Here is a 245,118-nt window from a genome sequence, read left to right as displayed (position 1 = left end):
AACAAGCCCTCTGCGAGATGACTTCATCACCCAAAATGAAAGCTATAGACATTTATTTAGGCAAAAAATGTTTTTGCTATTTTTGATGTCATACCAATCTGTTTTGTTAAAGTATATGTAAATGTAACGCACATGGACTCTAAACTCTAGGTATTTTTCTTAATATTGTGATTTAATAGGTTAATAAAAATTTAAGGTATATGCTTCAATAAGTCGTAACATTCAGCGTTAAAAATTTCAAAGTCTCAACGTCCCAGTGGTACCCTCTGGGATAGACAGTAACGGTTGAGATAGAAAACAACTAAGAAATTTACATATATGCATTATAGTTACTGTAAAAGTTTGCTCATTCTTGTCTACCAATCAAAAACACGGAACGAGGGAATAAACACACATGAGTGATTACCTAGATATGTATTTAGGTAAAAATATTGTGAATATGTTCGGTTGGAAGGCAAGCTTTCTCAATAAAAAAAAACACCCTTTTCCCACTTATCCTTCTGTGTCGTTTACTTCTGATATAGTGTTCGAAACTACTCCTCCTCTTCTATCAGGATGCTGCAATGATATTATGTCGTGAGTGCAATTTCGACAAGAAAGGACGCTTAAAAGATAGATGTTTCAGGTGGACCAAAGTGCATTTTAGACATCTTCTATGCTGTGCATTTCATCGTGGTCAGAAAGTTGCTGAAACGGTGTGGGATGTTTGCCTTGTATGCGATAACGACCTTATAGTTAAAAAGATTGCTCAAAAGTGGTTTGCCAAGTTTTAAAATGGCATCTGGGATTTAGAGGATGCCCCGCTCTGACCCACGATCCGAGTTAAATGATTATCACTTGGAGGTTTTTCTGATGTATGACGGCCTATAAATAACTCATGAATTGGCCCAAACGACGGGCTGCAGCCACAAAACCATTATTAATCACCTTAACCTTTCGGTTTACATAAAAAATTGAAGCTTGGGTACATTACAAGCTCTCCAAATCTAGCAAGGAATTATGGCTTTACGCTGCATCTCAATATCTCCCACGGCATCGATCCTTACGCAGCAGCAATTTTGTACAAAAAGCAATGATTGCTTTTTGTACAAAATCGTCATTGGTGATGACAAGTGGCGTCTGTACGCCAATAGCAACAAGAGAAACTGGAAGCAGCAAAGAAGCCAACGCCCATGATTCATTTACATATTTACCTAAAAAGAGTTTCGTTTTGCGTTTGGTGATACGGCAAGGGCTTTATTAACTAGAAATTACTTCCTACGAACTAAATACTCGATGAACACGTTTATTTGGCCCATTTGCGTCGAGTCGATGTCGCTATTTCAAAGAGAAGATCCGACAAACGAAGCGAGATCATCCTGCTTCACCACAATGCGAGATCATATAAGGCAGACATCGGCAAAACTACCCTTCTGGTCTTCGAATGGCAGGCCTTGTTGCACCCTTCATACAGTTCGGATCTTGAACCGACAGATTTATCTTTTTTGTTCACTCAGCAGTTACCTTTATAACCTTACCTTTGACACGGATTAAAAGCTCAAAGCGTGATTAGAATATTTTTCAAGTCGAAACCCGCTGTCTTCTGACGTGCACCATTTGATGGAAAAATGGAAGAAGGTCGTGATTAATGACGTGGGATAATATAATATTTAGTAGCCACAAGGTTAAATAATATAGTGTTTCCCATTTAATACAAGACGCGGAAACTTCCTCTTCGAACTAATACTTTTTTTAACATTAAGGCGACATGCTGCAAGAACATATTGCTTGCAATATTGTAGACGTTTGCACAATCTCTATTATAACAATGGCTTGAATGCTACGCAGACTCTTTTCTCTGATATATTATTTCGTCATAGTCGATTTTACACCTGCATTTCTGCGTAAGTTTCAGATTCACCCATCCTTCCACTAGCTGTTAATGTTTCATTTTAGTGAAAGCTTTGGCCTGACTAATGATGCGCGTTCCACACTCGTATAACTGTTTAAAATAAGGCCACCAGTTTTTGCAGGATTATGTGCATTTCGGTACTACTAAGCTCCTGTATGTTTTTTTTTCTAAAATCAAAATTCTTAGTCATAAACGCTGTATGTAATATAGACCAGCCCCACAGTCGTCGTGATTCCAAGGTTCCTAAGGGCGTATGATTGGTATAGTTTTGTTATTCAAAGCGCACTCATGTCTATCTTAATAGCACATAACTAGGAATACATAGACAACTATGAGCTTGTCAGTATTTAGTTCTGACATGCATTGGGGCATGTTCTAGTGAGTCTCATTCAGTTGTTATTTCAGTGATACAGCTACTTAATTTAAATGGGTGCTAGTCAGACTGCAAAAATATATCGATTAAAACTAGTATTGACCTTCACCCTTAGACGCTGAAGTTGGTTTTGCTGGTTTCTGGTCTGTGATATCTGGCTTTGGGGATTTACATTTAAAAAGATGTCGTATGCACCTATGGTTATATGCATGACACAATACACTAAAGGTAATTTTGTAAAAATATATGAAAAACCGCTTGTTAGTGTTCCAGGTGCCTTACTTCCGTATTCGAACCGAGATTTCTAGGACATTATCGAGGAAGGTGTAGTTCCAACTCAACGACAACACACCCTCATTGACAACATTTTAAAGAATAGTTCATGCGAAGCACTAATGATCTTTTGAAAGCTTTTGCGTACTTTTCCATTTAACCCACTTTTGTTCGCGTCACGTCATAATACTACCACCAAGTATTGCATTCATTCTAACTCTCAGTAGATATATATATATGTAGAAGGCAACATTGTTTAGTGGCATTTATTTTTCCGACAAAAAAAACTCAGGCAAGTTCCTTGGTTTTTAAGGATAGGTGATGACCAAAAGTTAAAAGCTCTCAGTTAGTTGGTCTTTTTACTCCGACCATTCGTGTAGGACTGGTAATATCCTTAAAGGTTCCTAGAGAGTGCGTAAAAGACATGAAAATATGTTATCTATTACTGTGAACACTTAATCTAGTACTTTTCTGCATATTGAATACGCGGAAAAAGGATCAAATGTCTGCATGATTTCTGTAAATACGTTGAAATAATAGGCATGTAGTACGACCATTGGGGAAGAGCAAAAAAATCTGTTGCTGAGAGTTGTGCTTCTAAGCTCATCATTAAGTATTACTCCAGGAACCTCACATTAGTTGACTATACAATGATTGAATTTTAGCTTCCAGCTGAGTCTTCGATAATTTATCAAGTAAAAGCTATTTGGGTTTTCGCAACACTAATAGCGATTTCCGTTGCTAAAAAGTATCATTAATACCTTTTTTGTGCTCAGATATACAATCACTATTTTTTTGTGGTCTATTCAACTAAGTCAATAGTTTGGTGTAGCATTCGGCAGCCCTGTTTGACCTGTCTGTAAGGGTACCAGCATTAGTACTGCGAATAGAGTGCATAGTGTTTTTATAATAGTCAAGATCTGGTGATAAATTTGTGTCTGCCATGGTTTCTTGCATTGTACTTAAGCTAAAAAAATACAGTCCAATTGGGAACTAATTGCTTTTTATAGAAAATTTTATCTAAGCAAGAATATATCTTATATATAATAATTCGATATGAGTTTCGCAGGTTGTCTCGTCTATTACGAAATTCCTTTTCGTTGTGGTAAGGCGGAAAAAAACAGGTAACAGCTTGTAAGCAAGTTTACTAAGTACGCAGATTGTATTTGTAGGAAATTCCAGATTATTTCTTGGACAGTCGAATAATAAACAGTTAAAAGAGGCTTTGTTTTCAGCAACTGTAGCAACGTTTGTTAATTCCAACTTGTATGTTTCATATTATCACCAAATTGCAACGATTTTAGTAACTGAAAATTTAAATGGATGGACGGATGGATGGATGGATGGATTTGTCTCTGAATGCGCTTAACAGTGTTGGTGGAATCACTGACATGAAAATAGGTATCTTTACAAATTGTTAGATACGATCATGCAAATATAAATTTCTGAATCTTCGGTGTTTATATATCTGTCTCCTGTTGAGAAGATTTTCGCGGTAAATGTGACTGCCATAAACGTATGTTTGTTGTTTTGCTAGATTAAGCAGAACACTTTTCATTACAAAGCATGCACTAATATCTTCAGAACCGATTTTCTTCATAATTTAGTGTATTATATCTTTAAAGAAAAGATGGGTTTTGAAAAGCCCTAAAATTGCGAAACTGGACAAAGTGTAGACGTTCGGTTGGTGTTAAAATATGTATATAAGTTAAAAACTTATAGCTATATAAGATGCGCCATGCATTTCTCTATCAATTTTTCTTTAACAAGCCCAATCCTATCTCAACATTGCCTACTTATAATGCTGTATTTATTTTGTATATGATAGATATTTGTTCGCTTATCTGTCAGAGCACTTTAAATAACAGGAGGGTCTAGAAGTGATTTATATAGAATCATATGCTACAAAAAATCTTCCAAGAAATCAAATGAAAAATGTATCGTCGCTTATGCCGTCAAGATGGAAGGCTCTGAAAAAATATTGTAAATGCCAAATAAGCAAATATCTGGAAGGCTAGCGCATTGTAGTCGATATTTACTTGAAAGATATAACATTTTTATGCTACGTTCATCTTTTTCGTCTTTCAAACGTAACAATAATCAAATAATGCAAATAACCTAATAAAATAATTTATATTATGAACAATTCGTATGCATATGTATTAGCGTGGCAAGCTTGAACCGCAAGGTAAAACCCTAGGTCGAAGCAGTCAATGAACAAGTAAACTTTTTTTTTATTTTTTAATTTGTGATTTAGCCAATCACGTCAGGGCATTAAGTGGTCAAAACGAAAAACAAACGTTACTTATGCAGAAGAAGAACAAGGAACAATGAAAACGTCTACCTGTTTATGTTAAAGCTGTTCAGTTTCTTTTTTCTGCCGATAGCCTCGCGTTAATGGGCTCGTGCATTGCGGTAGTAGCATAAAGAAAAGCAGTCTTCGGAAGCGATCCAGTTCCCGCAGCAGAAAAACTCAACGTCCAAATGGAAGCAGTGGTGGTACTTCTTTCTTTTATTCAGGATAACGGCACCCGCTTATTTATGATGAGGTATGGATTCCTTCAGAATGTCCCTAAGACAAGCTGCGCTTCAGTTAAAGACCCAGAAAAGGAAAATATACCGTTACAATATAAGAAATTATAGATAAAGAGAAATGTACGCATGCGAAAGCTTAGTATTAGTTCGTTTATTTTTAGAATAGAAGATTGTTTGAATTCACCAAGAGACGACGAAACTCCTTGTTTGGAGGCCGAAAAGCAGCCGGGAACGAAAAGCCCGTAGATGACAAGTGCACAATGAATCATTTGAGATGACCATCTGGTGTCAGTAAAATTCAAGCTGCAAAAAGTGAAGCTAAGAAAAGTGACAATGAAAGGCTATGGTGTTATGCTATCTTAAGCATTCTTTAATTGATGAAACATAATGGCCATTGATCAAAACTCTCGATAAAATGGAATAATAAGCAGTCGGAGGACGTAACTGTCGCGGGGTCTAATAGAGCACGGACATATGCACAAAGAAGCTAAAATATACGTAACGTAAGATATTGTACTTAAAGGTAATAACAAAAAGGCGGTATCTAAAAAATAACACACCGAACACTCCTCCTAGACCGAAAAATTAAGCCGAAAGCCTAAATACACAGTATATGCTACTCTACGCGTATATATATATATATATATATACACTAAGCAACAAAACTTGAAGCTCTTCCCGATACAGGCGCAACGTGCAACATCATAAGCTTACACACGTACCAAGACATAAAAACCGAAACACACAAGAGTACATTAGTTCAAAATCATCAAAACATATGACCCGTACTGGTCGATGACCATAGGATAAATAACGGCCAGCGAAGATCGAAGTCAATAATAAAGAATTAGAGATATTGCTCTCAGCAAACATTTGTTCTACTTTGAACTTCCTTTCATCCATGAACAGCCTTTGTGCGGAAAACTTTTTCGATATTGTTGGTCAACTTCCATAGTCAGTAGAGCTTTACATCTCTGAAGGAGCAAAACCAGCAACCACCACGTATTAGGCCGATACCTCCTACAGAGGCAATAGTAAACCACGTAAAGGATTTCAAAGAACTCTGCGTCATTCAAAAAGTAAATGAAAATAGTGGGTCTCCAATCTTGTAGCCTTACATCGACGTGGACGCAAATAAAGAACAGTTGTAGATCCATAAGCTCTATAGAGACTACAGTATTCCATTTTTACTCTTAATGACACACTTCATTACTTGAGCAACACATAATAACTGTACGTAAGTGCTATGTCGATTAATTGTTTCGGCCCTCGAAGAATATTAGAAAGGTCGGCTATAAACGGATGAAGGGCTTAAGAACGTAACAGACGATACAGTTATTTATCCGAGTTACAATTACCGAACGCCAGAAGCACTTTTCAGAAGAGCCTGTGAAGTAGGATTACGCAACTGTATTTCAAAATTTCGAAAGTATATATACATATATATGTTACAAGTCACATTATTACTGGCAAAAAAAGGACTAAAGAGGCTAGAAGAGTAATTTGTTTCTTTGCGTGCGTGAGAGATTTTGTAGTTTCCCTTAAAAGCAATATCAGAGCCGAAGAAGAGTTTTCAAACACAAGCTCTCGGAAACGGTCCTGCACTTTGACAAAAATACCTCTATAGCGATATAAACGCACGTGAGTGATTACGAAATTGGTAGCGTGCTAGTTCAAGGGGGCAAGCTTGTATCAAACGCATCCCTGTCATTAACAGCTACAGAGAATTATTCAGTCATAGAAAAAAGCGCCGTACTCATAACTTGCAAAAGATCCGAGGACTGCGTATACGCAATAATCATGGTAACCGTATACGTGACCACAATGCTCTGAAAATTATATCTTCACAGGCTCTAAATTAATGTGTGAAGATGCTTGCTCTTAGGCGCTTTGAACCGACAAACTTCAATTTAACACTAAGACAGATAGCAAATTAATTAGTAGACAAAACAGATGCAGATTCGTACTCGAAACACAAGGTTTGCGTGATGTGAAAATTTAAGCAGCACATCTATACCAATATAAATGCTATTTAGGGTAGGGTTAGTTAGCTCGACATACCTACCGAGATAGTTTGTTTCTGGGGTATTTGTAAGCAAATGACTGAAGGTCAGAATATCCTATACGGTTAGCACTCCGTCAAATTTGGAAGTAGAATTTTTTTTTACAAATCGATGTGCCACACTGTCGACAGTGTCCACTAGAGCCGGACGAATAGACGGAAGAAAAAGCGCCGGTATATGCGAAGAAGGTATGTAAAAATGATGAGATGTCGCAAGATAGTGAATTGCGCACAATAAACAGATGTGATGAGGGAGACATGACAAAGGGGAGGCTGAGCTAGTGAACTGATTAAACTATCGTTATACAACAACGAATTCGAACATATATTCCGTTTTTAATATTAGCAATAAACTTGCCAAACATCGTTATTTTATTAAGCTTATAAAATGCAGAACATATCAATTCAATAAAAGACGTACTTTTCAAATGTTTCGCTGGAAAGCAGCTGGAAAAGGGAAGCTTACTGACATCGCAGGATTAATCAACAACCATGTTTTATCAGTAGTCTCTTTTGTTGTCATTACCTAAGCATATAACCGCCATAGATTGGTACTACGAGAATTGACTGCTAGTTCGCTCAAGAAACAACAGCTACTATCGAATATAGCAACATTCGCATACTGTAATGGATCTAACAGATGCACTTCTATTCATTATCTTCATGATACTTTGGTGACTGCGCATGCAAAAAATCATTCGAAGCATCGACATTTAAGCATCAAAATTGTGTGATCACAATGTTCGAAAACAATGTGAATGATAGCAAAAAGAGTGTCCGCTTGAAAACACTCTCCTCTCTAATAAAAGTAGACCAAAGCATCCCTTATTATGAACGCCAGCATTACGAAAATCAGATGTGCAGGGGATACATCGGCCCCGGAGCCTGCGCCCCAGGGGATTTATCTAAGCAACAGAAAAAACAACAATCATAATTGCAGAAATTGCTTTAATGACGAAGAGGGGCACTTATCCAAATTGGCTCTCAGTAACGTCATCTTAACAGCGCTGTGAGAGAGAGAGCGAGAGCGAGCTTCGTAACGTTACGTATTTATCAAAGTCAGACAAAATTCGAACTTGCAGCTCCTTCAACAGAAACGTGACGTGTCGAACTTAGCGTACCAACGCTAAGTTTCCATTCTCTACTTACTAACATCTAGATATCATGAAGTTAGTAGTAAAACTGCACTGTTTTCGAGTTTCGCACCATCGCTACATCTGTGTAATCGAGCTGGTGCCAGGTGCCAAATAACAGAAAGAAAATAATAGTTAATTATTTTAATAATAAAACTAAATGAGATAAAAACGGTCGCATTGAAAGTTTGCTTTTCATTACTACAGATAAACTTCAATATTTGTGCGGCCAATGGATCATCTATTTCTACCAAAGTACAATCTAACACGTGAGTCTGGGCACATTATAGACCTACACGAAAATAGACTTGTTGCAAAAAACGATCTTAATAACTTCAAAGATGTCATTAATACTATCTCCCCGTATAGTTAAGATCCTGACGTGAATGCTTCCCAAATATAGCCCTGGAGCATTGCATTCTCCTTTAGAAACCTAATCGACAGCGACGGAACTGCGAATGTTCTCGGGCAAATCTCGTCTCAATGTGGATAAAATAGCGGTACAGGCTTTACCCTTTGAGATGCTATTAATAACTAATGCCGAGATATAATAACTGTCTTAAGCGAAGTGTCATCAACTTCGGAGCAAAGTCTACGTCGCGTCATTCCCACTTCCCATTCGTATATAAATATAATGATTACAAATGAAATAAATTTATGCAATGGGCTGGATGAATTAAAATTGCGAGCATAGATACCACAAAAGCAAACTTACTATTATAATATATATTGATCAAAAGCATTTTCCCTGTTTTTGATCACCTAGTGGAAGGCGATTTTACTGGACTATCAAATCACTGAAAAGTAAATATTAGATAATCAATTTTCTCGAGGAGCAAGATCATTAATACCGAATATAATCGGCTACTTCGAGATAGGGCGTACGTCGTCTCCTATCAAAAGCCACATTATAATTTCGAATATGAGCAGCTGATTCTCCAAATAACCAATAGCTTTATTATGATGACGGTGGTCATTGTTATTTGCTTTTGGCGCATTTATACGTTGCAGTTACATTGTCTTAACGTATTTTCTTATAATTATTCATTTATTATTATGTTTAGGTTAGGCAGTACTGCACGTAAAAGTTGAAATATTTAATTTTTTGGTTATTATTACGCACCAAAAAAATTCTCCTAAAATAGTCAGTCACCGCAGTTGCCCTAGAGATTTCCTTCTTGCTTACTTCCGCTTAAGAGTAACACACTTTGAGTACCCCTTGAACGCATTCTGTATATCCTTTACTATTGTTTTAGATATTAATCTTTTAATTAATGTTTTATAGATAGTAATCAATTACGAACAATAGTCCGGTATTGCTGTTAAAAACGACCGTTAAACAGATTGATAGCTCTTAAAATGAAACGACCTTAGACTACTTCACATCTTTAAGCTTAAGACGTAAACGCATTGTCACTTCTCCATCTGACGGAAAATTTCTTCTTTTATTCTTGCAGGACTAATTGGTTAAATTCTATGTTTAGAGTTAGGCTTGTCGCGCTGACGCAACTTCGTCTGATGTTTCTTTCTGCAATAGGGTTGTGCACGTTAAACAACTACGTCCGGTACTAGTTTTTTTCTCAAGCGCTTGCCTTGAAAGCAGTATATTATATATGATATGATTACACTATTCAGCGTTCTTTCCCCATCTGGTACGAAACTACTTGGATTATGCATCAAAAGCACTTTTGCCATGCCCCTCGAGAGTCGCATTCAGTTTTGCATGTCTTGCCACTTTACTAGGCCTCCTGGGGCAGTTAGAGGCATGTAAACTGTCATTCGCCATCGCGACATCACAAGCAGGACCATGATTGAAGCGCCCCCGATCCCAACCAAAAAACCTTGCAGAATAAGTGGGAGCCTGGTGGGGTACCAAGTTGCAGAGAGAAGCAAATGACCAACCAGCTACCACCGTAAGGGTTGCGTAAGACAATGTGTTACTTTTTCTCGAGGTGAATCGGGCCACCTTCTATCTTTAAATCTGTAAGTCTCAGCGTGGAAGCATACCTCTTTAAAATATCAAGGTCTACTGCGACCCTAGCTTGGATGTTTTCTGACACATTTTTTGAGTATTTTTACGCCCGGAGGGATTTTTTTGATTCGACCTAAAATTCAACGACGTCGGAAAGAGATAATCTTATAGCTGGCCTCCCTCACTTCATTTTCTTTCAAATGGCTAGGTTTGCCCGTTTTATAGCAAGCGCGATCGCAACACGTTTACCAATGCCTGCCATCGTACCAACTTGCGTCATTTTCCGGTCAAAATTTCCTCCTGTACGCGCTGGCGAAGGCACTGCACTCGCAAACCCGTCTGAATGGTTCAATGTAGCTTTTATGGTGTCAAGTACCTTGGCTGGAATTATGTTAGTATCTGCGTTCTGATAGTTCTGTTAAGTATCGTTGTTCTCGGTATGACAATAATTGTCTTGGCGTTTTTTCTTTAGTCGGTCTTAAAGCGGTAACATGTAGACCGCTCAGCGGCGTAATGCAAGTAATTGTTTCTAATTTATTACAATAAGAATATTTATTAATTAAATTAGTAAATTATTACAAGGTTAATTCCAGAAGAATGTGTGAATTAAACTCAATAGAGAATGTAACTTGATTGTTTCGACCCATCATGTACATCCGATCGAGTAAATGGTTAATTTTAATATGCATTTTTCTCTAAAACGCTCCAATACAACTCTGTTTGCCGTTTAACAATAATTAAACGCAAACTCGCTAGCTTATATTATATATTGCTTTCTATTGACAATCCAATTTAAACTCCTAGTGAAAACCTAGAAATCCCTAGACCGAGCGCAACCTGAAGGATTTACCCTTGATTACACCAATACCCCATATGATATGTATCTACCTGCGTCATATGCATATATCATTTCCTCTGTGTTAGAATCACGAGTGGTTCCAAGATACATTCATAGACTGAGCTGGACAGCTCTGTGACAGCAACGGATTTTCTAATAAACTTAGATCTTTTTGCACTAAAAGCGGAAAACTTCCCTACACTTTTTAGACGGCTTCAGAGTTAATTTCCACTGACAGCCTTCCAACAGCTTTGAGCATCCTTGAAATTCAACCAGTACATATTCGTTCATCATATATTCTCACCTTTACCAGGTACCTTGTACATAAATGTAAATAAAATATTTATTGAATAAAAAAATCACAATTAAATAATATTTAACATATTATTTGTACCACTGAGCATTCTTCTTCTTTGAGCCACGCTGCTCAAGAAAAGGACATATGCCTGCGTGGTATAGCTCACAAAAGTCTTCGTAGCAGACACAAATTCGTTATGCTTGTGGTGCGATTTATATTACATGTGCGCGCCAAGTTCGAGTTTACGTCCGGTATATCTAAACCGCTAAAAATTAGCTCAAATATGGTAGAAGCCATGTTTTGTGCAATAGACTACTATACGGTGATTCTTTCTGTGTGACTCGTTCTATGTTCCGTCCGCTAATACGTTTACAACTGACATTTGAAGTACTTACGTTGTCTCGAGAGATATTCTGTTGTGTTGTTATCAGCATTGTGGAGAGTTTGAAAATGCACATTATAACTCGAAATTGAAAAAAAATGAAATTAGGTTAGTAGTCCTGGACCAGCAAGCCTCACTTATATACAATGAAGACGAACGTAGATTTACAGTTGGTTAAAAAAAGTGGGCTTACAGTTCTAGCGGCACTAGAACAAACTATTTATAACTTAACGAATTTGGTTACTATTTTATGTAGTATAGCGTAGGTAACAGCCTCATAACACTGGTCACCTAGTTACGCGTAGCAAGTTAGGTGACCTTCAATGCTCGCACATCCCTTCAAATCAGAACACCTAGCTACTCATTGTTGCACAGTTCCTTATTGCAATTATATATTTATATGCATCCGCAATGTACGTTCTCATCTCATCAATGGATCTCTGTTTTTGTGTGTTGTCCTTTGCGCACTCCAAAATAACAAATCTATTGAAATGAAATCTAGCGATCGCGAAGGCCACTCTATTGAGTCTCATTGGAAGCTTAACACCTGCTTGTGGTAAGCTTCGTGTAATTTTGCCGTATGCTATGTCATATGCGTATCATTTTCTCTATGCTAGGATTACAAATGGTGCCGAACTACATTCTTAGACTGAGTAAAGGTGTTCCGCTTTAGAGAAAATCACAACAGCACTCCCAGACTGGTGAATTTTCCAAAGCAACTAATGTTCGGTACCTATATTAAAATAAGCTTGGACGGGCTACTTGTTGTGACGGGTATGCATTCATCTGCCATTTTTTGGTACAAAAAAAGCCTCTTCCTTATAGATCTTCTATCTCTAGAAACTTCTTCTAGTAAAGAACGATGCGTTGTTTTCGCAGCTTAAGCGGAAATGGGCTATTATTCAGTCTATTCATGACGAACTCCTACTGAAATAAAAACCTCCTTTTTTGCCCGAAATCGACGCCCTACATTATTTCCAGTTTCCATATGGCTTTTAAAAGATTTGAAAAAGATTTTCATCATTGGGAGATCCTGAGACATTTAAAGATTTCAAAAATTCATCAAAATGGCTCAAAGAGCCATTTTTGATACATCTGCATCCTTGGTACAAGAATGAATGGCCGTTTCAGAGAAGAAAATATCGATGGTTGATTGGATCATTTCGATGAGCTCTAAAAGTTGATCTTTATAAGACTTTTTACGCCTTTATATAACTTTTGATCATTTGGATCCTTGGTCAGCTATATGTCCAAATTTTTTGATTTTGCTAGATTTTTTCGTATACAGTGTATGGGATGAAACCTGGAAGAGTTTATAACTACCGCTGTCGCTTGATATATGGGTACTATTTGTGAGTTAAAATAGGAATATTTTAAAATATCTAGCGTATAGTTTAGACCCCAAATTGGAGTTACAATTGCTTTGGATAGTTTTTACATTAAGGAAACGTAATTGTCTGGAATGATAGTTCTAGCACATATTGAAAAAAAAATTGGCTTAGATATGCGTTTTTGTTTAGATATGGCCTCAAAAACAAAAATGGAGCACGGTCGAATTTGTTGCGCTGAAATATGTCCGAATATCAGTCGCTTTATTTTCTTTTTCAGCTTATTGTCACAAAGGCCACTTTGATGTTCCAGGCTAATATATGTTTCTTTATAAACAATACGCTTGTGATTGCATACATTTTATCCATACACTTAAAATAAAAATAAAAGTAGTCTGACATAAAAGTCATGTATGGCAAGATCTTGAGACTTTAATGCACGCATTTTCCTCGGCTTCGAGTCTGCAAAACGGGTTCGAGAACGCTGAATATCACGAAATAATTTTACGAGTCATGGTTACATAATGCAAAAAAATAGCTCCACACTCCTTCCATCAGTTTTCGTTTAGAAAAAAACGCAGGCTTACCAGAGTAGCTTTTATTTTCCGTCAAGTTCTTATGATTTAAATAGTCGTCCTCGATTGAGAAAATTACGTACGGTTCAAGAAACCACGTACAGCTTTATCATTTCTTCTCTCGACAGTCTGTTGGCTATAGCAGCATTTTGCAACTCTGAAATACTGTCTGTCGGCCGTAAGGTTTCGTAGCAGAACGACTATACGGATTGCTTAATAAATCTCGGTCCGTGTGAGTAACCAGGCTGTTTTTGTCAGCTGAATCGAAAACATTTTGAGTTTACTCTGAGTGTAAACTCTTTTTGTTTCAGGCCGGGATCAAGTATCTTAATCAGTGAATTGCAAACTTAAATAATGTTACTTGTTGACCTTGCCAATCGACTCTACAAGACATGAAAGGTAAAAACGCTGGTTTTATAGAATTTACGTTTCTTGATGATTTGATCATGGCTATAATTACGTACAGCCATTTGTTTGCATCGAGCTAGGTTCCCAAGCTTTGAAGGAAGCAAAGCTGACGGTTAAGCTAAGCAAATATAATTTATACATGAGCACTGTCGAGTACCTCGACTTTTGACTTGTGTAGGAAGAAGCTCAGCTACATGGGAGGAAGCTTCAAGAGATCACCGATTTTTCTTGACCACAGACCGTTGTAGGTGTAAAACTGTTCCTACGTTTTTAGTAATTTAGCTTTTCCTGCTTGTTTGTAATATACATTGTTTGATCGTGCAAGTCCCGAAATTCCACATAAATGATTGCAAAATCTAGTTGCTTTTAAAAATATTAGCTCTTGCGGGGTCTGGCAAAGCTCGTAGAAAAACTCTATTTGAACTTGATTGTGTAAAACTATCTGAGCGTGTGCAGCGTAAATTCATGAAGTATGTATCTACCACGTCAATACGAAATGGCATTTATTGTCAACCATCACGATGCAGCAGATATGAAACTTTAATAATGTCGACCTATGATGTAAATAGAGACTTGAGATGGAGTCCTTTGCTTAACAAGCACTCGACTTTGTTAATAAAAGAGCCAACATTTTATTAATTTGGCCTTAATAGCGAAACTTACTTTCTCGGAATATCGGTACTCACTAAAATACGTTTTTGTACCGTTTGACAGAAATGCAATTTTGTCTAGTATCTAATCGTATGTTTAAGGAGAACTGAATATATTAGGACGTTTGATAGATATGCAGCAAAAAGTCAAGCAATAAACCCAACCGGAGGACATTACTCGCATCAGCCATTTCACTTGTCCAAGGTGCGGCTTGATTTTATGTAGCCGCATCGTTCAGTTTGTTAAGGAACATATAATGGTATCCACCGGCCAATCCGTATGTCGCATATGAAACAAACAAGGTTTGAGTATACTGGCAGAACTGTTTAGCGGACCTACATATACTGAACAGTTGCCTGCATTAAGCGTGACTTCCGGACAACTACTTCCGGGATTAGTTGTACCCTGTTAGTCGAAGGGAACAGGATATGTGAAACGTATCTATCTATAGCAAACTATAGAGAAGCTTGATCTGATACCTTGGTATCAAAAAATAAAAAAACCGGATTTTTATCTACGACGGGCTAGCATACGTCGAAAATTTGTTAGTAAACAATTTTTTGGAGATATTTTCAGGGTAAAGTATTAAGCATGAAAGAGTGGCTGATGTCAACTAAGATAGATGACCATCTTCTCGAAAGAGAGGCTTTTAAAAACAAGTTTTTGTTCCACTCGTGGGACGATAACAGCGCCCTATATGGAAGTGATTTTGCTCCAAAGCTACTAAATAAGATTATTAGAGATTAATGAATTAATCCCAACGGACTTAAACACAATTCAAACTGGCCGCGTACATATCTTCTGCACCTACTGCGCTAACTATGCAGAAGGGGCCGATTTTCGGGCATGAGGAGCAAGAAGTTAAATTTTTAGACCTAAGACAAGTGCATAGGATGGATGGTATCTCGCGACATCAATTAATTTTCTTCTAAAAGAAGCGCAACTTGAGAAGAGGCAACTATTAAAATAATTTGCTTTAATATCATTATTGTTTATTCAACATGCCAGACTTCAACATACGATTTCGAGCAGATAGCGGTACAGACTACAGGATGTATGTGATGGTTACGTCAGGCGCTTTTTCCGACAGCAGTTTTCATATATGAGCAAAAAACTAGACTTGTGTCGTTTGTCACCTTTCTAGTTCTAATTGAAATGGCCCATCTTTACCACACTAAACGTCCCACTAAAAACAGTTCTTCCGTATATATTTAAAATCATACTTATCCGCACCGGTGTTATTGTTATTGGTATTACTAACTAGCGGGTTTTATTGCATTTCTAGAAACATGCAAAAGGTTAAAGCATACAAAAGCAAAACCTAAATGAAACACCGAAACCTAACTTTATCCGTTTTATCCCTATGTACAACCAGAAACTTGATGCACTGTGCAAACAGTTCATCAACGTGTGACGCGGGCTCTGACAAAAATAATCTTCATATATTGGCACTCCGCTGTAGTTTGCTACAGTATAGTTGTTTATATCTTCTCGAGATTGCACGGGAAGATAATACATAATTAGGAATCGCCAAAAACTGCAGCAACCGAAATCAAAATAGAATAACAAATGATTCTTAACAATCATCCGATTTCAACTTGCATGTGCATTCCTCAATCAAACTTAAGTACCAAATCGCATGCTTTTCCAAAATATCCACATGTCCATGTACAGTTTCAATTCATTTAAAAAATTACTTTTTAGGACACATATAAGAAAAAATCAAACAAAGGTTGCGAAAAGAGTTTGCTTTATAAAAGCTGCCTGAAGTTGTTTTGCACAGAAACTATCATAACCAGTATTATGGGAATAAGACGCAACTAACAATATATTACGAAAATCGTTTTCAAGAGTATCTTTCTCTTACAACAAAGGACCATCATAGTAACGAAAGCGAGGCGCGGAATAACACATATGGAGATTGCATGACTACAAGATCTTTCTGCATATTCTAAGGCAATAGATAAAAGGAAATAGAACAGGCAGGGTCTTAAAAATCCGAGCACGAAATTGGTGTTCTACGTGAAAACAAAATAGCAAAATATACAAACTTCTATTTATTAATAAGGGTTTAGGTGATGATAGGGGGGTAAACAATTTCGTATTAGTTTTTAAAATCTCCATGTAGATTTGATTCTGGAATCATAGTTTATGCCAACGCCTTCAGCTTCGTAAGTTGCTCGTGGCTTAAAGAAGTATGATAAAGGAAAAGACATCCTTTGAGCATCAGAGGTACCCATTATAGTAGTTGCTGGTCTGAGGCGAAATTGAGCTGAATGTACATTATCAGAACGAGGCTGGATAAATGCATCCCCAGAAATTCAGCTCGGGAAACTTTAGTAATTTCTGCGCCAGCAGTAACTAAAGTATCATAAAAACCGATTCAAGTCTTATAAAAAAGTGAACGAAAATGGAGTTTGCCACATTGATAGCTAGATTAGCCTTCTGCACCTGTTTCTCAATTTCGGAAAATTAAAATTTGCCTAGAATGTGAAATGGAAAATATTTAGTCCGCTATATTCTGCGTGGAGAATAAGTCTTTACTTCTTACATTGTTGCTACTTACTTACAAATAGAAATAATATAAGAATTTATATACTTTCAAAATGTGTCATTGATGATGTACCAAACAGGTTATCCCGAAAACTTGTTTACAAAATAAGAATAAAAGAAGACACCGAAAAAAACTGCAAATAATCATATGAAGGTTTCAATTCGCCCACCTCGTTTTGCCATAATATCTAGTCATTTGTGACAGAACATACTATATTCTATAGTACACTCACATCAGTGTTTAGTAAACCATGCCTATTTGGACGATTTACAGAGCATACTAGCAACTCTCTAAAGGCGAAAAAATAAATCAAGTAAGTTTTGCAGTAGCACAAAAATAAATTTTCTTTTACGAAGAAAAGTACATTTTACTAGAGTAGACTTTGCTTTAAACACCCAGTTGTATCTGTCCAAGAGGAAGAGATTAAACAAACATAAGGTCATTTTGGATCCGCTGAGATTCCCTCCTCTTCAAGAGATCCTTTTTAATCAGGTGAAAAGCTTCGTGAATTTTACATTTTAATACTGGAATAAGTTAAGATCGTACTTTCTGGCTTGAAACATTCTAATTCACTTTGGCGAACAATCTATTAAAGCTTCTTCTTGCTTGTTGTCTTATATCTTCCTATCTTATGTGATCTTCATAAAGCTGATTCTGTGACTCCTTCTGAGGAACTTTCTACGTATAATTCCTTTGAAACTGCCGTGTTATGATAGGCATTCGCATCGAGTTCCAGGTATGTTGTTGCCGAAGAAACAAACTGTATTTAGAGTTTTCAGAAAAGTTTATTGGGGCTAATACTAATTTCACCTAAGGATATTGTAGATGATTTATATTCAGTGTAAATAGACTTGGTTTCCAGGAAATTTAATTGTAATTATAATAGGAGATGCAACTGTGGAACATATCTATGTTATTTAAACTTGACTATACTACAGGGTGTACTTGCTACATTCAAATCGGTTTCATTATATAGAAACCAACACAATAACATCGTCACGGCTGACCTACGAATACTAAGTCTTTGGTACGACTTGAAGCTAGATGTGGAATAAAAGTGGAAAAAATAAAACCGGGATGCCGTACTCAAGACTATATCTTTTTGTACTTGAAGCCGGCGGGCTGTGTCATATCTAATCATTATATGGTTTTCGAAAACTGCTAGAGAGACTTCCAAGGCAGAAGATTCACGATGAAAAAAGCTCTTCAAAATGTATGGCTAATGATTCTTGCATATTGAATTGCGATTGTTATCTATTTTTAGAAGTACGCATGTAACATACCTCAGGAAAACCTCCGGTTTGCCTCACATTAGGAATGTCAATAAAATGTTTTACAATTTTTAAAATGCATTATTTACATTTGAGATAAATCTGATGAAGAATTCTTCGGCTAGCCTTCAAAATCTGTCGCGACCTTGGGTAAAAACTCTTTTCCGCTTCGCTGATAGATCCGACCCTTGCTTCATCTGATTACTACTGACTCAGATCTGTACAGCGCGGTATAGAGGGAAAGCGATCCAACGCAAGGCAAGCATTAAGCAAAAAAGAGACTAGGTTGTGAATAGCTTTTATAAACTTTTCCAGCAAGGAACAATGAATCAATTGGCCGAATAGTGACAAAAAGAATGATAGAACAGCAGACAAATTATTCTTAGTAGATTTCTAACTTCATTAAAAAAATTTAAATATCTCAGAGGGCTGAATGCATGAAATCAAGAGACTTTCTCACTGTTTTGCTCTGTTAAGCACGAAGGATTTCGTAGTTTTAAACATTTAGAAACGAAAACGACGACCCTGTTTTTCGACTATCCTAAGGGCCCTTCTCTTGGGGTCCAAACCAAATTTCTCCCGTAGCAGTGCTTCACGCGATAAGAATCAATGAATGGTGCAGCATGTTATTTCATCGCTTTTAGGTGAGCCTACTGTTACAAGCTAGGTGTTAGTGAGCTGAAAGATAAACTGTGATAAAGCAATGGATTAGCATTGTAATGAATAGAAGACATCATGTCGTTCGGCAGAATGGAGAGAAATATTGTATAAAGCTCGCTTCCTGTTGATGAGACACCAGCATGACTTAACAGGCAAATTTTTATTCCGTTTCATTGAATGGCGCTTCAAAGTATACTAACATAAAATTACATGACTGCAGTTGGGCAATTGTTCGTGAAGTATACACACTGCACGTATGAAAAGCTACATAACGCGGTCTTAGCACATGAAATACATTTTTAAGATAGTATTCCTAAAAAAAGATTCATAAAAGGGATCCCTAAAAAAGGATCATAGAACTTATTCGAAAAATACCAGTTGCAAAATATCGTTTGTAATATTTTGACTCACAATTAATGCCTTTATCAAACGAAACAGCATTTTCTCCTCCTGTTATAAAGAAAAGCTATTGTCCATGAAATTCACACAAGGCTATTTTAGATGCATCGTATGTAAAGCAATATAATTTTTTCAGGGTGAAACATAGTCTTTTATTAATATGTACATTTTTCTATATACTTATGATGACACCTGTAGTAGCGTAACACATTATATTATCTTATAGATCTATCATATTATTTGTTAATGGATATTAGTTATAACTATATGTACTATTTACACAGCAGCCATGCCGTTTCCAAAGCTCCGCGTACTCAGTCACAAAGCGTCCACTTGTATACTCATACATTGCTGTTTGCAAATATCCGTAACTGTTATTTACAATAAATATATTTTGCTTTCCCGAGCTTGGCATGACAAGTTTTACAATAAGAAACTAGTCATTAATATGTTTCGCAACGGTGGTTATATTTACAGCAGATACAACTTTTTGAGACACGGCATAGTGATAGATCAATTTTTTCTATTATAATATAAAATCCGAAATATTACTCTATATTGCTTTCAATATAATGAATGTTTGATGTACGCCAGTATCAGTACATCTTGATCTCTTAAAATAATGTTATACAAGTAACAGCTGAGCATACACAGCTGCGATCAAGGTCTCGTATATACATTGCTTATTATTTTAAGTCAAAATTTCATTTGCATTTTATTCGTAGTTCGGATAGCGTAATAGTTGAGACGAACAGAAAAATATGCGTTCAGATAAGAACATGTAATATGTAAGTTGCACTATAAAAAAATTCAAAAAACTGGAAAAACCTCATTCATTACAAAGAGCTTCTACTTCTCCGTTGGTTACTAGTATTAGTTTCTTGTAGAGGAGCTTACGTAGATAGCACTGTACGTATACCAGGAAAAGACCAAACACACTGACTACAAAAATCTTAAATAGTATAAGTGAAATGTTCGGTGTTTCGAGTACCTGGCACAGATACGCTGTTCTTTCTATCAAGGTGACTGATAATATTTATGGATCACTGTGTGGGATAGAGCGTGCCTTGCCTCTCTCAGCATCTCGGCTGCAACTATTTTTCCAGATATAGGCTTCACTATTTGGATACCGTTTACAATTACTGAATTTTTCAAAAATACCAGCTTTCGAAAGCTATATTATCTGACATAATAATAAACAGCATCTAATACCGAGTACAAAATGAAACGGTGGGCTTAGATTTGACTACGTATATTTATACATTTATGCAAATTGTTTTAAAGCCCATGGAGCCCTGGGCAAGAAAAACAAAATAATGACAATTTTTCGGTATTTCCTGCCTAGATATTTCCTCCCCCCTCTCTCTCTCTCTTTCAAATATATATATATATATATATATATATATATATATATATATAATTAAACCGTAACGTATGCAAATTAACGCTCACGTCTCAAAAACTGTGAGAGTTTTGAATATTTATGTATAACAAAAGTACGGAAGAACTTAGCAAAGCGATAGTTTGAAACGGTCTATTGGTGGCATCATATTAATCAACGACTATTTCTAAAATAAGTAGCCAAATGTTAGTTAACTTTTTATACGATATTAAGCCCATAGAAGCCCCAGCGAAAAGGTATGATAATATTATCAGTGTAACCTTGAGCAAGTAATTTCGAAATTCAATATATGCTCAAGAATTTATCATAGTGGATACTATTTCATTATATATATACCGGGTCTGAATTACTGCGTACGCAATATTTGATGGTACCATGCTTCATGTTCATTGACATTCTGATTGAGAAACTTTTTCTTTTATATATTATATCTTACACTGCTCTGTATTAATATGCTTAGTGGTCTTTACTACACAATACTTTGTTTATCCAAAGCAATAAACTCACCGAAACAAATTACCTGAATTCGTCATGCTTCTTCATAATTTGGACTGCACACATATTCCCATATGAGCGTGCCACGTATGGAGAGCACAGCATAGGGCTTTCTGTATCTTTGCTTGTGCGCCAAATTAAGCATAGTCCTGCTACATTTAAGCCATTCTTAGCCTTAGTATTTTTCTGATAAGCGTCTTTCATAACATAGAGGCCACTGTACGATATGAGATCAACTACTTATATTACATGTCTAATTATAAACCGATTCGAATGTACCTAGAAAGCGCACTGTTGTTTCACAGTGCCTACGCACACTGATATTTACCGATATATATTAACACAAAGAGCAACTATGTTTCTTCTCACCCTATTGAATAACAAAATAAATGACTGAACCCGGTAATGTCATAAACCCAGCAATATTCATATTCCAAAATATTTCCTTACCTCATAACATTCATCCAGGAGTTATCAATGAACTAGCGAGCAATTACTAGTGTAAAGCCGTGAGACGATAAGGGCGTAATGAAAACGTAAGCAATAATGTTAACGATTACAGATGAGGTCTGACGAGCAGAAGCTCGATACAATAATGGCTTAGTAAACAATACAAAAAGTATTCAAGTGACCATGAGGATGAGTGAAATAAAATTTAGGCTACGCCCATACGGTGCGCATGTATTTCATTAAGTACATTACCGAAACAATATCTTGCTGCATTTTAAAAAGGTAACCACTTAAGATACAAAGTTGACTGTAATGGTTTTCGTTGTAATGACAACCGTTGCGAAAATAGCTCAACGAATAGGTAATATTCTAACAGTAAATATAGCAATTTTTTTCATCTCACTCCACCATGAGATATTCTAGAGGCATTTCGAGTTAGTAATAGCACATATACACCATTCTGGCATGTCGTTTCTATTCTGTTTCAAGCTATGGACTAGGATTTCAATTCCTCGATATCGTATACAGTTTGACAAACAATGAGCGATTGTAACAGCCTCATTATGCACAGTCCGGGATGCTCTCCGGATCGTGCTTCTTTCATTACTCAAATTAATTACTCAACAATGCCAATGTTTGCAAGGCAGTGTTATGTGTTAGGTATATTTACCTCATTTGGCTTTTAGGATGATTTTATCGGTAGAGCTGCAACGAATGTATTGAGGCATGAAACTTCTCATCTCGATAACTCGAATAATAGCAGAGATTAAAATTAACTTGCAGTAAAAAAAAAATCTATTGATAACATTGCGACAAATATGCTCCCTAATATCAGAATATGAAGCCAAACTTACGCAGACACTTACGTCAGCCAACAAGTGGGCACATTGTGTAATTAGAACGCTACAGAAAAAAATATTGCAAGAGAAAGCGTATGGTAAATAAATGATGACAGCTAGAGATCAAAGGACTGCGACTTCTATATAGCGACTGGGTCGGATTGGATCATAATTTCGATTCCTATCAATTTTTTTGGATTAGCCGGACCGCAACAGCAACTATACTTTATCTGTCGTATTAGACCAAAACGAACTTAAGTTTATGTCCCTCAACGTTAAGCCGGTTACAGCCTGCGCTCCCTGATTGCTCTTAGTGCAAGTTCATATTTGTAAGGACTGTGATAACTACAAGCACACACCCCAATACATTTATATTCTTCGCCAGACAAATCTTTTTCTGTGGTACATAGTGACGAATTATTAGCTACTAGATAAATGTTTCATATTAGTTTAGGTACGACTACCTGTCGTTCCAGGCCTAACAAAGAAATTCAGAGGAGTATGGTACTACCAGAAGATCGTTGCTGGTACTGAGGCACCTTAGAATCTGTCATTTTGAAAATCGCCGTCAGCTGTTCAGGCAATCCGACGTAAAATAATTTGGTAACTCTTTAATGACACTGGCTGTGTATGCCCTGGAATAATTAGAAATGTAATGAAATTTGTCCCGCGTAACTCAATTATAAAAAAAGGTTACGTTCTGACAAACTGAACCTCTGATTCGACAAAAATCACTACTGGCTTAGCGAATAGCACAAGCAGTGCATATCCTAACTTTAATTCGATTCCTAGAAATCCAAAAAAAAATTGTAAAAATATATTTCAGACACCTTAAAATATTTATGGGTATTTACAATATAGAATATTCCAACTAAAAAAATGCTAGATCCATGCTCAGCAGGCTGACATTAATTTAGCTATTACCGCAGTTGCTAACCAACTATAGAACTGCGAAGCACTTTTGTCACTGCGAAAGAAAGAATAGCAGTGAGTGTATGGAAGAGTTGTGGTATTACAGGTATTCTTCCCTAGCAGGTATCCTCCTCACCATTCAGATCAACTCGTACTGTTACTGTTACCCCCTTTATAAGTTTTGACATCGGTTGTTCCCTAATGGAGGAAAAAGGACACGGACTGGTGTGGCCGTTAATAAACACAGCATCATACGGTAATGCTGTCAATAGAACGGTACACATTGTGTATCAACTGGTTTTCTTCCCTGCTGTAAATAGCTTACGAGAATTATTTACATTTGTGAACATGCGAAATGCATGATTAGACAGAGATGGAAAACTTACCAACCCATTCAGCGTGCTCTACTCTTTCCATTCCCACAAGACCTGCTCTGGGATTCCGGCTATTTTCTTGGCTTGTTCAGTGTGTGTTCAATATGTTCACTGCTACCCTGTGTTCGGCAGGCCTATCCAACTGTATTAGATCTCAATTGTACGAGCCTATAATTTGTATTCTTCATTTATAGTAAAGTGGCTGTTTTATGCCTCGTTTGAACAACGTGTTTCCTCTACTCACATCAAGGAAACATGCGACAACACCAGTCTATGTAATGTTCAGTATGATCTCTTCAATTAAAAAAAAAAACGTTCGCATAATACTAGTACTATTACGCGTCAGCAGATTCTTCAGTCTTCAGGCCTTGGTTTAATTATTTTCTTTTGTTGCTAAAATTCGTTCTACTGGTCATCTTGTGCATACCCCAATATAACTCAAACGGACCCATTTGAGATGCATCATTAGATCCATTATATGGTTCATAAGAGTACTCGAATCGTAACTGGATTTTACCGTCTTGATTCTAATATAATCCTTTATTAGCTTGGCAAAACACGAGTTCGCCGATAATAAAGGCTAGACCCAACTGCGGTTCCTGGCGCCGCTTTTTCACCCCAATGTTCTCAGGCCCATTCGACTTCAGGATCATATGCTTCATCGACACCTCGGCCGCTTTCGATAGTACCGGTACCTTGCTGCGCAGCAAGAGATGATAAGACGGAAAGCGAGCTCTCACCACTAACAATTGGGTTTTGGCTTAAAAAACCTGGTTTTTCGATGAGCATCCTTTCAGCGTCTTCAATTGAGTTTATATCCACTCGGACCCGAGCTTCTGCTGGCCCGACCATCGACGGTTCGTATGACACGCCTGACGATGCACCGGTTGTGGTAGATCGTGACCCTCTCCTGTAAATACAATATTAAAGTGAATCATAGTTAAGTATATAGGGCTGGTTAAAGCTAACACTACACACTTATAGCCGTATAAAAAAGCAACACCGTATTTTAAAAGACCATTAGCATTTTTGCTAGAGGATTAAAAAGGCGGAAATTTTAAAGATACAATTTAACGAAGATCTTGTCTCTAAAATTTTGGCCTTGTCTTCGCAAAAGCGACAGTATTGTTAGGTAAAGTATAATTGCATGGGCTGTGTGTACCTTGTATTCCATGTATTGCGTACTGCTTATGCATTTATAATGTGCAAGGTAACAAAATTATTTTGAAGTAATTTTCCGAAGGTTGAAAATACCCTATATGTAATATCTGGAACGCCAGATATTATATTTATCCTATTTAAAATTAATTAGCGACATGCGCTGCTTGCTATGGCAATGGCTGAACACCTCAGCGGTAATTGTTATACAAAAATTGTGTAAAAATTAGCTTACGACATAAAGGGCCCGCTGCAGAATGTCAACAGACCAGTAATCATGAAAAACTGCAAAATTCATGGACCTCTCATGAGCATTGTAGAAAAATAAATCTATGCAAATGCTTTTGCACATTGACAACCATTAATTTTCTTACCTCCCGCATCGGAACTGACCGCAGGCTTTCTTCCTCTGCCTTTCCCTTAAATATAATTAACTCAACGATTCCGAGGTTAATAATGCGTTCATCATAATTTCGTTGTATGCAACGAATTGTAGTATTATTAAGATTCAGTAGCTGCTTGCGCTTTTTAGCCTGATTCTCATTTGACTCATTATGGTTCAGGTAATCGAACTACAGGCCTATTCCTTATAACTGTCGCCTTGGGTAACTCACGTACTTTCAGTTGTCATAATCTTATCTTAATTTTTTCTAGAAAAGAGCTACCGAATCCATATCTGTATTCAAAAAGCCCATCGACTTCTTCTACAACATCGTTTATTTAATTGTTGTAATTTACTTGAACCATTGAAAATAGCTTTTCTATATAAAAAAAAAAAAAAGTACAAGCTTTTTGATTTGTAAACACGAATGTGAACTGCAGACATCAATATCGCTGACTGCGACTCTTAAAGATGTAAATAAATAGGGCCGTGTTCAGCCTAATCTCGATGACATTTTTTTCTGGTGGTTGAGATGACATCTAGCCACTACAAAGCAAGACAAATTTTTTCGAAGTACTAGCCAAGTCGTGGCAGCTGTGGCCACTTCAGGCCATTCCATCACTACAGTTATCGCTAATGCTGGAAAATAGCTCAACCTGTATCGCTACAATTGCGCAACTAGACAAAAAGATTTGTAAACTTCACCCAGTTTCTCGTTGGCCTGTACAAATAATCGCCATTGACAACCATACGTTCATCTACTGTAGGAACATTCAAGGCACACTGCTCTTGAGGAAGAAATCTAGTCGTACATACAATCTGTTCGCATTCCAACTAGGTGTGAACTCCCGGACCTTTCCTGGGATAACGAAACTCGTCCATATGGCATAACATGGACAACCGAGCCTGCAAAGCCATTGTCACGTGCACTTTCGCATAGTCATACATCACAGAGTGCAGTTGAAAAGTCGGCAGAAATCTAATGAAAACTATTTAAAACGTAAACTGTAAAGCTGGAAAAAGTAAAGGTAATAGGAGTTACCACGGAAATATCAAAAGCATCCTTTGGGGAATAATACAAGCGTATTGCTTTAGTCACAATCGAAAAGAGGATGACGGATTTACCTCCACGGAAGGTTTCGTTGGAGGTTCAAAAGAAAATGCAATATAAGGTCACTTGCGGGAAGAGTTCCTTCAGACGTAACGTTATTGTACCACCTGTATACACCTTTGAAAACAATAGATGAGAATTATACAGTATGGTATTAGCTATCCTAACGTCGCGATGTTTCTGAGAATTTCTTTAGCATTCTAGACTTCAACCGAATCGATGGGGGCGATCATTCAATGGGTAGATAATTCACGAATTCAGACTTCAGCGATACCTTGAAGCTGTGGCTTTCTAATGTACCGACATGCTTTCAGTAAACTGGTCTTATGACAACAGTTCAAGAGTGGGCATGTTGCCTTAAATGTTACGACTTCTGAATGGTTTCAGGCGGCTGGCCCTTAGCACGAAACAAAGTGTATTTACCTCCGGTTTCGAAATAAGATCACCTCTCGTCAGCGTGTTCGTAAGTTTAGTATGCAAACACGTTACCACTGCACCAGCACGGGACTGGCATGTTGTTCTTCGTTGGTGTATCGTTCTGTACGCCAGATAGTGACCTACGATTTCACCAGTACTTATTGTATTTTCTGTTACCGTCTCTGCTGAGGGAAAGCAGATTTCCTCGCGGGCCGGTGATATTGGTAGTTATTGATATTAACCGACCGCTGATATTGGTTGACGGCTGTTGGTACAATGCGCGAAAAAATATCTAAGTTCATCGTTGTAACTTGAGACATTCAATCTCACGGTTCGTGTTCATTAGATTTTTGTGTAGGTTCCGGTTCTCTTAGCACATATTGTGATGCTTGGGATGAAATGTTTATAACGTTTGTTTTGTATGATGCTACATCTATTAAAAGTCGATTGTAGAGCAGTCATTCAACACTTGTTCAAAAAATACTGCTCGTACAGATTGCTATAAGCCAATAGTGGCGTGTGTTTAATATAATTAAGGAACGTGCAATCATTAATTTACCTGGTAGGTTGTCCTTTCTTGTGGCAGATGGCAAGCCCTAGTAAGCAAGCTGCGTCACAGATGTGAAGTTTATCATAATACGGAAACCATCCTGGAGGCTGTTCGCCCGATTCCAAAGGTAACATATAAAGATCCTGGAAATTAAAAAAAATTCATTGCGGATTCATTGACTGAGGGTTCAAAATTTGACTAAAAAAACCCAGATATTAACTATTAAGCCATGCCGAGTCAGTACCACCACTGTTGGACTTAATTAAATGGAAATGCTCAATCACGAACCTTAACCCTTGTGTGCTTCATCTCTTGAACAACGCCTAGACGACTTCTTGCTTTTAGCATGCGGATGATTTCCAACAAATCATCCGCATGTCCTTCGTCTGTGGATGCGGGTTTTACCCGAACAACGATGATATCTTTGTTTGCATGCTTCAATCTAAAAATCAATGAAGAACGTTGAAAATGACATTTCGTTAATGAAGATCTCATCGTTATCACGAATCATGGCGCATATGTGCGGAATCCAGATTTATTCTCTCGAGGCGGGGCAGTTTGATTCCAATTACTGGAAATTTACTTAAGACTTCAAAAAAAAATAAAGATATTAAATGCATTTTTTAGATAGACAACCTAAATCTAAGTTCAACATTGAAAATATGAATATGAAGTTCAACATTGAAACCCAAATGTATACTTTCTGAGAATATAATTTAAGGATATATTTTCCCTGTTTTGTCTTTGATACGTTTTTAATTAATACATGTATATAGAGATGAGCTTAGAATCTTTTTTAGCAGTTTATTTAGCCGTACAGTCTGCATACTGCATGATTTTCACTTAAATATTTGAGTGAGAGTCTTAGTACATATAAAAGCAAGATTCTTTAAACTAACTATATCACTTAAATTAATTCAAATAGGCTGCTTTTCTAAGAAACACCAATGTGCCCTTTCGAAGAACAAAGCATAGAAAAAAGGAGCCCTACCTAGCGAGATAATCCTTGACACCAGCGGGCTGGATGTTTCCACAAATGACGAGGCTGTCGGGAAGGCCAATTTCGAATCCGGTATCGACCGGACCGGCCGCATGGGATATCCTCGCCGAGAAATGAGCAGGGTCCATTCGTATGGCGCCCTCCCAAAGAACTGCCACATCCTCAAGCATATTTGGGGAGAGCGGTAGCTCTGCAGATTTTTCATCGCCACTACATTCCTCATCACCGTGCGGGTTCGTGAGTGCAAATGGTGAAGCCGACGACGTAGATGACGTGCACCGTTCGAGTGCCCTCACCTTTAACAATCATGATGAAAAATGAAGCAGGATGATCAAAATTACATTCATGAATGTATATTTTAACTTTTCTCAAAGTTTCACTATTAGTAATCATAAATTTTACCATATTCATAGAACTGGCCATGCATTATACAACATTTGCTTACCAAATCCAGCATGTGGTTCAAAAAGTTAACTCGGTAAATTTTCATTAGAGATTACATGAAGTCCTGTCAGTGCGTAAACTTTGCGTAACCTAACTTTGAATAAGAAATCAACAGAGCTGTTTCCATTTCTCTCATGCACAAGGAAAACGTAATCATTTTGACGAGTGAGTGAAACAACTTACCGTTCACTCATATAACTGTTTACTTAGCGCTGTGTGCCCACCAAAAAGGCCACATATAATCAGCTTGAACTGCATCATACTGGATAGATTCCTTAGCGCTTACAGCACTACTAGCTTAAACAACAACGAAAAAGGGCTAAACTGCGAAAAGAGTGCGGTTGCTTAAGTAGCACAATTTAACTTTGACACACTAGCTTTACATACTGAACATACTGTTTATAAAAACGACAAGCATATTCATTTTGCGACTTTTACGGGATGCTATATATAGAGGAAGATGATCTAGTCTGTTAAGTTATCATTGTAAGCACAAGACAGAACGGGAGCAAAATCAAGGCAAATGGTCACACCAATCACGGTGCGATGTCAAAGATCTTAATGAGAAAAAATAATTCTTCTATTATACTTACTCGATCGATGATTTTCTGGGCCCGCTCAAGTTCACGAGTGTCCATTTTGTCTTCTTTGTCTCCTACCTTAAACGTATCTCTGTTATTGTGTTCTCGAGAATCCCGTTGTTTCTGTTCCTTGTCCGATGCCTCTATCGACTGGAAAATGTGGTATGATGCTACATTATTAATGCACTTTGGTCAAATATTGAGTTCAATGACTTTTTTAAAAGACATCTTCTTTAAACACAAAGAAAACAATAATAAGCATTGTTACAAATTGTTAATGATACGTTGTTTGAAAAGAACCTTACCTGCTCAATGACACCGGCTCTACCTAAGTCATTTTGCGCTCTTTTGTAAAATACTGTCACTTTATCTGCGTCCCGTAAGTGAAGACGATGGGATGTGAGCAATGAATAACCCTAAGGTCGTATTGCAAATTGTTCAAGCTATCACACTAGTTTTGGCCCTCAAATATCTGGTGGGTACGTTTTTGTAGCCAATTCAGCTATTTTTATATAGGAAGTTTCTCTGCAGTTTGCCGAGGCTCTAGTATTCAGATTTTAACAACTGCGTTTCAGACTAAATGGCATGTAGCGCTTCCTGTCTGGGTGTATACAGTTTTAGCATGAAAAGGAATAATTGGCGACAACACTTGGCTATTTCATGTTCAAGCGCGAAATCATGCAAGTATCTTTTTCAGATATATTTGCGACCTCTCAACGTCAGTGTCGTTCACTGAGCGTATGGTGTAGCGAGAGCTAGTTTTGAATATTTTCATTGAACAAATTTTTGGCAAAGGCCATAACGCTCCTAAGGCATTGCCTACCAGGGATCGCGTTCAGATTCGCTAACTATTTTAAAGCTAAACAATCGTAACAACTATTTCGTAGTGTATTGAGGAATTGTCCCTTTGCTACTCTATATATAAATACTACTTATTTATAGCGCGTCCTTACCTCTTACAATTGATGATCTATGAACGATCGTTAGAAACATAAAATACGACCAGCTGCACTAACTCTCGTAAACACTCTATGGAAATAAGCACTCGTAAATTTTCTCATTTATATGATTGCCTAATGTACTGAGTGTTGCTGCCCATACAAGCACTGACCCTTCGAGTGGAAGACTCCTTGTTATTGGGTAGCCGTGGTCTGTCTAAAACGGGTTTGTCTTTGTCCTTATCAGCGGAATTTTTGCTTCCCGTTTCTTTCCCATTCGTCCGTTCCCTAGCACATTTTCTGTTCCTGTCTTTGTCCTTTAACCTGGCGTCATTTTTTTCGTTATTCCTGCCACGTTCTTTCTCCCGTTGATTGTTAGCTTTCTCTTTTTCTTTGACAGTTTTTTTGTCAACTTTTTTTTCTCTACTGCCATGATAGTTATCCTTTTCTGTTATCCTTTCTCCCACCTTGGTTCTTCTTGAGTCTTTATTTTTTTTTTCAGATGGACCCCCGCGGCATTCATCGGCCAAAGGAGCAGCATCGGCCAATAGCTGTAGAGCATCCTGGAATTATTTGTAGTACGAAACATTTATTACTCCAGAAGCGTATTTATACCTTCTAGGAGTTCCTATTAAATTAGGGAATACGCAAAATAGAGTAACTATTAAGTAACTGCTTATGAGTGAGTACTGCATCGATGCTGCGATATAAAAGGAGTTTGAAGTTTCATATCTTTGACACTACTGTCGGAAAAAACGTGTTTCACCAGTACTGAGTGCGTAGAATCTATAGAGTATGCAAACACGCGCTCAAATATCCGTATTCGTTTGTAAGAAGGCATTATATGTGTATATATACTGTTACAATTAAATAATCAATGAGACGATATTTGACTGACCTTATCCGTCACATTGATTGCGGCCTCCTTCTTGTACAGCTCCAGGTTATGTTGCGATTCACGTTCTCTCCAACGAGCCATTTCAATACTTAATTCATCGGGGCCCATTCTGGTATAAAACACATCACATTGATTTCAAAATGGCCTTAGTGCGCTAAGCGACTGTAAGAATGGATGCCAAGTTTACGTATCACTATTAAACACGATGTTTGACATATATCTAATCGTGTTTTGGTGAAAATACTCTATCTTCTACTCACTTGACTAGCTGCGTTGGCTCAATTTCACCACTGACGACCCGGCGCCATAATTCATTCTTAGGATCTTTCATATTGAAGCACAACGAACGAAACCTGTGAAGCGGTTAGAAAAAAGTAACACGCCCTGATTGGAGCAAAGGAAATAAGGATCTTTTTTTAATACACAGCAAAAAGCTAGTGTACAAGAGTAACTCCAATGTGATTTACGAGTCTATTAACGTAATGCCACCGGTAGAAAATATTCCTTTTAATCCACTTTAGTTGAACCAACAAAAATTACAGGATTAGTTTTATTTGCAGATCCAGTTATTTTTCAACATTTTCGAAAGACGTATCAAATTTAATAATTTATGATATTGTGTAAGCAATTAATTAACAATTTTAAGGGTGCCCAAGGAGAACCGTGTTTAAATAAATAAAAGCTGTCTTGATTGAATTTGGTGTAAATGGCAGAACGCACAAATGTATAGTAATTTACCTCATTGACAAATTCGAACAGGGCCGTGATACGCATACAGACGTGACAGGGGGTCTCTAAGTAGTACATGCACCTACAATTTTGTTTTTCTTGGGACATTTACACAACTACTTACTTAACCCTATAATTTTTTGCGACGCCCGCGCAATGTGTCCACAAAGCCCTCTCGATGTTCTGTGCAAGAGATGTAGCAGCATCGCCAGCATGATCTCCCAATTGTGGCTGTGAAGTGCCTTTTTCATTTCTACCTTCTCTTTCACACCTTTCACGAACAATACGCGCCAAAGCATTGACTCCGTTTCGTCGAGCATCTTCGTTGGTGCTCTGCAAACAAAAATGCTACTATCTTGAATTTTTATTGCGTGTCACTCGTTCAAATTCAGTGCGGTTTTGACAACTAGGTCTTTTATTTCTGATATTTCATGAAATGCGTGCTCCGTTTTCGGCCTCTTGTTTTTGTTGAGAGACGTAATCAATAAAGATGGTGCTGCAATGAGCCTGAAACGTTTTCAAAAAAGTAAAATTCTAAGTATTCCGGCCATTTGGTTTGCAATCAAACTGATCTAAAGGTAAACTAACTAGGTTCTCTACTATACCTGCTGCTGGTGCCCAGATATTTGCAACTGGGTTTGATGTTGCTTAGACGCTGGTGTTGATGTCCATGCGCTTGATTGCTGAAGTTGCTTCTCCCCGCTAATGACGATAGCATTGCCACTGTCAGCACTGGTTAAGCTTCTCCTTCGCTGTTCTATTCTAGGCTTATTTGTTGGCACAGGCGATGATTTTTTGGCGATAACCTGAATAAACACATATGCCGTTAGAATAGAATCGGTCACACCGAAGGTATGCTACCTCAAATGGCACCGCAGATTTGGACGGCTCTTCAAATGGTGCCGATTTAATTATATAATTGAGTTGAAATTTTCAGACATCAATAGCAATCTTCATTTTTTCTTCTTCACTTTAAGACCCTTATCGACAGCAACTCGATTCCTGACAAGACTAAACGCCTTTCCCTGTTTGCTCTTTTACCCTGCATGTCCTTTCAGTAAGCAATCTATTATCAAGATCTATTGTTTTGGTCTAGCTCGAGATAAGAGCTAATTACTGCAGTTCCCAAATGAGACTAGTACGAGGCCGCCACAAAGGTGTGCTGTTCTCACTATCCAACGATCATATTTACATTCATAACGTTCGTTCTATTTTAAATGCGTAATCTAGTAAATTTGAACATGGTAAATCTCTTTCTAATTGCTTGCGGTAGTTATCTACGTAGTGCCAGTACAGTGTGCTGTATCCATTCAATTGCCCATAGGTTTTTCAATCCAACTTTTTCTTCGCTACTATGGGACACTGTTTTAGAATACCTATTATTTTCTTCGACAAATACGACTCATTACCGACCTCACTAGTCGTTCCTTATTGTGAAAAACCGACGAAGGGCCTGTTTTAGAACAATGAATCTGATCCTGTTTATATCCTACGCTTGTATAATTTATCCATTGTTTAGCTGCTAGCATTTCTTTATTGTCCCCTCTTCTCGGTGTATTCTAGTATAGATGAAGTAATTTCACTTACTTGGAAATCGAATAGAATGTGTTCTAATTGAAGTTGCTCGGAAGCGGCGCAATCATGATGGAATAATGAGCTTTTTAATTAATCGTTATCGTGTGTTCCTTGTTAATTTTGCCGTTCTTCGGTAAATATTAAGCGTGTGTTTGCATGATATAAAATCTTCTGTACGTAATGTACGATACAATTTGTTATTCTTAGTCTTAAATTAGTGCAGTTTTGCAAATAGGAACGTGCAATTACGAACCTTGGGGTCGTTCTTTCGAGCCTGCGCTAACGGTGGATTGTGAACGTGACCCTGATTCTCGGCTAAGGATTGGGATGTGGCCGTTGTACTATCATCTGTCGGCGTTCCTTCGTTGTTGGCCAATTTTGCATTGCCTTTACGGTCTGGCATCGTTTTCGAGGACGCGGTTTTATTCGGAGGTGCAATTAAGGATGCACCCTTTCGACTACTTAAATTACTACTACTGGAGCTAGAACCAGCAGTCAGCGATACATTCTTATGCGCTATAGTAGTTATATTATGAGAACTAGTTGTTTCATGCTGGAGTGCTGGTCTCGAAGAGGCCCCTACGTGGCTTTGATTAGTAGACGAAGGAACTGATGAATCACGTGATACAATGTCACACTTATTTTCATCTAAGCTATTGGCATTCGAAGTTTTGTTAGGGCTACCACACTCTTTCTCCTTGGAATCCTCGGTGTGCTTATTTTTAGGCACAGGTCTCCGAATTGCGCTCGCTTGATTTGGATTAATCTGAAAGGTGGGCCTGCGGCAAAGCCATTTCTCTGTCCCGTCAACAGTTGCATTTACAAGGTTGATCGCCTTGCCGGTTGATATTTCCACCATTGATACGCGAACCTAAGCAATACAGCGTTTAAATACACATCAAATTCACGACACATTTTAGCCATATGTCTAAGAGCATGGTTTCCTTCAAATTACTGCATACATACTGAGTCCGCATGGTCTAATAGGCTTCTCAGTTTCATTCCTAAGGTTAGTCAGTTCGTTCTAGGCCTGATATGGTAGCCCCACTATCGGAAATTGGTGCAGAAAAACATTTGATTATCAGAATACTTGGAATGAGCGCCAATTCGTAATCATTCTAAAAAAAACCTATCACATTCGCACTTAATTATTTTTCCTAGTACACAAAACTCAGAAACGAGGCGCGGACTCGTAACTCGAATAACTTGTCCTGCTGTCACATTAGTAAGGCTACTATTACAATATTTATTTAATCTATGTCAGCGCTTGAAGGAATCCGGTATAATTCTAAATATCTTAGTAGAGCGTTAGTAAATGAGCACTAATTATTTATACTATCAAATAAGTGCACTTATAAAGACGTACTTCGAGGCCTTCTTTCTCTGCTCGCTCTATAATGGCCGGCAGGTACTTATTAACATGACGGCTTGTGCACTCGACATTGCAGAATCGATGTGTTGGTTCCCCAGGTACGACCTATAAGTACCATACAAATCTTTCACTGTAGTTTAAGCAAAATCGACAGATAATATTGGTTACTATAGTTCATACGATGCGATTATTTACTTCTTTTTTTTTTTTTGTTTAATTTTCATACCTTAAACACTTTACATTTACATGGGCTCAGCTCTTAAATACCCTAGAGAATTCGATGTGTTATATCCCGGTAACTAGTTTGAGCTGCTGATGGTAAGAACAGCCGAACCTGAAAGTGGTTTTTCTTGTCTGCAGAGAGGGACTGATGAGACAGCTGCTAATATTAAAAGAAACAAATAAATTAATTAAAATTAAGTCGATATACTCCACAAGGGCTCGTAAGAAAGGTAAAAAAAAATAAACGATTTTATGTTCTTTGAGATATACCACTATCATTATCCGTGTGTCAGAGTAAAGTAATATGAGAGTACATGAGTGGCAAAAAATTTGTGTCAAACGGATAAAGGTACTTTGCCTGTCTTTCGAGAAGGAGCTATGATTTTACCTAGAATATATGAAACTGCTAGAATATATAAACCTGATTAATTGTTCAGTGCCTGGCCAGCTTTAGATCATTAATGTAGCGTAGGATGATCCAACTGAGACTTTTATTGGAGCAATCAGGTTATCATATTACTACTTTATTTTTTATTTAATTTTATTTATATATTTATTTAATTTATCTATCGAACGAATCGTCTAACGCAAAGTGTTCGATTTTAAAGAGTCCTTCGATGGTGAGGCAGTATAATTCAGTGTTTGAGACATTTGACCTGGAAATGTAACTTTGGGACAAGTACATGGTGCTAGATTTTAAGTGACATTTAAGAGATGCGTTCATCCATTATTCTTGCTATTAAATGAACGCAAGCATTTTCCCAAACAACACTACAAACTCATCATGGCGCAGACAAGAGGTCCATCTTTGGGACCTTAGTGAAGGCTAGGTATTATCGCATATCTTCGCGTTAGGCGAGTTTCACTGATGTTCAAAATTTTTTTCTGCCTGTTATCAGCTGTTCATGTCACCAGTTTTCATGCAACTTCCGACGAATCCGAAGAAGTTTTTCAAGAGTCAAAGCGGAAAGACTTCAACAGGATTTAAATCAAAACGGCTTAAAAATTTATCAAAATGATGATCTGATAATTCTGGATTGATAGCGCGAAAACTGGTGGTGGTTTCAGAATGAAAAACATCCACTATTGAATGAGATGTCCAGAGCTTAAGCTGTTAAGCTGTAATGGTTATACTTTTTGCACCTTTTAGACATTTTGGCTGCGTTGAATGAATGAATGTAACAAGTCTACACTTATTAATATCGTTTAATGCACGATTACCGTTGAGAGCCTACTGGCGGATTAGAGGCCAAATATCTGGAAAATTGCTAATCATGAGTTAGGTCTCATATTAAAGGCTCAACAGCCGTGTAGGGACCAAAGGTTCCAAGAGAGAAATAAAGTTTTTTTACCATAGATTTGTATTACTTCCTCAAAGGTAAATAATTTATTATGCCTAGCCATTAAGCTACTTAGAGATGTCTTAAACGAATATATCTTAACCGATGAAGTCACTTTTTTATGGATTCATACTCTGCATTTTAATATAGGTAAGCGGAAGATACATCGAAGAAAAATTACCGCCAGGAATGACACTTTTAGCACGTGCAAAAAGTTCAATAAAAATATGTGTCTTTATGTAGGTATAACCTCAGAAATACTAATAATAATAAATCGTAGCTGATAGAAGAATCGTTTTTTTTTTTTTTACTTTTTATGGTTCTAAACACGTTCTAATATATATAAAATCCATAACGTAATTCCTCATGTAACCCCACATATAAAGATATAAAAAAATCAGTAGTCTTATAACGCGCGTCTTCAAAAATATATGCCACTCAAATATGGTGTGCCTCTAGAACCAAAGCTATTTTGTTAAAAAAAATATAACGTGATTCTTTCGTATAAAAAATCGTCGAAATCCTCGGTACTGCTTCGATGGGACCTAGGTGGGGTATAAAGCATTCCTGAGCTTTAATTGCCACCGGGAAGACGGATAGAGTAAGAGTAGTATACTTCACACAAAGAAAAATTATGTTTTATATAATTAACTCATTTTATGGATGGGGTACCCCGCATCCGCCATTACTTTTTGGGGATTTTTTTAGTAAACCGTCTCCTTTACACATTTAAGATGAAGCGAAACAGTAAACCCAAACCTTTTTGCAAGAAGCACATTGCCCAAGCACGGTATAGTTTCCAACCATAGCTGATGACACAAGTGGATGTGGTGAGAGGTTGTCGATAAGAGGAACGCTTAATTCCGCCCCACAGGGTCCTAGGCCAGCCCCAGTTGACCGAGAACCTGAATTAGAAGAGATACGTGACCCTGTTGCCGATGACGCTCCGCTCTGACCATTACGCTTTTTCCTGAAATAATAGTAAGTAAGTCGATTAATATCATATAATTACACACACATATTTGTAATAATACACACATAATTGTATTTTTTGATCCTATCTTTTTACCTTTTGTTTTACAAATGTCTCACTTATTTTTATATAACGCTTGAATATTCTTTTGAATAAATTTGAGCTTGCGAACTTTTTATCCAGGACACATTTGTCTGATATCGGCTGACGACTGTTAAATGACTGTGAAAATAGCATTTTGAAGGATTGATAGTAGCCATCATAACCAATAACTATCTCAGTGCTTCCTTGCATTTTCAACAAGTTTTGCTTACTCTTTTTGCTATTGCGCGGTACAAATGAGATATCGGTACGTACAGATTTAGAGACATCTCGTAAATGAGGACTTCGATTTACCTTTTGGATGTTTTTGTTCAAATTTACATAGTCGTCCATACTTTTCCTGTAAAATGCCCTCATGGCGCACACAATTACGCACATCTCTATTTACGTACCGTGGTCATATGATGCTTATAGACTTTGTTTGAGCGAAACCTTACGATTAGTACACATAAGCATCGTCAATCAAACTAGACTCACATAAAAGGCTACCTAATGCCCCGGGCTCCATTGGCGAAATCCTTCTTGGTCTCAAGACTCTAAATTCACTATACGTCTTCCTTATCGTATGTGGTTCGTTAGGTCATGTTGTAGTTATGTATGGTATTCTTACATGATTTCTGTGATGAAAAAACATAACTACAACTACATAGGACAAGATATTGCACTCGACATTATACTCCCTTTCTCGTATCTAAATGCATCTTTCTGGGAAATACAGTGCCATTAACCTGTCAAAGGTTTATTAGATGTCCAGAGGAATTTAATGATAGATCAAAGCTTCCATCAAGCTTGCATCCATGTTGTAACCTGTATGTCTTTAAGAGCGGACTGTGCCGATTTACCCAAGACATACGCACTATGTTTGTTCAGTTCCATACTGTAAAATAATGTTAGCTGTGAGTATTGTACCTCTATGAGCCATTCTTTCTAGTACTGTGTTTACCAAAATCGCCGTTGGGCTTCCTTGATATGAAGTCTTCGATTAAGCAAATCTTGAGCTAGCTTTGTAGGGTCAGTAGAAAAAAGTTTATGGCTATTTTGGCTGCTTTAGTACGTTGTCACGCTTAGACCTCTTACACGTATCTGTTTGCACCATTTCTGCGTCGACGAAATCAGTGCACTGGAAGTCGCAAAGGTGGGTATAATAAATAATGCTTTTATTTAGCTCATAAAACGTATGTTACGTAAATGCTCCGCCATTTGTCGAACTGCAACACCTTTTTTTGAATAAACAAGGACTATATCGTATTGTCAAACCGAGAAATCTGCAACTACCCCTGGGCTTTTAGAACCCTTTGCAATTCTACCACTGACGTTTCTACGTTGCCTATCCACCCCGTTAAGCTTGCGTCGTTCAATTTCAGTTCCGGCAGTTTCTTAAGCTATTGATATGTGATAACGACTTGGTCTTCGGTGAGTTCCAGCTCTCTGAAGCCATGCTTTACCGCAGTATTAAATATAAAATTCCTTATATCTTTAGACATTCGATTACTTCGACCTTACTTATATCCTTCGTCCTTTGTCTTACCGCAACAGTAATTAAAGCAAGGCAAAAGTGTTCCTAAGTCACTTGCTTTATGTCTTATATAGTTGCCGACGTGTTTGGTTAGCCATATTTTGCGAGTAAGTAAATAAAGAATTTGAGTTGCTAGTGTTAATATGTTGTTCGGATATACTTATATGAAACTTGAAGCCCGTATCGGTCAAACATGGCGTGTGCTTCATTTTAAATGTTAAGAAATTTTAAGTTTCAGCTTCCCTAGGAAATCCTGAAGGACAACTATGTGAGAATACATAGGTTAAAACGTAAAGCACATTTCACAAGTGTTGGTATTATACATTCTTCATTCTTAAGGATCGTATTTGTCCAATTACATAAATGCACGATAAAAATAGGAAAAAAGTGGAACTTTAATAAAGCTAGCGACAATTATCTGTTTTTAATATATACGTGTATTATTAGACTATACTAATGATAAGTGTTAATTCGCTTGTTTATTTTATCTTCATGTGTTAATGTAATCTTTTAACTACATAGTAAAGATGAAAGGAAGCTTAAATGAAAAACTTAAACAACAATACTTAAGACAGTTACCTGCAGTTTGAACAGAACCATTCGTGACCTGTCTTTTCCATGCGCGCACCTTCCGCCTTTGAAACTCCAACACATCTCCCATGAAACCAGTTCTCACATTCATCACACGCAATCATAAATTGATTATTATGTGGTTTATGGCATACACACCTGTAAAAAAAGATGATTTGAATAAATTCGATATATTTATCCAAGCATAAAGCAACGAAAAAAGACAGGTTCTAAAAACCGTTTAAAAAGTTAAAATATTCAAGATCTTTCGCTTAGTTCACTACCTAATTATTAGTGAAATATAAGCGAAAGGAAACTGAATGCAATTTGTCTTAATGACGGCAACGACACAGTGATCATTGCTATATATATTTATTTATTTTCGGCATTGGTACATTTCTTAAACCCTGAAAATAAAGCTTTTTACAGAATATGGCTAAGATTGCCTGTCTTGAGCATTTGCAGTTATTTTTTTCAATTATACAAAAGGTGAACTTTTAGGTAGGAGACACACATTATAACCAAAATTTTTTATTTACGCAACTTTTATAGTGGATTATAGATACAGGCGCGCACTTTACAAGAACATATATCTTCTACATGGTAAGGCGGGAATAAATGGTAGATTCATCCTGCAAATATGGAAGAGATTTTCTGCCATACCGCGACAATTTGCAAAAAACTATACCCATAGATACATAATTTCGTTTTTATTAAATGTATATCTATAGAATGAAGTGTGTACACAGACTACTACTCGTATGAATCACCTACAGTGACTATAGAATTAAAGCCAAATTGGCTGAAAGGTTGAACGTAAACCGGTGGTTTAAATCTTTATTTTTTTTTTCCAGCTACCATTCGTTTTTTATTCGCCCAACATTATAGACTATTCAAAAACGTTTTCACTGTTCTAGTAATCAATGGCGGAAGCTGTGAGGTACTTCAGACTAAAAAGAAAAAGCAAAAAACCCTTTTTGGTTGAATAACAAAGTTTTACTTTAAGATCGGTATTCTAAAGAAAAATATTGTTCTCATTTTCTATTTTCGTCGTATTTTTTTTACAAATATACTATTTTTCATTTACTATCTTTTATAAGGAACTAAGATAATTATTAAGACTCTTTTAGATTTAATCTTGTACAATTTTTTATTACCATAAGGCTTATTCATCTGAAGTGTATGGATTAATTATCGACATATGTAATCATTTGCGTAGTCTGGTTCCTGACCACCAGGGGGTGCTATGTCCTATGTTCTTAATAGTGAAATTACGTAATCTCGTTCGTCACCACAAAGAGTAAGCACTCTAACTTTCAAATGTTTTACGTAAAAGACGGGGTGAGAGACCCAGTACCTGATATGCTAATAAAATGTTTAAAAAAAACACAAAAAGGGTTTTCTCATTTGCCTTTCGGCGTTATCGAAAGGCTAAAAAATCGATCCGAGTATTTGCACCGTCTACGGGGAGTAATGCATAAGACTGGCTTACTAAAATTAAAGGTACGCCCGTGGAATACGCCCAACTTTGATTGATTTTTACAATTTGACGTAAATCATCCTCAATACAATATAATGTAAAAAAAACCTCTACGAAGAAAGTGGATAACATGACGCAATAAAAATGGCTTTGTTCGCATGTACGGCGGCGGCTATGCGTAAAGCACAAGAACGATTTACAATACCGGTAGTCGCCGCTTCAGGCTGAAATGAAAAGCCAGTTTTTTGATCGTTTTCTTGAGCCCATTAAAAAGTCTTCCAGTTCATCATTTCCAAAATGAGTACTTAATACTCGACTATTAACACAACACTGAAGACCAGCAGCTAGAGAGGATGACTTGGCCTCGGGAAATACCAAATCACTGAAGAACACGTCCCACAAATCTATCAGGTATACGTGAAAACAGATCAATGTGTCTTAAGTAAAATAACATCTATAGATGGACACAGTATATTAATTCAAATGTAGCCAAGAAGACATAAAACTGCATCTTATTAGAGTTGTCTCGTACTTAAAATACTCTGAAAATCAAGTTATTGCTGCGGAAAACTACTTCAGTCACATCTATAACGCGATTTCGAAATTTTATCTTCTTCTCGAACTGAACTCCCCAATATCTGCAGACATTTATTTCTTCAATAGCGTGCTGACTTAAGCAACACACTGTGTTATCAAGAAGAGTTCTCGGGACAGCGCATTTCACGACTCACATTGTAGTTCGATTTTCTTCACGCCAGGATATGCAATCAATGGATTTTAAAATTTCCAGTGTGTCCTTGGTACTCATAATTTCCATATATTTTTTAAGGTCATAGGTATATATTTTATTTGTAACGTCTAGTTATTGAAGGCGCATGCTTTGTACAATGATGACATGCAGGGCTTAAGCAGCTCTTTGAACGGCAGGAATTGGTAAACAGCATCAACGGTTATTTTTCCATCGAACATGGTATGTAACTCTGAACCAAACTTGTACGGCGATGGACGCGGTCCCTTCTTGCGGTCTCGATAAGTTCGTAAGATAGTAAGAGATCTACTCCATTAGAAACCTGCACCTGAAGATATTGAACGAAGATACTGCTAAAGGGCAAGTAGCTTCATTACAAAATATTGACAGTATTTCATTTTATGTAAGGTCATATTTAATTTCAAGGAATTTGCAGCAACGATTTCAAGAGTAAATTATAAGTCGTTAAGATGAGCACCAGTCTGCATAGATGCGCTGAAAGTTGCTTCATTTAACTAAAGGTATACGTTTTGAAGATATCTCATTGAGGAGAATGGATAAGTCGGTGGAGCGCTGTGTACACTGTGTCAGTTCAATGTTGACGTAGGCTTGATTTCCACTAAGAGCGAAAGAGATTTTCATACGAATATTTCTTAGGTTTCTTGTCGCACATGGTACGGCAGTGGCAACACCCGCAACCGTGTGCGACGAGTAACGGCATGCCTGCATGGAACAACATTTGCATGGTAATGACGGCGGCCGCAACCGTAAGAAAAGGCGGTAGTGGCGGTAACAGTGATCGTTGCAAAACCAGCATGTCTCGTACGTCGTGAGTCCATATCTTATAAAATCAATATGTGACAAAATGTTTAATGAAAAAAGTGATACTTTGCAGTATAAACCTGCTCTTCGCAGGTTTCGGACAGAGATAAAGCTAGGCTGAATCATGGCCCCCTCCTGGATGATCCCTGTAGTAACATCTAATTGTTCAATGTATGGATAGTAGAAAAAAATAATAGGATAGTAATTTTATTGATGTTCCCGAAAGCTACACTGTCATCACGGTCAGAGGAAAAACTCCATCGTGAACATTTAATCATTTGTTTGCGTCACAAAAAAAACTTCATCCTTATCAACATCGTTTCTATTTTCTTCAAGATGACGTCGCTTGATGCAAGCACGGGCCAATTCACGCGTTCGTCAATAATCTGAAGTCGACGTGTCAGCCGACTGGGGCCTAAGTCTAGCACGAGCGATAAACTTATCCAAGGACTTAGAAGAAGTGGTACGGAGAGGTGCCAAACAGTTTTTTAAAAATATAATAATATTAAAAATGCATGATCTTGTTCCGCAACAGATTTGCAGTTGAAAAAGAGCCGTTACCAGTATAGTTTGGCGAACTTTAATTGAGAGTGGGAGAGTTGACGTTACCTACAAGCATTATTGAATAAATTACTTGTACCAGATTTCCCTGCTTATCATAAAGCTTTTGCATTTCATTTTGAAAATCAGCTGATAATTCAGCAGAAGTGAATGACATGCACATTAGATGACAGCAAATCTTGGAATTACACATTAAATCTATTTTCGATTTTAAAGGTGTGCGCTGCTATATCACATGGCGGAACTTCGATTTTTCTGGAGTGCACATGTTTCTGCCCATATGACCAAGTCGGTTTTTACCGAAGACAACACAGCGGTCACCCAAAGAAAACTTAACACTAAAAAGGTCATGACTAGATCCTGTCTGTGTAATTACACGAACACCAGTTGAAGTGGTTGTCATATACCTAATTAAAAAAGTCCTCTCTTAAGGCATTTCTGGAGAAAGATGGTTGCTGGCAAATAAAAAATTGACAATCAAGTGAACAGAATGCGTCCTTCGGGCACAGAACGCCATTTTAATTCAGCAAACTATTTTCGAGCAGTTATATTAGATATAGAGCTCCGCCGTTTATGTTAAAAGTGTAATAAGGTGATTCGACGGTTTTCCTGGCTTCGGAGAATAACGCAATATAGAAAACACCCGAAGCTTTGTCCTAGGACATCCAGAGCACGATTGATTTACAGATCCGATTTATGTCGATACGCGCATCGACTTGTCCAGCCCGATTCAGGAGACTTCGCTTGGTTACAACTTCCACGTTGCTTGCCATACCTAGGATGCTCTCAGACTGGCAACACTACAAACCGTAGCAAGGTCTCTAGCTACAGTAATCAAGGTGATCTGCCGGATTTAGCACATCCGATTTAGCACAAAAAATACCTGCAGTAGAAGGCCTCAGGAGTTTCACTAGTCTGCGTAGTTTGAGACGAGAGCGACTGATGAGTCATGAGTTTTCTGTTTTTAAACTTGTTCAAGCGCTTGAGAACTAACGCACTAGAAAAACAGCTGGATCAAACATGTTTCAGAGTAAACATTTCAAGGCGGTTCTAGCGCTGGATCGCCTTAGAGCTGTGCTGAATTCTTCCGTTCGAATGTCTTAACTTCGGTTAAAAGCTTTTTTGGTAGTGACAGGATGCAACGCTTCTTCTCATCCCCAATAGCAAAAGCAACCTAAACGTGGGAGGTTGCGTCGTATGTTCTGGAAAAAGACTACACACGTTTCTGGAAAGTGTTCATGCGATATTTAGAAAGCAAAACGGATTCTGCAGGAATATTTCCTCGTCAGCGGCATTCAGGGTCCTGTGTGACGTCATCAAACAAGTTTTAAGTTACTCTCACAATATACCTACACAATATTCGATTATTCCGAAACAGCTTTCCATTCCACTCCAAGGAATATCGTTTTAAGCACTCCTGCCAACACGAAGGTTTCCGCGCTTGTGCTCAACCTAAAAGCAACGATACTTCAAAAGAATGGAGTGACAATCGATAATGGAATATCAGAACTGCTAGCACGGGATATGTAACAGTGTTCCGGTCTATCATATATCATAGTCCTTTAGCCGCTTGCTGAAATGTGCTAACCCATTTACTAACTATGGCTGCTGAACTTATGAAACGGCCACACCTTTAACCAGCATATTACGGCAGGTGCAGCAGGGCTTCGACAGCTCTGTTCATTATACTTAACCCTTAGCGATTATTGCCCTACAACTCCGCATAGGGGGTGAATTCAACTTGGAAAAATCTTATTTTGGGGAATATTGAGCAACCAAATCAGACAAAGGCTTCCTTCCTCAAAAGGAGGCCTTCGTATACTTCAGGTGGGACTTCAGAGAACAGATTATGGGCACGGTAACACCGAATGTAAACCGAAAAATGGAGTAGTGTAATGTAATAATTGCTGTATCCAAAATGATCTCACGAACACCAAATCAACTGCTTCCGGCGTTATCTATGACCTTAATGTTTTGCAAAGTTATTATATATATAATATATCAAACCTTTAGAGTTACTTTGTTATACGCATGTGTGTATTTTAAAGATAATTATTTAAAGGATAATTTTAATTATAGAAAAACCTGACGAAGGTAAATAAGTTTGATTAGAAATAAGTAAATAAAGAAAAGTGCATACTATTTCTCCAAATAAGTAAGAAAAATTATAATAGCGATTTAACATGCAATTTAGTCGGAAAATTGCTCTTTGAGCATGATTGGATCTAAATAATACCCAACATAAGCAGCCCCTAAAACCTCAGCAAGGTCCCTGCGTATATTTCTGTATAAAATGCAATTCCAGAGCAAATCTTAGAAGCGCTTCGCATTTTCAATCTCCAGAATTTTAATTTATCCCGTTTTGTTGTCGATTCGGAGCCCCCATGTTACTTACAAGAACACCCTACGCCTAATTCTTTAACTTGGGCTCGTCTGTACAATCGTATAATCCCAATATGTAACACACGTTTTTCTGGATATGCGCACATTTTGGTCTACTTTTCCAAGGCTAAAACTAAAGCGCTGAATAGTTATACTAATTAGCGTCTCTGCTCTGGTACAGAATGGCATACTGTTCAAAATATTGAAATACCAAGACAATTTGGTATTTTATATGGGTAGCTCATTTCTATACCAAAGGTGTTTCCTTTACATTTTGACTAAACGGATGATATCTGTATATGAAGTAAAAAACAAACCAAAGTTTTTCGGGATCGTTGTCTGAGTTCCATTCATCATCATCATCAGGCGCACCCTCGTCAGTAACCTCTGAGCTCGATAGGTCAGCTTGCACGTCGGATTTTACCTCCCACTTTGAAAAGCCGCCTTCTCGGTTTCGATTTCCGCACTTGAACATGGATTTTCGCGCATGACTCCTTCTCGAACTTGATAACGTGCCCTGTTACAAAAGATTGAAATAACTAGTTAGGTATCTTCTATGGGACTAACAGACTACGCACTCCCAAATATTTTCTAATTTCATCCGCAGTAAGAAATATTATTACTACGACTCGCTTTTTGTCAACGTCTTCGAAAGATATGGGCAAAAGGCTCCTACCCGATTTAAAAAGGCAACAGGAATCTAGGAAGTAAGGGCAACGTTGTATCCACAAACTTCTTTAATGCACTTTCGAGCCATTTTAGGGAAACCTCTGCCCCATTCTGTTAGCTGCGCGTAGCAAGTCCACTCACGGTTCTCCAACTAATTCCATAGATGTAACCCTTGGTAACGATACAAACAACAGTATACATACCAGATCTTTCTGCAGTCCAGCTGGCACAGCATTGGGCAGTCTGGTTCGTTGTTGAGCCAATCCAGTGCCAGAGCGCCGAGGCTGGGGAATTGTGCTGCTTGTAGTCACCAAATGCACCTGTCCTAATAGACCTCTCTGTCGACGTGATTGTTTGGCACCTAATAGTTTTGGTAGTTTTCTTTGCTCATTATCCTCGCTGTCGTCCGACACATAGTCTTCGATATTTTTGCCCATTTGCCGTTTGCGCTCGAGATTTCGTTGAAATTTCTCTTTAGATTTGCGAGATGGTCGAGCAGAGGAGCATACAGCTCCGGGGGATTTCATTCTTGCTGTATCGATTGCACATACCTAAAATTATAGTTCGTATCAATAGAATAGGTGATTGACTATTTGTCAAAAACAGAAAACCTCAATAACAATTAGTACATATACTATGCTGTCTGCAGGCCTTTATCGATTACAATGGATAGATCATTGGATCTATGTGTTACGGATTTTCCTAACTACATTAATACGAAAACAATTAATTTATCTACTCTTAACAAGTTGTGTGCAACGATCTTTATTTATGCACAGAGACAAACTGTGCTGTATATAGCCACACCGAGAAACAGAGCAACGTGAAAATTCCAATTCTTTATAAATAAAGGCCACATTTAACAGTACCTAAGGTTGAGGTTACGAAAAAGTTCATGGCATATATATATATATAAACCACAGCACATTTTTACGTACGTGCGCGAAAAATTCTAGAGCACCATGTGGCATGATGTCTATGATAGTATCGATTGTATCTTTTTTCGGCGTAATTATCATTCACAGGAAACGCGAGTCCTCGTGTCACCTAATATCGAGTGCATACACTGCAAAGCGAATTACCATGTACCGCTTGTATTTGCCCAACTTGTCATGTATGATCTGTCAACGTCTCGACATTAGACACATTTACTATTTAAAGATCAATCTGTCCAATGTTTGTTCCTGTCCCCTGAGGTTCTTACATGAAACCAGCCAGTCGGAACCAGCGACTGATATCTTCTGCAAATAGAGGTACGCCGATGACACACTAGTTGGTTAAGCGTTTGACGTTAAAGAAACTTGGGAAAAGAGGTCCTCTTGTAGTTTAGTTACTTAAGATCATTACTGGTCGAGCCTTTCCAATTTTGAAGCAGACTTTAAACCAAAATGACAAACCGCAATCTCGAATGAGAGGCGTTGTGGAGGTCAAACATATGACACCATTACTATTGCATTTGTGCATCCTATCATTATATGCATAATGAATGTGTATCCCTCGTTTAGATTTGATAACTTCTGCCTTCGAAGTGTTCGCGAGCGGCACAAACTCTACCAGTTCTCTCAGAGGCACGTTAATTTTAGCAAGCGCTTGTGGGATATTTAACCGGTCTTCCCCAAGATCCTTCATGACACGAGAATTTATACAAGGTTATTTCGCTTACGAATCAGAGCAGGGAGGTTCCTCAGTTGCACAGAAAGCAGGCGAAGGCTTATATTGCATTCTTGAACCGCAGACAGCAGCAACCACAGGTAAAAGAACCAAGTGTACATCATAAATTAACACTACGCACATAAACGATCTGTGTGTTTGATACTGTGGGCATACCAGTATATTGATATATCTGATGCTCACTCCAAGTAGTCTTAGAGTTTAACTGACGTTTCCCTTTCTGAAATTGTCTCCGACGAGACACGATCGTTTTCAGAATCAGTTAAATCTAAGAGGCAAATCTCCATCGGACATGTCTGGGCCATTTAGGCATTCGCGGCACACATTAAAGCATACAAGGCAGGTCAGGTGCCCGTATCATTGAAGTTCAACTTACGAGAATGATGCCTGGGGCATAGTATGCTCTGTTAGCTAAATGCATGAGTCAAAAAATAAGTGCGGAGGATTCGACTTGGAATGAGAAATCTTATTAGTAGAGAGCCGATTAGACCCCTGGCAGCAAATAATCAGGTTCAATGGCAGCATACTCATAGATTAGGTTCGTAGGTGTTGGGAACTAGGAGCCGGGTAGGAGACGTGAAAAGTGATTCCATCCAAACGTTTTTGTAGGAGCCTACCATGTGCTCTGCACGTTTATTGCAATTAAAGATCAATTTTAAGGACGTTGCGATGCGTTCGTTGTTTCGGCGGAACGAAGACCGACCGGCGGGAAAGAATCTGAAACTATTTGGAGAGCGGCTAAACTATTCCCGTCCGATAGTGTATTAAATCCGCCGCCATAAACAAGTGAGCTTTTATTGTATTAATGCTTCTTTTTATACTGCATCACAGTTTAGAAAATAAAATATTGCTAATATATTAAAATGAGTCGACTAGGCCGTGAAGAAAGATATATAAGTATATTTTTCGGAAATGAATCGAACTTAAGCCTTATTAAATGCGAACACTTTACATATACACTATTCGACATTTTGTCTCGGCAAAACGTCTAACTCGACAAACAAATGTAAGCAGGAAATTTCGAAAGTGTTATTTTCAAATCCGAAACGAGTTGAAAAGATAAATTGGACTTGATAAAAGCAGTGAATAAGCTTTTGAGTTCTACGTCCGATACTGGCGTTGTGCGTTGCTTTATACTTAGGACTGCTTAGTTACCACTGCAGTTACCACTCTTCTCAAATGCTCCAGTAATCCCATTTGCTATTTTAATTTGTCCGTTACCCACTGCTCACATCGTGTTCCAAAGCCATATAACAAATTAACTTCAACTTTTAAATTTCCGAAACAAGCCTAGTTTATCTTACACTTCCTCTTCGAATCTAGTCCGTCCGTGCTTTTGAACGCCGTACCAATTTGTCATTAGTTACTTCACTCATTTCCATAGTTTATGTCCTTGGCTTAATCACTAGGAGGCCCCTTTTTAAAACAAACTGGCTTACGATTGCATTAAACGAGCTCTATTGTCGCAGTTAATTTTGATACCTCACTGTTCGTATCTTGCTACCTCAAGGTATAAGCTGTACAAACCCCAAAAATCAACCTTACAGCAGTCATTTAGGGTGACTGAAAAACGGCGAGGACTCCAAGATGCGGATTTAATCATTTACTATTATTGATGGCCTTTTTGCCGTTATACCAAACGTTTATCTTGTCTATTTTGCCACACTGAAATTATTGTCTTTTTGCACTTATCCTGTTTTTCTACAGCATACTCTGTTTCTCATTCTGGCTCAACACCATTACTATAATATATATATATATATATATGACGAACTTTAAAAAAAAGCTGTGTATTTTATATATTTTCAAGCAACTGTTAAATATTAGGTTTACAGCATAAAGCTTAGAAAGTTGAACCATTTTCTAACATAAACTCGTATTACTCTTCCAAAATCATCCCAAAAATTCTCGTTTTCGCCATTTATCATTACGACATGTAGAAAAACAGCTATATGATTTTTTTTTTACACAATTCACATTACCAACAAAACATAATGTTATGGCGCATCGTAAATATCAAACTAAAGACGCGATGAATCTACGTGGGAAAGCAGAAATTGCTGGCTCTCAATGTAAACTAAAGTATAGCTCGCGTATGCACAAACAGCTACTTTATTGCAGTTGCCCTGCTTCACTAACTTCTCCACCCCTTCGATTGTTCGCCAACTATCTTGCCGCTTAGCCGTAATTATTTCATTTGCCCGTTCAAGTATATAAATCCAATTTCATTCAAAGTAACTAGGCTTGTTTTACCGTCATTCGACTGCAATGTCCTGTCATACTAGTTCCGTATTTACTCGATCACAATAGTTAGTTGCTATTATTTTGTTTGAGTTATTGGGCGTAGGTACCTTGCAGGGTCCTATTTTGATAGTATACTATGGAGCTGATAAAGGGCATTTAGTAATACTTTTGGTACACTTACGTTCGATAATCAAATAATAAATGAATCACATTCTAGCTTACCTTAGTTATTGAGGAAGAGAGGGCATCCGTTGTATTCTCCCTTGTGATTTCAGGGCACTCGGACGTACCAAGCCCGGTGGTCGAATGTAGACGAGCCACTGCTGCGCTTACCGCGTCCAACTCTTGCGGTGTTAGAGCGTTCTCCAAGGTCGTTGCAACGGATGACTGGAATAAAGGTAACCTGTCAGCCTAAAACTTGCGGTTAAAATATTTCTTGAGTAAATTTTGTACGAAACTACTCGATCTCAAATTGAAATACATTTATGAGTGGACGTTCCATGTTTTTGGACACACTAACTGTCCTTCCACTTCAGTGCCTTCTACTATGCATTCCGACACTTTTCCTTGGACAACCAAAACTCCGATATTAGTAATAATCACAATATAAGCGTTTTAGGACATTACTGAGCGCCAATCTCCACGTAACTTATTTCCAGTGTGCGACGTTTGTAAAAGTAATACGATCAACTTTGACCGACAAAGCGAGTCGTGGAAAATAAAGAGATAAGTCAAAAAAATCTCTGCAAGACAAAGCTGACATCCCCCAATAGATTTAGACACAACCAAGATGGCGAGTTATCCATATTTCTAATTACTGCAAGCGTGTTCATCATTACGAGTCCTAAGTCGTACTATTTTGACGAATGGTTACGTGATACCATTGGAAAAAAAATGTGTAAACTGACCTCTTTGGCGTCATCCTTGGAGAGAATTGCAGCAGGTCGGCAAGAATTAGTTACAGGATTAGTAAGCATTTTTGAAGACGGTGGATTTTTTCCTTTAGGTCTGACTACTGATTCTGATGATGCAGGGGAGTCAGAGCACGATTGCTGAGCTTGGCAACGGCTGCTGTCAGTAGCATTATGACCCTGTTGCGCAATTACATTGATGCTGCTTTGCTGCTGAGGTGACACTTGGAGGTGTTGCGGGGACTGTTGGTATCGGCCTAGTACTCCTTGTTTATTTGCTTGCTTAGCTGGGACACGCTCACCGTTGTCGGCACTCCGTTTAGCTCCTCGCTTGGACGTTTTCGACGTCCGCGATGTATCGGTACTGGGCAATGGATCTGCTGACGGAGGCTGCGCGTAGCAATGATCTAACTGCACCGACTAACAGCCAGAAGATTCAAATAAACAGGAAAAGATAGAATAGGATCATACGTCGCTGATATTTTATTTGGCTACGTATTCTTTGACTGAATTACGCCACAACACTGACTTGTGATAAAATAAAGACAGCTAATTTATCTAATGTTAGAGAAATAATTCGTAACAGGTTTCTGTTAGATTACCTGTTCGACCTAACGCGTACCAGTAGCAAACCCGGTGTAGTTAAATGTCGAAGTTAACCGTATGCTAAAAAAGACCGACTGGCTCAACCGATATAGGTACGCAGCACCAGGGGAATAATGTACATAGAGGAATTGTTATATATTATTCAATTAGTAGAAATTCAATTAGTAGTGTTTTTTTTTATTACCGCTCATATACGGCAATAAACTGCGCATTGCGGCTCGCGCTTATGTAGTTGTATATCAACAAAGGAATACGTTGTTATGAACAGCATTTTCCAAATACGTTTAATAGCCAGTCGTATTTTAAAAGAAGTTGTTGTCTTCGGCTACTTTTGGAGCAAATACTAGTTCGATGCAAGAAGCAGTTTCTCTACAAACGGATTCACCAATGACAGAGGATCATGCTTTCACAGAAAATGCAAGAACATGTAGAACAAGAAGAATGTGTCACAGTAAACCACTTCTCTTCAATTAATTCGATTCGACTCGACAGCTAGTTTATACTCCACTTTAAAGTAACAATGTCTAGAATCGTCCGAAATAGCTAGTCTACGAAAAAGAAAAAAAAAACAACAATTTAACCGTTTTTGAAAACCTTCAAACAAACGTAGAACTACTGAACTTTCGTAGATGACAATTGTAGATAGTCGAACACTGTAAACAAGCAATGAAGCACGGTGACAATAGTATTTTCTTATTCTATGTTCAAGTTTGTTACGCTTGTGGCACAAATCTGGGTCGTTTATTTTTGAGGATAAACGCTTAATACATTTTAAGAAGTGTTTCATGATTAATCTTCTATACTTTTGTCTTGTAACCTAGTACGCAAAAAAGCTTACCAGCTGAATCATAAACAATTCTATCTAAAAGTTTGATGGTGTAATGATGCGTTTGTTTAGTGAACACATTGCTTTAAAGAAAGCACAGGATTTCAAAGAAAATGATGTCGAAGTTGTCTATGCCGAGACTCCCATGCGCTAACCTATAAACTTTCTTGGCTAAATGAAGTCGACGTTCTATGCCGTCGCTAATTATCATGCAGGTTTCAGAATCTGGAAAAGGCTCACGCGCTAGCAAAGATGATTCGCAGTAAAGGAAGGACCCTAATGTAAAGGACCGAATGGGCACCCGATGCTGCTGTTTTCTCAATTCAGAATTTTAATGGGGAAAAGTCTGTATTATTATCACGTGTGCAAACACACTGTTCTTTTCAATTATATGGAGCGCAATTAGAGTGAAGAGAAACGACAGATCAGTAGTCAAATACCCCCTTCGGCAGGTAAACTGTTTATCTGAAATTGGGTATAGCTTTTCATCTTTCCTAGGTATAGCTTTCCATACGATTTCTCCTATGACTTAGCAGTTAAGAATATCAGTTTTTTGTTGGAGGGACTTGTCGTCTGTAATTTTATGGCCCCTTTCTTCAGTGAATACGGCTGGATCGTCTTCGGACCACTGGAGTCGAACTTTAAAAGAACACATTCTAGTCTGTGGCCAGTAACGATCATAAAATCGTTACCTCCATTCCCGGGATCCTAACTTTTTTCTTATTTGTTTTTGGCACTAGTGTTCTGTCGAGGCAAAAAATTATGGAGATATGAACCAGTTCTACTGAGCGGATATTGCTTCACCGTTTTTGTTCATATATAGTCATCTGTGCAGGGCACCAGGTAAAGAATAGATGAGTTCGCCGACCTAGTGTTATCATACACCGAATAGGAGAAACGATTTAGCAAAAACTTAAATGACATTGGGAACGCGATGTACGAATATTTAGTCTCTTTTTCTAACATAAACAGGTACAGTTAAGATCATTATTCCCATACGGTATTCGGCATAACACACATTTTCGAGATATTACCTAATAGGCCAACTTATGGCCACTAAATCTTAATGTACACTCTTGGTTTTCAATAGATACGCCGTAGCTGGATCAGGAGGAGTCCCTCCAGGGTATCAATACATGTAAATTCGCTCAACTCTTCTACTGAAGTTATGCTGAAGCACGTTATGTCTCTCCTTTTAAACGCCAGCATTCCGCCTTCACGATTCTTCCGATCTGAAGATTTTCATTTGATTTGAATTTGTCGTTTCTTCATTTAGCTACGATTCCATTACATAAACAATATCGGTATTTCTCATACTGGCGGATAAATGTAAGTTTTTTAAGACGCCGAGTTTTAGCAAAACATGAACATTAACATAAAAGCGTCCTAAAGAACAATGCTTGGGAAGCCAAACTGGCTTTAATATACTAGCGCAATAGATTTTTATTAGTAAGGCATTTGCACCGATCTCCAGTATGTACCCTGAATTCAATGCCGCGACCCCGTTTTTCTGAAAGCATTATCAGGCTGCCCACCTACGCAATTTGGATTGTGATACAGAAAAAGACCAAAACAGGCGACAGTATTCAGCGGCATAAATTGTATATATGGCAGATGTGCTTTTTATTTCGTAGGGGTTAGGCGGGTACTCCTTAAGATGCTAAAACCAGGATACTTTCTCGCTGCTGTACTAGTAATATATTACTCATTTGGCAGTTTTCGATCCTTCTTCTACAAAAAAAAAACTTCACTGTTAATAAAAAAAATTAGTTAAAGGAATGACGTTTAACTCCAAACATGTTTCCATTAAGGCTACATGTAAATCTCCGTACTTGATCTCTACACCTCTTTCGGAAAAAATTTTGTCCGAAGTAAGTTCCTTGAGCTTAATCTATAAGCTAAGATTGTTCTTTGAGAATTATTTGAAGAAATTTGTTGCGCTTATTCTATAAACTATGGCTAATTTTAAAAAATTGGCTCCTTTGCTACAGCGTTTCTCGTCAGCACAAGGAAAACCAACACAAAAAAATCCAATTTGGCATACAATTTGATATTTGAAAATTTAGAGGTGCAAATGCATCAAAAAAATCGATTTCCTTTTAATGTTATAATTTTTCGCGACTATTTCATTTTTGGCGGACAAAAATCGTTTTCAAAATAGAAACCATAAGCAAGAGCTAAAACAGCTGTGGCCGATGCTCTGTGCTTAGCAAAATTCCTTTTTATACCATGAATTCTCCTATCGAGAACTGCTTCTGTTTGCAGACGCACGCACGCTTGCTTCACGCTTTACATGATAATAAAAGCCAACCATTAGGATTGCGCAGTGTCTTTTATTTGGAACTGCGATTCCTTTCTTTGATCTACAGGCTATCCTTATAGTTGCCTGCGGTATTGACATAATTTATAAAAATTTCGTCGCTAATAATTTTGGCCAACCCAGTCTGGTAAAGTTGTCCTTTCTCAAAGGGGCGCTGAGTACACCGCGCAATATACTAATAAAGTACGTATGACTAGCAAGGCTGATAACATATAAGTCGTTTATTCGAGCTAATAACTGCAATCGTTTCCGACAAGAACCTTAGGATGCGACGGCAAAGACCCGGGCTTGCGGCGATTGCTACAAAGTGCTATAACAACGAAGCGATGAAGGATAATATACTAGCCAGACCCGCTATGCTCAACATGAAAGCCAAATATCATTCCATACCTAAAAAACGATAAGTATTTCTCTATATGGGTTTATTGTAGAAAATACGTCCGATCAACTTCCTCATGTTGATTCATCACTTTTTTTCTCTTATTTAGGGCATTTTTAGAAACCCGGGGCGTGTGCCGAACATATAAGAAGTAAACAGCTTTTTAAGCTCAATCAAATGTCATTATTGTTCCATTTGGCATTTTATATAGGATCTTGTACAGCATTAATTTAGTTGGCCAATAGACGGTACCTGAATAGGTACTTCTTCTGAATAGATAGCTACTTCTTTCCTGAATATTCCAGTGTGTATATGCAGACCAAGGACAAATACTACCTTAACTTGTGTGTTGTACAGAAACTCAGGCTTATAAATCATGGAATTCGTTAATCCGAATAGGAACCTGAACAGGTAGAAGGGTGACCTTGCCCAGCCGCAGTAAATAAATAAGTTAGACCTATACAATTTTGGAAGCAATAAATACCTTTCTCAAAAGAACGACTGGAAGACCGTGTTAACAGTGATGCATAGGAGTGAAGCATGGCTTCCTGATTGTGCATTCTAAAATGTTCTTGATTGAACACTGACACTATGTAGATGATATTAGCATAGCCGGCAGGAAGAGTAACACCTCTTAACAAGTTTGTCTGTCTCTCGAAATATGGTGCCAGAATACACGAATGGCTAAAAAAGTTCGAAAAACGTAGATTCTTAGATTGTGCAAGAGTGGCCCTGCGGGCGTGACGATTTCTTCGAGGGAACGCTAAAGGTATATCAACGAGAGTAGGTATCTGAGAGAAGCAAAACTTTCATTCACTTTCAGTAATACGCAGTCGAGCAAAACCAGAATCAGTTACCAGAAACTTGGGCCATGCATGGAGATTGGGAACAGATCGAATGTTCGCACTGCTTAAAAATAAGTGAGATTGTGTTATTCTGCATGCACGCGATGTTATTGTGATTAGTATATGTAGGACTTGACGATACTAAAAAAAGCACCTAGCGGTATTCCTAGGAAAACCGATGAACGTTTCAATTGTTTTCGATCTGCAGCCATTACAAAAAAGCAAGTGGTGCGACGGCTTACATGAGAGAGGTTTCGTATTAAGAAGTTATGGAATTTACTTGGAATAACTTGGAATTGATGGAGGGAAGTTTCAATGACGGTTTGATCTTTTTAAGTGTTGTGATCGTCACTGGAAGTCACTATACAGAAAAAGTAAAAAGAAAAGGCGTATCACATGGTTTACGTTCCTACGCCAAATATTTGTTATCAAAGCTCAAGTGAAGTATATCTATAATGGATGCCCTTAGCTTTGCCACTGCAAATTTTAAACATTACATAAATGGACATCATACACTTAAGTACGGGAATTTAGTACGGTAATGATAATGAAACGCTTTAACGACTGTACGAATGAATGAATGATATATTTTTTTTCACTTTGCGAACATATAGCGTGATTACGAAATACTGTTTTCTCCATTTTCCTTAAACACAACGAACTCTTTTGAGAAAACTATAAGAGCATAAATTGCCGGCAAGCTTCCAGTAATGCCAAATTTGTTCTAACTTTTACCGTTGTCGAGATCACGGCAACAACGCCGATTTTCACAAAACTAATATTTTTCGAGTTATTTGAAGCATCTTTGATTTTTGTTCGGCCATAGCTGTGTCAAAGTTTATCCACCACATGGCTACACTTAACGCCCTTCAAGCGTAATGCTTGTAACCAAAGTTGAATGATTTTTATTAGCTCTCTGAAAAAAAACTGGTGATCTTAAATATTACCACAATTCGTCGAGATTTTAGAAATGTTTAATTTGTTTAATGATTTTGAAATGCATCGAAAATTTACCGCAAATTCAACATAAATTGTCACTAATCTGTTGTCTAGTACACGAATGGTAGCCAAAAGAAACGCAACCAAAAAATCAGATAGCTTTTGTAGAGGTTATACATAATTCGATCTACATCTTTTATTCTTGACATAGTTTAGAAAAAGTTATCAACTGCTGTTGAGGCAAAAGTTATACGGTGAATGCACTACCAGATTTTAGTTAAGCGTGCGTCGTAATAGTAGAAACGTTTTGAATACTCGAAACATGTCAGTTCAATAGAAAAAACGCAAAAACTGAAACTAGTGCAGAGATCTAGAAAACTATGAGAGCTGAGGTAAATCTAATCTAAAAAAAGAAAGACATGACCGAAAGCAGCAAAACTCCGATAACTCGTAAACGTAAACTTCAATGAAAACGTGAGTAATCGTTTAATTGAAATAATTAGATCTATTGGTATAATATATATGGTGGGATGTGGGGAGTTTCATTTTCCATGAAGAGAAGAAAAGTTGAATCTATACCTCGAAAACGGCATCTAGAAAGAAAGCTAGCATTACCAGCGTACGTACCGCTATCTTGCCAATAATTCAGGTTCTTACAAAAAAAAAACATTTGAAAAACCAAATACATAGTCACTCTGTGCACTTCCACTATTCATATTTAAACATATACAACACTCTAATAGAACAATTCATTTCTAAAGTACCGTGTTGAAAATACTGAAGAAAGGTAAGAGCTTGATTCAATCTACCATAGTAAACTTTAAATGTATGCGTTTTTGTAACTCAAACCGCTGTGGAATTGCCTGCGTAAGAACCTCTGCACAAACTTGTAGAAGAGAAGATGCTCAGCCCGAGTAGTCGCTGAACAGCCAGCGATGCAAACAGCCGCGTGTGTCAGAGGTAACAGATGCCACTTTATCGGAGTGAGAGAAACTAACACTAATTCTGCTTCTCAGATACTACCAACGATAGTACGAACTATAACTTATTATAAGTCAAATTGAAGCGCTCAGGGTGGCATGGCCTCATAGCTAATTGATCGTTCCATATAGCCTACAGGTGAAAATAAGATGTGGGTCGGTAATATGGACAGATGGATCCTGGCAATAATCGCGATTTTATGCGCGGTAGCGAGATTCTGGTTAAAGGTATACATTTGAAAAATTTAGGAAATATAGTAATGCATTGCTCGCGGCACTGTCAAGCCTTGTCGCATCGCAATTTATTTCGTTTAGCCCCGCGATTAATTACTCAAGTTAGCCTGAAATACACAGCAAGTGTACATAAATGCCAAAGTTCTAACGCCTGCGTAATACAAGTATGAAAGCTTATGGTTTTTATGTTGAATATGAGATCTAAACCCTAGTCATATTAGCTTTTCTCATTGCAAATACATGCTATGCTCTTGTAGTTCTTCGATATTTTCTGTTACGTTATTGGCCAATGGCATTCTATTTCCTTTATTCCCGAGATACATTCTCCCAGCACCTCATTTCATTTAGCTTATAGAATGTTTCATTCTTATAAAAGCAATTTGCTCTCAGCCTGTTTTAGAAAAATGCAGCTCTTGGGAGCGTAAAGCTGTAATAAAAAGGCGATTAGAAAGTAAAATGAACAATTAAAAAGCCTGCGACATATATGCGTTTTGAAGATTTGAAGGGCTTGATCACATTCGCTTCAAAAAAATGACGCTGCGTTGTTAAAAAAGCTGTTTGCTCCATGCGACCTTAACCCTGTAAGGGCCGCTTTTCACTAAATAAAGATCATGTTTTAGATATGATGGGTTAATAAATGATAGATTTTTAGACCAATCGGATGTGTTTCTTAGCCGTTGTTGTGCTACAATAACAGGAAGCATCTATGTGCCTTAGAATTTCTTCTAACTTACACATTGTGATTTTATTTCAGTATCTCAATTCAAACTATACCTGATCCGACGAGGAAAGAATATCCGTCGTCAACGTGACTTCCTGGCCAAATAGCTGTTGATTGTCATCCAGAACCTGAAATTGCTATGAAAGGCTTAGCTTGGATTACAACAGGTAAAGAACTTAGAAAAGGAACTGCCCAGTGGGCTTTTAAATAACGGTATCTGTGGTCGACTCCAGATATCATCTTGTTACTGCTTTAGCGAGATGAGACTGGACAATTCTGAGTAATTTATCCGATCGTTAATGCAAACACGTTGATGGTCACGAAACATATAGCCGATGACTAATATTAAGGGGTTGCGTTACTTTCCTCAGTATACATGTACTACAAATAGCTCTATCGGCGTACTTTGAGAGTCACTATTAAATTATGTTTACCCAATTTTGTTATACAAATATTCATCAACAGATTCAGTCGCCATACGCCAGTAGTTACGTATACAAGACGTCTGCGGGACCATTTAAAAGAAGGTTAATGAGAAATCTGATACTATAGAATCTTGAAACGAAAAAACACGCAATTCAGGCCTACCTATTGCTTCCGAATATTCACACTGCATATCCTTTAAAATAACGTCTCAATACATTTGAATCTATCATTAAATTCACTCTGTAATCCCTTCTGTAACAGCATAGCGTATATAACCTTCATGACTTATTTTTCCTTACCCAAACATTTCTTTATACACTACGATACAAGTCAAGTACTGGTGATTGCATTTTAGAGGTGTCAGTTTAGATACTCAAGTGACAATTGAGCTCCGGCAATAAAGTTTCACGCAAAGTATTTACGATAAAAGCCGTCTGGCGAAGAAGTGTGACATTATTTAGGTATAGGACGATTACCTATTATTCCAACATTTCTCAGAACAGGCTGGAATTTCCAAAACGAAAGCTACTTTCAGCTTCTTCCTTAAAAGTTCTTCCTTCTAGGTTCTATGAACACAATCATATACACACACATGAAACTTACCAGCGATTCCAGTTCATGCAATTCCAAAGTTGTAGTTGACACAGCCGAAAGCATTTCGTCTATTTCGGGGCTGTCTTCTGCTCCAACCGAGCCTCCAACGCCTGGCCCGAACACGGCCGACGGTCCATTATGGCTGTTTGACATTACCGCCGGAGTCCCCAGAGCCACCCCGCCCTCAGTCTCGTTGTCACAGAAAAACGCGGGACTGCACTCTGTAGACATATAGCTGAACTGCCCAGACAGAATCCTTGAGACGCTTCTGCAGCCACCGCTGTACCGCACTATAACAAAAAAGTAAGTGAAGCCGTACAGTATGAGAATAACGCATTTATCAAATACAATAAACCGCATTTCTGCGTATTCAATATTTGTTAATAACGTAACTTGTTAATATGTCTGAAAACTATTATGTCACTGTTACAAAGGTGGCAGTAAGTGGTCATCTCAAACACTGATGGGAACAATAGTAACGCTCCATGAACCTTGCTCAGATGAATAAAATGTGTTTAATAGTTAAATTAGTGATATAACAACGTACCTGATCTAACTACATATTATCACAACCCGCTCACCTCCGTCTGAAAGTAAAGTCCAAATCTGTTACTACTAAATCGACAACTTAAGTATTCAAATTATATTGCCTCCTTTTTTGCTTAACTTAAAGAATTACGCTGAATTAGGAGCTTTCTGCTCTCCTTTTCCGCTCTTCCCATGCGGCAGCTACCAATTTTAATTAGCGATTAATAAGCGGTTATTGAAGATACCAACGACATTTTTCGGGTCCTTATGTTTTAACCCAAAATCAATTTTTCGTTATTAGTTAACAAAAATACGTCGTACGTAAAAACGTCGTAAAATACATAGCAGCCGCATTTTTGGAAATTTCTTATCAGCGGCGATAACCTTATGCTTAAATAAACTTTGTTTACTAAGATAAACCTGCTTAAAAATTACTATTTAGATTTATTATTCAATAGTTTGACTTTCACAATTTTCCGTCCGTTTCTTTCAATAAAATCACTAGTTCATTTGTTTAGTTTTACATTTGAGGGACTCATGTTGATCAGTAGTCAAGCCTACAACTTCCTTGAATAGCAATTCTCCGCATTATAAATAGTTCAAAACAAGCTGAGCTTTTACATGCGAATTTCTGGGATAACTGTGACGAAAAGTTCTTTATGATCTGCTCTTTCAGACATCCATTTGATTCGTTAACATCTTTCATTTAAGCTGCTTTATAGAAGTATCCTCCTAAGTTAATTATTCGTGAAAACTATAACGTTCAAACTACAGGACTTCCAAAAACTTGGTGTGTGTATTTTCATCGCTTATTTCATGAATTTTATTTACGTGTTGCCGTCAAATGGCCGGAATGATTCACCGCGTTTATTAAGCGTTTTATGTTAATCATTCAGCGTTTTTAAAAACCGCAATTTATTAGGGTTAAAAAGACTATACATATTGATGTGCTTTAAAAAAAATTTCAGATTGCTTCCAAATGCCACTTTAATTTCAAAAATACATTAGATTCTTCTAAAAATAATTTTTAACTGCTTCCAGTTAAGGCTGCTTTTAGGGGTGTTCTTTCATTAACTGATGTTAGACATAATTTATAATTTATTAAATCGAGTTCTTACGTAAACCCATGTATATATCTTTTACGAATTATTGAGGCTATTGCAATAATCTAGTGGACATATATACCTTGTCATTTGAGTATTTTTCTTTAAGCAGTTTCCATAAGAATGGTTCCCGATCACATTAAAATCTATGGAACATTTTCCAGCAGAACTTTAGGTTTTAAAATGCAAATATACCCACAACTTCATTTGCAAATTTTTTTGCAAAAATTAGAAGGTGTATTCAAGATCACATTGTTTATCACCATTTGTTTGCCCTTCCGTTGAAATATTGGTTCGCGCATAGGTTGAGTATTGCAATATCTATCAATTAATCGAGCGAAATGATGCACTAAAAATGTTTGAAAAAGTAGAATTGATCGTTTCTTTATTCAAAGCAATATCCGGCTCTACGAAAACAACCCAGCAAAAACTCTTCAAGGTGTGCGTATCAACAGTATTCGAAGCCCAACAGTCATAATTGATCTCTGATATATATTGTAGATCCATAATTATAAAATAAATTATGCTGATTATTTTGCACCCCAGTACACCACAGCAGTACCTTTTAGAAAATAACAAATATAATGTCCCGGAAACCTTGTAATGAACTGAATAAATGAAAAATGACTCCAAATTTTTAAATAAGCAACTGTTCTAAAAGGGATAGGATTATGTTCTGAATCCGGCTGCTATATATCCCCACATGCCCCCACCGTGTTATAAGCTCATGACCTTGATATTAATAAATAGAACAATTTTTTTAATTTACTAAAATTAAATCTACTGGTAATTTATTAAAACTAGACGATACTTTCTGTTGAAACCTAAAAAGTGCATAAATAAAAATAAATTACAGCAGTTTGAGAAATATATTACTCAATAATTACCATAAGAATTCAGCATTCCAAATCTGATGCTGTACAAAATTCAGTGCATGAAACCAGCAAGTTAACTTATTCTCAATGTTTCTAAAAAATGTTTTTTAAAAAAATGAAAATAAGTGTACTTCTACGTTAATTAACTTACTATGGCTATGTTGATTAACAGACGGATAGTGGTTACAGCAAACACATGTCAATGCAAAAAAAAACTAGTCTTACAGTTATCATAGCAGCTTGGCAGAAACAACGAGGTGTTATAACATTACCTTAACATATATTTATTTAAGATCTAGTTTTATACTGGTCCGTGAACCGTTGAGTGAATCGTCGTCAAGAGATAACGATCCAAATTAAACGTCTTACTCAGGAAGAACTGTTCTGCACCAGTCTGGATTCTCAGTGAGTGTGTTAGAAAAAATAGAATTTAAATGTTTTTCTTGAGAAACCTGTACCACTGTGTACGTTCATGCATTCACGAGTAGAGCATTCAAAACTAGGTATAAACACTATGCGCAGGTATTGTATTGTAGCACAAGTAAGGGTACCTTTTTCGCTTAACGAAGCGCGCGGCGTTCACCTCGAATTCTGATAACAAATTATCGCTAGGAATGTTTGGATTTTGTAGTATACAACTCGTCAAACCAGCTTTTGAAACTGTTTTTTTCTCAGATGTATAGTTACTCATTTCCTTTACCAGTAATCGCAATACTTCGCAATCCGCATGCGCAAGGTATGGGAAATACGATATATGGAGAAGGCCTTCAACTCTAGCTTTTGCAGTGCGGCGTTCTCTATTTTGCCATATGCAGTCTGACATTGTCTTAAAAACGAGTAGCTACGCTTCGTCTATCGGACCCTTTCTGTTGTCAATTGATGTAATTGAGCTATATTGGGCTGTCGAAAAAGTATTAATCGTTTCTCTGGTTAGGTGGTTTGTAATCACATATCCCCCGTTAAGTGGGGGACACATCGGGGTTACTGTCATTTGCAAACTGAGGTCTGGCAGTAAATGTGCTAAACTAGAGCGCTTTGAAAATCCTATGGAATTCCTGTGAAAATTTACTTTGTTAGTACAATAAAGTTAATAACTGCCCAGGCATTTCGCGCTGTGTATGGTACAGACGCGTTACCGGAAGAAAGCGCGTGGAAGTGGGCGGTTTTCGTTCTGGTAATTTCGACGCAAAAGATGTAGTGCTCAACCAACCAAGGAAAGTTTATTGCGAAAGCCAAGCAAGATGGACATACGAGATGCTGGCACTTGGCAGAAAGATTGATTCTAACAGTATTATAACAAACCACTGAAGAAAATCGACCAGAACTAATGAATAGAAAAAGCTTCATATTACATTATCACAATACTAGGCCGAATACTTTTTAGCTAGACGACGGAAATGATTCTATACGGAATTCTAATGCATCCACGGTGTAAGTGAAATTTTGCATTATTAGGCTATCTGTTTTGGTTTCTGTAGAGCTCAATGGTTTTAATTTGGTTCCTTTATCACAGATCTACAATGATGAGATGATGTTACTCGAAAATTGAAAAGTAACCGATCAAAATGATTTTCAAAATGACAAAAAACTGATGTAGTTTATTTTTTATTAATTACAAAATATTATATATTAAAAAATGGCTTCGGGTTTTGTTTGAAAAGGTAAACATTTTTTTCGACGACCCAATAGAAACCCTTGTTTGGCGTCGTGTACTTTCAAACCTTTTTACTGATTAAGGTAAGTCCTGCCATACGCAAATTATGCATTCTTTTTTTAAATCAAGGTTTGGTTCGACTTTAGTAAGGCACCGCGAGTCACCCATCGTTATTCTGCTTTATCTGGATATAGAGATGCCGTCATCCACAACAACTACGAGTGTGTGACTGCTGGTCAGGGCCGGCTGGAATGTCGAGAGACAAAGGAGCCGTATTTGTTTTTAGCTAGTCTTACGGGAGGGATTCCTGAATAAATCTCAAATTCAAGTTTCCTATCGACAGTTGTATCACTGTGGTATATCTTCACGCTTAGTTACGATGTTTTTCTCTGTTTCGAGTGTAACGTCCGGTATCGCCGTTAGGCATCCTATCAGGACTGGCTCCCAGCAAAACTGATATGGCCGATTTCGAACCTAGACTACACAGTCTCCGTTTAATTAGTAGACAAATGTATTACCCATTGAGGTATGATTATAGATGAATTACTGTGGTCCATCCTTTGGTGAATTATTTTTAAGGATTCTCTCAAGTAGAATGATGACACCGTACGCGTAGGAAATTATTGTACGTTGCGTGTCTACCTCAGCTAAGAACGAAGTAGAACAGGCATTAAAAATCCACTTCTCTTTATTTAGAATCTCCGCTTTGGAAAATACGAAACCTTAATATGAAGTTTCGTTTACTGAACAATGAAATTACAACGGAGTTCGAAGGCAGAAAGAAAAGGCAACGACAAAAAATTTAAGCTACTTTTTCCTCGCAGCGTAATAGAAAAGCTTATGTACACTTTGTGCTTAACAATATCGAGAAAACCGCGCGTAATTACTGGCAAAACAATACAAAATAAATCATAAATGATTCGCTCATGCTCGGTTTTCTAATAGTTATTAATATAAGAGGGATACAATTCTCCGTTGACTGTGGCAACTGTAGAAGCATAAGCAGCGCTACAGGAGTAATGCTTAGTAAAGAAATTCATGTATTTGACGGCCCGTTATCGATGTCTTCATCGTTACATATAGTTTAAAAATAAGATTGCCTGCCGGTGAAGAAGCGCCTGTATTGCGTAATTCGACAAATGCACGTTTAAGGTTTTGGGTGGACGAACCATGTGACTAAGGTTATATACATATATATATACATAGACATTTGGTCTACTGTCATTATATTGCATTTCTACAATTGTGAGAGACTAATTTCTCGTGTTTAAATTATTTGAATATCCACGTTGGCAAGATGTACGTTATTCACAAATTCGGGACTTACAACCAATTTCCGTTCGTTAGAGCCAAAGAGGCTCTTGCGCAAGCAGCCGTTTGCTCCCTAGAGTTATTGTTGTATAATTTTTTGACAATATAAATAATCAATTGCTCCAGAAACAGTGTCGGCTATGCAGTTTTCGGTTTCATGGGTTCATTGCACATGGAAGTGATACTAACCGGCCCTGCGAGTGTTCATTTTGCAGCAGCCGCTAAACAGTCCAGACAAGAAGCGTGCTAAATTTTAAACCCAGCGCGTAGATGAAATATGTTTGCAAGAAGTTGTAACTTTTTGAAATGTTTAATCCATAATAGCTGGTAATCTCTACTCATTAGGTTTCGCCCTGAGTAACTGTGCACAGTAAAATCTATTGCAAAAAGCCTACAACGGTTTTCTATGCTTTTCTTACTGCCTACTGTGCAAAGGCTCGTTTGTATGCGACTTATAAACAAAGCTAAACAAGAGCTAGACAGACACTTCTGTTACGACTTCTTGCCGCAAATTCGAAGTATAGGCTTAATTGTGCGAATGAAGGCAATAGGAGAGCCCACGGTACTAGATCGGATAGTAATTTACATTAACAATATCACATGGTAATATTAATAAAAAAAATCAAATTACGAGTAACATCGTCTGAAAACCCTGGAAGGCCGTATATTGGTGAAATCGAGAGCAGCGCTTTAAAAACAGTTTAGATTGATAGGGAAGCTTCATACGAAATGGAGTCTATTACAAAAACACCACACTTTTTTCCATATGAGTAGTTCGATTGAACCGCGACCGGATGGGCATACGAGGCTATGACATAAGGTTTTACAAGGAAGTGGTTGCTTCAAAAGTACTCCTGAAGGTATCAGTAAAAGAAACCTGCGTACTTGTACTCGAAGATCGCATAATGTAAGGTCAATAAAAACTCGAGGACCTCGGCATCCATTTTACACTGAAAGGTCACATACTAATAACGTGATTAGAATTTGTGGTTCTTCAATCAGCAAGCATACCGATTTTTTTGCAAAAAGCAGTAACACGCCTCCCTGTAACAGTGTCTATACGAAAGTGTCTGGTAGCTATAGTAACACTGCAACAGTTTTCCAAAGTGACGGCTAAAAGATTGCCATTTGAAGTTATTGTTGAAGTACTATAACTGCGTTCATACTTCAGAAAATTTAATACGAAGCTTCAGAAGTTACAACCTTTAACGCCTGTTTCGTAAGTTCATAGGAAAATAAATTTGCCGTGACAAGTTCAGTTAGAAATGACCCTCGCCAGCTTTTAAATGTGATTAATAATTAATTCACTAACTAAGATAATAACTTCTTGAAAAGCTATTACTTTTATTTTCAATAAACTGGTCGATATCGTTTTACACTTTCAAAATTCTGAGTTCTATCAGAGTCGGAGAAAAGCGATAATATTAAGCAGGAAGATCAGCACTATGAACTGGAAGAGTAAAAGTATTATAATAAAATTTCAACAATTTTCAGAAAGTCACTGAAGACGTGTAAACCCGGGCATTGTCACGGGTAACTCCCCTCCTTTTTGGCCGCAACCGCGCGCTTTTAACTGCATTGCTTTAAACGGCCACCCTCTTCACAGCTCAGATATAAATTTGGTTGTCTGTCGTAAAGACACTTCTATGCAATATTCTTAAATATATAACATTATCTCCTTCGAATGGGGTATGGGTCTAGCCCTCATATAATCGGCACTACCATGACGATCTACTGTAGGTATCCGCTGTAAATGACGTCGTTGTAAATTATTATTAACTTATTTGTAAGAAGAGTTGTCCCCGTTTAGTTTTAGAGATCAAGCCCTAGGAAACATAAATGTCTGCTCGACTAACGTAAACCGGTGCTTCCCGGTCTTACATACCTTAATGGTCTATTTTGATGCTCGTGTGTTCTGTGCAACCTGGCGAAGTCTAATACGTTGGCTCTGATTTTGTACAATCAGAATTACAGCATCCTCATAGTCAGAGGAGTAACCTACGCATATCTTCGATGCTAAAGTCGCAACTTAAAAGACGAGCGAACGACGTTCTGACTGGATAATAGGTTATAGTATTGAATCCATATGGTCAAATTTTGTTTTTGGACGCATTTTGAAGCAAAATCGACTTTTGAGCTTTTTTCTTCTGGGGCATGTCGAGCCAAAGGAAAAGCGAAGAACAATTTTACAAATGTAGTAAATAATGGCTTTTTCACTAAACTTTGTTTGAGGCGCCAAACATAATCAAGTTTAAAACTACGAGCTACGGGATTGCGGAAAAACCAAATAGTTAGATCAGAAAATTATTATAAACAGTTGCGCTTTTCCCAGAATCTCTTGAATCAATTGTCTAGAGTAAATCGCATAACCCGTAGAACATCTGAGAGGTCTTCACGTACATGAAAACACCTCATAAAATGAGATAATCTTCAATGTATACAGCTTCTTATAACGAATATGTCATGAAAGACACCAAAACGTAGGCATAGTATACAAGGACCCGGCTATGAATACTACACTTACTTTGTCCATTTTTGCGAACTATATCTGCCAGAATGACTGGCAATGACGGCTTTATTTCAAAATACCCCTTTTGCTACTGACCTGGTTGATTTTGGTGAATTGATTTGTTTTATACCTAAGGCAAAGTCTAGTAGATGTCGCAAATCAAATCAACACTTCTCCCCCTTGGTCGTCCTCGTTAAGCAAACTTAGTTACTTTGGTGTCGCTGCTATACATTGTCCTGTTCCATCAGTCCTGTTATTTTACTCTAGATATCCCAATAACTCTGAATGGTGCAGATTGATGCAGTGTCAACCGATTTTATTTGTGGAAGTTGCTGGACAATCTTTACGTGTTTGTGTAAAATTTCACGCCAGTGAATGCATACCAAGAATCATGCATTGCTTCCTCTATTACTAAGATAAACTTTGTCGAATGTTCACAATAGCCGTAAAAATTTTAAGAAATCCGTGCTTCGCCGGTTCGGAAACGACTAACAGTCAAACACTCATTTATTCATTTTAAAACACTTCATCACTTACTAGTCATATTTAACCGTTACTAGATTTACTCCCCCTCCCCCGGTACCTAGTTGAAGAATAGAAATTTTCTCCTAGATATTGCCTGCAGGTTCTAGAATTAGTTCACACTTGATAGTACTTAGTTTGTCATCCACGGGAGTACCTTTGTAGAAGACTGCTCGCGGACGTAGGAGTAGAGGTCCGCTGAAGAGGAAACTACGGACGTAGGAGTAGAGGTCCGCTGGAGAGGAAACTAATGTTACACTGAGCACAAAGCACACGTCCCTGTCACCGCCGCCGTAGACTCCACGTAAACTGGTGAAAACAACGTTTGGGTTCGTTAGTGCGGCGAGGTTGAGCTCAACGAAACAACGAAGTCGCTTGGATGGGAAACGTAAACGCAAATTACGATTCGAAGTAAATCTTTTTATTGCACTCTAAAGTACAGAACTGCAGATAAACGTTGAGCTTTCCATATACAATTTGGTGAGCTGTTTCGATTCGCCAATATTACACCTAACGTGATTTTGTGACGTGAGTCAATACCAGGCTACAATTCAAGTCGGGTGTGACCTAAGTCAGGTGCCTAAACTGAAATGCTTCAGTAATCCCATTTATTTGCTTTAATAGTCAGATCCTCCCGTCGCAATTATTCGTTATATCACTATTAGCATCCAACTATATGGAACGATTTTCTTCAACTTCGAAATTACTTTATTTGTCCCATTGGTTGAAAGAGAAGATCGATACATTTGGTAAATTTTACCATTAAAACCATTACTGCAGAAAATAGGATATCCAATTCCACAAAGAACAAGCAATCAAATCTGGAAAATTTTAAACCAATGTATTGAGCACAGAATACTAAGCAACACTGAGATAAAAGGACCCATTATTTTTTAAAGTATTGTCAAGTTGAACTTGTGTTTAACCTGTGAAGAGTTTTGAACTATCGTTAAATTTTCTGGAAATCTGATTATAAGAATTGATTCTATTAAGCAAACACTGCTAGAGATTTGCATATGGCAATTTTTTTTACTGATATCAAACCTATTTAATGGTAGACGATATCTACCTTCTATGATATATAACTACGAATCTAGTGGTAGCAGAAAAAACGGTATGCTATTATTTTCTACACCTCAAATTGGTAATATCTTAATACGACAATTGGTCTTTAAGTAGTAACAAACGAAAACGAGAAATTCCAGCATTACTTAGATAGCTTCAGGCCTCCAGCCATTATGGGAAACCTTTCAGTTTCTGACAGCTAAACAATTGTTTTAGTGTTAATGATAAAACTTGGTAAATTCTTCGATTTGTTTTTAGTTCACTAACTTCAAATGTGCTTTAAAATTTAGAACAAACTTCATGTTAAAAACTTCATGTTACATTAAGCATGTAGCACTCCCTTAGTCGAATCAGTGATTCATTACCTCCACAAATTTCATATATTTTTTTTTATATATCATGAAATGTCTATCATACCCCACACATACACAAACTTAGGCGTTCTACGCCTAGACGTTCACAGCATATGTACTTTTGAAAAACTGACGATTAATTTTGAGACAATTTATAAAAAAACAGATGAATTCTTTTCCGTATTGTAGTGCTGGCGGATCGTACTGTACTAATCATTTTATGAAAGATAATCTAAATTTAGCCACTAATTACGAAGAAATTTACGTTTAGTGTGCAGTAATAGTAATCTGAAGATCAGCCAAACCCAATTAACGTTCTGTAATCACATATAAACTTTGGTTTAAACCATCGTCAGTGGATTTTCCCTATGTACAAATGAATCGATATAAAGCTTTAACTAACGCTTGTCTATTAGGTTTTGTATTGAAATCAAACCGGTTAGATTTGTCTCGCTCATAGTATGTTGGGTCTTGGTATATTTTCACAACGTGGTTACAAAGCTTTTTTTAAGAGTTGGGTGATGCACTGCGTTTCAAAACGCACGTATGTAGGTATGCAAATCGAGTGGTCTTCTTTCTTTCAAATTCGAGTGGCTGATTTTACTGCACGTTATGACTGATAGTCCGTCAACCTATTGACCGTCCTAGCATATCACAAAGGCTCATGTAAATTCTATCGCGTTTAATTCTCTTGTGATAATAAATATTAACATTTACGTATTGTCTTTTTGGTATTTTTCTCTTAAAGTTATTCGAAAGCTTCACAAAATCAACTCCACAGTAGCCACTTCAACCTTTAATTGATAGTCACTAGAAATTGTTCAAAAACTACTCAAAAAAAAGTTAAAATACGTTTTCACTCCACTATTGCAGAGATAAGCCTATACGATATTAGATTTATGGTAACAGCCGTACGACATCCGCACAATTATTCATTAGGGCTACCCTGTTGAAGCGCCGCCAACGGGCTTCGCCCCACGCCTGTTTTGCTATTAAACACATTTTACCTGTGTAGAGGTAAATGGGTAAGCATATTTATAATACAAGTATGTCGAATAGCCCCCAGCCGTTCTCTAATAACTTCCACAGTATAGTTCGTACGATTTTTCATATAACATTACTTTTACTGACGATATATTAGCGCAGTCAATGTTAGTAGCTGCGTTAGTGTTTATAAGCGGTGAAACGACCTTGTCCTCAAACGTGGAAAATGAGACCTCGGTTTACGGCCAACAAAACTGAATATTATGTTCCGTGAGAAAAAAATGAAGTTCGTCCCCTTGCAACAAAACTATTAGCCAATCGGTTTTATCTTCCACGCTGTTTTTAGGAGAAAAATCTTGCAACCCACTAATCAGCGAAATCCATGTACTCTGAAGGTTCGTTTGGCATTAAAACCAGTACCCACACTAAACTGAGTTATGAAAAATTTATGTACGTATTCATTGGTCCTGTAAGTATGGACAGATTCAATCACACTTCAGCGTAGTAAGGGAAACTTATATCGCTAAGTTTCATATTAGTAGAAACCTGCGACTCACAATGCGACACATTGTGCCTCAAAGAAAATGTTTACTTATTTAATTCATTAGAAGTAACAATGGACGTTGTCGATATATTTTATGAATTTGAAATAATTCTGCTTGTGAGACCAATTTGCAAGAACGGAAACTCACCGCCGAGGTCCTGCCACAAATACCTTGTTCGTAGAGCACTGTTTCCAGTTTGTAATAAAATGACCAAACGGTGGTACATAAACGAGATCATTAAGAACTTCTTCCATGTGATTCATGATGTCCTCTCAAAGATTATAATAATATTAGATGGATGTTGCTTATATTTTCCTGGTAAGATGGTATTTAACTTAGCTCGGCTTATTTCTCAAAAGCATATTGGTAGCTGGATTATTAAACGCAGAAGTATTACAATGAAACTCTATTGGAATATAGTAAATATATTCATGGAGTTTCACTTATTTACTTTTATTTATTGTAATGTAGAATACTTACAGAAGTATATTACATACATGAACGCAAGTCATTCCACGATTTTGGATACCATAACATAAGAATTTCGTAGCGGTGGTGCTAGTTACGCAAATAACCGGAGAATCATTGTAGCTTGCTTCATGGATAGAATCAAACGGTATTGCGAATAGTAAGATGAGATGCTTTCTCTTGCTGTTCGGAAGCGGGGAAGTAGTTATAACGCTTAATGCAGACGCCAACAGTCGCAGCAAAAGCGTATTTAAGCTAAAAGGAGTGTGCAAAAGTTGTGTCAATGACCAAACTTCAACAACTCGTTGCTTACAACAGCTGAGTTCCCATCGTTCCTATTCTAATTGCGAATGACGATTAGCTGAAGACACGCAGAAGCAATGAACCCTCATCATTAGCAGTTGTTTTTTCGTTTATGAGGTTTATAAGATTGTGATTTTAAGCATTTATGTTACGCTTTTAACGTGAATTTTGTTTGTACTTGTTCAACCTGCGAACCGAAACAACATAATCACTGAATGTCGGTTAAATCGCAGTTCAGTATTCAGTTCTGCTCTCTTTAAAGTTCTTCCCGCGCGCTTTCAGAGAAGGTTCGAAGATAAAGGTCTTTTAAGCAAAATATTCACAAAATCTACAGAGTCTCGGCAGTTTTGGCGAATTACTTTTGTAAATATTTTCGCCCAGTTAGTTTTTGAAGTAAAGCATAAAACAACATACTATAAAAAAAATACCTAATGAGCCCGGCCGTCGACGCATTCGAACTGAACGAATGCGTGAACGACCGAGGGAACTCAATCGGCGCCTCCTGGAGAGGGGGGAGGGGCATACAAGAGTCTTACATTGAAACTTACTACACCGTATAACTACTGCGGAATAAATGGGAAGGGGCTGTCGTCAGAGCCTCATATTATCGCTCCGTGGTAATTCCTAGCTATGATAATTTCATCTCACCTGTCAGAAAAACGAAGAAGGAAACTCCGGAGCTGTTTTGGCGCCCAGTTTGCAGTTAGTTCTCCGTACAAAGGGACATGTATGTACAGTTACTTGAGTCAGTGTTAGAACATGAACGTGAATGTGTAATCACTGTTGCATTTCGTTAGCGCCGAAATATTGTATTAGCGATCACCACTGTATAAGAATCTGAAAACACCAATCCGCCATAATGATTTTCGGGTGGGCAACACATCCAAACAACCAAACATCAGCAGTCAACTATACCAGCAATACAACTCGTCGTTTTGGCGGGCGCCGATTACTCCAGCTAACGGCCCGGGCCGTCGCTACGACCAATTCAACTACCTTGTATAGTACTTGATAAGGAATCATACTGAAATTGTAAAAACAGTAGACATATCGATACAATATGCATTTGCCAGTTGGAATAAAAAATTACGAAGACCAACATAATTAAAAGTACTACTAAGAAAATATGGCAAGTACGAAGTCCAATGATTACTCCCTGTCGTCTCCTATGAACCCGCTAAACGCAGCGGCGATTATTATACTAAGAAATCTTGCACCACAAAACACAAATTTATAGTTGTTTATTCGGACATAAGGAAAGTTTATTTATTTTACTAATAAATGATTAAAATTCGCAGCGCTTTTGAAAGTTATTTTAAGCATTTAGATCTAGGGAGAGAATTTCCCTAGGTTAGGGATTCAATTCATATACGTATCGAAAGGGCAGCAACACTGGAAAAAGAGAAGGTCCGTGCGCCCAGTTGTATCTGAGTGTGCAGCTGGAGAACTAGAGTTTTAGATGAAATGGAGTTTTAGGTAGAAGAGTTTTAAGTGCGATTTATATCGAAGCTAAACTTAATACAATAATTCAGAAATTTGTCGTAAGGTTTTACATTTGTTGCTAGCAACCACTTGCACAAACATTGGTGTGGCTATAGATTTCATAGCAAACGGTTCAACATTGTATAAGTTTAGTAAATTAATTCATGAAGCTCGAAACATATTGTGCAAAATTAGTCCTTCGCTCAACATTTTGTGGACACCTCAAATCTAACAAATCTCTGTGTAGGGTTTAAATCAACTGCATTTTGTATCGCACAATAATTTCATTTTTAAAATATATACAATTCTTTTACGTCGTGAATTTTGTTAATGCAGCTTTAAAAGACTATTCACTTACATTACGCGGACCCACGTTCCTGTAATGACGCGGCGATAAGCACCTGCGTGCGATAAGATTTTTCGAACTCACGAATTTATTGATGGTATGGTTGAAATAGAAGCAAAATATTTACAGGATAGTATTAAGGCTCTTTTTTAAATAATATGAGAATATTTTCAAAATAAATGTGATAGTAAAATAAATGACTAATGACGGCGTATCGAGTATTTTATCCCAGGTACGATATGAATAGAACTTTCTGAATGTTCTGAAAAAGAATCCTTGAATAACCTTTAGACGTTTGATCCAGCTTTTCGAATACACTGTTCAGTACCAAGGATGCGAAGTGGAAAATATATTTTGTAAAAAAGGATACGACGTGGCTTTTAAATATTTTTGGGGGTAGCGGCAGAATGTGCGGCTCTGGAAAAAAGATACTCGACTGATTCCTATATTGACAAGCGATAACATCATAAATGGCCTCAATTCGATGAAGAAGGCTGATTGATGATGTATGGCATGAAACTCGTCTCTTGTGTGCCGTAGCATAAGATGAAGCATGGTCAAAGACATCGTCATCAGCAGTTATGCATTATAATCTAGATCTTCCCAATTCTGTAAAGCCTTACAATACGCGCTCCTGATAGTTCTAGGTTTCAATGAAACTAAATATCTTCAATAAAAAGCGGCATATTAGAAGGATATAAGGAGATCATTCCTACTTATCAACTTCTAGCATTCTCTTTAAGTAAAGAAAAAAACCCAGAACCGATCTGTGGCATTTTAATCTTCTAATGTAAGATACTTGAAAATTATCTGAGTAATATAGCTAGCTATTCGAAAAACCTAAAGAGCGGGAAGTTAGTGTTTGTTTTTTAAGCCTTTTGGATAGTTTGAACCTAAATTATGAGAAACACATATAGCGTAAGATTTACTAACGCAGGACGGCTGCTTAAGTTTCGTTAGTTCGATCATAAAACCACTAATTCGCACTTGACAATTTGGATAATAATGAGCAAAGATTAATGCACTCTACTTAGAAAGACCCTTGGAAAACTTCGTTTGAATATACATATTCATTATACCTTTAATAAATACTACTTGTATTGCGCTAGATAAACCCCGAACTATAGAGTAAAAGCTATCCGCCAACCATCACTTTGTGCACACACTTAGATTACGTTTATTTGTTTAATATATTTTGAAAGACGAGAAGATAAAATTGAGCATTTGAGATCAAATTGAGAATGAATAACTTGACTAAGCGAGCGTTTACCAGGTACCTTTTGGTTCTGTTGTTCTGCTTTAAAAAGCTATCGAAACCCTCTTCTCAAATATATCTGTGTTACTTCTAAGACTTTTAATATCAGTAATTCCGGTGTATGAACCTTTTAGTTTTGTTTGGATTCTGTAATCAGATCTCTGAGGTAACTGTTGTCGAATTTTTTTTGCCTTAGCCACATGGCCATATTTAGTCTAACTTGTCTAATAAAAACTTAAATTAAAACTAAGAAGAATTTCACGACTGATCAAGTGTCTTTGGATATGATTTATCACCTACCTAGGCACTGCCCCGTATTTAATGTCTACTCTTCGGTTGGTAGTCGATTCCCTGTAATTACTTTTCAGCTCTAAAGAGGCAAACAGTGAAAACAGTTTTTGGGATTATTTGGGAATTTAGCTAAACCTCTTTTCGCCAGAAATACATTTGCTGCTATCGACCCACGGAAACCGGAAATTCCTGTGAACTTTAATTAAAATATATCGTAAATGCCGAATAAATCCGCCTAGTAATAGCGAACTACGTTTGCTAGTTACGCTAGTCTTGTGGATAAGGTTCCAAGAATAAAGAGGCGTCTCAGATGACATTGCTCATGGTAAATCCCGTTGTATCGAGTGGCCTAGAGTTAAGTGAATCCTCTTTCTGTTGCGAACGGATTGACATCGTAACTGCCTATTTATCAATATATCTAAACTAACCTTTCTTCGTATATATCCTGTTGTTAGCCCCGAATACATAGCACTCTCGGTATATGAGAGAAACCGTCAAATAGGTTCGAAGGAGTTCATATTAACGAAGTCGTGATTAACGGTAAACTCGTTGGAAATACCTATGCCATTTATTCGCCAGTGAAATGGCTAGTATTTATAGAGCGAGAAAAGCCCTGGATCTGAATGTTGTGTCTTAATGTTATAAATCGTAATTTCGTTGGTTCAAAAATGGTTGAGAAAATAAAATCGCTATAGTTGTACTAAACCATTAATAAAAGAAAAGGGCCTATATATATCGTTCTCCTTTGGTGCTGTTTTCGCACACCCCAATCCAGTGAATACTACTTATGCACACTTACATTGAATCATAAAAAAATCTCCCGTGTGCTTTCAGAATTATTCGACCTGATAATGGTCTTTTTTTAAATATTGTTAGCCATACTTCATAAATACTAAACCTGAGGCAATTATTGTACGCGGTTCGGTACTATTGAGTTCTGGGTCATCAGTCTAAAAATAATTATATTTTAATGTTCTCTCCAAGATTTCGCTAAGGTGCATATTGAAATCTTCGTCAAGGAAATGTGGTAATTATTAGACGGATATACGTAAAAAAATATTGCTTTTTTTATACAGCTGGTGGAAAAATAATAAAATTAATTCAACCAACATTTTTTAACTTCAATTGTAGACGTGTGTAAAATTTTTTAAAGAAATACTTCTCTTTTTTACAGGAACCACGTACAGTTATTATTACCAGAGGAGCAATGCATTAGCACACGTTGAAGAAAGACAATCCAAGTTTTTTATTACGTTGAATTCATAAACTATCTGAGCACATGCCAAGCAAACAGATTCAATATGTGGTAAGTCGGGCGATTGCAGAGAACCGATTTCTAGCTCGAGCAGCAACTTTACTAAAGATTATTATGAGCTACGCTAAAAAGTTTGTCTACTAAATCGACCTTTTGTAAATTATTATAAATCAAAAGGTCACTTATTGCTTATGTACATGATCTCTTCGAACAATGTATATATGGGACTTCATCATTTTAATGTTCCTAAAATTCAAGCTGTTTTGATATTATACAACAGTTAGATTATATACTATCTGACGCTTCAGTACCTATTTATCCACATGGATTATATATATCTTTAATAGGCCATAGTTTATAGCAGCACGTGTAAGTAGTTTTACTATTTTTATACAAATATATGTAAAGTTGTTGCGTTTTCATCTTTCATCATTTAAAAAATACAACAGATGTGTTTTCAGTATTAGTCATGCGTACGCTGATTAAAATTCAAATCGGTTTACCTATTAAAGTGGGTTAACATTGATCTCGACTTAATGTTTAATAACAACTTTAAAAATAAAACACAGGCAGGTACCTTTTGATATAAAACACCCAAAAAGTGATCTACAGTTGCCACTTTGGGACGTTTAGTTGTACGTATAAATAGCATTGTAAGAAGAAACTGATTATTCCAAATATATTAAATCGTTCAGTATGAGATTAAGCAAAAAAGGTGACGTAATGAATTTTCAAAACTTTTTCACAGACACAGTCCTTTTTTCAATCGAAGTATGTATTACTATTAGACGGCAGCCCACTTATCCCTATATTGGGGTACAGAAATTTATCAAGTTACAAACCACAATTTCAACGATATTGAGATTTGAACACTTTACTTTCAGAGCTTGTCGAGATTTTAAAGGAACAGTCTCGGCAATCTGTGAAAGTAATATCTGGCGATTGTGGTGAATAGCAGAGAGCCTCCAACTGTAACTTCCGCATTTTTGCCGCTTAGATTATTTCATGTGCATAAAAGTGGTTGACCTCTGGTCACTAGTCTTCGCTAACCATGCCGCAATTACTTATCCAGTGTTTTTATCCTATTATTTTACCAAAGTTGACAAGTGTGATATCTTTACAACTTTCACATACACCAACATACACCATAAAAATGAGTTTCGCAGTGGGTCTTCTGCGAAACTCATTTTTAAAGTGGCCTTTCTAGTAGTAAAACCTTTATAGGGTAGAAAATTTATTCACCGAGTTGTTTCTGCCGCTGTAATTCTAAAACGGAACCCATATTTGTAAATCACTGAAGATTTCCGATTTTGGGAAGCTCGATCGCTAAAAGCCCGAGTAACTTTATACGGCTAAATGGTCTGACATTTTACGGAATACCAGTGCATCTTAAATGTAAAAAGAAATATCGCAAAATGTTACACTATTGTAACATAGCGATATCTTGAGGTCTGAGATTAATGTTTGTCACCATTTATTTTAATCAATTTCATGGAAAATAAGAATCGTAACTATTTTGTCTTCGAACATAGCGCAGCGGTGAATTTTTCCATTATCATAGTTCTATAAGGCGTACTGTTAACGCGTCTTTTTTAAATGTTTTATTTACACGCATTTAAAGTTGGAACTTAACTTAGATTAAAGTTTAGAACTCAAAACTATCGAAACCAAAATGTGCAAATACAAACGAGTGTGACAAAATAGATCTTGGGAATTGTGCTAAAAATCTGTACCGCTGCTTAAAAACTCCTAAAAGAACGTTTCGCTCAAATGTTAGTTTTTATCCTTGAAGCCTAATATATTGTAATAAAATTCTTAGGTATAATGTATACTAAACGACAACTAAATTTACAGTCTGCGTGGGAGCTTTTTACATTTTTAGATTCTGAGAGTTTTCAAAATGCCGTTTCCACTATAGAGCTTCAATCAAACCAAGGTTACCCACTCGCTTTAAAACTTCTGAATTTAAAAAACTTAATACAAACACAGTGCTATAAAAATAGTATACATTTGTCAAACATGCTTCTATATGAGAGGACAAATAATATATTATTTTCCTTATATATACATATATAATCTCGAAAAATACATACCTGCATTCATGCATAAATCGCTTTATATTGCTTTTATTTAGAGCCTCTCTTTACTGTCAAAATATCTAAAATATCCAATTGAATTATCGCGGTACTTCTTGTTTGTTTTGGCCAGCCATCTTAACTTTTCTTACTCGGACATAACTGCGTTGGTTGAAAGCGCTCCTTTTACGTTCATTGTTAAAAGCGGCTATAGAGTTGTGCATTTATTACGAACATAGGCAGCGACTGTTCACGTCTTGCTTAAACTATTGTAGCTTTTTGTCCGGTTTCATCAAGTAGTCGTGTGTTTGCCGAATATTAGTCGAGTAGGACAAGAATGACTTCACCACAGCCAAAGAGCCCAAAACCCGTCCATACTCCGAAGAAAAAAGAAGAATCGTTTCTTGAATATCTTGGAACCCTCGGTCGTAGGAAGAAGATTAAGGAAGGTCGGTAGATTTGAAAGGTCTACTTTCTTAATTTTGAAACTGTATTTCATATTCAACGAGGCCCTGTCCAGTTATCTTAATCCTTAGGTACATAAAATATCAGCAGGCTTTCTTCATTAGCCATTCACTGATCATCGAGGCCTTACTGGATTGCTGTTGCACTACTAAAAGTAAACTACTAAATGCTTCGATCGTTACAAATAAAAAGTCTGCATTGTATTGTGATGTTATTAGCCGGTGTGGTATTTTGTTATTTATTAGCGATGGAATCATTGTAAACACTGCAAACAGCTACCGCTCAAATTATTGTAATGTATAATTGCTAAATAGCTTAGCCAGTATATGTACTAGTCATATCTGACATAGTGTGTTTTATTGGCCACCGTTTATGGTTGACCTGTCTAGTGAGTCAATGATCAGATTATACTATTGTACCGCTTTTAAAATAATACCAGACACTGGTCGTAAATAAGCTGTTAGATTTACTTAACCACTTCGTTGTAATATTATATATTTGCCAACAAACGATGAGAACTCGGTGGTATCACGATTTAAACAAGCCAATGTTTTATTTAGAAACTATGCATATCGCAAAATGATTATTTGATAGGAACGATAATGATTATACTTCAAGGTGTTCTGTGAACGGGGTAAATAGATCATTTTTTTCTCCCGAGTTACAAATAAGCTGAATTGTGACACAGTATTCGCAACTTGATTTAGTACCAAGAATAAGGTTGCAAAACGGAATTTGATGAAATAAATGAATAGTCTGTGATGCGTCTATCCACATCGATATCAGTTGAAACGGCATATTTCAACTATTGAATCACCCTGATAACGTTGTTTTGCGATCTGCTTTACCAACGATACGAAAATAAAAACAACTAGACTGTTAACAGGGCCAAACCCAACACAAAACGGCTTTGCTCATAACGACCAATGATTTACTCTATTTAAGTCTATTAAGTCTATTTGAGCTCTGTGGGTACCAATCAGATTGGGCTGAGACAAATTCTGCGCTTTTTAAACTGTATACAAATATTTTCCGCTAATTTCTGGGCTACGCGTATATTTTCGTGCTAGAAGCTTGATGGTAACCCGTTCCTTGTTTGAGCAACGTAGCCGACTTTTCTTTTTTTTTTTCTGCTTTAGCCATCGAAGCTAAGGGTCCTAGACTTTTCGCCAATTTCAAGAAATTCTATACTTCATATTATTCAAGAAACCGTCAAATGTCATTCAGAATCTAAAAAACCGAAACCAGCTAAGACAAACATTTTTGTTGTGATATAAGCTAACGAAAAGGGTGAACATAGACACCTCACTAATATTATATAAACACGATCAACTGTCAAACACTTGATACATTCTTCTGAAGTGTCAGGTTTATACATCAGCGCTGACACGTCAACCTTTTATTATTTTCTATATACATATTAGTGGCTACTATACAGATTATGTCTGTACAAAATGATAGCAAGCTGGACTCAACACTAGCTTAATTCAGATGTTTCGTACACACAATTAATTTTACGTTCTTCTCCTCTGCTTCACGGAACTGAGACTAGTTTAATCGTCCAGCCAATGTTTGACTAAGCAGCCTGGTTTACTTTATGTATAATGTGTTGTGTACAATTGTGCGGTTATCTTTTAATGAGTTTCCGGGCGACAAAATATTTGAACTGCGACGATTGTAGAAGAAAATGGCCGGCGCGCCTTTTACACTGGGCGCGCCGCCCATTGGGCCGTTGGGCGAATTTTGCACAGTGTTGACTTGTTTCAAGTATCGCGTACTCAAACTTCGGTCTAAAGCGCTTTCTTAGGAGCAAATAGAGAAATTTCTGTAAATTAAATTACATTTGTTAGTTTGCAGAAGCTTTCAATATCCTTAAGAAGCTGTAGTGATAATTCTTCATAGTGGAACAGTATTACCAAAAAAGCATCAGATGATCTATATGTTTTTACGGTAGCTGTATTTTTGAAAATCACTGTTCCGCTGGAAATTTTACAGTCGAGGAACTAGATGCAGAGGAAGCAAAAGCTATCGATTACGAAGGACGTATTCTAGACAACGAATTGCTGCCGGAAGATTGCCTTTTGGAAGAGGGCGAAGAACGTGCTGTTATCGAGCGTGAATCATATGAAAGCCCGCAATTTAAAGAGCTTGTCAACATTCTCGTTGAGTGGATTAATGACGAACTGGCTAAGCACAGAATCATCGTAAAGAACATTGAGGAAGATCTGTATGACGGACAAATACTTCACAAACTCCTAGGTGGGTCAAATATATATATATATATATATATATAATGCAGCGGTTTTATTTTTAGAAGTTCAAATATTGAATCAAAGACATATAATGTTAAAGGGCTCCACCCATCCACTCAAATTGGCTTCGCCAAATCAAAGACCGAATTTCTATAAATTATTGCAAGTAATATATCTAGGTGGGTGGTCATCAATTAGTTTTTGTCTGACTTCTGTCCACAAGATTGACAAATTCTTCCTTGTTTTTTTTTTTGATAACAATGCTACCATTACGTCAGAACAACTCACGAACTCTCGCATTGATGTTGTCGAGATGACTCAGAATGAAGAAGGACAACGGGAAAAACTTAAAGTGGTACTGGAAAGAGCCTCACAGGCGCTCGGGGTCCCTACATGGGGTCACGGTCTTAAATGGAGCGTGGATGCCGTTCACTCAAAAAACGTCGTTGCAATAGTACATCTACTTGTGGCGTTAGCCAGACATTTTAGGGCTCCTGTACGAGCTCGACTTCCTGAGAATGTCGTCGTCAGTGTTGTATCAGTTACCAAAAGGAATGGACAGTTGGTTCCTGCAAAACTTCAGGAACAGCTCACGAGAACATACGAGTGCGTATTTATAGTATTGGTGTCGAATTTTAACGTATTTCGGTATATCTATTTTCCCATAAAGATCTACGTTATAACGTGAAATATTAGTATAGTATTTACAATTGTAAAGGAAGTAAATTTAAAATTATAAAGGAAGGTTACGCTTGCGTATGATTACAAACTGAAAAGATAGTTACATACCGAATTTCTACATCCATAATGTTTTTTCTGCCTTGATGGTAACGCGTTTGCCTGCTGCCTGCAGAAAGTTAGAAAGAAGCCTTAGGGCAGCGAAACTGTGTGAGGCAATGCTGAATTTCGTCCCGGTTGCATACATTCGAAAGTGGATTGTCTAACTTTTTGTCGTGTTCTGGACAACAGAATAATAAATAACACAAGAGGATTAGGCAACATAAAAAATAAAACTAAATCTCACACTTTAGTTTTTTAGTTCGCTTTAAAAATATAAATCCGATTAGGTGAGAAAATCTATTATAAGCGACTTGTTTATAAAACGTATCCGATCGCACATGCTATCCTTTTATTGTCCGTAGCAGTAAACTACTTTTTCCAACATTGGATGTTTAATGAGAGAAATGCTTCTGTCTCAATAGTAATATCGATGAAGAGTAAAATATATGAACAGGTGTCAGTGTTAAAGACATGTGGGTTCTATGGAGACAAGTGTTGGATTACAGATGATTACAGCACCGAGAAAGTCTTCTCTAAAAGAAATTGCTTGTGGTCTCTATTAGGTTGTTTTTATATAAAGTTATTTTTATATAAAATATAAAGTTTTTAACTTGTTACTTCTATATCTTCAAGTCATAAAAAATTTAAAAAATTCATATGCTAATTTCACAATTGCACTCAAATCATTCAGAATCGTATAAAAACTAGTGGCGAAATTTATGCGTACATTAAAACCTTTTTTTTACATTTTATCTAGCTACAAGACATGTAAACAGCCAAGGTATTTAATGTTTTTAACATATATATAATACGATCATTGATTTATGTGTGGCTGAAATTAAAATAAATGCAATTTATTTGCGGAATTTGTGTACTTTGGTGTAATCAATTGATAACTTTTCTTGGTCTGTGTGTAGTGAATACGGCATGAAGGTGGAACGCGATGCATTTGATCAACTTTTCGACCACGCACCTGATAAGTTGACGGTAGTGAAGAAGTCCCTTTTGACTTTCGTAAACAAACACCTAAACAAGATCAATATCAAGGTCACAGATCTTGACAAACAGTTCCATGATGGCTTTTATCTCGCGCTTCTGATGGGACTACTTGAAGGTATGAAGCCATCTACCTACTGAAATAATTTCTAACCTTTTTATAGCTAACATGTGTACTAATATTTGCCTGTATAACTCCTGATACTTATAATTGCGGATTTTTATTTACTAATAACAAAGTGTCAATATATGTTATTAAAGGATCCTTTACTCTACGAGCTTGTTATTAGCTGGACAAGCTTGCTGTCCCTACTATAAATTTTGCTATCCTATTGCCGTTAAAGTAAACGTGTTATTTCTCAATGTGCAATAATTTATAATATGCAGTAATCATTTTCATAATAATAACTTCCTCTAAAAAAATATTTGACGAAATCTGCCAATTTTATTCTTTGTTGTAGTCACTCTTTTTGCTTTTTTAGTTTCGCTATAATTGAAATGAATTATAGAAGATATAACATATTTTCCACTATATATAATAATTATCATTACTGTTCGAGGATATTGAAGCTTGTACCTATATATATCAGCATCTATTATGATCATTTAGATCACCCTGTGTTACGAAATGTGTTGCAAAAAGCTTCTTCTTAAATCCAAACTAACAAAAAAAATATGTAAATGACATGTTGTTATTATATGCCATTTCTTGGAAGGCTTCAAACTGTTTTTAACGCTGTGTTATATTAATTGAACACATTTTTAAGGCAACAAAACTGTTTTGCTCATGTAAAAAGCTTTGTCCTATTTTACACCGAGGAACTTACTTCAGTTGTAATATTCCATCCGAATTTAAATCATCATCCTTTTCGTGTTTTTGTGGCTAGTTTATAGCACCTGATTTTATTGTGTTCTTTTTATCTTCAGCTAATCCGCTATTGTTTTCTTTAAGGTAGTGCTCTTTGGTTAACAAACTGTAGCTCAGGTTATCAATTCATTCTGTAAGTTCATTGCTGTTCTATAACACCATCGCTAAGGTAAAAATTAGTGAAATCTTTTCTGATGCACTTTGTGAGGCCAAGAGCTTAGTTTTATGGGGACAGATCTGCCTCCTAAGATAGAAAAATAAGAGTAGTGACAATACGTCAAACTATAAGGTTAAACATATTTAACTTATTAATTTAAGACTCCGAATATCACTACAGGATACTTCATTCCGTTGTACTATCTCACATTGACGCCGAATAACTTTGAGCAGAAAGTAAACAATGTAGCTTTTGCCTTTGGCCTTATGAAGGATGCTGGACTACCCAAGCCCAAGGCGAGACCTGAAGGTAAGAATCTTTAACCATTTTTGAAAAAATGGTTAGGGCTATAGTGGGCTAAAACAATTTTTTAAGATCTGTAGCTAAATGCATTAATTATCTCGTATGCAGTATATATGACAAACCTCATTGGTTGGAATAGGTCAACTAATTAACATAACCTTTGTTATTTAAAAACGCTCTATATAAAATTAAGCCATATCTGAGGTTTCCGTGTGAAATAATGTGAAATGCAGACATTTTGAATATTAACTTATAATTTTTTAAATATTCAACATTTTCAGATATCGTCAATTACGATTTGAAGTCAACTCTGCGAGTGCTGTATAACATCTTTATGCAGTACAAGAACGCGCCGTGATTTCCAGCCACATCACTTAATCAGTATCCAAGCGATTGCACAATTTTAAAAATAATTTAATCTTTGGCCACAGCTACCTACGTATTGGACATAAGTGCCTTATGCCTGCATGACTTCACTATGTAGAGTGAGCTAATGTTAAATCTAGTTATTATTACAACGCTTCCGGATGTTAATCATCTGTTATTAAAATGGTGTATTAATTTTATGGACGTATGGCTTCGAATACCGTCCACGTGCCATATACATATGCTGTACGGGCAATTGGTGTTTACGCATTTGGAAATACATCTGTGTTGCCTACGTGACGTAATATATCGACGAGTGCCTCATGGGACGCTGACTATTTAATTATGCTATATCATCTAACATATATAAAATAGCAATTGGCCATTAATAAAAAGTGGAACGCAAGTGCAATTAAAATTTTGCTTGAAATCGGTTTCTAATGAGTTATGTGCATTGTAATTGGATTAAGTAGGGATGAGAAAAGTGAAAATCCTTTTTAAATGGCTTTTGGCTTTCGTCTAGTCCTATTGTAGGTTTAGATTGAACACAATTTATATGTTGAAAACTGTGAGAGTGAACCATGGAAAGGAATTACAAGATTAGATTTTAAGGCCATAAGATATTGATAGAATCTAAATGATTTCTAAATCCCAAAACAAAGGCATGTACATCTTACAAGATGTGACTAGGTAACTAAAGATGTCACAAACACATAATAAGTTAGGTAGTTAGACTTCTTTGGCATTCAAAACTTACGTTGCAAATAAGGTTTTGATAATAAAAAAAGGCACAAAAGATCAATATAGTTGTTAATTTGAACATTGTAACAAACTTTTGTGAAAAACGACGAACGTTTTACGAACGAAATTTTTGTAACTTTGAGGATTAACCACTACTGGATGTTAAACTTTCCGAATTCCTAACAGCAGGTTTAAGAATAAGACACCTTAGACAAAATCTGGTTCGAATATTGAAGATTTTGAGTGCGGGTGTCTTCTTGTGATTGCTAATTTAAAAAAAAATGTGTTCTTATAAATAAAATCAGGTTCTGTGGAAACACGAGGCTTTACCTGCTTAGGTACGTAGTATACCCAGTGATAAAATACAGGTGAACGAGTAAACCCAAATATACCTGCTTCCCCTGAATACCTAAGCTGTCAAGGATATAAGTGCGGATATAAGTACGTCAAATGTTTCAATTAGCGAAATAAAGTTTTAATTAAAAGAAACTAACATCGTACACAATACAATGTTGCTTTCATGAAAATAATGACAAAATTATACTGATATCATTTAGCAACAAAAAAGCTCTTCGGTGATCCACAATCTTCATCTCGTACAACTCATTCTCTTCCTAGAAAAATATATTAGAATAAAAGTTTCCTTCCTCACCTAACTTTGTGTACACGTGGCATTGCGACACACACATAAAGCTATCACACCTTGAATTAGAAATTCGTTGTATTTCTAGTTACAGACTATGTCGAGAAGCTAGAAATGTTCTGTGAATAAATTATTTCATCGTCAATGACATGAATACGATGATCATGAAGCACAGAAGAGGAGATTAGCATTATATGCTTGACCCAGATACTTCAGACTAGCTGAATATAAAGGAAGTATTATAAAAAGAATAAAAACCCGTTCTCTTTGTGAACTCCATTGTTGTTGATGCTATGAAAATTTATAAAATCTTACGTAAGGTAGTTGTAGTCAGTGGTTCAGTGAGTACCACATAGAGGAACACATGCGAAGTTACCGGAAGCTTTTGCCTAGGTACGATGCAAAAACGTGCTCTCCAAATGGCCTTATATCCTTTCAACGTAACAGTGGCTTCTTCACAATCACAACGCCTCTCTGGCTTAGCATAGCTCGTTGGTTGTACTATAAACCTCTAGCACAAAATTCCTAATCTGACCACCCGAGTGACCACAGCAGTCCTACCATTAAAATGATGCCGTTTCTGTAGCCTGTATCTACCTTAAGGCTTTCTTCAGTGATCTCAGTGAGACTCACTTAAACACACAATATGGTTTTACGAGTGTTCAGAATATTTTTCTAATATAGACTACTCTAATATGCCGCGCGAGGTTTTATTGTTTTTATAAAATACTATTTGAGTAACTTGATTGAATGAAGGGTGCGCATAATGTCATTATCGCGATATTTTATAAAGCATTGTGGAACCGTAACATAGTGTCTTTAGTCAAAGATATATTTGAGTAAAGATATATAACTAAAATCAAAGAAAGCAGCCTTGCGAGGCCTGCAGCTTTTACGCACTCTCAAAAGTCGTCGTCAAAGCTGGTGAGAAACCAATAAGATGTAGAAGCACACAAAGCGATGAAGACAACTGGAAAAGTGTATTGAAGTTGTCCAAGGAGGTTAAGCCGTGAAAGATGCTAGTATTCAAGAGATTCGTAAGAGTACCTTTACTGAAATTTGATCTAATCCAGAGACTTTTGAGCTATAAAAGATCGACGAGAGTTTAGAAATATCCAGTTTAGTAGGCACTTTGAAATTTTCGAATCCATAAATCAAAAATACAATTTTTGATATCCGACGGTGAGGGATTCATTTTGCGCTGGGACCCAGCCGTGTGATGGAATGCCTACAGTGATACCGGACGTAAAACTCGAAGCATAGAAACGTGATTACAATTTGGAGAGTGCAGAATAGTACTGCGTGGTATAATTTGGATCACGACTATATATGGATATATAGAGTAAAGGACTGACACCTTTCAGGCAAAAAGAAGGCGTTTGAAGACGCAATAATAAATATGTTTAATGGGCTGCGTCAGGACATACAAAACGCGGGTAAAAATTAAAAAGTGGGAAGCAACTCCCTGTTTTCGAAGGATCTAAAGTGATATTTCAAAACAGTTCCTGCCTTTAGAATAAATAACAAAGAAATAGCGAAATTATTTAGTAGTTTTTATTTAGTTAGTATTTAGGTGTTATCCTGCTGCATAGTCACAAAGTACAGCTTCTTTCACGAGTTATTTCTAAGACAATATCTAACAAAAACGGATATTTTAGTGAATTGATTTGCATTCCTAAGGCTCATGTTTATTCAATATAAACACTATTCAACGCGATTATCGCCTAGTGTAAACCACTCAATAGTAATTTTTGAAACATTTTTTTTTAATCCCGCAAATTTTAATGGTGACCAGGCATCAAACCATATTGGTAGGTATAAACTCATTAAAGTATTATTGACATATGGTATATATAAGAAATCCTACTACAATTAAAACTTTGACCGGTATCTAGCCAAAAGACCCAAAAATACAAAAGTTAAAACGGTTAAAGGTTTAAAAATGCAAGAAGTCTCGAAAAAATCCACTGTTCGAGTCTATCGACACAACCCAATTGATAGTATATATTATTCTATTCAAAAGACTATTAAATTTTTAAAAAAGTTTCAAGTTTTAAGTGTATCAAGAATGGCATTTTAAACCATTCTTATTTTTTATGCGATGCATTTTAAATTGAGTTTTTGAAATTACTGAAGATGTTCTGGTTTAGCTCATGAGGAATCTTCACAAATTTTTGATAAAAGCCGCTTGAAAACTGGCGATAATGTGGACCGTCGATTTCATGCAAAAAAAGGAAGTTCTTAAATTGTGCTTACCGAGCTTTATAATGTCAGACCAAAGTATTTAGATACACTTAGCTATTGTAAAATAGGTTATTAGACAATTAAACACTTGAGCCTGGGTTGGAGTACTTGAGCAACTGTTCGAACACTCCCATGGTCCTCCGCACATTTATGTGCACTTGAAACCGACAGCTTAGTTTGGTTTTATTTTCATACTAAACTTTTCGATAATAGTTTGTGTGGTACACAACTTCGGACAAATGGTCTGCCAAGCTTAAATGAACCAGGTATCAAAAACTGAAGTGACAAGTATCTTGATTAATTGACTTGATCGGTGCTTGAATATTAGCATATTAAATATTGAATATAGCTCTTTTATATAAAACCTACATTTTAAATAACTCGAAATGAAATAACTGAAGGGCATTAGGTCATAAGAACGCGGAAATCACGCAAGGTCTCCATTTTTCAAAGCCACCCCAACTAGCGGAGCGGGTGCGAAAAAATAAAAATAATGATTGCTAATGCTAAGACGGACGTATGAGTGGAATAGAGTGTCAGTAACTGTACCATCTCACACGAAATACTTATCTCGGTTTAAAGGTGCGAGGATCAGTCTATCTTGGTGCCTTCTTTTTTTTTTGTATGAAAGGTTTCTTTAAGCGAAAGATGCCTACAATGGAAAAGTATCAGTAATCGTCAGGTCGCAATGTGACCATGGAACACAGGAGTCGTGACCCCCTGTACTCCATGGCCACATTACATACAACCATACATGCTCAAAGCATCCAATAAAAGATACACAATTTTTTTCAAAAGGTTTTTCATCGTACCCTAGTAACAGTTACTGGTAATAAAGACATAACCAGGCGGTGTCGCATAGCGCTTCCACAAATGCATTTTGCTTAATTAACATATAATAACTCTCTAATAAAGCTTTAATAACTATAGCCTGTCTACGTTCGATTGCTTCAAAGATGGGTACTTTGCCCACCTATCGTAAAAGTTTGCACCGATGCATCGTAAGTAGAAAAAATTAGGATGAACAGATTAAAATGTTAATAACATTTTATAGATAACATTAATAACATTTAATAAATGACATGTGTACAGTATTGACAAGAAGATATCTAGCACACTGCACTGACACATAGAAAACCGCACCACAACCGCGTTGCTGCCTGCGCTATCGTATTTATAAGCATTCAGAAGTTACATACGATTTTATTAATTAAAAATACAGCCCTATATTCCAATCGTGATTAAAAGCATCAAATTACTTCAGTCTCAGAGAACCGCCACAGGGCTGTATGCATACTCACATGTAGTCACAAGCTACAGTTTCATCTATTTATTGATTATCATTGTTATTAAATTATTCTAGGCATAAAAGTGACGCAATTTAGATGTTTTTTTATTGTATTAGTGCGTTAAATGTATATGCTTATTAGCTTATTATTATATTAATAATATAATATATATATATATTATATAATTACGTTAGATCCTATTATATAAATTCTTCAACGTTAAAACGACGGCGTAATTAGCAATGCTGCTCGAACCCAAACTTGGACATCTTTTGAGTTTATGGAATTAGTTTAAATCAGTGCGCTATATAAACATGTGTTACGATTCAGCTGAAAATGTTATTTTACTACGATTCTGATTCGCTCCCTAAGGAGACCCAATGGTATAAAAAACATAACCGGTCAGGACAGATAATCATCACTCTACAGCAAATCCATAATCGTCACTGAAATTTTGTGCTTTTAATTATTGTGATTTTTATCCATCTATTTCTTTTAGGTGGTTATACAGGTCACATATGCTTATAGCATTATATATAGGTCACAGAGGGCTGTTTAAGGCTAGTTTATGGGTCGATTCCCTCAGTCGTTTAGGGGCGAAAAATTATAGTATTTGAAATATCGGAAACCTTAAAGTCCTGAAATATAATACCTGATAGGTTGCTTCGGGAAGTCTTGATCTTAAGACTTGTGAAAGAACTAGCCATGAGCCATCTATGAGGTATCATATGTTCACTTTATATTGAGGCTTAACGGTGCGTAAGTTTGAACCGGACCCCCTAATATAGCATCTTAATTTGTTCATTTCTGCATTTATTTATTAATGGTTTGTTTTAAATTATAACCAGTATAACCAGTACTGCAACTTTTCGTTTTCTGACTTTTAAACCCGAATGCATTTCTTAGATGAGGTAAGATAAAGATGTGTTAAAAAGAGACTTGCGTGCGAGCGCTGATCTGATTTTGTTTCTAATATGTAAGTAAGTTTAATAGGAATCTGTTAGAGTAGAGAGCATTATGTTAGCTATATATACTCCTTATAATTCTGTAGACACATCACACTATGTTTGTACAAACTTCTGCCCGCATTCAATGTAATTGAATTAAAGTCGTGAGACGCGTTTTGTCATGCATATACCACAATATCGTGGTAGTTCTTTCAAGAATATCATATTTCTAGTTCAAATCTGATGGTTTTTTAGGTATATAATAAAGGTAAATCATTCATCGTGTAAGAATCTAAATTTCGTTCTAGAAGAACTTAAGTGTAGACGAAATGGTTCCACAAAGAATAGCTTTCACACTAATAGTTGTTTTAACCTGGCGTATAGCTCTCTGTATAAACAAGCACGACACATTGATATCTGAAATTCATTCACATGCTAGTGAAAAAAGGCCTCTGGAAAACCCATTGTTATTCGAAGGTATGTATTATTTTCTTTAAAACATTATCTCTACTCAATGCCGTTAAAAGTTGGTCTTCGACTTCCATTCACTTTCACGCCACTTGTAAGAAAAGATCTCGGCAAAAAATATAGTAATGTTTTCTTCTTTTTGAGTTAATTTTTTAGGATTGTTGTTGAGGCTGCCCATGTTAAGCAGTCTTGGAGCCGTACATAAATCTTGTGAAAGTATTTACGTTTTGACTATAATTTCTTCCTAGATTTACTACGATTTCAGCAGTCCACGCAATAAAGCTATACAATTTTACATTTTAGTTATAATTCCTAAATGGTTCTAGTTATAAAACTGTCGTCGATGCCACAGAGGCTGCATTCAGATCTACAATAACTTTTGTAATGTTATTAAATTGTTCTATTTGTATAAGTTCAAAATGGTCTACACACCGAACTTCGGAAGTTTTATCGAAATTGATTTGTTCGTTAACAGGTCAACCAAGAGTCAGTTCACCGTAGAATGCAACTCTTCACATTAAAAAAAATGCATTATATTTTTGGCCGTTACCCATCCAAAAGCAAAAAAAAATATGGATTAAGTAACTCAAATAGTTTATAAATTAATTTTAAAACATTTAATGAGGGGTAATCGTCACCATGAACAGCAGATTTTCTTTTATAAAATAGTGCCTCTGTTTTTTAGCTCAATATATTAAGATCTCCTTGCGGAAATGTAAATTTCTCTCGTACAACACTCTTGAAATGTTTTGACGCAAACAACTTTGGAGGCAATTCTAAAAAATGTTTGATTTACATGTTGTCATTTGAAGCTTGTTAATTAACCCAACTAACCATATACTACTTTGTTAAAAAAGCATCGACAATTTGGTTCTTTATTATCTCACCTAGCTCAATCGTCTGTATTTTACTTGTTCGATTAACAGCAGCTCTAGTCATGTTTAACAAACGCGCACCACTGTTTTTTCCAATTTTCAAAGCAATGTTCGAATTCATAGAGTAGACCTCAGATCTGCCTTGTTTTTACGTCGATCGTCTCAAAGTTTTGTACTTCTACATATTTCTACAGCTTTAGAGAACTGAAAAACCACAGGGATTTACATCTGGTGAACATCAAGGTTGAGCCAACATTTTTTTTTTGCAAGAAATAGGATACCAACAGCAATATGTAAGTCAATGCATTATCGCAGTGGAAATCCCACCATTTATTCTTGCAGAATGAAGGCTATCCTTTATGAATATGAAATACTGTGTATACTTCTTGAAACTTTTTTTGATGATATTGTTTAGAAGTGATAGCACCCTTCTGTATGAATTCATAACGCACAACTGCTTGGTTGCCAAAAAATATGGTGGAAAAGAATTCGATTTGTGACCCAAATCCTGGAGATCTGTTTGTAGTGGGCTCACTTTCGAAGCAATGCTTAAATAACTGTCCTTTTTTGTATACTTACATTTTGTTATGTGTAATGTAAAGGAGCAAGTCCAATTCTTTTTTAAGGGCATTATTGTTTTTTAAAACAATTGTTATTATTTCATGGGCCATCCAGAGAAACCCTAGACAAGTAAGGCCCAGCCGGGTAGAGCTACTGGTGTGAACAAGTCTTTGATGTTACACTGAAGAGAACTTTCATTCAGTTGGAATAATTAAAAGCATCGAAAACTATTGGTGACGGGGAAGGGTCCTACTACAATTTTCGCTGCAAGCTTTTTCGTCTCTACATGGGATCTCCAAATGGTTCGACATGACTTATATGAAATATACGACCCTTCTATGAACTCCCTGACTCGTCGATCCTTCATAATTACTCAATTTGCATTTTCGATGTTTTCGCGCGTACTCTTCGTGACAGGTCGCCCAAAACGAGAAGTGTCCCTAAGGTTTTCTTTTCCATCGCGAAACCGTTGGTAACACTTATACAAAAGCGTTCTTCAGAATTGACATCACTTGAACTTTTGATCTTATTTTTAACACAAATCATATTACATATTTTTGGGTACCCCATTGTGTTCCAAAACAGGAAACAGCACCGAAGGTTACTACTTTCGAACTGCGTTGAAGCATTATATACAAAACACATGTTCAAATTCTGGGGAATGTGGTCTATAGATAATAGACATACAGGCAAGCGTGGCGCTACAAGCGTGGGTAACGGAACGACCAGTAACCAATAAAAATTTAAAAAATGATCTATCTATTCTTTTTTGACTCAGCACTATATTTTAGGTGGTCGAACAACTGTTAACGATTTTTCTAGCCAGATGGCTTTAGATCATATATTCCACGTTATATGAGTCGTATAATAGATGTACGTAATAAAGTGAGTAACAGGAATGCCTTTATTTAGACTTGAACGTCTTGAACGTGAGCGAAAGTTCTGGAAGAATAAGCTATACTTTACAATTTAATTAAGATAAAGGCACAAATGCTACCCAGGGCCATTAATTTGTGCTTTTTATGGTCAAAATGTGTTTTTAGAAGAGACAGCCTAAAACTTGTTTTTTCGCTTTCGTTCTTTAAATTTTGATCTAAAAAATGTTCCTCTTCGGCTAAATGCGAAAAAAGTTGATGACAAGGCCGATACGTGAGTAACCATTATATCGCTAAGGAACTAAACATCCATTACCAAATAGTTTTAAGTTATCTGACAAAGCCGGCTGTAAAAGAAAAATTCGATGCCACATAAATCAATGCAAAAAAATTTACTCTATCGTTACTCCATTTGCGAAGCTCAGAAAGACAACAAGATCAAGCCATTTCTAAAATGTGTTGTCACAGATGATTAGAAATGGATCACATACAACAGTAATTTGCAAATTAAAAAAATGTGGCCCACGATTTGTAGCAAAGTCCAGATTGACGTTCAGAAGGATGATCCTGTGTTCCATGAGGTTGGAAAAAAATCGTGCATAATCAGTTGCTGCTTCCTGGTAGAAGAATTAATTTGGGCCTCCATTGTTAACAACTAACAAGCCTACAACAGGTTATTGAAGAAAATCGAGAGAAAAAAAATTATCTTCCATCATGACAATATGAGAGCCCATATACATCTTTAGCTACTTGGCAAAGACTGAAAGAATTTGGATGGAAAATTTCTATTCATTCGCTGTATAATGTAGATTTTGCGTCATTAGATCGTCCAATATTTGAGTTTTTGCAGAATTTTTCCTTGATGGTGTTGATTGTTTCAATAGAGGGATGCAAATTTATCATAATCCTTCGTCAAGAAATTCTATATGGGTTTGTGGTCTTACTAGAACGTCATCGATCAAAATGACGCATATTTAGTTTTGTAATATTATTTTAAAACATATAAAATTTTAGCTGTAACCCCGGTGAATCCGTCAACAACGGATTTAAGCTGACGGTTGATGCAGAGTTTCAGAATATTTGACACAGGAATTAAATAATATGATTGACTAGAATTAATATCCCTCGCCCTCCGGTCGTTTCCGAGAACACCGCAACTAATCACCTAGTAGGAACAAAATTGTATATATATATATATATAATGTTTTCAGCTAAAATCAATCGATTTTTCTACCTGCGTGTATATATAATGTATAATATATAAAACTTGTGCTGCATCACATACTGAAAAAAATCGCTCGAAGAAGAAGCTTCTGCTATAACGATAAACACTTTTTCATTACAATGTTGTATTAAAAAAAGAATGTGGAAGTTCTATTAAATTTAGATATAACAGAACTAGGTATCACGAATATCCCTTTGCCATATTAGGGGATAGTTAAGTAAATACCCCACTTTTTTCAGTAGTGAAATTATACCTGGATCTACGGTACCGGTGACTTGGACAGCCATGTTTATAATGAAGAAGGATCGCGAACTGTAGGTTCAAGTCTGCGACGCCAAATACCTTTTCTATAAAAATACACCAGTAAAGTACACTCTTGTCTTACGTTGATTTTGTTTTGTTGGCTGTGTTACAAATACACAGGTGACATATTTCCCGTGGATGGAAACTTGTCTTACAATGCTATCAGCGAATATAGTCGGCTCTGGCCTCAAAATGTAATCTACTATGAAATCGATTACTCACTACAAGGCTATAGCGGACTCATCGAACGTGCAATTGAAGAGTACCACCGGAAAACATGTATCAGGTTATACCCCTCAAAACTGATTAGCTGATCGCAGTTTGCGAATGTGCCTTTCACGATTCGGATAAATACTTACTTGAAGCATTAATGATTAGGGTTAAAGGACTTCAAATGCGGACACTTACAACGACTTTTTGATTAGATATTTTTGGTCCATCACAAGAGCATATACAATCCTTATGTATTTTCTCCTTTTTTTTATTACTCTAGCCACTTGTTCCATTTTCCATAGTTCGCAATTGTTTCACACATCAGCATAACCAATGAAGCTATTAAAATGAGTGGTAGAACACCTATCTATACTAGCTGCGGCACAACAAAGATTAAAGGCGCCTATGCACCTACTCTTGCTTCCAGCCCCCACGGTATTGTTTGGTTTTTCGTACAGATTAGCTGCGTTTGACATAATTTAACAGTTTTTTTTTTATGTCCAGATTCCAACAGGGTCGCGGTAGAGGCAACTTCGTGAGGATTTTCTATGGCCAAGGATGTTATGCTAACGTAGGCATGGTTGGTGGAGAGCAACCATTATCCTTAGGTCGGGGCTGCCATTTTCATGGAACCGCTGTACATGAGCTGGGACATGTTGCAGGATTCTATCATGAGCATACCCGCAGTGACAGGTAACATATAGGGCAATATAATACAGTCGTACGAAGGGAGTTATGGAACAAGAAAGAATGATAATAATGGTCTAGAGGGCGTACTTCCACCTCAATTAGGTAAAATAAAGCACGAAGGGTTTATACTAAAAATAGCTAACTGTTAACGGCTGTTATCATTTGGTAACTTACACATATGAAGTTACACCTTATTTTATACTCTGAAGGAATGTATGTTTCGGAAACATCCACTTTACACTTGAAAAGGTAAACGACTTCCTCGTCAACTCTAAGGTTGACGACCGGAAAAACAGGGCTTCTTCAGGCAGCTTTCTCGAATTTTACAAAATAGCTACAAAATAGGATTTTAACCTATTTGGTCAAAACCTTCGATAACCGAGTTAAAAACTTTCAATTTTTCTGCTATATAATCAAAAGCATTCAAGAGCTTATGAAAGTAATGGTATTTTTACATTGCTTAGATGTCGCACTTCACCACTGGATCAATATTTCTACTTATTAGAAGCTGAAGCTAATTTATCCTTAAAATATTCACTCCTAAGTTGCTCCATTCCATGGAGTAATTTCAATAGGCAACAGCTTACTGGTAACAAAGCAGTGTTTTATTTACAGTGGCAATGCGGGATAGGAACAGTGCAGATGTTAGAAAGTAATGAAACGATAAGATCACCAGCTAATATATCAAAATTAGAGTAACTGGATAACCAAGAAAAAATTACTCTGAAAATGTGGTTGACCTGCTGAAACAGAGTTATGGGATAAATGGAGCAACAAAATAGAATGACAAAATAATGTAATGGGTTAAGTGAAACAGGGTAAAGAGGCAATTGCAGCTAGACAACACGGATAACCACAATTGGGTACGACATAACACTCCCGACGAACTTGAATCTAGGTTTCACACCTTTGAGCATCTGTGAGAACGAGATGAATGCTTGCTCATCTCTTGAGCGTTGGTGCTTGTTGCCAAAAATATGTCAATATATGATTTGCACGTGTTGGGATTTGGATGGCTAATACGCATATCTAAGAGCGCTGCCATAGCAATCCTGTACAATGCGCAATTTGAATGCAAAACAGCCACCCTTGCTCCAAGTTTCAGCGTTGATAGGTGGTAATAAAATATTTAATAAGGAAATTAAAAAGGTTGGTATCCTTAGTGGCTTTTGGTACAGTTACCCGATCCTCTTATAGGTAGGATAAAAAAGCCCTGAAGCAGACCATTTCTAGAAATTAAACAATATCTAAAGGCGATTCCGATGATTCATACTAATAGAAGAATAGCTGAAGTACGTAAAGGTATGGTTGCAATCATATAATATAAATTGTGGTGCAATATATGTTTACAGAGTTCGATAATTGTGTGTTTCTAAAATACTGGGCTATATTTAAGTTATAGACAAAAGCGTTATTAAGCAAGTTCGTATGTAATAATTAGCTTTAAAATACACATATGTATGAAAATAATAAAGACATGGACCTTTTAAAATAATATACACGTTATTAAGCAAAACTTTTTCTCCTTGTCGCTATAGGGACCAGTATATCGACCTTTATCTGCACAACGTCAACCCGCTGTACTATCCGCAGTTCCAAAAATTGGCACCCAGCGAAAATCTTTTCTTCAATAGGTTTGACTACGAATCCGTTATGTTGTATGGATCGCGATCTTTTTCTAATAATGGTCAGTACTCGATGACCCGGAAAGACGGTGGCGTCCTGGTTGAGGTCCACGAAAAGCACGGTCTTAGCGCGGCTGATGTTGAACGTGTTAACAAACTTTACAACTGCAACGAAATTTCTGATGAGGACGGAGACATTCATGTCGTGGATGAATCACCGATACCACATTGGTCTCATCAAAATCCCAATCTGTGGGGTGGACAATGGGGAAGTTGGGACAATCCACAGCTTATAGATCTCCACAAAACTTGATAAGGTCCCTTTACAAAATCACTTTATATTTAGAGGCCTTTCGATAAAATATACACAACAAAATCAAGCTAGGTTAGCTCATGATGAGCCGCACATTTTTGTCATGCATACGTCATGCAGACGTGTGATCCAAATACGCTTGATGACTACAAAGGAGCAGTAGCTTCCGCAACGCATGGCAGTTTAAATAAAACTTAAGGAACTTTGCAATAAATCTATAATGCATAACGTTTCATTATTTTATTACAATCAGCAAGTAACACTATGAAATGCGGAGTCTTTAGACTTATTTAGATAATTTTGTATAAACTGTATAAAGGATCTGAAAGGTTGCACACAGACTAAAAGACTCTTTCGATAGTTTTGAGGTTGACGGGAAGCATTGAAATAAGGAACCTCGAAATATTTGAAACGGTTACCGATCATTGTACTAACAACTTAGTTTCAATATTTGCTGCTACCTGTTTTTATAATTCATAAATGTCTAATCTAAATTGACTTGTCTATAAATTTTCTCTAGTGTTAACCGGTTTTACTCTAAAACATTTCTTTGATTTTTTTAGTTAAAGATACGTTGCATCTGCTGACAGTATTACTCGCCTATTATAATTATTGAATAAAAAAACTTGTATTCCCTTAGCAATGCAACAAAAAATGAACATAATTTATTTATCCTCAATTTTCTTCAGCGTTCGTGTAATCTTTGCATTTCAGAAAGAGCAATGTACAGAGGAGGTGGCGAGGAGAATTTGAGGTGTTCAATGGTTAGCATCTACATCGGTAGAAAGCACGTACGCTGACCAATTGCTGTTCCTACAATTATTAATCTACTTCTTCAATAGTCGGACCTGCTCCGGTTCCGGTGCCGGGTGCTCCTCCAGTGGTGGTAGCACCACCGGCGCTGGGCATACCCGCTCCGGGCATGCCTCCTCCTGCCTGGTACATTTTCGTTACTATAGGGTTGAAGATTTGCTCAAGCTCTTTCTGCTTATGCTCGAATTCTTCGGATTCTCCGAGCTGATTGGCATCCAGCCATTTAACGGTTTCCTCAATTTTATCCAGCACAGTCTTTCTATCTTCTTCGGAAACCTTGTCTTTAATTCCGTCATCCTCGAAAGTGCCTTTCATTGTGTAGCAATATCCCTCAAGCGCATTTTTCGCAGCAATCTTGTTCTTCTGCTTGTCGTCTTCATCCTTATACTGCTCGGCTTCCTTGACCATACGTTCAATATCCTCTTTAGAAAGACGACCCTTATCGTTTGTAATCGTGATCTTGTTTTCCTTTCCAGTCGACTTGTCAGCTGCCGACACGTTAAGGATTCCATTGGCGTCAATGTCAAATGTAACCTCAATCTGTGGTACACCACGAGGTGCAGGCGGAATACCCGTAAGCTCGAATTTACCTAGAAGGTTGTTGTCTTTCGTCATAGCGCGTTCTCCCTCGTAAACCTGAATCAGCACACCAGGCTGATTGTCTGAGTATGTCGTAAATGTTTGAGTCTGACGTGTTGGTATAGTAGTATTTCGTTTAATAAGAACGGTCATAACACCGCCGGCGGTCTCGATACCAAGGGACAAAGGTGTCACATCAAGCAAAAGTAGGTCTTGAACAGCTTCCGACTTATCACCCATTAAAATAGCAGCTTGTACCGCCGCTCCGTACGCAACGGCTTCATCGGGATTGATTGATTTATTAAGCTCCTTGCCATTGAAAAAGTCTTGAAGCAATTTCTGAATACGTGGAATGCGAGTTGAACCTCCAACGAGTACAATATCGTGCACCGCAGACTTATCCATCTTCGCATCGCGCAGAGCCTTTTCAACCGGCTCAAGGGTAGAACGGAAAAGATCCGAGCAAAGCTCTTCAAAGCGCGCACGCGTGATAGTCGAATAAAAATCGACTCCATCAAATAGAGAGTCAATTTCGATAGAAGCTTGAGTCGACGATGACAATGTCCGTTTTGCACGCTCGCAAGCGGTACGGAGACGACGCAAAGCCCTCTTATTTGAAGTCAAGTCTTTCTTATGTTTTCGCTTGAATTCTTGTACAAAATGGTTTACCATGCGGTTATCAAAATCTTCTCCTCCCAAATGCGTATCACCTGCAGTTGATTTGACTTCAAAAATGCCATCTTCAATAGTTAAAATTGACACGTCGAAAGTGCCGCCGCCCAGATCGAAGATAAGGACGTTACGTTCACCTGATCCTTTCTTATCTAGACCATAGGCAATGGCAGCAGCTGTCGGCTCGTTAATAATGCGGAGCACATTTAAACCAGCAATGGTTCCGGCATCCTTGGTTGCCTGACGCTGGGAATCATTGAAGTACGCAGGCACTGTGATTACGGCGTGAGAAACAGAAGTGCCCAGGTACGCCTCAGCGATCTCCTTCATTTTTGTCAACACCATTGATGAGATCTCCTCTGGGAAAAAAGTCTTAGACTCTCCTTTGAAATCCACCTTGATTTTTGGTTTGCCCCCGTCGTTTACTACGTCAAATGACCAATGCTTCATATCTGACTGGACGGCGCTGTCGTCGAAGCGGCGGCCGATGAGACGCTTGGCATCTGGAAAGAAACCATTAGCAAATTAGGTACGATTAATACAACACAGGCCAACAACTAAGCGGCTTACAACTTTGTATATGGTGAACAGACGATTCAGCGTAATATAACACCGGCAGCTGCTAGTGCCACACTGTGAGAAATACTCACGGACGGAAACTTTTTATGCAAATTAACCAATAATTGCCGTGCGTAGAACCTAATAGCTTGAACGCAGGTCCTCTAGACGTCAGTTTCATGTGTTCCTTGATATATGCATGTAAACTGAATGTCACTTATAAGATTCATGTGAAAGTCATCAATGTCATCAAAAATATGAGAGAAGTACAAGGTTTGCAAGCTCAAAATTTAGTGTTCATGTATGCGTTTCCCATTTTTATTCAATTCAAAATTAAAATAATTTTGATCAAATATTTAAAGAAAATCACATGGGAATAAAATTAATCATGTTAATTTTATTTTAGAATCTGTAGCACCGCTAAAACCTTAAACCAATTACTTATCACAGTATAGAAATAACTAAAGAATTTGGTTCAGGCGCATCTTTGCTAGTGACTAAGATTCTGCGCTTGTGCTTCACAAGAAAATGATCTGCACATATTGCTAATACCACAAGGTCTTCGATAGGAGAAGATATGACTTAGATTTCATCACTTTGTACCGCGAATACAAAAAGGCTGACGATGAAGAAGCCGTTTTCGCCTAAATCGACAAAGACTGTGAAATCTCAACTTTCCCTTATTAAAATTCAATCATTCGGAACTGAATTACAAGAAACGAAAATTTATAGCTTTACATCTTAATGTTCCTTGACAATGACCTATAAGAGATACCATATGGACATAAAATAGTCGAACCTCTTACATGTACCTAAATGAGTATGAGAGAAAGCGATAAGAACGATTCCCGTGCTTGTTAAGTTGATTGTGAACTCTACTAATCGGCAGTACGCTAATTCGAATGACGATCCGACTAAGTTGAATGTTGATATCGGAACAAGTATAGCGAGGACATAATTCGCTGCTTATAATAGTTATGAAAAGGAAAAAATGAAACGAAACTACGTACGATTAAATTCATACTAAAAGATCAAGTCACGTAACTCTACAACTTACCAAATACGGTGTTGCTAGGGTTCATGGCAACCTGGTTCTTGGCAGCGTCTCCAATGAGACGCTCAGTGTCGGTGAACGCTACATACGACGGCGTGGTTCGGTTTCCCTGATCGTTAGCAATGATCTCAACTTTGCCATGCTGGAACACTCCCACGCACGAGTAAGTTGTTCCCAGGTCGATGCCGATTGCGGGGGTCTTTGCCATTTTGCTTGGCCTAGCGGTTGGATACTGCTGTGGCGATAGAAGATGAAATTCGATACAACACATACATTGCAACAAAGAACGCACAGGTGTACACGTTACATATTTTATAAACCACTTTATATAAATATACTATTATTAACCGGCAGAAGATATAATTTCGCTCTTATCATATACAACTATATATCTCAAAATCGTTGCACAACACAGGATTACTCCATGGCACTAGCTGATCTAGTCATAAGGCCAACGGCCGCCTGAGTACACCCAATGTAGTTAAAAGGCGGGCTGATGCAAACCGATTTTACACAGCCAGTAAAATAAGCACCTTTGGAAGCCTATGAACAGTTCTTAGTCTTCGCGAATCCTACAATGAGCGGTCAAACCACCAAATATCGTTTCAGATGCAACAGTTCAGTAGACATATTTTAATCATTTAACATTTTTATTTTGCAAGAAACACCTTCCAGACAGTACTAATGTCTTTAATTAGTACGGTGAAACAGGACGGAAATTCGGACCACCAGAAATCTTTTCAACACAAATCTAGATTATATTCACCAGTCTACGAGTACTTTTCACTGCACTTTAATAATCACAATATACTTACATTTCTGTGCGCTTCGAAAATAAATAATCATACACACGAACTTCAAGCTCTGAACCACGCAGCTAGCGAACGAGTGATCTGCCGGCTCCCCGGAAATTTGCTTTTGTTCAATTTCGTTGTGACGTCACGCGCGAACCTTCGAGAATGTTCAACCCGTAGGCCAATCAGAAGTCTGAAAATGCCCGCCAGTTTTCGATATAGCGACACGAGTCCCGTCCATAGCTATGGTGGGTGTCCTAATCATTGATCCGAAACAGATTTAAAATAAAAAAGCAGTTAATTATTTATATAATCCATATATAATATATCCCGTGACATTAGATCATTGAGATTGTCTCGTTAAGTATGAAACCGATCTTTTCCATTGTAAACTTCTATGCAAAATTATAATTTAATGTTATAAAGTAATGAATCACGATATTTGCCGCCTATAATTATCCATTATATGTATGTATATATATGTGTATGTATATATATATGTGTATGTATATATATATATATCTATATATATATATATATATAGATACATATATATATGCATATGTGAGTGTGTGTATGTGTATATGTATATATATAAACATATATATACATATATATGTATATACCATCCTTAGCTGCCACGAGCACAAAAAAATCTCAAACATATTTAAATGGCCAAAAAGTTAAATTTAACTTTTTGACCATTTAAATATGTTTGAGATGTAACAACTCTACACTGAATCGTCTGCTACGCATTTATTACGAAGTGAGCGCTACGAAAGCTGTTTATACTGTCCGTTCATTTCGATAGTGACGCGTGAGTGAGCCTTTAGGTCAACGTTACAAAACTGCCACAGTTGTAGTTGTGAACAGTGGCTCCGTTCACAAGCAACCCTCTGTTTTAGCGACGTAAACATTTGATTATTTCTAGACAGGTGTTAGATGAAGTTTTTGTCATGTACAGGTTACCTTATAAATCGAAGTTGATGACATTGATGAAATGAAGTTGAAAACGTTGGTTCTTCGGCCATTTCTTGCGAATCTCGTTAAATCTAAATTTGGCAAGTTTTGGCGGATCTTCGCGTAAACGGATTCTTGCAACACATTTCCACCAAACTGTTTACAAAATTATCTAATTTTAGATGCTTTGCAATGTCGTGCTGACACGATAGCATATTCGTCAGCTACACACATAGTGCTTCAACGCGAATCAAACCGAAGCGCTAGAAACCTTTAACTAAAAAATCAGTATAGTTATTTCAACCACTCTGGTTCAATCGGGCAAAATTACTTTGCTTACCCCCTTTATGTAAACCTTACATGACTATATTCCTGGGCTATTGTTACGTATTAGTCACATGCTAATTAGCACGTTATAACATATTCGACACAAAGCATTTAGTCCTCTATAGAAAATATTCGTTGCGAGGAATCTACCACGCAATATATATGTAATCTTTGGCCGTGCTGTCTAATAGTTTTCTACGGACAGACACTTGCAACGAGCACCCTAATGATTTGTTAAGTTGGCGATATTTCAGCTTGGCTGAGACCGGCTCCCGCTGGAAAACCAATTTTCGTTGGATAGGTACCCAATATGTTGGCCACAATTTTGTGTAGCGTAAAAATCGCCTACGTGCATATTGTGGTGTTATTAAATATCATGTTATTACAAGCTACACATATATATCGAGTTTTGAACTAGTTGTGTGTTTAGTATAGCTTTTACATATCTGTCCCAGCACTCTGACAGCTTATGAACAGCGACGCACCTGTGATTCGCTTTCCTGTACGTAATTTCTTTAGTTATGGTTTCTCGAACTACATCGATCGTGCGGTATGCTTGCCGACCAATTGCCCTTTTTAGGGCTTGGAAAGCCCCATAATCGCACATAAAGTAAGCAAGTAGAAGTCAGTGCTAAATATTAATTTGCTTAATCCAGGAAATAATTAGCGCATGGCGATAAGATCTGGTCATCAAGTATCACACTGCATGCTTTCGATCGCCGTACCAACGATCCACGAATCTCAGGAAATAATGGGCTGCATTCATTGTTTTATTTTCGGCGAGAATATAGTAGCCCTTACGTCGTCCCCTGTCACCTTACGACTGAATATATTTAACACTGCTACTGAACCCTTAGGGTCATGTCATTCTTCCGTTTGGTGTCTCTCCGGCTGGCGGTATGGATTACACCATGCCTCGTATATGGCAACCGTAAGCTGAGGCGGTTTTTCAGTTTCGCGATTTGTATGCGAAATATACTACACGCCATTATTAACTGGCTTAAAGCTAATTTACGGGGAATGGATTTCTTTCGTACTTTCTACATTTCCAGTATTGAATAATTTCATAGCACGTTACATATGAAATCCCGTTTGACTGACAAGCTTTGAGGCTCCAATCCTGTTTCCGTGAAAAACCTCCTCGATAGCAGCTATGCGTTTGTCTTTTGGACTTCCAAGTCCAGACATCTACTCATGTCCTCGCTGGAATTCACCGATCTGTTTTCAACGTTTGCACCATTCACGTATTGCGTTCAAAGACCTCCTTGCCTAATATTCTCGCCAATCGACGTTTTTCTGCAGTGCTTGGTGTTTTTGCTTCCGCGAGATTGGCTTGTGACAGCCTGATATTCGGAAATCATTACACTTGATAATCTAATTCATAGATTACATCAGTACAGTACATTCAACAGTAGTACAATAGCTCTTTGGGGGTTTGACGCGCTCAATTCATAAAGAAGTAAAATTAAACTTGTCACGTCAGCTAAACTAACACTTTAGTATTTCAATAAATTTAATAAGCATTTTGTTTTCTTATGCATTTAGTCGTACAGGGTACCTCAATCATGCTATCAAACGCAAATAAGTTTTGAAGCAGTAATTATTAATGTATTTGAGTATTATTAATTATTATTAATTTTATGTACGTGATTTCAAATATCATATTTTCCAAAATTTAACCGTTCTTGCCCTTTTCAATATAACCGTAAAAGCATTTCTAGCCAAAAGTTCAATATTTAGATCAGTTTGTCTACGATTTGGTTTTACTGGATAGACTTTGTAAAAGTTTACCCACTGTAGACTTACAACCTCTTGACTGAGCATAATTGCGTACTACGCTTTAAATGAGTAAAAACCCAATTTTAAAACCATCATAAAACTAACTTTGATCTAACCTTGCAAGTCGAAGGTAAGCATTTTCGCCACTGGTCCCTATTCCGGACTACTGTAAAAACATCAGCTACTCATGAAGAAGTAATCAAAATTAAACTCGATTTGTGCAGGGGCTCCTTGAGATTTGTTATTTATTAGGGGGGGGGGGGTAACCCATTATCTCTTCACGTTACGGTTGCCTCGTTATCTTCTCCCATAGTTCTACAGTATTCTAATTAGAACTATAAATCACACAAACGTACCCTTAATGATGTTTACGATGTTCTTATAGCGACAATGTCCAAATAGATCATTTTTACCAGTAGAATAGAGTACTGCGTACGAAGTAGATAAAAGAACCTCACATAAAATTTACAGAGGGTACTTTCAGTAGAGCAACGTAGATGTACATAAAAATTACTATCGATTAAAAAAAAAGTTCATGTTGAAGTTCTTCTTTACTCTTATAGGTACTTAAAAACAACCTATTAAAAATTTAGCTTATGTATTTCGTGTTGAAATATCAATATTTTATGCCTCTCTGCAAGTCAAGTGAATTTGAGCACTCCGCTGGCGTTTGAATGATATTAAATTAAACCTTAATTTTACACAGATATTTTGAAAGCACTGAAAAGCCTAAGTTATTCAATACTGAGAAATCAAACGTAATAAATTCAAAATCTTTATGACTTCCTATGGTTTTTCAATGAAAAACGAAGTTTTCTACGCGCGCCTGCCTTCCCCACGTAATCATGGGAGTAAATCTCGTACGATTATTTCTAAAGTAGTATCTAATACTAAAGTCGTGAACGAAGAGCTCTTTCGCAGTTTTTTATAAGCTGTTACCAAACCTTGAACCTCTTAAGGGATCGATCTCGAACTTTGCGACACTTTATACAATTGCAGTCTTGTATAAAACTATAGGCCATCTACCGAAAGTGTGATTGGATAAGGCTAGTATAGTTTGAATGAGAGAAAATATTCCATGGGTATTTTATTCCATTGAATAGGTAAGCGTGAACTTCTTTCGACAAATGATTCCAGATATCGCGAAAATTATTAGAGGTACCCGTATTTAATTATCACAAGAAAGAAGTATGTTTAGAGAGATCATCGGTTACTCCATAACAAGCGTAATTAGAAGCTACAGTTTACCGATTATACAATACTAAAGTTTATCATAACATAACCACCAACGCACCCAGTAAACAGTATAGTCACCGTACAAACTATTTAGTTATATTAATCGACAAAGTTGCACCGATTTTAAAACGAGCAGAAGTATCAATACTATCTCAATTTTTTTTTCGTATAAATCGCCACCATCTACTAATGTGATATTAGAAAAACTCCTCAAACGAACTACAGTCTATCTGAAATATCTAAATCTTCTCTTAAATACACTTTCGTTTTTCGTAGCTGCGACTATGCGGTAGCCACAGTATAATCTTCACCATTAAAACGGGACCTCAATAGTAAGCAAGGCTGATCTCCTAATCAAGAATGGAAAATATGTGTTGGGTTCAATTAAAAAATTAAGTCATAGTTTTATCTGCAAGAGAGAAACAATATATGAGGGCAGGGAGCACTGCGTTAATTAGATCTTTCCACCGGACTGCGGAGATTGCTGTTGGGACCTCTGCTTTTGTTCTATTGCGAATGCTCATAAATGCGCGTATGAAATAATGATATACGCTGATGGTAGCTTGACGCATGCTTGTTATAGGCCAAAAGAGGTAGAATGTAAAACTGAAACTTATTTTAATAATTATTTTGTTGTTTAACAAGGAACCTCAGAAAAACGTATGTTATGCTCTAAGTAAGGCCAAGATAACCAGGCATGAGTATCATCGTAACACACAGTAAAGAAGTGTCAAAAACCTGAAATTGTCTCAGGTACATTGTTTCAAACATGTTATAGATCCCGAAGCTTGGAATCAGCAAAAGAGGTCAAGCAACCGGGATACTACGTCTAAATGAGTTTACCGTGTGAGGCAAGTCCTTTCGCGGAGTGATGTATTGATATCTCGTAAGAAAAGCACTATGTCTAGTTAAGTTGGCTGCAAGCAGTAGTAGCGCATAAAATAATGGTCTTCGAGGCAAATGAGTTAAAAAGTCTATTACGTTTTACATGCAAATAGCACACCTAGTATGCGATATGTAAATGAATAACGATGCCAGAGAAAATTAAATTCTGTTTAGACAAGTTAGAACGGGAAGTTTACCCCATTAGTACAGGTGTAACTACCGTCAAATGACAAAAAAAAAGTTTTAGTAACCGTAAGGCACATCTTTTAAAATATTTACAGAGTATAATGTCCATGCAGAACAACCATCTTAGTCGGCTTCATTTAACTTAAGATTTCGTGTGTGCATAACTGTTTATAGCAGTATATGTATATTATATTGTTATGGATATTACTAGTACACGTAACTTTGTGTTGGTATTCATCTTTAGATTTCTTGCTGTAGTAAACCAAAATCACAACAGAAAAGAAAGCAAATAACTGCATTACTATTATGGTACCGTACAATACCGTGCTAATTAAGTTGACACTTTACTAAGTACTTAGGTCATGAAAAGAAGTTTCTGCTTTTGAACATATGAATACTAGAGTTCAGTAAGATTGCATCTAAGAAATTTAGTGTATAAATAGTTGTTCAATAATGAGGATGAAGTATACCTAAGAATTCTCACCAGCTTTCGGAATCATTGTAGAACACAATGTATACGCCTTCGTAACATGCTACCTCGACTTATGATTTCGTTATTCAACGCTGGTGACTATTGTGACTCTAAGCAAGCTACAACTCTCCCTTTAATTAGGTAATTACAATAATTCCGTTGCATAAAGACCTTAGCGTACGTCTTAAGCACAGCTCCTTGAGTTGCTTCCAGTTTCACTAATTATTTGTGCTTAATAATGATTGAAAGAATATGTCACTGGCTAATCGAGTAGACACTGAGCATTGGTTTTTTATTATAATCGAAGTATATGTTGGAGCAGACCGTAATGCTAATTACGACCAGGGTCCACAATTTATGCTTCTGACAGATCTGTATCGTAACCCGAACTTATACGGTTCATCATAAATGTCGTCATTTACCTAACCGATGTAACACAATCAGTTAAAGTTCATAACAGGCGACTTATGTCAGATAGAGCTTTCTAATAATGAGATAAGGCTTATCGATAAATATTGATGACGCTTTCCGATTCGATTTCTAAAGGACCGTTTCCCAGTTGGGGACCTTTGTAACGTCTGGATTGGTCAGGTGCTTAAATCAAGCCGCTAATAGGTAAAGCCTGTTAGGCAACTCTTGTTTTCAATTACTGAGTGTGAATTCATGTAACTCAGTAACCCAAAACGTCTCGACTAAAGCAGTTTTCTTTTTTGATCACGCGCATTCTTACCCTGTTTTCAACTTCTTTTTAAAAAATATTATCTACACGTTGCACGTTTTGGCATCCGTTCTGTGCCTAACGGTTATTATAGATCTTTTTTTAATATAGTTAATATAGAATTAAACCGTAGAGCTGGATTACGAAATTGACCCACATAGGGCTGCCACATGTTTCCAAAGAATTCTGGACTCTTCTTATGGCCACAGTGATTTTCAAAGTGTTCGTTCCTTGTAAAGTTACCTTTTAAATTAAGAAAGCTTTTTTTTTAAAGTAAACGTTATCAGCTTACTCAACGACTATAGTGCTCTATACAGACCTAACTGACAAGTCAGGCTAATACCCAAATAAGTGGAAATGATAGCTATATCAACTGGCTGTATCATTTTGAACAGCCTAAGAGGCACCCTTTTAACCACAAAGAATAACAGTAACATCAAATGATTTCAAAAAATCTATGTAATTCTCTCTAAAACATTTCCATTCACTTATACAAACATGATACTAATCTGCCAGATCATAGATTTTCATTTTTTTTAAAATTTTATTCTACTTTTGATAAGGCTGAAAAATATAACTGCACTTGGTAGGTAATCAATAATGGCAAACGTATTGGAATGGCTTTTTAGTTGAACTTGAACTACAAACATGCTAAAGGGGCATGAACGCTGATAGGGATTTACTTCAAAATAAAAAAGCCTCAGTGGAGACAACCTGTAACAGATGATATTGCATATTTTGCAGAGAAATTCCGTAGATATTCTGTCTTCAGTTCTGTACTTACCATGTCTAGTTCCCGTGACATTTCCATTCTTCATACGCGTGTTTGAAGTGAGCCATTTAATATTTGGGCGTCTATATATCTTATTATTTAGCTAAAAGTCGCTGCCAAATAAACTCAACAAGTACGATCAGCCATTAGTTATGGTTCATATAAAACGTTTCTTTGTTCTGCTGTTTTATGATTCTTTAATAAAAAAAAAAAAAACAATTAAATTCCGTTCGAATTATTACTGATTTTATTTATAAAGCTACTTTTGGGGAGGCGTCTCGTTATGGGGCAACTTGTTGCCTTGGAACTATGCTTGTTTTCATTGTGTGAATGGGATTGTTGAGATAGCACAAAGCACCGGCATAACATCTGCCTGCCATCGCCTATTCTAGCGGCAGCTATTGTCTGAACAAGCTTGATAACTGTCTAAGGTTTTCATAAAATTCTTTTTTTTTTTTATAAAAACCTTAGATAGTTATAATTAATTAAGTTAATTTTATAAAAAGATTACAGTGGAAATAGATTTTGCTAACTCAGACGCTTCACTTGACTGATCCTTTTTAAAAATAGTCTGACTGATTTTCAAAATAATAATTTGTCAGAGGTTAGTCTCTTCGATTATTTCGAGATAAGTGATATGTAATTCCATGAGTCCAATACAAAAGTTTTGTATCTTTTGCAGAACTAATCACAGGTATTAAAATCCGTGAAACGATCTAAAATGGCTGACGGCTTGCTCATGAAATTATCAATGATTATATGTGATATAAATAGGTTTTGCAATATGATCTCGTCAGATCATGTACCAATATGTTGTAAGTAGATTGATTGGCACAGACTTCCATCTAAGATTATTACACACGTTGCAAGAACTACGGAAGACTTTGCAAATGTAGCTGATGACAGTCCTGTGGGAGTGCAACTAATTTTCCATCATAAAATACACGAGAACTAGCTACTTGAAGTGCTCGTCTAAGAAGTATGGTGCTGCTATGCTCAACATTAACAGCGAATACGTTTATAGTCATCTTCAGAAACAGTTCAGTAATAGCAACCGACTTTTCTCTTCAATCGCTTACAAAAGTTTTAGAAAAGCTTGCGAATCGCACAAGCATGCTTGTAGGAACTTGCTGTTCTCAATGGTGCTGCCTGAAGACAGAAGAGCAGCTGATAAGCGTAATCCTGCTTAGTCTTCTTACCTACGAATCTGCTAACAATCACAAATTAATTCGTAAAGAACTGCCACACCATCAACCGTATAGCTACAGTATGGAAGCACCCATATATTAAGTACTACATTGACTCCAAAAGAAGTGTTATGTTAGTCATCGATTTCCTTACATTCTATTATGAAACAACGGATGTGGAAAACTGTAATATGCTACTTCTTTACCAAATCATGTTTTGTTCAAGTGAGGGTATTCTCGAGCCAATTTAATTTCCTTAGAATCCCTTGAGCGAAAAAATGGCGTGTCAGTCGTCGGTTGCGATACTCTGGTTGCATTTGATATTAGCCTACTGCAGCGTCTTTTGCCAACAGCTAGAGAATGAGATGACGAGCTTATATCTGCAAACTGTCTTGTTAACTTCATGCATGTTTTTCTCAAGGACTATTCTTTTTCTTACATAGTTGAGGGCTAAGCTGGAGCATAGCACGCCCAGAATTAAAACGTGCCACAAAGATGCGTTCAGTTATAATTTAACCGGTTCTTGTCGGACTTTACCGGACATATATAAGATACTTACATACTGATATATGGGGTCAATGACCCTAGTATTGCGGTATTTCTTTTAACTTCTTAGATGACTACCTGAAACGTGTAGGCACAATCGTGCCCATTTTCGCAGCAAATCTAACCGTTGCTCTGCACCTTAGAGGCATAATTACTAAGACGAATCACTATGTTCTTCTGGCTCTTGCGATATCTAAAACACAGAAACGTCTCACTCTACGTAGTCACATTGGCTCCCAACTATCTCAAAAAATCAGGAATATCAATAACGGAGGTACGTCTTTATCCATGCTTGTCGAGGTCTGATAAAGTTCTATATTGCAGACCTTCATATAACGGAATCCTTCGCCTAAAAACTTACTGCTGAAGGTTGTGTTGTTGAAGGTGAAAGCAACAGCATATGTAAATGACGTCGTGACCATTATTCGCGCAAGGCAACTGAAGAGATTACGAGGAAAATTGAATCTGACATTGGGAAAAAAGCATCTGAGTCGATCAACAAAAGTCGGCTAACTTTAGCCTTTGCCAAATCAAGTTGCATAAGGCAAGTGACAGCGAAGACAGAGAAAATATCTGCGGAACATGTCAAGTGCATATGAACTAAAAGAAAGTAGAAAAAGGATTCTTACGTCAGTACCAGAATCCATCATGCTGCTCAAAGCGTCTGCCTACACTGAACTTAGAGCAAGGGCTTGTATTATATAACAAAGACGCTCCTTTGTAAAGCATAAAGTATTCTGACTTCCAGAGATATACCATCACTCCAAGCTATAAGCATCTACACTGTACTGATGCTAGCGGGTTGTATCATAAGACTAAATAACACTGAGAGACACGATTTGTGAAAAAATCAATAAACTCTTCTGAAGGCAACTCTGGGAACCCGACAAAACGAGCGGGCGGAGATGCAACGAATGCCACGGTCAGAGACACCATATCTAACATAAAATAATGGTTAGTGAGACTGGTTGGACTATACACACCACGTCACACAGTTGCTTACTGAGGATGGGATTACCGAAAATTCCCTCTGTTTCATTGAGTAAACCTTATTAAGCATTTGCACTCATTGTAATAAGGGAGCAGAAGGTAACGCGGCTCCCGATCAAACTTCAGACTTTCCTGTAAAAAAGAGGACTGTTACTGGAGAAAGACGACGTTGAAGTGTCGGCTTTGTAGAAGAAATACAATACTAAAAGCTGGCTTTTAAAGAGATGAGGAACTCGGCTAGTGAAACCGCGGCCAAGTGAACCGGTGGCGCCTGCTGCTTCCTTCTGCTAGCCCGGAGTACTAACAAATGAAGACTCGGGCTTGTCTAGACTGAAGAAGATTGAAAGAGTCAAGACTCAGTGGGTAGTGGTCTGTGTCTCAAGTTTTACGCCCGGTATCGCCATTAAGCATTCTCTTAAGACGGCTGGCTCCCAGCATAAAACGAAATGTCTATGCCGAACTTAAACCTTGAGCACAACGTGTTTCCAAAGTTAGCAAGCAAATACGTTACACCTGGGACAGTGAGTAGCGGAGTGGAAATAAGGTTAAGCGCCGAGGATAAGCCTTACACTGGGCCCATATAAAACAGGTTCTGCCGTAGTGGTCTCCGGCTCGCATGTAAAACGATTACCCTAACCCTCTATATAAAAACAACACTTGACACGATGTGCTTTTCAGTTAACTTAGACAGGCAACACGTCAGGCCTTACATTTCGGTGCTGTTTGTTCGACAGGAAACAAGCGAATTGACAACTGAAAGGAACCAAGCGTAAGATTAATGAAGGACGTTGTGTTCCTGCATTTATTTCGGCCAACTCTGTATTACTTCATACTAGCCCATAATATTTCTCCAAATACTTGTCCCGGTTGTCACCGCCTTTATTCTAAGACATTTTCAAGTAATATCTGCTCACCTAATCACCTAATTTACTACCGAACGTTAAATTCACTAGACTGTGGGAACTGGTTCCGTTGAAAAAAGCCAACATTCACAAACAGCTATGTTACTGTCGCCTCCTGTTGTAAATACACATGCATGTGTACTTCTGGCCTAAGTCATTCTGGTTTTCTGAACGAATCGGACGGAAGGCACCGTTCTGGGGCCTTCCGTCATTTCGTGGTTGAGTAATAATTTCTAAGCCTTTTAGATACTATTGAGAATAGTTAAAGTTACTTATTGATTCATAAGGAGTTATATTGACTCACGCAACGAGATCTGGTGTGTGCAAGAACCAATGTGTTTTTATAAGGCTCTCGAGCTTTGTTTCGAGCACAATTTTGAAGTGGAGCTATTTGCAGCTGACGTAGCTCTTTACATCGTCCAAAACGTCTCTATCACGTAGAACGCTACTTTTGTTTATTGAGCTGTTAATTCTACATCCTTTGCTTGCACGAGAAAACGTTTACTGCAGGTTCGTCTTAACTGTGTAAAGGTATACCGCCATTGACTTCAGGTTGGTTTTTTGATAAATTCGTCAAACACAACGGGTTTGACACAAAATCAAATTCAAGATAACTCAAAAAAATTGCGTGTTTTTATCTTTAATTACATATCTTTTTTGTATTAATGAAAGTGTTTTTCAACAATGTAGTTCAACTTCGCTTGAACACCTTCTTTCATAACTACGTCAAGACATATTGCTTTACAAAACAGCTAGATTTCACAAGGCTTCTAAGTGTGACATCTCTGTTTACTTCTCTATAAAGGAAAACCTTAGCATATTGCTTTGGCTTCCGCTACCTTTCAGCCTTCCTCGGCGAATCATTTTTGATTAAATTGGTCGTCACTTATAATTCAGCAGTATAAATATCAAGTGACAGAGTTTCCCATAACAAAAGTTGATAGAGAAGGAAAAAATGGGGCGTACGAGATTGGGCCTATAAAAAACATTCCGTTTTTTCTGGCAAGCAAAAGTTGCTTTCAAGTTTTACTATTATGAAACTTTCAGATTTCTTGGAATGCATGCAAGCCAAAAATTTAGTGCAATTCACGTTAATGAATTTGTCTCGTTGTCTTAATTTCAAAAAAGTGAAGCTATGTGGTACAGCTAAGTATTTTTCGCACTTATTATGGAACATCTGTTGAACAACGGAGAAGTGAAATAACTAGCTCGTTTTGTATTACAGTTTTACGCTCTTCAAAGTTACATTTTTAATGGCAAATTGAAGACACGTTATATTTGGTAAAAGCTATTTTATTGAGTTATTTTACATGACGACTTTGGGGGCTATGTGAATTAGGGTAAGGTAAACCTATTTGGAAATTTCGAGCCAAAAAAAAACAAATTCCGTCTATGGTAATTTAACAGAGAAATTAACAAGCCTGAGTAGTTTCAGGATACAACTTAGATTTGTAGGAATGCGTACATGTGCTTTTTTAAATAAATTCGTAATAAATAATTGAACATATCTTTGCACGAGATTATGCGTGCTCTGCTAAAGAATGGAGGCCATGAACCTAAAAGTGTTGCAGACATACTGGTTAAGATTTGTCAAGTATATATATATATAGCTGACCCTATTGACACTATATCTTAGTTGCTGGAATTTACATAAAGTGAATAAAATTTTGTGACTTTATAATAATAATATTAATGACCCGTATCTTCGTCCATACGACGGTAGCGCTAGGTGTCCACAGTAAGGGCCACTTTGCGCCTATTTGACTGCTAGACATTATATGCCTGTGGAGATGCGACACTTTCTTTGTGTCTAAATTAACGTCGTTGAAATAGAAAGAGCGTTTGGCACTTTTTTACTTTATTTGTATCGTTGTGTGAGTAAAACGACCCTTGAACCATAAATATCGATAAAGTGGTAAAAATTTGGCTTATCGACGGTATAGCTCGTTTAGTAGTTTTTGGGGCTACCCGGGATTAGTCATTTTAACTTTTAAAAATAGGTAAAGTAACAACAAGTAATAATATCCAAGCACGTTCGTTATTTGGAAGGCCCTTAAAGACTTATAAGCTGCAAGGAATGTTACTGACAGGGTCTTCGAAACATCCTCATGTGATCTTCTTTCAAAGGCACTACAGAATCATAATAGAAAAGTTACGTCTGAAAGTTTTGGGTTGCAACCAGTGCAGCCGTGACATATTTTTTTAGCGATGTTTCAAGCGCTTTGGCTTTTGTGTTTGACGAAACAAATTGGTGTCTTAAGAGGTTGTTGTTTTCGCAGCGGTCAGTTCCTTGAACGTTCTTTCCAATATTACGCCTAATCCCTAAATTACTTTTAGATGAAAATACCAACTGATGACGGCAAGGACTATTAAAAATGTGATTCATTTGTTGCTGTCAAGTGCATGAGCTTAAAGCTCAGCAGAAGCATGTGTCACAATGCAAAACAAGTAACATGCCTTCTTTTCCAGAGTGTCGTATATAAGTGTCTTAGTGCTTTTTTTTGCGCTTTTACCTCCTCCCTTACCTACTGAACCATATGTAGGAATAAATATTAGTGAAGTAGTTGCGTGAAGAGTTCATACTATTCAAAAGGATATACTGAAGGCAATGCTTGGTGAACGCTGGTATGTTTTTGCAGTGCACGGTCGTTTTGAGCAAAAACTTTTTATTGTAGCTGCCCGTACAATTATAACGCAGCAACTGATATTTTTAGGTAATCTGTCGGTGATGTCTATATGTGAGTACTACACCAAATATTTTATAACCACTTCTGCTCAAAACTAAAGAAAAGATACAAGGCACGATGCTGCTATTCGATGAAAAAGTAAGGTTTACGTATGGTAACTGTCTGCGCAGTGTTTTAAATAGTTTTCATTGACGCTTAGGAGTCACAAGCTTTGGTTGAACCCAAGAACGAAGAAAAAAACATTTTTCCAAGTATATTTGAAGCTCGATGGAAGTGCTGCTGGATTAGATTCTGTAATGGCCTGGCGCAAACGTCCGCTATAAATATTTAAATGACTACGCATCGCAAAACTCATGCAATAGTTCTTGTTTGCACTCTGGTTACATCTGATAGCTTCTTTAGGGAATGCTTGCTTCAAAACATTTTGAATTGTAGGTACGATCTAATCGACTATGTGACTGCTCTCACTCAGCTTAAATGAGTAATAGTGCATTCATTTAAGATGAGTCAAATGAATAACATTTAAAGGCTTTCAAGTTACCATGGTGCATAAGAATTTATATCATGTCTCCGCGATACCCGTAAACTGTCAGTTTTCCTGGAACACCGATGTACATATGTTCATATAATGTTCTATAAATATTAAAGCTATCAATTTTCAGTTCCTCCAAAAAGGAACCTCCCAAGGAACAGCTATGGTATTGTCTACGTATAGGGTACACTACACACACTCAAGCTCCAGCATTCCACGTGCGAAGCGGACTTATTTCCTGCTCAGCCCAAAAATTTTACACCGCAGATTAGAAGGAATAATTCCGCTATGCCAATCTAGTTTCTTCAATTTTTGGATATTTCCGCCATCTTCTGAACGAACTCCTCGCGGAACAAAAGCCTCGCATGTTAAAGGTCTCATTATATGTTAGAAGTATTCGATACAAAATTTCCTTGTCAGCTATGCCGAGAACACAACAAAAACTCATCGGTCATTAAAATATTCTTCTCGTATTAGAAAAAAAAGGTACGTCAATGAGCACTGTAGTACAGTGGGATTGTACCAGATTTATTATTTAATTTTTCGTACACTTATCCATTTTGATAATGTCAAATGCACTGATATAAAACATTGGCCACTAGCAAATAATTATGATCCAGCCCCATCGTTATCAACAACCAACAGATCATCTATCAATTTAGTTTATTTATTTATTATGTTCATTATTGACCAGCTGCAAGTCGTGGATGCAAATTTCTACTCATTATTTTGCCTTGTCATTTTATCATGCTGCCTCATGAGCGGTACGTTTAGTGGCGGTACCACTACGCGAGGCAGCTTCAACCTGGGATGGGAAAGATGTAACACCAAGTAAAATAAACTTTTTAATAAATAATACTGCAAGCGAAATTGTCCTTCAGAATCATCGCTGCAAGTCACAGTTCGTTTTCGTTGGAATCGTATCTGTATATCCACCATCCGCCGTATTGCAACGTTGCCAATCATATTAATGCGATACTCTGTGCTAAACAACAACTAAGATAATCGAAGAACTGCAGCCAATACGCAATAACGACAAGTGGACTATTGTTTGTGTACTTTTTTTGTATACGAATGCAGCCAAAACGGCGGCTAACCTTTGCTTATTGTCTCTTCTATTCATGCATTCGTTGACAAAAACGGGCGAATGTACATGCGTCATTGTAATGTTTGATTGGTGAGTACAAAGCGGAAGGAACTTCCAACTTTCCAGAATGACAGCGTTGCTTTTTTGGCTGATTGATACCTATTCTATTGTGTTGTATCTAACATCTATTGTATTGCTTATTGAATGCAATACCTTCTCTTTGGAACTAGTTTTCGTCTATATAATATACCAATCTTTTATCCTGCTAGTATTTAGTCTGAAGATAGCATTTCCACTTTACCGGTAATGATGATGATGATGGCTAGTTTTCAATTTCCTCAAAGTCGTATTGATTTGTTGAATGCTAGGTTCTTTTCCGTATAATCACTATGCAATTCGATCTTTCTTTTCGGCTAGGAAAAAAATAAAAGCTTTGCAAGGGCAACCATGGACGTCCCACCATCTAGGTGATCTTCATGGCACGCGTTTCGCAAAAAGGATCAGTTTCTCGTCGTTAGATCTCATCATCATCATTATTATTTCGTTAGCTACGATATTTTTGCTGTTATTTTTTCTTATTATTATTGTTAATATTAGTTTGTGGAATAATGAAGCACTGGTCTCTTTTGCGCTCGCTCATTACCTTGAAGGTTGCTATTGTTTCAGATGTCATCGCCACCATCGTGAACATCATCATTACCTTCAGCATCACAATCATTATTCCTATACTATTGGTTTGTCATAGCATTATAGTAGCGATATAGTAGGTCTAGGAAAGAAAATTATATCACATTTTGGCTGGGATTCTTCTTCTTTTGTCTTTGCATCATCGCCCTCATTTAGCGACCAATTAATGCTAATAATAATTTTTCCTAATATTATTATCACCGCAAATTATATAGTTAATTGCATTATGCGCCTTTGTTCCCTGAAATCGTGCAGGGTCGAACAAACAACGACAAATCACTCCATCATCAGATCAAGGTGACGCTCATCGGCGCCAGCACTGCTGAGCCGCAGAACCCTATGCAAACGCTGTAAATAATTTATGATTCTGTGATACGAGGAGCAACCGCTATGCGTCTGTCTGCCGAATTACAATTACTATTGTAAATCGTAATTATTTCAAAACGTTCGTTATGTGTACCAAAAAATACGTTACTCTATATACTATACCACGTACTAGTGTTAACGAGTCACAAGGAGCTGGTGTCAGTCGTATGTTTGTCCTCTCAAAGAAAGAAACAAAGAAAAATAACATTCAAGGCATGGCCAGCGCCATACCGTTTTAGTCGGTCTGCTTCCTCGCTTCGGCGATTCTAGCGGTGCGGCACAACAATTCGCTTTAATATTGAGTTGTTATTACAGCGTAATAATTAATAACCGTTTACATCATCTCCTTTCGTTCTGGCTGAAGGTGCTGTGGTTTAGTTAAATACAGTTAATTATTAATAACATCATCGTAATTACATAGATTTGTTTATCTATTTACTAGATCTAACCTTAATATCATCATTATAACTATTGTATAATGTTGTAACACTTAACATTTGCGACTGTCTGCATTGCCATTATTACTATTGTGATTTTTTTTATTAATATATCATTATTATCGTGTGTCAGGATCGTCTGCTATGCCTGTTGAAATTGGCGCTTTTCTGCGAACCCTTTAGTTCCCGTATCGCCTTTGTCTTCGTCCCTTGCTCACGTTCCGCATTCATTTTTTTCAACCAATTCTCCATATGAGATATCATAAATCGTTCACTAATACCCGTTGCAACTAGCTCCCTTTGTCTGCCTATAAGGTAACTATTATTGTTGTGAAGTTGGATGAATTTGCTAGCTGCTGAGGTACACCCATGATTTCTTTATTATTTTATGAAGGCATTCACTGTAAAATCATAGCTTTCATCGGGTTAGAAGTTATGTCTGAGAAGGCGGTATGGCACATGTTGAATTGTAACACAACACATTCTCGTAAGCGAGCGGTCAGCAACAAAACAACAAATGATGTTGTTCAGTTTGTTTGCCCACTATTTATTACTTAAAATAGTTGGAACTTAACTACTGTTGAATCAAGGCGAACATTACTGAAATCGATAGAATGTGATTACTAATAATTGTCATCTTGTCACTATAGAAAAAAGTTAATCCTCTTGGACATGTCAAGAAAATGGAATGGGTGATGTTCATCTAAGGACACGATGCCTATTTTAGATTTCGGCATGTAGTTGTGACCATAAAGGAATTTTTTTATAGCTTCCTGCTTACATCACGATAATCTTACATGTGAGTAGTGGGAGGAGTTGGAGTTGGCCGACAACGTTAGTAGAGATCAACATCATTGTAATTAATTGTACATAATTGAGGGCGCTGGCAAATGTAAATGTAACTTAAAAAACATGAGATTTTTTAGAGAGATGATAACAACCTTGACACATTGTGATCTAGCTTAACACCCCTGCAAGTAAGTGGCTCTTGCAAGTGTCAACAACATCTTCCTTTCTAATGCCTTGTTGATACTCAAGATGTATATTTCTCTCGTCACATCTCTGTACAGATACAACAGCTGGTAACATAAAACAGCTGCGTAACTTATTGTCGACTCAAAGTTGTGTATTGTTTGAAAATATTGTGAATAATTCAAACTCATTTGCGACGATTGCTGTGAAGGTACCGTAAAACGAAGAACTTGAACTTATTGTGTTACTATTTGACTACGTTTTGTGCTGGTGCAAAATTGTGCACAGGTGAACTGAAATGGATTCACAACACTGGATTAATCAAACATAATTATAAATTATAGATTTCAGAGCAAATCGGTTTTTTTTGGACAGCCATCTAGCGGTATGCTCTAGTTTGTTAAAACCTGCAAATCTCTATATTCTCTGGTTGCAAGGAAGTTTTTTAAAATTACAAAAGTAATTAGATTGCCAAAAACAGAATGCACCCGCTCGAGAATACCACCGTTTCTATAGCCTCATCCCTGCACAAATTGAAATCGCGCTTTAAACGCAAAAAGTGATTATGGCCATTTAGATAGTAAAACAGATTTTCAGTTTTCTTTTTTCTGCAATATGTGGGAAGTTGTGCCATCGACCGTATCAAATCTATAACCACCTATCTATATAGCTTTTCAGTAATTCATAAAGCAATTGTTTAATTTCTTTACCGAGCATACGTGCCAACAGCGGATTTAAGATTTACATGAAACGTTTCAATTTTCTAAACATAAAAACACACGAAGTTTGAAGAACTTCTGTTTTACAAGCAAATTTTGTACACATGTATGCCAATATGATAAGATACTCCGAGGATGTTGAAATCTCACGATAAGGTCTTGATTGTGAAAGCGTGGTTTCATTTTTATAGTATTAAGTTTCCTTCCCATTTAAAAATATGCGTGGTCACTGCTCAATTTTAAGAAGCACAAAAATATGACAAATTTAATACATTTAGCTTGTAGTACGCTTCAGCCACGTTTCGAGGTGATTGTAGGTTGTATCATCAAAAAATACAGACCTTTATAATCTTGCAGTGAGAACTTAAGGTCCATGTGGTAAGTGAATGTTTTTTACCGATCTGTAAATTGCAATATGTTTATAGGTTAATCAAATATGAGGATGGCATTCTTATGATGGTTACCTTTTTGATGATCATCGTCATCATCTTCATAATTATACTGGGGAATGTACATGTACAATGTGGATATGGCAGCCGCACTATGTTACGCTTTATAGACTTAAGGCAGCAATCTTCACAGTCAAACAGACAGTCGATTAACTTAAGTTTGCAGATGAGATAGGCGTTTGGCTATATCCATCCTTTACCCATCTAGAGTAACCACCTTCAACTCAACACCGCCATTCATTAACACCTTGTTAGTAACTTTAAGTCTAAACTAGTGGAATATGTACAAATTCAATATTTTTTGTAGTTCTTTTTTTATTTTTGCTAGCATCTGCAATCTGCGGTACTTGCTGCTGTCAGCTTTGTATGACACGGTGATTCTTGTACTCTTGGCCTCCGCGGTTCCAACATGAGCCAAATCTACCCGGCTTTACCCCGCAACATTGCCATATATCCTATGACCTATTCACGCATTTTCTGCTTAAAGGTTCGATTTCGAGCAGAATGTGCATTCATTTATGCCCCGCGAACATGCTACTCGATGCGTCAGGAACGCAAATGTTTGCAAGCGAGATGGTTACTGACAGTGACCTTTACCTTTCTGACCTCATGGTTGTCAAGGTGCTAACTGGAGACACTGGGAAAATCGAAATCAGAGGGTACGGTATTTTGCCTGCCTTTCAGTTTCATCCGCCTAGTATTAGCGACCAGTGGTCGGGTGTTTGAATTGCTAAACGATTCCTTTCCAAAAATTCATATCTTAATATATACGAGTGCTCTCCGAAACATCAACAAATCGTATTTCCTGAAGACACACATTATTATTATATATGACTATTATTGTGTGGTATTGACATTATTGTTGTATGATATAACGGAATGTACCCCCCCCCTCCCCCCCGTTCTGCATTCCCTGCCATTTTATTATGCAGTTTATGCCCTGCCGAGTTTTATACAAGCCACCGGGATCGATAATGAGCTTCGATTTTTTTTTATCTTAACAATGGTATATGTTGTAAGCCTATCACTTATTATTACTAGTGCAGTGGGTAGTGTTTCTCGGGAGGGGCGATATTGATACTGGTGAGGGTTGCATTAAATCTGACTGACAACATTATATTTTCGAGCAGTGCATAGCGTCTGACAAGCGTGCGATTTGGGAATGCGCGTTGGCCGGTAACTCGCAAGTTCATCTTGTCGACTGCATTAAAAATTATAACAAGGTTATGAAAATGAATGCTTTCATATTACGGACACTCAACAACTACAAACATGTTTCGATCTTTCCTTTCTTGAGCTAGGCGGGACGAAGCTGAATAAAATAAACACTACACTTGTCGTGTCATTTCCTCCTAGATCCTTGCTTTTGAGCCTGAAGTTAGAATGAGCATCGACTAGTGCACAAGCGAGTTTTGTTCTTTATGTGCATACGTATCTATTACATTTAGGTTTTGACTGAATTAAACTGTAGAAACTTACGAACTAAGGACAAAGGAACTTTAACCCTCAGATGGTGGCCTGTTAACTAGCCGTTCCCTTTGTCCATGCTTAATTATAATAAGAAGACGTACTTGCTTTATTCTGGTTCTATATTCAAAGCCTCGGCCGTGCGACTTCTCTCTAGCGCTATTTAAACTCGCTTAAAAAGTCCAAATAACATCGTTCCAGTTCTAAGGAATTATTGGGTGACTGACATTCTGAGTTCACGGCTGATCGTAATGTGTAACCGAACGGCTGAAGGATGTTGCAAGGAAATATCTTTGTCGCGGGGCTCCCGTTGTTGCGCCACCAGTTGGCTGCTGGTGTAATAACTATACTAGTGCCTTTAATGTCGCCTCTTACCGCTAAATTCCCGCTCTGTCCCATAATTCGAGACGAACACGAGCAAATATGTATATATATAGCCCGACCCCATCGTGATTATCGCCACGGTCAGGGGGTTAGCATAAAGCCCGTAAATGGCGATCAAGAGAACAACAGCTCTTTGGTAACCCTGTATTGGTAACAACTTAACCGAAAATTATTTTTGCGACACTTCCGCCCCACATAACTTTTTGGCGATTAGAATTCAAGCAAAACAAATTCGCCAGTTGACTTACGTCCCATTGTTTTAAGGTGCGCAGTCAAATCTCTGGTTAGGATATCTGGGTTCATCGTTGACAGAAAGATGACCTCCCCACTGGTCCGTTAGTTACCTAAGGGACGTTATCGAGCATCTCGATTGTTTTTTCTTGTACTTTTTGATGGAAATAGACTATTCGGGTAGATTACACGTGTGTACTTTGTTTCCTTTCTGACTGGTGCCGGTGCAATGGGGCTACAGAGTCCAAGAACGATGCCGGATTTTTAGCTAGTTGCGCGTCGAGCAGGCTGCATTTATCGTTGTACTGGCGTTGGTACTGTACCGTCGCCTGGCTTCGCTCCTCTTCTAGTCTACGGCGTACTTCTTCGTGTTGTTTCTCCAACTCCTTTTTCTTCTTCTCTAAAATGCAGCTCATCTGTAGTAACACGAAAAATAAATAAATAAACAATAATTGTTCCGTTATTAATAAACACCTTTATATTCTCTTAAATGGCTGTCTAAAAATTAATTTCGCCACTAAAATTGCACGACGTTGAGGTAGTTTCTGATCACTTAGGATACTTACATTTACTTGTTAGGCTAACGAATCGCCAAGTTCGACCGAATACCGAATTTTATTATTCCCACGTAAAAATAGGGTGCTTGCTATTTACCTTAACAGATCCTCTTCAATACATTTGATTTTCGAAAAGTACCGTAACTACGAAACGAGAGGTTTTAAGGCAGATTCTGTAAAATTTTCGAATCCGAAGTTGCTTATATGAAACAATTGACTAGGTCACGGATTTGCACGAGTAGACTAATTAGAGGATAGGAGACCGCAACATGGATTTATATCTGATTCATGAGAACCGACACTCATAATAAATACACGTAAAAAAGACCTATTGAGAATTTACCCTAGTATCTATTAATTAACACATCTATACGCACGAAACTAAATCGATTGTAAACACTAATTCGTTACTGCCGGTCCAAAGTTCAGCAACCTAAATCACAACGCCTCTTTATATTTTGTATAATTACGTGTCAGATTTTTACAGTATTTAGACACCATTAATATATCCGATTCTTCTATTGAAATATATTAGCCTTTTTTTTTCTTAGTACTATAATACTTGATATAGCAATTATTAGTTTAACTAGTAAATAGATAGGTACAAAAAATAAAATTTAGAGGTGTTTTGTGGCGCATCGACGTTTGTTGCGACCTAACAGAATGTCTTTAAAATACTCATTTGAGATATCTGTTAGCATGAGGCAGTTCTGTCCTCACAAATCACACCTGAGTGTTATGAAGGTTGTGCTGTGATTTTGTATAATGTCTCTCGTAAGATCTACAATTATCATATGAAATCTCATATTGCTAGGCTTATAGCTAGTAAAGATTCTGAAGGTTATTCTGCTAGTTGGCTTTGATGCCTGCCACTAAGCAACTATTAAGAAATGGATAATTACTCCACATTCCAACTTTGTTTTATAACGTGTAAGCATTAACTGTTTTTGTACAGGACCTATCTGTACTATGTTTATGTTCTTATACGAACAGTCATGCTGTTCAGGTTTCAATCACTACTTTGGATACAGTGACTTTGATTTAGCAGGATGTTTACGGTAATTTAATTAGCATTGGTACAACCTTTTGACGTTCGGTGACGGCTTCGCCAATCATCTTCTGCTGTAGTTCGCGCTTGATTCGGTCGAGCTCGTTCTTGTCCTTGTGTTTCTTAATAAGGAGTTTCATATCGTCTTTAGTCGATGTCTCTAGACGCTTCATAAGTTCAGCCACTTCCCTGACGATGAACAGAAGCAATGTTAAAACCTTAACTATACTGCGCTATAAAATATATAGACAAGATGATAGTTATGAAACAGAGTTTTTATTTTAAAATTTCCCATCAACTATGCGCATTTCGTGGTGCCAATACTTACTTGCAAAGCAAGAGTGTTGCTATTGCCTAGTACGCAACTTTATAAGGAGAGCACATAGACCTAGGTAAGGTGATTTCCACATTCATCAAAACATCAACGAAATACTTACTTTTTAACAAAAATAAATACGAACAAAGCAACAGCTAGATGGATTCAAGGTGCAGTAATTAGTAAGGTTGCCAGAGGAGACAGACTGACAGGGGTAGCTGTTAATGCCAGCAGCGACGTCAGCTCTCACAGCCTACATGGCCCCTAAAACAGAGAGGCTATCGCCAAGTTTGGGTTGTGAAAACTCCCGGAATAAAAGGGGCCGTCATCGTACGAGAACGATGGATTGACGAGGATAATAAGGTACTGAACTGCTATGAAGACGGCGTATAGCCGTGAGGATGGTGAACAGCCTAGTGATGAGGATGTCGAGGACGCTATACCGCCAGCACACTCCAGTTCGATAAACGTAGTTGCGTCGAGATAGCGAAGCCGCTAAAGTTGGCTGGAAGCAGCTACCTAGTAGCAACGGTAAACCCAACGGGTCAGACATAAAGGTAGCAAGTAACTACAAGTTTAAACATGGTTAATGCGGTTAGGAAATAAAAGCTTAAACTGCAAGCTGATGTATCGTCAGCGTACCGCATAGGGCTTAGTATTATAGACGGAATTTTATTAAGTTTGACGGAGTTTTGTCGAGATCAGAAACTGTGTAAAAAATCTTTGAAAGGAACCATAAACAGAGAAATAGCCTTTTTAACAACATGCAAAGGGACCTAACATAAGAAGTCATATCTCTACCCATAAGAACGGTGTTATAAACACAAATTTTCAATCAAAAGAAAACGGCTGGAAAAAAAATCTCGCACGTTTCCTAGTCACTCGTTGGATCTAATAATAAGTATAAACAATAGTTATCATTCCTTTATTTGTATATTTGTATATATTTATATATTAACTACACCAGAGTGTTGAATATTGATTTTCATTATAAATTTGCATAACATCAGCGACTATTGACTTATCGTATGGCACTCTGAAATTTATAGTATGCCGGCTTCTACCTTGGAAGTGCCTGATCTGTACTGGCTCTTTAGAACCTTGATCTGGCATTTAGACGGTTAGGGAAGATAAAAGCCAGTGCTATGTCACTTGGCACTTTTATCTGTATAGGTAATTTCATTAGCCGACGACCTTATTTCTACACCACGATACAACAAATAATCCACTAACATAAACTACCTAATTCAGCTTACTTATCATGTAGATCTTGAAGCTGTTGATTTTGTTGAGTTTGTGATAGAAGCATCGCTTTCTCCATTGCTGAAAATACCTGTGAAGGAAAATCACCTTTTTGGTTAAAAATCTTTTATTTTTCGAATTCTGTAATAACAATAATAATAATTATTATTATTATTATCATTAGGTACTAGCTTTATCTTTTGAGGCTATGCCTACGTTAGTTCTACTGTAATTCCATCTAAGACACGTTTAACATATATTTCTATTAAGTATATTTAAAGTGAAATCATAATACAACTCCTGTTTGATTTAAAATCCTTTCCCGTAAAAGTGACAAAATCAGAAAGAAAATATCTTAATTTGAGTTAAAACAGCTGAATTACTGTAGGCAACGTACCGCATCTGAATATTTTTGTTGAATCTGCATCTCGGTTTTATACTGCTCTCGTAAAATGGCAGCCACACTTTCTGCGTGGCTCCGTTGCATTTGCTCGATCTTAAGTCGCTGTTCTTCTGACGGACCGCCATCATTTCGTACGTGTCCACTGCGGGCGGATATTTCCAAACACCACGGCCAACGTTCAACGAATAGTAAAACAGATTACAGAAAATCAATATTGGTGAGACGCTTAACTAGCTTCTTTATACACACAATTTCATTGATAAATAATTCTATGAGACAAATACCAATTCCATTAGGTATGTAACCTAAAAATCCGATTAACAAGGTGTTAAATATTTTGCCAACAGAGTAACATTTTTTTTGTTTTTTCCTACATCCAGTGTCTTATATCATCTTGCTTGATGCATCCACAAGCTTCACTTTTTGCAGGAGCTTGCGGAAATTCTTTAGTAGTACCCTTAATGTGCATATGTTATAATGCTACCTTGTATATATAAATGAGCATATCCGTAGAGTGACTGCTTATCTTCACATTCGAATATCAGTTGTGTATAAATGCACTAAAAATAGTAACCCCTGCCGGCCGCGAAGACCTTTATATATTTGTTGTTTTTCATTTTATACGTGCTCCCAATAACTTAATGGTTTTATTTTTTAAGTTTTACCTTTTTAGCCCACATTCTTCCCTAAATCATTAATGGTATGTTGCGGGTAATTCACCGAAAAATTGTGACTCGTAGCTTTCCTTAATTAAGAACATACATTGAAGTTGTTTGGCGTAATAAGTTTGCAACACTGACCCTACATATAGACATTAAAAAAGAACAATCACACTTTTCACGACAGGAGCCTGTAGCCACCCATCAACTATCTACGTATACAAATTTTCAACAACGTTTACTAATGTATCGTCAATTGAAGGTTCTATATATATATATATATATATATATATATATATATATATATATTGCGCAGATTCCTAATAGCATTGACTTCCATCATACTTGTTATCAAGGGTCTAACAAATGCTTTTTTATAATGGAAAGTCGAGTTTTTGAGCTCTTTCATAATATCTATGGCTATAAAATGAACAAAATCAGAAAATGTTGACTCAGTATTTAGATATATGCATATTCCTCATGTTTCTGTGTTTCTAGTATTACATCCGGTGCCTACGTTTGGATTTGAATCTAGACAACAACCCCTCATGCCTACCTGAAGTATGTTTATCTTCATACCTAATAGTTCCGTAGCGTAGGTTTGTGTCTATCGTCATACACTAACGCACAACGTTTCAGTGAAGCCGTTCAAAATGACTTGAATGAAGCATATACTAAAATTTGTTACTGAGGTTATTTTTGAAATAAGGTATGTATCATATAGACTTCCTTGAAAGTTCTTGAGCTTTATGTTTACTGTATATTTTCACCTGATCTCTAGTTCACTGAGTTTGGGAGCATGATGAGCAAAAATGGAAATATTTTGCCGTTGTTGGCCTATTTAACAGAACACCTTTATGTAATTTTGATACCTATATAATACATATTCTCACGTATACCTACTTTTTTCACCATACGATCATAACACAGTGAACGCTTCTTTTGTACGAAATATGGAATCACTTCCCGTATGATGGTAAACATTGATCAGTTTTTATATGCAGTTTCTTCAGCTATTCCAAAACTAATACAAATAACGCAAATCGGAAATGGCAAAAATGTCGTTTTCATGCTGTTGTCTTTATATATAATGTAGCTTGGGATATCTAGCCATTATTTGCCAGGAGGTTTACATTTTCTGGAACCCTTCATACTTATCGATTGAGCATAACAGCTGTAAAAACAACAATTTAAGAAAGTAGCCTAAATAAGACTTGAATTTTTAATTTTTCATGCAATCATAGTCTTTCAAAGCCAACAATAAAAAGTACTTTTATTAATAATAATGTAATGTAATTACAGTTATTAAAACTAAAAAAAAAAAAGTCGTACTAATTGAATTCTTTAAAAGTATCTAATCGCAAGTCAGCTAATTCTAAGTAAGCCAAACGATTCTAGCGTTATGCTTCCGGGGATTCATATTTTATTAAAATTAAACGCTCTGGAAGATAAGTAAGCCTATGCGTAAACTCGTATGATCTCAACATCAAAATGACGTTTTAAATGCCCTTGTATTAAATGGAATGAAGCAAATTGTTTTGACTCTTTATCCATCGTTCATCTAGACGGAGCGAACTGTAAGCTAGACGACGAGATATTATTATAAGTGCGATTCAAAAACTTTTGGCAAGTCTATATTTGTTCAAAACTAATAGCACCCTTGAGTCGCATAGAAAATAAATTATAATTTTGCAAGGTGTCGCGCCAGTCCCGTTGGTGTAATATAGTGTAAAAGGAAATATATATTGAAGTAAAGACCGAGCTAGATATGTCATATACGAGAGTGAAACTTAATATAAATGTTCTTCAATTTCCATAGCTATTCTTTTTATGGTCGCGATCATAGCTAATCTTAGAACACCTTAGGGTATCAACTCCCTAATAAGAGACCTTTTAAAAAGAAGAGTAAAAGTTAGTCGGAAAACACAGTCAGTGACTGAAGTCTAAAAGTATTCCTATTTTCGGCTGATATAGCGTTAATTCGCTTCGTAAAACAGATTGCTTAAAAAATTGATGTTTTTGGCTACATAAATGTTCAACACTGCCGAATTTAACAAGTCGTAGAACTTCAATATGTGCTCTCTCGGGAGATATTCCGGAAGATTCAGTCAAAAAGGCAAGATTCGATTCAAACGTTTTTAGAATAGCCTAAATTTGGGACCTATTAAATGCAGAAAGTGGATCAAATACCCACACGTGGTACACTCGCATTGTTAAAGAAAACTGTAACTTTCGAACCACAAACAGAAAGCGAAATTTCCAATATGCAAAGAAGTTAATCAGAATAATAATTCCGATAGATAATAGACGAGGAACTTCTTTTGCACTTGCACCCAAATAGTGTTTCATCGGATTATAGAGGCAAACCTTCTAAATAGGATAAAAGTTCAAAATCCACTAAAAGTTTTACCACTTCCATGTATGTTTTCATCCTTCGGCAAAAAATTAATTTGTCGCTTTGGCTATGGAAGAAAAGCACGTAGAATAGAAAAAAAAATCGGAAAGTTCATCCGGTCTTTTTCAAAAAATGAACGAAAAAACTAAATGACTTTCTGACCGATCGAATCCCTTCACTAGATATATCCGCGGAGATTACTTGTGAATTAGTAGTATGCAGTTAAAGGCACCCTGGATAATTGATAATAATATCGATTATATTTAATGTTTACTATAGCCTATTGTCTTTTCCCGCGGGAATGAGCGATATGAGCGCTGTATACCGATGCACATGCACTGAATTTAAGTAACACAAACATTTCCCATCAAAGAAAGTATTTCTCTCTTTAAGTAGGTCACTTAACGACGTTTAATGTTATTGTATCCCAACAATGCCAGAGGGCCACATGTGAAGGTCGCAACGCTATGAGGCTGAACGCTTCTACCTTACGGTATTATAAGAGTAGTCAAAGGACTTAAAGGCTGGAAGTTAGAAGGCAGTTTAGGTCAAGCACCAAAAACAAAATTTTTAGTTTAGTCAGTTTCCGAACTCGAACAATTCGTCCAAATCGGTCGAAAATTTCAGGTCTACAAATCAGCCATTAATTTACAGCAGCGAAAATGGCTTTCTTCGAAAAGCGGACAGGATCAGCTGCAAGTTTTACCTCTTGAGCACCAGCACAAGCATTCTTAATTCAGGTCCAATCAAGATCATAAATAAGATATTGATTATCCAGAATGCATAAGTCGCTGTTTTTGGAGAATGTTTTTGAATATTTGAAACAGAGAGAAATAATTTTGCCAAGTGTAGTGGCAATTTTCGCTGCTGTTATTGTTACTCACACAACTATTTCGACTGACGTTTCTGATAAAGTAAGACTTACGGTATAAGTACATGCTATAAAGCTAAAAATTTAAGTATAATTCAAAGGCTTTGCAAATAGCTTGTTGTCGATTATAATTTGAACTTACTAAGAGAGGTTTCTAGGAAAACTAGAACTTACGAGGAAGACTAAATTTTACGGTTATCAAATAGGTGGAAACGAAAAAGGGACACTTTATTTTAAGGATATTCAGCCTGAGTTTTTATCGAAATTTGCTGTTCTTATCTAAATTGTCTATATGCACAAATTTGAACTGTACTTTACAGATGACCATACATGTGAAACAATGTTCATGGAATCAGAAACGTTTAGAAGCAAAAATAAAAATGTAATACTTACACGTCACCACATGACATCTTCTTCCCCAGACGCGCTGTGGTTTTTGCGACAAGTTTCATGCGTCCCGCTACAGATGCAACGGAAGCGCCTCCGCTTGCTGAATGTGGATGTTGTTGCAGATGTTGTTGTATACACTTCTCTTCTTTTTGTAGTTCCGATTCACGTTCACGATCTTTTAACTTCTCAAATTTTTTGCGCACTGCTAATAAATCTTTTTCCAATTTAGCAAGTACCTTTACCACTGGTTTAGTCTCCCTAATTTTTTCCAAACCCTGGGCGGTAACCTGGAAGAATATATAAAGAGCAAGAATTAACTGATTTTTTTAAGAGCACGAAACTACTGTGTGTATAGAGAAAGTAAGCGCGAACTCAGCACGAAATAGAACAATTGGATTTAGGTTAGCTGGATCCTTAAACACAAAACGCTTAGCCTTATAAACAGATTACATTAATTTTAACTATATAAGTGTTGTATAAATTGCATTTAGATAAACGATTTTTAACGCAGGCCGGTCCTTATCAATGACATCCATATGGAACTGTTGCTTGCTTGCTTTTATCGTTAATGCTACTAATCTCGATGTCCCGCGTTGTTTCTAGTGTGAGACACGTGTGATTTTTATCTTAAGTGAACTTGATCTAAATAAGATGTAAACAGATTTGTAGCCATGGCCCGGAGCAGTGCTTTGACATCGCCATTTAAACAAAGAATATCCATTATATTATAAAGTGTTTTCGCATGGAGCGAAGTATTGGCGACATAATAAGCCTCTTCTGTTGCCCTAAATCGATATTCTACGGCATTGCAAGCGAAGAAACAGCTGCAGAAGAAGCAACTACTAGTTCCGGCACAGCTGAATAAAAGATCAACAACAGGGGAAACTCTAGAGTTGGTCGGAGCCGTTGTGGAATTTATTTGAGTCAGCTTGTAAGTAGGAAGTATGGCTAGCATATCACGGACTATCAGCAAAAAAATGTATTTACGTGTTCTACAAACTGGATAGTTGACGTACGTCTTCCAGCAAAATAGTTCTACACTATTACTAGCTAGTTGATACAGCATCGCCTGTTCGAAAATATGCTGTGAAATAAACGCATATGATTTGTGAATGGCTTACATTTGAATTAACATTGTCAGGCGCGAGCCCAACAAGTCTCGGCTCTACCACGTTTCCGAGGGCACAATTTTTAACTTAGAATTCTCCTGTTCCACTTCTGATTTGTTAATTAGCCACTTGTGAACTTGAGCTTTGCACATGAATCTCTTTTGTTTATCATATCTCACTAATATTTTCCTTAAAAAACATAGATAAAGTTTCGTAGAAAGTTACAAAGAATGAAGCAGCATAATCCACCTGACTCGACTCAAGAAGCGAACCGGACGCTGAAGAAACACCTGCTTCGACCGCCACGTCATTTGAAAGACTCGTTGTTGCCTGCTGCTGTGGCTGAGAGCTTCCCATCGTGTCTTGTCGGAACAAAATCTAAGAACGGGAAAGCGGTAAGTTAGGTACGACACAGCATTTGTTCTTATAAAACCCAATAGAATCTCACACATGTGCTTAACTTGTGAAAAGTAAGAAAATTATGAACGAAATTCTACATAAGGCACAAGAACGGGAAAAATCTTGCTTTCGTCACAATTCCTAAAGTGATAGCGTGCACTGTATACCTTTCAAATAGTAGTTTTTTCTATATCTCTAAAACAAGATATATAGTTAGTTATCCTAGTTTCGCGCAATCGTAGAAAGCTGCTAGACAATTACTGAAAGTTTTGCGCGTCGTAGCATAACAGAGAGATTTCCCGAACATAATTATAATAACAATCATTTGCCTGTCCTAGTGGGACAAAATTTGTAGTTGTTGTTAGCGTTTTCGAGATCTCAGTACTAACTTTGTTTTTTCTTTATTCAAAATGTCCAGTTCTGCATTCAATATGCGTCCTAATTTTGAGCAAAAGATGCTTTCTTTACTTTTCGTTACAGTTTGTTGGTATTTTTCGGATTATCTGAGGTTCTTTGACATTCTGAGCTTTTGTTAGACCAATTCAACCTTCTTTAGAGCAGTTCTTTGCGCATTTCAAAGGCAGTTATCGTAAAATAAACCAAATGACTATTATTAGTAGACTGGCAATGGAGGATTGTTTCGCAGTATCCATCATACACTGAAGCTAAAATTTACGTAGCGCTAGAGATTCGAGCCCTTCTGTAATGTAGTTTGGATATGTTAGCGGCTTTTAGTGTGGCATTTAACTTTCAGCTCAAGCATATGATGATACTAGTAAGTTAACTTAGAACAACAGAGTTGGTACAACAACCCAGAGATTATACCTAAAAAATGTAGAATATTTTTATATATTCGCTCTTTATATATTTTTGCATTGTCTAAATTTGAAAAATGTAAAAAACGTTCTCTGCTAATGTTTCGTGTCCATATGCCAATAATTTAAGCACAAAACTTAGCAAAAAGGCAACTTAAACTGATAGCAGTTGGATGCGAACTACGATAGTTTATCAATCGGTAGCGGTCAAAATACCTTTGGAGCAAATAGAACGAACTTCAGGTTACAAAGTGAATTGCCTTAAGAAAAACAACATTTTTTTTTCGAGTCAACGTATCTATCGAATAGGATCAAGATGTCCATATCTCGGTAAAAGAAAGATCTAACTTCACCAAAAGATAATATTTGGTCGAAAAGTGTTTATTTTTCTTCCCATTTCAAAACAAATCGGAAAAACCGTATATGTCAACGTGTGGCGTACATCTGTCAGTATAAAGGGTTGACAGTCGATTAAAAAATATCCTTTTTCGAAACCCTTTTAGTCCAAAATGGAAACGGACGAAATAATGCACGAAGTTTCGCCTCTCTTCAAGGCCAAATTGTAGGGAGCTGTGCTGAAATTGACGAGATTTGGTTTCAGCCCTGTAATTGCTCTGTTACCTGGGGAGAAGGGTGCTTGGTTGGTGACTGGCAAGTTGTTCCATTGGCCGACTCATTAACTACGTTACGTTCAGCTAGGTTAGTTGCTGTAGGTATAGCGGTTGGGCCATCGCGAGATATGGAATGTATAGCTCCTGGTCCATGCGCACTATATTCTACACTTGAAGCAGGTGAGTGATCCCGTGCACCCTCTAACGACACCTGCAACGATGAAAAACAGCAGCGATGGCATTACTTTTTTTTTATTTATAGCCCCCTATTCTATTCAGTGAAGAAACAAACATATATTCTGCGTCATATGAGATAAATTACACTCTAGACGCTAACACTCGATTCCAATTCGACGTTTGTTCATATCATGGCCAATTTAGGTTCAATATTTACATTGGGTCTACTTTGATAATTCTAAAATATTCAACAGATCCTATAATTAACAAAACGAGGCTCGTGTTGATAATTGTAGGGCCATCCAATTTGCAGACTGCTAAACTTTTTCGCCGTAATCAAATGCTCGGATTTATAGATAGGAAATTAACTAAGAAACTAGACACCATAAACTGAAATAAAAAATTCTAAAAATTTCTACTTAGACAATTATGATTATCCAGCAACTCGAGTCTTTTATTTTCGATATTGTTAGATATCAGTGAATGAACTACAAGCTGTATATCGACTTAACATTGCGTAGGTACCGTAAGTTAGTTGAAAAACAACTAAGCTAAGTTACCCAACTGGTTTCAAATATTTAGACCGATTAATGGGACGGCAGCTTCCACGGCGTGTTAGATTCAAGACTGAAACAATGTTGTGTTTGTTGAAAGGACAGAAAAAATACTAACGTGGAAGACTTGAAAACAGTTCGATTCTTCAAAAATTTGTTAAAGATTCTTTAAGAAAACGTTTTAACTTAAGCCCCTTTTGAAATTGTAGCACTCGATAGGCTAAACCTATCCTACTCCGATTAATCGGAAGCATTTAAGCCTCAAAACATCTCTGTTTACCTCTAAGGATCGTATTAGAAGATTTTTAATCTAATTATAGGCATCCGGCGCCTCTTTTACCAAACTTAGGCAGACACCTCATAAATTCGTTTTCTGGAATTACTATGTTTCTACAAGACACAAGTAGGAACTCGCCTGCATCGTGTGGTGCGATCGTTCCGGTAGGATGCTATTATTACTCCCCGGTCTTGCCAAAAAATCGGAAGTGTCGGCGGTCAATTTTTGCTCCGTCGTGGAACTATCTTCCGCAGGTTCATCGTCATCTCCTCCAGTGAGTGCCAACAGTTGGGTGGCATGCTTCTCTATCCGCGACTGATATCGGATGGGGTTAGCCAGGGCATCTGCGAGCTCGGAAAGCCCATCCGGTACGTAATCTGTAATTGTGATATATGGCCGTCACCACTCATAGTTATACGTAATCCCTACATTGATGATATAGATTTTTCCAATATAATGGTAACAGTACAAAAACTCATTTATTTAAGCATAATTGAGGTTATATTTAAGTTATTTATAGATTGTTTATATAAAATACTTAGGAGTTAAACTAAACATTTGATTTACTTGCTTTTTTACGCAGTTGGTAAAACAAGCTGCCAAATTAAGGATAGCAGTAGCGTGTATGATATACGTAGCACAGAGCTTTGGCATATACGACTAAATATAGTATGGTATTGTGCAAAATGCCCTATGTTAACAGTACAAATATGGAAAGTATGAAAAAATTATATACCGTAAGCTTACTGCACAGAAATGACCGAGTAGTATCTTAGGCAAGTTCTTAAGGATAACTCTGGGCTGGCTAAAGCAGTACATACATTAGAGTATTATAAGAGAGCTTATTCTGGGGATAAAATAATGTGAGAATTTATTTACTCTTAAATGAGCAGTGCGGCCGGGAGAAGAGGTGACTAAATGAATTAGAGAAACTGGACAAGAGGCAGAACGCAAATAAGAAGTGGTATAATAGCTATGTAAAAAATTTCAATATATGTATAATCATAGTTTTACTAAAAGCCAATTGTAAAGCAAAAAATACAAGCGAATGAACGCTCTACAAGCCAACTTATACATGATCCGCAACATTCTTGCGAATGGTACTCAGAACTGAGCTTTTTTATTGAATTCGTATGCTTGGCTTACAGTCACCACCATTGTCCGCTGCAGACGTTTCACAACAGTGTTATGTAAACTGTAGAAACGTGTATCGAAGTATTTAATAGTTGATCCCGTTGGTCAAAGCTCTTTTCTTGCTTAATCAGACTCAACAGATGCTATATTGTTGTATCGCGTAGCGGCTTCATCTTATACACCTATTTTTTTTTCATACCGGCTTGAAGTGTGAAATTTCACACGAATCTTTTAACAGGTAAACAACTACAAAGTATGAAATTATAGATACGGAGGGAGCCATAATCGAAAACATGTGCTTTGGAAGAGCTCTCAGTGTTTTTAAGATAAACTTCTAGAAGTCACAGAGCGTACCGTAGATAACGCCAGTGCATCCCCCAGCATTATGCGCTACCTTTGAAACAAACTCCCAATTTGTCTCATTTCAATCGATTGCACTACAAGTGTCTTTAGAGCTTAGTAAAAATAAAAGTAACATAACTTATTTTTATTTCTAAGTAGTTTTTTAATATTCTTATTTTATTACTTCAAAACACATAAACCTATTAAAGTTATATATGAGCGGTTGCAAAAACATCCGTTGTTAAGCAGATCTGAATAACTGGCAGATATGCAAATACGAAAAAAATATAAATCTAAAAAATCTAAAAATATAATCTACATAAACACGCACATATCCTATGGGCAATACCTCTAACTGTAATGTGGACGAAGAGCGTAGGCAGCGTCAAGGGCTGCCCCGCCTCGTTCCTTAGAGAGATGTGCCGGTAGCCCGGGCGTAACCCCACCACGGGCAGCACGCGGTGACCAAGAAAACGGCCATTTTCTTCACACACCTGAACGCGAATCACAGCCAGATCCGGCAGAACTACCTGAAATGATGAACAATTTCAGCGGCTACTTGTTAATTACATATGATACAAAAAGTCAAATATCACTAAAACTACCTATATACCCGAACGACATAGCTACTGCTTGTTTTGGCTAGAAAATGGGCATTTCGTAATTCTAGATAATGTTATAAGTGGTTGTAGACGAGGAAATAGCTGATGTGTCACCGAATGTGTTATTTTAGGCTATCTGCTGAGCGAGTGCAGCATGACTATTTTTAGGGTTGCAATGTTGAGGGCAAAAAATCAATAAAGAAGTCAATGATAATGGGTAAAGTTTTTTTTTTTTTAATTTCCCTAGCATAGATAACAGGAGTACAGCTAAGACGATAGATAACTGTATCGCCTACGATATTGGCTCAGAGATTACTGTTTACTGAGGTTATATAGTAGACGGTCTTTTTAAAGATGGCCTTTTAGATGCCGTTTCTCACTAAACCACAATTTTACTCCATTCAACTGGCCATCTGGATGAGCAGATGTTCGCGGACCATTGCCTTGCGGTTCTGGGTGGCCAATTTAGCTTAACCATAATCGAAATTTTCGCTTGATCCTTCAGGTCGGCAATTAACATAAAGGATTTTCGAATAAACCAATTCACAGGTGAGCCTTGTCTAGAGCGATGCAGGAACGCGGATTTGCAGGACATAACAAGGACTTGCTACCTACACTTGTTTCTAGAAAATTTAGCCTTGAGTATTTTAAATCCGCCTTAAACTAATGAAAACCTCTTTACCCTTACTACAGCGTCGTAAGGGGACGGATAAGATATGCATACTACGTGAGAAAAAAACCCCCAGGTTAACGTGAGAAATTAAAAACCGTACTTCGACGCGCAACTCCTTAATGACCTTATCTAGTAATTTCTTAAACCACCATCATTTCTTCGATAGTTGGAATGGAACGCTGAGTGTAATCATAATGACAAAGTTTTTTGTGTGTCTGAAAATCACGCAATGGGTCGAGGTATCGCATCGGTTTTAAATAATCAAAGTAATTATATAAACTTCCGAAAGCCAATAGTAATACCGTCTATTGACCAAACTTTTACACACTCTGTGAGCTCTTTTTTACTTACGCGCTTTTATCTATTCAAATATGTGTCAAAGAGTACGGTATGGCTTAAAGCTACATACAGTTAAGAAAACTAGCTCCTCCTATAATAAAAATTACCAAATATCATTCGTTATTGTACTCGTAAAGCTTGCTGAGCTTTACAATGATGACATTTTAGACTATAATAATTCTGTCGCTACGGATTTCCGAGCAGCGTAACAGTATTTTCAGATGTACCATTGTCGAATTCGAGCGAATGTCCGTCACGATTTCTGATAATTTGCTGCCGAGCTCAATCAGGTTATGACAAAGCAGTAAATTGTTGTCTCTGAACGCATTGTTCTATAGAAATTTAGTGTATCGGCTCAAAGCACAATCGCAATTAGGTAGAGCTGTATTATGACTTGTGATATAGTTAAGGTCCTGCATTGCTGCGATATATCCAATATTGCGAAGTTCGATTAGTCAGTGCCTCTGTCCAGATCTTGGGTGGGACATGGAGTAATATTTGAAGCCAATACTTTTAGTTTATCTGCACGCTTTTGCAGTATAGTGACAGACCAATGAGGCAATTACTGCAACTATGAAGCTATTATAAGACAGTACAAGTTCTACTTTGCCCAACCCAATTAACCCCAATTAACAAAGCCACAAACAGTTAATACGATCGATTGGGAAGCTTTACAGTAGATTATTACATTGAACAAGAATGGCGATACGAAAGAAAATTACATCGTGGATTGCGCAGTCGCATTTGCAGCTGAATAACATTAAATTGTCAAAAGAGTTGTGAAAGATTAAGTTAAATCTATCGTCTGAAACCTTTTTGCAACTCGGAACGGGTGTGCTCGTCTAGCTGCTATGAGCTACTGCGCTTAGCTCTCCAATACTTGAAGGCAATAAGTAGTGTGTGAATCAATTTTCTGAGGGTTAATAAAAAACAAAAAAAAATCGACAACGACATACCTTTTTGAAAATAAATGGCTCCTCATTGTACACGGGGTTGATACCGTTTGCCGGAACTGTTCGCGTTCGGAATCTCCGTCTAACTGTGTCTGCGGGTAGGCCGTACATGTCTACTTCAACATACGTACCTACTCGTTTTTCAGTTAGGAATTGCCCTGGATATATAAGTCAACGGAACATACAATGTTATAAATAGGTAAACGCTTGAAAACAGACTGAGATTTACTCATGTAAATCTTACTGACTTTTGAAATGTAACCAGTAGCCTCTAGGAGTTTTTGGAGGCCGCACTTCTCAAGGAATTAAAGTACTTTTTGTGCACATAAATAAATAAATCAATTTATCTTTCGTGTATACCCAAACTGCAAAAAAAGGGTGCCTTTCTTGGTCAAGGATCTACGTTTGCTTGCAGAACTTTTTAGCAACAACCAGTGTTGGCGACCTTAATACCCCCGAGCAAATCGTGTACCGCCAATCTTAATTCTTGTTTGGACTTTGATGACAACGCCATCTGTATTTATTCGTCTGTTATTAGGAAATGCTGCAAAGTATAATACCTTTATAGTTAAATTTTTTCATCAACCTATGTAAATATTGTTGTCTGAAAGCATCTGTGCTGCCATATAATTTGTACGTGTAGCTTTGTTGTATTTTTTGTTCTCATTATGTAGATAATAGACGTAAAAGAATGTGAACAAAAATCGTTTATAAATCCCTGATGGAAGAGACTTCAGTAGAACATTAGTAAAGCAAGATGTGTATGTAATTCTAAGCTAAGATGGGTTGAGACCCATAAAGTGCATATTGTATAGTCCATGAACCCCGGTTTCTAAAAGTTAGTGTAGTAGTTTGTTCATGTAACGGATCTTTAATCCACTATTTTTTGAGTACTTGAGAACTGTTTGGTTTCGTTTGTCTGATTCGTTCGTTGTACCCAATTAATAAGCAACAAAGCGTAGAATGCGTTACACATAGTTTGAAGGTGTTTTTTCAGTTTTTCGTAAAGGATCTCAAACAACCGAGATCACACACCGTTGCTGGAATTTGTGTTATATTAGAATGTTAAGCATGAAGGCATATTTCTGCAAATGGTTCTGTGTGATTCAGTATTTCATGTATACTTGAAGTATACTAGTTAAATTGGATGTTCGTCTGGAAGAACTTGGTCTCCTTTTGAAGATGGTTTACCGGATATAACTCTAATGGAGACGGTTCCCGCAATGATGCCGTCTACGGTGGACTCAGCGAAGGGGTCGAATCGACGGTCCTGCCTTCTCATAAAATCGGGCTTGAGCAGGAAGCCGGACCTTGCGTTTACTTCAAAGATGCCCAAATTTAGCTGCATCCCTAGGTCCAACGTTTGGAAATTAAGCGCCACGAGTTGGCAGCCGGCGTTCCAGAACACCTTACAAAGATGAAATTAAAAAGGAATACCAAATGAGACCTATTCAATAGGTGCGTTTACGAAGAAATATCGAATCCATAAACACATATTACCTTAATATTGAATGTTAGTATTAATTTACATATAGTTATGTAATAATTATTTTTAAAGCGAAAACGAATATTACTTCATAAGGCACAAGTTTCATTTGTCGAGAAGCCAACAACACGTCTAGAAAAATCTATTTTACGTTAAAATATCTAAAAAGCTTGCCCGTCTGCCTCGAAAATGAAGTGGCTATTGTGAGTCGTTATCTTGGTAACGGTTGAGAATTTCGATAGGGTATAAGATTAACAGTAGCAAGCTAATGGGTTAATCCTGTACGGCATAAGCGACCTGATAAATAGAACAACGAGCGACTAGAAGATGGGACAGCAGAATAGCTTAAACCCAATTATGGCACCCCTGTTATGTATAAACTGACACAATATAATCTAGTTGGCACAAGAGGGTAATGGAATAAGTGTACAACAGTAACGAATGATTTAACCAATGCAGTCGGTTACTAGAAAATAGGTTAATGAGGGACCTAATGGGGCGGGAAGATAATTGCAGTAAAATAACAGAAATTACTTCCAACCGGTTAGTGAGAGCGATGCAGCAGTATAATAGAACAGCTTAGCCGATCAATTTTAGATTCAACCTTAGAGGAAGCAGATTTGAACTTACAGAATTGATTGTCTAAGGTTAGGTAGCGTCCAGTGTATATGCATAGCGCATAGCATACGCAAAAATTGGATGAGTATTTAGGGCTACTCTCTCGCTAGCTAATGGTCTATGGGGCGGATTATTACCACCAACTAATAGGTACCGACGTTCTGTGGGTCTAGGGGTCGTTCATTAGGTCCCATGAACATTGGAGTGTGGTAAAAAGTAATGTTACAGAAAGGTAAAAGAATCCCTGTATGATTTTTTCCTTGCAAAGCGGTAGCAATGCATCTTTGTTGTAACAGTGTAATGTTGCACTTCGTAGGTTTAGCTCTAAATAGAGACATCTTGATTCAATAAAGATCAATAAATTTTGAATTTAAATGTTGAATGAGGTCGACAAACATATCTCAATAGGTACGTGTCCCCACAAGTAATGATATTTCCTGCTTTTAAAATAGCGTTCGGTTTATCTCATACGATGCCAGGTAAAGTTTTTTTTTTTTTACTAGCATTACGTAAAACCTTCTCATAGTATACGCAGCTACAAGTTGAGCGTGATCGTATTTCTTCTAGAACTCTACATGGGATCCGTTTACCGGCTGTTGCTCTTCAAATAAAGTTGAAGATACACAGGGAATAATAAGACGTTAGATAGGAGGTTAACATTCATTGTCTTTTATCCTCTGCATGACGAACATACCTGCGGCATATAGTTGCTAGAGGACACCCGTGTGCCACTAGGGTATATCCTACTGAGTTGTCGTTTGTTGTAGTTTACAAATTCAACAGGATGCTCTTTTAACAGGTTGGTCGCTTGCGTTTCAACAAACGATGAGATCTCATAAGAGCGATCACGCCTTTCAGCGTACTCGAACGAATGGAACCTTCAAAGGAAATGACAATAGCATGAAATTATGTTGAGTTGCGTTCACGCGTTTATCGTTGTCATGTACGTTAATGTATCACCATACTTCTAAACGAATGTTTAGAGTTTCAGGCCCGGCATTGCCGCTCAGCGTTGCTCCGTAAACACAACAGGATGAATCATCTATCATCAAAATACATTATATAAAGTAAGTTACAGTAACTACAATATGCAAACATGCATTCTACAGCTGGCATCTATAAATCGACCAGAAATTAAAAGTCCATTAAACTTCCAACTCCAACTGGTAAGAAAGCCAGTGTCGAATTCATCAACTGCAAATGGAAAGCTCTATGAATTTGTTGGTGATTTTGCTGTTCACTTGTTATCATTAGCTAAGTTTACTTAATGATGCTAGCCAAAGGCTCCATAGAGGCGGAAACCAAGTTAACAACACATCGTTTATCTCTTTGTACATCACGACGAAGATCATTTCGGGATGTCGCTAAGCTTAAAACCTATGTAGCCTGAAAAAAAAATATATTTTAGTTATTCACGGAAGCCATTTGTCCAAGTAGCTGGCACTACTTGGACGAATATTCTACTGAAATAGTCGCACATACATTATTGTACTGAAGGAACGTTTGATTTTTTTCTAAAAGGGATCTCAGCCTATCGTAATATATGCTGTAGCTTCAACGTATCTTGTTAAGTAAATGCAATAAAAAAGTAGCGATAAATTCTTACGCCCATGTAGTCATCCTGTATAACACAAATATATTATACATCTGACAATTGTATGTAAAGTAACGATTTGTTTAAGCAGCTTTTTTCAACCTAAAATACTTTCTCAAGATTTTGTTTCACGAGCTCTGCAAAGGGAGGTTTACAACTACATAGTTTTACATAAACGATCTCGAACGTATTCGAAGTTCATATCATAAAATTACGCCTGTTTCCTAAGGGGGTTCCATTGTTTTTATCGTGTAAGTTTTAAGCTAGTCTGGTTCACATTTAGACCATAAGCCACCACGATCTACGCTAAAAAAAAAGCTTTACCCTAATAGCCAATTCGCGCACAGCTTTTTTTTTTCTTACTTCTGGGAGGTGTCTGATGAATGTACAGAGTGAAAAGAGCAGCTCAGATCATTGTGTTTTTACAGAAAGTTTATTGTTTGGTCCTAATTTGATTTGGATTTTTTTTAATTGAGATTCCTAATTTTACTTTTTAAGAACTTCATAATTAGTGTGGTACAGTTTCTCTCAATTTTATCAAAATACTCCTATGAAAAAGACAAAAGTCTTTCTGAGCTCTATGAATAATTTACAAGTTCTTTGATTAAGTTGGTATATTTAGTGTAAATAGTTCAGAGTCCTAGTGGTAGAACCAGCTTGCTAAATATGAAGAAGACTCGTTGCGTGGCGTCACAGGCCAACGTAAAAATGTCATGACCTTTTTAAGGTGCTCGTTTGGGATTACATCCTTTTTCTAATGTATTGGTATTCGGTTATCATCAGGTGGTTTAGAAGTGTTTATCGAATTTGTCAACTAATATTGAAACAAACTTTTTTAATCATTGTTGGTCTACGACGCCGCGGCAGATGTCGTGTGATCGATTGTTACTTTATGAAGTTCCCATATTGTCTTGGGAACAAAATTGTTTGCTGCAATAATCTGCCCATCGAATCGTACAGGGATTTTGTGAGATTAGGGTTAAATTAATTGTAAATTAACGTACATTTATCTTTATCTTAGAAATTCAATGAATTACCCATTATAATAATATCCAGACATTTCTAGCTAGTTTACACTTTTGGCAGCTTTTAGTATACGACAGCCGTCACCCTGCAGTTGAAAAAATGAAAAAGCTAGCACATACTTTCAGCTGCTCACTGAATCTTTGCGCCATCGAAAGGGTGGTGGGTAGCGCAATTCGGTTAGCTTGTTATCTTTATTCTTTTATCTTTTTTTTACAAAATTCTTCTATTCTAACAAGAGTTGTATATAATCAGGAGATAAAATCCTTTAGTTTAACCCATGCGATCGACAAGTAATCATTACTTCATCAGTACGCATTCATCATAGGAGTTAAGGCCAAAATACGGCAGCTTTGAAAGCCTTTGAGTGCCATGTTGATAACGTAAAGCTTAAATTTGCATTTCAGGTTCAAAATTTAAGTGTAGGAATAGAAATCATAATGACGATTTCGAAATCAAACAAGCTGTGCGGAGCATAATAGCTCGAAACAACATTGCTAAGAGCGACAACGAGGTACGAATTTCTAAAATAGGTCGTAGTAGTAAAAAGGCTTACAGCTGATTCGAGTCCTTCGCCAAACTTGAACTAACAGGCGGAGTGATTGTGATATGTAATAAACAAAATGAAAATTAATGCATTAATAATGACCTTTTGGACGGATGCGATAGGGCTAGCTAAAGATATATCAATTATCGGGTTTTTTTCTCAACACACTGGCCGATCCTATTCCTTCGAATTCTGTATTGTTGCTAGTACAAAACATTTTAGAAGACACATACATAGGTTTTGATTTTTGAGGTAAATTGTTTCGTCCATAGAGTTGCCCTTTTCATGAAACTGACTGCACCGTTCGAGAAGTGCTGGTGTTTTTTGTTATTGCTTCCTTTGTATCGTGATAAACCAGTCACCAAAAAAGCAGATAGGAGAGAGAGAAGGCTCTTTCTCCAAGTTTTTTGCGCTTAAATGATAGAAAACAAGCCAATTTAGAAAAAAAGACTCCTTTAATGAGTCATATCGCCATTTCTTTCTCGCCATGATAGTGGGTTGCGTAGTTAAGTGTCCTTATTTCTGTCCTAATGACAATCCAGAGTTTATAAGAATAATACTAAGCATTGTTCACAATCGAACCGAAAAATTACCAGAGACGCTTCTGTTTGATTTTCATAAAAAAAAAATAATAAATTTCCATCCAGGTTGATATATAGAGGTTGCGGCAGTGACAGAGTACTCAAGACCCATGAGGCACTGAAATGGCACTGCCGGCAACTCTATAGTGGAGTTCATATTTAGCACCGTATTATTTTTTATTTAATACCTGACGGGTTGACAATAATTGACGAGGGCAGACATTTCGGCTACGGCCTCGCTTTCGCTGGCGGCGGTTCCTTCGACATTCGAAGAATCAGTAACAGCTGTGAATGCCCCCGATTCTTCTTCTTCCGAGTCTGTTCCTTCTGACCCGTCGGATTCTGTAAATCGAAGTGGACCCCGGTGACGAACAAATAAGACATGCAGAGCCTGTTGTTACTAATGATTTTGAAATATTTGTTCACCTTACACGTAATAACTTTATATATTTTGTAAATAAAGATGTCCTTGAATCTGATATCTGTATATCATTTCCATGTATTCCTTACTCCGAAAGTTAACGAAATTAAGAAATGCGACAAATGTTCTTGCTCAGATTTCTCGGCGATCTATTCCGAGGCTCTTTATTTAAAGTCTTCGCAGAATCAGAAAATGCTTAAAATTAAACTTTAGAATCTCATAATTTACGTTACAAATACAATGTTTTATACACTCGACTAACAGGGTACATAATTTTTCGAAATAAAAAAAATTTACGAAATAAATGGGCTACTTGCGAAGCTTGAAGAGCTTTGTAAAAACAGACGAAGCAAATAACAATAATGCAATGACAAGCCGATTAACCGTAGCTCAAAATAAGATTTCTTCTTCCACAAAAAAGGTCATTCATTTACTTTCTTCTATTAAACTACGTAAATTAAAAAATTTTCTTCACTTGTATACTAAACCTTGACGTGAGTATATCTTGATTTACAACATAAAGTTTAATTTCAGTTTGCTATATGAAACTATTTTTTTTTTTGTCCTCACAGACAAACTTGCGCCTTACTGGGGAACAGTATTTTGCCACCGTTATTAAACGACTTCTGAAAAGTCTAAGAAAAAGCCCTACGCACCTACGTAAAAAATGCTAGGTAAAAATAGGTATCTAAATACCCTTCAATAGGGTCATTTCGAAATTTAGCGGTTATATTTTGGAAATGCACATATCGCATAGATTCAAAGAAAATTTTAGGCGCTTTAATAAGGTTCCATACATATTCGCTGCAAACGCCAAAACCAAGAATTAATGGCCGCTTTGTTCTCCTAAGCACTTCCGAAGCACGAGATATATGACCGCGCCCAAATGTTTCTCTCAAATAGGATCTTCGCTTCTCATGCACACATATGTCAAAAACGATCTCTAGTTGGTCTACTACCCTAGGTTATTATATCTGAAAATGAATTTCCCATTTTTAGCCTCGTCCTAAAAACCTAAACTAGTAAGAGTGGCGTCATAAAACAGTAGGCTTTTATTAAAGGTGAAACGGCTAGAAAATAAGTTTTAGTAGAAAACTGTGTCGAAATCGCGGATTAACCACAAAAATTACAAGTTCGTTCAAATTCAGACAAAGACAAATTTAGAGCAGTCATTCACACTACAGTTTGATCTCAGCCAAAAGGCCGGGAAGTGATCTAAGCTAAAATTGTCCGGTAATTCAACCTGGAATAATTTGGTCAATATAAAAAAATTATATATATAAAATAATATTTCCAGATGGTAAAAACTTCAGCTACAAGTTTATTTTTCGAGCTCACATGATTCGTGGGATAAGTTGTTTACCATTTCTTTGCGTAAAAAGTACCCCTCAATGCATTACAGAGGCTATGTTATAACATCGTCTAGTACGGCCTACCTGCATAGGAGACGCTGTTTTCATCTGTGTTGATTTGCTGTAGTATACTGGGACCAACCGTTGGGTTTAGGTCGTCAAGCTGACCCTGGCCGGCGGTTTGGGTGGGCGAAGTTGAAGAGGGTTGCGTCAAGGATGATTGGGGACTGTCTTGAGATGGAGGGAAGCCTTGTGGCTGTTGCTGGGTTCCGCCTGAGATTCCCGCAGGCCTATGGCCTGGCGTCATGGCCGCTGATGCCGGCAAACTAGACCCCGGGATAGGCTTGTGTGCTGTCAATGTTCCGTGTCAAGAACGCATCAGAAATTAGTAAATACGTTGATACAATAAAACAACGGCTAACGTAGGTATATTATTTATCCTTAGTTGTTTAAGACAATACTTACGTCTCGGATGGTGCTTCTTCTTATTTTTGATAATGATCTTACGCAGGAGCTGGTTGGGGGAAGGTAGTGGAGTACCGCTCTTCAGGGGGTGACTTGATAAGGGATCCGTGAGCAACATGTCCCCGAAGATCTTGGTGCAATATTGCGCCATTTTAGCCTGTTGTTTAGGCCTGAAGATAAAACAAAATATACAAACTGTTAGAGTACACAATGCAATTGTCTTCAAAATAGAGCTTATTTTCAACATACTTTGGAACGATTGAAAAAAGTCTATGCATTCAGACAAATAGAATACCAGTCCGCTTAGTTATTTAGTCTTATCTAGTAAATTGTTCGAGATAATTCCTAGATATCTTCTTTATGTAACACATTACCTTTCGGTTGAGTTTTAAAGGCCTATAACGTAAAGCCTTATTGCACTTATTTAGGTTTTCTTTAACTAGCTTATATAAAGGCATTTTGCCATCATAAAGGCAAGCATTAGCAACTTATTGTAGAAAGTGGTGCCACATTTCTAATTTCCTTGTTCTTTCCCTTTTATATTCATTCCGTAAAGCACATGCGATCGCTAAAATTTAAACCAATTAATAACAACGTATTCACAGCACCGCAATTCGATTACCTTGAGCCAGCAAAGGTTGTAAAGAGGTGTCCATAAAGAACTATTGTCGCAAATTAAAACACTAGGATGCTGACGTCGATTGCACACCGTTGTGTTGAGAAGTAGGTCGACAGGAAAAATTTTGCCGAATTGAATGTGTGCGTAAATGCAGTTTGGCATAGCACACAATGGTACCAGAAAGGCTGTCTTGAGCTGTTAGGGTCAGAATTTCGGACTAGACGGAGACGCCTTGAAGGCTTACTGTAGGTTACACCAACAAAAAAATGAAGGAAAAAAAATTTCTAATTTTATGTCCGGTACTACTGTTCAACACTGCTTCACAACAATCCTATAAATCACCAAGATGTGTAAAAGCATAATACCCTCAGTACAAGGGCGAGGGAGTTCCCAGCGAGGAAGGAGATGTGGAATTTTTGTTTATCAAAGGAAGAACTATCGAATGCAGCTACGGTTAAACAGAGGCCAAAAGTACCGAATTCAATTCAGTCCTCGAGGACGGTTATAACTTTGAAAGAGTCATGGGAAGCAAAGGTTTCTAGAATTTCCCTAATTTAAACATGCCTTCAAAATTATTTCAGAATTTTCGACTTCAAGAAGTTTTTTGTGCAGCCTTGGGAGAAGAACGTCCCTAGATTCCCACTGGATTGAGCTACGATAGCCACAAGCTGTCTTCCTTTGGAACAAAGGAATCTGTTTTCATGTTGGTGGTTACCACCTTATTAAATGTGATCTTATTTTACTGAAAACACTGGCCTTATAATCAGTTCTATGATTGTTAATATGTACTCAGATCACTAAAACTTTTTTATTCAATGTAGGTACTTTTAATGAAAATAGACAACCCAAAAATATCGTTCGGCTTCAATTTTTGACTGTAATTCTCCATAATATACAAATTAGCAGTTAGATAAGGGTCGCAATACTAAGTATTTTTTACTTTTAGTACGTGGCGTTTAATTTTATAGATTGCGTCAATATTTGCCGTTACGCAGAACTTTTGGTTGTTGGTTTCCACATTCATGTTATAGCAAACCTAGTCTTGAGTACACATGGACAAAAAAAAGAGTTAACAGAGCAAAGTGTTAAAAAATTATAAATAATCTGAGCTAACCTATATACTACACAGTTTCTTTGAATCACCTGATTTGTAGTTGTTTTTTTATGTCAGAAAACGATCAATAGGTAAGAATTAGTATTTTTTTTACATTACACTTAGACCAAGTATAAAAATATTGAGCTATTCTTTTAATATCAAAATGATGCAATATTACGTGTATGCCGTTTTGCTTCATAAAGTGGCCACAATATGGCCTCTGCAGCATATTTTTAGGTTTTAGAGGGACTTGTGTGCATTTCTCATAGACCTAAATAAAACCTGTAGCATTTTGCGGCTGACAACCATCAAGTCTATTTTGATATACTCTATAGGAAGGATCCATGGGCCATTGGGAACTTACATTCGCAATGCAATTCTAAGAACTACAAAAAGTATGTTTTCATATTTTTACATCAGCCTGAGAGTATCATCATTAAAATAGTATTTCTACATATGATATAGCACCCCATTTTGCGCTATAGCACCCGGCTGACATGTGATTAGTTCTATTGGGATAAAATTTTGTGAAATGTTTATATTATGCACAGTTCACGTACGCAGCAAAATCTAAAAAATGCGAAGCCCTCCTCTCTCTCTCTCTCTCTCTCTCTATATATATATATATATATATATATATATATATATATAAAGCAAAATTCATGACTATGTTTTACAAAAGGTACCCCCATATGATTGTCAATCCTGAAAAATGTTATAAAGGGCTCTGCTATGAGTGCCATGTACCAATCACAACTTTAGGCGCGCAAAACGAAGTGGGTGCATAACATCAGCCGGTCGGTAGTAAGAAAATCGGTAGCATCGAGTCGGTGACCATCAGTTCTAAGAAAGCTTCAAACCGCTAACTTTAAAAGTCTGTAACATTCCAGCCTCTTACATTGCAAGCATATCAAAGTACCTAGTTACTTACAACAAAGCCTGTATAGTAACTTAATCAACATTTTTCGCCAAGTCAATGGCATTCACATAATATCTATAATTAAAAACTGCAGATCGCAAGTGTCATGCGACTGCTTGGGCGATGTCCAAGCTTAGGTTAATTAAGAAACATAGCAAAAAAGAGAAAATAAAACCAGTTTTTTTTATTATTTGTTTTAATTTCGGATAGATGGGTTACTGACACGTATTTAGTACACAGCCTGTAGAAGAATTTAATAAAACATTGCAAAAAAAGTGGCTAACACCATGAATCACAGCCTTTTTTTTAAATGTCTGCGATTTTCGATTGTCTGTGGCACCGTTTGCATTGCACTTATGTTGTGCTTGTATGGTGTGTGCAATTCTTGCAGTAAGACTTATGCCAATGGTAGAGGTTAGTTGTAAGCTACTTACGAACAATGATTTTCGAAGGAAAGAATGACCGGGTACTGTGAGGTCTTGAAAGCGGAGTCTGCGATCGCTTCAATCACTTCCTTCAAAAGAATCTCAGTCACCACAGTATAGCCGTGAGTAATAATTGGCTCCTCGTCGCTGTTTCGACCGTTCCAGCAGTCCAGCTCGATGCATCGGCAGCCCGAAAGCAGACACTATTTAAGTATAAATGCAATGGCAAAAGTACATACGAAGCTGGATAATTTCTCCAAATTATTCTCTCTCTCTCTCTCTCTCTCTCTCTCTCTCTATATATATATATATATATATATATATATATATAACGTACCAAAACGGTAATATATGTCTTACACGAATCGGTTTACGATATCTGGGCGTTCAGAGTAAAGTATAGAGCCGGTTGCGAGGTAAATGTCGACCTCTTTGATTCAGTGCTATGAACAAGAGTTCACGCCTTATACGAGAAGCTTTTGGCGAATTTTACACAAACATTTAAAATTTCGATACTTATGTCCGTTCGTGCACGCAAAGCTTAAAAGGCCATTTCGTTTAATTGTGTTCCAACTCAAAACAAACACAGTCCAATTTGCTTTTCTGCATTTTTAAGTGAAAACAGGTTCACAGAAGCAGTGAATATATGGAGCGATGGCCAGGTCTGGAAAATGCAAAATTACTTTTCATAAGAATTCATAAGGGTCACCAAATAATAACAATCATGTACTTTTTTTAAACAATTTGCTAAATGAATTTTTAATTCATTATTTTACTGCATGTAACTATCACTCATTTCGGTAACTTTTTCAATTCCTCCTTGAAACCGCGCGCAAGTTTTCGTCCCTTAATCTCCGCGCTAACATACCATACCTATATTGTCTTTTGCTCTTGTCACGACTCTCTCAATTCAACGTTTCGTCTTTTTGATAGACATTGACATTGACATCACTTTCATTGAACATAAAACTTATAAAATGGATACCGGCGTAAACTTTAAACAGCCTTTGGGCTTGTGGGAAAGCCAGTAGTCATTTCTCCGATTTATTTTTGCATTGGTAGCAAGGATGAAAAGAGCCAAAGATGACCAATTGATTCATCTCTTAGGAGCGGGTGACAAAGCTCAAGTTTATTCGCTTAGCCGTCTTCAGAGAACGTACAACAAAATTTCATCCTATACAACGTGTGTCTGATGTCCCTATAGACCCATAACCTGGTGGTGATACTCCCGCTGGGTTCCAAAATAACCGTGAAACGCCAAATCGAAGATGTTATTATTTTAGTGATATATATATGCAGTCAGGGGTTCAGAAAAGCATAAGGTCAGTAAGATTCTTTTCATGTCAAAAAAACCTTTCAGATGGAGAAAGCATTTGTAATTAACTGTCTGCAGCATGATGCAAGGCTAGACAGGTGTTTACATCATTTTTTTACAAGTACTAGAATTACTTTAATTTGTGCCTTGGCCTAGAGAAAGCGCTAATCTTATTCCAGAGGTGTACTACTCCAGAGGTGCACCGCAAAATATATCTTAGTTTTTAACCTTAACCCGGCTCTGTTTATGGCTTTCAGCATCATTGCGAGATGCTCTAAATGGCTGTCGAAGTCACACAACGAGATCATGAGGTCATCAAAGTACACCATGGTCCTTTGATATTTCATGGCACCTGGCCTTTATCCTGCGAGCTGATGAATTCGCTAAGCTAAACCGCACGCGGATCAACTGATAAAAACCTCCGGAAGTGTAAAAAACGGTGCTTCCCTTACTACTGAAGCCTGTACTGATTTTCCAATAGCCGCTCAGCAGAAAGTGCGATGAAGAAAAGAGCCTTGCAGAGCGTGCCAAGGCAATCCTAGGGAGCGGTAAGCCGTCACCTTTTATTGCACCTTTGAGGTGCCTGTACCCGAAATAAAACCTTAAGATTACCCCCTTTTTCCTTAATTGGACCACCGGACAAAAAAAATTACTTGATAATTCAAAGGTATCATTTGCCAGGATCATTTTAGTCTCCTTTTCAAGAATCTTTCATGGCGCAAAGTCACTCTACTTAAATGGGAGTCAATGGGATCATAATCGCCTTCGGGAACAGTGTGAAACAAAAAATCATTCCAGACACATTAAACTATCTGCTATATATAAGCAAAATATGACCTTTGGCTTAGGCCCCTAATCCTCCCGGGGAGGGGTCGGTAATGCGCATCTCGTTCTCAAAGCGATAATTCGGGCTTTGGGTTGCAAACGCTAGAGATAAATACGAGTCTTTGCACGTGTCTGAGGCGTATCCCTGCATTGACGCAAATTAATTAATACTGTAAATTTCGAGAGCAGATTGTTCCATTTTTAATTAAGCATTACTCGTCGCACAATGTGTAAAGCGTGACGTAGAGCTTGGCTGACGAATGTAGACAGCGATCTTTCTAAAAAGCAATAAAAAAGCCTTTTTTTTTGTCATTGCAGTGAGATATAGCATAGAACATGGAGGTGCGGCGTAATCTTCCATCAAACTAAACTAGAAAATTTCTGTTTCCAAAATGGTCGGAATCCTTCTTATTCCTAAAAAGTCAGCCTTTGCGTGAAGAACACCTCGCCAAAACTTCCATATCGAAACCGTTCATGTTACTACTACTGACCAGACCAAAGTGTCAAGCGCACTTCTGCGAGTTGAACATAAACTGACAATCAGTCGATCGTTGCAAATTATTATTATTGCACAAATATGCATTAAATCAAACTTATTTTTTCCTAATTCAGTAATTTATTTTTCCTTTAATCGTGTTACGAGCCGAATTCTATCGTTGATCTCTTTCGATGTTAGCTTTTCCTTGTTTCTGTTGGTTGATTGTTCTTACTTGTCGGTACATCTCGACAGATGACTTTCCGGTGAGCTGGTGGCCTGTTAAATAGGTATTATGCGACGAGTTGATGAAGTAATGGTTCATCGGCTGGTCCATGTCCTGACTCAAATCAATTTTCTCAGGAGCGATTATTGCGTTATCTTCACTGAGTAGGTATCGGAGAAAGCCTTCAAAAGAGAGCACTCCTAAAATAAATTGATAAAACTTATCAATAAATAGTAAAATATACTTGAGCTCAATCGACGCTGGTTATTAATATCTTGTAGTGCTTTTTTATAGAAATAGTGTAATAATTGGATAAGGCTCGAAGTGGCAGTACACGTCGATAATGCACGTTTGTTGACACCCTACTGACGCATGTCTAGAGGCAAACTTCTCAGCGCTTCCACTCATTATATATATAATAATAAATACTTGAATGTTTGCCCCCAGCTCCTGTAAAAGATAATTGTAAACGACAATAACATCATAATATATATTCTACGCGTCGAGAATGACAGGTTGGTTGAAATACAAGGGCCACAACACGCTTGTAGAACTCAAAGGGCATCTAGAGCCAAACACCTCACCATATATGGTACACAATATACCCATGAATTAATACAAACAGGTGGCTTTAAATCACAAAATCAAAGGATATGCCGCAATCTACAGGTGGCATGAGTTAACATAACTGGAAAAATGCAAACCTAAGAGCGCAGTGAAAGTCCTTCAAGAGGCAATAGTACGAATCAATAAATTACGTGTAAGCCGGGATTTTTCTAAAATACTATATATGAACTGTCTGACTTAACTCGTAAAGGTGAATAAGTGAAATTCGATTTGAAAGGTCCATCTTCGCTGACTCGAATCCGCACTACATAAACCGATCATATACATTGTACGCGTCGCATATACAAGTGTGTATACTTTGTAATTATTTAATATCTGAAAAAGTAAAAACTGTTATATTTGTTTTGATAATTTGACACAAGTTTTTTCGGTGTATCTTTAATGTTCCTTTTCTCTTTTGTCTCTCTGCTGTTTGTCTACTTCTATATGCGATTCAAAAGCACTCTCTCTGCTCTGTGTGTCTGTGGCAATTTTATTGTGTAGGCAATGAAATTGTATCTTGAGTTCAGGCTCCAAAGGTGAAGATTTTAGAAAAAAAAAAAAAGCATTCACTAGACATTTACCCCATTTCGCCTTTTACAGAGGTCAACAGATGTGCAACTAAAACATCAATTGAGAAAACTGCTTAAAAGAGGCGTACGAAGTTTAAAAATGATATCTTGGAGCTGGAGAATGCAATCCCCCTTATTTACCATTTGACTCACTTAACCATTTGAGATTAATGGAAACCACCTCTAAGGGAAGATAGCCGAAAAACAATTTTTGAATCGGGCAAGAAAATGAACTGCAATGATATAACTATCGATCAGCACTTCAGCTCTATGGCATTAAAAAATAAGGTGCTTGCGTCATGTGTAAAACGAGCAAACATAACAAAGAAACAAAGCTTTCCACTGCCTCTCAGTATTTCGCGCCGGTTCTTGTACAGAACTGCCACCGGCAATAAGAAGTGGTGTCTCTACATCTATATCAAGCGGAGACAAGAATGGATAGCTCCGCCGGCTATGTTCAAGCCTAGGGCTAAGTAAAAACTCTATTTTAAGAAGACGACGCTTTTTGTTTGGTGGGACTGGAAGAATTTTATACACTGACAATTTTTTTAAAAAAAGCAAGATGGTCAGCAAGGATCTGTATTCGACCCAGCTATATCGAGTAAGCGAAGCTACCCAACAAAAATCGATCGGCAAAGCGAAGCCACTTTTTTGCCAAAAATTTTAAATTTAAAAAAAAATCCGTTTTGCAAGAGCTTGGTAGTAGGTTTTGTTGCATGCTCCCCTCATGTTCGCTCTGATGGATTATAGCCTTTCCTGATCATTGGCTTAGCCACATATTTGGCAGCGAAGAAAGTTCCAAACCAGGACACGTTCTTCAATGCCAAATTTCAGGTAAAAAGAGAGGAATAAATAAATTAATTAACCGATGAGCAGTTAAAGTCGACATTGAATGTATAATAAATTAATTTGTTGCTGAAATTTGAGTAAACCGCGGCGTTTTTGTTGTTGAAACTCTAAAATTACCTCTTCGTCAACCAACGGGTAAAGAAGAGAAATCTTTATCACAATAAGCAGGTCGAAGAATTAAATGTCATTAATTGTGTGTATTTGTATATCATATTTGAAATGATATTTTGATTACAACATACGTTATTTTGCATCAACGAGAACGCGAAAAAAAAACAAAATATTTTGATAAGTATACTCTAAACACTCAATAGTCAAGCATATAGGATCTCCGTAGTAATGCAGCTGGAATGTGTTGGCCTGACAAATTTAGTGCCACATGGGATGGTCTAGGCGATAAAAACCCACTTTTTTTCATTCTGGGAGCCAGCCGTGTGAAGTAATACTTAACCGCAGCATTACTATTAGCACTACAACATTATCAATATTATAGTATACAAAACCTGTGCTCCTGGGTTGAGCTGCTTCTCAACGTAATATCTTTTCTTTTTCCTTATGATACAGAAGCTATTGACCACGAGTTTACAATCTAATTATTCTAACTAACCATCAAATACATACGCACCTGTTAAGCGAACCGCCTTTCCACATAACAGAAAAGTGTCTTAGTTAAAATCGTGGTAAATAATTTGTCAATTATGTTGAAATATCGAGATACTTATGAATTGTGCATGCCTGCAATTGGCACTTGATTTATTGTACAATTGATAATTATGGAAAAAAATATCATCACTTAAAGAAGCATGCTAAGAACTATTTTTGGAGTTCATTGGATCTAGGCAAGAATTGGATTACGTGTTTCCGAGAAGGTGAGGAGACGCATTAAAACTTCCTAACCTTTTTGAACGTTGCTTTTGTTGGGCTCGTATTGCTTGATGAGGTCCCGTGCTCGAGAAGGGGTGGCATACGGGTATAAAATTTCGTTAAGTCTTGGGTCCCTCTGCTCTTTGTTTAGGAAATCCACTAGCTGCTCCGTAGTCATAGTTTTTTTCTTGTGTCCCCCACACAAGTAGTCGAAGACCTGCAATATCACAGTCCACTTCATTACGGTTTCTCGCCAGTATAGACGATAGTATCAAAACAGTTAAAATTAACTGTTTCCGCGGTAACTAACTAATTGTAGTTTCCCGTTTTGTTAACAAATTGCTGGGCTTATGTTAAATAAATTTACACATGTACATATAGAGTTTTTGCGTTTAGATGTTACACGATTCCTCCACCGTCGCTGGGCCGCTGCCGCAAAAAATATCTGTCCGGAGTAAAAGATATTTTTTTATCAAAGAGACCGTTTTCATTACACTGTTTTTCACTTAGCATACGCCGTATACTACGCATAACGTTCCGGATAAGTTGGTACTAAGTTTCTAAGAAAGCGGTTTCTCGTACCGGGTGCGCTTCATCGACTGTTCTCGGAACTAGGCGTAGTCCAGTTTTTCTAGAACAAAACACAACTCATGACAGTGAAGGCAAGAAACTCATTTTCCATGCACAAGGACAAATAAACTATTATATTATGCCAAATGCACCGTATGAATATTGTAAGCTTCGTCTGCTCAAAATTGACGGTCTGTTTCCCAATGCAGCTTTTCGAGGGCATCGAGTAAGCTTCCTATGAAGTAACACGGGGGATCTACAACAGTTAGTAACTCGAAACGCGAAAATTATGTAACATGCATAAGACAAATTGAGAAAATTTGTCAGACTTGCTTATGAGGACTACTTAAAAGGACCACCTAAGAAGCTGTGATAATGGCTCAAAAAACACTCGACGCACTGTAACGTAAATTAAAAAAAAAACGGATTAAATATATGTCCCTGTCATTAGATCCGTAATATCGAGTTTTGAGAAACAACGCTAAATTACTTGCGTGTTAATTAGAATCTTTATAAAACGAGTCGTGTTTATTTCAAAGTAGCTGTTGTATAATCGGTATACAAAGATGCTTAAATAATATGCGGAACCCTGAGACCTATATTAACATGTCAAGTGACCAGCTGGTTAAATTAATCGAAAAAAACATTTTTACTATAAACCAAATCGTTTCAGATCTAGTAGAGCAGCCGAACACGCAACGATTAAAGCGCGAGAATAGTAAGGGTCACCGCAGAAGGTCAATATGCAGCAATGGCTTCTTGACACTGTAAATTGATAAAGGGTTACGAATAAATGAATCTCGCTTGATTTACGAAAACCGCTCGTTAATTGATAAAACTGCTTTTAGACAAGTAAATTAAAAAATTGATAAACCCGGTATATTTACAAATATAGAATACTACAAAGGTGAGTATTGGCTCCAATCTTATTTAACTGTTATATCAATGATCTATATAATTTTCGGCTTGGAGGGAGTATCATACAATTTGCGAGCGACACATGCTTACTCACCACAAAGACAGGGTATTGAATGTCATAGACTTACCAAGCCAACCATAATTACGACGGTTGCAGGAATCGAGGACAATGACGGTCACTTAGGACCCAAAATGTTTCTCTACTCATTGGGCTCATTAAAAATATATGCACAATTACATTATGTATACAGCTAACCATATACTCAATTGTAACTGCCCTATTTGTGAAAAAGGTACAAATACCTAGGATTAATATTTTAAAACGAAGTGAAACATACATGCTTGAAACCCCCAAAAACTGAGAACTGGAGCTGTCATCTTACAAAAACTCAGGAACTTAACCAACATAAATCTAAGAGTCTCCACCCTCATACGTCTATCATCAGAAAGGGCTTCACTAAAACAACATTTATTATAAAAGGACTGTTTAAGATTCAATCACGATCCAAAAATTTAGCGACTGCTTAGACGTCAACAAAAGTATATAGAACTTGACTGAATTAACCGGAAGGCTTCAGCCGTCACCTAGCAAGAAATCAAGCGTAAGTTGTTGAATTGTCAATACAAAATATATCCCAAGATCCTTCAGATAGTCATTTATAGCTATTAATATTCAAAAAAGTGCGGTACTGATCTCACCGTGCAATAATTTAAATATAGACACCGTGTGTACATAAACTATGGTAATGTGTCCGCTGCTCATATTTTGCAAAACAGATACTCTGGCTAAAATTTTTTGCATGTATCAACAAAGAAATATTTTATGGACGTGTTTTGCTGAATGTAAACGCAGTGCATGTTAACTTAGGTTTTGCTCTCAAGGCCTTTACATTCAAAAATCAATTTCGAAAATTCCCTGTCTAAATCCACGAATAGATAGAATTTGTAACAGCTGTAGCTAAAGCAATACCGGTACGCGTGGACCCGTTATCTCTCACACATTCCAGGCAAAACACTCGGTGGATTTGCATATTAGCGTCGTGATGGGCTAAAAATTTCAAAAATCTAACGACAGAACAGAAAGTCTAGATGAGGCTACCATTAGAGATATTCTAGACAATTAAAATAGCAAGGGACTGTCTGAACTAACTCCTTATTGCAGCATACAAAAGTACAGGATTACAATGAATTGTTCTTGAACTATTCTGATAAATTTTATAGGCCTTTCAGTGTAGTTTTGTCTCATAGAAGTGTTCTCCAGAAGCAGCATGAAAACTAGCAACGAAACGGGCCGACTTTGGACAGCTAGAGAAGCCTATAGTTTTCGTGAAGCCATCTTGAAAGCCTGTAAATAATATAACAAATAATAATAATGCCTGTTACGGCAAAAATTTGACCCGCGTTACCTCGAACATCCTGTATATTTACACACTCACGGACTACGTCTATGCCAACGAACGAAAACATCTCGACAACGATGTATCTATGTTTTGCCTGTCTCTATAATGTGCAAATAGTGTCATTAAAACGAAATGTCTGGGAATAATATAGCAACGAGAATATTAATACAGTTCACTAAATTATTGGATAATATAAGCATAGTAATATTTTGACGACGACTGTACCGAGTAAATGAGGCAACCCGCTGCTTTTCAAAATGTTGTTTATTACATCCACACCTGTGGCATCGATCCCACATTTTAAATAAACTCTATGCCTCGACGTGATTAACTAACTGAAGAATATGGCACACGTCAATCACGAAGCTTAAAGAATTGTATTATGACTTAATATTTACATTTAAAAGTCATAACAGCGTAGATTAAATAAATTCCAGCGTTTACAACGTTGGCGAGCCTCCTTTTTGCTCTTACTGAACTAAATGCAGTGGCGAAGGAGGTTTTACGTAATTATGTGACGTTTTAAAGGTGCAGTTTAATGAGTTATTGTGTGAGGAGGTGAGGCTGATTGTCTTCCTCTATGGAATATTTCTAATTTAGTACTTAGATAATAACTACTGCGCACTTATTTTGCAATGTTGGTCAAATCAGTTATCTGAGGGTTTTCTGAAACGATCTATTGGTATACATGAAACACATCTCAGCGAATCTCGGATCAATATATAATATAAGCGCCCAGTAAATCCGATGATGTGTTTCTGATTGATTAAGAAATGCGATGTCGTTTATTTGCTGGAGCAAGGAAAGCTAGCAGCTGCGATGCGGCGCATTCTGCGGATCAGTTTTGCACATGCCCATAACCGTGCAGTACTAATGAATATGACTGCAAACCTGAGGGACATGTGACGTGGTCTAGATTTGAAGGCGGGGGTAAACACTTCTGCGTTTTACCAAAAACTAAGAGAAAGGTACTGAGCATAGTAAGTGATCCCTACTAATGATAAATCCCTTCGCCTTTATTGATTTATTCTCCTGGGATGTCTCCCTCTCTGGCCTGTCATAAGACATCCTTAAGTGAACTTTGGCTTGGAATACCTAACAACTTCTGGCCTTATAGTGTTTGGCCTTATAGTTATTACACCAGAGAATCTGAGAGGCATGCGCAATCGGCCCTGTAACCACGCAATCTCCAAGACGGTGTCCTTTCAACGGCATTGTTCAGGCTTGTCATAGAAGAAATATACTTTGATGTTTCTTACGGCTTTGAAATGACCCTTTGTTTTGTAATTTGTGCTCCTTGCCATTACGGCTGTTACCAGTATAACTTTCACTACGCGTGCAGTTTCTCTACTTCTTGGTCTTAAAGACGTTTTTTAAACGCTATGTTTTAACGCTTATATTCGAGTCTAGATATGCCAAACACCGAATGAACACCTAATTACCTCTTCATGTATTATAATGATTGGACTACAGTGGAATCTTTTACGAATTATCCTCAACGCTGCATTACGATGACCAGAACGACAAACAATGAGGCCCCTAAAATGTCTAAGCTATAAAAGCGTGCATAATTCTACCGTAAAATACCGAATGCTAAGACCGAACAGAAAAGGATTTTCAGTTTTTCAATAAATATAATCGGGATAGTCTTAGAAAAGTTACAATACTTAAATAAAACATCTCAATATAATAATACAATAATCACTAATTTGAAGACGAGTAATCGAAGAGTTTTTGGGCTAAAAAGCACATTGTTTTTTTCGGCCATAGCTTACAGCCCTACTGGAAAGTGAAAAAAGTCATATGTTGCATACGATTATACCTGTTCTATTTCTGAGCGTGCTGTCAGGTGTCTATAAAATGAATAAAACGCTTCGAAGGAAAACTTGTCGGGGGTTATGTAATCGCCTTTGCCACCCGCGATGCCGCACGCCTCCAGTGACTTTTCGATTCGCCTTCGGTCATCTTTGTGATTCGCTAACATCTTCACGATACTGTAAATATAGGAATCAACAATACAAAATATATGAAGTATTTTTGGATAGTATCTTTTGAAACTTGCATATTTTTGCTTACGTTCTCCGTTACTTGACGCAGTATTCAGTTTAAACCTTTGATTGAGCATTATAAAAAAGTTGTTTCAACTTGCTCTTTCAGACAGACACGAAATAATGCTACCTGAGCTATTTAAATGCCATCGATGTTTGTATCAAGCTAATTAGTTTCTACTATCACATGCACGAATGCAGCATGCTTCTAGCTCGATTCGATACAGACCCGATACTATAAGATTATTTAAATGGCCTCAAGAGCTTTTTAGCTGTCCACTTTCTATTGTACGCATGTACATCTCAGCTGTGCGTTTGTGTAGTAACTCGAGTATCTGCTGAACTCAATATCCATGTATAACTTCTATCCGCTTTTGCGGCTGTGGTTATCCCCTCTAAATTTGTTCCAAAATGTTTTCATTAGAAGCTTCAGCGACTCCCTTCCTTGCCTTTTCTGTTTCTCTTTTTTTTGTTTCAGAGTATGAGTTCGCTAAAAATAGTACATAAACGCTACATAACAGGTAACCGTGTTTGTCACAAATTATGGCAAAAAAAAATTATGATATTTGCATTTGAACGCAAATGGGAAGAATACGGTAGGGGAACGCATCTTTCCATATATAGTACAGATCTCATATATATCAGAGAAGAAACTTCTAACATTTTTCAGTTTATGACAACGGTGACAGAAATTCATGACGCAATATTATATGTGCTCGCGAAAAGGTTTAAAGAACTCTAAAAAAAAAACTATAGAATTTTTTCCCCTGAGTCAAAAATGTTTTACATGGATTACTGTGTCGACGTAGTATACGCAAATATAGGCCTTTGGTAGTAACCGTTTTCGATGCCGGCATACGAGGAATTCTATCATAGTCATTAAAGTATGCCGGGCGGTTAACTGCCTCGAATAAAAATAGGTAACAAACTTAGATAAAATATGCAATTAGCTCCTTTCAGTGTGCAAAAAAGGCGTAATACTGCTGGCAGTAACAGACAATACGTAGGTAATATATGATATAACTTGAGATAGTGCATTGCAACTTCCATTATATCCGCTATGATGTCACGAGCTAATAGGCTAAATTCGGACAAACTAAAAACTTTTAAGTTGGCCATTTCAGCGCTGCACTTAGGGAGCCATACCAGCGGCGGATTTTTTTATTTCACTATGTTATATCTCTAATGGAGTTTTACGTGAACTGGACAGTGTATTAAGCGGAACAAGACTTGTTCTCTGCTAGACCTTAAATGAGGTGCTCTTAAGCCTACAGTATGAACATCTATGGATGATCTCGAGTTTATCAAGTACAACTAACAGCCCTTGGTGAAATTTTTTCGATAAGAATAGCACAATTGGAGCACGCTCAGTTTGATCATCAATTAGCAGGGCTAATTCCCCCATGCCAAAAGGATGACAGCTATCGCATTAGAAATGACGAGCACTTACCTAGACTATTAGTTTATTGCTTTTATTATTAATCATATTCGTAGATGAACAGTTTCTTCTATGTCCAGCCCAGTCTAACTTCAACCTCCTGACGGACAGCGTTGTTTTACGGAGCAAGTAGATCAGTTAGTTTCTAGCTAAGACGTATAAACCCGAGAGGTGCTAAAGTAGGAACCGTGAGGTGTTCTCATATTGAAAGAAACCCATACGGTACTATGTCCTTTAAGCATTGTGCTCATCAAATAGTCATTGGTAAAAACGTTATCCTCAGATAAGTAAAGAAGTTTTTTAAATGGTTAAAAAAATATAAAGTAAACAAACGCCTAATACATAGCGCTACAATTGCGCTGTTTTTCTCTGCACCGGATTATTCCAAAAAGGTGTTCTTAGACACAAACCTGCATAGCATCGGCTACAGGAGCTTACATGGGACACAAATGTAGCTTTTATTTGGCTTATGGTACGATTTATTAGTACACAGAACATAATGGAAGTCATACAACGCTTAGCGGATTACCATATCTAGTTTTTTCCGTGTGGTTTGTTCTGTTCCATCTACCAAAGCGCCGGTAAAGAACTCAGAGTCGACCTCAACCATTCGCTCCTCTTCTAGTTGGAAAAATTCCAGGTAAGCGGACACTCTTGGTTAGCCAAACTGACGAATGCAGATACTCAACGCATAGGAGCGCATCCGCTAGTAAATATACGTAACGGTTATGTAGGTCTGATGTTCTCTGAAGAAAAGCAAGCTTAACCCGCTCTAACTTAGCCAGTTGGGCTGACGTTTTTATAGATGAGTGTGATGCTATACGAGGCCATTAGTGCAGGCTTGAGTACAGCGTCTCGCCGTATTCAGGGAGGGGAGCAACGATTTTTGTACGGCAGCGCCTACTACTCGTGTTTTTTTACGGCGTTTTTCTACTCACTACGTATAGTAAATCTTAGAGCAGGATAATCCCAGATAAAAAAAATGCTTCACATATTGTGAAGGCGAGGCATACAATCGAGGAAAGTCATTTTTTGGGTCTATTCTTCAAAAATCCATGGCATTTGTCAGGCCAGCATTCGTTACGTACTATCGGAAGCGGGCCAACGTCTTCTAAATCTCAAAGCTATTTGTTCGTCATTGGCCTACAGTATGCTGCTTAAGAAATAGTTCAGGACGTCCGAGCATAGTAAAAAGCTCAGATTGTTGCTTTTGAGCTGCTCCTGTCATTTGCTAGAGGGGGTCCGGTTCCGCTGTGCTATCTTGTATTGTGAGGAAGTCCGTGCAGAATCGAAACGATAAGCTGGATAATCTTGCAAATAATTTTTGCTTCGGCGAGTTAGAATTAAAATATTGTCCCTCCGTTGACGAACACACAACATCGATATTCTTCTGTTATGCAGTTGGGTGCTATAGGGTGCAAGCCGGCATGGGGCGGATCCTACTGCTTCCTTGTGGTGTTCGAAGTTGATTCAATCTAGACTGACCTCCTTGTCGGGGTTGAGTTGCTGGAGCGCTGCTGCCACCTCAGGAACCATGATATCGGCAGTTATCGCAGTCCCCACCTGGTTTGTTTGCCTCTCATACAGCAAGATACCGTAGTAATTCTCCCGGCATAGTGTGTTACTTACAGTATCACTTTCAAAGTGAAAGTGCACCTCCACCAAAAATGACCAACAAGGATATCTAATCTGGTGGAAGAATAAGGAGATCCAAACCATCGTAACCAGATACAAGGATGCGGCAGCACTTTAAACAAAAGAACGGTATAGACGTGGCTCCTTTGCCTAGTCCGGTAGACTTGTTCGCGTCCCTGCATAGACTACAGCTAGTAGAAGGGCAGCCATTTGGGTCCGGTAAGCATTCCTGCATATATCGTCGCGTTATAAGATTTTGCGATGAAGTACTCGTTGACGTTAGGTCGATTTGGAGTGTGGACAAAAAGAATCATTGAGATGCTCTAAAATCTTTCAAGGTTTTAGGATTTAGTGGTCTTACCAGAGCTCTCCGCCTCGAGGCTGCTATAAACTACAGAGATACGGGTAAATGATTTCTGGATGAATTTTTAACATATAAAAAGTTCTTTAGGTAGACTTACACGATTTGGTAGACAGACACATTGGTCGTGAAAACGTCGATGGCGGGCGATTCAATTAGTAAATGTAGGTTATAATCCAGCATTCTGAATCCGTTTAGGTATCACCCGAAGCTTGGCTTATTTAATTTCGACTTGAAGTTGCTCGCCACAATTGTATCCGTCAAGCAAAACACTGCGTCAGCTTTTCTGCTGGTACTGTTGGTCATAGGGCAGAACTTGGTCGAACACAATTTGCTAATGCGTTGAGCCTTTGACTCTTTAGAGCAGCAAGGATGTCTTCGAAACTAAGGACTTCCACACACACTGAACGCTGTCTTCTGATCTGGTCGTTGGTAAGTACCCTGGCTAGAACTAAATACGTTGAACGGCACATTAATCCAGGGTTTCACATAGGATTATTATGTTGACGCCTTGGACAACCAAGGCGGTAGGAAGTCTGCAGAGTCAATATCCTTACAGTATCATAGTGCGCAGGGAGAGATTATAAGGTTATTTTCAAAATGTTTATTGACCTAAACCGTTGAATTTACTGAAGGTTGGTGGCGAGGTAATCAATACGGAGACTGTCTGGCTGGTGCTTCGTACGTGATGTCCTCTTCTCTTCGCAGTAATGAACTAATAGGTATAGTGCCTCAGATCTATTGCAACTTCTCAAGATGCCCGGACAACCAGGCGTTTCTGTCTCATTTCAACAAGTGTCATGCACAAGCACGACACAAAATCCACACTTGGACCTCTGTCTTTCTATCCGATCCTTTTATATTAGGGATTAAAGCTCAAGTTCTATTTTTCTACGACGAATGTGTCGTAATCGCTCATCGCAGCAAACCTGACCGCTGAGCTAGAACCAGAGTACCCAATACTCGTGATTAGCTTCACTGATAATGAAAGCTTAAGTCAGTACTATGCTATAAAAAACGGTTGTTATCCAAGGGAAGAAGTAACGCGAAAAAAAGCTTACTTCAGTATAGTGTTGAGTCAAAAGTTACGGTGGAGGAATCTAGTAATCATATTAAAGAAGGTCGTCGACCAGATTATTTTAACCGACTTGTATAAATTATATTGTGTGGCATACTGTATAATCAGGAAATCTCCACAGACAACCGCATGGATCGAATGTGACATCGCGAACCTTTAAGATCCCGAAATCAAAAAAGGAGGAGCTCCCATTGTTCTCAAACAATGTACAACGTAGGCAACAAGGCAGCGTTATCTATCCTACTAGACGCAATGCACCTAGCTGTACACGCTCCTTTATTTTATGCTAGCCTCGACTCAGCAGACGTATCCCAAATTCATAACATAATACCTGTAAAACCTACACACAAGAGTGTCAAATTGACGTTATAATTCAAATAATATTGAGCATAAGACACACAAACGAAGTAAAAGCAACGGATGGGTAGAACGTGCCAACACAATATCGATGTGGTTAAAGCTTTAATGGAAGAGGCCATTTAATGAGACGAATACAACCTGTCACCAGTCCAAAGCACGAAGTTAAGAATGATCTAACGCAACGAGTTTCTTGTCGAATCCAGAACTTCTGTTCAACACTTATCAACCGACGTGATAGCTCGGGCGAGTGGGTGGGAGAGCTCAGCTTTAAGAATAGACCAAAAAAAAGTTACAACCAAAAATTCCAGGAGAGTATATTACCATCCATCTGTATCAGGTACCAACAACCTTACTGAATAGATCACTATTTTATGATTATCAGCGACTCTTGCTCGAAATACAAGAAGCTCGATTTCCTAAAAAAAAAGAGACCCTGCAGTGCATATAGCAGTTCATTTCATGGTTCGGTAACCATATTTCTCACGAGACTAAATGATTGGGAAGCAATGGCAAATGCAAGCTTCAGGATTCTCAGATGCCAGGACTCCTAAACACACTTGATATTATTCACACGTTTTTCAATTTCAGATGACTCCGACAAAAGCGCATGGCCAGGCAAATCAATAGAACTGTATTAAGTCTGGTACGCAAACTTTCCTGTTTCTTATGGGTAGAAATTGCCTCGAATTGGGCACAGATGCTCAACTCGGTGACGATCTGCGAACTTGCTCATGAAATCTCCGTACAAAGCTATATACTAACCCTATGTTATTTTGCATTTTTACGTAGATTCGGAAATTCTATCTCAATACTACGTCTACAACAAAGACTCTGCTAAGTCAAAATTAGACGTCAGGGGTATTTTGACATTCCGGATAAAATAGACCGAAGAAAATACAGGCTATAGGCTCCTACTAAAGCAACCTGCGGAACGAACATAAAACTCAACCGAAAAACGTAGTTCTCCCAACTAAGAGCTTCATAATTAAGCCGAAACGATTTACGACTGAAGAATCCGACAAAAGTCCTGCGACAGATGGGATATCTGGCACGACCGACAACAGCAAAATAAAGATCGGAGGAATGTTATATCCGAAAAACACATTGAACTCATGAGCTAGATATTGAACCAGAAGGAGGAAGAAAACGCAAGCCGAGTGACTAGCACATGCTAAGGAAATCGGCGCAATACGAAGCATACTTATGCAACATATGAAAACCCTCAATACACGAAGGAGCCATAACGTCAGAACAACGAACATTCTGGATGCAGGCCATGAAGAACGAGACACAAGGTGTAAACACCTCCGGCGCTTCCAGCAGGAGAAAATATACTGTTTTCACATTGAATCTACAAGGTGAAGATTAACAAGCACGAAAAAGTTAACCGATATAAAGCAATGCTGATCCTGCAGGGCATCAGTTTGCCGATTCGAGGTTATGGCGATCTACACCCGTCCCTGTATAGCATCTTAGAAGCTGACACCCACGTCCATATTCGACAACTACCCGACTATAAGAACAACCCAGACCGAATGTGTCACCAAAAAAAGAAATCCCCAGGAATCGCGCCAGTCGCCCTGCTGCTAGGGCCCCACGAAGACTAGGACTAATTTAGGGCTCGTTAGACCCGTCCATTCTATCGCACCAAACCCAAACTTTGGGTCGACTTATGTGCTATTGTGCCTATTTGTAGACGACAAAATACCATTCAATAAAGGCATCAGCGGAAAGCACCATAAAAGATCTCAAAAAGGTCTTCGAACTAACACCTGAACCCCTAATATGCTTCATAGATTTAGATATCAAAGGTAATCCAGCACTTAACATCTCAATCAATTATTCTGGGTAGATTTGACTTACCCCTTTACCAGCCAGTAACTACCCTTGCAAATCGATCAATATGCAACGAAGATAATTCTCAAATTGTTACTGGCGGTACGTTGGCAGCTTACAATACGACAGAGCATTCATAACATCCTACTTCTTCTGTTGCCTGCACAAACCGGTTGAGAAATGCTACGGTGCTTAAGTGAAACGTCATCAAATACGAGACTAATGTGGTGAAGTCACTAGAGGCCTTCGTTACCAACACCGAAACCAGACGTTCAGTATCAAGACAACCTATTTAAATATACGACGGCCCTATATTTTGAACAGAGAATCACCAAAAGTACGTAGTCAGGGACGATGGCCATTACCGATACGGCGAAAGCAGCTGTTGAGTTGAATTGAGCCACCTGTGATTTAAATTATCACTAGACACTACACGAAATGATAAAACTGACAACCATCGATTAGACTTGTAAAGGACGTAGGATTTCGCTAAAAATTTCCTACGAGAAAAATACGATGACAAAAGGTACTCTACACTTCCAGTGCAGATCAGTTGCCTGACTGCCTGATTTCGCCCGACCTTTATTCAACGCGCATTTCAAAAGCTAAGAGGTTGTTAGATTGAGATACGCAAAACATGACGAGGAACGTTAACCGAGTCCTATATGCACTCCATCTAGTGGCTACGATCATTCGATCACAGCAACGATAACTATTGTTATCACACACAGTTATACCCTTATCCTGCACAAAAAAAAAATGTAAACTGTACGATTAGTCAAGTGAAGAACTGTTGAAACTCCGACAAACTGTCTACATAGGGAACATAATACAGAGTCCGCTGAAGATATGATCAACTCACAAAAAAAAAAACTGCTCATATTAAAAGTAGATACGAACGACACAACACAATGCCAGGCGGCTACGGTTCTTTGTGTTTCAAGTTCATCGAATGGCTGGCTTCCAGAACGAAACGATCTGCATGTGTGCCAGCGTCCGAGCTTATTATACTGCCGTACAAATACGTTAAGCACTAATCTATCAAAAGAACATATCTGATGGTTCGGTTTCATTGACTGTAGTTTCTTCGCAAAAGAATAATAGCACCGTGAGTATATTTACAACAAATGTATTCTTTATAGCCTTTTATTAACGACTTCAGCTATGGCAGATCCCGAATGCTTCCTGCTAAAGGGTCATCTTGCGAATTGTGCTTTAGGCCGTAAAGTAGTTTGTTTCCGCCTTGCCCATTCGTACGCTAGATCCCACAAATCACTTATGATTCAACATGGGAAACCCGGGTACTTCGACGGAAATTGCTTTTTTGGCGACCACTAGCTGTTCTAGTAGACAGCTCTCGCAAAAAAATCGTAACGTTCATATTGTTTATGTACAAGGTATTAATTATGGTATTAAATTACTATGTCGTCTTGCCGAAGAGCATCTTTCGCGGCCAACGTACTCCCGCAGCGAAATTTTATTGTTTGCATTGAAACTTTTGAATATATGAAGGTTCTTAATGTTTAGTGGAAATTGTGTCAGATCGTAGTAAATGAGGCGAGGCTCTCAGCATCTATCAACGGGTTACATGATCAGGAGACCTGACTAATGAATATCGCTCCTTAATCTAGCTCAGTGGTTCTTTTGAGAACAGGAGTAGGCTCAGATTATCGTTGAAGCACCGCTAGGGTTTGCCAAGAACGGTCGAACTCAGCGACTTTATTTTCCAGAATGACTTCGTTTACCCGGAGAATGTCCCCAAGCAGGTTCACGGTATTTTGAAGTAAGTTAGCGTGGACTGGCTTGAAAAGTGCGGCTTTTCTAGAGACCATATCAACTGTAAATCGAAAGTCTCTTTTTAGCAATGTCTTGCTAGTTAGAAGTCTTCTTCGCGTCGCCTTTATCTTTGGGACTCACTGATAGTAGAGCTTTTCGGAGATTTTTGCGGATCGAATTGGGGCCAGAGCTTTGTCCTGCAGCCGCCGACTATCACCTTCTGTATTTCGAAGTTTCAACGAATCACATTGTGTAATTCAAGCGCTTGCTGGTCTCGTATATCAATTATTTTATAGTATTAACGAAAATACCCTTACAATTTGGACTTCTGAGTAAAGGATGGCTGGTATTTTGTGCTTGAAACTTAAAGACTTGGGAAGCTAACCGAAATTGAATTAACCTTAAGATAGGATGAACTATGCCACTAAAACTTACCTTGTTCGAGGCAAATGGTAATAATTTTTTTATAATCGAGCAGCACACATATATACTAAAATCGAAATCGCTAAAAAGTAAGGTACGGATTATGGTATGTGGAGCTCGTACATGCAGGTAGTTATTGAATAATGGCAGAACATTAAGTGTGTGTTTTTCCTGAAACTGTTTCTTCAGGTTGGAAAATAAACTACAATAACTTTTGCTACGTGCATTCATTAGCAAATTAGAGATCAAACTTGAAAGCAACAGATTTATGGCAAAATATTTTGCTTAATAGTATGCAGTTCTCGCAGCAGGAATCACCTCAATAAGTTAAAATAATGCTTAAAATTACAAAATAGCAATAATTAAAGACAAAACTTGAATTCACCTTTTGACAGGTATCTTGCCATCTTTGTCAGTGGATAGCAGAATTCGTGTGAATGCTTTCTCCAGAAAGGAAATAACAGGTGCGTTTATAAACAGAAGATTCGTCGCCATCACGAGTAGTTCATCCGCCCATAACTGGGCTATCTGTTAAAGTTTACAAATATATAAACAGCAATATTGTCGCAGTTATATCTAACCATAAAAACAATTGATATACGTCAGGGTCACTAATGTTTCGTTCTAAGCAGAGGTTGCGGATATCGTTGCTGCCAGCGTACTGTATGTCCCTGCTTAACCAACTATTAATACATTTTATTACTTAAAGTAAAAGCTAGAACTCCACAGGAAACGAAGCCGTTTTATTCTAGTGAACATCAAGTGGCATTTCAATCACATTGAGGCAAAACCCTCGTGTTGACACCGCAACACTCACGTCAAAAAAATTTAAAACAATAAACACTTGTACTCCTAGCGCTTGGGCATTACCTCTCGGGAACCGCAACAGAAGTTAATGAACGATACGTTCACGTAATCTGCCCCATACGCAACCGTGACGCTTTTGTCTTCCAGTGATGCGTCCTAACATCAAATGCAATAGAACAAAGATGATTTTTACTAGTTAGTAATTGAGCTAATGCTGGGTGACTTGGAAAGGTAAATGTATAGCTCAAATATATATAAATCAATTGAAAAAAAATCAATATATAAAATAAATAGCTCAATTACTTATACCAAACAAGTCTCAATTTTACAAAACTAAATGGATTTTGTACATGACGGACGGCAGGTATATATTCATAATGAACGACAAACGTAGAAGATGAAGGACATCTGAAATAAAAGCATAATAGTGAAACTGACTTTGTTGTCCTTTAGACTGATGCCTAAGGGAGAAGAACTGCTTAAAGTGAAAATCCAGTGGCCAAAGATTCTTCCATTCCACCATTTGTACCGCTCGTAATAGTAATACTGGTCTTCTACAGTATTTGTTTTCCGCTCGAACCAGCATAATAAAATATAGAAAGAGAGTAATGAAAGCGCTAATTTAGTAATTGAAAGCATCACTACCTCAGATCACCTTTAGTAAAGGATAATTTAAATGAAAATAAAATAATAAGCAATAAAAGTAACGGCCTCAGTGTTTCTTTTATTCAGAGGTGCGTGTTACTGAACAGTCGGTCTCCATTCAGATTTTTGTACTTATCGTTTTATGATCCCTTCAGAAAATACTTTGTGCAGAATAGATCTTTATTACTATATCATCAACTGATCTGGCAAAAAAACGTTCAACTCTAAACGACAACAAATATTTTGGTCTCGGTTTAATCTAATAGGCAGCTTTTAATCGCCCTGTTCAGCTATGGGCTCACGTAGCTAAAAAATCAGTATACACCTTGCATTCTTAGAGTCCCAATAGAGGCCATAGTAAGAAAAAGAGATGTACTAAATGTTTATACCTACCAGTATGTAACATACTCGTGTGTGTCTATCGGTCTGCGCCGCCAATTTCAAATGTATAGCATCCCAGAAAAGAAGCGTGGTAATTTTATATCTGCACAATTAAATATTCATCAAATCATACAACTTTAACGATTTCACAGTAGCACAGAACGTTTTCCCCTTGACAGACATTGCGTTGCTTATATTGCTTAAAATATGCGCGCCTTTTAGCGTGGAAATCATTCTAAAAATATTCAATCAAAAGCAATATATTAGTGCAGTAGAATTTCAGCTCACCTTTGCTCCAATATTGATGGAGTCCCTGAGCTTGCCTTCCTTCGGGGTCTTTGCATGCTTTCCCGTGCGGGTGTCGCGAATACTTGAGATTTCCAAGTACTCAGTTTCCTACAACGAACCCCAAAAGTAAAAAAAAAATTGATGTTCAGACTAGCTGGATTAGTAGCATAAAGACAGACGGAAATTATTAATACTCCTAATCGAAGCGGGAGGCTCCAGTGAAGATGGATTGTTACATTTCTGGTCACAGCAGGGGTCTTCGGAACAGCTGATTTTGGACTTAATGAAACGATTATACACATCTGCTTTAGATAAAGGCATCATTTACTCAATATAGGATTCATCCGAAGTACGCCGGCCATCGAACTCTAAGCCTGACAACTGATAAGCGTTTATTCTCTTGGAACAGTGTGGCTAAACTATGGCTTTGACAGTGGAAAACTACTACTTAGCTACCAGTATCAGTTTTACCAGTGGAGTACAGAGCAGCGATAATAGTTGCTAACGATATTTGTTAAGAAAATAAAAAGTAAGTTACGAAAACGTAGCAATCTACTGTGCACAGCGTTTGATGGAGACGTAGGAAACTCTTCACAACGGCCGAGAACTTAACCTTCGTATTCTCCGAAGTCCCTACGTATTGTCCCTGTTTTAAAACGTACAATTGTTCTAACTGTATCCGTTCGAGTTCTAATAACTTCTATATAACAAGTGTGAGAACGGGCCCTTTCACTGTAAAAGAAAACAAACGAAACATATACAATGGTGAAAATACATCTAGTTAAAAAAACATCTAAGAATGGGAGCTCTAGAATATAAATAACCATAAAAAGAGCCTCTAACGGACCAAAAATCACTGTTATATTACATTATCACTCTACTCATAAACGTTTTTGTTCCGGACAGCCTCATTGTATTGTATAATGTATGTATAGTAAAATATGAGAAGCAAATGTGGAATGAATTGCAATTTAGTTTTAGGAAGGCAAGATCATTTAAAAGTGCCAAGATAACAATATCGAGAGCAAGAAAAGTTTCCGTAACTTTATGTTGGAGATCTGGCGAACAAAAATGCCGAGTTTGTATTGCAGAACAGCTGTAACGTTTTTAAAGAAATATTTTTGAATAACAGCCGCCCTCACATTCAACCCTTATATTATAAAAACAAAAAAAAAAAAAAAAAAGCAGCGAACGTCATATCAGAAGCCTTCTGTAATATTTTGAGAAAATCTTGTCAAGTTCTTATATGATACTTCTTATAATAGCTTATAGGATACCTCATATAATAATTATTCATCATTCGAGAATGCACATTTTCGAGAACTCACTAAAATGATCTGAATTAAACAGTATCAATAATAAAGAACAATTTCATAATATTCATCATTTCGTACAAAAAGAATTTAATTATAATAATCATTTAGCACAAATTAACTCAAGTCTGAATGAAATGTTTTAAATAAAAATATAAGATAATACAAATTAGAGCAGCGGTTGGTGTTTTCAAGCACAAGTTAGATGCGAAGGCCAAATACGCAGATGACTGTAAACAATGCAGACTTTCTAACATAACTGACACAGGAAGAACCACTTCAGTATCCTAGTAAGGAAGTGTACAATCGGTGCACAAGTAATGATACCCAACGTCTCGAAGTTATTATGACCCTTAAATTGGATATCAACAATAGCTATTTAAAAGTTTAGTAATCCGAAAAGTTGCATATTGCTCTGAGGTGCGGCATTCTTTTGGAGTGCGGAGAAATACATACCTGCTTTGTTTCAGGCGAGGTCTATCCAATCACGTATTGATTCCTTTTAAAAAATCCAAGATCAGTTTTTGGGGGACGAAGGTTCATCGCTGACTCTTATGCTGCCGTAATAGAAATGTGTAAATAAAAAAAAGATATCTACGTACAAAGCTACGACATGGAGCCACTTAACATTTAGACCACTAACGTCGCAGCAGCCCTCTTCGGGTGTTCGTCGAGCCTACATTTATTTCAATCATATTTTGGTTGAGCACTTGTAAGGGATTTTTTAGAATGAAACAATTACTTAGAGCCTCACGGAAACTGCCTTCGATAACTGTCAACAGCTTCATAGAGATTTACACCATAAGGGAGCACAATCCTGTTCTGTCGACTCTTCCATTCTCAGTAAAGCTTCAAGTACGAACGCTGTCCCTATAGACATACTGACAATTATGCACAACCGTTTGTTGTGCAACATCTCCAACTTTCGGAAAGGTGTTTGGTTCTGCTAAATAAATTCAGTGGTCCTTACTGCATTCGCAACAAACATCTAAAAACGGCATTACATTCGGTGCCCCGTTAAATGGTATTTTTCAACGCATGCTTGGAGTGTGCAAATCATAACATCGAATGACTGGTACATAGCTAATCTATCGATAGTTTTTAAAGACGCAGAAAATCTATGGCGATCCAGTAGTTGGTGTGGAGCAGCAAAAATAAGTTGCTCATATTACTTGCTGGCTCGCTTGCTGTCGCGTCAATTACCTTGACACCAAAGTCTAAATTTACTGTGAGTGGCATGCCTTCTCGTATCTCTGCATCCCCTGTACGTGCAATTGAAACAGAAGAGGTACGATTTGTACATCGCGGCAATAGCCGGCTGTATGCATTTGTTGACATGGCACCTAGAAATGCCATTCCCACTAGCCTAGCCCAAGCAGGGATCTTCACTGAAATGTTGTTTTAGGACATACTCGAAAAGAACCTTGCGACCATGGAGTCATTGAACTCGCACCTCTTGGCTAAGCTACTGACATTCCACAAAGTAATAACCTGATTACTGTTCTTGGTGCTGTTCATCAATTTATGTTGCGACGGCTAGGAAAATGCACCCAAAAATGAATAATTTCCTTTGCCTAAATAGTCCTATGTTATTTGCTACATTCAGCCGCACAGAAAAGCACATAGAGGCATTAGAAAGCCCGTTGTTTGCAATCGTATTGTTGAGTTTATCACATGATTTGAATATCTCGAGACGACTCCATTTATTGTAATGTATAAATCTTTTTCCGGCCACATTCTGAAGGCGACTGCAAAAGCGTTAGTTTCTGCCATGGCTATAAAGAGAAGTTGCCTATAAGTGGCATATAAAAAGGGCAAGACCCATATTCAACCTTAATATGGGCTCCACTGCGTTCTGTAGGTTCAACTGAAGTCGGTCGGATAAGATATGTTTTGATGCATGATAATCCCTATGGGAATGCCGTAGTGAGGCGTTGAACTGCCCTTCGTAACGCGTTTGAAAGTACCTACGAAAAACGAGGAGCTCGATACTTAGTCATATACTCTTAATTTCATCGAAGCTCAATTAAGAACATTTATCTGAATTAGCGACTCGAAGCTAAACTTTTTTGCCCGTTATTATTGCTCTGTCTGTCTTGGAACGACATATATTACTAAATATACTATGTACTAAATAAAGAAAAAAAAGTACATTTTCGGTCTCATCACACATGGAGATGAGTTAAAAAAAAAAAAAGGTTCTCATTAAATATCGCGCGAATATAGTACTTACATTGTTCTGATCGGTCCAGAACAAATAGAATCCCTTGTTATCCACCTTCAAGGTGACTGGAGTCCCGACTGGAGAATCCTGCAAAGACAATGATAACGTTGATAATGAATAGTATCTTTGCTACGATCGTATAAATATCATCCGAGAGTAACTTTTGTGCACAAAGTGTAAAAACTCCAATACAGTCACTATCATTTCAATCCTTCTTTGAGAACGTCCTATATATACTGTATATTGTATATACATACATTATAATATATATACACACTGAACTTTTCACCTGCCTCGTGACTTTTGCCCCATTTAACTCCTATATTACTAGCCCCGGAAGAGCGGGGCTAGATGGGCCGAAATTTGCTCTGTGCTATTGATGAAAACAACCACTGCAACTGGAGAAAAATACACTAGTATATTTGTCAAAGATTCCTATATTATATCGACTAAATGGGCTCATTAGAATTACTACTTTTCAATAAAGGTCTCAATTAATTATACCTAGCGTTGCAAGGCAAATTTATATGGACTAGAAGTGCGGCTATATGTAGAAAATACTTTCTTCCCAAGCGCTCTGACAATGGCTAAAAAACACAATGATTTATATTGATTTACTGCCAAGGTCGAAAGTTATAACTGGTCAACTATAAGTTCACATAAAGTCTTGCTGCACAGTATGAAACTAGCTTTTGAATGATCTAAGTACACGTTCATTCACCAGTTGCGTTCTGTGCGAGGAATGTCTATGCATGTTATGGTATAAATATTCGTAACTTCCGATCCGTAATCATATTTACGCGCCATGTGGTGCATATGTCGGTAATACTTTTTTGTCTGAACTATGTGTTAAATTTGTTGATAACAACGACAAGTGCGAAAATACGATATCTTATTATAATTTGAGCTGTGCTACAAGACTGCTTAGTTCTTCCAATTTTTCTGGTTTCATACATGCTTAAAATGCGGTGGTCCAGATAGCCCCGCCTCACTTAATCCGCATAGCTCCCGGGGTGATCATGTAATGACGTTTATAAATCGTAACCCGCGCTCAGTTTGCCTCTATAATGTAGCTCTAGACAGTGGAAACCGTGGCAGAAAAACGAGACGGTTACTTTGCTTCTTTACTACTCAACAGCAGTTCGATGAAATGAAAAAAAAGCTTAGCTGTTCTATGTAACCTCACCCTTTGAGGTCAGATCAGATGAACATACAGTAACGCGAGTTATACTAACTTTCTGAAACTTTGGTAATATTAAAAGCTATGCCTACGATGACAACGCCATCGCTAAAAGGGCTGCTCAAGAACAGTTAGCTAAATTCTAAAATGATATCCGGGGCCCAGAAGATTATGCCCCGCTGTGTGCGACCATCTGAGACCCAAGACATTGAGTTCACACAAAAAATTTGGAGCTTGGGTATCTCACGGTATATTCGAATCTGATAGGAAGTTACAGCTTAACATTCCGTTTCAATAGGACGCTCGGTATCGAGCGCCGGACGGCTACAATAACCGTTTTTTGCACAGGATTGTCGCTGATGACAAGAAGTATTATTCGTATGTCAACGTAAACCAAAAGTTGGAATTGATTCTATTAGGAGAGAGGCTGAGGGTCTAACCAGATCTTAAACAATGATGGGGATACATAATTTACTGTTACAGGAATAAAAAATGTACTATTTTCTATTTCATAGCCTGGTGATAATAAAGCAACGTTTATTGCAGATCTTTATTTATTTGGATTTCAGCCATAGCTTAATAATAATTTCCAGAAGACGCATTTTAATATAAATGCATTATGTCTACTTCGTAGAGAAATATCCTAATCTATTACATATTTCTTTAACACACGTCGCAGTTCTCTGCTAGCTTCTCAATAACCATATTTCTAGCATTTGGCTTCCCGTACGTAATTTCTATACCTATAGCCTTTCTAAGAAAATCAATAGTGATATATGTTTAGAAAGCCCCGAAATCACACAGACTTCAATCGGTAGAATAAGCAGGTAAGCCAATGTTAAATGCTTTTTGGCTCTGTCTAGGAACTAATTAAGGACTGGTGTTGTCATCAAGTAACCATACCGCGTGCTTTCGATTGCCGTCCTAGCGGTCCGTGGGTCTTTTAAGAAACTTGAGACAGTGGGCTCATTCGTTATTTCATTTTCGGGGAGTATCTTATAGTAGCGAATGCCCTTGACGTCCGTTGCAAGTACTACCATCATTTTACATAGACACTGTCACCGAATTCGACTTCTCTTCAGCGCCACTTTCGCGCTAGTGCCTCTCCGGCTACCGGTAAAAATTGAACCATGTCTCGTCTCTCTATGTTTCAAATATTACATCCGGTATCGCCATTAGGCATCCCATCAGACAGCCGGCTTCCAACAAGAAACAAAGTGTGCCCGGATTAAAACCTAGACCACAACGTTTTTATGATTAACAGACAAATACGTTATCTATTAAACTATGACGGGGATAACCATGCCTCATCTGCGGCGATCGTGCGCTCCAGACGAATTTTTTTGTTCGAAAAGTTCGAAGGTACGAAAGTTCCGCAAATTGCGCCTGGAATACAGGACATGCATTTCCAATTGGTCTTGGGTCATAGGGGACCCACTTTCACTTAGCATGTTTAGTATTGGGGTTATAATTCTTTTACACGTTGTATGTGGAATGCTAGTTCCGGCTTTGAAACCTCAGGCTCTGATTTCTTTCATTATTTTCAAGTCCCCACATTTGATTATCTTCTCGCTAGTTTTCAACACTCCGATTTCCATTTTTTTAAACATTTTTTTTTTCTATGTACGGCCTCTTTGCCTAATTCTTTCGTTAATGTTCAACACATTTCAGAGTGCCTTGGAGGAATAAAAAGTTGAAAAATTTGAAAAATATTTTACAAAAGTATTTTTAGCCGAGTTCTCGAATCTCTTCGTTGTTCTTTAACATGCAGTAGTCCATAGTGCGGTGACGGAACACCGTCCTTTTCAAACAACGAAATCATTAAAAATTTCTCTGGCGTACTGTTCTATTGCGGTATTCCGTAAATTGCCGAGTAGTGTCGTGGGACGCTCTGGCCTCAATCACAGTTTGTTTTAGGTTGCGAGGTTGCTCAGTGTTGCATATCTAAATCCTGTAGGAAATCCTTTCTCTACATTGTTTCAGGACGTCATTCTGCATTATTTCAGCACGGCACGTGATTTTGGTATAACCTCCGACCCCAATTGTGATGCCGCAGCTTAAAGCGGGTTCAAAAAGAGCTTTATAAACTTTAAGCATGCAATCCAGAGAAAATTCGATTTCTTTCAAAAATATCAATTATGAGAGTACATTATAGCTTTTTCTAGTGAAAGTGTCAATGTGCGAAGTTTGTTGAGTATCTTCATACAATACTTACAAGGCATGTCGCTAAAGAGGCAAGTTAAAGACACTGAAACGTATTTCAAAAGAAAGTCTTGAGTCTACTTCATTTTTGCTATTAAAATGAATAAAGTTAATTTTGGCCTAGTTTACGACGAAGCATAAAACCTTAAATATTTCGATCGTGCTTTGCTTGGTGCAAAATACGACACAAACTCGCATCGATCATTTATCGATGCCGCCAGTAAAACAAAGCAGGCTAAGCAACTATATTATAACTTTATTACTAGATTATGACCTTGAAACACAAAACAGGCAAACTACTGAGTTTGGGCAAACTGACGCTTCATATGGTTCAATTGCCAAGTCATTACCTTCGTCCATGAAGGTCAGAGTGGCGCATTTAAATTCAAGCAAATTCTAACGGGCTGTTCATTGCAGCGGGTTTAAGTTCATCCGCTATTTTCGGTACCAAAAGGGAAAAAAACGGTTTTTTGTAGAAAAAAATAACAAAATTATCATAACAAAAAACAGTGCATCGTTTTCGGAATTCTAATGAAGATTAGCTATTATCCTAGTGCTAGACGAATCGCCACGAAGATTTAGACTTCAATTTCTTTTCGAAATTGAGGATTGACGATATCGCTATACTCGTACGGTTGCCGAAAAATAGGAAGAGAACTTCCACGAGATAAGCAGAGAGATCTTCAATAAAGTTTTAATTTAAAGGGCCCAAAAAATTAACAAAAATGTATCCAAATGGCTCAAAAAACATTTTTAATATACCTATATTTTTGATAAATAAATTATGTAAATAACGTTCTAGAAAGGAGAGCATCGACTGCCGACTAGGGCGTTCAGATAAGCTGTAACGGTTAGCTTTTTTAAAATGCATTTGTACTTTTTAGACTTCTTAAACCTTTTGGCCGTTTCGACGCTTTATGTATGTAAGATTTTCGGCTTAGTATCACTCTAAAATTTTAATCCACTGGAATTTTTCATATGTAGCGTATTTGAGCGACACCTTAACAAGTTTACGCTTGGCGGTATCGTTTGAGTTATTTGCGGATGGGGAAAAATATTAAATGAGTCATAAAAAAGAAATATTTTAAAAATTATTGGTTAGTGGTCTAGATCGCAGATCGAAGCTGTAACTAAGGTGAGTAGTGGTTATATTAATTGTCCGGGATCGCCAGGAACAACACCTCTAAAGTCGATAAAAGGTATTTCGTTAAAGTGCCTGTTTATGTTTAAATGCCGCCTCAGAAACAACTCACCAAATATATTCGGGCTTAGATGTCTCATCCTGTAAAAAAAAAACCCTTTCTTCTCTACTATGAATACATACTGATATACTCAACGGTGCTGTTTCAATAATCAGTGCCTACAGAGATCACTTAGAAAAATTTTAAATGACAGAAATGCTACGACAAAACAAATTTTATTTCCCACATGAATCATTAAATTAAAAAAACGAGTATTTAGAAATGAACGACTAAATCGTACTGAAGGCAAACATTTTCTTGAGGAACCTTAGCAAGCTTAGTCTCGTTTGCCTGGCAGGAAACGCATGACGCGGTCTTACGCGGACTAGCCAAATATTGATCAAGATCTCTATTACCTCTTTTGCACCTGCCGGAAACGTGTCGACACAAAAATGATCTTTGCTAAGGTGCATATACAATTCTACTCTGTTATAAAAGAGGGTACATCGCTAATTCAGGCTATGGAAAGGTCATCATAAATCCGATCGATTCTTATTGCATATAGTTGGAAGTGTACATAATGGGTACAATGAGTTACACGGCAATAGAACGGGTTCTGCAAGATGTTTTTACGAGGTCTAACAACTCTAGGACAATGAGCACCAATTTACAGAAAGTGCATGTAAGACATTTTGTGAGTTATCTCACCTCGGTTTTTCACACAATTTAATTAACAAGTAAAGAAACTTGTATATTTTTTTAAAAGAAGTCTACGACACAGGTATGATATTCATGCGACTGCCAATTTAGCTCCAATAGTATAGAATTATTTTAAAATACAGGAGGCAGTATTTTTTTGTGGACGAAACCTTGGGACGGTACTAAACTTTTCAAAGAAAAAAAAACTATAGCACTTCTACTAAAGCTATCGCAATAAATTGGTATTTTGACGTGTATTATGGGGTCAAGCTTTAATACTTATACCCTAAACAACTAGTCTACGGAGGATTATAAATCAATAGAAATATAAATCTAAGCTCCGAAGGCTATTGAACTAAGAATAAAAAGAATACCCTATGGTGTACTGTTTGGTAAACTGCAGTGGAGAAGACGCGCAGATCAGGTATTTTCCAGACCAAATCTAAAAACGGATTCACAGACATCTAACAAATAGTAGAACAATGAGTCGTAATGTTTACAGCACGGCTTTGCTTAACATAGGTCTCTTTTGCTATTTCACAAGTGATATTATTTACGGTTTATATTTTATTACTGTATTCAAAATTTACATACGTTTTTTATTAAGTCGGAAGGAGGGTTAACAGTATAGCGTTAAATGTACAATATAGCCCGAAATTATTTAATTTTAATGTTTGAAGCATTAAGGTGCAACGTCATTTGGGTGGTTAATGCAGATTTCTTGGTGCGCATTGCCATGGTAACCATGAATATGTGGCCACCGCTGATATAAATTTTTGCAAATGGTCACTATAGCATTTGTGACAATGTCTCTTTATTGGTTTGTTGTAGTAAAAACCAAAGAAGTCCAGCAAAACCCGTATAATGTCCAACCGCTTAAATACGGAACGTTAAAATTAAACAAAATAATTTAAAAAAACACTACCTACGAGATTAGGAGCAGCACCGTTTTCAAGCATCCATATCGGTGTTCCCTGTATATAAAGTTCAGTTCGACCTATTGCCTAGCAAGCATAGGCAACTGATGGTAAACATTAGTTTCTTTGTACACGCAACGCTAGCGAAGTGTTTTAGTAAAAAGTATCTCAGCACATTTAAGAATGTTAATGTGATTTTTTAGGTAGGACAACAGCTCCGGCAAAATAGTGTCTTTGCACAAAGGAACAAAATCACTGGGGCTTTTTTTAGTGTTGACACTAATTTCTCGTAACTTCTCTTGCCTAAGAGATTTATAGGTTTGAGCACTCGCGCTGATATGTCCGTTCTAATTACGTTGACCTATAATTTAAGCTTGTCCTAACAGAGATAGAAAGAAGCATAGTACCGTCACTTTCGCTGTCTCTGTAGCTGACGGTTTCACTTTTAAAACTTCTTGTCCATTCCATTTTCTGATGTTTCCGAGCCGCACCGTTCGCAGCACAGTAAAACGTCTAACACGACCAGCGATTCGCAATTGCCCAATATGTTTTTAGATCATTAGCGTACCTTAGACGCGTTACATTGTTCAGCAAGTGCATCTAATGCAAAATATGGCGTATGACAGCAGAAAATGCGGGAAAGCTCCCGCGAGGGGATGTCAAAAATTGAAGAACAAGGCTGGTTTATATCGTCGTTGACCCAATGGGAGCAATTCGTTAAATTAAAGCAAAACCGGCTTGACGTGGCACCACGAATATTTATAAGGTGCACAGTCTAAAAATTGATTTTTTTCATTGAGACTGTGTCTAAAGATATTTTCTTGAAAGATGCTAAAGGAATCATCCTTAAGAGTCATGTTCGTTCGACATTACCAGTATTGACAGCGACTACAGCTTTGGTTCGGGACATAAACTGTTTACTCAATCAGTTTCAAAATATTCTCCCTTCAATATATCAATCATCTTCCAATAGTAACCGTGCATCAAGCAATATCGCAAGAAGCAAACTCGTTACATCCAACGAAATTAAATTTTAGCAATCTAAAAGCACCAAAAAAAACAAAGGCTCACAACGGCCAAGAAGTCTCAAAAAAAGTCTAACCGTTGACGTTTATATAGACATCCTAATTGGCAATTGACATCCTTCTCTTCATTTTTTCAATCCAAAATCCAGCTGTATCAAAAAAACATGGTCGGTCAAGCCATTTTGATAAATTTACGAGTCCTATTGAGGGTCTTCCGGTTTATCTCGTGAAAATCTTTTTTCGACTTTTTAAAAGCCGCATGAAAACTGCAATAACGTAGACCGTCAATTCTGAGCAAAGCTTATTATCCTGCTCACGTTTCGTTCAGCGCGAAGGAATTTTACAGCTCGAAGATCTGATATTTGCTTAAATCGCGTTAACGACGCTCTGTTTTCTGACGAGTTTGCTTTTTATTTGAAACAAAAATGGCTTTCTTTCGTCTTTAGAAGTAGTGGATGAATCCGTGCACGCATGAAACCAAAATTGTAGATGTCTTATCTTTTCGAACAACATATATATTTCAGAAGAATGTCTTTCATATCGTCTTTTTTAATTGACAAACTCCGAGCAAGTCCAGTTAACAGAAGCTCCACCATTTCGTCTAATACGAATCGATGGTTAATCAACCGAGCGATAAAGTACCAAAATTTTCATTTATTCCGCTAAATTTTTGATGGTCGAAGATATGGCTTAGAACTGAGGCCTGACGAAATACTGAAGCAATATATACTTATACAGAGTGGTGTTTTCCTTGTACAATCCGGTCCTTTAGAGTTAAGATGCAATGAATTCTTCAGTCAGACCACTAGATGGTGTTGCGGCTAATGTTCGAAAGAGCATTAGCCAGACGCGCTCTTCATGTCGACTAAAAAACGATGGCACGTACAATATGTAGGGCATTTGCAAAATTGCTCTCGCGGGCAGACCAGCATTACCGGGTTCAAGTCACGGGACGAATTTATATAGCATATTTCAGTGTAATTATTTATATAAAAAAAAAACCTGGGGTCACTTGATGGGTTTAGAGAGATCTGGTGCCTATCGAGTTCGTATTTCTGCTTGTAATGGCACACAAAGAGTTTCACCTACGGAATTCCCAATCAGTTTTCTCGAGGTCTGGTTCCAAGAATTCCTGCTGTAAATCGCCGACACCCTTCGGATACTTGTTGTAATGTAAAATAGAGTGAAGAGGAAAGACTAACTACTTTTTGGCGTTCCGTTGTGATGAAATAGCGGTACTCTTTTCAATGAAAATTGCTTTCGACATCTTTCTAGCACAAGTTATTAAAATACGCGCTAGTGTACAGTATGCTGGTGGATTAATATTACAGTTCAATGTTCTTCTATAATTAAATTTATAATATATATAAAGTTCTATAATAGTAATCCATAAGAAAGATTTTTGTGTAATTCGATTATACCTTTGAATACAAAAGGAGAAGAATTCAAGTAGTTCTTAGTTGACCAATTTTTACAAAAAGTTAATGAAAAAATAAAGTAGTCAAATCCATAAATATCAGTGCTGTTTTTAATAAACTGGCCTCGATATTGATTTACTTAATGAATCACTCCTCCAAAATCTTTTATCTGGGCGTGACGCAAGTTGTGCTAGCAGACGGTTTTACTTTGTTTTCATGATGAAAAATTGTGATAATGATTATTATTGCATTATAGCTGATTATAATCATACGGTTGCACGACTTCTTTACCCTGTCCGCTATGTCTGTTCAATGTCATTTATAATAATAATAGTGTTAAGAAATTCCCAAGGACACCTAACGCGTGTCATAAAACGGTTATTACTATATGTATGGGTTGTGCATGTTGCTCGAGGGTCTCAAACGGACAACGGAATTGCGTACGCAGTTATCAGTCGATCCCATCCTCAGACTGTCCAGCCGAAGAGATTGCGAGCCAGACAGAGTCTATAACGGACATAGCAAAAAAATCATATCACATGGAGCAAAATTACTTCTACCAAGCATTTCATTATGGCGTTTAGGGTACTATCTGGAGCACTACCATATACCACAAGCATGGATTCCGAGGCGGTGGGTTAACAATGGCGGCCCGCCTGGTTTTCAGAGATGAACTTAAAGAAACGTGACGTGGTTCAAACCAACTTCTTTATTTCTTTTTTGTTGACCTTAAAGCCGTGTTCAATTCCGGGTCTTCAAATGATGTACTCATAAAATGGACACGACAAGGTGTGCCACTCAAAGAGCTGAAGTTAAGAGGCATCTATCAAAGGAATATTTTAATTGACGCTAGCGTAACGGGGAGTGATTTACTTTCACAAACCAAGCAACGATATTATCTCGTGAAAACAGTCTTTAATCTCGACGACATCTTGGCGTAAAGCAATAGCAGCTTCCACCTAGAACAAATACTAGTGATACTGCAGGACCATGCTACAGATCTCAATCTTTAAGTCTATAAGGCGAAGACCGAAGTCTTACACGGGAAGCAGGCCTTGCAAGCACAGACTCGTTTTGTCTACGTAAAAAGCCTAAAAATAGACAACCTCTTCATGTACCCCGACCTAACTATAGTAAAACCCTATAAAAAACAACTATAAAAAGAATAATGTAAAAAAACAGCACGTATGGAGGAAAAGATTAACGAAGGAATCGTAGCAGAAGTCACTATTAAAAAACCTCAAAAGGTATGGGTGACACTGCAGTCGAACTGCTCAACCTAAAGATCACACAAAGTGCTACTTGCTATACCCAAATAATGCGAGAGAAGCTAACCACGAGGCCTAACAATGATAGATAAAGATGAATCTCACTTTTCGATATCCCTAACATTCACACTTCAACTTGAAGCCGCTGTAGCGTATCCACTGGCCGATACTTCATCGTTCATTGATGTTTTATCTGCACGAAGCAGTAGCTTGTCGTGCCTTTAAGGATAAACGCAGGCGAAGGAGTAAGTGGATTCTTTTTTCAGGTCAGCGTTGATGGTTATGATTGCTTACAAGCGACAGACTTCATCATCTCGAGTACAAGGATATCATGTTAGCTGGAAGATGGATTTGAAAATATTGTAAAACAAGAAACGGCAATAATAATAATGCACCCAAATCAGATCAGTGAGTCAGCTCGCTAGCTTGAATACCTAGCCTTTTAAAGTAACGTAAAAGTTACGACAAAATAACTACGTTAACAGTGTTAAATGGTACGATGTCAGGTTACTTATATATTTTCTGTTTAAAGATAAATAGATAATTACTATGTACGCATATATCGTAATTATGTGTGTTACGTCTACTAGCATTAGAATTACTTGTATTATGTTCATTGATTCCCGCTATTTGCCAACTTCCTCTAAATTTCACTTATCTATACTCATGTCGGTTGACTATACGATTAAATATATAATTTCAGCGTATATGTAAGTAGTCTCCTACCTTAAAGTTTACAATTACTTACTTTCATAACTTGTTCGAGGAAATAAATATATGAAATTTACACATATAAGATGATAACAGATATACAGACAGCTTGTAGTAAAATTGTTTATTAGCTGCTTCGTTGGCAAAGCTGAACCGTTCGCAATGCATCTCTGAAGGCCACTAATAAAAATCATAATAATAGTTACTATTATTGCCAATTTGAAATGTCGCGCCTAATGCAGAAGTTAGAAAAATATATCCAAATGTGTTGGTTTGAAGAAGCTAAGACTCACGTCGTAATTTCGTCTGTCATATCTAGTAATCACAGGTACAATAATTATACTAATACTAAAGTACCAACGGTTTTGGATGGAAGAAAAGTAACAATCAAAATCAGCAGAGTTCCAATAAAAGTTAAATCGCATAATAAATTAGGCAAAGGCGAAACATTCTATCTGTCTATGGATTATTAGAAATAACCGATTCAGAACGGTACCGATGTTCATACACAGATAACTGCTTGGAAGTTAATAATTGTTTATATAATACACAACGTGTTTGTAAGATAAAACAATTACTAAGGGACTTAAATGCTCAGAATAAACAGGCTGAAATTTCATTCAAAAGAAAATACAACAACTTGGACATGGGAAGAGTGAGGGCTGGCATTGTGTGAACAATACGCCGGTAAAAGGACGTTAGAATACACTTCGCGGATGTTATTCATAGGCACTTTAAGATCACAAACAGTAGAAAAGGCGCCATGCAACAGTTGGTGTTCAGGTTTCAGCAGTTTCCACACCACGTTCCGCGATGTTTTCTCTCTTTCGCCCGTTAACGCCTTCTCCTTTGACTATCTTGGTCGTCGTCCTCTTAACTTCGTTCTGACACGAGCAAGCCTTTCTTGCCCCAACAATGGCCGGCACCAGACTGCAACAGGTGCCTCGCTGCCTCCGCGTGATGCATATAGAAGCCCTGAGCGCGTATGGTCCATCATGACTTAGACATGGTAGAAGCTCAATTTAGGTTTGGCGGACAGGTGGTTAGACAGAAGAGGAGGTGTCGGTGGAACTTGGAACGAATACAGGCCGCTGAAGACCATAAGTAGGAGGGGCCAGCGGTGGCAATGGAGGCGACTGCTGCACTCGCTCAGGCGAATATTCGGGGTGTGTTCGCTCGAAAAATTATCGTTGCCAGTAAGCGAGACCAGAGGCTGTTGGAGACTACCAAACGAAGACCCCTGTCTTTCATCCAGCCGGATATAGCGCGCCCCGCTGGTAAACTTCATCCTCACCGTTGTATCTGATAGCCGGTGCACTGCTATCCAACTCGACAAGCTGGCTTTACCACGCCACTCAGAAAATGTGTGCTGCAGCAGCTTCTCTCGTGGCAACTATGAATGCTCTGCTTACCATCGCTTTTGGTTCCTTAGTTTTTGCCAATACAACACAATAATAACTTGCTCTTTCTGGCATCTCAATTACGTTTTTTAGACGCCAGAAGGCTTCCAATTATTTTTCGATATTGGCTGTAAGAGTGTTAGCATCATCTTTCTGGGACTAGAGGGCGATGGAACAGCTTTGTCTACACACCAAAAGAAAATGTAGGAGGCAATCAAAAAGAAGTCATCAAATGGTACCTAAGAATGGTATCTAAATTTTTATTTGCTAGTTCGTAGATCAGCAGATAGCACGCATACACAGTATCTCTATCATATTACGGCTAAATAGAAAATTGCCATTGCTCGTCCTTGACCATTAACTCGTGGCAACAGCTCATCGCAATATAATTCCCACATCTACAGTCCGTTCTTGTGGACTGATTTATCACGAAACTGACACTCTGCTGCCAGCTGATTGCTGGGATACACTAGCATCCAGAGATACTGAACATATGTATCCAGTCACCAGCGAGCGCCTGCTATAGAGCAGAGAATCACTAACCAAAAAGCACCATGAAGTGTCGAGGCGACGGATAGATGACAATAGGTTTGTAAGACCAAGAACGTTATATTAAAATATAGGGTGTATGTTTTCCTTGATTAGAGTCTAAATCTGATCAATGTCCTACAGAATGTTCTATATACCTGTATGCCCTTATTCAAAAAAATCTTATGCTATCATACTCGCGATGTGGTAGATACGTGCACGATTTTCATGTAAAACAGGGAAAGCCTATCTTCAGATAAACGCGTAGATGAGACCTAGACCATGAATACAACGGTTTATTCTGTAGTAGTAATAATAGCAGTACTAATAATAGCAAAGAAATGACCAGGCATTGTTACACTAGAAGAAATACATTGCAGAGTATGAAAAAAAAAACCATACAGAAAAGCTAAATATGACTAGATGTTTTTTTTCGAATAAATGGAATCGACTAAAAATATTACTTTTCTTAACGACCCACAATTATTGATGTAAGCCTCCCTCCTGCTACTGAGTACGTCAATACCCCTTCAATGCGGTATAGTTAACTTTATTTCTATGTGGTTTAGTTCGTGGCCTTTATCTAGTTTTTTTTTTTGTTTTAAATAACAAGTCACTTAATTAAGTCACTTATTATATATACCTAAATAAAAATATTTTATATATATAAACATTTTTCGGCTACCATGTGCTCACAGGTCACGCAACTCACTGACTGGGCACGGAGCCCATTACCTTCTCTCTAATTATTTCAGCCCGAAAAGATATAACTATCACAATTTTGAATATCGTATTTTACGCTAGCCGTGTTTTTCAAATATTATAATATATTTTACACAATGAAAGATGGGAAAAAGCATCGAATAGACGTATTTCATCAAGTGCACATAAAATCGATCTCGTTCCGGTTTTAATGCTTGCCAGTGAAGTAGAGGCGTGAATTAAAGCTAGGTAGATTCCTTCCAAATACGAAAATCATGTTACAGCTTACTCTAGACCGAAAAACGTTGGTAAACTGATGCGTATGTTTTGCTTTAAACCCTATTCAAAAACGCTATAGTTTAATATTAGAAGATATAAACGTCAATCCTAGTTCACTGCACTATGTCTTGTCAATGACTCTTGCATATTGTTATCAAACAAGCTCAGCAGCTATAATCTTATCGTATACGCAATGATGCCTTCTAGCAAATTTCTTAAAATTAAAAACGTCGGCGGAATAAATATAGTTGTTTGAGAAGTTTGTTTTTAACATTATTTTAAATTACATTAAATAAGGAAAAGAATCCAAACGATGCTTATTCACTGTGATAGAACTGCTTATTATCTATGATATGATTAACCCATTCTCAGAAACGGTATCTTCTTTCTCGCGGCACAGGGTATCGAACCCGATCCATTAACGACACAATCATTTTTTGCGTTTTACGGACGCATGTACACCTTTCAACGCAAAGAATCCCTTAAAATTCATGTTTCTGTGAGACACTGACAAAGCTTAAAAATGAAGATTTTTTTTTAATGGAATAAGTTTCCTCCGGCATTAGTTTTATTGCTAAGTCTTTAAATTTCCAAACAGAAATTACTTGATAGATATAACTTCTGAAAACGTCGGTTGTTTTGTGCGCAAGAGTCTGCGATTAAAAGCGTAGACGCAACCGCACCATATCTTTCCGTTGGTGCCCATCTTGGCTAATTGATGAAACATAACTGGCTGAATTAAGTCAGATATTATATAATTGTAATTTACCACGCTCGATTTTTCAGCATTGCAATAAAATTTGCAAAAAAAATTCTATTGTGGCCAGAGATCTAGGATAATCCTCGTGAGGTTACAACTTTCACTTGGTACCAGTACAAGGCCTGCGAAGCGAACGAAACGCTGAAGCTTAATCTAGCCATGGACAGTATTAGTATTTGTTTCGAAATAAGTGAGCGTCTGGCAGAATTCGAGAAGTCATTTGTTTTAGGCAGACAACAAATGCTGTTTCCAGCGCTATAATACATGTCCTGCAAACATACTCCGTACCCTCAAAAATGTTACGCTGTAACCCTATACAATAAAAGATCGATTTCTTATATCTAAGCCGACTGACGTTTGCATGGAACCAAATGAAAAAGCAGGGTTTGTAGCTGTATGCAGGTACTCCGAAGTCCCTGCTAAGACAATTTTAATTCAGAGCTAAACGATAAAAAAATATGAATTAAAACACTTCATTGTTTGACCGATCGCTAATTTGTTATTTCTACTCAACTGATGGACATGGGCGTTAAATAAAACAGCATACACGTTTAGCCATAGCGGCCGAATAAATATCGCACTGCATGGTTCCACCGGGAAGATACCTACACTATATCCTACTAATCTATTGACTTCCATATTTGAAATCTTGTATTTTGTGTTAATCTAAAACCGAAAGTTTGTCATGATCGTTTTGCATTTAATATTATAGTTTATTATCGAATCGTTTTATGTCGAACATTATAGTAAGTTTTATAATATATGCTTAAGGAAATACTACAAATGTGAATGTCAAATACACGATGCACAAAGAAAAAATCAGGGGCAAAAGCCCAATAAGTGCCATCCCAATTTTTGCATTTCGAATCCGCCTGGCAGAGCCGTCCACAAATGATGACGAATAAGAGCAACCTAACGATCACAATTTTTTACAATGCCACCTAGAACACTGACTGATTTCTTGAAAGACATCACTCAAAGAAAATTGCTGTGTATTAAATGATAAGGACTCCTATGAAGATATTAAATATCTCCATAGGAGTCTTCATCATAATTTAAAATAGTTTAGGCTGTATTTGAAATTGATAAATGCAGTCGCTTGCTGAAGCACTTTAGACAATATTTAATCGATCAGCGAGTTCCACAACTGTAACCGATATATTCCAGCGAGGCTGCTGGACACTGTTCAAGTTTGTAATACTTGTATTTCTAGGACGAGAAATATATTCCACATCACATCAGCGGTCACGTCGTCATAATGAAATGCAATAGTGGTACGTCTAAACCTAGTTTATCTACGACTGAAAGTGAATTTTTTTTCTAAATTTCGTTTCGTGTTAGGAATGAGCCGTCAAAATCAATGCTGAACGTCACCACCGGACGTCAAATCTAAAGTATTCATTTAGATCAGCGGTCGTATTGACAAAATTGTTTTGGCTCAAGTGGGCAAGTAGGTGAAATCCTTTAGAAAGACATCATCACAACCGGACAGTACTCAGGACAGCCTAGACGAAATCACACATGCGAACCGCTGGTTTATAGAATAGCACAGAAAGATAATATTATCCATTTTCTGGCTTGGAATGGCAGCAAGATGCATGTAGGGACAATTGTTGGCCTAGCCGTAAACATCTGATCTTCTATTATGAAGATCAGATCAGTCAACTGTTTTCATCTAATAGAGCCTCACTCTATCCTGAGGTCTACGTAAACAACCTGAAACGTGAGACTCGCTTATCAGAGTGCTTGCTTGTAAATTAATAGAAGAGACATGAGTACTCAATATCATATGATCTAAAACAAATATTACAATATCATGTGGACAGTTTGGAACAGAGATCAAAACTATTGTTACCTCTCACGTACGTTACGGCTTGCATATGGAACGTTTCGGCGACCAGGCAAAATTCATAGCCCAGATAAATCCTGATACGATGTCCGGTTATGAATGTATGTCATAAATTGTTCCGGGTTATCATTCTAGTTTTCGGTATTAGAATCAAATGTTCAGCTTTATATCCTGCGTGATTTGGCCCCTTTTGCAGAAACGTCAGGGTATCAATTGTTTCCATATCATTAAACGTTGTATGCAAGAAAAGACTTGAACGTGCTAATACAGAAAGGGCCGTTATAGTATCGGTACTCTCAAATGCGAAACCCCATAGCGAGCCGTGATTTATAGTGTTCGAGTACGCACATGCTTATCTGGGGCTGCGATGCATCTCTAGTAAAAACCTCCATAGTTGGCTGTTTTAGGAAATATGGACAATTCGCAGACTAACCCAAGCAGGATATGTACCCTACATCGAAATTAGTGCTTATTTCATATTCCCGTGCAAGGTCACCTAACATGAGGCACCCAAGATTTTTATTATAGCGATAGTCAATCTTTACATCTGAACAAGAGATGGTCATATCAGAACATGGTACCCGCCACAAGTAACGATAAGCTCTTACATTTTGCCTTCTAACGATATTATAAGGTCACAAATGAACCTTGTAAAAGGGCGCGATTCTCATGTGGAGCCAGGACACTATACATAAGTTCAAAAAGAGACTAGCTCTAGTAACAAAATCCTTTACAGACTTGCAATATCCAAAACGTAGTCACATTTTCCATATTTATAAAAGAAATTCAAAAATATTACCAGTGGGGCCGTTTCAACCTGTTTCGCTTTTGCTAGTTGTCAGCAATAAACAGATTCAAATTTGAATTACTCACACCAAGACAGGCAGGACTAAAACCTTTCATACAACTGTAATCGTGCGCATATTTTACTAAGTAAACCAATTAAACCCTGTTGTTGCTTTCCTTCGTGCCTTACCCTGCCCTGTTCTGTTTAGCTTTGCGTTTGGGCTATATATATATGGACCTCTATAGTAATCTTTGCTCACCGAATTCTCTGGGGCACTCGGAGCTGTCGAATCATCCCAAACAATGGACTAATGCACATTTTTCTCAATAATAACACACACCGGTATATTAATTGAATTCTAGACCACGCAATTCCAATTAGACTATATTTGTAAAAAGAAGACTCCAAAAGATGAAGACAAAGATAGATTCTGCATTCAAACAAAATCTGTTTTCCGATTTGCATTAACAGTATAGTACTGTAGTATTCCTAATGAAAACCCCAATTGTCGAATTAGTGTACTTACCTCGTCCCATTTTACGAACTTATTGCCATTCTGTAGTGCCTGCGGTACCGAGATTGGCTTGAGTTGTACCACGTGAATTCCAGCTTTGGCTCCCGCCATCTTGTGCGCGCCACCTGCCGAGCAATGAAGGGTGTGGTGCCGTCAGTGGGGGACAATGCGATGATTACACTGGATTTCACTTGAAGAACGCTGATTCCGAACGTTAAGCGCCAATAGGCCTTCTTTGAATATGCTTTATTTTTTCGTATACTTCTTCACCTTTCTAACTTGATGTTGTCATGAAACGAAGCAACGTTGTTACTCGCCAAAAAATTACACACAGGTGAGACAGAAGAACGGACTTGCCTTCGCTGACGAATCGTACATTCTGCCGTGAGTCACTAACTGTTCAAGTAATTCACACTCGTAAGTTTCGCATGACCACTGCGATACGTCCGGACACCGCACAAGAATGTGTATTTTCACTTGATGGCGATTCTTGTAAATAGCAAATTGATCCATCAATCAATTATGTAACAAGTCTAAATTGTACATTAGTCATATATGTAGTAACGTGCCTAACGGAAGAGGTCTGATATAAGCGTTAATAACAGTCATATCGTCACGAGCTTCACTCTTATACAAGCGATTCGAGTCCACCTCAGACCCTACGTTTCACTTTAAAACGAGCACCTTTTTTTCAAGAGTAGCTACTTATGTCCAGAGCGCGTCTGCTTTCCTCCCTCATGTTCATTGTCGTGCCTGCTATCATGTCACGTTTTTCTAGTTTGCCAACAAAGTCGTTTAGCAGAAACGTTTTTATATGTCTATAAGTTAGCTAACATCTGCTTCTAATATTGGTGTCACCGGTGCCTACTACGTTCTATAAGTATTTTCTGTTGGTGACACTGACGCTGATATTACAAAGCAGGTCTGTTATGCACTACTTCAGTATTAGTCGATCATTAATTTGTATAGAAGGTGAAGTAGACACCTAGCCTTCAATTAGGATGGCCGTCTATTGCAGTAAATAGAATTACGTCAGTCCGCCGCAATCAGATATTCGTCTATTATCACTGTAGGTGTCAGCAACTACCGATAGGTCTGTATAATCATTTCGTCTCTAATGCTTAAACACACCTATGGTTCCATGTCTGTCTGTGCATTTTCATTCCCGCATTCGACATCATTAGCAAAATAGATGATAAGCTTTCCCATGAGGCTTTCAATAAATTCGCCCGTAAGTGACATCTATAGAACTAATGATCGAAAACGTTCAACTACGCGAATTCTACTGAGCTGGTTGCAGAGAGTAAGCTATGCGTACACAATCTTCTACTTCACGCGTCTTTGTATCCTATCAGTTATATAAGAAGGCGAGGCTTGCTGTTTACAAGTGCCCAAATCCGGTCATTTATGTCAGAGCTGCTAAAAGACTATTTGGTGAAATGTACTGCGCGGCTAGAGCTTTTCCTCATATCTAACGTTAGTTGGGTGGTCGACACAGGCACCTATGATCATCGGGCACCTTCCTTGTTCTGTTGCTATTGGCATCTGTACGCGTGTGGTGGCTGTGTTTGAAGATAAATTTTCGGCACTTATTGCAAAGAGTTGTCACGCGCGTTTACTCTGGTGAGACGCTTGAAGGAACCAGGCAACCCAAGAGGAAGGCATTGCCTGCTGACATTTTGTTGTCTCTTAGAGTCTCCATTTTGCAAAAAGTTCCTGTATCCCCTTAGTTTCCCGAACCGGACTAACAGTTCGTTTATGACGTTTCTTGGGTCCGTTCATCACGGGGCCGCTCCTCCGGAGCGCCATCCGTAGCCCCATACATTCTGCCGCGCACGGAGTCTCAAGTTGCGTGGAATCGCTTGCCACCTATTACAAGCTACATACAAATGAGACAGTTCCTTGCTCAATTGTACATGCACGACTCGCACGTCACCGGATATCACCTGAGCGTTGCACGAACTACACGAATCAAATATACACATACAGGTGCTCGTTTGGTAAGCTGCTGCCGGGGGTACCACACTGCATGGATGTCGCCGTCGTCGGCAGCTACAGGATATTTTCTGATGATCTAGAGTGGTCTTAGGTGGAAATTGCTACTGGTGATGCTCAAACGGTGGAGACGGAAGCTGGGCTCGTGCTCTAGTGGCAACACACACGAATCTCAGAAATGAAATCATTTAGAGATAAACGCTCGAGCTCGACAGGTGAGTAACCATGAGGAACTCAATGAGACTAGTCAGTTAGTTTCACGAGAAACTGTTGAAAGAGCTACTAGTCGGGGAAGGACGCGCAGACTGGCCAGTGTAGGGCTTTCGCTACAGCCTGGTGGCGCCGCCTAACGGGCCCCGACGTAGACAAGCGGCGACAGGGCGCTCTCCCGTCAGTGCCTATTGCCGTCTACACCCACCTCCACCATTGTACATACATATATACAGTGAAGCCGCCTTCCCTTCGTAGTGCTAGCTTTCGCTCGTTGCCAGTGACCGCCGCCGATTTACTACTAAGAATACTACTGTGGCCGGTTACACCGCGACACGGGGTACGGGGGCAGGTGGGCGGTTGGGCACCCGCCGTCAACATGATGATTGTCGAGGCAAAGGCCCAGCTAACCGACCAGGCAAGCAACTACTTCCAGCAACAATCGCGGTAACATCGTGGCAATACATAGAGTTCCACTGGTCGCTGCTTTGATTGATTTATTTCATAGCGCCTTCAGTCTCTCCCGTTTTAACTCACTGTGATATTATAACATAAATAGGAACAGCTGCAGAATGAGGAGTCCTGTTTTTCGGCAAGTTATTAATACTCCAGGACAATTATTCGAGTTAGCAAACAGATGTCACACCGATCGGACCAATGCAATAGAAGTGAGACCTTATGTGCAGGGTTGCTTGCGATGGGTGATGGCGGACATGCTCGCGGCTTCGCCGCAGGGCGCCAACAAGTGGCTTTGTCGGAGCAGTTCGCCCTTCCCCAAAACTCCGCCGACCATTAGCCCCAACTACCTGCCTAATAGAAGTCCTGCTCTCTTCCTGCTAGGTAATCAACAAAACTAAAATGTACAAGTTTAAAGAACTATATGTAAATAACTAAAGCAGTGAAGTTCTAGATACTAAAGTTATAATTTATCTTAACCGGGTCTAGTAAAAGGTGCTGTCAAAATTGGTTGAATATATATAACCCAGTGTTGGCTATATATATCAAACTAATGCGCTTTGTATGCATTTCAAATAACGGAAATGAATAAAACCATAAGGAAGTCCATCACCGTAAGTTTAAGAAGGCAATCTACAGCTGCCCAGTCAGCTCTCACATATAGTGATTTAGTGAACAGGATTGAACCAAAAGTTCTTCATTAACTAAGCTCGAATGTGTTATACGCGTTCTGTAAAACAAACTATGAAAGCCAAGAATGAAAAACTGTCGGTTAATCCTTAAAGTATGAGGCAAATTCCATAAGGAACACAATTTCTTATGACGTTAAATTGTACCTCATGCAGTATTGAGATAAGCTCTCTGGGAGTACATTATGGCACTCAAGTTTTTAGGGATTTTATGTTAGATATTTTAGAACTTATATCCGATATCGTTGTTCGAAGTTATAAAATTATTAGTTTCTATCTCTGGCGCAGACGATAATAAGATAAGAAAGACTACTTTCTTATTCTTTATGCAGCCGGCGACGTTATAGGAAAAACCAGTGCTGCTGATTAGCGTTGCCACTGCAACAATTAAACAATTTATTCTTGAGTTCCAAGTGCTTCCCTAGTATGTTTGGGAAGTCCTCTTCGTTTTTAGTCCTTCATTACAATAATTCGATATGCATATTATAGTATTCAAATATGTCCATATAGCCTGATCTCTTTAAATTTTTGATTTTTCATCTTAGCTGCTATAAATCGACATATGCCTTCCTTTGAGATATCTTCCTCCTAAAAGGCCTCGACTCAACTGATCTTCCCGGGTATGTATTTCACTGTTATATTGTATCTCATAAGTTCAGGACGCATCCGCTAAAGTCGTTTTGGGCGAGAGTCTAGAGCTTATACAGGTATGCTCTCCAGCGACTTGTGACCAGAATGGTTTGTTACATTATTTTTAGCCTAGATGTAGTGTTCGAACTTCTTACGGGTAACGAGTATTGCTAGACACTTTAGTTTGCATAACCACATAGTCTATCTGAAGTACTATAGATCTTCCTTTGTAGAAATACGTTGGAGTAAGTTTATTTGTGATGGGTTTAAGTCTTTTGTTGTCGGCTTTACTAGTAATATTCGTATTCTTATATACGTCTATCTACGGGTTGTGTTGTAATAGGTTTGGTGTAAAAGGTAACAGGTAATTGTCACACCAACGGCATTTCGTTAATAATCTTTACTTTTTCTGCGTCTTCTTTGAGTTCATCTTTACTGATCAGATAATTCATGAACTTGGACTCAGACACTGCTATCGAAGCTTGGCTTTATCAAAACGTGACCCCACTATATGTGCTTGCTCAAACAAGGCATGTAAGTTTCGATGATAATTTTCAAACTTGCGTTTCGTTTTTACCCACATTATTATAACATCCGCTACCACAGCCACATTCTTCATAAACTTGTGTCGGTTTTGTCTGTTAGGCTGTCTTTTAGGCTGACGGTCCGCAGTATTCATATCTACCTACTGGTGGGAATCCAAAATGTTGTATGGTCATGCCTTTCCGGGCTTAATACCGTTCAGTAAAATTCGTCCTTAGAATTCCATGTCAAGAATATTCTGTTTTGTGTGGTAATAGAGTGCCATTTATTATAGAAATATGGAATATTGTGGCCTACGCATAGCCTTACTTAGCGCGTGTGTATCCAAAACAGGCGCTTTAGGTCGCGTCCAGGTTGATGTACAGCGACGGGATTTTACATGCGTTCCATAGGGTGGTCCACTTTTTGGATAACTCCCAGACCTTCTAGCTGTTTGATTTGGTTGACGATGGCTTTCACAAAAGCAATGAGTCGCGGCTATCGAATTGCTCCGACTCCTGCCTTGACGTGAATTTAGAGTTGTTGTCGCACCTGGCCTAGATGTTGACAGATCCTTGTATTCCTCAACGAGAGTTTCTTTGTCTCAATGTTTACGCTTTGAGCCTCTCGCGACACTTGTATCAATTGTAATCAGAAACATATACTTGCAGATAGCAGCGTTTTTACGTGTTCATCAACAACTCAAAATCTAATTGTCTTTTTTACTTGATTGATCCCATTATGATTACTTATGAATCATCGTGCATCTTGAAGACTGGTCAATCCTTCTAGCTTAATTGGAAAGCTCTGTTGAGGTAATGGGGGTTTCAAAAAGATCCATCGGCCCATGGCATCGCCTGCGGCTCTTGTGTCAAGGAACGTCCGAATTTCTATCTTTTGTTTATTTCCAGTTATTAAGAATTTTTATACTTCGACGTACGTATGCGTGCTAAATCATCTTATGTGCTACATTCACTGCACGTTTGATCCATAGCTGGGCATCTTCGTGTAAAATGTAAACGCCCAGAGTTTTGACGCGGTTTTCTTCGTTGTTGTTTGTTTCTTACTTTTCGACCTGTGCAGTGTTGCCCTCTGCCCTGGGGTATCACAATAACATCATTTATTTGCTCATTGGCACCGTACATTCCTCGTCGGTCCCGTTTGATTACCGACAGGTCACGCTCATTTTCTTTGTTTTCAGTGCGCCTACGACCTGGTCTGTTGTTTTTCTTTTGGCACTCTTCACGAAGAAATGCCTCTCTGGTCATTACTAAACGCATCCCTAGGATTAGTTTATCCCTAGGCTTCTTAAAGTTCTCATATCCGCACCTCGTTGTTTGCTGATCCATGCGTTCTTTGAACTCTTCGACCGTTTTTGCATCTCCATTGTTCGTTTTCTGGAATAAATAACTTAATGATGCCTAAAGTTCTTTGCCTGCTGAGTTGCCACCAGAAACCGTGTCGAACTTCACCAAACACTGACTTGAATTATGTTTGTTGTTTTCTGGACTATTGCTTGAATACATCACTGATCTGGGTATAATCTGTCCGGACGTCAAAGGAAATTATCCGATTCTCATCGCGATCTTTTTCATGACAGGATGCTTGTTCTATGCGTCGTTGTTACTTTCTTTATAATGTGTCCGTAGTTAAGCCTAGTTTGACTGAGGCATATTAATATTCTACACGAAAGTCGTATGGTAATTGACAGGGAACTGTGTGACATACTTTGCTAGGCAGCGCTCGACGGTGATGCACTGACGCGATCATTTTGTTATAACTACGCCTCGTAACGCCCAGACTCGTTAATTTTTATAGGGTTCCGTACACTGAGAATGTCTGTTAATAGCTAAATGCTCGCAGCTTTATTATTCGCTTCAAATAGTCAATCGGAGTTGGGTATATTTTCCAGATTTAAAATGCCATTAGTAAACTTCGTAAACAATCTTTCAACAGTACCCTGAGGCAACGAGTCTACACCGTATATGACACAAATATCCTGAGATGCTCCGCTAACTTTTTGACCTCGACAAGAGTTGAATGTTAGTAAGTATCAGAAACTCCGTTTATTGCAGTCAAATTACTGCGGACTTCTGGCAGAGCGAGAGCATAATCGAGTTGTATATAGGAATATGTAAGCAGTGGAGAAGCAAAGAAAAAAGTGAACTGTTGAAAAAAGCATCTGTTACTTAGCTTACAATATATAATAATCTTTTTTTATTTTATAACAACCCCTTCATCTCAAACAGCTCAGCTAATTACACTAATCACCATACTCTTGTAATATTATCATATTTTATTTCTTTTTTTGGCTCTATTTATTTTATATATTGATTTGTTAAGCTCTGTCAAGTTAAATGTGGGTGCGGTATCTTGGCCTACCAACGTCATTAATGTACTAATTTTTTTAATGAAACTAACTAAACCGCTTTTAAATCATTTTTGAAGATCCTATTTCTAAATTAATAAATAATTTCCGATTAGTAACTCCGTAGTGAAGCGAAATTTATATGTGAAATGTTGTTAAGGTATCCCTCAAGACATGTCAACAAAAAAATTTCCAGCGGAATTGAATTTTTTGGGCTGATAGTAAGCGAAATCTCCCGAAAATCCAAATGGCCAAAAGGCAAAAATGCGACCACTGAGTAGATGATACGACTGATGACACCTAATTTGTAATACATATTATATTTGTCTGAAAAAAGCCGCTAACGTCTTTATCTACATAAATGATGTTATGCTCCGTTGTGCCGATTTTTGAATTAATTCAATGTGATTCCTATCGCGGGTCTTCCACTTTGTCTTATGTATATCTTCTTCGGAAGCTTTATGGAGCTCAGCAATAATATTAGTTAATCTCGACCACCCAAGAAAGTCTATAATCTCTGTGGGGATTCGTTCGGCTTAAAGACCTTCTTCATTCTTCGCCAAAATGTATCCTAAATTATCTCGAATAACCGGAATTTCTACAAGGGTTGCCTATTCAGAATGTAAGGCTTACAAGAAGAAATAGTGAAAATATTATTTTTCAGCGACTTTAGGGCGCATCTATTTTTGCAGATGTTACCGTTTTCGAGAAATCTACTATTTAATGGATCTGCAAATTAAAAGAAAATACATATTCACAAATTTTTTACCGTTTTCTTTCTAGTTACAGCTTACTTTTAGTATAGATCTAGGCTAGATTTTCGATAGGTTCTTTTATACTTAGCTATAGCAAAGTGTCTATCTATTTTACCCATTTTAAGTTATGTTTTGGCAAGTACTATTATTCTTTTATCATTTATTTCTTTACTATTCACATTTTGATTAAATACACAGAAAATGATCCTTCTCTTATGCTATATTCTTTTTAGTGTTTGAAAATATATCTGTATAACTCCCTTAGAGCTCAAAGCTTGGTGGATGACCAGATCAGTCAGCAACCTAAATCCATCTAAGATCTCTCTAAAAAAAATTGTAGGTTATATCTTTTACTTGTTTTGACTTCAAATTTCTTTACGTGCGATGGATGAATTTTAGTGTGATCTAAACGCAGTTATCTACATAGCTTCGTAACTACCTAGACTCTTCAATATCTCAAAATATTATATGTAAATATTATATGTCATCTTCTTGAATAAAGGCACCATCAGATTAACAATATAAGGTACTGTGAGTCGCCTAAAGTTAACTCTATTAACAGAACAACTTGAATTCAGCACTTGTATGAGTGACAAAAAGTGAATATTTAATCTTTAACCTAAAGAGCCGTGCTGATATATTTAATGAAACCTATACAGTTCCATAATGACACACTAATTTTTGGAGCTAGCTCAAAATCGTGTCTATTTTTAGGGCAATAGTGAGCCCGTTGTAAATAAATGTATCTAATATAGATGAAATTTTATGTCGTCACGGGATCTGTCTTCATTTATAGGTGTAAGCTTCAATTGAACAAGTGAATTGTTATGTTGAGGTTTTACATAAATGAACACTGATACGCGCATGGGTTCTCAAAGGAATACTGGCAAATATTTTATATACGAGTTCTCACAGAGACTTAGCGTATTCAATTAGATAGATTTAATGTAGATTATAGAGGAAAATAAATAATGTTTGTAAGCTCAATAGTACCAATGACTAATCCCACTGTGTTAATTCTAGACTGCAAGGAAGAATACCAAAAAGATGAAATGTTTGGAGTTTTACTTCGGGAAATTTCGTGAAGCATTGCTCGAGACAAGTAAATATACAATGTCCTAACAAAAATTCAGTGTGTTTTTCCAATAAAGACCTACGCTGATTTCGATCTCTGCAGGTAATTTTGCTATATAATATGTATTACTTTGACATGACCAGCAATTTCATAGCTGATCTACCAAAATAAAAATTTGAAACAAATTTTTGATAACTTACATATAAAGATAAACAATATTTGTAGGATTCTTCTATGCTGATCTATGAAAACAGCGTTATTATTACTAAAGTTTTTTTTTATTGATCTTTTTCTAAAATGTTTGAAAGAATGATACATCAATACTGTACCATTCTCACTAAGACTTTACCTTATAGACTTGTCGTCGTCTCGTTGATTAGACATACATTAAGGACTGCTGATTATTACAGACTTTTATTTCTTGTATGGGGCTGAGTTCCAAGTGATGTCAGCGGAACGGACTTTTTAGGCTGTTCATATATGTGAAATAAAAAGCTATATAATCTTTTCAACCTGGCAATGTAGATCCATCACTATTTTACTGTTGTCGTGACATTGATTTCAAAGGGAAGTTTTATAATTACTTCACAGTTTAATTCAGATTACGTAAACTTGATAAACTAAATAATTCTTTATTTCGTAAATCATATACTCGAATATTTAAAAGTATGCTCGCAATGCCTAAACTTTGTAACTTCCCTAGTATTTCAAGCTAGCGATAAAATCGGGAAGCTGTTTAGGTTAATTTTTTTTTCTCGTTCAACATTGTTTCATCAAAATAGACGTCTTGTAATTCGGAATCAGGATCGCCTTAGCTAAGGGCAGCCAAATAATTTTAATAATACCTGTGAATTTATTGGTAAAAGCTAAACGGTTTTATGATTATACCTTGAATGATAGTACTGATAATTTTGCAACCACATACAACTAGTTGCGTGAACTAGAATCCAATTGAAACGTCATAAAGACTACCAGATCATTTACCATACTATAAATAGAAATTTCTATTAATTTAAGTTTGGGAAGGTTAGAAAAACTGAATTTAAAACGGCTTGTCTTCGAACAAGTATGGAAATTTTGTTTTCAAAGCATCATCATAATTTTATCAATGGCTTGTTGCTCTCCCTCGCCGTTGTCAACATTCTCATGCAATTTCAAATCGTCGGTGTGAAATTAATAAAAAGCACCGCTTGCAGCAGTTAGGTAACTGTTGAAAGTTAAGTTACTAAGAATGAGGGCTCTAAAACTAAAACTGGGCATGAAAAATTACAACTTGAAAAACGTTCATTTTAACTCAATAGTTGTTCTGTGTGTAAATAAAATTTCATAACACTTAGCTTATTGCTTTGTTTAGCATTGAGGAGAAAAACCTTTAAGCATAAGTGTTTCACAAAAGTTTACTATTATTAACAGCTTATGAACTAATATAGGTATTTTCTGATGAACGCTGTATAAGCTTACGACTATCATAATACTTTGTGAGTGACCAAGGAAATATTTAAAAATGAATGACTTAATAGTTTCCTCGCAAATAGACCCTAAGTTCACAGACTTGATGTTCATGAACAAACACATTCTAGCAAACATTCAAACATAAACATATTCTCATCATATACAATGAAACACTTGAGTGTAGTGTGTGTTCATTTCTATGAAGAACATCTGAAACTACTTCCTGCCCACTTCAGATTTCTAACTTTAAGGATGAAAATCCCATGAACATTATATTATTATTATACATTTCGCCTTCGATCAAATCGTTTATGTCATCGTAACATCGAGTGATGAGTAAAGTAAAACGATTAATCGATTGATGGATTGCGGGTATTAATTTGTCCAAAATACCTTCTTTTCCTTTCAACCATCCTATTCCTCACCTATCTAAATTCAGGTTCTTCCTAATTGCTTAATAAATCTGTCATTATAATTAACCTCCTTACGAGCCTTCACAGCGCGCTTCGCAAAACTCAACCCTTCCGTTCACAGTCAAAGTTTATCCAACAACTTCGCGTAATACGCTATCTTAGCCAGCATTAAATTTCTACCTCTTGAGCTCTTTCCTAACTATATATATCTATATATATAGTCTACAGCGGCAATTTTGTAAAACTAGATATGTGGTAGTATAATCAGTTGCTGTACTTATGGAAACTGAGAAATGTTAGGCATACGGTAAGTAAAAAAAACACCGTAATTGTTCCACTAAAAACGTCAAGTGAATAAGCTTCATTTTGATTTTCACTTCGAATATGAGTAGCTTATGGCTCAAGCCTCATGGCCTTCGAGTTTTTGAGGTGTACATACAGAAATCCACAGAATGCTGCAGCTCCCAGTTTCATGATTCCTCCCTTATAACGTTTACAACGAGTCTCACACACGCACTCGTGGAAGCTTCATGCGAAACCGTTGATAATAATAATAACACATAATAAATAAAGTTCACGTTTAAGTTTGTAAACGAATACAAATGCATAGGGTGAGATTGTAGACAACATTGTCGCAGGATGGTATGAGAATAACACTATGGAAGAATGCAAGTATTTGTTAAGCTAGTTTATCGTTAACGTCCGGATAGGACACGATACGTATCGATTTGTACCGCTGTTGTTGCTGCTAGATATGACTTTTTTTTGGACCTTTCGTGCTGATCTATTGGTTCATGTTTATGACTTCAATTATTAACCTGCAATTCTAAATAAATTTATCAATTTCAAGTTACATTTATTTAGTACTGTAGCTCTGTTATGCGATCTAATTTCTAAACAATTTGTCGGTACAATAATTCGAAAGGATATAGTCCATCAATGGACATACATATAGAATATGCGTGGTGTGATTATGTGTCAACATGCAAGGTGCTTATATTAATTGATATATGCAGCTTTTTTGCCGTTGATTACTTATGGTTACCTCGTATGGTTACATAACAAAGTTGTAAGCTACGGATTATCCGTACTCTTCTTCATACTGACACACAAATAACCTAGCACTTTTTAACGTTAGTGAAAACTTTATATGACATAAATGTGCAAAGTCTATACAACAATAACCACACACAGTTTTAATGCTTCCTAGATCACATCACAAACACTTCACTATCACGTAAAACACACACTACATTTTACCATTATTGCCTTACGTGTACAGATCTAGTCACTTCCTCCATAAACCATACCCTACAGAAAGCCCTTAGTAACTTTTAAATAATTTGAAGCTGACGCGGAAAATCTTAAATCAGAACATCGCTAGTCTGCTGTGTGTTTGCCACAGTTCGAGTTACGCTGTGACCGTCACGCATGGCCACCTCTGCTCATGCGCGATTTTTGTATCAGAAAGGGAAACAACAGTTGAATACAACGCCATCTGTAGGCCGGCAGTGAAACTTGGACACGCTGATAAAAGGAGTAGTATCGCCAGGTGCTGATATATTGTTAACACTCACTTCCGAAGAAAACCAACGTCGGAACCGCCGTCTCACTCTATGTCCATTGTCGACAAAGGAAAATTATCTGTAATACAACTCGGCAACAGATTAGCTCGGCAAAAAATATAGCAAGCGTTCTAAAAACTCTGTGTTTCTAAGGACGGTGAGGTCTTCTTAAGTAGCTGCCCTTCAGTGAAACCCATGTTTACTCCGAGCTCAAGGCTTAATAATAACTTAATAATAAAAGCTAAGTATATTTGTGGTTTGTTATGTGATGTATTTCAGAGTGGAATAAGCTTTTATTTAATCAAGGTGTATAAAAAAAAATCAAATTTGAAGGACATTTCTACAAGTACGTGTCAAACAGCCCCAATAAAGCATCGTGTTAAATATAGAACGCTCTTCTCTAGTACACGACAATAAAAATTAATCTCATTATTTTTATTAGCTTTCAACAAGCGCTAGAAAACTATTGTTACGTTTTATATTGAAGAAGTGTTAGCGAAAATCCTTTCAGAAAAGCGTCTAAACAAGCTAGGTTTAGAGCATATATTTACAGAAATGGCTTTTGTTAAGTCCGCGCCTTATCGTTTGCCATAAGTTCGTGGAAACAATTAATTACGTGCCTCAGGGAATATTTGTCTGACTATGACATATAACGTGTCCCTGAGGTTCTCGTTAACAATCAACGGCTTAAAGGGTACACTCACGTAAAACAACTTCATTGATGGCCTGAACGTAATAGAATGATTATCAGAAATGTAGTTTTGGACGGTATTAATTAACTGTTAAGTTGCATATTTATCTACGATGTAGTACATTATCTAATTAGGGTAGCCGTAGAATTTATAATTACAGTAGATATTCGTTCTGCATGTTAGATTACTGATTGCTAAGATTCGCTCAAGTTGTAAAAACGATTACTGTTTTCGGTCATAGCCATAAGCTTGTTGATGTCTTGTCTAAAGCGAGCTTACGTTTGGTTGCACTGGCTTCGGATGACCGCACTCGAAAAACCGCAAATTGCTGGTCGAATACAGTCCCAATTTAGGACTAGCGCTAATTAAGTAATAAATTTAAGTTTGAAGGTCCTTCCTGTTTGGTAAATAAGCCTAAAATTCTGCTAAGAATCGTATTTGCATTGTATGCATACATATAGTAAATGGTGAAGATTTATGGGAAGCCATGATACATGAACCAGTAGGGATGCTGGCCGATCCATGAAACGCTTGACTGCAGGTTTGTTTTATAGCTGCAACCTATCGACGTTTATTCTTCCGGAAGAAATGCCAAATCTGGTTATACAGCAGAATTCTAATGTTTATTTTATTGAGGTAATGATAAACAATATAATTGCTTTCACTTCATTATTACTAAAGTAACTACACAGATGCCTTCTTCTAGAACTGGAGCAAAGCATATTTAAGTATTCTTTGCTTACTTTAGAAAAAGCGGGACAGCCTAGGATCCTTTATTCTTGGTTTTCTCATAAATGCCGGAAATCGCCTACATAAAGCTTCTGGTGATCTTAGAATTAACCAGCGCTGTATCCTGCGCAATAGAGATGGGTAATATTGCTTTTGTGTTCAGGACAATTCGGGATGCAGAGAACAAGACTAGATTTCTTTACGGCTGTAGCATAATATTATGTATTTTCTGCGACCTTTTCGAGGAATCCATATATTCAGATCGAAGTTATTTGGGTCATTTTGTTCTTTTTTTTGCTAGCAAAAGGACGTGTATTTAAAATTTTAGTACTGTCAAGCTTGCGGAACTCTTTATTATATCTTTTCTTATATTTTTAGGATATTTTTCTATGAGACTTTTGTCGAATGATAAAGAAGTAATATAGCCTCCTCGTTCTTCTACTACCAGTTTTGTCTGTTCCAAAACTGCATATTTAGGAAAACAAATAGTAGGTTACGTTTTTCGGAAATCATTACACTGAGTTATATGGGCTGCATTTCGAGCATATATACAACCGGATATCGTAGATGCTAATGTGACAAACAAGTCAAAAGAACTAAGTAGTCTTCAAATACAACACAGTTTAGTAGAAATGTCGTTTAGCTTTTGTTCTATTACATATCGTTATTGTCAACAAAGTGTCACATGTGTTTTCTTTTGAAGACTTTATTGGCATAACACATCGGCTGGACAAAATATTATTGCCAACATATGTATCACATTACGGATAATCAGTCATGGATAAATACACATTTGTCCCGGAATTATGTGAAACCAGGACAGTTGCACAGGTTTCCATGCAGTCAAATGGGCTTTACAAAACGGTGTGGATATTGTTGATATTTTCCATCCCTCCTTGAACAAAATGCATTGTCCCAGTCTGCTTGTACATAGGCCATTCAACGCGAAGCTTGCCGCCGCGCCACAGAACTTTACATAGACCTATGTTATACAAATCATAACTTGGCAGGCTAACTTGCCCGTTAATTAGTATTAAGCATCGCCAGAGTAAGACCCCTTTTGGGAACTTAACTTAGTTGAGTGATGGTCTTGAATAATATAATTTTTTCTCTTTTGCGGCACCAGCTGTTTTCAGCAATCGCGTTTAACAAACGTTAGTCCATATGCTCACGCCTCCCCATATATATACGTTTGCATATAAATACGAATATAGATACGTTGCAAATAAAAGAGCAGAGCCTTAGCGTTACGCAGGTACTAATAGTCGGATTCTAATAGGACGTGTTGAAGCTAATTTATCTTAAAGCTGAAAAATCAATTAAAATAAATTACATTTCTTCTTTATTTTTTATCATCGCTAAATATTTTCTTCAGTAAGGTATTAGAAGAACAAGCGAGTTATCTACTGCATATTCGTGTACTCACCTTCTTAGGCAAAAGAGTATTTCAGCCAGTTAATTTTTCTAAAAATTTTATCTTTTAACGGATAGGTAACGATTAAGAGAAATGACCCATTTACAAAACTCTACCACCCTGTCAAGAATTGACTGAGATAGTATCATCCCCTACGTTAGAAGTGGGATATGAGTGCGTGGCGAAAGGTTGTTCTCAAGGAGCGTAGGAAGTTAGGCGATAATGTCGCAAGTCGTAATCGACTCACGAAAATTGCTTAATCTATAAAGGTTTTTAACTCTTACGGCATAGCGCGTTCGAAAGTTTTGCTCTGGAATCTTTTAAAAGATTATTACAAAAGCAGCAAGGTGCGCGCTTGATTTTGAACCTACGTGGCATCCATGAGTGGCCCTGCCCCTATTAGCATTTTTGGAGTATATCATAACTTATCCTCTCATAAGAGATATCTCTTCTTTCCGAGATCTAGGTCGTTTATTTAATAATGAAATTTGATGTCTCTGGTTATAGCCGTGATTCTTACTGTGCAGATACGTTTTTATAGGAAAAATATATTTTCGGAAAAAGAATTGTTTGTGGTTGGAACACATAACTTATGCAAAGCTAGCTTATGACTCTAGCCTCGCCATACCCTAACCATCTCTGGAATCCATCATACGTCCGTGCCCACCATATCAAAATATTTTAAAACAAGAGCTTAGGGCCAGCAGTTTTTGTTAACAGACTGACTTTCCCTGCTTGGTTTCAAATCATCATTAGGAAAACGGCGTCTGCTGTGAGTGCTGTTACGTAATAAGTGCTCAAAACCAATCACGTCTCAGTGATGTTATCGCAAGGCTTGAAGATGGGATTTCTCTTTGGACACGAACTACAAAAAAGAGTTGACCTTATTCTAAACGGGTCGGCTTACTGCTACGCATAAAGAGCGATGGTCGACATGCACGTATGTGGAGGACAGCGCAAATTGTCTTCAGACGGTTCCATGCAGGCCCTAAAGTATATCCGTAAATTCAGAAAACTTCAGCGTGCGATGAATTATATTACTACTCATATGACTGACTATTAATGTAGTTAAATCAAAATCTTATTTGACTGGTTATCTTTGTAATCTTCTTAACCTAGAAGATACGAAAAAAGAAACAGACCTTTGGAGATATGGGGCGTTGATTGCTGTGGTAACTGCGACATATTCTGTTAGAGACATGAACCTTGATTTCAGACGTATGCAAGCTCCGGTTAGTAGCTGCCATAGTGAAGGATCGTAGGTACACTACCCATGTATTATTTCGTAAAACAATGTGGTTCGAGTGCCCGACCCACTTAATCTCAAGCTCGTGTCAAAATTGATAAGGATAGTGTAGCAGTCTCGTACCAAATGTCTCAGATGGCCGTCAAAGTTTGAGTTACATAATTGAAACCGTATAAGAGTGGAAGTCGCCTGACAGAGATATTTTGTTATTTTAACTACATATTACTCTGACCCTGCATTTCAACTACCGCGCGAGACCTTTAACCAAATCGCATTGCGTTGACTGACATCTGGTGGTGTATATGTATATGGTGTACGTGTTAGGTATTTCCGTCCGAGAGATAAATGTCAGAGATTTGAAAAGGTGAATGTGGGATGTATATGATTCCGCGGCTGTAGAGGTAGAGATGCTGACACAGGCGTGGGAAGGGATGTTACACTGAGATGTCAGAACAAAATAAATACAAACGAATGAACCAGCCAGGGCATCGTGTGGAATCCTTGCTGTTACGGTAAAGGTCAGAAGACAGAATAGTGTATATGGTAGCCGTTGTTGGTCGCGACTATAGCCCTATATGACCTCTATAACTTCAACCCTATACAGTTCCTACTTAATGGCTAAGCCTTAGGCACCTGGAACCCACATGATTAGCTCTTTGATGGTGGGTTAACATCTTACGCTGTCCTTGGGGCTGCGCAAGCTCAAGTATCCTTTCTAGAACAAGGCGTTTTTTGCGACTGCACAATCGCAACATTTTCACCAAAGCCTACAGTCTCAACTCCAGGCTTAAGTGCTCCACAACAGCTTGTGTCTGAAGCAACCCTAAACTATTTCCCGCAAAACACACTTCTTACCATGTACTTTTGGTCCTAAAAATGCATATATAATTTACTTGTATTTGCTACTATATCAACCCAAATTTACTCCATAAGATTATCCTTTATTTTACTCCTTTCCCCATTTACTTAGTAAAGGAATAACAATTTTCTCTGTAGTATAAAAACACATAAATGAGAGTATGGGCGCCATTTTTTGAATGCTGGCATTATGGAATCCCAGAAAGTATAACATAGAATTATAGATGACACCTAGTTGAAAAGTGCTTTCTTGATGAAAAGTTGTTTCTTTTAGAAACCGAAGGGCGCAAAGCTCGAGCCAGGTGACCGGGAAGCACTATACTTGCAGTGTTTCAAAAGGTTTCACAAGGTCCACACATTTTGCAGGTTGTTCTATGTAAGGCTATCGGTTCTCGTACAACCTCTCTGAAGAGTACAGATTTGACGCCACGATAGGCTTACACATAAGGTACATACGACTTAAGCATCATCAAATCATCTTATTTAAATACTTTACAATACCACGATTCTACAGCGCGCTGTTGTCGGATTTGAGTGAAGAACATCTTTTGCTCAACCTCTTCACGCTGAACAAATTCTCAGCAGGATGGTAAACTTCTTAGGACACACTAGTTCGACGCGTAAATACGAATGGGAGTGCAGTTGCAGAAGTAAGTTCAAGTACAGTTAAAAGCAGTGCGAAGGTCAGAGTTAATCAGCGAGGTTCAGAAGAGCGTTCTTTACAGTCGCTCTGCTTCGATCAGGTGATTGGCGAAACAAATTCTTGTGAGCAGAGATGTTACAGATGTCCATGAAAAGTTCGGGTACACATCGTATGTCATGGAAGTCGGGCAGTTGTTTCCAGGGTCAATAAAACCGAGCGGTTCAATCAGATTCGTTTGCTCCTCAGCCCATCAAGCAGTAAATCGTTTTCAATTCTTCTCTGACAATAGAATTTTTATTCTTAATACACAAGTCAAAATGAATCGTAAGCTTGAATAGGATACGTGTCCATTATGAGTAGAAGCAATTTTCCAGGTAATGTTTGTGTTCTGAATGTATAAAGTCAAAGTTGTCATTTCACCATAATTCTTCTTGAAAGGCGAACGCATCGTCAAAGAGATTTATCGGCATAACGGTATTTATCGGTGTGACGGTAGTACAAACTGTTGTAGTATCGTCACACCATCGATAGTCAGACTGCCTAAGCGACATGTTTTTTAGTAAGATGGTGTTCCAACCCACAGTAACCGGTTACAGTTGAAAATGGGTCTGTTCTGAAATAGAAGCACATGGCTGGCATCAGTCTAAAGGCGAATCTACTGGATTACTCTGTATGGAGCGTGATTAGGTAAGAATTATAAATACGGACATGACACCGCCGATTCGTTCCCTCGTCAGGCAGTCTTTGAACATCTATAAAAGGAACATTTGAGTGGTTTAGATTCCAAATGGGAGCTGTAACTGAGCTGAATGGTGGCTAAACTGAATAAACATTACAATTTTAGCACGTTCAAAATAATTCGTTTAAGTGTCAGTTTTTGTTCGAATACAGTCCTTGAAACACTGGAGTAAATCGAAAGGACTGAAATTTTGACTCACCCTGTAAATGTAAAGGTCGGAAGCATAGAATGTACAGCAGCCGTTATCGAGTATCATCAGCGCGAGGTCTAGCACGAAAACACGAAAGAGTAGTACGCCGATCCTTGCGGCACTTTGGTTACGAAAAAGTAGAGTTTTTAAGTATAGCGCTTCAGCTAGCTGTCCGCTTGCAGTTTTTTTACATCAACCTAACTTACTCAGCTAGATGATATGTGAGTATTTTTTTTACGGTAATATTTGTTGCGTTGCCGTTTGTTGCAGTTATAGGTAATAGGCGTATTACAGTAGAGCTTATCCGATGCGAGAAAGCTAGAAGAATTGACATCTGTTTTATTTTACAAGTAAATGCGATTGACACGCATACACGTAGGTTCAGATTAGAACCTGATAGATTCTGACCTGATTTGGTGGGAAAATTTGGTCAAGCACCACATGCTTGGGAAAAGTCAGCCTCGTGTTAAAAGTCGCAAAAGAACTTTTCTGAAGGCCTGTGGCTCACATGTGACACGATTGACACAATACCATATAGCGGTAAACGCGTGCAGTTGAAATATCTAAGATGCTATTTTCTTGGACAAGTAACTAGATGAGCTACGAATTGGGCGACTCACGAGTATGTCGAGTGGTGAGAACCACTCGAAATTAGTGTTACGCTCATTATTATTTTAAATGCTTCTTTTGTAACGGAATCAATCTAGTTTTTTTTTTTTTTTTTTTGTTTTTATTTTTATACTCCTCGCAATACTTAAAATTTAATTCCAAGAAAGGTTTAACTAATGCTCATAGGAAGAGACGCAACTCGGGAAGTCTTGCGAACCGATCGAAAATTTTTTTAGATCCTTTATTTAATATGCGATTAAGATATATTTGTCATAGATTATATGCAATAATATCGTTACCATTTTCGTAAAATTGGCATTTGGATAAAACTGAAGGCCATATGTGATAGATGTATAGAGCTAGAGTAGGCTAGACGCGAAAACAAAGTGTACTGACACCTAATGTCGGTATAACGTTTGCTCGAGTCATTTCCATTTTATTGGTTAATAGTTTGTAGATCTAAGCTTTGTCTCGATTCCTTACTATAGTACCTGCACACGTGCCTTTCTATTCGGGAATACGTATCTTTGCATATTTTTGAAACGCTTAAGTTGCTGTGAGATTAGTTCAACTTACTGTTAGTGCACGGGCTACCAATTCACTTCTAAATGAATGAACTGCCGTTGAACTTTGTGTCGTTATTTTGCTTTTTCGATCGTGTGTTGCGCAGACCTAATCCATTCGTTCCTTCATGTTCGACAATGCTTGTAGTTAGTATTCCTGTCTTTACTTTTAGGTTGTAGCCGTCATTATGATCCTTGCACGAGCAGCTCTAAGTAGAAAACTTTATTTCAGCGCTGCCGTTGACTTCAAATAACCGTTTTTGGTCTTGTTATTTTATGTGTACATACCTTGGTAGAACGAGCTCTGTTCCATATTATCTTTTATTGGATTAAAGGCTGACAAAGAAAAATAACTTAATTGCTTTGAATTCTTAATGACCGGGGAAAGAGCCCCTGAGATGTACTAGGCTGTTCAGAAAGTTCCTGGAATGGGCCTGTTCTGAAAATTATATTGGCGCAATTGTGGCCAATAAGCTTTAAAAAGAAAAAAATCTTTAGATACCTCTATAAGATTTGATGCCTTCAATTAGGACGCCTACAAAGCAGACAGAAAACCCGAAAATTTTATGTGTTTATTGCTCTTGTAAAATCGCTTTTACTTATGCTTAATAATTCTAAACAATGGAGTTCCTATTCCTCAACCTGGATTGTCCTAGCGCTTAAGATTTTTTTACAATAAAATATTGAATGCTGGTGATAGTCATATCATTGATTTCATAATGTAGAATCTAAATTATATTGTAATAATACTTGAATCAATAACTAGATCTCGTTATGCTGTTATCAACAGCTGCTAGGTACTACGGTAAGCTTCTAGTATTACAATAAAAACGACCTCTAAATATTTATTATTAAATTTCAGGTTCGGTGCTGTTGTTAAGTGTCGCTTGAGCTCTTTATTATATCATTACGATCATTTTAACATTCACATTTTTGTTTTCATAATAAACAAACAAATTAAAGCTATCCAGTTTGTGTTCTTCCGCTACTTTTGAGTATTTGATGTAAAAATATATAGAATGTAAAAATAAAAAATGTTTGTCAAAATTTCACACAAAAATTTTGAAGAAGATACTGCTTTTTAGTTTTTCCTTATGAAGACATTTAAAAATAAACCTTGCTAGAATGATTGACTTCGAGCTCGTGGCTTGTAGTAGTAGTAGTAGTCTTCTGATCCAATTCTACTACAGATAGCCTTTAAACGAAGAAGCGGATTAAGATCTACTATGATTCATATTCAATAGCACTGAAACATTTTCAAGCCACTATAGCCCTACTTCTGCAACCTATTGTTGTCACAGGCTACCTCTCTAAACACTTGGGGCAGGATCTCAGTCGGTCTCATCAATGCTGTAACGGTATTGATTTAATATGATGAGAAATAAACTAAAAATATATTGTATTGAAAAAATGAACTTTGTAGTTGTAGGAGCGCATAGTAATGAGAGTTGTACCGAATAGTCCCGGTACTCTACAACAATGCGTTATTTTACAGACCACTGCTGGCCTCAGCAAAAACTGGTAAGTCAAAAGTTTTAGAGAGGACATATAATTACCTGTTATCGGATATTGGGCTCGTATTCAGAAACAATCGTGATAAAGGTACACCTATAACGGTCACAAATAACGTCAAACGCTATCATTGAATAGATAGTCGTAGGGAGCGCAAAGTAACCTTCAGCTAGGCTCTCCAGTCGCCTCCTCGATGTATTGAATCAACAGATTGGTAAGTTTATTATTAACTTACGTTTTTTTACCCATGGCCGCGCAAGGTCTTCGAATACCATCACGGCAGCTCAAATGACGGTTGAAATGTCCATGCACCCAAGTGAACCACTCTGTCCAGCCATAGCCATGTAACCTTCGTGATTCTTTCAGTCTTTTATATAACTTGTCCTATAATGCTGGACAGTTTTTTTTTTTTCGTCTTTTGTGTAGCGTCTTGCCATAAACAGCACTTTCGGTACCGCGTTCTACTCATCGAGAAAAACGGCAGTGAGTAAAACAGGTCGCTATTTTGTATCATGTTCGTGACCAAAATCTCTTAATTACTGTGTGGAGCGAAGAGTCTCTGTAGAGTAAAGATTGTAGCCTTAGATAAGAAGCTCAAAATTTCTAAACCCTTTGGCTGCTCGGCGTTCTTATCTACGTTGATATATGAACATTCTGCTAGAAGTAAATCGAAAAAGGCATAACGTGCCAACTTCCGCGAATTTAAAGAAATCTTTGATGAAATGATAACGGTTCCGATTTCACGGAGTCTTCAGATGCTATACGGTGTGTATACGGTGCAGCTGCAGATAAAAATCTGAATGTTTCAATTGATCTAATGCTCACGACGTAATGTCTTTAAAATCCTGATATGGAATCGCTATGCCAAGCTAATGTGATCTCTATACAGCAGGTGCTCTTGTGCAATAAAAATCCTGAGGGCTTTAAGAATGATACAGAGGATCTATTGCATTCAGTGGTAGAGGCCAACTGCCACCTGTTACGAACTGGTGAGTGTAAATTTTAACGCATCTGGTCATCCCGTAAACTTCCGAGAGTGTTGCTGGTAGATACTCCTGTTGGAATTAAGCGAATCAAACGGGTATGATTCTGTCCAGAGAACTATTATGTCTCCGCGTTCTGCAACAAACAGACGAACACGACCGCCACATCAAATTGTACAAAAGGATATTTCATCGTAAAAGTCAATTCATCTTGTAGGCCGGTACACCATTCCTGTGTCCGATAATGTGTACAAGCGGGCGATGATCCTTGCTTATAAGCCGGCAATGATCAGTGAACTGCCAGTTATGGGTACAGAGACGGCAAAACATTCGTATATGGTTCCAGATTGCAGACGCAGCGATAATAATGGCAAGTTATTCTTTTGGTGTGAGGTCTAATTCAAAATGTCATTGGCTTTTAGGAATATGTCCTTAAACCCCATTAACTATTGTCTTTCAGCAATAGTCGGCACAGCAGAGACTGGATTTCATCCATGCACGAAATGATCATATTTTTATAGCTAAGTAAACAATTTCAGGTGTTGCACATCTACCTTTTCCAGATTCACGCGAAATGCACAGCTAATCATCGATCTTAGCAAAACCAGTTCACACCGGTCGAGCTTGTAGCAGCGTGTTTACAATTTTTTTTATTAACTTCTACTTTAATGAAGCCAATTTATTAGAGGAAATGCCTTTGTAAAGCCCCATGAATAGTCGCGGTTATCGGCAGCTAATAGTGACGTTGTTAAAGCGTCGTTGTGCGAATGGAAATGTCCGCGCAGATACTACTGTTACTCCTAATTATTTTTTAACAATGATTTAAGTTAATCGAAACTCGAAGAGGTCTAATTTTTACATTGTGGTTTTAAAGCGATTCTGCTTGAGGAGGTAAATTACCTAAGATCAGAATAGTATATTTCATCTTACGAAACCACATATTGCTCGTAAGAGAAAAAAAAAACCGCGAACACGAGGAATGGACAAAGGACACGGCGTACTTACCTCTCAGAAATCTCGCTCAATATTTTTATTTTGGGTATAAAAATTAGAAGGTCTGGTTGTAGAAATGTATCCTGTTATTCAGAAACCAATCAGAATAATCGTGACTAAACTTTTGTTCGAAAATGCCCAAGGGCTGAGTAAAACACTATAGCGTATGAAAACCGCTTTATAAAGCTCTATGCAAGCTCAACAGCTATCAAAGACACAGAAGCGCTTCCAGTTGCATCAATCAGCAGCGGCTCAAGCCCCATCAAAAGGCCGCTGGCCTGGAATAAAAATAAATGCTTCCGCTTTGTGTTTGTCGCTTTTTCCCATTTATTTATCCACTAACAATTCGATGCAGTGTTAAAATGCACTTTGCTACTCAACAAAATACGCATACTGATGTACTTACCAAATCATTTCCAAGATATACAAAAGTGAATTTTCTGTTGACATAGAGGCCCCTCCCTCTGTTTCCTAAACTCACTTGAATAAAACCTGAGACAAAAAGTATTGTACCAATCACCAAAGTTCTCAGAGACATCATATATGACCCGCTTCGTCAAAATTACCTCCATGCGAGAATTTCCGAACAATGTTGCGCAATACTTAGTCACTCAAAGCACGCTGAATAAACAAAGTTTTATTCAAAGCATGTTAGACTATGATACACTCAAGCGTAGGTCTGCGTATTATCGGACCTATACTATTTCATCACAAAAGCAGAACATTTTCTTCTCCTCCTCGTCTGTCCGCTAGCAAATACACTGTGATTTTAATCATTAAAATGGGCTCTCAACCTCTAACAACTGCATAGATTTACGTGCTGATGTTGTGCTGTCCTAAATCAACTTTATTAAGATAGGCTACGTTTCGTACAATGTTGTGTACTGCATTTACGAATAACAGAATTAAGCAAATATATTAACGAGGCTGCACTCAAAAGTATCGACGTTTGACTCGTAAGGGTAATACGGATGTAACGCCTAGCGGACCAAAATCCTTGTGAGGGTGTTTGCTTGCTAATATCAATCTAAAATCAATATCAGGTATGTATGCTCTCTCACAACTTCGATCCCTTCTGAGTACCTTTATAGCTTATCGTGCGTATCCCTTGAATGCAGGATTGCTTTCCATAGAGACGGACCATCCACGAGAGGTTTAAGGGTTTACCTCAGATTTATAACCACTCCTAATTTCTAAGTTTCTAAAATGAACAATACAAACTATTAAGTACCCTCTAATTAGATGGTGTCGGAAGATGCTGGGTATCAAACTAATTAATAGCATAGGATCGTCGGCTTCAATTCCTTACGAACATGAGATTTTTCGATGCGCTCGTAAACGTAAACTTATCAATAAACTTACTATAGTAAGTTTAATCGATGCTGAATTCACAATTGAAGGAATAAAAACTGTCTCGGTAGAGATAAAGGACAGTTTTAATTAGGCTGACGTGTGCCCTAATTAAGCTTTTGTTTTTAACTTGAAGCCAGTGCATATTAAATGGCTACTACGAAGTTTTTCCAATGGTACATTTGTGGCCAATATTAGCGCCCGTAACGACATAAGTACAACCGAGTACAGTGTAAGTGTCCTTTAACATATTGATGCGGACTGCAACCTGTGGAGATAATATTGTGGTAGCAATTATTTTTACAAATCACAAACTTTGTTTTGAAGTTTCGATTTTTATTTCCTCACTGAGTTGACAATATCGTCCAGCGAAATCACCGGGAATTATATAATTTACAATTCCATATTTGCCGATGATATCCTCTTTAATCATTTTCTTCACAATGTATTGTTTTTTTTTTGTAGAATAGTAATGCCTACTTGCCTCCCGCAAAAGATGTGACCATAGTTGACCTACCCTTGTCATGAAAACTTTTCCCCATTTATTTCATCTTTCTTGAGAATTCGTGCTAAATATATACAAAAATGGGTTCCGGCCCCGAAGCATGTATCGCACGTATTTGAATGAACAACATCAGGCAAGAGATGAGGGTTCGGGCAAGAAAATACACGAGGTAGAGACAGATACAGAGTGATCACGCAGAAACAGAGAGAAAGACCGTAAGTAGTGCCGCATGATTCTCCTGGCGACTCACGCATGACTCCAATCGCCTGCGTAGTGCACTAGTAGCAAACATTATTTCGAATTACCAATTGTGTTTTTGTGCTGTTCCCATTTGGGGTGGGTTTTGCGTCTCCGATCTCATCATCTCAACGTAGCTTTCATCAATATTGCTGCAGGTAATCTCAACTTTAATTATTGAGCGATTCGATGCTCTTGCTTAACAAAAACGGTTAGTGCCTGCACCTTCAGTAATATGCATTCTAGTTTGCCACTTCGTTGTTTCAGGTAATCGAGAATTAAGGTGCAAACGTAAACGTCTTCAGCCTGCCTGTCAAATCGCCTAAATTTTTAAAACCGCCGACCTTTTACAATGTCTACAAGGGGCTCAACAATAATTTCTAATGATATAGTGCATCAACATGGTCGCAAGGACACTTTGAGAAATAAAAGCGAAAAGCATTTAAATTGGTATTAGTAATGAGTATTCACAAGAGGACTGTGTGACACGCATTGTGTAGTCAAGAATGTTTTAGCAGTCTCAGCCGAAATACATTTACTAAATTAGGAACCTAATTTGAAGAGTCCCTTAGACGGAGCGTATTGCAAGAGAATTGTTTCTCTTGTGTGCAGTAAACATGGCACGCAATGCACAAGAACTCAGTTAACTGTGCCAAATACGCATCGTATTGTTTGAAATATAATTTTCTATATTTGGGCAATATTTTGTTTGCTGCATGTAAGTATGATGAAGCTCAAATAACATTCTTATAGGAAAAAGGGCAAGTTGCAAAATAGTATGCAATCGCACTCATGCAAACAATCAGTAGTAGGAAGCGTCAGAGTTACAACGTTGTGACGCTCAATTTACTCGAAACTACTAGTCAACTAGTGATTTTTGTTGAGCTTATATCGAAATCTGTAAAAAAAAACTCCGTCTCACGACGACCGACCGTTCCGGCCAATTGAATCATTCAACTCACGCAGATCTTATTTGTATCTCTGCTCTCTCTTTCTCAGTCTCTGCATTTGTATCTTCGCTCCGCTCCTTCTCGCGATCCTTAAAGGTCTCACAGATGAAAAGAGTTCTTTGGAAGCTGCATTCCAATTATTACTTTCCCAAACAATAGTTGCTTCATATGAATATATAGCTACTTCTATCGATCATAACCTGAATCTATTCTCAATATCTCTCAATAGAAACAAATCCGCCAGTAATTACCACAAAAACACTTAAATTAAATTGTTAGTTCTTATCTTTTAAATTACTAAACTTGGTCACCTTCACACTTATCCCGCTCATCTGGTACACTAATATACATACACAGTCTGGCATGTTCTGCTATCATTCGTATCCTCTTCTTCGACTTTAGGCATGCTTCACTCCGTTCTTATCACTATATATAATTATATAGTCAGTTGTTGGTTTACTGCTGCTATTTATATTTCTATATAATATGTACAATTGGGAGGCAGGGCTTATATAGAGAATATGTACACAGGTAAGGGGAGATGTCACCACCGAGCGTCAAGCAGTGCGGCACCACTAGCGACGGTATTCATCAAAAAGTTAGCTACACATCTAGATGCCGGACAATTGGTGCTGAGTGGAAAGGTTCGCTCCACATTCGTCGGAGGTCACCCTGAAACAAAAACCAGGTCGTAATACATTGTTGCCTTCATGGAAATTGTATACAGCGTTCTCAGAATCTTCAAGCTCTACCGATCTACTAACACACAATGAACAATGGTTAATTAAAACCCTCAGATAACAAACTCAAAGAAAAATTTACTGTTTGTTCAAACGGTATCAAATCTAACCTTTTCGTTCTATTATTGCGCATCTTAAATTGTTTTACACCGTTACATATGCGTCATTAGGTCATACATGTATGTGACTTAACAAAGCTAAATCTAAATTATTAAAGACTTAGTAATTTCCCAATAGAAATAAAGTTAGGTGACCTGCACCGTACATACGTACCTTAAGGTATGCCATTAGAAGCAGAGGCAGTAGCGTAAACGGCACGAGATATAGAAGCGCGGGCTGTGCTGCTTTAAATACCTCGGAACTAACGGTCGCTGTTAGTAGGCCAAGGAAATAACCGATTAATGAGCAATGGAAATACGAAATGCGATACAGGGATAGTGGCAAGGGAGGAGGTGGCAAAGTCCCTGGCAGTGACCCGGGCGGTAATGTTCCCGTTTCGATTGAGCTTAACAACTGTGCCTTCTTATACGCATCGTAACGTAACACGAAACATAACAACAGACCTGCAACGTATTATCATCGAGAAGACATTCAAGTATTGACAAAAAAGAAGTCATTTCATCATCGCATACATTCATTTTTATATGTTACAATGTCTATATGCTGCTTTTCAAGCTAGGCGGTATATATAATGGGTAAACCTGCAACTATCAATGTTACTCCCTGTAGTTTACTACGTATTCCTATTTATGGATTAATCAACTAACCCCGCTACCACCAATATATTATAATAGATCAAGCTTAGTACAGTTAAAAACATATACAAAAACTCAGCCATCCCCTTTATAGTGCAATCTTTCTTCTTTGCATTTTATGATGTTCTGTTTTCACATTATAATTAAATGAGCAAACAATTCGTTTACTGAGCGTGTGTTTTACCTCAAGAAGTTTTGAAACCTGGTGCATTGCAGTATTCTTTACTTAGCAAGGCCAGTTCAATTTAAATGTTTGCAAATATGACTCTGTATAGGACTCACCGGGCATGACAATATCTCCAAGACCAAGCATAGAAAAGTGTCCTTGTTGGTGCACTGATGGAAATACAAGCTTTCCTGGCAAGGATAGTTTGGGTCCTTCATTTTGTGCAGTAATGTGCAGCTTCCGAGATATTGCGCCTACGGGATTGTCTGCAGGGCGGGTTGCCACTTTCACCATTACATTAGCGTTGAATATATATGACGAGAAAAACACCCAGAATACGTCGTAAATTAGTAGACCTGTAACGACAATAGATTTAATTTAAGATCATTAATCAATCGGTTTTAAACTATCAGGTTTGAATTACAAACATATATATTGGTCGTGCTTACTGACTACACTACTATATCTTGTTACGACACGAAGCCATAATACATTTAATCGTGGGTATTGCTATGTAAGGACGAGGTGTATACTGCACTGAAGCTGGTACTAATGAGTTGACTACAATTAGTGGCAGCGACAACGCCTGCGTCCGACCAAACCTGTGGCACGAGAGGCGGAGGCTGGCCAGCGTCGGGAGCACATCAGCCACCAGTCGAATTACCGCAAAAAATAAGTTGACTAGGACCCGAATTGCCGCGGGAATAAGCATCCGGGGAAGCCGTCCTGTGTACTGCGAGGATAGATGGATGTGCGAAGGTGCCGGGATCAATGCAGGACTGAGGCGACACGCAGCAGCCAGAGAAAGAACACACTGAAGGTTGTTGCAGGGTGTGTAACCATTCGCCACAAGAAGGAGCGCAACCGGCATGCAAATGCTATGTGGGCGCAGCGTGGTTCGTAGAAATGATAACACGTGAGTGACCTAGCTGGACTTTAGCCGCGACAGCAGCTAGGGCGTAAGGCGAAGTAAGGTGGGATTAAGTCGAAACAGATTTGTGATATGATGATGGACTGTGATACGTCACACAAAAAATATCTCGCATCGCATCTAAATTTCAGCCCCCCGCCTTCGGGGGGGTTACGCCTGTTACATCGGGCCTAATGCTTCTGCAAAACTGTCGATTACTTTTAGAAGCCTCATTTCTATTCAGGTTCTAGGAATCTAGTTCAGACACGATTCTGAAAGTAGAGCATTGCGTGCACTGGTCAACGGCAGTAGGTGCACGAGCAGAGAGATCCATGCACATAATCCTCGTGATATTAGCCATAGAAAATTGTCCCTACTTAAGATCCGTCCTAATAGTGAAAACCAAGCCTATAAAATACCCAAGTCACAAAATTTCGTATTACAAGGATAACCACCATAAAGCAACCTGTCGAACATTGTCGTTTACAGAAGACCAGACAAGGCCTTTTTTACGACTTAAGACCCATCGCTACAAAAACCGAAAAATATTCCGCGATAGAGCAAATAAGGACAGATTATTGCTAGGTTATTTATGAAAAAAACATTAAGAGTAAAGTTCGATTTTGCGAAAATACAGCGAACGAAACGTAGGATTCCATATGAGATAGGTAAAACCAGCAGATTGGACAACGAATTCCGGACGAGCTAACGGCTATTAGAATACGTTTATTTTACACGACAAGGCCACTGTGCGAAGTCGCCGAGTTTTTGTTTTTCAGTGGATCAAATGCAGTAGAGACTCGTTTCACATAAAACTGTTTCGAACCAATTCTGTGTCGAAAGACATTTTTACCTCACTTTTAGTCATAGAATTTCACAACCTTTCCAAAACGTATTCTGTTGTGCTGTAACTGCGTTAAAAAAGAAAAGATAGCTATGTACTTACTCTATTATACCTTATTATTGTATTATAATTGTACCCAGGATTGCGGTACTTGAATGGAAATGAAACTGTCCACAAGTGACAATTGTTGAAAGTTAACAGCACGTTACGATGTATTGAGCGATTCAAATAGGAATATTCAATGTGATAGTTGATGGATACACGTTATACATACTTCGAGCAATGAAGCATAGCCGTAATGAGTTTGTGAGGTTTAAAAGCCTACTTACCTGTAAGTAGTAACGTAGAAACTTTAAGCGACGGCAATCGTACAAACGCAATAAAAGCAACGCAGAGTCCCATACCCATTGCGTCCATTAAAAGCCAATGCCCTGTTAGCACCCACACACAGACGATAGCTAGCGATAACGCAAACGAAGCAAGTTCTGCTGCCGTGAACCGCCCACAGACGCCGAAAGAAATTCTGCTCCAATTGGCATAAATTAAAGAAAAACACAATTAGTTGGTAAAATAATGTGCTTTCCTACCTTTCTTCCACCCACAGGTAGCGACTGGACGATGACATAATTATACGGCGTACATTTTTTCAATACGCAAATTGAACTGAGACAACGACTGAGGTTCAATGATACAATTTATTGTTTTATTATTTTCGCCACTCTATATATCATTATCATTACTCGAATATTAACAAATCTAGTAAGTTAATAAATAATCACTAAATTGTGAAAACTTATTTGATCATTTATTACTCTACTCAAGTTTAATCTACTTCATTATTACATAATTTTAACTAACAAAATGGTCTATAATCAAAGCATGGTAAATCTTTGACGAACTTTTGTCCGTTGGAACACGGCCGCATGATATACTGGCACATGGGCAAAAGCAGAAAAGCGAGGGCCACAGTTGCTACAACTGCGGTAGCCACCGCAAACAGCATTTGCATCGAATCAAAGAAAAAAAACATCACGAGCAGAGAAACAGATGCCCCAAGAGGAAGGCACAACGCCTGCATTGTGTCCAACGTCTGCACATCTGAAACACACATACCGGATAAGTACGCATTAGATATATATACATAGCGAAATTAGGGTATGTGCACTAACTGTTTCGTCCGCCAGAATTACAGCCAAGAGGCGGAAGGGTGATTAAACTGCCCTCCAAAAACCTCAGTCGACCGTTTTATCGACCTGTTAATCTGACTTGGACATAATTCGAGTACAAGTAGTATCCTTCAACAGCGCACGGGCCTCGCGTCATAATTTCCTTTCTAGACTTGTGAAAACGCTTCATGCCGAAAACCAGCTTTGAAAAGTTTATGGGCTTGGACTAGGCAAAATTTATATTAAAAACCATGCCAAAAACGTGCCACACAGCGAACATTATTATGATCGGCAATCACATCCTAAATTGACATGATGGTAACTTTACCAATATCATCAATAGTATAATATGATTAATAGTTTAATGCGCGTTATATTCGTATAGCAATTGTAGATTATATTGAAGTAACTGTAGGTACTATAGAAATGTAGAGATATTACTTTTGCCTACTAAATGACGACACTTCCTCTGGGATGAAACTCGCGGCTGCCCCGGAATTACTATATGAAATATGTTGCACACACTCGAAACGCAGCTCCAGCAGAAAAGCCAAAGCCTTGTAAGCATGCTACACATTCAAATCAAATATAACTTTTAATTGTTGTAAACCTGCTCGATTTCTTAAAATATTTTTTTAAGGTACTTTGAAGGCTCATACGCATCCCCCCAATCGCATTTTAGTGTATCTGGTCCCTAAAGTAAATCTATGATGGTCTTTTAGAATGGGTAATAGATAGAGAAAGTTAACGGTGTCCTGTTAAGCACAAAAGGATAATGCGTGAGGCTTGCGCCTATTTTAACATTGCTAACTCTTTAATGACGCTATAGCGTTCGTATTGCTTAGAAACGGTAACGAGTCGCTAAAAAGTACTAAACTATGATCATAATTATAACACGATCCCAAAGAATGGCTTTATGAGCTTAGCCCTGCGGGATTCGTTTGTCATTTTTTTAAATTTAAATAGGATATATATATGTAACGAAGAATGTAAACAATGCAAATAAATCCTGTGATAAAATACTGAAATGCCTCCAACTAACTGTTTGTGTCTTGAGGACTTTTTTCGCCATCTCGAAGTAACGTACTTCGTGCTTCCTTTTCTTTTAACTTGGCTTCCTGTTCCATATTGAGTGACCTGCAAAGAACAAACAGGAGCTGTTAAAATCTCATAGGGCCAAATAATACAAGCAGCGTCATTTTTGTTATAACTCGGAGCGAATGTAATGAACGCAAGCAATTTAGTTATCTCTAAATTCATGAGATACAGTTTTCGGCAAGTTCTTAACAGCCACAAAACGTAAAAAAATGTAATGTAAGTACTAGCTTTTATACATTCGAATCGCGTGCTTTTTAGTATGCTGTTTGCGGATTTTATTAGGTAGAAAAAAAAGCGCGGCCGATCTACATTTGAACGCATCCATTGGTTTTCCATACAATTAATTAAATAAAATGAATCTATTCAGTGTGTATTACACTAATTTACTATCTTGCTTTAACAATATTTTCAGTAAACTGAAACAATTTTTTCAGCGGCCGAATTCACTTTTGAAAATCTACTATATATATATATATATATATATATTATTAAACTTATGATAACATGGCATATACATAGTATAGTCGACGCAAGAAATCGGGTCTGTAGTCATCAAAATATCTGTCCCTCTTTCAGGCGTACTGTAGATGCCTAGTCTAGCTAATTGAATACTTTCTAGCTCTCCATAAAAGTGTTTTTGTCCTATCTAAATCGATGTTCAAACGCAGATAATAATAGAGGAGGAGGCAAACAAATGACGCTTTAATAATTAGTAAGTAGAACTCACCTGAAGCTGCCATATACTATTAATAAGATGGAAATTAGGAACGTTGATACCCGACTTGAGTCCACTAGCGAGTACGCCCTGAAATGGAATGCATACCTTGTAGTATTATATCTCAGTAAATAATTCTGTCTCTAGTAAGGCCGTACCGGTTTCTGGTTAAAGAGATTATCTTAAACTTCCCATATTGATAACTGTAGAATAAAAAAGGCTCACATATGTAGTAAATGGAAACGTATACAGTTTACATTTTTTCACCATATAATTTTCTCAGCTTGAAACGAGCCCATAAGACCTTAACTGCATTCTCTTCTTACAGCTATCCACCTCACATCGAGCCAAGCGTCACAACTCCTTCATATAGTACAAGTTGCCGTTTTTCTGTCGTATTCTATATTAATAAATAGGATCATTTTCTTTATTAGCTCGAACTACGGTAGCGACTGTAGAGCAACGGCTTTTATCAGCCGAAAAAGGTTTGCATTGATGGCAGCGATGGAGTGTAAGGTTATATGACCGTTTAAGGAAGGAACTAGATGGGGTCGTCAGGGCCTATCTTTAGCGAGCTAAGGTAAAAAACGTAAGTTACAGGTAAGTGTTCGGCAGGAAATGTGATCGAGCAAAAGACCAGATGATTGAATCCAGGGTGCGAACACATCTACGAACTATTGCAGGAATTTGATTCTCTATGGAGTTGGAAGAGGCGTACATGTAGAACTCTAGCTGAAACTATATGGGTGTTTTTCTCCAGAGAGGCTTACATTCCTGGAACTCTTTTTCAGTTCCGAGAGATATAACAGCAAAATTTACGAATAGTTCGTAACCGGAAAAGCGGCCACTATGAGATACGGTGGAAATAAAAATAAAGCTTGGGATGTTTTAAAAAATGTGAAAAGGATGGAGAGGTCTGTCTCTTCCATGAGCCTTGTCATGGCGGTACAAATGGTATCATTGTAATTGCTGGTCATTGTTCGGACTTATATGTTAGAAAAGAGTCAACTCTCGTGGACAAGTGTGATCTATCAGTGCAAGGAAAGAAAGCACTGTACCTACCACCGACTGAAATACAAATTCTTTTGAGTTTGTAAGTTGGATGGCTACGTGGTCTGATCCAATGAATTTAAGCAACGCAAGAACGACGTGTGCACGGTATTAAGTAATTTTACTAAGTAAAATATTTTACGCAGGGGATAGAATATAAGCACAGTACAAATCGTTGTAGGCTATCGTTTTTTTGTTGGCTAAAAATAAAATCAACCTGGTCCTCTCCAGTATTTAAGTATGCATATCTGGTATGTCTCGAAATCGGCTTTCAAATGTTTGTGTACGCTTGTATTGGTAAGAACCCATAATACTGCAGATGACTTTTGCGGAAAATATGACACATTTTAGAATATGTTTCCAATACGTTTCTGAAGTTCCTTCGGAACAAACCTATTCGACACTTGGCTCTAGTATTAACCTTTTTCATCTTACTAATGTTTTCAGAGCTCAAATCAACTCTATCATTAATATCAATGTTATAATATCAGTAATCAACATTATAAAATCTCAAACGGAATCGCACGAAATCCAGTGGACAAATTCCCTTCTTCCCGAATCGGTGTCCACATAGTGTTCCTAGGATCAACGTGAAGCGCTGTATTGGTATTCCTTTCTAATGACTCAAGGCGAATAAGCTGGACTCTAGGCCTTTTCATAACTGGTTTATTATTCAACATTTTTTTTGTTGCATCATCTGTGTTTTCCAGCAAGTTCATATTCTTAAATCCCTTGTCCATCGTAGTCAGTTTGTTCTGCTCCAATTTCGATCTTATTATCGAATTAATTCGATCTTGCCTTTTACCTTTTTTCCTACAGAGATACATAACAGGGAGCGTATGTCCCTTTTCAAAACAAACTGGCCTCTGGTTTCGCAAGCAAATATTTCCAGTTAGCTGTGCAAGTTACCATGTTGTGGTCAGTCCACAATGGAAGTTTTGTACGAGTCCAATATACATTTAGTACTAGTATATGTAACTATATACTGTTCATCTATATATTAAGAGGCTGGTAGAGTTTTCACCGTTCTTTTAATATTCTCTATAAAAACAGAGCCTAATCTGGTTGCGTAAATTGTTAAAATATTTGCTTTTGCTGTGCTGTGCCGGTGTGTCAGCTCGATAGTAATTTGGTCACTGGCCTTGACTAGAACGTTGGCCTATGTCAGATGAACGGTTCAAGCTGTTGTTGTGAGCGACTCCATTAAATCGGACTCCTTGGAGCAACTGTCGCAAGCCTTTTAAATTGTCAGCGCTACCTTTCTTGGACAGATTGCCGCACTTTAAAGGAATCCCGGCTAGACACCTTCACATATTGCAATTCAGGAAGTTCATGTTTTACAGAATTCCTACGCACCTTCTTGTGTCAGTAATTCCGAAGACAATTCAAGCGGCCTATGTTGGTTTTTGCCAATGATTCACGGATTAATGCCGGAATTTCCGAAGTACTCCGGAGTTCAAGGTTGGATTATTCTCTCCCTATATTACGTTTTCTCTAATAGCTTAAAAGATGTGCAGACAAGCTTTATGCAGACCCAAAAATATTACGGGTTCGTTTGAATTTTCAACCTGCGGTTAGCACCTTAATCGACGACCAACGAAAGCTCGCTGTCTGAGCTGCTCTTATCGCGGTGGAGAAAATCACGTTCTAACGAAAATTCTCGGTTGGCATCCATTAATTTCGCAGTCGTACAACGCCGACCCAACGGTGAGCTGGAACCTCGGTCGCGGTAATGTGACAGCCAAACATTATTTTTAGCAGCACTGTTCCCGAAACTACCGGCAGCTGATTCTCGAAACCACTGCGTCATTTGTCACTAACGTGTTGTTTCTCTCCGGCCGGTACTCCTGGACTCAGCATGATTCTTCACAGGTTAACTCAGCATGTAAATTATTCCGTGTTGCTGTAATAAAATTAGCCAAACGGATCGGCCTGGTCGTCCGATGTATATTCGCCAGAAACGCGTGGCATACATGAAGTTCATAAATGTTTCTTTCTGCGTTTTAACGAGATTGAAGAACTCTGGAGACTCGAGCTTTTTTCTGGGAAGCAATTCGCCAGCATTCACTGTTAGGTATTGGTCTATCCCGCCTCGCGATTGTTACCACTCCAGCCTAATCTCTTTTAAGTACTTCTTAACTCTCTACACTATCTGGTGCTCAGGCTATTGTTCTTGCGCCATCCAATGCTCCATGTTCTCGTTGCGCTTTTTCGATTAGCTACCGCCAAATGCGAGGCTCTCTGCTCCGTTCGTCCCACACTAGACGGATTCCAAGCCGCGTATAGTTTTGTCCATCCAACAGAGCTACCAGCATGTTACAACGTGCCAATCGTAGCTTCCATAAATAGTCGGGCAAGATTGGCCCTGTCGAGCCATAAGGTACGTCCTAAACACATAAAGGGCTTTTATTGTAATGTTAAATACTAAACCATTCAGCTCCTATACATTTATCATTATATTGAAGGTTTTTGTCTCAAATTTCACCGTCATCAGTAGGCCCCTAGCGCCGCTTAGCTGTGCATATGGAAGTATGTGTCATGACTGAAAGAAGCTATTTATTAACGCAGTTTTATGAGAAGACTGTGTGCGCTTTTAACGTGCACCTCTTTCGTGAGCAGATCCATATGCATGTTCAGATTTGAACACACTGTGGTCAACATGCTCGAAATCAAACTCATCTTGTATTAGGAAGTTTCGTATGTTGATCTTGACTTCAACAATGTTTCTGGCTCAGGACGACTTTTTCTGAAACTGGTTAAATCAGTGATTAAGAAGTTCAACTAATATTCGTGGTGCCATACCGTAGCAAAAATTTGAAGGGTTCTAGATTTACAAGAAGTGGAGAAAGTTAGAAAGTGGGTTCTTCGATTGTACATGACAAGCAAAAGCCACATAAGTTAATTTGTTTTTCACACAGCTCCGGCATATCTAAAGCAAAATGTAATGCATCGAAGAAGCCCATTATACTGTATGAAAAGCAAATCATCCTCTTAGCAAAAATATTTTGTCATTTAGCAGGACATCGCTTAGATAATCCAAGATACCATTTCACAGCGGAGGCAGTGCGGATCCTTGACGCGTTCATTCTATTCGTTTGATCTCGCACGCTCCAACTACCATACCTTCCTGAAACCGAGTAAGACCATGTTTGTTGAATGAACTTAGCTTAATAAGTAACGCATCGAAACTTTACAGTGATACCTATACCATATGCTGTAGTAATTTTCGTAGTAGGCAGTGATTTTCGTACAGGGATTCCGATCCCATAACCAAATGTTTCGACCACTATTACAAGCCGCTCAAGTAGCACTGCGCTACTTAGAATTCTCTTTAAAATCTTATGGTGGATATCCCTTCCTTTGTGTCAGTGGCGCAATATTAGCTACTAGCAATCCACCATCTGTTGTTTTTTAGAAAAAAAAAATATTTTATTAGGCTGATCGTTTGGCGTAAAGTATTAGTTGTTTTGGTGTTCTTACTGCGTGTGACAACCAGATGTGTGACGAGAGTTAACTAAAAATCGACATGCTTCTTCGTTCGGTTAGGGATTTCAGCTAGAGGTTGCTTGGTTGTACGGCCGACGACAATTGCAGCGCTCCACTATAACACCGAACTAGTCATTTCACATTGTCCTATCAAAAATGAATAGAGTGAAAGAAGTCGCCTGCGGAGCTCAACTACTCACAGTGACAAAGTTGCAAAAATAACTCTCAGTCCTTTCACTGAATGAGCAAATAATAATATATATTCATTATTATCGTGTCATTTCATTAGAAATTCACTTTTTAATGTTATCTTCTACATAGGCATTTGCTAATCATGTAAACAAAGGCAGGATCATTGTAGCTGCATTACAAGAAGACCGGTTTCTCAGCTGTGTCAAAGGATAACAAGGCTCAGAATTACTGCGTCTATAAAGACTCTTCGACATCGTATTGAAATGAGTGACGATAGCTGTCGTAAACCAACCGAGAAGTTTCGTTAAACTATGCACAGAAGTATATGCGTTAAAAATGGGCTAGTCAGTTCCAAAGTTAGACAGCCGAAAACTGGGAAAAGCTTTGTTTTTCTCATTAATCGTATTTTCAGATTTTGGCAGTAACGATCGAGACGTCTGCAAGCGTTTCGACGAAAGATTTTATAAATTTTGTGCAAGCCACAAGGTCAAACATCCGAGCATAATAATGCTGCGGGCTCTGATTTCTCTCCTAGGTACAGCTGTTCTATATCTTATCAACCGGATTTTGGAGAGTGAATATTCATTAAGGTCAGAAGGGCGCAGGACCAAAAAAGGCGCCCCAGGCTCAAAAATGCTATGTGGATGCGAGCTATGTGTTTTTTTATGACAGTCCACTATACCATACGGCGAAGTGTGTCCCTAAGGTGTTTGTCGTTAATGGCGTTGAGGTTCTGCCAAGGCTTGAAAACTGATCTGGCTTGAATACGTTTCGCATTATGTAATAGGGAAGTCAGGATCAAATAGGAGATCGCGAACATCTCACAACTTGAGAAAACAGCGCACTATATATGAATCCAGGACCCGGGCGTGATAGAAAAGATGCAAAAGCACGCTCTTAGAATGCTGCATTTCTATCTCTAGATATTTTTATGGCTAATTAACTTCATGTTCCACACTGGAAATGCATACCTGAAGGTCTAGCACTACGTAGCAGTTGAATAATTGCATGTCAGCTTTAATTTCCTAACTGCAGATGTGCGTAATATTCCGATTTTCTGTTTTGGAGGCGGGAATCACAATGTCTGGCTTCTGATTACTACATTTGAAATTTGTTGATGTGGTACCTCCCAGATCGCGCATCCAGCACTGCTTTTGGTTCACAACTATTGCTGCAATCATTTTTCTTGGGATCGTTTTGCCCAATCTGAAGGACAAAACACTCATGACTTGAAAGTTTTAAATCAAGTTCTACTGTTCACCTTTAAAATTTACCCAACACAACCTACATTTTTCGATAGTCTTCTGGAGCAGCACAGGATAATACATCTTGAGGTCAGCATACATTAATATTTTCTATTATTCTGCATCGTACGGAAGTTAATAATACCGGGCGTTTATTTCATCACCTCAGACATGTTTTTTTTTTGAATCAGTCAGATTAGGGTATTCGTAAAAAGATTTCGAACTTCCATAGTTCCGAGCGTTCGCTGAAACGTCAGCAAAAATGCTATACATCTTAATAATTCGTACAGGCGAGCTAGAATACTCTCAGTGATCTCGCAACACTTATTTGAGATTCTTGAGGAGCTTAAACATGCCCTTAGCTGGGGAATTTACGTCACTGAATACGATAAGATTCAGATATTGAGTTAATTTCTCGTTGTTGGATCTCAGCATTCGACAGATAAATATAACATAAATCTATAATGATTTCAGATTTTTCATGGTATTCTGTTGTGAAAGATTCATCTGGCCTTCGTATTAAGGAATCTTAGACTTTTATATCTCGACATATTTGGATGATATTGCAATCGTTTAAGAAAGAAGCGCGGTCTTATATAGAACTGTCTTCCTATATTAGCCTTGCTCGATGGTATTTGTAACTTCTCATTTTCCCTTTTCGATTTGCAGTCCTCCAAGCCTCTAATAAGTTGAGCGATATTATAATTTCTTCACGTAAAGTTTCTCAACGCTGGCAGAGAGGTGTGAAGGTCTCGAAGAAAAAGCATGTATCCTAAAAACTGTCATACTGTAAGACACCTGGTGAAGACTCAACGCCAGTATGCACTCGGTCTCATAAACCCATAATCATTTCCTTTGTAATCATATAGTAGACAGAACCGTTATAGCTATGGTCTGGTATTCTAAGGATATTGAAGTTAGTTACTTTATGGCCCGAGTTTATGGAAGAAGGCAGAACTTGTACCTTTTCAATAAAATCATCGTAATATAGGATTAGCTACAGGATATTTGTAAGGGCCGCGTTGCTGTCTTGTACTCGTGTAATATGAGTTGCGTGCTAGATAGAATCTCCAGCATTTATGAAATTAAGAAAACGAGTTTATTAAAATTTATTTTGATTCTCATTGTCAGTTCCTTATTTTTATCTTTAAAGGCAGACCCTTTACTTCCATTGTATGTCGGTTTAGTCGGCCAGTATGGCATTTGCATGTTCTGCGTCATATGCGGAGCCAACCGGACTGACTTGGTGCTTCATGTATTTTTGAAGAACGCTCGTGTCCGCAAATGAATACACGTAAACACAGAAGGCTTATACTGCGTTGTCTGACAGAAATGCAGTAATGACGATGAGTTCGGATCTCTATCGGTCGCACTTGCGTGCGTAGGACTCTTTTTTTGGCTAGAATTAAAACACCGCTTTTTCTGTGCCTGCCAAGGATAATTCTGCTGAGTTTGTCTTCTAAGGGCCAGGTTTCAGTAACGCAAGCAGTACCTATGTCTTTACTGTGAATAAAATCTATAGATATATCTACTGCAATGGATCTCGCCAACGAGTGGAAGTTTAAAGACACATTTTGTATTCGAGTATATTGCAAATAAACTGCTTACTTCTATGGGGCTTTAGTAATTATGAACGCGGATAGGCTTCTGTGACGTGATTGGAGTATAATCTGCCAGAGAACTCGTGCGTAATAATTTCACTGTCGCATATGTCTTTGTCGAACAAAATAATACGAACCTATGCCAGTCACTTAACTGTAAAATACATTATCAATGTAGTGAGAGGATTGTCTGGACTTCAATAGTATAAATAGCTGTAGATGCTTTCAGCACTTACGACTTTAATGACTCCATTTGCTAACACGGTACGAGTACTCATCCCCTTTTTGACAGCCGAAAGGCACTTAAGCTTTTAGTCGCGGTTTCGTCATCTTTGTTCGTAGTATTATCCTCTTGTGCTAACTTGTAGGCTGATGCTTTCTTGGTGTGCAGGTAATATTTAACGTTCTGCTAGTTGATTCCAACCGGTTACGAGATCGCATGAGGCTAGCAGTTCTGCCAGTTTAACCGTTTCTTGCTATGTAATTTCTAGTCTAACTTCAGAGGTACTTTTGCATAAGTATTGCTGGCCTGAGAGATTTGCAAAAAGCAGGTTTATTTCCTTTTCAAAAGACTGCCCTTGGTTCTTCAACATTTGTTTATAATTAAAAGAATGTTTAAGAACGCTTTTATTCTTGTCAGTTTTTTAGTCGTAAGTGTTGCTTGCCTGTTTATTATTACTTCTCTTATTAGCTGATTGTGTCTCTGCTGCAGTGGGTGGATCCATATCGACAGCATTACAAATAGGGCATTCAACACTGTTGGTTTTACTGTTATTGTTTAGATCTACTAAAATGAATCTAGAACAGCTATTTACAGCGTACGAAATACTTTACAGAAGTTTTCCTACTACCAGTCTTCATGATAAAAAGCTTCTATCGATCTTCGAAATAAGGACGCCTGCCATTATTTTGTATTAGTTTATTCATAATACAATTTAGACTAACTAATTTAGAATAGCTGAACTAAAAAGAAGGACAATCCATTACTGACATCAGAACAAAATACTTGAGTAATCTCCAAGGTAAATTACCCTACCTTTCAAACTCAACGCGAAAACAAGTAAAATTTTTTTTTGCCGAAAAGCCAGCTGTATATCAACAGAACATTTTTGCGAATTTGAAAATACATTACACTTTAATACAGCAGAAATGCACGCCATATATACGAAAAAACGACTATATATAATAGTGTTGTATATGACATTTTCCACATGTTGATATGAAATACTCTTACCATCTTTATATAGCTAAAAAACGGAACTACACTTCGTAAATATCTCAGGCTTGCTGCGAATGATAGCCTTTGTATGACAAACATTTACGCAAATCTGACAATTTATTTCTTACGGAAGTCCGTAAAAGATTGGCTTTCTTATAGCTATAATAGGACCTTATAAAACTGGCTCGACAACTCCAAACAGGTATATTTCGTTATGAACTCAGGTCCAGAGTTATGGAGAAAACTAAATTACGAGAGCGAACTAATCATAGTGATATGCAAAAAGCTGATTAAAATTTCTTGTAAATGATAAAAAAAATTCTGGTACTTCTAACAACTATTCTTTGAACATTATCTAAGGCATTTTGGAAATGGTCTCGTACTTCTGGTTCTGGAAATTGACAAAAATAGGAAGGTTGTATAACTAATGAGTACGTGTATAAAAAAAATGAAAAGTTAATATAGATACAAGTTATCTACGGATTGAATATGCACAGGTCCATAATGTGTATAACAATTTGTATACCGCATCGGACAGTGTCTCTCGCCGGTCTAGTATTATTTTTTATCTATACAGCTATAACTAGTTTAGATTATTATTGGTAAACTATTTAAATTTTTTTTTAAATTAGAGTACCTTGGGCTAACTTTTTTTAGTATCAAGGATTTTACAATTTCTTATTGTGGAAAAGGAAGTTATAGTGTTATCGCATTTTATAGGACTGAAATTTCATATTATTTTTTTTTATAATATATCGAATTCGGAGCCATTTGTCGCGTCATTATCTTCACATTTTTTATTATTTCCAGTATATAAATGAATATTGCTTTGCGTTTCTATATTTGTATGTTTACAATAGACTGCAGATTACAATAGATAGATCACTTTTAATAAATTTACTTGTGTTCTTATATCAATATTCAGACAGTTTATTCCAATAGCGTACCGATAGTATATCTTATTATTAGCGCCCTAATTGCTACTTTAAAAAATAAGATGCGTCGTTATACATAGGGTTATTAGTTTCCTATGAATAACTTTTAAACTGTGGTAAATGACACAAAACTGTCGAATACGCACAATGCCAAGATAATAACGCAAGCGGTAATGCCTGCTGTTGAATTTCAAATGTCTCACTTAGACAACCACTTTGGGATTTCTTCACAAGCTCAAAAGAAGACCAGCAACTTTCGGTAGTTTTTTCACACAAATTGACCGTAATTGACAATAGTGCACGTCGAGTATACTCTATTAGCTCTATGCTTGTAGAAAACAACCCCTAGACTTTCCTTTTAAAAAATCTTTCGTCTTCAATAACTTTATTGTCTTAAGTGCGCAGAAGCAGATGGCATCGTTTCGTTAGAATATGGTTGTATATAAGTGCATCTTATTTAGGTTTTAAAAACACTCTAATGACGCCCCCTCTCCAGGATCCACACCAAGTGGTTACCTTAGCTACATGAAGCGATTATTCACGAATGGCTTAGACGCTTTCATACGCTCATATGTGGCGGTTCTATTTGTTTAGTGGCCCATTCAGGCATAAAAAATGCACATCAACTGAGAAGGCAAATTTTCAATACAGAATTAAAATCATGCTCCTGTTGCCCGTGGGCATAGGGAGTAAACCCAAGACGCTGTCTGTAGGAAATGTAAATTGTTGAATTAACTGAATCTTACCAGACCGAATGATGACGCCTTCATGCAGTGCACGCCGAGTAATACCGTGCGTCATGCGCAACTCATGTAATTAGTGAAGCTTTCGGACTTCCTACGTTCTCAGCTACCGTGCGAATTTTTTGTAAGTGCTTAAGGCGTGGACCAACAGATACAGACTCAGTTGTCTTATGGCTTTCCAGTAAACGATGTAAAAAAGTAATTGAAGGTGCGGCACGTCTAGTGCACGACATCGTCGAAATCTTCAGGCTCTAAAATACGGTTTTTTTAAAAATAATGATCAATTCAAGTCAGTGACAGAACTCTTCGCTGGCTATTGTAAACGGTATTCCGTCTATACCAGGAGCAGTCATGCAGCAGAAGCGGTAAGTAACATTGATACATCAAAAGCTAATGACCCTTTGGTTATCATATGCTTCCATAATACCAGGCCGATGCCCAGTAACTGTACAGTCTGTATATCTGTATTAGGCTCTAATTAAAATTTTTAGTTATAATTTTCTTCATCAGTCAACTTCGGAAGTGTACTGGTAAAAATGCTGGATGGAAGAACCCTTGCGAATTAGCACGTTTAGTTATTAAAAAAACCGTGTAGTGTTTTCTTTTCTGACCCTCATAGGTTAGGTTTGCTTTACAGAATGGGCCAAGCTACTGATCCCGTCAGCGTGAACAGTAGAAATTCATCTCCGAGATAATGACTAACTTCGTTTGCATTTATTGTTAACTTAACGACTACAGTATTGGCATAACTTACCTATGTTAGACATATCACATGTACCACATGGATAACAACAACTGTAAGGAAACTATTATAGATGTGCATATGCGTGTAATAAACATTTCGTTGCCACGTGTTATTAACATGGTCCAAATAACAATACTCTTAGAAAAAATAGATTTGGACTCTGTTTGTACCTAGCGCATTTTTTAGATCTACCGAGATTAACAATTTAGTCGATGGGTAGTTTTGTGTTGGCTAAACGGCTAGCTAAATTATTTTTAGTGTTATAAGAAAATAACTTATATGCCAACCACATAAAAATATCTAACAGTATAGAAATGTTGTAAGTAAGACGCTTTTCTCTCGACTTGTATAAAGAAAGCTCTAAATAAAGCTGAATTTTTAGTCTAAATAAAACCTAGTTAAAGAACCTTACATGCAGTATAAATTGCACCTTCGTTTACCCCGGAAAGCTTATTCTAGAGTTCTAACACAGTCAACTACGTCTCATTAATGCGTTATGCATAGCATCGAGGGACGCTTAGTTCCGGAAAGACTTGGCCTTCGATGTCAATATCATACTTGACCCAGAAATATAATGTTGAAACTGTCACACACTCTTAAGTCAACTCCCAAATTTTTCTTTATTACACCAGAAATGGCTTCTATAGCCTCCCGTTATGAAGTAGCTACTTCGGCTTTTGCGTTCCATACTTGCTGATTGATCTGATATACTTCCGCTATACTACAAGAAGCATCTTTTTGATTTCCTTTTAAAAGTCGAGTACGTTCAAATTACAAGAAAAAGTTACCATATGAAATTTAAAATCTTAAATGTTATTTTTATTTGCGTTCTGGAAATCCTGGAAGCATTCAAGTGATTAACATTTCTGGCCCAATGTTACTGATCTTCAATAAAAACCTGTTTTCTCGAAAAACCTGCTAGGAAATACAGGTTTTTAAGTTAAAAATATAAAGATTCCGCAGTCCAAGGCAATATATTGTCAATGCTTTCGATTTTGTTTGTCTCTTACGTAAAGTCTAGCGGTACACTTTCAAACAACTCCGGTTACAAATTATTTTCCAAACAGTTTAAGTTGTTTTTATACCGAAAACATATCAGAGGAATTTCAAGAAGCATTTAGCAAAGAGTTTGACTTGACCTAGGAATAGTCCACTAAATAGAAGAAAATCGTTCACTAGAGCGTGAGTATAGGTATTTATTCTATAAGATCCCGCCTTTTAAGTTGAGTTTTCAGTTCGCTAACGCTTAATATCACAGTTTTTGAGATAGATTTCTTTGGACTTTAGTGGGGTTTATTTGAATACTTTCCAGTAATATTTTCATCTTAAGGGGAACAATATTACTGATATTTTTCTTACTAATTCATTAATATAAATGATTCATTTGACCACCGCGTAATACTGGAACAATAGATTTTGAGATCCCTACATTGAAAAGATGGCGCGAGTTCTTAATTAGGTGTTACATTTTATTATTTATAAATAAGAGCAATTCTAGAATTCGTGTGCCTATTCGTGGAAGGTCAAGATCAGAGATTTAACGGCTGTAATCCACCAAATATAAGGTCCTCGTACTTAATGGCGGCTTGCTTACAAAACGCGTTTCGAGGGCCCTGTAACTGAAAGCATTCGATCCGTAAAATGTTCTTACTCACTGATTAATGATCTTCAACAAAGAATTGCTTTCTCAAAAAACTAACTAGGAAATAAACGTTATCATTTTGTTCTTACTGTGCAGCAGACCAGAAATGTTTTTCCCCTTTGTTGTTACTAATTCACTGATTACTTTGTTTTTGGCACAAAACGTACTACTTACCATTGGTACTCATTCATGGTGCAGCCGAGCAGACAGCACTCAGAGCCCCAGTAGCTCACTCAATCGAACCAGCACGTATCAATAATAATATAATTCCACGGGTACTAATCGAACCGGCAGTTCACTCCTACTCAAGCCTTAACCAGCTATTACATTGGACTAGTTAATACCGCCACACTGAATTTAATTAATTTCATTGATAAACTCTGATCATGAAGGAACACATGAGAACACTGAGAACAAATAGCGAAGTAAGAGGGTGGGCAAGCCACACTGCCTCTTCTTTGTTGTTCACGCCAGTCAGGCCATTGCATCTGACGTTTGTTGGTGTTTGCCCCTTATTCGAAGATAGCAATGTTGATGCATCCGCAGCATATTGGCTGGCAGCAGCTGCACCAGCAGGAGATCAGAAACTCCGTGTTTTGTGACTCACTAGCACGACTGTGCGCGAAGCACTCAACGGCTCTGGGCATTCACCCCGCACTCCACAGGCAACGACAGCAGGTGACGACAGGCTAGCTACAACAGACGGACCTGAACACACGACAAGTGTTTGTGGTCCCTGCGTTGCTCATCTGTATCATGCACTAATGAGCGTCTGTCTGTCTACCTCTTGTCGCCGTTATCCTGCAGGGCTCACTGTTGCGGCTCGTTCTGCCGCCCTGCTTTCCTTTCAGCCAGAGCTTCGCTCCTCTTCTCTCCGCTCAGCTGCTGCCGCCGACAATAGTAGCGACCCACCGACTGTCCGTCCGTCCGCTTTAACAGACCGCCATTTCCTCGTGCCGCCACCACAGCCGCCGTAGCAGTAGCACTAGTAGAGGTAATAGCAAAGACTTACCGATTACAAACTAGCGACCAACCAACAGAAAGCGAATCCCGGCAGCGGACAGCCGCAGCAGCAGCAGCAGATTGCTGTTTTCAAATACGAATGCTCTTCTATGAGTGCACCATCCGGCTTGCCCTCTCCCTCTGGCTGAATCGCCTTTTTCAACAAACGTTACTACAATACCCACATAAACACTTAGACTGGGGACATAACTGTAGTGTTGACATGCACAATTAGGGAAAGCAAAGCAGCCCGCGTCTCCGGCGGATCCACTGCAGGTAGGCCACCAACACATCAATCCTGCCTGAAACGTATCACAAAACGTCCCACTAACGTACCAATGTGTTGTCTTAACGTAACTGTAGATGTTTAGTGTCGCAAGAAACTAGTTATGGCGGGCTCTATCGGACTACATTTACACTGTGCCAGATCCACCAAAGCTAAAACACTGTTTACAAAATAATCTTTAAATTCTACATAAAAAAAAGCTATTCCGTGTGATAATCGGTAGGTTAACCATTCAAGGGACAAAGTACGCTTAAGAACAAAAGATTTTAAAAACTTGATTTTGAACAGAATCTACAGAACTCAAAAGCGAATAATGATCTGTCATCGGGTACTCGCGTTAAAAAAGCTTGTAGAGAAACATAATTTCATCCTGTCATATCCTGTAAGCTTCGTGACACTTTCAGTAGTTGTGTAAGAAATATAATTTTCTGCAATTAATCATATCCCCTGGCAGTAGATGGCAAGTATCGTATATTACAGTAACTTTTCTTTTTCTTTGTTGTTCCGGTACAGTTCGATTTAATTGCAAATCGTCATAAAAATACGTACTAACATATCAAAACTTGAAGAGGGGATGATTAAGCCGCCCGCTGTATACACTAAAGGCCTCCAGCTGACTCGTGTGTTTTCTCATTTTGGAATGAGCGTTCGAGTGGATATATTGGTATAATTGTAAATAAGAATATAGTTTTTATTGTAAGGAAGTACCGACCCGCTTATCCGTTTAGAAATTCGGTCAAACATTTTGATAATGTCCAAAAGAAGCTATGGGTGAAGTTATTTAAGTTATGAGCAGGATCAACGACCTAACTTTCGCCAAGGTTCGTTACTATCGTCAGAAGGGTTCACATCCATTAGGTGCATTATTCGTACTAATGTCCCTTGTACTAAGTGTCTAACATATAGGTTAAACAGCTGAGTAAATAGTTTGTATACAAACAAGATTTCAGATACTCCAATGACACTATGAAACAGTATTGCAAGAAAACGCCTGAAATTAATAAATTTATGAGCGAGGGTACCATTTTTGACATAAGATTTCATGTGTTCATCTTGATACCAAGACACCAGTTTTATTGAATTTTATGGAGCTAATCGAATTCAGCATCGAATTTCACATACCACCTGTAAGAAGTACAATATATATGCGCGTCAGACATTTTAATTGCGATTGGATCAGTTTGAAAGATAAAGCTGCATAATTTACTTTGTCTAGAGTTCGAAAAGTTTCAATTGTTACATTATTACGCTAGATGCGATATTTTATCATCCTCATGATATTTTGCATGCAATGTTGGCTAAATATTCGTTTGTAACATAACTAAGGGTTGTTTCCCTTATTGCTCACTTCCGCTTCACAAATTAACTCTTGGTTTAATTCTATATACAACTCCAAGGTGCTTTGTTTTCTCTAGAATCAGGCGGAATCCTACGGTACGTTTCTTGCTTCAATGATGGGGGCTTTGTAAGAAAAAAAAGACATCTACTCTATTTCGCTTCTTGACGATGTCAAAAAGATGTCATCACTGGATATTTGTTCCGTGCGTGGTATGAGCTCCATGCTTAAGAGGACTGTTTGAAAGCGCTTCACGAAGTTGAGTAAATGCATTAAAGGCGTAGAATTGATGGATGCTTTTAGAAAAAAATCCGACAGACGTAGGGAAGTCATCATTTTCTGTGACAATGCTAATAAGCCGCACTTAGCAAATATTATGTCAGTCGCTTAGCAAAAGCTTGAGTGGGAGGTTCGTTTGCATTCACCGTATTAAGCTGATGGATTACCACGTTTTTACCAGCAAATAAAATTAGTTGCCGTGTATTTGAAAAAGGTGCACACGGTGAAGAGTGTCTCAAAACCTTGATGGAGAGGTTCTTCACATCATACCTGAAAATTTGTGATAAGAAAAATAAATTGGTTGAGGGATGGAAATATATCCTAAAATGTGACCGCGATGTTGCTAGAATTCGAGTGAAACTTTGTTTTTTGTTGGATTGAGAAAGGATGCTTACTAATTACAGCTTAATATAAAACTAACACGGCAGCCATAAAAGCGCACTTTATTCGTAAAAGAAATTCATACTTTTTACAGTTTTATATACTTTAATTTCATGAAAAAAGAAACGAAATATAACTATTTGCGATTTTCTGTGGCACAAAATATTATTTTTTTAAACACTACACCAAATTTTAATCTGAAATTAAAACGTATACTACTCGTAATTCAATTCAGTGAACTCGGATTTCAAACAGAAAAGATTGTGCGTTTGAATTCTACGACAAAAATCGTAAAAGACTGCTCGTCATAGATTACTTGACAAAATCATTGTAAAACGATGTAACCGTCACGTATGGATAAAATTGGATCTCATCTAGCCTTTGAAGAACGTCGAGTCAAATGTTGACATAAATGTCAGCAAAGTGCTAAAACAATTACCCGATTATATTACACTTGAATCTTCAAATAATCTATGACACATGACCTTGAACATAGTGATAAAATATTTACGAGCTAACCTGGTGCTTTTGCCTACAGGGTTAGCAGAATCAATACCGCCGAAGAGTACCTCAAATAAAGCGCAAAAAGGTGGTTTCGAGCGCCATTTCGCTGAAATATTTTTCGTTGTTTAATGATGTCGTATACCGCGTTACTGATGAAATTCAGCAGAACAAGTCCTTATGCGTTGTTTCCGCTAAAATAAACGTTTTATTTCTGGCGTGCGATATGATAACGCATGATTTTTTTTACCGACGGTATTCGTCATCTTTTAATAGTAATAAAATAATCATCTATGTACTCTGTTGACGATTACTTTAGGGAGGCCTGGATTAGCCACCGAATAATGTTACGAAACATGGCCGCAATCTTATTCAAGCATGGATTTAATCAATGATATGCTTCAACAAAAGAAAAGCAACGTCCTTTTAAAAAATACGAGAAACATATTGCCTGCTAAACCTTCTGCTAGATCAGTAAAGGTATTTGAAAACATATTAATTGGAGAAATTTGAGAAATATGTCAAATCCAGAACGAAGTACGGTTCTTATTTTTGATCGCTTACAATGTATCTCTGTAACTCTCCGTTCAACAAAGTGAATATAAAACTACGGATGAAGGCTTATAGCCATATGCAAATATTGCAAGAAGTGCTGAATAGATCAGAATGCGAAGAATTATTTTAATGATTATTTTACCGAATAATAAGTGGTTCTAGTTCCCAAGAAATGTCTGTATGGCAGACTAAGAACTCCTTTTGTATTTATTTATAATTATAAATAAATATTATAAGTTAAACCCACGGCTTTATGAAACGATACGTAATCTGGACATTTTAATGAATTTTTTAAGCATGACGTAACTCGTGGCCGTCAGAAAATCATTTGTAGGGTGACTTATATTTCTATTGTTAAAGCTTTGCTCTACTAATTTATTTTCTGAACGGTTTCTTTGAAGTATTTTAAATTAAAGTTAATTAAAACTAAGGTTCATTGAACAATGGAAAACAAATAGGTGCTCTTGAAATCAGCTTTTTTGCTATCGAGCGCAGTAAAGTCTAGCATTGAGACTTCTACAGACGTGGGAAAGCTGACAAGAATTTTATTGGCCACATAATAAAAAATATGAAATAAATACGCAAGGCTATATATATATGATAATAAAATATACTTGATATGCATGAACTAGGCACTGCAAATCAGACAGATAACATAACGTAGAATTTTAATGCCATGGAGCAGAAAGTGGAGTGCCCGACTCACTCAGGGGCCTAGGATTCGATTTCCAGATGATAGTGACTAGCTTATATCTTGAAATTGATCTCTATAGGTCTCGGGCTTTCAAGAGATGGTGTTTCGATTATCTGTAGATGGGGTATAATGTACTTTCATCACAGATACTGCGCTGAACCTTAATTAACCGGGTGGTTAAATGGTTACGTGCCACATTCTCGTTGGTAACCTTAGAATAATCTTGATCAAAATAAATTAGTAACGGTTTTTGCAGGTTGTTGTTGGCCAGACGAAGGTAGCGATTATCATAAATTACAAGTGATTCAGTGATGTGGTGGGAAGTTAAGGATTTAGAACTTTTTGATACATATCAACTTCTATGCAGGTATTTGCTCTATTAGGGTTAATATTTTTCTTGCCTTAGAAAAAGTATCTTCTTAGACGAACTGCATTATAAGCTCTGTTCTATTAGGTTGGACTATAAATAATTACCGTCTTTTCATCTAACGAAATACGCAGCGGTTCATTTAAAATCTAGCAATAAATTAACTTATATATTCGCCGTCACTCCATACGATTTTTTCCTATCTAGCAACCAACCTAATTATTCCTTTTTGTCAGGTTTCCAGCGCCTTTTACTGTCAAATACCTGATTCCTAATTTCACTTTTTAGTGATCGGAAAAAGTAGTCCTCTGTAAGCGTAAGATTTAGAGGATATGATAAGTGGAAAAGGCAGTTTTCTGCGATATGTATTTTTTAAGGCTTTCGCTAATTTTTTTTTGTTTCTGTTAGTCCTAATCCTTGCCAGGATTAGTATTAGAGCTTCTAATTTGTTATTTAAATTTATATACCAAGAGAACTTTTACAAAGTTCTTACGGCAACTCGCTTTCTTGAATTAGTTTAGGGTTACTCTACCAACGAATTCTGGTCTAGAGTAGGAAATCCTTCTATCTATTATT

At 37.6% G+C, this 245,118-nt stretch overlaps 7 protein-coding genes and 1 long non-coding RNA gene across 23 annotated transcripts in view; 4 read left to right on the top strand and 4 right to left on the bottom strand.

Annotated features, from left to right (window-relative positions):
• Nucleotides 1–19,730: 19,730 nt before the first annotated feature.
• Nucleotides 19,731–73,428, bottom strand: LOC111269180 (uncharacterized). Of its 3 annotated transcripts, none has more exons than XM_022848592.2 (23): nt 73,180–73,428; nt 68,971–69,122; nt 60,859–60,898; nt 60,321–60,601; nt 59,345–59,428; nt 51,439–51,861; nt 50,753–50,917; nt 46,819–47,166; nt 46,264–46,463; nt 39,963–40,112; nt 37,552–37,762; nt 35,225–35,335; nt 34,112–34,729; nt 32,889–33,089; nt 32,408–32,616; nt 31,815–31,907; nt 31,555–31,663; nt 30,830–31,219; nt 29,731–29,868; nt 28,685–28,989; nt 27,982–28,135; nt 27,703–27,836; nt 19,731–24,985 (listed from the first exon to the last, which is right to left on the bottom strand). In XM_022848592.2, the coding sequence occupies exons 4-23, from the start codon at nt 60,540–60,542 to the stop codon at nt 24,703–24,705; spliced, it is 4,548 nt and encodes a 1,515-aa protein (XP_022704327.1). In that variant the 5' UTR covers nt 60,543–60,601; nt 60,859–60,898; nt 68,971–69,122; nt 73,180–73,428; the 3' UTR covers nt 19,731–24,702. The 3 variants fall into 3 exon arrangements, with proteins under 3 accessions (XP_022704327.1, XP_022704329.1, XP_022704328.1); XM_022848594.2 differs by having other exon boundaries at nt 59,345–59,419; XM_022848593.2 differs by lacking the exon at nt 68,971–69,122.
• Nucleotides 73,429–79,373: 5,945 nt separating this feature from the next.
• On the top strand, nt 79,374–85,840 carry parvin (beta-parvin). 2 transcript variants are annotated; one of them, XR_015314504.1, is made up of 6 exons: nt 79,374–79,684; nt 81,696–81,959; nt 82,231–82,558; nt 83,650–83,846; nt 84,915–85,062; nt 85,338–85,840. XR_015314504.1 is itself a non-coding variant. In XM_022848589.2 (6 exons), exons 1-6 carry the CDS (start codon nt 79,573–79,575, stop codon nt 85,412–85,414), a joined length of 1,107 nt encoding a protein of 368 aa, XP_022704324.1. In that variant the 5' UTR covers nt 79,377–79,572; the 3' UTR covers nt 85,415–85,840. The 2 variants fall into 2 exon arrangements, 1 of the variants encoding a protein (XP_022704324.1); XM_022848589.2 differs by having other exon boundaries at nt 79,377–79,684; nt 84,934–85,062.
• Nucleotides 85,841–91,540: 5,700 nt separating this feature from the next.
• LOC111269178 (astacin-like metalloprotease toxin 5) lies at nt 91,541–98,662 on the top strand. The gene is made up of 4 exons (XM_022848588.2): nt 91,541–91,763; nt 95,714–95,879; nt 96,311–96,499; nt 98,035–98,662. Exons 1-4 carry the CDS (start codon nt 91,616–91,618, stop codon nt 98,432–98,434), a joined length of 903 nt encoding a protein of 300 aa, XP_022704323.1. The 5' UTR covers nt 91,541–91,615; the 3' UTR covers nt 98,435–98,662.
• A 398-nt stretch (nt 98,663–99,060) lies between these two features.
• On the bottom strand, nt 99,061–103,061 carry Hsc70-4 (Heat shock protein 70 cognate 4). 2 transcript variants are annotated; one of them, XM_022848587.2, is made up of 3 exons: nt 102,926–103,061; nt 102,114–102,342; nt 99,061–101,001 (listed from the first exon to the last, which is right to left on the bottom strand). In XM_022848587.2, exons 2-3 carry the CDS (start codon nt 102,316–102,318, stop codon nt 99,257–99,259), a joined length of 1,950 nt encoding a protein of 649 aa, XP_022704322.1. In that variant the 5' UTR covers nt 102,319–102,342; nt 102,926–103,061; the 3' UTR covers nt 99,061–99,256. The 2 variants fall into 2 exon arrangements, with proteins under 2 accessions (XP_022704322.1, XP_022704321.1); XM_022848586.2 differs by having other exon boundaries at nt 102,114–102,345; nt 102,926–103,050.
• A 14,517-nt stretch (nt 103,062–117,578) lies between these two features.
• On the bottom strand, nt 117,579–206,296 carry Plc21C (Phospholipase C at 21C). 2 transcript variants are annotated; one of them, XM_086972002.1, is made up of 25 exons: nt 205,158–206,296; nt 193,560–194,036; nt 176,137–176,214; nt 172,591–172,698; nt 171,340–171,432; nt 170,855–170,997; nt 161,337–161,508; nt 156,660–156,843; nt 153,745–153,935; nt 150,904–151,097; nt 147,836–148,005; nt 147,455–147,721; nt 145,786–145,939; nt 142,547–142,730; nt 140,940–141,156; nt 139,752–139,906; nt 137,531–137,711; nt 135,844–136,082; nt 134,708–134,908; nt 133,122–133,250; nt 131,767–132,050; nt 127,443–127,590; nt 127,060–127,136; nt 125,523–125,676; nt 117,579–124,298 (listed from the first exon to the last, which is right to left on the bottom strand). In XM_086972002.1, the coding sequence occupies exons 2-25, from the start codon at nt 193,656–193,658 to the stop codon at nt 124,068–124,070; spliced, it is 4,053 nt and encodes a 1,350-aa protein (XP_086828128.1). In that variant the 5' UTR covers nt 193,659–194,036; nt 205,158–206,296; the 3' UTR covers nt 117,579–124,067. The 2 variants fall into 2 exon arrangements, with proteins under 2 accessions (XP_086828128.1, XP_022704333.1); XM_022848598.2 differs by having other exon boundaries at nt 205,373–206,296.
• Nucleotides 206,297–218,513: 12,217 nt separating this feature from the next.
• Nucleotides 218,514–240,361, bottom strand: SppL (signal peptide peptidase-like protein). 4 transcript variants are annotated; one of them, XM_022848605.2, is made up of 8 exons: nt 239,316–240,361; nt 226,297–226,374; nt 225,559–225,608; nt 224,205–224,403; nt 223,635–223,828; nt 221,668–221,907; nt 220,904–221,193; nt 218,514–220,562 (listed from the first exon to the last, which is right to left on the bottom strand). In XM_022848605.2, the coding sequence occupies exons 1-8, from the start codon at nt 239,330–239,332 to the stop codon at nt 220,494–220,496; spliced, it is 1,137 nt and encodes a 378-aa protein (XP_022704340.1). In that variant the 5' UTR covers nt 239,333–240,361; the 3' UTR covers nt 218,514–220,493. The 4 variants fall into 4 exon arrangements, with proteins under 4 accessions (XP_022704340.1, XP_022704339.1, XP_022704342.1 ...); XM_022848604.2 differs by having other exon boundaries at nt 225,514–225,608; nt 239,316–240,353; XM_022848607.2 differs by lacking the exon at nt 239,316–240,361 and adding an exon at nt 228,916–229,372 and having other exon boundaries at nt 225,514–225,608.
• On the top strand, nt 229,565–231,222 carry LOC111269187 (uncharacterized). Its single transcript, XR_002685639.2, has 3 exons — nt 229,565–229,714; nt 230,354–230,471; nt 230,881–231,222. It is a non-coding gene; the product is annotated as an uncharacterized LOC111269187 (long non-coding RNA).
• A 706-nt stretch (nt 240,362–241,067) lies between the features above and the next one.
• The window catches only part of LOC111269182 (uncharacterized), a 36,048-nt gene continuing 31,997 nt past the window's right edge, over nt 241,068–245,118 (top strand). For all 8 annotated transcript variants that reach the window (XR_015314502.1, XR_015314500.1, XR_015314498.1 and 5 more), the window contains exon 1: nt 241,068–241,250. Coding sequence is in view for 1 of the 8 variants with exons in the window: in XM_022848601.2 (XP_022704336.1) it covers nt 241,218–241,250 (33 nt within the window). In the remaining 7 variants the exon portion in view is untranslated. The remainder of the gene's footprint in view (nt 241,251–245,118) is intronic.

Source organism: Varroa jacobsoni, unplaced genomic scaffold (assembly GCF_002532875.2).
Source record: "Varroa jacobsoni isolate VJ856 unplaced genomic scaffold, vjacob_1.0 scaffold_1361, whole genome shotgun sequence".
In the NCBI taxonomy this organism is placed as follows: domain Eukaryota; kingdom Metazoa; phylum Arthropoda; class Arachnida; order Mesostigmata; family Varroidae; genus Varroa; species Varroa jacobsoni.
The sequence above is the reverse complement of the archived record's forward strand: the minus strand, read 5'-3'. Positions and strand labels throughout refer to the sequence as shown.

Bases quoted from the DNA above. Each gene is read 5' to 3' on its own strand.
- LOC111269178 (XM_022848588.2), top strand. From the start codon at position 91,616: ATGGTTCCACAAAGAATAGCTTTCACACTAATAGTTGTTTTAACCTGG. The intron at 91,764-95,713 runs GTATGTATTATT...ACAAATACACAG, and splicing joins AAACCCATTGTTATTCGAAG to GTGACATATTTCCCGTGGAT. The intron at 95,880-96,310 runs GTTATACCCCTC...TTTTATGTCCAG, and splicing joins CACCGGAAAACATGTATCAG to ATTCCAACAGGGTCGCGGTA.
- parvin (XM_022848589.2), top strand. From the start codon at position 79,573: ATGACTTCACCACAGCCAAAGAGCCCAAAACCCGTCCATACTCCGAAG. The intron at 81,960-82,230 runs GTGGGTCAAATA...CCATTACGTCAG, and splicing joins AATACTTCACAAACTCCTAG to AACAACTCACGAACTCTCGC. The intron at 85,063-85,337 runs GTAAGAATCTTT...CAACATTTTCAG, and splicing joins GCCCAAGGCGAGACCTGAAG to ATATCGTCAATTACGATTTG.
- Plc21C (XM_086972002.1), bottom strand. From the start codon at position 193,658: ATGGCGGGAGCCAAAGCTGGAATTCACGTGGTACAACTCAAGCCAATC. The intron at 161,509-170,854 runs GTGAATTCAAGT...CTATATTTACAG, and splicing joins GGCAAGATACCTGTCAAAAG to TATCGTGAAGATGTTAGCGA. The intron at 142,731-145,785 runs GTATTAAATAAA...TTTCCTTTGAAG, and splicing joins AATTATTGTCAACCCGTCAG to GTTCCATTCGTTCGAGTACG.
- SppL (XM_022848604.2), bottom strand. The intron at 225,609-226,296 runs GTGAGTTCTACT...TGTTCTTTGCAG, and splicing joins ATAGTATATGGCAGCTTCAG to GTCACTCAATATGGAACAGG. The intron at 224,404-225,513 runs GTTAGTTGGAGG...TGTGTGTTTCAG, and splicing joins AAGTCCTCAAGACACAAACA to ATGTGCAGACGTTGGACACA.
- LOC111269180 (XM_022848592.2), bottom strand. From the start codon at position 60,542: ATGTCTACAGAGTGCAGTCCCGCGTTTTTCTGTGACAACGAGACTGAG. The intron at 32,617-32,888 runs GTATAGTAGAGA...TTTTGTTTGCAG, and splicing joins TATCTGGGCACCAGCAGCAG to AGCACCAACGAAGATGCTCG. The intron at 28,990-29,730 runs GTAAGTATAATA...TGATTGTTAAAG, and splicing joins CCCAGAAAATCATCGATCGA to GTGAGGGCACTCGAACGGTG.
- Hsc70-4 (XM_022848587.2), bottom strand. From the start codon at position 102,318: ATGGCAAAGACCCCCGCAATCGGCATCGACCTGGGAACAACTTACTCG. The intron at 101,002-102,113 runs GTAAGTTGTAGA...GTTTCTTTCCAG, and splicing joins CCCTAGCAACACCGTATTTG to ATGCCAAGCGTCTCATCGGC.